General features: G+C 35.9%; 1 long non-coding RNA gene and 1 pseudogene across 1 annotated transcript; one reads left to right on the plus strand and one right to left on the minus strand.

Moving 5' to 3' along the window:
* Positions 1-2,489: 2,489 nt before the first annotated feature.
* LOC143386122 (coiled-coil domain-containing protein 102B-like) lies at positions 2,490-188,801 on the minus strand (annotated as a pseudogene).
* A 78,801-nt stretch (positions 188,802-267,602) lies between these two features.
* LOC143386118 (uncharacterized) lies at positions 267,603-273,300 on the plus strand. The gene is made up of 4 exons (XR_013089539.1): positions 267,603-267,702; positions 268,635-268,689; positions 271,671-271,710; positions 273,226-273,300. It is a non-coding gene; the product is annotated as an uncharacterized LOC143386118 (long non-coding RNA).
* Positions 273,301-288,358: the final 15,058 nt, after the last annotated feature.

Genomic DNA, 288,358 nt, shown 5'->3' on the forward strand with positions numbered 1-288,358 from the left:
TGTTGAATGCTATCTAAGGCAAAAATCTTATTTTCACGGTGAATATTTTTATTCCCAACCATCAAAATCAGTGATGATATTTAATTAGAAAATAGTAGAGGACTTTACAACTGAAGTAAAATGATTCCTTTTGAGCTGCTGGTGGTTTGGGTTAATCCTCTCTAGTGATAAATTAACTGGAGTAGAAGTATAAAAGTATGAAATATTTTGTGTGTTGAACATACATCTTGATGCATCCATTTTTTAAGCTTTAAATATAAAATAAACCCCTATCCTTCTACATATGGAACCATGGTTCCCCTTCTGGAAAGTAACACATATTTCTTTAGCCAAACAAGTAGCAGGATCAAGCCTGCCATTTATGCTTGGGAACATAAGCTTCCCTCAGGAAAGGGCAGCAATATTGACACCCCCCCACACACAAATGCACTCACAAATACCCATTTATATATAGTATCCATACAGCCCACTCTCTTGGTCATAAGATGTTTTCTTCTATTCTTCACTCAAAAATTTTCCTTTGCTACCCTAAAAGAGATTATACAAATGACATTCCAAATTCAGCATTGGTCTCAACATTCAAGATCTCATGATAATTTCTGTATCAGATCTCAATGTGTCCTCTGTTGCTCCAGAGATCTATGCATTAAAAAGGAAAGTAATTTACACCCACACCTACATACTCAATATACTGTAGGAAAAGTAGGACAATGAAAGTCAAATAAATTCTTCCATATATAAAAGCAAAATAGAAAACATTAATGAATTCTAACTTGGTAGATGTTATGGGGCACTTACAGTGTCCCTTGGAATATTTCTATATTTTGCCTGACTTATGCTTCCTGAAAATAGTTGCCTAGTATGTAGGCAACTCTTTTATTTTATTTATTTATTTATTTATTTATTATTATTGTTACCTTTTAAAATGCTGAGGCCAAAACCAAGACCACAAACAACAACATCATCATCATCAACATCATATTATGGCTATGTCTAATATGTTAATAAGGATTATTTCCTCCCTCGGTGTTGAAATAACAGTCAGCCAGCAACATTCTTGTGGGAGTTTGGAGGAACAAAAAATTATTTCAAGTCTTGAAAAATTAATTTCTTTCAGCTCAGGCTGAAAGCTCATTTGTCAGTATAAATGAAACAGAGTCTTCTTCTATTTCATTCCAGTAACTTCTGCATGTCAATAATCACATCTTAAATTCCTTTGGAGACATGACTCTGTCGCCAAGCTACTTTTAGTTACCTGAATTATGAGATGCTTTGGTAGAGGTACAGCCTCAATCTTTCCTCCCTGCACCAATTTACTCAGTTTAAAGGATTTATTAGGAGCTACTTTAATAGAGTTGGGTCTTTAATGTCATTTGATAGACACACCATTGATTTGGTCTTTGCCACAAAATTAAACTCTAATTGACCTTTATTATTGAAGAAATTCTTAGTTTTATATTTTCTCATTTGGAAATGAAAGTCAGATGTGTTTTACAGCAGTATAAACCACAGGATGTCTTAAATTATTGTATAATCTTACATGTCTGTTTAAAAATTTGACAATTTTTTTATAGTTCTTCTTTATTTTAGGCACTTATAAAATGCATCAATAGCAAACAAGAAATATTATTTCACATCTTTACACCTAAAAGCCACCAGACAATCCCAGTCATCATCTGTCTTTGAAGATATCAAAGGAAATTAATGTACCAGAAGTTTCACCACTCCATAAAATAGGTCTGTATCATTCCAACCTCCAATATATTTTCTAACCTCCTTCTTCTGGCACAGAAGCCCAAGTATGTATTTAGAGTTTGTTTTCTTATATTATGTTAATGACCATATGCATCAGCTTCAACTAAGATTTTTTTCCCCCAGCAATAACTCCAAAGTTTCAGTGACTTGCATCAGCACAAAGTGACTTTTACTTGTATGGATTCCATGGTGGGTCAGCAAAAGTGTTGCTTCATATCTTCTTTATCTTTGGATCTTTGTGGAGATTATGAACATGTTCTATTCTGGGACATGCTTCATGACATGAGATCTAGAAGAAAATGCACATGGAAGAGAGAAAGAAGAAAGACATGCTCAAGCCCTGTACTGGCTCTCAAGCTTCTGATGGCAACTGCAATGGTTAATTTGAATCATCAACTTGATTGGGTTAAGAGATGCCAATGATTAAGAGGCTGTGTTAAAGAGGATGTGTCTAGAAATGATTGGCATGTGGAATAGGCAACTGAAGTGGAGACCCTCCCAAACTTGGGCAGCACCATCCAATAGGATGATGGCTTGGATGGAATAAAAGTTGGAAGAACAAGGAAGCAACAGCAAATTCAAGCTTAACTCTTCTTGAACTGGTTCTTGATTGCTGATGAAATGCTTTGAGGATGTCAGACTCTTGCTTCTTCCCTCTTCTTCCAAAGTAGACTCTGCCAGTGAGTGTTCAGGGAGTTCCCAGAAGCCATCAGTGTCAGATTAGGGTAGCACTGTTAATTCCTCTTGTTCCGGGACTTCAGCCTCTTGGACTGTACAGCTACTGGTTCTTCCAGCTCTTGGACTGTACAGCTACTGGTTCTTCCAGCTCTGCAGCCTGTAGATGTCCATGGTGGACTATCCAGCTTCTGGTTGTGCAAGCCAGCCTAATAAGTCTCCTTTTATAATTATACTTCCTGTTGATTCTGAACCTCTAGAGAACCCTGACTAGCATAGCAACTGATGAGCTCTGCTTCTCCTTGTGAGATATCAGTGAAGCAAGCATCAGATGGTCGCACCTGTCACTGATTCTGTGAGACACATAACCTTACATAGAGGAGCAAATTATATACCCATCCTTGAGAACATGGCTCATTTCTACATTATTCCATGATATTGTTGAATCAGATCATTGGAGAATAATATTTCATTGATTAACAAAATCTAGAATATATATTCATTCCCTTGCAAATAATTCAGCACCAAGTTATTTCTTAAAGCTTATATTGACAAACACAACAATTTATTTACCACACCTGCCACCCCAATAGACATGAGCATGTTAAAACTATTCCCAGAAATAATGGCTATAATAGAAGAAAAACCTAACATTATTCTCTTGAGACTATGTAGTCTTCTTTGGGCTTATTCTTCACATATATATGAATATCAATAAATGGATGCATATTTTCATTAAAAAGAGACATATCAGGGATGAAGTGCCCACCAACAAAACAACACTAGTAAGAGTAGAGAGCAGGGTGTGAGCTGCACTCGTGGAATGAATCTGTTTTCACAGGATTTTACTAGAGAAATACAGTTTGCTTGACTGAGATCACATTGATTAAAAACTAAAGCACAAAATGTAGAATATGTTCTGTTATTATTTCCCATGCAAAAATGTAAACAGTCTTTCTAAGGAGGGAGCCAGTGCTTTTTGCTTTTTGCCTCACAAGTTGTCCAACAGGAGCAGATGCAGTGACTGGAATGCCATCTGACATTACCACAACTTGGAGGGACAGTCCCACAGTCACAGTGACAGTGGAGACTCTGTTGCTGTGAAAACAAACAAATAAACAAACTCTTTGTGCTCATAAGTGAAGCTAAAATTGCACCAGTGTCACAGTCGTGCTGTAAGACATCACACCAAAATGCATGCCTTCTGGAACCATCTGAGATATTTCATAGCCATTAACAAGTTGACCTCACACAGCAAAATGAGCCTCATTCAAATACCAGAGAGTAGTGCTAATATATGTAATGTATAGTCACAACAAGTATTGCATTTCTCTGACATACGCTTAAGTCTTAAATTTAAAACTCCAGGTTTTAGTTATACTGTGTCCATATTTAAAAACACACACACACACACACACACACACACACACACACACACACACACTCACACACACACACATCAGACCATGCTGAAATGTTAAAGCTATGAACATACTATTATCACTCAAATGTGCATGTTGTAATCTTTGTTCTCTTTCCATATAATTTTAAAAATTGACTTTAGTTGTTAAAATATGGATATTTTTACCCTGATTAATGATGTATTAATAAAGAACAAAATGCCTCATACACACTATAAAGTGCTGTTTGAAGCCATCTAGCACATGCTTACATGCTTATTTATAAAGTACCTCATCTTCTTTTTGGTTCAGTCCCAGTTTCAGTTCTTCCACTTGAAATCTGAGTTTCTTTGCTTCTGCCTCATTCTGATCCACTGGGCTGTTTGCAGGATTCAGTTCTGCCACCTTCACCTGGTACTGTCTTCTTAGTTTTTGATAAGCATTGAAGTTCCAACAGTTCCTTTTAAGAGAAAGCAGGGATCCATTATTTGTAATCTACTCTGATGAAGTCAGAAGAAAGACAAGTTCTTCTGACCAAGGAGAAAGTATTCCAGGAAAAAGTCAGATGGGTTACCTCCTCCATCTCAAACTCTATCTTGCTGCAATTAATGTCTCTTGTTGGAGTCTGCACTGGGGATGAACACAGAGGTGCCCTACCATTAAGACACAACCCTGCCCCACTTTTTTTTTAAACTGATAGTTATAAGAGCATATTTATTCTGTAAGAATGTATACAAGATTCTTGGAACAGAGTGGAAAATTTAGAAAAAGACACAAGCATATGTAGGCCATTTAGTCTAATCATTCTCTTGAAACTTCAAAAATATACAAATTAAAATCATTTACTACTATTCTGATCTACCAAATTAACAAAGATTTAGAAAAACAAAGGCATTCAGCATTGGCAAATAGATGGAGTGATCAGAATTCTCATTGGGTTGTAGTGGGCATGTAATTTAAATCATTCATGTGGAACCACAAGAACTTTTAGTTTTGAGACAAGATCTTGCTAAGTTGCCCAGGCTGGCCTTGAACTTGTGATCCTCCTATCTCAGCCTCCCAAGTCACTGGGATTACAAGTGAGCACCTCTGTGCCCAGCTTGCAATTAATACTATGATTAGCATATAACTGTAAGTGGAAGATGTATTCCTTTGTGTCTAAAATGACTAAAATAAAATGCAGCTCTTTATTCTGTTAAGTAAATGTTTCAATTCTCTCCTTATTCAGGAAATGTTTGAATGTATCTTTTCCAAAGAAGAAAATCACATACCCATAAGTGAAGAGTAAAATATAATAAAAATAAAAGCAAAAGAGCTCTTCAGCTACAATGTCAATAGAAGTCTTGGAAGTTATGAGGCTGTATGCTATTAATTGTGTTTCTGAGAGAGAAGCAGCTGCAATCCTACTGTCACCAGCCACCCCTCCAGAAACCAAGGAATCTGAGTCAGCGACTTGGAGAACATGATAAAGAAGCAGATGAATCTATGATGGCACAGCTGCTTGACCAGTGTTGCCAAGATCAACACCAGGCACAACATACATTTATAGAATAGAGTAATTGGCCACAGATAATTAATAAGGGTTTCTACTTTTCGTGAAAATTCGTGCCATGACATTAACAGTATTGTCATCATGGAATACAGCTTTCTTAAAGCTTTAAAGAAAAAAATCTGTACTTCCTCCTAATATTATAGTACTGTAGGAAAACCCAATGATATTTCTTTGACTTTCTGAAAAACACTGTCATCATAATTAATATATAAAAATCACAAAGAATGGTATCAGTTTGGAATCTTATTTCAATTACTTAGGAAAATTAGGTAGACAACTAGAAATAGAATTTTTCTTCACATCTTTTATGAATTGTCATCTTGATAATGATGAATCAGAAAATCAAAGTAAAAAAATAAAAAAGAGTATATAATACTGGAAAATGTTAGAAGAAAAATGTGGATACATTTTTTAAATCACCAAATAGTACAAGTTTTCCTAAGTATAATCCCAAGTCAAGAGATCATAAAATGATAAATGTAATCACAATTATACAATTTGTGCACAGTAAATAAAATAGTATTTTGTACATGAGACCAAGTACCTTACTATACAAAGAATTGTTATCAAGTTTATGATAATTAACTGGATATAAAATGTGAAAAGACAAAATGTACAGAAAATAAAATAGAATATCTCCTAAACTTTGAAAGATATTCATCTTCATTCAACTAGGGGAATAATTATTACAATGTACCTAATCTTTTGGCATGTCAAAAATACAGAAATGGAAATCAAGTTAGAGATGGGTAAGAGGGTCCTCAGGAAATGCAGGGGATGGAGATAAAAGGGCAACATCACATCTTCTTAAAATGGAAATTCTCTCTGTTCTGACTTTCTCTGTTTCAATATCTTGGTTGTACTATTATATGACAATTTTGTAAGATGATGACATTGGAGGAAACTGGGTAAAGGCTGCACACTTCTCTTTGTATTATTTCTTACAAATATATGTGAATCTGTAACCATCAAAAATTCAAAAGTCTAATTATGAGGATGTAGAAATAAAGGAACCCTTACATTATGTTGGTAGGAATACAAACTAGAACAGACATTATGGGAAATGATGTGTGATTCCTCAAAAAATTAAAAATAAGACAACATACGGTCCAGCTTTCCCACTACTGGATATATGTCTAAAGTAAATGAAATTAGTCAGTCAAAGAGATATCTGCACCCCCATATGTGCTATAGCAATATTTATAAGAGCCAAGACATAGAAACAAACTAAGTGTTCGTCAACCAATGAATCAATAAAGAAAATTTGGTACATATACATGATGGAATATATACATAATGGGAGACAATTCAGCCACAAAAAGAAACAAAATGTTGTCATTAGTGACATGGACCAACCTGGAGACTGTATTAAGTACAATAAATGGTTGGAATGAGAACCACCACCTCTAGTGACCAATTCTGAGGAAGGGTTGCAGGAGAGAGGAGGAAACAGATCTAGCAGGGCAATTAGACGTGGCCCACACACTGGTCAGCTGGTCAGTAGCTGCACAGCAACACAGCGGTCTGTGAAATCACTGCAGCATTTTACTGAATAGCATCACAGATCACATTGGAAATACAAACAGATCTCTCACTTCTTTTCAGAACACAATTTTCAAATGTCAAGTTACATGCCTTATTTGTTAACAAAGAAACCTGGAATATGGAACACAATTCTATTATTTGTAGTGACAACGGGATCTTTCTTGATCTCTCAAACATAAAGTCCCTTTCTCCTTTCTTTCCTTCCCTCCTTCCCTTGATTATCCTCCTTTCCTCATTCTCTCTTTTGTCCATTCAAGGAATATTTCTGGCAATTGGCTAAGTGGTACTATATAAAATCAAGCTTCAGGCCACTTTGTAGAGACAAAGAAGCTGATAGTATTATGGAAAATGGCAATGATTCATAGAGAAGGGGACATGGGTTCTGAAATTTGGAAGTTAATTAAAGAGTATTGTGTGGGTTTGTCTCTGTGTCTTCTATTCTGTACCACTGGTCTACAAGTCTATTTTCATGCCATTCTTGTTACTATAGCTCTGTAGTACAGTTTAGGGTCTGGTATTGTGATAATTAGAGAAACACAAATCAAAACTGCTCTAGGATTTCATCTCACTCTAGTCAGAATGGCAGTTATCAAGAATACAAACAATGATAAGTATTGGCGAGGATATGGAGAAAAAGGCACACTCATACATTGAAAGCAGTATGGAGATTCCTTAGAAAACTTGGAATGGAACCATCATTTGACCCAGCTATCCCACTCCTCGGTCTATACCCAAAGGACTTAAAATCAGCATAGGATAGTGACGCAGCCACATCAATGTTCATAGCAGCTCAATTCACAATAGCTAAACTGTGGAACCAAACTAGATGACCTTCAACAGATTAATGAATAAAAAAAACTGTGGTACATATACACAATGGAATATTACTCAGCATTAAAAGAGAATAAAATTATGGCATTTGCAGGTAAATGGATGAAGTTGAAGAATATCATGCTAAGCAAAGTAAACCAATCTCAAAAAACCAAAGTCCATATGTTTTCTCTGATAAGTGGATGCTGACCCACAATGGGGGGGCATGGGGAGAGTGGAGGAACTTGGATTGGGCAAAGCGGAGGGAGGGAAGAGGAGGGGGCATAGGGGTAGAAAGCTGGTGGAATGAGATGGACATCATTACCCTAGGTACATGTATGACTGCACATGTGGTGCAACTCTCCATTGTGTACAACCAGAGAAATGAAAAGTTGTGTTCCATTTGTGTACAATGAATTGAAATGCACTATTATATCATGTGTAACTAATTATAACAAATAAAATTTTAAAAAATTATTATTTGAAGAGGAAAGTTTGAAAGGAAGATGCTCCAAGCTGAAGTAGCAGCATACACCAAAGATGTGTCAATGGGAAGGTGCCTGGACTGCAGCAAGAGTGAGTGTGAGGGTGAGGGTGTGCGTGTCAGAGTGTGCATGAGTGTTGAGTGTGATAGTGTGGTTAGTGTGTGACTGTGGGTATGTTACAGTGTTAATGTGAGTTTGAGTGTTAAGAGGGTGTGGGTGTGATTTTGATTTTTGAAGGTATAAGTGGAAGATTGTGTGTGTGTGCTTCTGAGTTTGAGGGTGTGAGAGTGCATGTGTGTGCGCGCACATGCACGTGAGTCTTTGTACTTTGGTGTGGTACACATGACCATGAGCCTATTTTTTAAGAGAGTACTCATATGTAGTAGGAAAAAAAATAACGCACAATTAAAAGATTCCACATACTCACGTCTTAAGAGATCCCTTAGCATAAAAAAAACAATCAGTATGGAAATCTATCAGTTCTAGCTACATAGAAGTACTGTGTTAACATATGAATAATCACAAATTTAAACTTTGAAGTTTATCACAGGTTTTCAGATTTCATTTCACTCTTGTCAGAATGGCAATCATAAAGAGTACAGGCAACAACAAATGTTAGCAAGGATGTGGTGAAAAAGTTACACTCATACATTGCTGGTAGGACTGCAAACTGGTTCGTGCACTGTGGAAAGCAGTATGGAGATTCTTCAGAAAATTGAGAATGGAACCACCATTTGACCCAGCTGTCATACTCCTTGGTTATACCCAAAGGACTTAAAATAAGGATACTATAGTGACACAGCCACGTCAATGTTTATAGCAGTTCACTTCACAATACCTAAACTATGAAACCAACCGAGGTATCCCTCAACAGATGAATGGATAAAGAAAATGCAGTATATATACTCAATGGACTATTACTCAGCTTTAAAGAAGAATGGAATTATGGCATTTGCCAGTAAATGGTTGGAGTTATAGAATATCATACTAAGCAAAATAAGCCAATCCCACAAAACCAAAGGCTAAATATTTTCTCAAATATGCAGATGCTGATTCACAATAAGGCAGGGGGCACTAGGAAGAACAGCATTACCTCAGATTAGGTAGAGGAAAGTGATGGGAGGGGAGGGGAGGGGATGTGGGGATAGGAGAGATATTCGAATGAAACACACATTATTACTATATGTATATATGTGATTACGTGACCAATATGACTCTGCAACATGTACACTCATAAAATGACAAATTATATCTCATCTATGTATGATTCATCAAAGTGCATAAATGCATTCTACTGTCATGTATAACTAATTAAAACAAATAAATAATTTTAAAAATATATCACAGGTTTTCAGATTGTGGAAATAGAGTCAGAAGTAAGAGTATGTACTAGAACAAGGACATTCTCTTATGAATATCCCAACATAATGACTTATTGACTTAATTATCATCCTACTTTAAAATATCACTTAACTCTCTACTATAACTATGTGCTTCTGGTATTACAAATTGAAATGAGGGGGAGAAATGGGGAAATGTACAGGAAATGCATTTGATAAATTTGCTGGAGAGTAGTGACTCATGATGCGTGTGTGAGACAAGGAGGGAGAGGTGGGAGAGGCTGCCCTTGGGGATGAGGCATGGATCTAGACAGGTGTCAATAATGCTTTGCACCAGTGGAGCTCAAGATGAGCAGCTAGCCTGGGCAGGCTGTGCTAGGTTAGAGTAGGTACAGCTCTAATCTCACCATCTTCCCCCTGGGGAGATTTAAGACATCTGTGATGGAGAATATTTTTTTTTCTCCTATATCATATGTGAACAAGGAGTAGTCCCATCTCTAAGGGACCTTGTGCTATGTAAATGTGTGAATTTTTAGATGATTGGCAGAGTACCCAGTACAGAATAGCATATGCATAGTGCTTTCTGCAGATATATTTCTTTTTCTATGTACCTAGTTATTGTTCTCATTACCAAATAATGAGCTATGCTCACTGTGTTCTTATCATTGGCAATATCCTTCTTTAGTAGGGATCATAGAGAAACTTATTTAATGGAGATTCGATATGCATGCTCTTTGTTGAGTGAACAGGATTTCATTCTGTGACTGTCTTTTCACCATTCCCAGAGTGCATGTACTGTATCAATAGGAAAGAAACAAATTTTCTCCCACCAACCTCCAACAAGTCAACTGAAAACACATCTCAGTCTATACATCATTCAGGTATACTGCTAGATGCTGGTGTCCACTGTGAACCAAGTAATCTCTGTTCCTACCATCACAGACCAAGCTGTAGGTGCAGACAACTGAACAAGCAAGAGGTGGAGTGTGGAGAGATCCAGGTGGGTATGATAGGTGCACATCTAAAGGAAACACAAGACAGACATGAATGGCATGGGGAGCCAAATATCATATCTCAGAACTTGCATCTTAAAAACAGAAAGCTCTTTTAATTCCATGCTCCATTCAATCTGAAGCATGTGTTTTTGTTGTTGTTGTTGTTTTTGTTTTTTTTGTTTTGTTTTGTTTTTGTTTTAATGACTTTTAGAAAGTTGAACAAAGAAAGCTCAGGAAACAATTTAGACAAATTTTATCAAATCATAGAGAAATAAGTACACTTAGTGTTACATAAATTATTTCAGAGAATACCCAAATTTCTTTCTTTCTTTTTATTTATTTATTTATTTTTGTGTGTGTGTGGTGCTGGGGATTGAAACCAGGGCCTTGTGGATGTGAGGCAAGCACTCTACCAACTAAGATATATCACAGTCCAGAGAATACCCAAATTACTAAAAGTTCTATTTAAAATACACATAATAATCATATTTTAAATATCCATAGGCATAGATATACATACTGATGTAAAATACTCATCAATTTATGTTCATATATATCCTCAGCACAGGTGGATGAACACTGTGGGAATGTAAGTTGGCATGAACACTTTGGGAGCAGTTTGGTGGCATTCATTACATCTGAAAAATAGCTCTGTTAATGTGAAACATCGCTTGGACATATGGATTACATGCTTCACACAAAATTTTCAATATGGCATAGTTTATAAATTGAGGAAATAGAGACTAATCAATAAGGAATTGATAAATAAACACAGGGTTTCCTGTAATACAGTACATGAGTAAATTAGGTTTGTATTTATCAATATTCAAACATCAATAAAATAAGTATAGTATAAAAACTAAGTTGCAGAATTAAACAGTACAATGTCAGTCATTTTAAATGTATATAAGCTAATAATACATTGTTGACTACATTAAGGCGTGATCTGGGAGTAAAAATACACATAAAAAGATATTCACCAGCGTATCTCTTCATTAGCGGAAAGGAGGGGGGATGAAATGGAAGGTGGGTCTTTTGCTACAGCTGTGTGAGTCTTTCTTAAAAATATCAAAAGATCTGTGTATCTGTCATTAAACTTACATCTGGGTGGTGAATACACATATATTCATTTTGAAATTTTCTGCATTCCTAAAGTCTTTGAAATATTTAATTTTAAAAAGGAAACTAAATTCAACCCAAAATGAAGTTTTAAAGGTCTCCTCAAAGCTGCTTTCTACCTTCTGCTAGCAGGAAGCTATGACTTAGATCCTTGTGTGACTCCTCAATTTATATCAGTCCCACATCTAACACTGGAAAAACCCTGTTGACACTCTTCTCAAGGTGCCTGCAAGAGGAAAAAATAGCACTTGTAGAGCATGTTCTCTGCCTCTCCATCCCCAGAGCCTCCCTCTTTCTAAGGTACCATGTTCTATAAACTAGGGCACACAGAAGGGGGTTCAACCCTAGCCTTCCCCTTTCTTCTTCCCATTCCTTCCTCCACACCAAAGGTAAATCACAGCAGATGATGTTCAAACAGTCAGATCAGTTGTATCACCAGTGTGATGGGCCCCCACTACTTAAGAGACTCACGGACTCTACACACTCTGGGGCTGACCCCTTTCCAGGACCTTCTGTCCCTCTTCCTGGACACAGTCCTTATGCAGTTCCAGCCTTGGGCATTGGCAACTACACTTCCTTCTGCTTTACCCTGAAAAAAACTACAAGGCCCCATTACACATTTTCTGTTTCATTTAGTACTCCTCCTTAAGTCCTTCCCTCACTGGCTGTCTAGATAAAAAAAAAAAATAGGGTAAACATAAAGACAAACAATTAATCATTAGTTAGATAAAGAACTTTTCATACCCATCATCTCTCTTGTCTATCATATTACTCATCTAATTTTCTGATGTATACCATTTACTATTATGTTATCTGATGTGTTCATTGGGTTGATCTTGTTTTCAGACTCCGCAACCCTACAACCTACTATGATGTATATGTCAAGGAATAGGGACAAGTTCTGTCTTTTTCACTGCTTATAATACAATGATAAAATGCTAACTGACTAACAAGCCAACTGAATAAGTGAATGAGCAAGGAAGAGCTGGAGCTCTTTGAGTGTCAGAGGGAGCCTGCCACTGAAGGTGATCAGCAGAGAGCCGCGGGGAGGAAGCACAGGAGGTATTCTTCAGTCAAAGCACAGTTAGATCTGAATTAAAGTAAAATAGGCAGGTAAGATGCGAGACCAGACGCAGCAAAGACTACATAAGGCACATTAAAAAAAAAAAATGACTACAAGGTTGTTACGAAAGAAATAATCAGGAAAGACTGGCATTCTGGAAAACTTTCCAGTTATAGCTGAGGTTTAAAATCACCATTGGCCCCAAGTTCAGATTCTGCCCTGCTGGGTGGAAGGTGACACAGGAATCATTAACTATCAAAAACTCCCCAGACGACACTACCTTTACAGCCAAAGTTGTGTACCTAAATGAAGAGAAATGGAGGGAGCAGTGATAGCCACATGGGTTGCAGTCAGAGCTTCCTGAGAAAACCCCAGAACCCACAGAACTTGCTGTCAATGTATTTCTTGCTTGGATGGGCATAAGGATAGTGACTGATAAGTATTTACTTCTACAGGAATGAAACATGATCTAAGTGTTTGGGACTCTATTCTATACAATGGAATCCAAATGAGAAGTCCAAACTCCTTTCCCTAGCAATTCTGGATTACTTAAATGTCTATCACTAACAATTACTTCCTTTCGTTCAGAGAACTGGATTAAGGAGAAAATAAAAAGAAAAAAATCAAGATTTCCTCCCTGCAAAAATAAAAGACTTTATATCAATGCTAAATGTACCTTGAAACATTACAGGGAAAATTGTAGCGCTTACTCAGCCAGATTTTATTTATTTTTACCTCATAATTATGTTTTTGTTTTTGTACATGTACATCCTGAGTATATCCCATACAAATTACATATGGAAAGATAAATTAGTTTTTATTATGTAGGTCAAATAGAAATCATGTTTGTACATTTCTCTTCTTTTAAAAGCTTGCATTATTACCCCAAATATAACCCACTTGAATCCAATGTATGAAATATGAAATGTCAAGAGCTTTGTAATGTTTTGAACAACCAATAAAAAATAAAAATAAATAAATAAAAGCTTGCATTAATCACCAATCACATCGACAAATAAAGCTCTGTAATATTAAGCATTACATTTTAATACGTTATAAACTATATTCTGATTCTGTGATATTTAAAGTTTTCTAAATAATTGAAAATAAAACTGTTAATCTTACAGTTAAACCATAGTAACAAATATAATTTAGTATCTAGGCAGTATTCTGTCTCTAGAGTGCAAGTATTAAGTTAAAACATCAATGATTACTCACCAAAATTGTAAATGGAATCACAATCTCCTTTTCTATTTTGCAGGCCCCCATGGGTAGGAAGAAAGTCAGATGAGTGACTCACATCAGTGGGGGGAGCATTCCTCCTACATGGTTTTCCCTAGAGCCAGAAGCATTTAGCTGAATAATGCTTTATAAACAAAGTCGCAAGCATTCTCTCTGCCCACTCTCAAAGCCCTATAACTGCACAGAGCTACATATGTTCCGAAAAAACATGTTGTTGTTCAAAATGCTTTCATCTGATAAATCAGTTTCTACTCAGAGTAAATTCTCCGAATGAATGAATGAATGAATGAATGAATGAATAAAGCTATTGTTTATGCTCATAATTCTAGAGAATAAATCATTTAAATGAAATAAATGGACCTGTGTATTGTGTTTTACAGAAGCAATATCCAAACAATTTCTCCTTGCATTTGTGTCTGAAAAAGAGCAGAATGGCCAGAGAGGACAACAGGAAAGTGAGAAAGGCAAACAGCAATGACGCCAGGTGGAGTGTCCTAAACTTGACAGGAAGCTGTCCAGAGGCCCAGATGAAGGCACACAAAGGAAGGAAAAGTCACTGAGGAGGAAAATCAATACTCCTCACAGCAAAAATATATTAATAAAAATATGGGTAGAGAAATGGTAAGGAAGACATTCTTGAACATTTTTGAAGGAGGATACAAATATCAGTAATGTTTTCAGGGGAGAGCAAGATTTACTGAGATGTATCAAAGTATATTTCACAAAAAGAAAACTATTCTAGGAAAATTCCAGGATTCATACAAAGCAGTTGTGTTCAGAAGTGTTCCCTCAGCTTTACTTCTAATAATAAATATTTGAAGTAGCCTATATGATTAGGCCCGTATTAAAGAAATTAGTCCTTAGTGGAATAATACATCTTTAAAATATACGAGGAGCATTTTGATGACAAGAGGAGAACTTTTCCTCCTCCCTGATTCCTCTCCTCTAGATGTCTCCCACTCAGGAACAGTGAGAACAGGCCAGTGAGCGGGGTACTGAAGGAGGAGCAGTCTGGAGAGAAGGCAGGGACACATACCACCTGCCCTCTGTGGCCTCGCGCCCCACGCAGCCAGCTGAGGGAATGCAGAGTCTCTGAACAGGAGCAGAGTGGGTCTAGAATCCATAACCACGGGTATGATGAACTGCTAGCAGTGCCCAACAACGATTTGAAGGTGCTCTGTGATATCCCTTGATTTTAACCAGAAATGAAGAAGAGCAGAACATGTTCAAGGCAGGAGTATGGAAAAAAATTTCACTGCTATCTTTCCCACTTACAATTTGTTCTGTTAACCAAACATTTGAAAATGTAGATAATGTGTTCCCTATGGGGTTTAGTAGAAGGTGATTTGCATTTTACTTTGTAGTTAATCTTCATTTTTAAAGCATTATAGAAGGAAAACAGTCCAAGTTATTTTGGGCCAAGGATACCAGTCTTTTCAAGAGCACCAATAATTTCAACTGATCCAGAAATGCACAGAAGCATAAAAACTGAAGAATGTATGTTTTATATGACACATACACATTTACCAGTCAAGTTTGAAAGAATACTTTCAGAGGAATGAAATAAGAGAAGATGGATTTCCAAGAATTAAACAATGCTGGACACTAAAGGTGAAGAGTCAGCAAGCACAGTATGTAGCCAAAGAACACAGATAAAAGCAGGTAAGGACAGAAGTTTGACCAAGAAGAATAAGTGCAGTATTGAATAATGCAGGACAACTTGCAGGAGCATCATCCAAGGCCTTACTACCATGAGCTCCATGGAATGGAGCACTGAACTTGTGGCATTAATTATCTTTTGACACATACCTACAAACATGTCCTAGTAACACACTCAACAAGCCCCAAAGCAACCTGATTTTAATCTTTCCATGAATAACCTTATAATCTCAAAGACAGCATGATATAATGATTCTTCCACATAAATAATGCTGGAACTTGTTGGTGGATATTGGCATTTAGTTTGAAAATATCTTCAATGACATAATCTTGAAAAATTGAACAACAAATAAAGAATGATAAGTTTACATTAGAAAAAAATTACACTTAATTGTATGATTGATTGGAGTGCTGTCTTTCTCATGTATTATATTTTCAAGTTTGTGTATGTTGCGTTGGAGTACTTCCTAACAGTACCCCTTCCATTCTTAGTTTAGATGATAAGGAATATCTTCCTTTAATCATAAGTCACATCCAAATATCATCTTCTCCATCAGCTTTAGTCTTCCCATCCCTTTGCCCTTGTGCTGTTTGACCTCCTGCACATTTGCTCTCCAATTTGTTCCTCCCCTGTCCTCCCTCATAGTGGAAGGGACCCATTTCCCAGGCCCCTTGCCAGCTGACTGCTAAAACTTTTCAGGCAGTGGGAGAACCTGGCAAAGACTGGACGGCAGTAGTGGGACAGATGCCGAGTTCTGCTTTGCTAACCAAAGCTGCGTCTGTCTGACAATTTTCCATCTACTGTGGCTCTAAGAACACACCAGCAGGAGTTCTAGTTCTCACCACATTGCTCCAGCTACCAGGTCTCTCGACACTGTCCATGCTGTAGGGCAGGGTCTTTCCATTCTAGATGTTAATCTACCCTATTGCTACTAATCTACAGGTTACCCCGCAGCAATCTATTTCTTAGCTTCTGAGTTCTTCAAATTACTTGTATTAAGTCCCTGCTGATTGTAGACGTGATGTGTTTTCTATTTACTTGACCAGTCCTAATGGATATACTGAGTTTTAAGAAGAAAGAAGTTTTGTCACGTTCATATTTGTATCTCTTTTCACACCTACATATATACTACATATCAAACTAAGTATATCAAATTGAAAATATGAATTGACATAAAAAAGCTTAAAAATAGGTTCTTTCTATTGTATTGAATTTAAGCCTTCCAAAAATTTTTGTGTTACCTGTTGGTAAATAAATAATAATCTCCAAAACTTTACTGTTCCATACAATACCAGCGTATCATCATATTTGACCAAGTATTTCTTTGAGAAACTAGATGAGAGATCACAAGTACACAAATTGAGTGGTTCTTTGGATCTTCATTTTTGGTTGAAACAAATAAATTTAGGTATAGGACAACAAGGCTAACTAAGTTTTTTAAAACTTTTATGAGGAAGATGTATTAGTCACAAAATCAGGTTACTTCCATAACATAGGAATTAGGTAACTACTCATGGCACTAATTATAATTTAATTATTTAGATGGCTTACATATTCAAAAATCAATTTCTATTATCTGATGAAATTATTTAAAATTCTATATAGGTCAACCTTAACTTGTGCAATACATTAAGGTGTTCTCATAGGGTGTCTGGAAATACATAACAGTTTAATGTGGTGATAAATTAAGTAACATAAATAAGTCCTTCAATATGGAGTATTTGTGTTTCATGTTGCAGCTTGTGTTGGTGATTTTAAAAGAGAATTCTTGGAAGCTAAAGTTGGACAGAATATTAAAATAAAACTAAAAAAAAAACCCAAGTAGCTTAACTTTTCTAAGTCTAAATATATTCTCATACAGATCTCCAAGATTACCTGACATACAATGTAAGTCCAGTTTTGCTCCAGGATGAATGATAAATTCAGCTATGTAATATTGCATGGGTTAAGAATTTCTTTAGGGAAAAAAAATGAAATCTTAAGTCAACAGAAGAAGAAAAGGCATAAATGTCATGTCCCAAAATCCCCATGGGAAGAACATGTGAGGCACTGGTTTTCATCCTCAGCACTGCATAAAAATAAACAAACAAAAGGTACTGTCCATCCACAAATAAAAAAAAAAAAGTCATTTTTAAAATGAAAAATGCATCTCTGTAATATATTCATTGAATTACTGAATGAATATACAAGAACTGGTGAACTGGAGGCATGGTTGTAAACACTGGGAGGGCTTGTCCTGTAAGTCAATACTCCTAGCCCTGCCTTCCAACTGCTCTCCCAACAGCATCTGGTAATTCAAATTTATGGACTGGTTGTTTACACAAAGAATCTGCAAGTTCCAGGTGCCCAGGACTTGGACAGCTAAGCTTTTGTAAGAGGGCAGTCACATGTTGGAGTCAACATGCAGTGACTCACAAAAAGCAGGCTATACACATTCTGTGAACCTGTAGATCACCAGATACCAGTTATGGCTTTAGGGTGGTCACATTCTACTAGAAGAGATAAATGAGCTCATGTGCATTAAAACAGAACATGATGTGGCTCAGCAGCAGAGCACTTGCCTAGCATTCATGGGGCCCTAGGTATGCTCCATCACTGAAAAAAAAACATCATGAGTTTTTTATAAAATTTTATAAATAACTAATGTTATTTCTGGGAATGTTGCTATAGATAAACAGAGTATGGAAAGCCTTAACAATATAATCTCATTGCTTTTTCTTTTAAAAGTAATGCTAAAAATAGTAATTAAAATGATTTAAATATCTTCTCACTCTACCAATAAGTGTCTTTTACTTGCACATAATCTTGTCATCTTAGTAATAAAAAGAGGCCTACAACTCAGGGAAAAAAGTAAATCTCTAGATATATTTTTTTTTAAAAATTCATTAATATCTCTAAATAGCCTACTCAATCTGCTACTGAAGACAGTGTTACAGATATTGCTCTTACATTATTTTTTATATTTTGAGGCTGTAATTAATAAATGAAAATCGGTCATTCAAACCATATGTAGATCTTTTTTTCTAAAATTTCTTTATGTACTTCAAATATGTCTTTTAAAGTATTCCACTGCACTAATATTCACAATATTTAACATATGGAAGCAAACTAGGTGTTCACCCAATGAATGGATAAAGACAATTAATGAATACAAATATAAGTAATGGAGTACTATTCAGTCTTTAAAAAGGAGGAAATCCTATATGACAACATGGATAAATCTGAAGGTCATTATGCTAAAGCCTGATGAGACAAATACTGCATGATTTCACTTATATGAGAATTTTAAAAAGTTGAACTCATAGATGATGTAGTAAACTTGTAAGACACATAAAATTTAAGTGTTCAAAAATCTCACACCAAACATTACACTCAAAGCTTTCTAAGCTCCAAATATTTCTTTTCCCTCTCTGTTTATATTGATACTTGCATAAATAAATTTAGTTTTTCATATTTTTTTACTTCAAATGATCAAAGATCCTTTAGGAAAGTTGGAGACTATTATTTTATTGCTACATGCAGTTGAGGGAAAAAAGCATTCAATCTATTTTATCACAGGCTTATAAAATAATAAAAGTTTAACACTTTCACTTGAATTCTTATGCCCAACCAGTCTCACGCTCTATGATTTACATGGTCAGTTCATACAAGGTGATAAGACTATCTCTGCAGTTGCATCAAACCACTTGGTCTATTAATACCTCCTTCAGGCGCCAAGAGATATTTCCCCTGCATGGTGTCTGCTCAGATTAACTGGTTACTTGCCAAATGTCCATTTCCCTTTGGCAATAGATAATGATTATAAAAGTGAGGAAATGATTAACTAAATGTCTGAAAAGTTCATATATTCACCTAAATCAGATAAAGTACACTTAAGGTAACTTAATCACCCCCAAGATTCATCTCAAATTAATGCATACTTCCCATTAAAGAAAAAGAGTAAGCTATTGAAAATGGAAATTGAATAATATGAATAAAATCACACCATGAAAACACTCACTTTAAAACTGCATTTTTTTTTCTGGTACAAATCTTTGTGGTTTGTGATACAAACTAGAAAAGATATGATTATGTTTAAAATGCTCTACCTACAGAATTGTGTTACATAAGTTTTCAATAGACAGATATGCAACATCCCATTACTTTATAAGGTCTGAAAATATGCTATTCAAATGTTGCTGCAATTCTTCACTGGGTTCTAAAATGATTATCAAATAATGTTCATTAGCTTCTTCTATGAAAACACTATTTTCAGGAAAGAAGTATATAAGGCTAAAGGATACATATTCTAAATTACCTAAACATACCAAACAAAGCAAATAAAGTAACAAAAATAGAAACTGATTTCTAGTCATCCACGTAAAATCATAATATAATCACCAAGTTCCATTTTAAAAAGCAAAATATTTTAAAGTATACTAGAAGCTAAAAATTGCAATGTGCCTGGATATGTCCCTATATAAGAGAATTTAAAAAACACCTGCAGTCTTTAAGAAGGGCATGCACTCTGAATGAGTGTGCTTTTCTCAGGTTTGCTACAGTTATTCTTCTTTGGATTTTCTTGATTGACTACATTGATTAGGATATAAAGAGCTCCAGGTCAAGGGCCTTTGTCTGTTTGGTCCACTGAGGAACTCCAGTACTTAGAACAGCTACCCCATAACAGGCCTTAGGCTAATCCTTGAATAAATGAATGAACATATTTAAGATCACTGTATCATTCTTTATTCAGCAGGAAGCTCTTAATTTCCTAAGAAGAAAGTGACAAGGAATTAGGTGCCAATAAAATGTTTATATTCTGGAGGAAAGAATTTGACCCTGGATCGCCCAATAGGAGACCACTACAGAACTTCCAGCAACGGTCCTATCTCTCCACCATGTCAAGAAGGCAAGGGAGAGCAGATACACTGGAAATAGATATCTACATAGTCACTGTTTCGGGTGCCCTTGATGAACTGGAGAGGTCACCACACTCTGGGATGAAGTGCTCGCTTAGGTGTACCTTCTCGGGTGTCGGGCTCCTATGCAGATGCCAGTGGGAGCGGAAGGGAAGATCCACAGAATAAAGGCTTCTGCCTCACTCTGCCTTCAAAGCCTCAGAACAGTATTTGTAGTTGATAAACCATAACCAGTATTCTGACCTCATGCAGCTCATAAACTGTCCCCACTCCTCAATGGAGCTCAGAACTCCTTCTCAGGACATTCAGCCTCTAAATAATTCAGGTGCACACAGTATTGGCTGGCAGGGTTTTCATTTGTCCTTTCTTCTATCTGTCTTAAGCCTTTGTTTCATACTAGTAAATGGACTTTTGGTCTCTATAAATAATGCAACCACATACAAAGTCTGCAGCTCAAATCCTTTATGCAGAGTCTTATATATTAGTTTTTGGTTTTGCTTTTGTTTTGTCATTCCTATGTAGTTTTCCATCATAAAAACACATCACAACTGGTTTAACCACATTATTGTTTATGAATTATGTACTGCTGTTAGATTTTGACTATTAAGAAAAATGCTACTAACTTCCATGATTTTTGAAATAATCACTTGATGAGTAATTACTTTTCTAACACAGATATTTAAAATAAAGATATTAATGTCTATTTTATTTTTTATTGATTTTATTTTATTAAATACACGACAGTAGAATGCAAGACAATTCTTATTACACATATATACCACGATTTTCCATATCTCTGTTTGTATATATAGTATGTTGACACCCAATTAGAGTCTTCATACATGTACTTTGGATAATGATGTCCATCACATTCCACCATCTTTGCTAATCCCCTGCCTCCTCCCTTTCCCATCCCTCTTTCCTGTCTAGAATTCATCTAATTCTCCCATGCTCCCCCTCCCTACCACACTATGAGTCAGCCTCCTTATATCAGAGAAAACATTTGGCATTTGTTTGCAGCCAATATGGAAAGCACTATGGAGATTCCTTGGAAATCTGGGAATGGAACCACCATTTGACCCAGCTATCCCTCTCCTCAGACTATACCCAAAGGACTTAAAAACAGCATACTACAGGAACACAGCCACATCAATGTTTATAGAAGCTCAGTTCACAATAGCTAAACTGTGCCACCAACCTAGATGCCCTTCAGTGGATGAATGGTTAAAAAAAATGTGGCATATATACACAATGGAATTTTACTCAGCATTAAAAGAGAATAAAATCATGACATTTTCAGGTAAATGCATGGCATTACAGAAGATAATGCTAAGTGAAGTTAGCCAATCCCCCCCGAAAAAAAATGCCAAATTAATGTCTATTTTATAGGTGATAGTGTATAAATATTTGTGATTATATTTTGCTGTATTATGGCCCATATTAATTCTAATTGGAAAAATTATTGAAATTTTATTTTGTAAAGGATCTAGGATTATGGGCTTATGGTTGTTCCTTTTTTACCCAAATGTTTAATTCTTACTATAAACATTTTATACAATATATATCAATATACTTTAACACCTATATCCCTGATTTTATTCCTCTTTCTTTCATTTCCATGTTTCTGATCTTCATTAATTTAATCTTAGATAAGAAATAATAGCTATTGTTAGAATAGTTTAACATATAGAATTTACATTTTTTTAATGTCTGGCATGTTTAATCTTTTGTTAGAAACAACATCATTATCTCTCCAGACAATATGCAGAAAGGATATGAGTAATCATTAGGCTAATGTCACATTAAAAGAAGTTTCTAAAGAATTTATTAATCACTAGAAAAGGTTACCATCTCCCTGATTATGCAATAGGTGATCTGGTGCCCAGGTATCACTGAAAAAGAACAGGATAATAACAAACGTATTAGTAGAAGCAAACATTTATCAAACATTTAATTATGTGGTGGTATTGTATTTGCACTTCATAGTTTGACTCTAGGGCTTGAACTGTTAATGTATGTTGTGCTTTGGGGTGTGGACTAGCTCAGTGTTGTCTAGGGAAAGGAGACTAACCAGCTAGTCATCAGGCTTGGCTCTGCAGCTCTGATCCCTTTGTGCCTGTGCCTGCGAAGTCATAGCTCTCAGGACATCTATATGAGGTTGTCTTGACAAAACAAAGACCAGCAGATTACAAGACAGCTGACTTTCACCACAATCCACAGGACAAGATGCTCTTCATTGCTCATGTTTAATTTTACATTCTTTCAAAGAATTTTCCTGCATTATATTTTAACCTAAATTAATCATATCTTTCTGTATTTTAATCTAAGTTAATTATAATTTCCAAAGAGCCATAACTAATTATAACAAAGTCAAAAGAAAACATATAACCTTAATTCACTGGTTTATATGAAATCAAATCATAATTCTGCTTTTCAAAAAGCTACTAATTAAGGAGTTAATATCATAAAAAAGTGTCTTAAATACTCTCACATCCACATAAATTTGGTCCTTAATATGATGATAAAATATATTTTAAACCTATCAAAATTAATAAATATTACTTAAATGAAAAGAATGTTCAAGTCTATATGAAATCAAATTAAGAGTAAATTGATAAACCCCAAGTAGAAGAGTAGAAAATTGAATTTTGCGGTAGACTAAATGAATAATAGAAAATGATAGAGGAGCACTTTTTGTGGTATGGCAGAAATGTTTTGCTATTAGGAGATTATTCACATAATTGAACCCATAAATTGCTAAATGGAAGGAGAAAATGGCCCTAAGTCATTCCAATATAAACCTAAGAATATTTGAAAAAAAATGTAAAATACATTTCAAAAAATAAAAGCTGAGTGAATCCCCATAAGGAGGGAATTTCACACAGGCAGAGTCTGGGACATCATTGCTACTGTCATCATGGCCACCTTTCCTAGTACACATATAAAGCCAGGAAGGAAAAAAAACAAAAACAGGGATGCCTATTTTATCCTGTTTTTAGTGCTGCTACCTAAATTTTGACCACAACAACATTTTAAAATACTGAAAAACTACAAGTAACTAAAAATGTAGGGACAGAATCATCACTCTTTGTACACAAGAATAAACAGTTTACCCACAAAATCATAAGTGGAAAATTTATGAGAATCACAGGATTAATCTGGAGATTAATTTATCTATCTATCTGTCTATCTATCTATCTATCAATATATATATATACAGAATTTCCTATAGTCCAGAATCAACATATAGGAACTATAATTGAATGATCCAATCAATATTAGCAAAAATACTATAAAATATCTAAGAATAAACTGAACAGAAAATACATATAGTATATATAAAGGAAAATTTTCTAACAGAATGCAAAGATTAGAAAAGTGAAGAAGCACTACCTTTGATATATGCAGTGATTCATGTTGTATAAAGCTAACCTCTAAATTCATTCACAAATTAAATATCAGACAAATAAAATGGATCATAATGGGATTTTCTTTGGGAACATAAAACAATAATATGGAAAGCCTTCTGCAAGTAAGGATATAAGGAAGGAGCCAGGAATATTTTGAAAAAGAAATATAGTGCTTTTTTTTCACTCTGTGAATTAAAATATTTAACACAAAAATATTTAAAACCAGGGACACCATGAAAAAAACAGACGATTTTTAAAACAAAGAAATCCAAAAGCATATTAAGGAATTAGGAGGATTTATAAGTCAAGTATTCATTTCTAATGAAAAGAAATTGATTCAATTTTAGAGACAAAGTTGACAACATGATAAAATTGATTACAATGTGACCAACGTTTTACCTGTTAATTGACCCAAAGTGAAAATCAGAAAAATGCAATGATAATATAAATATCATTTACTTTCTAGGATTTCTTTTAGTACTTTATTTCTAAAACTTTATAATGTATTCATTAAGAATATTTCATACAATTTGCCAGTCTATGTCTTTTGATTGATGAGGTTAGGTCATTTATATTCAAAGTTATTACTGAGATATGATTTGTATTCCCAGGCATTTTGGTTAATTTCTGATTTTCCTTTTGAATTAGTTTCTCTATTGTTTGACTTTTTCTTTAGTGTAGTTCTTCCTTTTTCTTGTTTTCATTTTTATTTTTCATTTCTTCTTCATGAAATATTTTGCTGAGAATGTTCTGCACTGCATGCTTTCTAGTTGTGAATCCTTTTAACTTTTGTTTATCATGGATTTTTTTATTTCATTGTCAAATCTGAAGCATAATTTTGCTGGGTACAGTATTCTTGGTTGACATCCATTTTCTTTCAAAGCTTGGTATATATTATTCCAAGACCTCCTAGCTTTGAGCATCTGAGTCGAGAAGCCAGCTGATATCCATATACCTTTCCTTCTAAAGGCAATGCAATCTTTATCTCTAGCACCCTTTAAAATTCTTTACTTATTCTGTATGTTTGGCATTTTCATAATAATGCGCCTTAGTATCGGTCTATTATAATTTTGTATATTTATTTGGGATCCTCTAAGCCATTTTTTGATTTTCCATTTCATTCTTTAGGTGTGGGAAATTTTCTCATATTATGCCATTAAAAAGATTGTACATTCCATTGGTTTCCCTATTAGTAGGCAGAATAAATATTGTCAAAATGGCCATACTTCCAAAAGCACTACACAGATTTAATGCAATTCCTATTAAAATTCCAATGACATTCTTAATAGAAATAGAAAAAGTTGTAAAGAAATTCATTTAGAAAAATAAGAGACCATAATAGCCAAAGCAATCCTTAAGGAGGAAAACTGAAGCAAGAGGCATCACAATACCAGACCTTAAATTATACTACAGAGGCATAGTAACAAAATCAGCATGGTATTGGCACAAAAAAAAGATATGTAGACCAATGGTACAGAATAGAAGACACAGAGACAAACCCACATAAATACAGTTATCTCATACTAGACAAAAGTGCCAAAAACATACATTGGAAAAAAGTTAGCCTCTTCAACAAATGATACTGGGAAAATTGGGAATCCATATGGGAATCCAACTCAAAGTGGATCAAGAACTCAGGCATTAGACTAGAGATCTTGTGCCTAACAGAAGAAAAAGAGGCCCAAATCTCCATGATATCGGCTTAGGAACTGAGTTCCTTAACAAGACACCTAAAGTACAAGAAGTGAAATCAAGAATCAACAAATGGAATGGAATCAAACTAAAAGCTTCTTCACAGCAAAGAAAACAATCAAGAATATGAAAAGAGAGCCTACAGAATGGGAGAGAATCTTTGCCACCTGCACCAGATAGAGCACTAATCTCTCAGTATATATAACAACTCAAAAACTTAACACCAAAAGAAGAAATAACCTAATCAATAAGTAGGCAAAGGAACTGAATAAGGCTTTTCACAGAAGAAGAAATGCAATTTGTCAACAAATATATGAAAAAATATTCAACATCACTAGCATTTAAAGAAATATATATCAAAACTATACTGAGATTCCATCTCACCCCCGTCAGAAGGCAATTTTCAAGAATATAAGTAACAATAAATTCTGGGAAGAATATGGGGATAAAGGTATACTCATACATTACTGGTAGTACTGCAAATTGGTGCACTCTGGAAAGCAGTATGAAGGTCCTCTGAAAACTTGGAATGGAACCATTTGACCTAGTTATCCCACTCCTAGGTTTATACCTAAAGGACTTAAATCAGCATACTACAGTGATATAGCCACATCAATGTTTAGAGCAGCTCAATTCAGAATAACTAAACTACAAAATCTTCATAGGTACCCTTCAACTGGTGAATGAATAAAGAAAAGGTGGTATATTTACACAATGAATACTACTCAGCCACAAAGAGAAATGAAATTATGGCATTTACCTGTAAATAAATGGCACTAGAGACTATCATGCAAAGTGAAATAAGTCAATCCCCAAAACCAAAGGCAGAATGTTTTCTCTGATATGCAGATGCTAAATCAGAATGAAGGGTACTTTTCTTCTCACAGAGAAGAAAGTACCTTGGTTAGATAAAGAGGAATGAAGGGAAGGGAGGAGAAATGGGAATAGGAGAGAAAGTAAAATGAATTGGACATTACTTTCCTATGTGCATATATGAATACATGCCCAATGTACAAACCAGAATGGGAAGTTATATTCCTTATATGTATAATATGTTAAAATACATTCTACTATCATGTATATATCATGTATATAATGAGAACATATTAAAAATACTCATACAACGTTTTAATAATTTTATAAAGTATTTCTTTTTATATAGTTTCTGTATTTCCCAAGATTTTTATATGAATTCACATCATTTCTTATTAAAATGATCAAAATTTTTTTCATTAAAATATAACAATTTTTCCAATAGTCAATTATGATTCTGAGTATACTTAATCAATTTTCTAATATTGATATTAGATATTGTGAAAGTCCATTAGATATTTTTAGAGTAATTTTGAGCTCCATTCATCAAATAGTTTGCTGTATGCATAAAATGGAATCTAAATACCACTTACCTGAAACCTAAAAATCCAAAAAAATTTTTAAGTTTTTTTTAAACATTGACATAATTTGAGAAAATGCCATTTCTCTGATGAAAAGGAATTTTCTGTGGGGAAAGTATCCTCAAAGCAAACTTTTCTGAGTGGCATTTGCATTTCTGTTGACTCCAATGAAGATAAAAACCTCAATTACTGCTATATTTACAAATATCCAAACTATTCCATAGAATGAAGAGAAAGTATTGATGATTAGAAATTTTGAAAAGTGGAGGTCCTTATGGGCCTGGGATTTCAGGTGAAGAATTTATTTTAAATGAAAGAGCCACTCAGTGTGTGGAGGGTTTCACATGTGTGTATCAGGCCCACTAATGCTGTGAGAATTAACGACTCATAGCAAGAGAATGCTGCTTTTCAAAGTCATTTTATTAGACAACAATGATTTTAATGAATGAACATCACACAGAAAAGCAGTTCAACCTCAAAAAATGATTCCCTAGTATACTCTTCAACTTGGAAATAGACATGGAATCTTTGCTTTAACTTATCATTCATTAGTGTCCCCTCAAACAGGACAGATATGCAAAATGATGCTTCTCAAGTGATTCAGAAACAATTTGCATCTATGGTAACAACTTTCAAAGGTATAATTAGAAAAATTAATTTACAAATAATTCTCAAACATTATTACAGACTGTACAATAGATATCAGCCTCTTTCCTGAAATATTTGGTAAGAGTTTATATATAACAAATTGTTGTATAATCTCATTGTTTTCTCATGAAAACATAATTTAATTAAATATTTAATATTTGAATTTCTGCCTTCCTTTGACCTGTGTAATATTTGTAAAATAATAATGACTAGAAATTTAAGCTATAAAGAGGAAAAAAAGGGATATGTAATACATATGTAAACTGAAACCTCGGTGTCAGAATGTAGAAGCAGAGGTGGAGCCAGCACCAGAGCCTGAGTCAGGTCCCCGTACTCTTCACTTGACAATGGATAACATGCTTTACAATTTTTCCTTGTGGACATGTTTTGCAATCTCATTGAATGTGTGTGCCTTTTGAGCAATGTGATGTCTTATGACTCTTGATTTCCTATAGCATTAGAAGTCTTTCAGTGTTAGGGTGGTAGGTCAGTGGTGGAGTCCTTGTCAAGCCCATGCAAGACCCTGGGTTCCAACTAAAGCACATCAAAAATAAATGAATAAATAATAGACAGATAGATACATAAATAATAGAATGACTCTTTTAACATACAGTAGCATTGAAAGAGATAATTTTGACAGACTTACATATCTTACCTGTCCTTAAAAAAGCAGCCTATCTGAATGCCTTAAACAGTTATTTGGACATTTTGTTGTTAATGACTGAGAAAAAGTACCACATATAGAAAGACAACAGGAGGTAATAGCATCTTGCTTTTCTACATTCCTGCATCATAATTCTACCCTTTTTCACTTTAAAATTTTAATTTCAATATCATTTATAGTATCTATGCATATAATCTCATAGTCATTAATAGAAAATTATGTTCTATCAAAATTTAAAATCATTCAAGAAAAATCTGCTATTGTATGTTTAATATATTTGTGGCAAACAAATATCTATTCCCAACAAAAAATCATTTTCTTAGGGTAATAAAATAAAAGAAAAATAATATAAGGAATAAATCTGACTCCAGATAGCCAAGCTATAACATTTTTTTTTCTTACAGAAAAAGAAAATAAAAAGATTTATTCAGTTATAGAATTTGGTTTTAAATCTTTACTACTACAATGACGGCTAAGTCCATTTCATGCTACTATAGCTGCATACCTGAGACTGGCTAATTTTTAAAGAACAGATTTTGTTCTCACACATTGCTTGAAGCTAGAAAGTCCAAAATCAAAGTTCTGGCATGTTCAGCCCTAATCTATCTGCCCCAATTGCTGCATCAACACTGTGCCCTCCATCCTTCTTCCTCTAGAGGGGAGGACCGTTTTCCTCCAGAGGCAGAAGAGCAGGAGAGAAAGCCATTCCCACCCACCCCCACCTGCAGAGGCATTGATCCCTTCATGATAGGGGTCTCTAGTGCTCTAACTGTTCTCGTAGGCCTTGCCTGCCAATACTGTTGCACTGGATATTTTTCAAAATGAAATTTGGAGTGGAAAAAGCCCTCTAACCACAACAAATAATTAAATCACCATAATTCCTGATAAAATTAGTAAAACTCACAAAGAATTCCAATTTAGTTCTTTATATTGGGGTGAGTATTCTTTTGACATCATTCATATAGAAAGTGACTCAGCTTTGGCCAAGACAATGTTGCAGCAATTAAAATGCAATAAATTCAATGTTTGTGATTATAGGACAGTAGAAAGCAAATCTGTGACTATTTAAGTAAAAAAAAAATTACATTTAAAATTCTAGTTCCAAAACAATCAGCAATATTTGCCCTAATTTTGAAGGCTCTTTCCTTAAAAATGTTCATTGTTGAAACTTATATTGTTTGTATAGAAATAAAAGCATTGAAATAATCATGAATATTGTATGTTTATGATAACAAGCAAATTAATGTCTTATTAAATAATAATAAATTACTTTTTAATGAATATTTGTATGAAAATGTATACTCACAACTATGTTTTAATCATCACAGGCTGATAGATGTCAGCAGACCATATTTTTGGTTGTTGATCTCTATATTTATTATTCACTTCTTAGTGTCTCCAAGTCAGAGACATTGATGAATAAACAAGCATGACAACTTTGGGAGTGATGTGGGTTAACTCTGGTCAACTATACCTTACAATGCTGTGATTACTGCAAAAAAATAAAAATAAATCAATTTAAGATTTTGTAGCTAGGTGGTCATTTACATATTTCCCTTAATTATATTTTATTTCTATGTCCATAATTAGATATGCTCTTAAAATGATAGGCTTATTTGTTATTAATTATGTGGACTTTATAAGAATAACACTAAAGGAGCTCTCACCATCTAACAAGAAATTAGACAAAAATGCAATACTAAGAGAGTTCATCACAAATCTTCTCAGGTTGTTTAAAAGATTTAAGATCCCATGCAGAGTACAGCAATATGCAAATCAATAAACTCACTCAATGGGTTGAGTGTATCACCAGTGGAGTACCTGCAAATTAAATCTCACAAAAAGGAACATAAGAGATTTGCTGCCTCTACATGTCATCCTTCCTAAATGAATACATTTCCTGATTAAATATTTCATTAATGTTCTACATGAAATGGAAAGTATTCTTTTCCTTTACTATTGCTGATACTCAGAAATTAACTTGCATTATTTATTAAGGAGCTAACAAAGTCACACAAAATAGAAAGCATTTTAAGAAACAGGGGCATAATTGGACATGGCAGTACTTTTTAGTTAAATTTGAAAAGAATCATCAAATAAGTTTCCATTTGTTATTAAAGTTCAGTTAAACTTATAGTAATATATTATGTTATTCATCCTATTATCTCTCTATGCCCATTTCTGAAACTAAATATCAATTTACTGAAATCTATTGATTTTTTAAAATATTTACTATGCAGCAATTATATGTCAGCTCCCTATTGGAAATTTAAAGGGGCTCACAGATAAACAACATTTTCCCAGTAGTTTGGAACTAGCTGCAAAAGATAGATTTGAAGAAACAGAAATAAAAATGTTACAGAGAACACTGTTAGTCAACCTGAGAGCAAAGTCTTGCAGGCAGACCAGAAAGGGAGTGGCAGGGCAAATTCTGCCAATTCCTGCTGCCTGAAACACCCAGCAGATAACTTTGTCCCCTTCCTTCATGTTGAGAGAATTCACATAGAAATATGAAGCAAGGATAAGGGTAGTCTAAATTCCAATGCTTTCTTTGAAGGAAGAATTCAGGATACAACTCCCGAATCTACAGTTTGTTTTGTTTTATGGAAGTGTATACCTTCCAAATTACTATTCTAATATTTCTAAGAACTTCCACGTTCTGGTTTACAACATCCTTTAAATGCCTTTTATATTGTTTTGGCATTAAGTATACCAGATATATTTGCAGGAGACAACATATAGAAAATGAAGGGGACAGATGTGGGGTAAAGGAAAGCCAGGGAGAGGTGAAGGAAAAGAGCAGGAAAAGACCTACATTTACCCTTGTCTTTCTGGCAGATCTAGTTAGATGTAATTATTATTTTTTGAAGAGAAAGTATACACTTTAGTACAGAAGTTGTATATATAAATTAATAATGATGACATAATATGATGTATTCCACGTTATTAATAATACCTGGGTATTATACAGGATGACAAAATATAGAAGCAATGCAAATAGGAAAAGATCTGAAAATATTAAAGTACATTGTTCTTTTAGTGACCTAGACAATTTCCTCTTCTCAGATGCAAATGTCCAGTGTTTTTAAACTAAGAACTTAATGTTCATTCTTTAAGATCTCTTTCCCCTTATTATTTTTGTGCAAATAATTTATCTATTCACACTACATTTGTACAAAATATAATAATTTTCAGAGAAAAGAGATCTGTGAATATTGCAGGTAATCATAAACTGTATTTGAAATGAGTCAAATACTGAATTGCTCACATTTTTGTCCTAAAGTGGTATCCATATACGTATGTATGAGTACAACAACTACTAGATAATTTCTGGGCTCAAGTGGAAGATAGAGCAGATGAATTTGTGAGAGTAAAATTAAAATAAGGGTAGAATTGAACATAAATCTGCAAAAAAAAAGTACATGATAATTTGCTGCATAAGCAAGTGTAAGATGTGAAAATGGTACTAATTATACACAATATGAAAATATTTTCACAAGCACATGTAGATGTACATACCAGAAATAAAAGGGAATATGAAAATTTGGAACTAATCAAAATTAATTTGATTAAAAGCTCACTAAGAATGACTGTTAACAAAGGTATTTAAATATGATTCATTACTATTTCTAACGACAGTGTGCTATCTCTAAATATAATGTTTTTGTATTTCAAATACTTACTTCACATTGTTTGACTTGATTATTGCTATCTTGGCTATAACCAAATATTTGTTTTCATATATATGTGCATTTGCTGCATAATAAAATCATATTTAATTTCTTATAACTTGGGTCAAATTATGAAACTCATGTCCATAGCAAAGTATGGACCTAAAATATAAACACCTAAAATCTAGAATGAAAGCATTACCTTATATACTAATTACCAAAGTTATCATATAATTATACATGTGAACATATATCATATTTAATTTATTGGACTATTTAAGCTTAGATTGCAATGATATTCAAAAATTATTTATAAGGCATATTGCATTCAGAAAATAATTTCAATACATTAATTAATTATTATATGCTAGAGGATGTTCTGTTATTAACAAATATGAAATCATCTAATCCTCAAACAATCCTGCTACTATTATATCATCATTTTACAGATGAAGAACTTCAGCTAAAAATAAGTTAGATGTTCTCAAGGGCATGCTGCAAGTATGTGGAAAACATGGGATTAGAAACCAGGCAGAACCACAAAAAAAGTAATTAACACAATTGGACGAAGTAGACTTTACACAGGTAAGTTTAAGAATGCAATGAGAACAGGTACTTCTCTGCACAAATCACTTTTCCACCTTTGACTTGAAACAGATGAATTTGTTGTTTTTCTAATAAGGTATGAGCAAATATTTTTAATAAAGAACTATGTAGATAAACACAGGAATATTTATGACTCCAATTTTGTAAAAGTTCTTCTTTACATTTGATTTATTTCATCTAAAAACCCTCCTGGTTATATTCTTCCCATAAGCAATAAGTAATATCTAAAGAACGTGAAAGATAGAGAAATAAGTATCCTTTAAAGATTTATTACTGATATTGTATCTTTGTTTACTATTGAAACACAGGCAGTCTATGATTTTCATGGCAATAAATATGCTAAATATTTCTTATGTCAATATATTTTATGAAATACTCTCATTCTGACAGCTTAACATTAACCTAAATTTCTCATTTTCAAATTTAATAAGAAAAACAGCCATGGCTGATGGATTTACATGATATAAGATTTGCTGAAAAGTAATGAAATTATACATCATGATGGTTTAATTTGCTTTTACAAGAAGAAAATGCACATATGTAATCACAAAATATTTTTTACTCTTAGGCAAGTAAATAATTTTAAAACATCATAATTTGCCTTCTAATATTACCAATAATTATATACTTCTGACATTATTGGTTAAAAACAAGATAGTCATTTATCAAAAATGTTTAGTAATACAAATTGTAATGGAGCAAAAAACATGAACATATCTTAAAATACTAAGAACAACTTTTATCAACATGTAAAATAAGAAATAAGACCCTGAAGTAAATTTTATGACAATGTTTTATCACCACATATGTTTTGATAGTTATGATGTATTGTTTAATGAGTACTGCTTGTGCAACTGCTGTGTAGCAGGCTTGTGTTAGTTATGAGAAAAATACAGTAATTGAGACCACAGAGCTAACCAGTGATTATAGGAAACAGAAAAATAAAAAGCAAAATGTAGAGACAATAACATGTTAAATCAGGTGGTCCAGGTGAATTTCTTTCCATAAAACTTCCAGAACACTGGATCAATACAGCTTCCATTGGTAGGCTCATAAGAATTAAGAAGAAACTCTAGACATGGGCAGGTGGAGATAAGTAAGGCAGGGGTGAGGCTCAAGTTGAATGGAGCCAAGCAAACCAAAGAACTATGTGGCCTTCTTAAGGGGCCTGGTAGTGGGTTGATCCAAGTAATGGAGGTGAAGATCAGGTATTTGGATGAGGTCTGGGACCCAATTGAGAGATGAATTTGTCCTAATTTGTTACACTGCAATGGATGGACTTTTTTTCTTTCTTTTCTTTTTTAAAATTTTATTTATTTTATTTTTTTTAGTATAAGCAAATGAGCATGCTTTTTATAGGTAGAAGTCTGAAGCTCATGCCTATGGGTTTTCTACAGATCATGACAGAGTACAATAAGACACAATCTGAGGTCTTCAAATATGTAAAAATAAACAAATAAACAGATTTTCTATATTTTCCCAGCCCATTAAGTAATAACCAGTGGTCCATAATTAATATGTACTATGTGGTGATTTGGGACCTATTTATACTGATATCCAGAACATTATTCAGCCTTTAAAAAGAAAGAAAGTCTATCATTTAGGACAACATTGGTGGAACTGAAGATAATATGCTATGTAAAATAATGCAAGTTAGGAAATTGTGACTCATAATCAGAATTCAGATAAAAAGAAGCAAGTTATTTTCCATCATACTCAACTGTGAAAACCTAAGAAATTTTTCTGCTCTAATGTAAATAAAAATAGGTATGATTTGAAAAAATAAGGTCTACATATAGATACTAATGGGTTATGTATTTTTTAAAAAAATACTTGTATGTTAACTTACAGAGGAATATATAAAATATAGAAGTTGCTCATAATATTTATACATAAATCTTTTACTCAGAAATTACATATCCTTCAACAAATTGTATACTATTGACATTATTCTACAACCATACTAAATCTTAGTGCACAGGTTTATAAATCTATCAATCAAAACTGCCCATCAGCCAAGAACCCCCAAAATTTCAAATTAAAAGAGACAATAACTCACAGACACTTATATAGGAATAGCATAGATTTTGGAAAAACCTGACATAGATTTCAAAGAAGCCATCATTTAAAAAATTATTCTAACAAGCAACCAAAAACACACTTGAAACAAATAAGAAAAAAAGAAACTCCTAACAAGAAGTAAAAACTCTCAGAAGGAAATAAAAGATAATAAAGAACTAAATAGAAATTTTAAAAGTGAAAGGTATAACTAAACAAAAACATAATGGATGGACTCAATAGCAAAACTGAGTAGACACACAGAATATATGGTTACTTCAAGACAGAACCATAGAAATCACTCAATACGCAATTAAGAGAAAAAAGAAGAAGGATAAATACAGCCTTTGTAATCTGAAGGATTAATATAAAATTCTAGTGTTCATGCCATTGAATTCCTAGAAAGAGAATGAAGCTACAGTTGGAAAAGTAATAGAAGAAATTAACAGCAATACATTTACAGATTCAGGAAAGTAATCAAACAGCAACAAATTAAACTCAAAGCAACTTGTGTTAAGGCACATCTTAGTGAAACTCACAAAAAATAAAAACAAAAGAATCTCAAAAAGTCATCAGCATCACCTCTTATCTATATAAGGCAATAAATCTTCAATTCCTTATAAGAAACCATGAGAACCAAGAGTGTTTTCTTTTTCTTTTTCTTTCTTTCTTTTTTTTTCCAATGCTTTTCAAGTGCTAGGGAGGGGGAGGAAAAAAATAAAAACTGTCAGTTCAAAATTCTATAGCAAGCAAAATTTTCTTTTAGAATGAAAATGAAATGACAGGCTCAGATAAAGGAAAACTGAGAAAATTTGTGACCAGATCAAAGTCAAAAGAATGAATAAGGAAGTTCTCTAACAGACAAAATAGTGGATCCTAGAACATCAAGAAAGCAAAGGGAAGTAAAGATGTGGGTAAACACCGCAGATTCCTTCTCTTTTGAAGTTTTCCATATTATGTTTCACGAGTCAGCAGATGCCACAGCACTTCTGATGTGGTTCTCCATGTACATAGATAAAATATTTAAAACAGTTGTATTATATAGGAGAAGAATAATAAAATATAAGCAGAGGCTTGAACTGGTCAAAAGGTAATACCAGTAAACTATATTTGTCTATAGAGAGATTTCACAATATTATACCAAATTGTTCTTCAAATGAGGAAAGTTTCCATTTCACAACATTCTTATCACACCTATACTATTGAACTTTTAATTTTCACAATCCAGTAAGTCATAAGGTATTGCATAGTCATTTTAATATGCACAACCTAAATGAAATGAAGACAGGCATCTTTTCATGTGTTGATGAGCTATGATTCATTTCCTCTGAGGCAGATGCCTGTTGATCATTCTACTACATAAAATATGATAAAAAGGTTATTTCTGTATTACATGAATAATAGGAACTGAGAAATAAGGATCTGAGGATCTGAGAAATAAGTTTGGAGTTAAGAATTCATGTGAAGTTCATGTATTCCTGAATAACCAAATCACAAGACCTCAAACCTAAGTTCAGAGAGGCATCAAAATTTTCCTGATAAAAATAATGCTTATTTAAGAATACAGGCTCCTGCTTGCTAATTGATTTCTAAATATTCTAATTATACTAAAACCTGTGACTGATAATCCTGAAGAAAATAAAGGAGCTGGAGTCTTGGAGTGGTGCTACCACCAGGAGGAGAGCAGGTATGAAGAATGGTCTGAGCATAACAATGAAAAGTCATAGTGAGATAGGTTGTAAAATTATATTCCAGTTATATACTGTTTACATGAAATTCATCCTAAAGGCACAGATTCAAAAAGAAAAGATGGGGAAAGAATGTTAAGCAAACACTAAGCAAAAGAAAACTAAGCAAAAGAAAATTAGTATAGCTTAACTATACTAATTCCATCCATAGATGATATAACTGGCAATATTAAACAAAAGACAAAACCAAATTCACAGCCAAAATTCAATAAAAAGTTGAGAAAAGCCAAGAATATAAAACAACGACCAAAGTCAACAATAAGCTTTCTATCCAAAGAATTAGCGTTAAAAGAAGAGAGAGAGAACAAATTTTTAAATATTCTTAGTAACCTCAGAGAGCAAGATAAAGAGAAATTATATCCATAAAAAATTAAACTGATAGTTTGGAAATTAGAATTTGGTCATTGAAAATAAAATGATGAGAATAGTGAGCTGAATTTCAAATTTCTCACAGGTGAAGAGTGAATTTGATCAAATGTCAAGAGCCAAGGTACTAATCCAGAATGTATTGCAAATGATAACTTAATATAAAGGATAAAATAAAATTATATTTAAAAGAAACAGAGGACATATCAAGAACTTTATCTGACTCATTGGGTTTCTGGCAGAAGATACTTTTGTGGTTACATAATACACATAGCAATAGGGAAGAAATTTTCAGAATTTAGCATACATATTACTTCTTGTTCTTGAAAGAGACCTGCAAGCCTTGCATTGCTGCAACCTAATTATAAACAAAATGTGACATCTCTGCCACAGCATATTTGAAAAAAAGTAGTCAATCAGTAGTACTCACATGTTCTGGTTTGAGGGAGAAAAAGTAAGAAAATCAGACACATCCATTGAGCCACCTACATCATCATCCATACACTTTATCTGGGAGAATTAACAGTTTTACTAAAATAAGCACATTAATGCACACATATCCATACATACTAAGAAATTAATTACTGGCTTCAAAGTTATAGCCATTAGACAAAACACCATGAAAAAGACCTACAGTTAAAATTGTAAGGTATTACTGCACATATGCTAGTTGTTGCTTACAAAAGCAATAATATTCTTTAAGTAGGAGCCTAGAAGATCCTCAATATGACAAGTGAGTCAGTATAGATGGAGACGGGGAGGAGAGCACATGTGAAAGTTGCTGCTTTGCTAACAGGGAATGTATATGCTGATTATGTGGTGCAATAAAAGGACACCTTTAAACATACACTAAGCTTAAAGGTAATCATTTGTGGAAGAAATACAGCACATTTTGCACATTTTGTTTCTATTTTTCCTATCATTTTATCTGGCTGATTTGTAAGAATTTCCTACAAGAACTTTTTCTTAGTAATTCAGATTTGTAAACCTTCTCCAAATTCATAAATTGACTTATAACTTTTGACTAAAATATCTTTGATCCAAACATGAATTCTTAATTTTTATTCAAAAGAGTCATTGTTTTGCAATTGATTTTTGCTTTTGAGTTTTAAAAGGTTCTTCTCCATTGCAAAATCTTGAAGATGTTCTTTTAGATTTTCATAGCCCGATGGCTTTGCTATTCATATGTAGGCCCACAACAAATCTAGATTTTATCTTTATATATAGCATGGCAAATTTACCTCCATCCATCCACTAAAAAATCCTTTCCTGTCCAGAGTGAATGGAATTGCAGTAGAATGGAATACAGTGTAACCAATGACTGTAGGGACAGAGTGCGTCAAGGAAGCAGAGCCTTAAAAATCAGAAAGACTATTTGATTCTTTGGTGTAATGGGAAATAGGAATAATAAAGTGTCTTTGGTTGAGGGCAAAATAATTTTAAAAACCTGTTGAGGCCAATGTGCAGAAAGCAAGGGAAGCAAATCTGGAGACTGCCACCGTATATAGACCTGATGAGAATACAACAGCCAGTTAAGTAATGGATACCAGACATGTTGCTGAGGGGAAAAAATCAATAAGACCTGGTTTCCTTCCCTTTTTCCTCAACCCTAAGCTCTAGGAAGGCAATGGTGTTTGATTTCCTACTATATAGACAGTGCCTAACCCAGGACATAATGAGAAATGCTCAATACCAAACAATGAATGGAAGAATAGAAGAATGAAATAATAATCATCAGCGCATCAATTTCTGAATATAAGCAATGTTATAAAATGATAGTATAGTAATTAGTAATATGTTTTGCGTCTGGAATGAAGGAGAACAATACCACACTGAAAAGCATGAATTATCTGGATATAGAAATAAAGCATAGATGTTGAGCTGACATGCTAGTGAGTCATCCATTTACTCTGTGGATTGTTGAAGATCAAGGGATGAAGAGAGTGTAAGAGAACAGTACCAAATATACAGATTTGTGAGCTAGCCATGTAGAGTGCAGAACTAAATTCAAAGGAGGCTCTAGAAAATAAATGAAGCAAGGCTTTATTTGCTTTGCAAAACTAAATCACAAAACTAAGAAAACATTGCTGCAACCTAATTATAGGAAAGGAAAGCAAAGCAAATAAAGAATGGGATCTATGCTAGAACACATTAGAAAATATCACAACTTTTAGGATGACATTTCTAAGTACCAATTTGACTGCTCTTTGGAAAAGCAAGAACTAATTTTCTAGGATACATTAACAGCAAACATCTAGTGAAGGAAATGTTTATTATTTAAGATACACACACCATATATAAAAATAATATCAGCAGTAAAATTTTTAGACATCTTATATCTTATGAAATTTAAAAGTAGAATAAATTTATAGAGTCCCACAGAGGATGAATGTGCAAAAGCAAGTAAAATTCTATTAAGATCCATAAAGTTGTATGTGAGTTGGCATCCAATTATACCTTTTGGAAAACTTACAGTGCCACAACATTTCTACAAAAGTGTTATTTTATTTTATAAGAGCATAACACCACAGGCATAGAATATTCATATGAAAATGCTACAATGCAATTTGTGGAATGAGAAAATGTAAGATGAATTTCAAAGCCTTCTAATAAATTCCAAATAACAATTTTATTGGCAGAATAGCATGACTATTTTATACTTGCATTCTAACATTTTACAATAAATGATATTCTGAAAATTTTCCATGAATTTAATAACATAGTAAGAAAGTAATTTGCAGATGAATATTCACAAAACAATTTATTCTAAATCCATTTCAAATAAATTTAATGTTGTCTTATTAGCAAAGGATGAAGTGAACTTTTATAATTCTAAGTTTAAAATGTTTTCATCTAATTCTTATCTAATTTTGATTGAAAATATAAGATCAAATGATACTATCTGTCACCATTTATTTACATAAATTTGAATGGTTTTGTATAGAAATAAAATAATTTTAAATGAAGAAAATCACTGTTTTTACACATAAGAATTCTATGGAGAAAACAGAAAGCATTCATCATGCTTATGTTTATATACCAATTTATTGATTTGTTGATTTTTTCTTCTTATTAGTGCTTTATATAGATTCACATAATTATGGGGTTCATTTTGACTTACTCATAAATGCATGTAACATAATTTGCTCCATTTCAATCCCCAAGACTATCTCCTTCCCTCCCCTTGTCTCCCTTCTTTCTTCTAGTTATTATATATATATATATATATATATATATATATATATATATATATATTTATATATATATAACTTTCTTTAGTTAATGTGTAATATATATATATAGAGTAGAGGTATATATATATATATATATATATATATATATATATATATATATATATATAACTCTACTGTGTCATTTCTCTTATCATGATATCCCCTTTTTATTAAGTTCCTATTTCTCTCTTGCTTCTGCATAAGAGAGGGAAAAAATTGACTCTTGACTGGCTTATTTCACATAGCATGATATTCTCCAATTCCATTAAATGGCATTCCCTTTTTCTTTATGGGTTAAGTAAAACTCCAAAATGTATATATACCACATTTCATTTTCTTTATCCATTCATCTACTGAGGGACCCCAGGCAGGTTCCATAACTTGGCTATTGTGAAAAGTACTGCTGTAAACATTTGTATGCATGTAGCACTGTAGTATTCTGATTTTGGTTCTTCAAGGCTAATACCCAGGAGTGGGTTAGCTGTTTCACTCTAAGTCTTTTGAAGAATCTCCATACAGATTTCCAAAGTGATTGCAGTCCCACTGACAACGCATGAGTGTACCTTTTGTCCCACATCCTAACCAGCAGTTTTTGTGATTTGTATTTCTATTAATTGGCATTCTAACTAGAATGAGATGAAATCTCAGTGTAGTTTTAATTTGTATTTCCCTGATTGCTAAGGATGTTGAACATCTTTTTTTTTTAATAATTGATGGCCATTTGTGTGTCTTCTTTTGAGAAATGCTTTGAGAAATACTTTATATTCCCACTTATTGATTGGGATATATGTGTGTTCTGGACATTACTTCTCTGTCAGAAGAATAGCTGAAGAAGATTTTTTTCCCATTCTATATGCTCTCTCTTCATTCTTGTAATTGTTTCCTTTTCTTTTTAATTTGAAGCTATTCCATTTAATGATTCTTGGTTTTATTTCTCAAGATTTAAGAGTCTTATTAAGAAAGTTGGTGTGCCAATTAATTTAATCAATCCTTTTAAGTTAACATATTATAATAGTTTTGTTTTGTAACATCAAAAATGTAATAATGTTCATTGTCTAATATTTCAAACCCAAATTAAGATTTTGTATCTTAAAATACAATGGTATGTTTGTGCTAATATGACTCATTTCAGTGAGGCTAAGTTTACAATGGGTCATGAAGCTTGCCTCTACTGATGGATAACACAGTTTCATGCTCTTATAATCCCAGATAACAAGGGCCAAGCTTAGGTGAAATTCCAAAGTGAGATGATTCTGCCAAGATCCTGGAAAGTAACAGTCCTCAGTAAGAGAGGACATAACAACTTAATTAATATTTCACTCCAAAAATGTCTCAAGAATTCAATGAGATGTATGTAAACATTTCTCATTTACATATTTTTTTAAAAAAATTAAAAACCTAGAAAGGTCTGTTATTTAACATATTCAACTATAGACTACTGGAGCATGGATAGAGTATAAGGTATTATTTCCCTGCATAACTAGCCAACTGGAATCCATACAGCCAATATGGGACACTTAAACCTAAAGTCCATTGCATAAAATGGATTAGAAATAATAATACATAATGAAAATATACAACTAGATGTTTTTTATTTTAGTAATATAAAAAGTAGACTACACTGAGTCCAGAATCTAGGAATATTTGCATAGAGTTAGACACAATTCCTCATTTATTCTTGACATGCTCCAACTTATCAAGTGGCTATGTGTAGGAAACCTTTCCAGATGCAGAATAACATTTCTTAAATAATACAATACTGGGAAATGTCAAATGTATCCACTCCATTATATGATAGCTCTAATTTACTAAGTATTATATTTCTAGACAAATAAATTTCTGTTTTCAAGTGGGAGACAATAATTCTAACCTGCCAATGGAAAACAGAACAAGGTTATAAAATACAGCATGTTTAGAGGACAGAGGAGTTTTCAGAGGTGAAGAATTACAAATACAGTAGCAGCTAAATAGCAAGAAGACCAGACTTTGCTCTGAATGGCAGTTAGGGTTTACTTCAGTATACACAAGGGCACTGAGGGTCCACAGACAAATTCTTTCAAGTTATGGAAAAAACAAAACAAAGAAGGAAAAGCAATAAATAATGTGTGAATGGTGCTGCTCACACCTTGGAGAGATAGAATGGAACCCACTCAGGGTAGGAAAGGAAACTTATAGAAACAGAGAGGAAGAAACAGAAAAGATATTCTTCAATATTAGAAAAAATAATGAGAGCATTTAATGATACTCCAATTAACTGAAATACATTCCACTGACTTTTCCCAGGAGCTTCACAATGGGAAGCAGGCCATCAGATGTATTCTTCTTTGTATTTACAGGTTTTCTTGCCTTCCTGTCTTGGGGGAAAACCTCTACCTAACATTGCCTATCCACAGTACTCCTATGTAGAAAACACATTTTAAAATAATGTTGATTTTAAGGAAACTAGTAAAATAGCAACATGTGCCCTACCCCATTTTCTCCCATTGTCCCAAATGTGGAATACCTACCAAAATTTAAATAGAGCAAGAATTATAGAAATTATGGTACCATTTTAATAATATTTGAATACTTATTTTAATTGAAAACTTGGGACCTAGTGGGTTAAAAATTAGTTTCAAAGTCAACCCTTACAATGCACAGGTGGTGTTTCTGACTCCAAGGGCAGAGCCTTGTGCTAAGGGCTCCGCCTTTCTTAGGGGGAAGGGCAGAGACATATTACATTTTGATTTGTCTTTGCAGGACCTGTCGCATAGTATGTTAGCCTAAGCTGATCTCCAGAAGATTCTGGAAGTGTTCTTTGACACAACAAAGATGTCTTCACAGTATTTAAAAAGAAGATATAGAAAATCTGTTCTTAATATTAAAGCCTCCACATATAAATCATGAAGACTTTGTTTCATCAGCAACCTTAAAGACGCTGAATTTTAGCAAATGGTTACCACAGTAAGCCAGATGGTAACAGAAGCATAAAAAATGCTGAAGAAATTTAAATTTCTGATTTACTTAATCATGAGTGAATACCAATAACTTACATATCATTCTAATGGAAATAGCTCATATTGTTATCTATACCTTCTCTCCTCCCACTATGTAGAATTTATGACTGATTTTAGTTGAAATTTTTTATTTCAAATTATATTTTTCCACTGCATTAGTATTGTTTGTAATGTCTCTAAATCTCAAGTTTTCACTTGGTAAATCATATTATTTTTAGTAGCTCCACAGGGTTTTCATAGATTCATAAAAAGTAAATTATGTAGCATGTAAAGTATCTCACATGGAATATAGAATATCACAGAGTATAAATTTCCTATTATATAATAGAGTATATATTATATAATAGAGTATATAATTCCTATTCTCTCTTCCTTCTTCCACTTCAACATTATCTCTACATTATCAGAAGTAAATTATACCTATGTTATAGCATTCATGCCTATGATAGGGATAAATATTTGTATTTCACCTTTTAAGCTAAATGTAAATATAAATGCAAATCTTACTTTAATTCAATCAGATTTGATAGCCATTATTATCATTTGACAGTTTTCAGGCAAATGAAAAAGAATGAAATGGAACTACTATTGTTGTTCTATTCTTTGTTTTAACAGCTGGCAAGATACATCCACAGATTAGCATTTCCTGTGGAAGTTGTATCATTGTTACAAGTCAGCATATCTATGTAGAATCTGTGTCACGGATGTTAATGTACTCCAGGTTTATAATATTTTCATACTGCAAAGTACATAAAGAGCTGCAAATACTCCAGTCAGGAACTGCAATCATGAGGGAATGCAATTAAAAGTCAGATATCAAAGGAAAGAGCAATTCAATGAAATCACTTGAGCATTTTAATGCCATGTAAATAGATACAAATAATGATCCAAAAGTTAAGAAATAATTCTAAAAGTCAGTTGTGTGTTTAAAGCTTCATAAAATCCCAGTGATAATGATGGGAGATATTCACAGGAAATAAGATTGTTCAGGTGTCACCTGTTACCCTTACCTTCTTCACGTCTTCATTGGGTTTCCTGAGGAAGAAATGTTTATGTACATTTACCTATCTCTATAACAACCTAAAAGGACCATACGTTTTTTAACAAAATACTGAATTTAATTGATCCGAGCAAGGTATATAATTGTCCTGGAATAAGCTTTCTAGTTGCTTATTTCATTTTTTTTTCTTTCTTAGAAATTAAGAGTTGTTTATTTAAATGAGTCATCCTAAATTTAAACAAGTTCTTTTTAGTAAAAATGTTTATCCCAGTAAGTGAAATTTTCCTTCCACCATATAAAATGGTAGATAAACATGTATCTCCTGTAACATTTATTTTGGTCACTATACAGATAGTCATGGTGAACTCCTGTAATTTTTCTTCTAATTTTTAATATGATTTTAGATTAATTTAACAAATATATATATGAATACTGTGAAAGACATAATGAAATAAATATCATTTTTACCCAACAATAAACAGAACAAAAGTGTTTTCAATATTGTTATGTCTTCTTGTGTGTTTGTTCCTTACCTCATCTGCCCCTCTCAGAGTAACAAGTCTTGAATCTTATATTCATCGTCCTTAAGAATTTAAAATTTTATTTTATTTTATTGAGGAAATAACACTTTTAAATGTGCAATGAAATACTGTTAACAATAAGAATGAGGTCGTATGGCATACCTCTATAATTTGCATAACAGAAATTTTATACCCATAAAACAGCAACTCCCTTTTGGTCTCCCCCTTGCCCTTTGACAACCACATTTGTACTCTGTGCTTTTATGAATTTGACCTCATATAAGTCTAGTCATGCAGAGTTTTCCTTCTGCAACTGGCTGGCTTACTTCATTTAGCATCATGTTTTCAAACTTAAGAAAGATTTGGCATTGGCAGGATTTCCTTCTTCTTTAAGTACTTGAAGTACTCCACTGTGCATGCATGCTTTATTTTCACTACCAACTCATTGATCAATGGACATTTAGGTTGTTTCCATATCTGGCCCATGATGAATAGTGATTCAATAAACATGGAAGTGTTGCCATCTCATTGAGATACAGATTACATATATTTTAGGACAAATACCATGAAATGGGATTTTTGGATCAAGGCTGGAAGGATCCTGATTTCAAAATATATTGCAAAAAAAGTAATACTGCAAAATCTGCAAAATTAAATATTGCAAAAGTAATAAAAAAGTATGACACTTTGGTAAAAACAGAGATATAGACCAAGGAAACTGAAGAGAGACCATAAATAAGCCCATGCATGTTCAGTCAACTCATCTTGACAAAGACACCAAGAATACACAATGAGTTAGGGATAGTCTCTTTACGAACTTGTTTCTGAAAAACCTGGTACACACAGAAAAGTGAAATTGAAACTTATCTTATACCACACACAAGAGAGATAGGAATTTGGGATAGAGTCTTAAGGGAAATGAATCATTGAGATTCAGAAAGCACTAGTTGTAAATCTTGAGCAAGTGGTTGTTGGATCATGCCCTTGTAAAATGAGGGCAATATGCAAACACAGTGAAAACCTGCATGAAATTGTCCAGTTCCACCTTGGCCCCACCTCCAATGTGTCCCCTGATATAGCCCTTCAATAAATATTGGACCCCCAGCCAAAGGTGGGCTTCTCACTCTGGAGAGAGAGTGTGTTCTCCAGTGAATGTGTATCTACCTGTGTAAGTTAACTGCTGTCTGTCCCGTTGCCTGGCTCTTGCTGAAACTGTTTTCCATTGCCTGTGCCAAGAGCCCTGCTGGCCCTGAGCTGAGTTCTTCTCCCCTCAAAGAACTCTTCTGACCCTCCTCCTGACCATTTCTTCTCCTGTGGTACAGGGATCAACTCAAAATAGGCTGAAGACTGAAATTTAAGAACTGAATCTATAAAAACTCGTAAAACATAAGTAAAATACTTCATAACATTTGTCTTGGTCATGATTTTGTCTATATGACACCAATAGCCAAAGCAACAAAAGCAAAAATAGACAAGTGGAACCTCAGCAAACTGAGGAGTGTCTGGAGCAATAGAGACGATCACAGGGTTAGGAGACGACCAACAGGTTTGGAGACAACACTTGCAAACCATGTCTCTGATCGGAGTTCAATTCCAAAACATAGAGGAAATACCTACAACTCAATTGAAAACAAACTAATAACCCAATCAAAAATGGTAAGAAAGTTGAATAAACATTTCTTTGAAGCACATGTTAAAATGACCAACAAATAAATAAGACTCAACATCTGTTATCATTGAGGAAGTGCAATTCAAAAACCATGAGATATCACCTCACTCCTGTTATGATCATTGTTGTCAAAAGAATAAAAGGAAAAAGAGAAAACAATGACTATCAGTAAGGATGTGGCAAATTTGATATATTAGTACATTTTTTGATGAAAAGGCAAAATAGTAGAGCAAGTATAGAAAACATGATGGAAGTTTCTCAAAAAGTTAAAAATAAAACAACCTTAAAGATTTTAAACATCAACTAATCCCATATGTAACATTATACTTTGCTAATAATATATATGTGATTTTTTTATTTGTCTTTGTTATTTCTAAAAGTAATATTATCCTATTTAGTATTTACCAGATTTAGTATTCTGAATCTGGTAACTCAATATTATGTTTCTAATATTCATCCTTTTGTATGAAACTATAGTTTACTCATTTATTTATTCTAATTTGCATATATATCTGCAGAATGCCTTACGATTCATATTACACACATAGAGCACAATGTTTCATCTCTGGTTGTACACAAAGTAGAGTCACATCCTTTGTGTCTTCATACACGTACTTAGGGTGTTAATGTCCATCTCATTCCACCATCTTTCCTACCCCCATGCCTCCTCCCTTCACATCCCTCCAGTTTGCCCTATCTAGAGTTTGTCCAATCTTCCCATGTTCCCCCTGCCACCCCATTATGAATCAGCATCCTTATATCAGAGAAAACACTCAGCATTTGGTTTTTGGGGACTGGCTAACTTTACTTAGCATAATATTCTCCAACTCCATCCATTTACCTGCAAATGCCATGATTTTATTCTCTTTTAATGCTGAATAGTATTCCATTGTGTATATTTACTACATTTTCTTTATTCATTAACCAATTGATGGGCATCTAGGTTGGTTCCACAGTTTAGCTATTGTGAATTGTGCTGCTATAATCATTGATGTGGCTGTATCCCTGAAGTATGCTGTTTTATATCCTTTGGGTACAGACTCAGGAGTGGGATAGCCGGGTCAAATGGTGGTTCCATTTCCAGTTTATATTCCTCTAAAACATTCCACTATTTATCTATACCTGCCACAGTCCGGCTGCAGCAAAATAGCCGGGGGGTGACAAGGAATTTGTGTACATTGATACACCAGGAGTTGGAGCTGTTTATTGTAGGACAGGAGGGGTATATATACATTCCACACAGCTTATCTTAATTAACATAAACTAGATACAGCAGTCAACGAATAAGGAATCTCCACACTTAATGGCTCGTTACTTCACAAACCACTCCCTCTGGCAAAATGCCAGGCGCCATCTTGACTTGTTTACAGACCTTAACATATACCATAGTTTGTTTCTCCGTATTTTGGCAGATATTTTTCTATGTTTTGCAATTTCAAGTACTTCGTATAGCATAGTACTTCATGTTTCTTTTACATGTACAAAACAGTTCATGATCTAATACTGGAATTGTTCACTTACAGGCAGTGCAAATTTATAAGAGGTAATGCAGAACCTTTCTAAAGTGGTTTTAATGGGTTAGCTTCTCAATGATTATATAAAACAGAATTTGTAGTCACACATCCTTGACAGTGCTTAGCATTATCAACCTTGACAAATTTGGCCAAGTATGGATACACACCATACATCATGCATACCACACCATACATCACTGGAGTTGACCAATGACTCTTTTCTTACCCACTGAAATTTGACTTGACCAAACCCTACCTTGACTTCATTCTTCACTTCAGACCCCTAAATTTTGGCATCTCCTCCAGTTACAGCAAACACTAAAGCACTGGGTGCGAGGCAGATCATTCTGGTTCCTCTATCCTAGACAGGCATCTACCTTATCATCCATTTCTGGACAATGTTACTAATGTTTTGTTCAAAATTATGGGGTACAACGTTTCCAATCTCTCTCTAAAACTGTAATGAAATGAAAAAATACTGTGTGCTTGCAAAACCAACCCGTAATTCCCAATATGTTTTGAGTTATTTAATCATTACAATTTTGAGTATAGGTTAGCTGTGATTAGCAATATTTTAAAGAGGGGCATTATTTTATCACGTTTAAGTTGAACAATTTGCCAAAATATCATTCCAGTAATCAGTTTAGAAACAGAGTTAAAGATTAAGTAATCAGTTTAGAAACAGAGTTAAAGATCAAGTTGTCTAACTCCTAACCCAATTGCTCTATTATACAGTAGTATGACATAGAAGAATTTATTTTTATAGGCCATTGGTACATTTATTTAAAACTCATTTTAGATAGTGGGGAAACAATAGCAATGGAAATAAAATCAAATAATGGGAATCAGTATCCTCTTCTGACCAGAAAACAATTCCAGTAAATTTGTTTAGACAGAGAATTTTACGTGCATGCACCTACTATTTTTCTAGAAGAATAGAAAAATATGTGATAATTTTATTGGATGGAAAGAGAAAACATTGTAAGGATTTTGTTTTGAAGCATTTAATCTTCTCAAAATTGAGTAGTCTTATAATCACTTTGTCTTAAAACAAAATGAAACATGCAGGGGCTAGGATTGTGGCTCAGTGGCAGAGCACTTGCCTAGCACATGTGAGGCACTGGGTTCAGTCCTCAGCTTGTATAAAAATAAACAAACAAAATAAAGGTACTGTCTCCAATTACATATAATATTTTAAATGAAATATACATCTCTGTGATGTATTCATTGAGTGACAGAATGAATATCCAAGGTCTTCTTACTATTCCAATTTAATTTCCAAAAGTAGACGCTAAACCAAATTGTTCAGAGTCAGACTTGGCCAAATTGTCAGCCAACTGCTTCCCAAAAAAACCTGTCTGAATTATCACTTCTGCTTCTCTTCAATGTTGGTTTTCTAATCTGGAACTCCATGCCGTCAACTGTGTTTATTTAAATTCTATCCACCTTTTTCTCTGCTCCAGGCTCAGCTAAAGTTGCCTCCTTTCAAAATCTTTCAGCTAACTTTATGCATGCCATTCCTGCTCTGACATTTTCACAGCTTATTCCATCAATCTCTTCCCATATCACTGATAATTCCTTCAGAGTTTTAATTCTGTCCCACATATGTTCACAAGTCCAGTACTAAGAGAATCCCTGCAGGTAGCTGTTGATTTTTTAATAATACATTCTAGTATATGAAAGTTCATATCTAATGTCATAATTTTCTCATTATCTCTAGCATGTTTAAATATCACATATAAATTTAAACAAGTTTGTTCTTTAAGTGAAAACACATCACTCCTAAAATAAATTAACCAACCCATATTATTCACTACATTCATAAGAAAATAGGAGGTGTATGCATATAGCTTTTCAAAAAATAAAGAAGCTGGAAAGTTGGACAATATTTCTTCTTTTATTTTCCCTACTTTTTAAAAAGTTTTATGTACATACTGAAATAATTTTGAATGCCACCTGAATCTAATGAACCAAGCAGGAAAAGGACTCGGAATAGGCAGAATTCCCACTACACATAAATACAATAGAAAGTCCAAAAAAGACAAAATTAAAAATAAATATTTCTAAATGATGTTCACCTCATTTTTTTAAATCTGGAATTTATCTCATCATGTCAGTATGCTATTATACATTTGTTTATCCAGTTTTCATTTTTTACTATTTATACATCTTCCACATATAGGGTAGAAGTTTTGCAATTTTGAAATTCTATTCAAATACAATGTTAAAATATAAAAGCCTTATAGACTTTAGCTCTACATATATTTGAATTTGCTACAGGCCATGTAGTAATATTTTAGCATTGCCTGTACTTTCATAGTTTGTAACGTTTTTTCAAGACTACACCAGATGAAAATATTTTAGAACAGAACCTCATCCAAAAATCTTCAAAAGTCCTAAGTCCCAGTTATATTCAACTCTGCAACTAAGGATAGTAAGAATTTTTCTCATATCTCTTGCATAAAGAACAGATACTTAATTTAACAGCATGGAGATTGTGGGCTTCTTAGATAGATTCAGGTAATTAACATTGATAGAAGAATCCGAACATTTTAGCAATGGCAGAACTAGTATCCAGGCTGATGGTGTTTCTCTTAGAGACAATAACTAGAAATGCTTCCTCAACTTAAACCAGGAATAATACAAAGCATATATGGTTATTTTGGATTATTTATTAGTGCTATTGTTTGGATATGAGATATACTCCCAAAGCTCCTGTGTTAGCAGGAAGGCTTAGAGGTGGACTGACTACATAACGAGAGCTATAACGTCATCAGTCCATCCTAGTTGGAATGTGCTAATTCTATGGTAACTGTGGGCAGGTAGGGCATGGCTGGAGGAGGTGGGTCGTCTGAGCAAGCCTGAGAGGGTTCACCTTCCCTGCATCCCTTCCCCTTACTCCCTCTCTATGCAGCCTGACCACTGTCAACAGAGCAGTGCTTCTCTGACAAGAACTTTCCTCGTGATGTTCTGCCTCACCTTGGGCCCAGAGCAATGGAGTGGGCCACCATGGACTGCACCTCTGAAATGTGAGTGAGAATAAAACTTTCTTCCTTTAAGGTGTTCTCGTTGGGTATTTCGGTTACAACAGCAAAAACCTGACTAACACAATTAAACACTATTTCATCATGGATGCCCCTCAGGATATGCAGTAGTTAAAAGGGGCTATAATATTAATGGCTGTTTTCTTGATGTTTAATTTACTATTTTAGAATGAGAGTATTTTAATATGAAATATAGAGTATAGAAATAGGATCGCATACATAGTGGAGAAAGAGAGGAACGCTAGGACAAAGTTTCTGACTCGAAGAAGGTATTCCTGATGGAGAGACTGAGTTCCTGTGGGAGAAGACTTCTGCCACTGAGGCAGGAGGCAAAAGCAAGATGCAATGAAGCAGTCACATCAGAGAAGGCATAAACGTATGATTAAAACTCACTCAAGGGATTCTATTTCCTGTATGATGCATTAAATAATCCCATGTACCCATATAAACCAAGCATATTCCTACCGCACAATGGTCCCTGAGGCTTCTTCCACAGGAAGCCTCCCCTCCCTGGGTCTGCACGGAATGCAACCTCATCTCCTTTCTATCTCTATACGCATGTCAGATACCTTCCCTGACCATTCCATCCAAAGACACAGCAGTCATTCTCTATCCTCCATAGCTTGTTTTAACTTTTCACTAACTTGTCTTGAATAGCATGCTATTTATTTATTCGGCATAACTATCTGTGTGAGAGAATGGCACAGTACTAAGGACCACAGGCAGACAGCTCAGTAAATCTGTTGACTGAGTGGGGATATGAGTGGGTGAAGAGAGAGCTGGCACATCACTCTCTTCCCAACTGCTCAAACAGTTTGAGATGAAAATGTCTGCAAAGAGGACAAAATCAGTGTGGTCAGAGAGCCATTTCAGCCCTCCAAGCAATTATGGGTCCATCAAAGGTATCTGACGGTTTTGTGATTTTGTAGTTATTGTGGTGTCATCTTGAATGGTTCATTAATTTTTCTAGATACACTTTAATTATTTTGCCTAGTGATGAAAAGCCCAGAGTTGAGGAAAATAATATTAAGTAATTATAAAAATAGCATATATTAGATATTAAGTAACAGAAAAAAGGTGATATCATTGAGTAATATAATTTTTGAAAGGAGTGCAAATTAGGCACTGCCCTGTAGGAAATCATGACTTTTAGTTAAAACACAGGAAGATAATACTCTAGATTTAATAAAACAGTTGCAAATAAATTAGCCCATATATTAACAATGTGCTTTAATTGTAATTCTAATTTATTTTCATTACTGTTATCAGGAAAACAGAGGTGCTAATTTCTTTCATATTATGTGACAATTCAGAAGCCATAAAGTTCCAATTAGCTTAAGCATACAAACACACACAAATACACTGGTTCTACTCAATCAAAATTGAAATCTTTTAGAAAGTGAAGTATACACACTGTGAAAGCATTTCCAACTATGGCAGTGCCCATAATGAACAATATATCAACATTTGGATTGTAAAACTTATCTAGGTAGGGTGGTTCCCATTCGTGTTCTTGACTCTTTTACATAAGTAAAAAATAAAATTTTATTTCCACCTCTTACTTTCATCCTAGTGAATTATAGATCAAATAGGAATACAAGCCATCTCACATTAGAAATAATAACATGGAATATTTTACCAGAATAGAAAGAAGAACCATGTTTGAAATTTCATGTTTTATAATAATAACAATTTTATCACACTCCAATATATTTTAGTAATATTCAAATACAAAGAAAATAGCTGGCAAAATAAGGTTCCTCTAGAGTATGTCAAGCTACTGTTCTTGCAAAATAAAGAATAAATAAAATATGCTCAGAACTGGTAAGTGGAATTCACAGAAGAAAGAATGGATATTGGAATTTACCTGCCACTTTACAGGAAAACACTTTGGCAAATATATCACATTTAGTGTATTAAAATGTATGTGAACAATGAGTAATGGCCAAATGAACACAGAATGAGGGAACGAAATAGAATTTCTAATACCAGACCCATTACAAGCTGAAGAGATGCAAAAATTGCTTGCTCCATTTCTTAATTTCTCAGAGGGCTGAACTAGAAGCTCACTAAGGGACCAGGGATGCACATACAGTCATATATTTTGGACCCTATGTGTAAGTACAGGAATATTACAAGTATGAGCTCCAAACTCTACTCAGTGATCTATAATTTTAAATGTCTTTCCTTTTTTCCAATTATTGCAATACCTTATCACCTATATTTAGAAATTTATCTAAATGATAGAAAACTGATTAAAGGAGACAGTGGTTCCAGAAATATATGCTTCTAACCACCAGCCTCTTTCTCTAAGGGGATGCAAAATCAGATTTTCCCAAGGTCATGGAGAAGTAAATGCTTTACTCGACACAAAGATGTCACATTCAAATGCACTCTTTATCTCAAATTGTTTTGAAAATCAATATGACTGTCTTGTTCATATGGTATATAATAATGTGATTTTTGTTCTGGAACACATATTATGCATCAAAGTCCCCACTTCTCTGTTAAAATACTGCATCTTGTAACTTGTAAAATCTTTGCTGATCCATGATTTGTCTATTCTGGAATACTATTGTAACAATTAAATGTGCAGAAACAAAATTACTAAAGCAATTATAGTCATGGAATAATAATAATACCATTTCCTTGAAAACAGTGCATATTTAGGTGGTCCAATCTAGAATAGATTTTCATCCTAATGATTAACTTATTTTAAGTAACCATATTAAACTGTAATTTAACAACTCTTTTACCTTCAGAGCCCTTAGGTTTGGCTAAATAACAACAGCTCATCAAACAGGACCATCTCACAACCAGGGTACCAAAATGTAATTTTGCTGTGCTTCAAACAACCAACAATATCTGGTTTTGATTATTTGTGAAAATTTAAGAAATAAGATATCTATATAATATTTGTCTCTAACCTATGGATTGAGATGATAGAAAATTGTTTCTAAATGACAATTTAAAATATATATATATATATAGAATTATTTTATTTTGCAAAGTACTTGAATAATGACAAAAACATTTGGCAAGCTGACATCCTCAACAGCTCTATTAAATATATTTAGCCAGAAGTATACAATGTGTTTTATTTACACACAGCATATGTACATATGTGTGCATGTATTTCCAAGTATGAATAATGTCCATGTGGAAAAAGCCAGTATGATGATTCAGAAGCAAAGTAGTTCAGATGGACATGTGCTGCTTAGTGAAAATCAGAAGCTAAATTCCACAGGTCTTTTTCAGTAAGTGCATATGTATATAGCAGAATTTTTATGCATGAACACAGAAAACTATCTAAAATCATTTATAAAAAAGATTATGTGTAGCTCTGTCTACATGAATGAGCTTCATTTTCACTTAAATATATTCTGATTTTTCTTACATCATAATTTTAAGATACAAAAAATAAAGTCTCCAGAAAGACTACAAAGCACTTAGCAGAAAAGAAACCTAATAACTAAGCCACCAAACCACGAATAAAATGAAATGTATTGAAAAAGAACAAAATAGGAAAGTGAATATCTACAAGTATGTTATAGAAGCAGAAAATAAAGTGGTCATTTAGAGAAGTCTGTACTTAAAAATTCCTTTTCTCCAAGCCTGGCAGTGTGCAAGGTCAATTCTATTAATGCCTACAAATCAGATTAGAAAATTTAGTAGTATCAGCAATAACTGGCCACAATTACAATATTAAAATTAAGAAGTACGATTTTTAGAGTACTCTGTCATAGGAACAAAGGGGATGGATGTGCTCTCCTGGGAATAAAGAAGGTTGAAATGCTGCAATGCTGTTCTACAAGAGATCTCCACAGTATTTATTCCTTGAGGTTACTTTGGAACAGCATGCTTCAACAACAAGCACTATTAAAAATAGGTTCTATCCATTATATACTGAAAATCAACAAACTATTGAATATTCTGCCAAATAGCAAAACAAAGTCATGTCAAATAAACTAGGCATCGTACTTCAGCATGGGTATTTCTTGATTTTTAAATTAAAATAATTGGTAATAAATTATTTTTTTATATTGAAGATAGAGGTAGAGAAAGGCAGACAAGTTTTTATTTGTTCATGGTAAACAAATTGCATCTTCAGTTTTCACTGGATTAAGCTGACACATTTTTAATTAAATGGGAGTTTATAAAGTAGACTGTTTACTACTGGTATTTAGCTCAGTATTTTATGTATAACTTTTTATAAATAAAAAAAATTTCATCACATTTTTTTCTGTAGGATGCAAAAGAAAGTGGTGGTGACTATAATTTATCATCTATTTGTCCAAATTAACAAGTGAATCTACTCATGGGGGCAGTATGTTGGTTGAGGGTATGCAAATTCTGGATTTGAGAGAACACTGGTGCCTATAACTGTGTCTCCCTGATTGCAAACCCAGGGGTTTCTGGAGTCAAGCAATCATCTTTGAACTTTGAGACACCATTGGTAGAAATGGAATCTCTAAGAGCCGGGAGTAATGACTTCTATAAAGGAGAAGGAGTGAGGAATGGGAAGAACTTGGTTCTGATTGAAGGCATCACCATTGGGACAATCAAGGTTAGTACTACATGCTATAGGCTTTGGAGTCAGATGCAAATATTAACCTGAGTCTGGAACTTGCTAGCTCTAATTACATGCAACTTTTGTAACCTTGCTAGTGCTCTAGTAATATGCTAATATTGATCTCATGGTGATGCTTATCTACTTGGATCTGAATGTTCATATTTCCTTCAAATTCATATGTTCAAACCTAATCACCAATGTGATGGAATTAGGAGGTGAGGCCTCATAAGGTGAATGAGATTCATGCTTTTATGAAAGTGGCCCGAGAGAGCTGTGTTGCCCTTTCCACCAGGTGAGGTTCCAAATATGCCAAGCAAATCAGGAAGCAGGCCTGCAACAAATGTTGAATCTACTGGCTTCTTTGTCCTGGACTTCCTGACTCCAGAATCATGAGAAACAAATGTCTGTTGTTTACATCCACTCCATTTAAGGCATTTTGTAATGGAACCCAGACATGCTAAGATATTGATAATGTGAGATAACTGAATAATAATTCAGAGGCTGGTACCCAGAGCTGTTGGCTAAAGACAGCTTTCATTACTGTGCTTAGCTCAAAAATGTCTTTATGTTTTGGTGAAAATTTTTAATGAATGTAACTCAAATATTTAATTATTTAGTTATAATAGCTCTAAAGTAAACATGTAAATGTGCTCTCACAGTGTAGACACAATCTGTAGCCTAAAAAAGTGACATAATAAACTCTCAATAAAAGATCAAGACATTACAATGAAATCATTTCTTTCACTAAGGTATGAATAATATCTGTCCAGAAATACCACAGTTAGGACCTTAAATTGCAAACCAACTTAGTAATATTTTAATACTAACAAACTCATAACTCACTAAGAATTACATAGACTTCAAATGTTAAAGTGTGATGATCTTTAAGATATTTGGTATGAAAAATCCATCCATACAACAATAAGATAACTCCAACAGTCAAAATTACCTTCTGGCTTTTAACTTTTTTTGTGTCCAAAACCATTTTCTATCTCTATATATCACTCCACTGAGACTGTATATTTACCATTTTTCCAAATAGCACATGAGCTTTTCGAATGAGCTGCCATGTGTAGCAGTCCTCTTTGCCAAGAGTTAGAACAATTAGCAACATTATCCCTGGTTAAGTAGCTCACAAACCAGGAGGATACAATTTTATTAAGGACTTGATATCCTATATTATTATAATAGACACAACACTTGAAGGAAATGTGAATTTTTTTCCTTTGAAGAATCATCCCATTGAGTATAAAATACTATTAAATTTGTTATTCTGGAGTCAGAAAATGAAAGAATTTCTCCACATTTCCAACTTACTTTATGGCAGTGTTACATTGCATTTTGATAATATTTTACATCTAAGCCATGTTTCTAGTAATGTTTGCACATTATACTTAATAGTTAATGAATATGTCAATGATGAACATCTAAGCTGAATTAAAATTAACAATACAGTAACTTTTTACTATCAAGTTGGTCTCTACACACCATCAAGTCCTATTGTTCACAACAGGTTTTGTCACCTTGCCATACAATACAAGAAAAAAAAAACAACACAATCAAGAATCACATTATACTTTACAATATTTTAAAGGTATATGATTATTGTGCAGATATATGCTTGAAGACAATGAATTTAGACTTATCATTCACCATTTACCCTGTAGCCAGCTAAACATCTAGGTTGGATCTTTAATAAATAAGAGACTCCAATGAATACACTAAATGTGATATTATGACTTACTTGTCAAATGAATTTTAATTACCCATCAAATATAAAAATAACACTTTAAATTTCTGAATTCTTTGACTTTTCTGATCAATATAGTAATTGCAATTGTATTTCTTTATTATCCTCTTCTCTCTAACACCTGCTTTAAAAGTCATTGTTTCCTTATAGAGGCTAGGTGAGTTTATATGTGTGTGTGTGTGCACGTGAATGCTCATGGAGAGAGAGAGAGAGAGAGAGAGAGAGAGAGAGAGAGAGAGAGAGAGAGAGAGAAAGAGAGAGAGATGCTAAGGATTAAGTGCTGAACTTCGATGCAGAAAAACAGCCCATTTCTAATACCTAGGTTTCAGATCCTCTGGGATTAAATATAGTAGGATTATAGTGTGATTACAATGCATTCTGGTGAAGACAGTTGACTTTCTTAATAAGCAATTTAACCTGAGTCAATCATTCATTCCTTAAAATAAGGTTCATGCTGGCAAATTACACTGTTCAGTTCAGGAACCTGAGCTTTCTATTTTCTGATAAAGGTACTTTGTTGAATGTTATGACAGAGGAACTATTTGAGTTATAATAAATATAATAAAACTGCATTTTGTGCATTAATTCTAGCCCTCTATTTTTTAAAACAAGTGACTATGCAGTCATTATTGTGTGACATGTATGTTTTGTGTGACTATGTATGTTTAAGTGACTTTATATATAATCATTATTATTATGAAGCTCAGCATACACCCTGCTTTAAAGGCCTTTTTCAGATGCCTAAATGAAATAACAATTAAGATTGTCCCCAGGTTTTAAAAACAAAGAAAATTCTTCTGTAATAAGAAATGTTATTACCTTAATGAAAATTCATTGACTTGCATATCACAAGTTTTTTTTTTTTGAGATTTTCCAGAGAAAATTTATTTATAATCAAAGAGTTAGTAAGTATTTATCTAATGGACCATGAAAAAAAAGTTTGGCTTTTATAACATGATTTTCCCCATATGCAATGTGATTCACTAATGTATAGAAACAAGCTGTGCATAAAAATGTAGCTATCTGTGGGATACTTTTGAAAGAAAGAAAAAAGCAACAAGTATGTTTTCTGCCATCCTTGAAATAAATTAGAAAATTAAAAGCTTGCATAATAAATATTTCCAAGTGAACAATACTTCGATAATAATTGTTTAATAAGAATTTGTCAAATTGATGAACAAAAATCTGAGAGATGTTTAAATCTTTATACAATGATCACAATGTTTTCATAGAATTTGTTTAGATATACTATTTGCTGAATGTATAAAAGAAACACTTATTTTCCTATTATTATAGTTACTTCCTATTAATATATTTATGTATTTTTCATGCATGTATAAAAATGATTTCCTCCTAGGACAGACCTATGATAAGATTTGCCATCAGTTATGTACCTGGTTCAAACTTAAATGTTTCTCTCTCTCTCTCTTTTTTTTTTTTTTTTTTTGGTTTGGTTGAACTACTGAGCCAAAACCGCTCTTTTTACTTTCTGTTTTTAGATGGGGCCTCACTAAGTTGCTGAGGCTGGCTTTGAACTTGCACTACCCTCTCCTCAGCCTCCCTAGCCACTGGGATTATAGGCATGTACCACTGTGACAACTAACTCAAAGTTAAATCTTTTTTCATACAAGTTGAAAACATTGAGTGCCCTTGAAACCAGCATGGGTAGGAATCATTAGTTATGTCACTTCAATTTTAGTATAACTTCAACGTTAAGGGTTCGGAAGGTCACTACCCTGGTTCAAGTGTGTCTCTCCAAGTTTCATGTGCTGGAAGCTTGGTCCCCAGTGTAATAATATTGAGGAGTGGTGGATCTTGAGGAGTGGTGGATCTTGAGGAGTGGGTCTAGTGGACGGTGATTAGATCATAGGGGATCACCTTTGGAGGGAATTAGGTTAGTTATTCCAGGACTGAGTGGGTTCTCATGAGAGCAGGTTGTGTCAAAGCACCACCTTTGCAGACAATATAAAGTAAGGTGTATAAAGTAAGGGCAGCCTGTAAGACTGGTCACTTCTGTGTGTACGCAGCCATTTTCCTCTGCCTCTCTGCTATGCAGTAATATAGCCAGGGGCCTCCCCAGATGCTGGGCCCTAATGTCTAGACCCTCCAAACACCAGAACCAGGAGCAGATGAACATATTTCTTTATAAAGTACTCAACCTTAGATATTTTCCACAACAATACAAAATGTACTAAGGCAATTACTTTTTAAAAAAATAAAAAAATTAACAAAGATTTGTATTCCTTATGAAATAGAGATATCCACTTAGTTTACCAAATGTATCAAGAAATATGAACTTTTATACAATTTTCTGATGGTTCATAAAACTTTCTCTTAAGTAGAGTTTGCCAACAACTATCTTAGATAGATGTCATCTTCATTTAAAATCTACAAGATCAGAAAGAGGATATAGAAAGACAGGAGTCTTTCTGTATCTGTGATCAATAAAATGCAAGGAATGATAAAGTTCACCAAGGAAGCCTCTCTGTTTACTCCTAAGGAAATCCAAGTTTCTAATTCTTCAATGGTCTGAGTGATTCATGGTGAGACAGGTCTATAACTTACATCTCATAAACAGTGTTTGTTGTATTGTTTTTCTTCTTTTATTGTATTGCTTCAAATCCAATATCAAAAGATGTGTGTTTTGAAGTGGATAGCAGTGTACAGGGACTTCTCCAGAAGATGGTGTTGTGTAAAATAGAATAAAGGAAAAATAAGTAAGTAAAGGAACATACTAGGAGTAATTGTATGCACTGCGTTTACATATTAATATTGTCTGAAGGTCTTTATCTATAATCTTCTCCAACACAAGTAATCTAAAAGCATAATGTGGTCTAAAAGATTCTGTCATTTGCCTATTTGGTTATTATAATGAAAAGTACTTCAACTTCATGCAAAATTATTTAACATATGCTTATACAAGTAATAGTTAAAAGATCAATTTTAAAATTTTGAAATGGTTAGAGATTAATAATAAAACCCATTAAAAGCAATATATAGAATCAGAAAAACAAGATTCACAGCAGAGGCATACACTAAACTCCCAGAAATACAGCTAGATTACCTCATGCCCGTGCTTAATAAGGAAGAATATCATAAAAGCAAAATGGATTCACAGTTCTACAAAATGGGTCAAAAATTCGTTGACAATCTATGGAGCTGGGACAAACTATATTAGAAGGAAGTTACACAGAGATCCACACACCATTTCCAGGAAAGTTCGGAAAACATTTAATCAACAGGAAGGATAAAGGGAGGGTGGATATGGGGTATCAAAAGGCAGTGAGATAGAAGGAATAAGTTTTAATGTTCTATAGCACAGGAGGGCAACTAAAGTTTACAACAAATTATGATACATTTTATCAAGAACTTGTAAATTATATTAGTTCCCAAAACAATTATAGATGTTTAAGGAAATGGAAATGTTGCTCACCCTGATATGGTTTATATACATTGTGGACATGTACTAAATAAAATATGTATAATTCTATGTCAAAATAGATTTTAAAACAAAAACTCAATAGCCACCAGAACCTGTCTTCCTCTTGGTCCTGGACACACAGCTGGACTACGTTTCTCAGTCTCCCCTGCAGCTAGCTATGGTCCTATGGCTGAGTTTGGTCAGCGGATATGACTGGGAGTGTTTCCTGTCACTCCCGTGCTTGTAGAGAGCCCTGCTATGGATTGGTATCTTCTGCCAGAAGGAAGGAAAAAGCAAAAATACCTTAGATAGCATTTCTCAGAACCTGCATGCCACCATTAATACCTTCCCCAAGGAGTCTTTTTAGATATATTTTTCCCTAATCCTCCCTCCCAGTGAAGTTTTGATATTGTGGATACATTTTATAGTTATTGAATATCGTTATTTACATTTCATGGTCCTTCAGAGGACCATGAACTATAGTGATATCTAAAACTGTTTTGGCCTTCCCTAGGGGAACACAGTTTTTACACGACAGAATGATGTGGCCCATGTGGAGAATGTGAACCCTAGGAGTATTCAAAGGACAAAATATAAGGCTTCAGGGTCACAGCGTGTTGTGTGAATATGGTATAAATAAAATAAGCTGAGTCAGTGCACATTTAGCGTAACCTAAGTAACATGTACTTAACACAAATGACTTAAAAAGTATTAATGTAAAATTAAACAAATGCTTTGCCTGCATATTCTCTAGCTAAAGAAATCAATAGTTGGCCAAAGTTAATCTGTAAAGTCCCAATAATAGAAAACCAGATAAGTAATTTCTCTGGATAATATATAATAATGGTTCACAAATTATATCTGCCATGAAAAGAAATAATGTCAGACTGTGATGTCATTATGCTGTAAGCTTATCCACTCAGTCATAGAATTTCTTCCCAAACAAACCTAAGGGTTGGGTGGGGAGGGGGTGCCATTGTAATTCAGTGCTTAATTACTGCCCTACTTCCCATATTCTCATTCTCTCACCTTTCTCAGAGCTATCTCTATGATAAACCCATCAGTATATCATAGAATACTCATAGACTGGCTACTTTTTATTTAAAACACTTTAAACATAGTACTAAATATATTCTGCAATCCATTAGTCCATTTTGCCTTTTCTCAAATATACAGAGGCTTAACAAAGTGAAATCAAGTGAGAATCCTTCAGGTTCAATAAAATGGAGTTAATTATTTAATATTTATTAATTTTGAAATATAAAAAAAATGCTATATAAAATATAGCCAAAAAATGCTAAATAGATTTAGGTCAAACAAATGCAAAATAATCTGTAATAATCATTATCACTTTCAATTTTAAGCTAAATGATAACATAATAAATAATACCTACATACAAATTTCTCATTGTTACATTTAAGTAGGTAATAAAATATTACATATTAGTTTTATTACTTTAACAACTAAAATGTCATTAAACTTTTTCTCCAGTTATTTTAATTTTTCAAATATATATACAACTTAAGATTCATATGGAATTTTGTCAACTAATGATAATTTATGTATTTTTTTACCTGAAGGAGAAGAGTGGCTTATTTCGAAATTCTAGTCTTCTTGGTTATACAAAACACTTTCAGCCTAATTGTATGTGCCACTAAGCAACAAAAATACCCATAAAGAATTTGTGTTATGATAAAGAAAATTAGGATACCCTAAAAAACAAAATGTAAAAACTACCTTAAATTTTATAGTGACCACATCATTGAGCTGTATCTAAATTTATTAATCATACCTCATTCCGAGTAAAGAATAACAAATGAATTTCAAGTGCTCCTTTCATAATAATAGCAGTGTTTTCCAGCATGCAAAATAAGGTAGTCTTTAAATAAAGCATCTATTTACTTTAAAAACGTGTACGTGGGTGTGTAATTTTCTGATCTTACAATTGCTATAGGTTTCTCAACTTTGTAAATAATTCCTGTTTACAGTTTAACCAGTCCTTTCTGTTACAATATCCTTCTAAATAGTCAGAGGGTCATTTGTGGGATATGGAAAATTAAAACAACCACCTAAACTTCCAAGTGATTTTCAGAAGAAATCTTTCAGTCAGTGCCAATATGTTTGATCCTCATATTTATACAATTCATAAGTTATGGGAAATAGCTTACATGTTTCCTTTCTGTCTCCAAATACTTCCAATCTCTTAGTTACCTGCAATTATATGATACTCCTCTTTTCCGGAGTGTTGACCATGCATTCTGTTATTCTCTGTCTTGGTTACAATTATATCACCAGAAGCAGGGAAAGTGGTAGGTACTATTTGACTTTCAAAAAAGTCTAGTTAACTTATGGGTTAAATGCATTAACTATGTGTATCATATTTTGTGTGATTATTGATGTTTAAATCTATAAACCACATGTCAACATGTTTTTGAGGATTATTTTGCTACTCCTCAGGTAGGAAAATTTCTACCCAATAGGGTACCATATGTGGAATAAAATATACACGTTATATGAATACAAGAAATAGGGGGATATAGAAACTGTTGAGCATTCAATTCAAACTCCACTGGAAAGAAAGTTTTTCTCACTAACAAAGTATTCTCTGTACCTCCCAGAGGTTGTTCCTGTCCTAACTGGTTTCAGGATATTTAATGTATGAATGCTTAAGTAATTGAAAGAGATAATGATGTGCCATGCATTATCAATGTGTTATAGACATTATCTTATTTTATTTTATTTTCATAGTATCTTTTGAGGATTCTTAATCAAGAATCTAGAACTTAATGTTGTTTTAAAACCCTATCTAGATTGTAGAACCTATGAAGTCCACTCTCTTGTGAATTACTTTTCTTTCTATTTCACACACTAACTCCATTTATCTTAGACTCTAATATTTCAAGATGGTATTATCAGTTGACGTTTCAAGCAAAATCTAGACTTTGGCTCATTTTATATGGACTTTTTGTAAATCATTGATTATATCATCTGACTTCTAAAACTTGCTAAAAATAAGCTAAATTTAGTATTTTTCTGATTCATCTATACCAGATCTTCCAATTATAGCTCAAGGTAATTATTTATCATTTTTTTTTACTTAGAATCAAATATCTATTACTGTATTTTACTAAATAAATATTTCGTAAAAAAACTTTAAACACAAATTAAATGTGAAAATCCAAGTAGTGAAAAATCATGTCAAAAGTGAAATTCATCTTCAAAAAAACAGAGTAAGAAAAGCAATTCCACAAAAATATTTATTAGATAATATTATATTCATAGTAAAAGCAACTTATGTTAATAATGGCAATAATATTCACTTTGGAAATATTTTAATAATTTCATTGGTACTCATGACTTTTAATGTATGTGAAATAATACTCAATCATCTCATAACTTCAAATCAAATTAACACGTACATTTATTATAGTGGTTTCTAAAAGAGAATTATGTTCTATTTAACTTTTAACTCTTTTAAATGAGATCAGTATTTTAAAAATAGATACCAGGAACAAGTCAAAGTAAAAAAGCTAATAGAAATTTTCAATTCTATCTTCCCCTAATGGATGTTTCATAAATTATTACAGATGCTTTATCTTGTAATATCATTCATCATGGCTGGTATAAAGCCATTAGGCAGTTTCAAAGGCAGAAACAGTGATTAACATAAAATTATAAATATTGAGACTATATTTGGTTAAACAGCTTAAAACACTTTAAAATATGTTTATATTTTCTCCTAGTTATCTTCCAGTTTAAATTTTGAAACTTTCTAACCCTAAAAATAATCTTCATTATTACTATAATGGCAAATAGTATCATAAGAACCAATATATAACCATGAGTTATTCCTCTACTACCTTCCTCACTAAATGGTACAAATGCCATCAAATCTCCATCCTGGGTTACTTGTTATCCTCAGCCCAATTTTCCAGTGGGCAGAATGACCACTGGTGAATATGATTAAGAGATAACTGTAGGGTGTCCTCAGTTATGAATCAAGGCATTATTGTCTCAGAGTAACCTTGTCCTTCCACTTCCAAATCTCAATACTGCTCATCTGAATTAGTATCCACACATAAACAAATGCAAGATGATCATTTATGTTATAGCTTGGAAAAGCAATGCCATATAGTATGCATCTAGGAAATGAGAGGAAAAAGCTGTTAACATTGTAAGAGAGCACCAACTTTGTGGTCAAGAACAACACCAAGAAACGGAGATGAAAAACACTGAATCAAAATGCTTACCTGGTACCACGTTTTCAGTGACATCGCCCTCCCACTGAATGATTTGACAAGTAATCAAGCTGCTGTGGTTCTCAGTCCTGTCTTATATTACCCCAGCTGGCCATATTGATTTAATCAGACTATATAGGGTGTGGCATCTAACTATTTATTAATAATTTCTCCAAGTGATTTTAAGAAGCAGCTAGGGTCAAGAATTGTAGGATTAAATATAATTTTCTCCACAGATACTCTGAATGTGTCCATAGGCCCCACTATAGCCCTGCCCATTCAGCAGGTTAGGGCTAAAGACCAATGACCTGTGTGTAACAAGTCTGAATGATTGTGACAACCCACTAACACTTGAGAATCATTGGCACGAGTAAAGGTGCTCATACCACTCAATAAACTTTGTCAGTACTGCACCACAACCTTGAGTGAGGTCTGGCATGTGCTTGCATGTGAAGAAGTGGGGTCAAAGAAAGAAAGGTATGCGGGGGGCCTGTGAAGAAGAATTGCTGGACCTCCCCAAGACTTCCATGGAGATTTTCTTGCCAATTTGAAAAGCAGTATGTCCAGAGTGCTTTAATGCTGCACTTGTTTTGGTATCTCCAACAAAATCAGGGTACATATGGTATGTAAGGAGAGGCAGATATGACCTCACAGAATGAGAAATTTTGATACAAATTTTAATAAAATAGGTATTTCAGAAACTTCACTCCTAACAGAGTTCCTTGGTTGGAAATGATGTCACTTACAGCAATAAACATGCAACAAAATGAGCACTTCGTGGAGGTAGCTCTGGGACAAACAGCAAATTTTGCTGGTGATGGTCACAGATTGCTTTTGTAGTTAGTAAATTAAAAATAATCCCCAAGTATCTACATATCCATTATCATAAATCCATCTATTGCAAAGGCAGGCTTGCTATGGCCAGAGTGTAATTCAGTCTATGTTGGTGGTTACTCATGTGTGATATTGTTTTTAGATGATATAAGAATGATAAGCTTAATGCAATTCTGTTACCAGGGTCACCCCTAACACTTTAATTTTTGGTTCACAGGATGGCAGTTTGATTCAAACAATGCTTTCTTCAATGTGCAGTGCAAATCTGTGTTTGAATGGAGAATGGTTTGCTTATTGCTGTTACTCAGGCTTATAGAATCACAGGTTTCTCTTCTCGGGATGGGGATTATAAAAATACCTATCTAAGAATACTTTTATATGGTCTCATGTCTGTAGCATACCTGACAGAAGGCATTGAACATTCTGTGTGCACAATTCATAGGAACTATTTTCTTATTAAATAATGTTATTTAATATTATGCAATTAGTTGCTAAATAAAACAATTAAATCATCATTTTAGCATCTACATAGTTTTGCATTATTTGCATAGATATTGTATTACAGTTATTTAAATGTATAGAAATTTTTATACCCTGATTTCTGTATTGCCCAATAAAAATACATTTTATATAGTTTTGTATACATACAAAATGTACTGTTTTATGCCTATGAAATTTATCTAGGAATTCAATAAATTATTAAATAATAATTCTGGTAAGTATTTATTAAAGTGGGACACACTGGAAAAAAAAAGATAAACAAAATAGTATGTGTGTCGCTGTGCATATATTTTAATTTATCAGATGCTTCATATTCCTTTCTTTGTAGTAGAAGGTAATATGGCAGATGAATGGAACATGGAATTTTGAATCATATTGATTCATTCAATTTGACATAAAGGCTATTTCTTGGTTTCAAGCCATATACAAAAGCAAGAGATTGGAAGGCTTAGCAGTGTCAGGGTTGAACAAGTTACTAAACCTCTCTGACTTTAGAGTCAGAAAGCTTAGGCTTCTGTTTGTAAAATGCCAATAATAAATCTACATCTTAAGGTTTTTGTTAACACAAACTCAAATAGGCCAATATAATGATGCTTAGCAAATAACTTTTCTCCCTTGGGAATCTTAGCAGTGTCCCAGCTCCATGATCCTGCCACCTGGGTGCAAGAGAGTTATGGGTTTGGGTATATAGACAATGTGTCCATGAAGGAGTAGCCCGTGAGAGTAGCATTCCTGACACCTGTTAGTAAGCACCTGAGAAGTTGTAAGGAGAGAGGGATGATTAATATTCACTACTGGAGCCTAGAGAAACCATCACCTGTTTACCTGAGTCCAGAAGCAGCACAGTTTGTCTTCCCATCTTGGTCCTCCAGGAACAGAAAAGTCCAGGTAGTCATGGCTGAGTCCCCTGAGCCTGAGGCCATCAACCACAGTTCATGAAGGTGAAGTGGCTCTGTGCATGCTCAAACACCCTGAAGGGCAAGCTTACTTCATTCAAACTGATAAAAATTCAAATGTGCCAGGCTTGGTTGCCCACGCCTATAATCTCAGTGGCTCAGGAGGCTGACACAGGAGGACTGTGAGTCCAAAGCCAGCCTTGGCAAAAGTAAGGTACTAAGTAACTCAGTGAGACCTTGTCTCTAAATAAAAATACAAAATAGGGCTGGGGATGTGGCTCAGTGATCGGTGCCTCTGAGTTCACTTCCCAGTATCCGCCACCAAAAAAAAAAAAAAAAAAAAAAAAAAATTCAAATGCTTCATCTGGCATTTGCCTTTAGTTTATGCAGCATGGTTATTGAAGACACAAATATTTGGTGATATTGTTTATGTGGCTTACCAAACCAATGTAATATTGATGCAAAACAATAAGTCCTAAGCAATAGTAATCTATACCCCTAGTGAGACATCACAAGCCCTTCGAGTTCAACAGCCCTTGTATACGTTGTAATGAACATCCCATAGAACTACATTCTCAAATGAGCAGGGAGGAGGATGTACAGCCACCCACACTTCCCAATGCAACTGACTTAATGCAGGCCAGGTGGAAAGTGCACCTGTACCTGCTCATCTGCAATAATACCTTTACTCTGTTCTGGGACTTATCCAGTAAGCCAAGTATGGAACCCTGACTGCATAGCTGACGTCAACAATGCCAGCTGGACTCAGCCTTCGGATTGGAATTCTGTTAAAATATCATCAATGAAGTATGATTTAGACAAAAGGACTAGAATTGGTTACAGCCTCTATCAGAATATTAAATCTAAGTTGCAGAGTAATGACATCATATTAGTTGTTGTTCTAGTTGCAAATGTATGACAAACATTGGTTTAAACAAAATAAATTTATTCTTTGGGGAGCTGGAGATCAGATATCTGCCATGGCTCTTACTTGTTAGAACTGCATTTTTTTTTTTTCTCTATAGGCTCTAAAGGATATTCAATTTCTTCAATCATTCAGATTGTTGGCAGAAATTAGGGCCTTGTGTTCAAAGGGCCAATGTCTGCATTTTTTTTTCTGGCTGTCAGCTATTAGTCTTGGTCAGTTTATAAAAGCTGCCTGAATTCCTTGGCTCATGCCTACTTCCCCCATCTTAAGAGGTAGCAACAGCAGATAGAGTCCATCTCATGCTGAAAGCTCTGACCAAATTTTCTGTTTGGCTTTCTCACTTTTCAGGACCATGTGATTACATTCGTCTCAAGGAGATAAACCAGAAAAATCTTCATATTCAGTTATTTGTTTAGTTTTGTGGTGCTGGAAATAGAACTGTGCTAATACTAGGCAAGCATTCTACCAATGAGCGGCATTCCCAGCCCAATTTCCCTACTTAATATCAGCTGATTAGCATACTCTGGTCCACCTGCAAAACATCTTGAATTATAAAAAAATAATAATAACACATTCACAATTTCCTGGGACTGAGGTATAAAAGTCTTCAAGAGCCATTATTCTATCTAGCATAGATATGCAGATATAAAATTTTAAATTCAACCAAGAATATGTAGTACAAACAGGTGGATTCTTGGAAAAGGAAGTTCACCATGGCCCTGACATCTCTACTTGTTATTGTTGCCAGTGCCGTCAGTCATGTAGGTAGTTAGGGATCAAGGTAACCATATAATGATCTCTTTAGAAACTCTCGGTCTCTGGATGAGTGCAACTTGTTCAGTTGTATGGATATTTGAAATGTTTAGTTGAAATTTAAGGCCCTGAATAGTGCTATACTTTGGCAGAGGGATCTACCTTTGTTCTACAGACCACTTCTTGGGATTTGGGAACAAGTAAACAGGTCTACCATGTTGTTGAATCTCTTTTTTTACTATCCTACAATATTCCTGCCCTGGTTCGTTGTTTACCTTTGGCACTTACGTAGTGTGGCAAACCAGCCTCATACTTGCTTAATCACTGAATAGGTTGAATTGTTTCCTTGTTAAAATGTACCCAAGCCCTAATCCCAGTAACTATGAATATGATCTTATTTGGAAGCAAAGTCTCAAAAGACATAATCAAGAGTCTTGTGGTGAGATCTTGGATTGAGAATGGGCCCTAAATTCACTGATTGATACACTTCTATGAGTAAAGAAAGGGGGATTTGATAAGCACAAAAACAGAGATGACAGAGATAGGGAGATGAAGGCAAAGATTAGAGTGCTGTTGCCAGAAATCCAGGAATAACAGGAGGGGCCAGAAGCTGCAGGAGACAAGGGAGGGTTCTGGCAAGTACCTTTGGTAAAAGTACATAAGAATAAGAAAGCTGTATTTCTCTCTCCTAGGCATGTTCACATAGGAGCCTGGATTCCTACTAAAGATTAGAAGTGTGTTCAATATAAGAAAGTTTCATTCTCTCTTCTATTGCATATACTCCTTCTAAATATTTACATATATGCTGAATAACAAAGCTTCACTATCTCTTTAAATACAGTAAGTACTGGGAACTAGTGGTTGGTGAAATTAATATGCCATTTACAAAAATAAATATAATATTTATGAATAGTACATATCACAAAATACTTCTCCCTAAAACAGAAATAAGGGGTAAACTCTAAAGTGTTTTAAGGACTACTTTTCTGGAGCACAGACATGCAAGAAGTTCTCCATGATTCACATGAGCTGTAAGCACACTGCACGTGGAGCCACGATGACACCCAGTCCCGTTCTCCATACACACAAATCAGGTCTGGTGTTTAAGAGATAAATACTGAGAAACACAACTTTTGGGGCAGGAGTCCCCTGTGTTTCTCCTTTGCTAGCAAAGCAATAAACCTTCTCCTTTTTCTTCAAAACCATGTCCTCATAATTGGATTGACATCAGGGACAAGGACCAAGCAAGCTTTTCACAACAAATTTGGTACCCTGGGTAGAACCCAAGAGCAGCCCCCACTCCAGCTTTCTTGGGTAGTCCTGACTTTCTAAGGAACCCCACTTCCATGCTGAAGATGCAAGATGGCTGGCAAACTTGTTGAGAGCCAACTGCAGGAAAGTTAGGAGATGGGTGAGTTGCTTTTTTTTTTTTTTTTTTTTTTTCTTCAGGAAAAACTAGAGTAGCTGTTTCTGTGAGTTAAAGAGAAAGACTGAGGGACCATCCCAACAGCTGCTGAAGCTCCTTTTGCTTCAGGGAACTCCTGCCTTCTCTCCCTGAATGGTACAGAAAGCTCCACAGTGGTCCACTTTGAGAAAAACGAAACTGAACTCAAGCCTCACACCCCTGGCTCTCTGGGAGGTCCCCTGGTGTGCACACTGAGACCCTTGATTCCACACATCTGGTTCCTCTTTATGTGAACATCTGTGTCACTACTGGTAAAGGAGTCATGGTTAAGAGGGACTAGAAAACCTAGGGGTATTTACTCCCTTCTGATCTGTTTTCATCTGTTTGTTGGCCTTGGGTTTGGGAATTCCCTCTGGCTGGCTGGCTGTGTTTTTGTTTGTCTGTATATATTATCGCCCCTTTTAAGACATGGCCAATTCTGCGTTGATCCTATAGGTAGTCTCATGGGAAAGATCTTGGCTGGTCAATTTAAAGGTTCCCATCTCTTGGCCAAGGTTTTGGGTCTCCTCTCTGGTTGTCTCTGTATTTGATTTTTGTACGATCTTACAATTAGAGTTAGTCTGTTAGAAGTAAAGTAAGTTGAAGGGCCACCTATTTTATAAGCCTAAGATAACATTTTACTGTAATGATCTGGCTTTTGAATAGCTTTCTGAATTATTATACAATCTTGCAGTTAGAATTGGTCTGTCAAATTTGAAGTAAGTGGAAGAAATTTGTATGTGTAGATCTGTCTGTTGTAAAGATTCCCATCTGTCAACCCTGGTTTCTGTGATCCTCTTTTTTTTTTTTTGTATCTGTTACTGATCTTTTAAGACAAGGGCCATGTTGTGTTGATTTTATCCATAATCTCTAGAGCAGAGAAATCTTGGCTGAATGGATCACATATTGCTATAAGTCTGTCTAAGAAAAAGATGGTTTACTATAACACAATCTTGCCTTTGAATGGTTTTTCTACATCCTTATACAATCTTGACATTGAGATTGGTCAGGGATAAAGTATATAAAAAAGATTCTATATGTAGAGATATTTATGCAGTTGTATGATAAGGGTCGGAACCATCAGGAAATAAGTTGAAAGTGCCAAAAGACACTGCCTCTGGTGTGCAAGGATAGCAGCACACCAGAAGAAAGAGTTAACAAGATTTATATCTTTTAAACCCAGTCCTGGCACTCCCAGCACTGCTTCTTAGCCTGGCCTCAGGCAGCTACAGATCATTTTACTGTGTGGTCAAGGACACTATCCCTAAACTGGGAAAATTCCCAGAAAAGAAGCCTAGGCCATAGAAAAATGGCCAAAGAGAACCTCTGCCCTGCCTTCCAGCCCCTTTTGCTCATGGAGGGTGGAGGCTGCTGGCCAAAAAAGATGTGGCACTAGGTTTCAGCACTGTTTATGACCTGAGGACAGGAATACTTTCCCCTTTTAAGATCTGACAGGACACCCAGCTTGGCCAGGGGAAAATCAGTTCTTGCGATCCATCACTGGGGAAAGCAGTTCTTACTTTAAAAGTACCCCATCAAGCTAAATGCATGGGGAGACTGGCAGAATTAACAATGGCACTCAAAAAAGAAAAAGATAAACGAAGGCAAACCCTTGTCTCTGCAAAGGTATCTTCAAGGAAGCCTAAAGAAAAAAGGAGGAAAGGGCCTCTTCCATTACATATCAATACGCAGAGTATAAGAAAAAAAAACCCAAAAGGAGACTTTGGGTAAAATTGACAGTGGAGAACTCATTTAAAGTTAATGGAATTGTGATAATGATAAGACAGACAGGTCAGGCTAAAAAATATCCTGTACTCCAACCCCTTGACTGCCACCTGAGAGAGAAAAGATAAAGACCATTTTTGTATATGGCAGATTTTCCAAACCTCTCCTTGGGATGAAATTTGTTTTGTAAATTACATTTGCAGATAAAATTCATAAGGAATAATTCAGAATATGAATTTAAGAAAGGGTGGGAAACTAAAAAAGAAAAAAAATTATAGGTATGGAAATACTTTAGAATGTAAAATTAGAAGGTAAAAGAAATGTCTCTGGATAAGAAACTATTTTTGTCTGACAAAGTAATATTCTTGTGCTAAAGTCCAATATAAAAGGAAACAAAACTAAGGATGTAAAGAAGTTGTGAATGTTTAAGGAAATAAGTCGCAGACAGTTTGTGGAAGGTAAATCTCAGAAAGTTTGTGATTGTGATTAAATTGGCTATAATTAGCACAGTCAATTAAAGTTATTTGAACTTTAATGAACTAATATGAAGCAAAGTCTGAAACATATATCTTCTCTTACCTATCAGGATAATTTTTCTGTATTTTTTAGGTTTTATTACTTGGGGAAACTAAGTCTTAAAGGCATTAGGATTTGTACCTGTTTTAAAGTCTTAAATGATTACTTTGTAATTGGTTAAACTAACAAAGGTTATTTAGATTATAATAATATAAATGACAATCTAAATATATGTGATTAGGTATTTGTATGCATCTGAGAATTATTATCTAAGGCTTTTGTAAGTATTATGTAAAAGTTTATGAAGTGAAAGTTTATGTAATTTTACTGGCAAGATAACTAATAAACACTTTTGTACATTGTATCTGACATAGATGGGCCACACTATCATTTGAAGACCTGTTTTACATCTGTTTGCTTTGATTAAGTCAATTTCTGATGATTAACAATTTCTTAAATTTATGAGTTTTAAGGCTATCCTTTATTTTTTCCTAATCCATGCAGATTTGTGATTATCGTTACTGTATACTATGGATTCAAAATTGTACTTTAAAAGTTAACATTAGTTAAATGTAAAGCTTAGGAGAGGACTTTGCCAAGTTGATGTTCTCCAAACTAAAATTATCAGTAGTAATAGTCTCAGATTTGTATAGAAATAATAAATTTGGTTGATACTTATTCATGTTATTTGATGTTTTATAGCTGGACAAAGTAACCTGTTGTCAGTATGTTATATATACAATTTTGTATTACTCTTCACCCTGTATTAGGAATTTAAATGTATTTTTGGAAGGTAATAAGGACAGCCTGATCTATTTAAAGGTGACATTATAAAACATGGAAGCATTTTACCACCTTTTCCACAAAAAAGCCTTTGTTGGTTTCATATTTTGATATAATGTTGTATTGTGTTATTTGTCAAGAGCCCTGCCTTACTTAAGATAAAACTCTGCCTCCCACCTTACTCCATGTTAGAATGGCTCCAAAATAGGCTAAATATGAGCTCATTTATAGTTGTGTTCAAAAGATCAAATTTTGTTGTAAAAATGACCATTATCTCAAAATAAACAGGGATATACTATTTTTAAAAAGTTAAATACCTCTTCCTTATCCTACTTAATAATTAGCAAAATTAGTTTTCAATTTCCTATTTTCTCTTGAAACAATAGAGTGAGGTTACTTTTTAGTTTACAGGCCATAATTTCTTTAAAACCTACATATTTCAAAAAATATACTTACTATAAATTCTGGAACCATTTTGATAGCATTGAATTACAAACAAATTCAAATTTTCCTAAATTAAGAATAAAATATATTGACTCAGATACTTGAAAGGCTCAGGGGTATCTCAATACAGTGCTGGTGCTCAACAAGTAATTAATTTTATAACTTTTACCTTCATAAATAGATAGTTTATTCAGAAATAAAGTAGATGTTTCTGTGTAAGTTTAGAATCTTCTGATCTCAGGTGACAAGATCATTGTTCTAATAAATAAACTTGGAATTTTCGAATTGCTTTTTATCATGCTAGATGGGTCAATATTTGGTCTACCACAGTGACATATTTGCCTTAGAGGTATGTGCCTCTGTGTACTAAAAGAAAAAATACTAGGTGCACACACACACATGTATAGAAATTACCACAGTGTGCACATGACAAATAAAATGGTTGAGTATATTCATAGATAGTAAATGTCACCTTGTCCAGTTTTTAAGTAAAAGCAGTTTATTTTCAGGTTGTCTTGCTATTGTGATGTGAAGAATGGTGATTACAGTGAAAAAAACATTTGGAATCTGTTATGGTTTGAAAATAAGCTGTTCCTAGAGAAGATTATATGACAGCATTCAGAGGTGAAATTACTAAATTATGAGACCTGTAGCTGAATCAGTGAGATAATTCATTTGATGGATTAATAACAGAAAGGATTACTGGGTGGTAACTGTAGGCAGGTGGGGCATAACTGAAGGAAGTAGATCACTGGGGGTACACATTTGGTGTTTATATTTTTCCTTGACCCCTTCCTCTCTCTCAGTCCCTGCTCTCTGGATGCCATAAGCTTAGCCTTGCTCCTCCACACACCCTTCTTCCATGATGTTCTGCCTCATCTTGGGTCCGAAGCAATTTCAGTCAGCCAACTATGAACTGAATTTCTAAAACTGTGAGCCCTGAAATAAACTTCTTCTCTAAATTGTTTTTGTCAGGTATTTTGGTTCCAGTAATAAAAAGCTGACTAACAGAATAAAAAGAGAGAAAGACACAGAGCAAAATGTTGCCATTCTTAGATAAATTAAAAGTCAACAGTATTTTACAGAGAATGTTAAAACATTAAAAATAACAAGTTTTCACAAGTTTGATAATTAAAGAAACTTAGCTCTTTCATTAGCATATGTCAAGAAAAATCTCAATTGATGAATAAAGTCCTTAATACAAGATGGAAAGTACTTGAATCCTAAGGCAAATAAATTTGGACAGAGAGGAACAACATGATCTAAAGATACACCTACTAAAAAAGGTCATGACATGACAGTTCCCTTAGCTACACTAGCTAAGTATAACCACCAGATCTGTTCCCAATAGAAGGTAGGAGGTTAATTTAGGAATCATCTGACCCCTTTCTGTACCTTCCCTCCATCCCCACAGCAGGTGTTGGCTGAGCACAGCTACTCCCCTCCCCTCGCCTGCAATCATCGAATTTCTCTGGGATGGCTACCACCAGCTCAGTGTCTGCAACAGAAACAGACCTCAGGGATCTGGAACCCTAGTTTTCCTCCATGTATCTCTTCCTCAATGCCACTGCTCTTGTCCTGCTCCCAAGACACTTAAAATCATCTCATTAAAAAAAAAAAAAAAAAGAAAACGGGTGGTTTTCAAGAAATTTGGCTTTCCAAATAAAAACAATGAAACAAATAAAAACAAGAGGCACAAATTCGAGCAACAACAGGAGGTGGAAAGACAGTTCTGCTTTATCTGGAGCTCTGATTTGGAACCAAATCCTGCTTCAAAACCCCTGTCTGGTTGTTGCTGTTCCCTTGCTTCCTAATGATTTAGTATGAAGAGCAATACTGAGCCTGTGGAGCCACTGAGACCTGAAGCTTTTCCTTCCCAGGCTCATGCCACCACATCCACACCCCGTCTCCTTTCAGGAGCTTGGATTCCATCAGTGACAAGGAAGACCCTTGCTCTCATCCAGTCCACATGGGATGGGAGCTTGCGGATCACTCTGGTCAAGGTACCTATTTCCTTTTGTCATCTAGATCTCAGTCTGAATTACCAGTTCCTCGAATTCATATTATAACTTAATAATATCCAGTTTGTTTTCATCTCCTACACATGACAGTAAGTTTCATGAAGACAGCTATCACAACGTGATATTCCATCTACACTGTAGGCCTGAAATGGATGACTATCTCCACATCCATCCAGCTTCCTCTAATTTTCCCTTCTATGATATGGCACATCCACATTTCCTTGAATCTCTTATAGGTCAAGCTCCAGAAATGATTCAGATGCTGTTAAAATGATGCATGAAAACTGATTTGGAACTGATTTTGGTAAGAGAGGCAATGAGGAGTAACAGAGCTGGTAGCCCAGTTCTACAGGGAACTCCCCACTTATATCTTGGAGCTAAGTTATAGCAATCAAAGCAGCAGACAGAAGGACATGCTGACTCCATGTGTTCCAGATGGTCCCCAGGGAGAACCCATCCTTTAGTTGGGCCTTTAGTTTGGCCTGTTCTGTGCTAGTGTCCTAACATCAGGCTAGTATTCCCCATTCTTCCAAATAATGCATTTTCTCATATTACATGTCTTTCCATTGTATTCCTATGTTGTTACTGACAACCAAATTCTTAGTGATCCAGGATAAAATACTTTTCTTTTTCTTTTTATTATTGGTTGTTCAAAACATTACAAAGCTCATGATATATCATCTTTCATACATTTGACTCAATTGGGTTATGAACTCCCATTTTTACCCCAAATACAAATTGCAGAATCACATCGGTTACACACTCACCTTTTTACATAATGGCATATTAGTGACTGTTGTATTCTGCTACCTTTCCTATCCCCTAGTATCCCCCCTCCCCTCCCCTCCCATCTTCCCTCTCTACTTCATCTGCTGTTGTTCAATTCTCTCCCTTGTTTCCCCCCACTTTCCCCTCACACCCTCTTCTATGTAATTTTGTGTAACATTGAGGGTCTCCTACCACTTCCATATGCTTTCCCTTCTCTCTCCACTCGTCTTTGTTTAATGTTAATCTTTTCCTCATGCTCTTCCTCCCTGTTCTATTCTTAGTTGCTCTCTTTATATCAAAGAAAATATTTGGCATTTGTTTTTTAAGGATTGGCTAGCTTCGCTTAGCATAATCTGCTCTAATGCCATCCATTTCCCTGCAAATTCTATGATTCTGTCATTTTTTAGTGCTGTGTAGTACTCCATTGTGTATAGATGCCACATTTTTTTTATCCATTCATCTACTGAAGGGCATCTATGTTGGTTCCACAGTCTAGCTATTGTGAATTGTGCCGCTATGGTGGATCCATTCCCAGCTTTCCCAGGTATCTCCATACTGCTTTCCAAATTGGCCTTACCAATTTGAAGTCCCACCAGCAGTGTACAAGTGTACCCTTTTCCCCACATCCTCGACAACACTTATTGTTGTTTGACTTCATAATGGCTGCCAATCTTACTGGAGTGAGATGGTATCTTAGGGTGATTTTGATTTGCATTTCTCTGACTGCTAGAGATGGTGAGCATTTTTTCATGTACTTGTTGATTGATTGTATGTCCTCCTCTGTGAAGTGTCTGTTCAGGTCCTTGGCCCATTTGTTGATTGGGTTATTTGTTATCTTATTGTTTAATTTTTTGAGTTCTTTGTATATTCTGGATATTAGGGCTCTATCTGAAGTGTGAGGAGTAAAAATTTGTTCCCAGGATGTAGGCTCTTTATTTACCTCTCTTATTGTTTCTCTTGCTGAGAAAAAACTTTATAGTTTAAGTAAGTCCCATTTATTTATTCTTGTTATTAACTCTTAGGCTATGAGCGTCCTATAAAGGAATTTGGAGCCCGACCCCACAGTATGTAGATTGTAGCCAACTTTTTCTTCTATCAGACGTAGTGTCTCTGATTTGATATCTAGCTCCTTGATCCATTTTGAGTTAACTTTTGTGCATGGCGAGAGAAAGGGATTCAGTTTCATTTTGTTGCATATGGATTTCTAATTTTCCCAGCACCATTTGTTGAAGATGCCAGTTTTTTTTAAGATTTGTTGAAGATTTCCAGTTTTCCCAGCACCATTTGTTGAAGATGCTATCCTTCCTCCATTGCATGCTTTTAGCCCCTTTATCAAATATAAGAAAGTTGTAGTTTTGTGGATTGGTCTCTGTGTCCTCTATTCTGTACCATTGGTCCACCTGCCTGTTTTGGTACCAGTACCACGCTGTTTTTGTTACTATTGCTTTGTAGTGCAGTTTGAACTCTGGTATCACTATACCTCCAGATTATCTTTGCTGTCCTTTGTTTATTATGTTAAAGTAAAACTTAAACAGTTACGGTTTATATAAGAGGTACCACCCATTTTCATGTGCTAGACAATGCACGAACCTTCAGAGGTGAACTGATTAGATTATAAGAGCTGTGAGTTGATCATTGGATTAAATCACTGAAATAGATCAACTAAGTGTTAAGGAAAGGCAGGTAGGGTGTGGGTGGAGGAGGCAGGCAGCTGGGGGCATGTCTTTGGGGTTTTTATTTGTCCTCACTGTGCAGAAGGAGCCTTCTGTTTCCTGGTGCTCATGTCCTGAGGTGCTTTGCTCATCCACACCCTTCTGCCACAATGTTCTGTTTCATCTTTAGCACAGAACAATGGAGTTGGCCATCTACAAACTGAGATCTTTGAAATGGTGGGCCCAAAATAAACTTTTCCTCCTCCAAAATTTTTCTTGTTTCTTTTGTCATAGCAGGAAAAAAAGCTGACTAAAAGAGTACATGTTGTGTAATATTTCAACCAGGTTAAACATATTTGTCATCAAACATTTATCATTTCTTTGTGGTAAAAAACATTCAAAATCCTTTCCTCTCCTTTTCTGCAATTTTCAGTACATTATCCTTATCACTGTATTAGGATTCTTTAGAGGAACAGAACCAAAAGGTGATACACACACACACACACACACACACACACACAGGTAATTATGAAAAGGGGATTGTTAGACAGGCTTAGACAATCAGAAGCTGGAGAGCCCCACAGTGGCCAAATGCAGGCTGGAGGCTGGAGGAAATGTAGCTGTTCAATGCAAGAATCCGGAGACTCAGAAGAAGAGGGATCAATGATGCCACCCGACACTAGGGCCAAAGGACTAAACATTCCCTGAAGAGTCACTGATCAGACTTCTTTGGAAGAGTGCAGGAGCAGGAGTCTGGCATCCTCAGGATAGCAGCAATCAAGAACTCGATCAAAGTGCTCCCTCCTTTTCTATTTCCTGAAATAAAGAGTATTTGTATTAGTTCTTTTTTAAAAGTCTTGTAGAACTTGGCTGTGAATCATCCAGTCCTGGGCTTTTCTTAGTTTGTAGACTTTTGATGGCATCTTCTATTTTGTCACTTGAAATTGATCTGTTAAAATTGTGTATATCATCCTGATTCAATTTGGGCAAATATATGACTCTAGAAATTTGTCAATGCTTTCGATATTTTCTATTTTATTGGAATACAAGTTTTCAAAATAATTTCTATTTATCTTCTGTATTTCTGTAGTGTCTGTTGTGATATTTCCTTTTTCATCCCATATGTTAGTAATTTGAATTTTCTCTCTCTTTCTCTTTGTTAGTGTGGCTAAGGGTCTGTCAATTTTATTTTTTTCAAAGAAGTAACTTCTTGTTCTGTCAATTTTTTCGATTCTTTTGTTTCAATTTCATTGATTTCAGCTCTGAATTTAATTATTACCTGTCTTCTGCTGCTTTTGGTGTTGATTTGTTCTTTTTCTAGGGCTTTGAGATGTAATGTTAAGTCATTTATTTGTTGACTTTTTCTTCTTTTAAGGAATGAACTCCATGCAATGAACTTTCCTCTTAGAACTACTTTCATAGTGTCCCATCGATTTCAATATGTTATATCTGCGCTCTCATTCAACTCTAAAAATTTTTTAATCTCCTCCTCGATGTCTTCTGCAACCCATTGTTCATTCAGTAGCATATTATTTGAGGTTAGAGTTAGGTGTATAAAGATATGAATTGGTGTGAATATACTTTGTATATAACCAGAGATATGAAAACTTGTGCTCTATATGTGTAATAAGAATTGTAATGCATTCCTCTGTCATATATAAATAAAAAATAAATATTTTTTTAAAAAAAGAAAACATGTGGGAGTTAGCATGGTGGGCCCAGTTTATAGAATTATCTCCTTAAACTCATGTTCCCATAGCTCACATCTGTTACCTATCAAAAATATCTGAATTAGAAAGCTATGAGATCAGAGCTGAATTTCAGGAAATTTAATCCTATAGTCTCAGGTAGTCTGACTTGAATATGAGAAACCCTAGAGGGGAAAGATATCAATTAGAGCACTATTTCCAACAACCCAAGTAATGTATTATGAAGACACGGACCAGAGCAAGGCAGCAGAAGAGGATGTGGCAGAGATTGCAAAAAAATATAAAATTGTTTTACATTAAATATAGGTACTCCATATATTCTTTATATATTCCTAGGTGTCTCTCTCTCTCTCTCTCTCTCTCTCTCTCTCTCTCTCTCACACACACACACACACACACACACACACACGTGCGTGAAAAATATTTTGAAAAAAAAAAACATTTTATTTTGAAAGTTAAAAAAAAAAAAAAAAAAGAACTCACTTAAGAATCAAGCTGTCATCTGCTGCTGCTTCCTTGTTCTTTCTCCTTTTCTTCCACACAGGCTCCCAACCTACTGGATGATGCTGGTAATATTTAAGATGGGTCTCTGCCTCGGTTTGCTGCCCCCCATACTAATCATGCCTAGAAACATCCTGAGACACCCAGAAGCCTCCTAATCTTAGGCATCTCCTAATTCAGTCAAGTTGACAATTCATATTAATCAAGGTCATCCTACTCTGCAAAAGCACACTAGAACTCTTTATTCCTAACTGCAATTTTATAGCCATTGATCAGTCTTTCCCATCCCTCCCTTCCCACCAGTTATTTGTTAGATAATTGGGTAAACAAATGATAGTAGATGCTATCTGAATTTACATGAAATTTCTTATATCTAAGAACATATTGTGCATCTTTTATAAAATTATGTCATATATTTTTCTTGAGTTCTTTGTGGATTATATCTTGCTAACACATGTGAAATAAGTAATGAGAAAGATTGCAATAGTTGAAAACTCACACTGCCCTTACATCACAGAAAAAAAAAACTGCAACATTTTTACATCAGTTTGAAAACACCTTCATATATATTTCCTTTACAACTATTAAAACTAAAAACTGGCTTAAAATGGCTTTTCCTTAAAATGGATTACATGTTGTTTGGTAAAAAAGTAGATAAGACAAATATAATAATAAATAATGAAAGCAGAATTTTTCATATGTACAGGTCAGGCTAATAAGTAGTGACTCACTGAGATATAAAGATGAGATAGAAAACATTAAAACTCAATTCCCTGGAGAAAAGGATACATCAAAGTTTTTTAATTTTTTAATCCAAACAACAACATACTAATTATGATAGGCTCACAAGGGTAAAAAATACACCAGTTATATCCACCCCAATTGTGCCAAATAAACAGTTTCTTTGTGAGAAATTAAATTAATTTTATCTGGCATAGGTAGGATAATTAAGTTTAACTGGCTTAAGGTAAAATTATTTTTGAAATACAGACTCAGCCAGTTAATTATTTGCCCATATGCTCCCAATCCCTGCACCTGCCTCACCTCGGCCTGGCAGGCTTCTCAAATTCCCCTGATTCTTTGGACTCTGCCAAGGACAATACCACCGGCAGCCACCACCACCTTGCCTCCAGAAAAGAGAACCAGATTGTCAAATGTGGGTACAGCAAGATGGAAAATATATTTTATTAGTGACATCTATTTAAATATAACTCTAAGGTATATTATACATTTGTAAAAATATATTATTTGAAATTACCAGTCACAAAAATACATGTTCCAATCACTGCCCTCACTGAACTTACACACACACACACACACACACACACACACACACAGATATGCACACACTTAATAATCCCAAGTTAGAAATAGCCATCTACCTTTTCCATAATAAAGAAGTGCCGGGTGTGGTGACACACCCCTGTAATTCCAGCAGTTCAGGAGGCTGAGACAGGAAGATCTTGAGTTCAAAGCCAGCCTCAGCAACTTAATAGGACCCTAAGTAACTTAGTGAGACCCTGTCTCAAATAAAAGCTCAGTGGTAGTAGTTAAGCACCCCTGAGTTCAATCCCTGGTACAAAAAAAAAAAAAAAAGAAAGAAAATTAAAAGAAGAAATAAAAAGAGAAAAGAAACTAATGTTATTTACATTTTTCACAAAAGATGTTATAATGTATTTTGAGAACACTGATTTTTTTTTCTGATTTTTGTACACCGAAAAACTACCTATGTGTTTGTTTTTAAATATACACACTTTTGGGTCCCAAATTTATATGTCTACTAATTCTAAATTTTTATTATATAAAATACCCTATCTGGTAGAGATAAAAAGAAAATCCAGATTTAAGAAATGCCCTGTGGGAGATAAGGAATCAGATAAAGCACTTGTCTCTAAATTCCATTTGTTTTCTTCACCCTGTAAATTTTGCTGGACATACATGTGGTAATCTGATTTTAGCATGATGGAATAAGAAGTGAATTTGAAACAGCAATGTGGTCTATAATCAGTCTTTAACTTTACTGACTTCCTATTCACTTTGTATATAAGTAGAACCATCACCACAAAATCTTTTTTAAAAAGACTATGTAATAGAATTTTAAATCAAAGTTGGTTAAAAAGCAAAGAGATGATTTTTGCTTGTTACTGAGATATTAATGCTTTTTCTGCTCTGATTTCCTATCATTTAGAGAGAAATTGAGAGGCTGCCAAATGCTACAGGGATTTAAATACCATTAAATTAAGCATAATAAAATGATAGGGAAATAGAAAGCGATGGCCAGTAGCAGAGAAATATTAAATGAAAAATCTCTCAATTATGTCAACAACCATATTAAGTTTAACTGTGTGAATTAAAAAGAAATAAATCCAGCAATTGGAAAGGGTATTCTCAACTGTATCAGAAGCAAACAGCCATTTTATTAAAAATAAACTGAAATTCAAGGAAATATTACACTGCCTTCATGAACCCAATTTAGTGCTATTTTTTAAACTCAGTAGCTAAATTTTGGATAGTACAATGGAATCATGGGATTTGGTAGTAGAAGGTATTTCAGCTATTTAAAGCAAGCTATTCTTTTAAAAATTATGAACACAGTGTATCACTTGGCCAAAAGTACTCAAATATTCAGCCCAAACCCAGAATAAGAGCATCTTCCTTTCATATTTCAATAAGTCCAATGTTCTTGTGACGTGTGAGTTGAACCACAAGTTAACCAGTAGCTCTTCCACTGTATACTAAAACAACCAAGACAATGTTAGAAAAGGACCTACATTAACAACAAATTGAAGACACTGCCAGCACATGCAGGTATATAGTTTAGGTCAGTGGCTCTCAGGTGTTCATTGGCATCAGGTTCCACCTTTAGAGCTTGTTAAAATACAGTCTACCTACAAACCTGGAGTTTCTGATAGAGGAGGTCTGAGACAGGGCATTTGCTGCTACTACTAATGTAAGCTTCACATTTTGAGAACATCTGGACTAGATAGTAAGTCAAAAGGATTGGACAGAACATAAATGTTTTGATGTACAATTTTTATATGTAATTGTATCTTTTATATCTAAAATACTGTCTAATATAGTACTTATGGAGTGGTGTTTTACAGATTATCAAAAAACTTTAATAAAATTTTCTTTTTAATAGGTTTATCAGGTGCTTTTCTGTAACCTAGGACTGACACCATGTACAACTAATTTAACTTGTAGAAGTTCTCTCCAGATTCAAATTGCAAAATTAATCAAGTAGCTGAATGATGTGAATAAATTAAGAAAAATGCTTTGTGCATGCAAAGAAAAAAGTAGTGATTTTGGTATGTATCATACTGTTGTTCTTAAAAAGATTTACAAAATATTTTTTGGGGTTCAGTAATAGCTCTGCTTTTTTTTTTTTGGTGGGGGGGAAAGAGGAGGGGAGTACCAAGGATTGAACTTGGGGGCATTTGGCCACTGAGCCACATCATCAGTCCTATTTGTATTTTCTTTACAGCCAGGGTCTCACTGAGTTTCTTAGCACCTTGTCATTGCTGAGGCTGGATTTGAACTAGGGATCCTCTTGCCTCAGCCTCCCACGCTATGGGGATTATAGGCCTGTGCCACCATACCCAGTAATAACTCTGACAATACCAAATGGTATTGATTGGGTTGATAATATTAAGTAGACTTACACTGAAATTTAGCTCCCAGAACTAATTTTCATTTCTCTATTCCAACCTCTCAAATTCTTTCCCCATTTGGTTCTAATACAATTCTTATCCCTGGTTCACAATACATTAAGGGATTCTAAGGAAGCTACAGCAGCTCCAAACAATGTAATTTGGATACAGACCCAGCGCTGCCTTCTGAATTGCTTCTAAAACATGTAGAGTCTTCTAGAGTGGAACCAGCCTTGCATTTTTGTTTCATTTCTAGGCAGAAAGAGTAGACTTCCTATAAATACTTCTCAGGACCACATGCTTCTTAAGAAGCCATACATCTGTGAGCCTTCAGCATATGCACCTATGTCTGTTGCACTAGAAGCTCTCTCGTGACCCCTGGTCTTCTTGCTTTCCTTAGGTCATTCCTAAAGCTTTGTAAATTTAGGAAGTAATATAAAATTAAATTGTTCTATCTGGACATGATGGCACATACCTGCACTCTCAGTGACTCAGGAAGATGACACAGGAGGATCACAAGTTCAAGGTCAGCCTTAGCAATTGAATGAGACCCACAGCAACTTAGCAAGACCCTGTCTAAAAATAAAGAATAAAAAGGCCTGGGGTTGTAGCTCAGTAGTAAAGCACAATTCAGTCCACAATGACTGATGATGATGAATGAAGATGATAAATAAAATTACATCCTACTTTCATGTTTTAATAGGCCTTACTACCATGAGGAAATCAACCTTAGCCAAATTCATTTAATACTAATCAATGCTCACACCATTCTACCACACTACCTAAAAATTCTAAGAAGGTTCTGTACATTTTGCACACTAACTGGTTTTCATTAAAATTTAACCATTTTCCTATTTTTATATAAAAAATTTATACAAAGTAATCTATTTACCTGCATCACCCCTCCCCAAAATAATTTTTATCTGGGTTTTTTCCAATTAAGTCTTATTTAAAAAGAAAGATAAAGTGAATGCCAAGTATCACAAAGTAACTGAAGAAGCTGCTGAGGTTCAGAAGCTACTTAAGTCCCTGGAGATGCACTGTTACTGCCCCTATATTCAGCTAGCCCTGTCTTATTTTCAGGCTATCATGGTACTTATCACCATCAAAAATGAAGCTGAACACCTGCACATAGCTGGAAGGCCTTGACTTCTGTGGGTTGACTTATGAACTGACTTCACAACCTCTGAACTAACCAACAACCATTTTTTAAAATATACTGCATTCTAATAAACTTGGAATGAGAGTTTTTTCAGCCACATTCTATATCTACTGAAAAGAAATGGTGGCATCACTTTAGTGACAAAATAACCTGAGGTTCCTTCATATCTAACATAGTCTCCCAAAGCATATGTTTTTACCTTTTGAACAAAAATATGTTAAAGCATGACTTGGAGAAACTGGCTCTACATCATTGGGCAATCATGTCTAGTAAGGAATAATTCACATTTAATTTAGATATTTATTTAACATTTGGGAAGGAAGGCATATTGATGGAAATAACTATTCTGAGAAGAAAATAGTTTAAACTTTTATTTAAAAGTTTACAAAAACAGATCCTATAATGTATTTGCTTAATTGCTCTATTTTTCTTTTGTTACACTTTCCTTTACTTTTTGTTTCCTTTATTCCTTCTCATTTCTTCCCTCCTTCCTCCACTTGTTTTCTTTCTTTCTCCTCTTCTCTTTAGTCATTCTTTGTTTGTTTTCTGCCATGTGAAAATTTATCTTTGGTGCCACATAGATGGGGTAAAAGCAATCTGTTCAAATTAGTCACTGTGGAGATTCCAGTGCATACAATTTACTTATTTATTTACTTGTGGTACTGGGGATTCAACCAAGAGGGCATCTTACCACTGAATCACATTCCCAGCCCTCTTTACTTTTTATGTTAAAATAGGGTCCCACTAAGTTATTGAGGCCTTCATTAAGATGCAGAGGATGGCCTCAAACTTGCAGTCCTCCTGCCTCAGTTTCTCAAGTTGCTGGGATTACAGGTATGCACCACCTCACTCAGTTCTATTCCAGTGTGAGCAACCATGAACCATCAATCATTACCTAACATGTAATGATTGCCAACTACAGCAGCCATATTACAAATCTGATCTAGATAAATACATACAGGTCCATTTAAACAAAACTAACATATTGAAGAGTAGTATACAAACACACAAATCAGTAAATTTAAGTGAAACTCAATGATGTGAATTTTATATGTACAACTATGTATCGTATTCCAGGTTAAATCACTGCATGCTATAGCAATTTTAATAGATATAATTATTTGAACTTAATAAGGAGCAAAACCTATCACACTGATTTCTGTCACAGTAAGTTGTGATTATCATAATACCAGATGCTGTATCTTTAAAAAGTCAGAGGAAAATATATTTTTTTAAAGGCAATGTCATTTATACAAAAATTCCAGCTAAATCATGAGGTGGCCTAAGTAAACAGAAAGCATACAGAGGCTTTGGAGATATTTATCCAGTTTTTTCTAAGACAAATAATGTATGCCACAGGATGCCAGCAAAATATGGCAAAGTAGGTAGCTTCAAGCGTATAAAAATTAAGGGAAGTAGGTGCAATCAACTGTGTTGGAATTCTGGAACACAGTCACAGGTTTCCAGAGTCAAGGAATCACTGCATCCAGAAAAAAACAACTTGAATATGGTAAGAAATCACTGTGGCATCTTTTCTTGTCCTTTAATGCTCAACATTACCCGATCCAAAGTCAGACAACACAAGGAAATAAATCTACCTCTAACATACTTTATGAATGATGTAAAGATCCTAAACACAATAGTTGCAAAAAAAATTTAGCAACATCTTGAAAGAATTTTACATTATGAGTGAATATGATACATCCAAGAATGCCAGGGTGGTAAGAAAATCAATCACATTAAATACATCAGGGCTGAAGATGTAGCTCACTGGTAGAGAGTGTGCTGGGTTTGCACAGGGTCCTGGGTTCACTCACAGCACTGCAGAACAAAACAAAACAGAAAAAAACACCTACCAGAGAACACCACATTAATAGAATTAAGGTGAAAAAATACATCATCATCTCAGTTGATGCAAAAAAGCATTGGACAAAGTCCAACACCCTAAGGAGAGAAAAGAAAATCCTCAATAAACTAGAAAAAAGGTTGGGAGGAATTTTCTCAACATAGTGAGCAACATATGAAAACCCACAGCTGACCTAATAATCCACAGTGGAGCCTTAAAGCTGTCTCCCTGAGACAGCTGGCTTCCACCTCTGCTGTCCAACAGTAATGGCAGATTTTAGCCAGAGACACCAGGAAAGAAAACACCCAAACTGCAAAGGCTGAAGTAAAACTATCCCTACTCACTGATAAAGATCTTATATATGGAAAACACCAAGAACAACAACTGAAAACCAACAAAAGACCATTAAAAATATCTTATTGATAAACAAATCCAGCAAAGTTGTAGGGAACCAGGTGAACACATGTAAATTACTTATCCTTCTATGCCTGAGCAAAGAACCATCCAAAAATTAATTAAAAAACAAATCCTATTTCCAGTACCATCCTAAAAAATAAATTATGTGGAAATAAATTTAAACAAGGCAGTAAAAATTTATACACTGAAAATGATAATCCATTGCTAAAATAAGTGGAAGTGACATCCCATATTCACAGGTAAGAACACTTAATATTGTTAAACCATCAGTACTCCCCAAAGTACTCTGCATCTTCAGTGCAGTCCCTATCAAAATCCCACCAGTCTTTGTTTGCAAAAGTGACAATGCTGATCCTCAGATTCACATTAATATTTTTGTTTCATAAAATTTATTTTTTATTTTCTATTTTTAATTGCTTTTATTTTTAAATACATGACAGTGGAATGCATCACAATTCTTATTACACATATAGAACACAATTTTTCATATCTCTGCATATAAAGTATGTTCACATCAATTATGTCTTCATACATGTACTTTGGATAATGATGTCTATCACATTCCACCATTATTGCTAACCCCCTGCCCCTTCCCTTCCCCTCCCACCCCTCTGCCCTATCTAGAGTTTATCTATTCCGCCCATGCTCCCTCTCCCAACCCAGGACTCCCAACTATGAGTCAGTCACCTTATACCTATAGGATATATAAAGAACTCAAAAATCTAAACACCAAAAAAAAAAATAACCCAATCAATAAATGGGCCAAGAACATGAACAGAGAGTTCTCAGAAGAGGATATTCAATCAATCAACAAATACATGAAAAAATGTTCATCATCACTAGCAATTAGAGAAATGTAAATCAAAACTACTCTAAGATACCATCTTACTCCTGTCAGAATGGCAGCTATTACGAAAAAAAACAACAATAAGTGTTGGCAAGGATGTGGGGAAAAAGGCACACTCATATACTGCTGGTGGGACTGCAAGCTCGTGCAGCCAATATGGAAAGCAGTATGGAAAATCCTTGTAAAACTGGGAATGGCACCACCATTTGACCCAGCTATCCCTCTCTTTGGTCTATACCCAAAGGACTTAAAAACAATATACTACGGGGACACAGCCACATCAATGTTTATAGCAGCACAATTCACAATAGCTAAACTGTGGAACCAAACTAAATGCCCTTCAGTAGATGAATAGATTAAAAAATGTGGCATATATACACAATGGAATGTTACTCAGCAATAAAAGAGAATAAAATAATGGCATTTGCAGGTAAATGGATGCAGTTGGAGAAGATAATGCTAAGTGAAGTTAGCCAATCCCCCCCCTCCAAAAAAAAAAAAACCAAATGGCAAATGTTTTCACATTAATTTTTAACAGGGCTGGATTTCCAAAATGATACTGAAAACAGAAGAGCAAAAACTGGAAAATTTAACACTTCCTGATTTCAAAACTTTCAACAAATGAATAACAATCTAAAAAGTGTAGGTACTCACAGAAAAATACATATGCCAACATAATGGAATTGCATCCAGAAATAATCCTATCCATCTATGGGCAAATTGTTTTTTAAAAGATACCAAGATCATTTGAAGGCAGAAAGTATAAACTGTACAAAAATTGGTGCTGAGGCAACAGAATATCCACATGCAAAATAATAGCTATAGTGCAATCTCACACCATATGCAAAAATTAACTAAAGTGGATCAATGATCTAAATATAACAGGAAAAAATGCAGACGTCTTGGAAGAGAACATAGGGATAAATCTTGGATTCAGCAATGGATTCTTAGATAAGAAAACACAAACAATGAAAGGAAAAAATAGATTGGGATTCATCAAAATGCAAAACAGCATTCACTAAAAGACACTACTGAGAAAGTAAAAATATAGCATAAAACTGGGAGGAAATGTTCACAAGTCATATATCTTACCATAGCTTGGTGTTCAGAATATATGAAGAATTCATATAATTCAACAGAAAAACTACAAACAGCCCAATACACACAAAGTGTTTAAGTGTAATTTCTGCATAGAAGGTGTACAAATGCCAATATGCAAGCAAAAGTGGGCTTAATGCCATTAGTGGTGACTGCCAGGGCTGGGAGGAGGAGCAGGTCCATACAGCTCCCTGGGGGGTTCCTTTTGGAGCAATAAACATGCTTTTTGAATTAGGTAGAGGTGGTGGTTACTCAATGTGAAAGTAGTTAATGTCACTAATTTTTCAGTTTAAAATAATTAATTTTATGTTCTGTGATTTCAATTGAGTAAAAAGTCAAAAATAATAAATGGTTCAGGTCGGTTCAAATTGCTTGGGTTTTTATTAATGTAGTTTTAATTTAAAAAATTAAAAGAAAACTTTTGTGACTACAGTTTTATGACCTCTTAACTTGAAATGTAAATATTTTTCTTATCCTTTAAATCAAAAAATCAATTTTATGCAAATTACTAATCATGCTTTAATAAATAGTGGGTTATTGCTAGTTTAGTATGCTAGTCATATCAAAAGCAGAAAGACATCATTTTGTACTTGAATGTAATAATTTATATTGTGAAATTTCATGAAATTATAAAACAAAATATGAATGATTAAAATGTCAAAAATTGCATTTTAAATTGATATGGGACACCATATCATTTGTCTGGTACACATAGAAATTTTAAAGGATAATATGAGACTCCAATAATATTAAAGATTTATAGCATTTGCCTTGTTATGCAAATAAATGGGAGATGTAGGAATTAAAGATTAAGATATATATTCACATTTATGTAATGAAAATGGAAGTATAAATGCATGAATGGACTTATCCACTTGACACATTTATAAGCATATGACAAACACTGCAGTAGGGACTGAGTTTTAATATTAAACATTTTACAAAACAAAATAAATGTATTTGAAGCCAAAGTTACTGAACAAAGTAAATATAATGTCATTCCTTGAATCTGGAACCATCAGTAGCACATCAATTAGGAACTGATTTGACAGGCTTTCAACTTTTAAATTAATTCATCATTTTCCTTAGACACATCAATTACTGCCCTGTTGCATTAGCTTTCTGAAAGTGACCCATTATGTGACCTAAATGAAGAGATTCAGTAGCTGAGTTCATCTAAGAAAACAAGCTTCCAAATCATTTCATGAGAGGCACGTTGACTAGTTCACAGAGTTTTACCCACAAGAATACTGACCATTTTTTCCCAATAACTTCTCATTTAAAAATAATATAATTCGTAATAGAAGGGAAAGAGAGTGTGCATCAACAGAAGAATTATGGTATCATAAATGCAAGAGATAGAGGTCTACATGGAATAAAGCAAATCAGCATTTGTCATAGATATCATATCAAAAATAACTAACGGCTGAGAGTTGCAATTCTACTGATCTGCATTACCCAAACCTTGGGACTTGTCTTGATAAATATTAGGTCATGCATTTTGGTTATTATGTCTTCTTCTCTCTAGTGGTCACAAAACCCACTGGTTATTTTCTTTCTTCTGATTTGTCTTCTCACAGTTATTCTCTGTCCTGGAAGCTCAAAGTGAATAACCGGAAGAAAATGAGGGTACGAGTGTAAGACTCTAGGATCTGAGCAGCCAAAGACCCAAGATTCTTTTTTCCTTGCCCCACACCCTGGGAAAAATGGTTGGCTTTAACTCCAGGATTACCATTTGTTCTTGAAACTCCCTTTTGTCTATGCCTGTCCACTCTGTTAGCTTTGGGTATCCATTCATACTGACTTCTAGAGCCCATTTTCCTCTCAAAGCAAATCTATGAAAAGCCGTTCAACTTCTTCTTCCAGTATTATGATCCAGGTACCACTTTATGGCTGGCCTTATACTACAAATTCCTTCATTCCTTGGCTGTTTTTAAAGCCTACTGTGAGAAAGAAAGTGTGTAAAATGGAAGTGCTGCTGACCCTGCTGAGGTGCACCTGACTCTGTCACACATGGTCCCTCTTGGCCCGTCCCAGGCATTCAATGTTATCAACTTCTGGTCTTGAACAGGGGTTCTGCAGCTATATCTCACACAGATTTCCGCTCCAGACCTCTCTGCATACCTCTCATGAATGAAAAATATTTTCCACATATTTAAAAGCTTATGATTTTTTAAAAATGCAACAGGAAATTATATGGCCTAACTTATATTAATATATTCACAATCTTGACATTTACAAAAAAATATTTGCCCATCCCTAGTCCAAAGTAACACTCCCTAAGGGTTTGTTGATGTGTTACTATATAAAGGGTTATTAAACAAATATCAAATAATTATCAAGAAAAATTATGAGGGGCTGGAGTTGTAGCTCAGTAGTAGAGTTCTTGTCTCACACGTGAGGCACTGGGTTCAATTCCTAACACCACATAAAAAAAAGTAAATAAAATAAAGTTCCATCAACAACTAAAATTTTTTTAATTAAAAAAAAAAGAAAAGAAAAATTATGAGCGACTTTGAGATGCTCAATATAGATTTCTTGTAATTGTGTCTAATAAATTCCTCCAGGTAGTATTTGATGATTTTATATAGCCCAGGAACTTTGAATATCTTTATGCTTTATTGTATACAATATATAGATAATCCATAGCAATGCAAATTAATCTCATTCATACACTTGCAGGGGATTTTTTTCTGACATCGTACCTTACTACATACTATCAAAGAGTCAATTTTTCATCTGTTAAGCACTTTTTTCTTTCAGCATCCTTTTATGCCTCAATTTCTAATATTTACAATCTCCTTTGAACTGATTCAGATAACTTAATGATTCCTTTGTCAAGTAATGAGTTAAGTAAAATAACTGACATGTTCATTTTATGTTTGTATAATATTATAAGTTAATCTTTAAAATACATTTATTCTATTATATAGACATGCTATTGTACCAACATAATAAATATGTATTATAATCATAGCATAGAAATTCAAAAAACAAGAGCTAAAAAATAGCATTAGTAGTTTCTTTTCACACCACAATGTGACATGTACACACCATTTTCTATATTGCTACAATTTTTGATATACTTAAACTTTTTAGTCACTTGGATCTTAAACGAAAGGTAAGAACATTTTCTAAAAGAGAGTTTAGATTATTAAGTTCAGATTTTATGAAATATACTGAAAAATTTTTAAATACTAAATCTTATCAACTATTCCAATAGGATTATTTCTGTATATTCATAAGTATAGGTAGATTTCTAAAATATTTTGCATGAAATTAATATTTTAATAATCATGCATCACCAACATAATTTCCTAATGCCTGTGCATCCAAAGTTTCAAGTATACCCAATTGTTTTCTATTTAAAATATACACCTTGATTTACTAATGTTTTTATAAAGTTAGTTCTCCAACATTCTTATTATCATTTAAAATGAGGGCTCTGAGGCGGATTCAAGATTGCAAGCTAAAGGGAGGCTGCATTCTGTGTCATTCGAGAACTAGGATTCAAGTAGTGGGAATACTGTTTCTTTGCAAGTGATAAAGGACTTCCAACAGCTGCTCCCATACAGGACACCTGGCCACTACCCATGCTCAGGAACTCCAGCTTCCATCCTGGGTGGACCCCCATTTACCAATGTGGGATTTCCCCTAGTCACCTCCATCTTGGGACTCTACAGCTGCCATAGTCCTCTACACATGGTAGCCTGCCTAAACCTAGGGACATCATACAGGATCTGGAAGCAACCATCAGCCACAACACTGCACACCACAGAGCTGCATCTCTGAACACATGGCTCAACGCCACAGCCTAGCCCCACCCGACCCAACATCCTATCACTGAAAGCAGCTGTTTTCATCTTGGGACACCTTTGTTACCATCTTTAGTTGGGTCAACTCCTTGTTTGGAACACTGGCTGGACAGATACCAAGTTGGGGAACTCCCCCCCACTCCCTGGCAGCCACTAATTCCATGCAGTGACTGCCTCATATAAAACAGCTCTCCATGACAGGTGTGCAGCCCCCAGAGCTCATCCCACAAGATCTCCAGAGAGAAAGGTTCCTGATTGGGAACTAGAAAAGGAGAGCATGAGTGAGATACAGTTTAGAGACTAAATTAGAGACCAGGAATTATGAGGTCCACAGTGATATAGAGATAAGACCAAGCACCCATATCACACAAGCAGGCTCCACAGAAGGTCTCTGTGGTACAGTCTCCCATCAGGGACTACAAGTAATATACCTCACCTCCAGGAGCCATACCCCTGAGACCAACCCTCCCACCCTAATAACTTTCATAATTCTGAGGGTGGAGATACCAGGAAACAACAGAGAACCCCACCTATTGCATATGAAGGGAAGCTGGAAAGATACTTATATCCAACCAAAACAATCCTTGTATCTTCCTTCGAGATATCTCTCTCTCTCCCTCCCTCCCTCTCCCCCCTCCCCCCTCCCTCCCTCTCCTCCCACCCTCATATCCCCAACATTTGTGAAACCAAGTACTTTTCAAGAATAGGGTACTACTGGGAAGTCTGAATAGTATATTACAGTGATGTTGTATATTCTTTTATCTCCTATTTTTACATTACTTACTTTTCTTTTTTTTTTTCTTTTCCATACTTTTTATTGGTGCATTATAGTCGTACATAATGGCAGGGGGTTTTGTTACATATTAATACATATACACAACTTAATAATATTATTTGGCCAATGTCTCTTCCCAGTATTTTCCCCTTTTCTTCCCCTCTCCCATATCCCTTTCCTCTACTCTACTGATCTCCCTTAAATTTTTAGGTGATTCCACCTGCTCCATGCTCTTTCTAGTTTTTCTGAAGCCAGCAGAAGAGATATGCTATGACTACAGAAAGAGGAAATCACATTGTTGCCAGAGGGCTCACCTACACTCAGGTCTCTTAAAGTACTGGATTACCAATCATAGGAGGCTATGAAATTGCCTTCTTAAAGGCTTTAAATATAAAGGCAATTACTCATATGTGGGGGATGGTGTCTCCCATCTTCACCTATCCAATGCTTAGATACCAGTCATTGGCTACACTTACCAAAAATGTTGGCTAAAGCAATTGCATGATGTTTCATTGGGAGAATGGAAAAGTACCATGATTAAACCATGATTTGTACCAGGGCTGTATGAATCTGTGGCAGAGATTAGAAGGAACTGAGTTCCAACCACTGGCCCAAAATATGTGCATTGCTAGACAAAGTGCCCCGCTCCCAGTTCACCTTCCCTCATTCAGCCTGAAGGGTCTGGAAAGCCAACGTATTTCAGACTTCTGTGATCCTGACCCCCCACAGTAACAAGTACATTTTACATCATGAATCAGAACCTACAATCACGCACACAAATATATATTTCATGAAACAATGTTGCAAGTATGTACTTTGATCCTTCATATTCTATTGTAAACTGGATCCATTTTGTTTTTTAAAATGTCAGTCATGACCTGAATTTTTTTTTTAATTAATTTTTATTGTAGGTTGTTCAAAACATTACATAGTTCTTTATATATCATATTTCACACTTTGATTCAAGTGGGATATGAGCTCCCATTTTTACCCCATATACAGATTGCAGAATCACTTCAGTTGCACAACCCTTACTTTTCTTAATATTTATGTTTCTTTGTTTTTTGTACTCTACTGTCTTCCCACTTGTCTCCCCAAATCACTTTCTGTCTCTTCTTTTGTTACTCACCAACTTCTTTAGATTCTTCTTTCATGCTTTCTAAGATCTAATAACTCTATATCCTCACCTTCTACCCCCTCACCATCTCATCCTACACCTCACCCGCAGTTCTCTGTCCACCATCAAAAACTGTAGAACTTTTTGTAAACATATTTATATTATATATAATAATTAAACTTACCATTTCTGTATATTGTGACAAAACCCTAAATGTCTAATATTGTCAAAATGGCCATACTATACAGATTTAATGCAACTCCAATCAAAATCTCAATAACATTGCTCATAGAAATAGAAAAAGCAGTCATGAAATTCATCTGGAAAACAAAGAGACCCAGAATAGCTAGTTATCCTTAGCAAGAAGAGTGAAGCAGGTAGCATCACTATACCAGACCTTAAACTTAATAAGAATTCTATAGCACAAGAAATAAAATCAAGAATCAACAAATGGGATGAATTCAAAATAAAAAGCTTCTTCTCAGCAAAATAAACAATCGGTGAGGTGAACAGAGAGCCTACAGAATGGGAGCAAATTTTTACCACACATACACAAGACAGAGCACTAATCCCTAGGATATATAAAGAACTCAAAAACCTTAACACCAAAAATACAAATAACCCAATCAATAAATGGGCCATGGAACTAAACAAATATTTCTCAGAAGATGATATATAATCAATCAACAAATACAATCAGTCAACAAATATATGAAAAAATGTTCAACATCTCTAGCAATTAGAGAAATGCAAACCAAAACTACTTTTTCATCTGACTCCAGTCAGAAAGGCAGCTATTAAGAATAGAAACAACAATAAATGTTGGCGTGGATGTGGAGAGAAAGGCAGACTCACACATTGCTGATGGGATTGCAAATTGGTGTAATCAATATGGAAAGCAGCATGGAGATTCCTTGGAAAACTGGAAATGAAACCACCATTTGACCCAGCTATCCCACTCCTCAGTTTATACCCAAAGGACTTAAAAACAGCATGCTATAGAAATATAGCCACATCAATGTTTATAGCAACACAATTCACAATAGCCAAATTGTGGAACCAACCTAGATGTCCTTCAGTAGATGAATAGATAAAGAAATGTGGTATATATACATGATGGACTATTACTCAGCATTAAAAGAGAATAAAATCATGGCATTTTTCATGTAAATGGAAGGAGTTGAAGAATATTATACTAAGTGAAGTAAGCCAATCCCAAAAAAACAAACACCAAATGTTTTCCCTGATATGAGGATGCTAATCCATAATGGGGATGGGAAGGAGAGCATGGAAAGAACTGAGGAACTTTAGATAGGGCAAAGGGGAGGGACGGGAAGAAATGGGGAAGGGGGATAGAAAACCTGGTGGAATGAGGTGGACATCTTTACCCCAAGTACATTTATAAAGATATGAATGGTGTGACTCTACTTTATATACAACCAGAGACATGAAAATTTGTGCTCTATATGGGTACTATAAATTGAAATGTGTTCTTCTGTCATATACAACAAATTACAATAAATAAATAAATTTTAAAAAATAAATAAATAAAATGAGGGCTGTATTCTGAGAAGAGTATTCAATACTGCCTCCAAAGTTCTCTTGTGTGAGTCATTGTTCTCTGATGCCTCACTACTACTACTTTCACTGACAACAGAATAGTATCACTATTTCCAATATTCACAAGGAATCAAAAGATGCAAAGATTTTTCTACAAAAAAATATAGTGGTGGTTTATGCTTTAAAATTAATTACTGCTAGAATGATGATTTCCCAATATGAAAAGTTCTTTGTGCCACTATTTTTTGTAAATTGTAGAAGATTGAAAAAATAGAAAATTACTCAAAGATAGTCTATTAAAGCAATTACCAAATGGACATTAAAGAGATAATATCACATGAAGAATAATATTTTTTTTAATTAGTAGTTCAATTTAAAATTGAGAGGCATTTTTAAAACAATAGTATGTTTTCTAAAACATTGACATTTTTAAAACATTTCCTGTAACACTAAACTAAATTTAAAAAGTAAAAAAAAAAAAAACAGGGTGAAATATGCTTTTTGAATTATAGGGATATATAAAAATTTTATTGAACATTAAGATTAATAAAACTCAAATATTTTTAAAAATTCATTGATATGAAGATTTCGGGTTTGGGGTTTTTTTTTTTTTGGTGCTGGGGATTGAACCCAGGGCCTTGTGCATGTGAGACAAGCAGTCTACAAACTCTATCATCATCCCTGATATGGAGATTTCTATAAGAAGCAAGTAGTTTCAGTTTCAGTCAGCCACAGACATTCAGCAAGTGTGAGTAGATGTAAATGTCATGTGGTAAGAAACCTCATATATTTTTGAGAGAGCAATAATTGTGTGATGTTTACTGCAGTGTTCCTCCCCTGCCAGCACTCACTTGTGTAGAACATTCATACACACATATAGACACAGTACTCACGTACATGAGTCTACACACAAGCCTCATGTGGTCCACACTCACATACAGGGATGTATAGAGAAGAAACAGATATGATGTTCCTACTCATGATTGATTGGTAGGTAGGTAGGTAGATAGATAGATAGATAGATAGAGCGAGCAAGCCATCCTATTGTGCTGATGTTAAAACTACAGTCTGGCTTTGTTTTACAACTGAATCTACATTATTCCCTGGACTTTGGTATGTTTTTGGAGAATTCTGATTTATTTAACATTTCAGGACATATAAATATTGATATTTTGGACTTCCACGAGGCACCAAGGCTTTTGACCAGCAACTGCTACATGAAAAGTAATTCTTTTGGTTCCTCTTTTGGTTTTTTTGCAGTAAGTCTGAATTCTTAATGAAGAGAGTAAAATTCACCAAAACTCTCTGTTACCATCACCATAATATAAACTTAAGCAATTGTACAATATTTTAAATGATGAGCACACCCACTGATTTGGAAGGTCTGAGTCTTCTAAAATACTCACAGTCACCAACTTCCGCCTGGTTTGAAAGAACTATATTGGTTCCAAAGAGTGCAGATCTGGCTACAGTGGGTCTTTATGAAAGAACACATCACCTATGACTGCTCCTAAGAGTCCCTGTTAACCCTCATATTTCTTAACTGGCACATTTCATGTTGTGACATTTCTGCATAACTAGAAAGATGTCACAATTAAACACAATTAAATAGAATGTATTTCTTCTTCATCTATGTTTCAGTTAGACTTCATTCTTAGCAATAAACACAATGAGTCATTGATTATCAATTATGTATGTGTGTCCCTATGTAAACTCCAAACTCATGCTGCAGAGGGACAGTGATCCATTCATCTTCCCATTATCCCTCTAGAGCAGTTGCTGACACAGAAAATACATGAACAAATGCTTGTCCTCTTTCAATGAATCAAATAGGAAGACAAATTTGGATAACGAAACCACATTCTATAAATGATAAAATATTGTGTGATTTTAGAAGTAGAAATCTGCAAAATAATTCTCTATAGATTTATTAGTTATATGTATTTCAGTATGTCACATGCCATTAAGATGGTTCATGAGTCTGTATCATACAAACTAATGATCACTGACAACGACATTTGGCTTTAAAAATTTGTATTGTCAAGTCATGAGCAATACATCCTTACAATCATAAAAGAACTGAACAGTTACATCAAATTAAATTTTTCTGGTCACTTTGCTCTTAGAGTTTGTATGAGTATGAATTAGTTATATAAATCAAAAACATGAACTTATACATTCACTTTTCAAACTGTTAAAAATACTGAGTGAAAAATAGATTTGAACATTAACATTCTATAGATGTTTTAATAGGAAAAAATAGAAGTAGTATGTATTTGGTAGCAAATTGATAGTCAATGACACAGATTTTTAACTATAGTTCTGTCACTGAAAGTACATTTAAACATCTGTAAATTATTTATCAAAAAGAAGGACTTGTTATTTCTTAATATCTTCATCCAAAATTCGTCACAAAGTTTCATCTGAATATTACTGCTATCTATCAAAATGAGGAAAAGTTCAAGCTATCATTTATTAGAGGGCAAAATGGGAAGTTAAGACTTAGCGTGGATGGTGAAGGCAGCAGGTGCCCAGGCGTCAGAGGGGAGCACAGAAGGAGGGAATAGGTGCTTCCCGGAGCTCCCTACCTTGTTCTTTTCCTGTAGTTCACTGTAGGATGTCTTGAAATCAGGACCTTGAAAACTTTCACTTAATCTGCTTTTCCTGTCCAGGAGCTTTTCCATTTCTTTCACCTGGACCTTTAGCCTTCTATTTTCTCTCTCCAATCTTTGTTTTTCAGTTTCTAGTAACTCTCTCTTGTCCCATTCCAATGTATTTTCAGCCTGTATTCTCTCTAGCTAAACACAGATTAAAAAAAAGAAGCAGCATGTGACACATGTAATTGTCAAAAGAGCACAAAGAAGCAGCATGTGATGGACAGCAATGTCCCTCTCTCTCTCTCTCTCTCTCTCTCTCTCTCTCTCTCTCTCTCTCTCACACACACACACACACACACACACAAAATGTTCAGGACATGTTCATTTAAGGAACTTTAAAAAGAAAATTCTACTTGTTTGAAAACTTGAGTAAAATACAAAAGCCCTATGTAAACATTCCTATCATCTTGTCTCATGTTACTAACTTTGGACCTTATTTGTCTATTAAACGTATCAAGGGAAAAACAAAAACTGTTGACTTTTTGCCCGAAATTCCCATTCCCAATGATGGAATTCATCATCACTGGGCAGGCCCTATAAGAAATGCTTAAAGTTCAACATCTGGAAATGAAAAGATGATAACTACCATCATAAAATCATATTAAAAATACTCATTGGCAAAGTGGATACAAAAGAAGGAGAAGAATCCAACCTTATCACTGAAGAAAACTACGAAGCTGCAAAAATAAAGAATAAGATGGAAAGGAAAGATAATATACAAAATAATACAAAACAATTAAAATGGTTAGAAAGTGGTAAATATTTGCTTAGTTACCTCAAATGTAAATGAAATAAATTCCTAAGTCAAAAGGTATAGATCAGTCAAATGGATTTTAAAAAGAATCAAGCATGCATTCCCCTAAGAAACTCTACCAGAAGAGCCACTCATGGACTAAACATAAAAGGTTGGGAAAAGAGTCTCCATACAAAGGCAAATCGCAAGCAAGGAAGAGTAGCTGTATTTACAGCAGATAAAATAGACTTTAAGTCCAAAACTGTAAAAGAAAACAAGAGCACTACATAATGACAAAGGGATCAATTCAATAAGAGGAAATAATAATTAGAAACATATGTGTACCCAATAACAGAATTAAATAAAGCAAATGCAATTATACCTAAAGGGAAAGATAGACAGACTCAAATATAATGATATTTGGGGATTTTAATACCCCTCCCACATCAACAGACACACCTAGACAAAAAAAAAAAAGTCAATAAATAAGAGGGTTAAGTTAAAAAAATTAACAAACATCAGAGTTAAGTGACACTATTCACCAAATGGGCCTAACAGAACACTGCATCCAGCAGCTCCAGAATTCATATTCTTCTAATCAGCACAAGGTACATGCTCCAGGATAGACCAAAAAAAAAAAAAATTGGTCTCAAGAAGTTCACAACAAATCAAAACATTGCATGTGTTCTGTGGCCACCATGGAATAAAACTAGAAGTCAATAGTAAAATTTAAATATTGTGTGTGTGTGTGTGTGTGTGTGTGTGTGTGTGTGTGTGTATGAAATAAACAAGCTCCTGACTTACCAATGAGTCAATAAAGAAATCAAAATATACATTCAAAAATTTCTTGAAATTAATGAAAATGGAAAAATCAAATACCCAAACCTATCTGATACACCAAAAGCCATATTAAGATGGAGGTTTATAGCTATTAGCAACTCAGCAAAGAAAGAGAAAGATTACAAATAAACAACAACATAACTTAAGGAACTATAAAAGAAGTAACAAACCGAACTCAAAATGAATCGAAGGAAATAATAATGATCAAAACAGAAATAAATGAAAGAGACTGAAGGAAAAAAGGAAAGAAAAGGAAGCACAAATCGTAAGTGAAACCAAGAGTTGGTTTTAGAAAAATAAACAAAGTTGATGAATCCTTAGACAGGATAACAGGAAGAAAACGGGCCTGAACCGGCAAAATCATAAAGGAAAAGACAGACTTCCAGTGGTGCCAGTGACAAAGGACCTTAGGGACTACTATGAACAAGTGAGTGTCAACACATCCGAGGGCCTGGAAGAAGGGCCAAGTTTCCGGACACCTGTAACCTGCAAAAACCGTTACCATGAAGACAGAAACCCCAAGGACCCATAACGGGAAGCAGGGATAGCTCAGTAGTGAAGAGCGCTGCAGAACCTGCCCAGAACCTCGGGCCGGCGGAGGCAGAGCGCGGAGGCAGAGAGGAGCCCAGGCAGAGAGGAGCCCAGGCAGAGAGGAGCCCAGGCAGAGAGGAGCCCAGGCAGAGGGCGGAGGCAGAGGGCGGAGGCAGAGCGCGGAGGCAGAGCGGAGCCCAGGCAGAGAGGAGCCCAGGCAGAGAGGAGCCCAGGCAGAGAGGAGCCCAGGCAGAGAGGAGCCCAGGCAGAGAGGAGCCCAGGCAGAGAGGAGCCCAGGCAGAGGAGCCCAGGCAGAGGGCGGAGGCAGAGCGCGGAGGCAGAGCGCGGAGGCAGAGCGCGGAGGCAGAGCGCGGAGGCAGAGCGCGGAGGCAGAGCGGCGCGGCCCAGCCCTGGGCACCGCCTTCCCTGGGGGCCACTCCTCCCTCGGGCCAGGCGAAGGAACCCTGAACCGCGATTACAGAAAAGCCCGCGGAGCTGCGTGGACACAGCTGACCCGGCGAGAGCGCCCTGGGGGCGGCGGCCCGGTCCGGCCACGACGCCACTGTGGAGCGGCTCCCCGGAGCCAGCGCTGTCCCCTCGCAGCTCGGCGGCTGTGGAAGGGGGCCGGGGACCCGAGGACAAAGTGACCAGTCTCCAACCAGAAACTCCCACGGGGCGCCTGTACCAGAGAGACTGAGGCGGACACGGCCTCGGGATCCCTAGGGAAAGTTCCCCCACGGCCGCTCCCAGAGGGCGCGCGCCTGGCCTCTCCCTGTGGCGCATGCGCAGCTGCTCCGGGCGGCCCTGCCCTCGCAGGTAGTTTTAGATTTTAATAAATCTGAATAGATGTGCCCATCATTTAATATCTGTTCATGATCCATATAAAAGTTAAAGGTCCTGTGAAAATAAGAACATCATCGAAAGTATAGGAGTTTTATTTAATTTTCATTTTGTAAAATGATCTGTCATATTATTTTCCAAGAATCACATGAAAAATCCATCATCTTAAGAGCATTCATCTAAAAGCAAGTTAAAATAATGAAAAAATAGACACTATTTTATGTTTTCATAGTTTATTTTTGAAAATTCCAAGAATTTTTTAAGTGAAATGGCATCCCACTAATTTTCTTCTAATGACTAAGAGAAAATCCTAAAATATTTTAAATCTAACCCTATAATTTTAACTAATAGTATATTCTACTGTTATATGAATTTCAGATGATTCAATAGAAAATATTGAAAAATCTTATCTGAACATTTTAATGTAAAAGTATATTCTTATAAGCTCTGAAATAAGTCTTGATTTAGTGATCTTTAATTTTATACATATTAAACAGTGAAAAAAATACATAAATATCCAGCCTTTCTATTTCTTTATCCAATATTTATTGAGTCTCTTTTATAGATCAGAAACTAAAAGAAAAACACTGAACATAACATTTTCAAAATACAAATAAATGCATAAGTAGAACTTGAAGAGTTTCTAAGAAAGGAAAAATTCCTGCGTGCTCTGGGAAAGAGCTGCATCATCTGGGTGATGAAAGAAGGCCATAGGAGAAGTCTAAGGTATAAGTCAAAACAGCAGGAAAACAAATTCAAGGGTGGAGCTTCACAAGCAAAGCAGCCAAGAAAGAGATTTGAATTTCCTGTCGAATCACAGAACATCAGGTGAGCATATTGAACAAGAGACCCCAATTCACTAAAAGGAAGTGTGGATCGAACAATCACTTGAGTTGTGAAAATGAGATGTTTTGATTATTCCTAAGCATAGACTATTGGGCATTTTCTAAACATTCATCTATACTTGATTTCCAGTGGTGGTTCTTGCTTGATACCTTTGCTTTCTAAAAAACAAAACATCTCGATAGTCAATTCAAATGCTGGCAGATCAAAATAGTGTATTAATTTTTAATCAAGCTTTATCCAAATGACAATCATTTTGTAAACAATCCTGACCAACTGAAAAAAATCCTAAGAAAATGAACTATATGGCATTCTGTAGGCTGGAGGAAGTTAGTTAGGATCAATGTGGATGTCCAATAGTGAATGTGCAAATACTCAGAATTTTCATTTCATTTCATAAATCAGACATAAGACTTCATTGCACATGTGATTTTATAGGGAAGAGGCCAAAGGAAGGATGCTTTCCTGTGTCCTAGCAGTAGGAGGTTGTCATTCTTACTGGACTCCTGATAAAGAGCTATGTAGGTATTACTTATTCTAACAATAATCCTGCAACATTGGGGCTCCAAGAATCAACAGACAGTACCAAGGTGGGCCAGAAGTCCAGGCACAGTTCCTCTAAAGTTCTTCAATTATATTCCTGCACTTGATGCTAACAGATAGATGCAAGCATATCCTCTTACAACAGTAACAACCATATTCTCAATTCACTGGGTTGCTCTATAAGAAAGGTTTTGTTTGCGTTTGGCTTTGTTTTGACATGTTTAAGGGTTTTTCTTCTTTATTCTGTCTCTTTCTGCCAGCAAACAATTTAACAGAGAGAAAGTTTCTGTCAATTCAAAAGTCTGGCAAGTCAAATGTAATTTGATTCATATTATTGAAGTCACCCCCTGTGTCTTTTAACTTTCTTTCTCTAAGCATATTTTAGAATCACAAATAAGAATTGCAGAAACTCCCTTCAAAATGAAAAGTCTACTTCCAAGCTGTCTATAGTTAAATATAGCCCAGTGGCATCGCTCTTCCTCTTTGAGCAAAAATCAAGAGCACAATAAATGATTTAAGTGATATGTGACATCTCATATATTTTAGTTACTTTAATTTCATTTTAAATCCTTGGAGAATTTGTAAAAGTAAAAACTGCTTTACTAGTTTGAAACACATGTGGACTGATTTTAAATATAAAAGTGAGGCCAAAATGCATTTGATATTGAACATAAATCAAAAACAATACAAACAAACTTTTAAAAGCACATCTATCTCTAAATAAGTCAGTATGTTATACTTTAGGATAACAAAGGGAAGTGCATTTATGGAGACTTTGACTAGGCTCAGAAAAATAAAACTCACCAACTTCACAAGGTAAAAACACTAACTTGTGTTTTATTTCATTGATTTTGCAACAATCAGGCCATATCTCCAAAACCTAAGCGATGTTACAAAAGTTAATACCCAAATAACGTCTCCATTTCCGTGTAGAAGTTAATAATCATCTACACATAGTGCTGGAACTAGGCGAAAAGTTCAAATAAACAGGATGCTATTATCCCTAAACATGAGAATTAGAGAACAACAAGAGCAAAGTCTCAACCTAAACCAATGAGGAAAGTAGGGCTTTTGTCCAGAACAGTGATGTGCTACAGTGGATCTCTGATTAATGTGGGAAAGTGTGAAATTTTACACAATCAGTACGTACAGAACTGGGGAAGTGAAACACAATGGAGCTTGTAAAATGTAGATTTGTTCCAGTGATTATAGGAACCAGAAATTAAGGTCAGGTAATCTCTAAGTGGACTTCATTTTATCCAGCACTAACTATCACCTCAAGTGTGTTGTACTCCTAGGAAAAGCAAATACACAATGCTTGGCAGATCTGTACTAGGAAACGAATATATTACAAGAACGTTGCAATTAAGCACGAGCAGTAGATATTTTTTGTTTCAAAAATCTCTCCTAAAAACTTATTTTAAAAAAAAATAGACAAGCTATCTTGCCACCAATGTTGTCAGAAAGGGCTTCTCAGAGGTTTTGTTGAGCACTCCCAGAAACTGAAGCACATGAACCTGATGATACTTAGCTGAGACAGTCTCATGCTAATCCATATGTGTGTTTTATTCTAAAGAATTGACACCATTTCAGATAGGAGTATTATTGTCTGATTACATTTACTCTCATGGTTCAGACTAAAATACAAAGTTAATTATTAACACTGAGTTGTGACAAGAAAACTATTTCTACTGATTTACAAAGGGGTAAGTAGTAGGAGAAAAGATAGTAAACAGAAATAAAGCTTTAGGATGATGCTACAAGATAGAATGAAATAATGGCAAAATTCTGAGTATTCTGTAACTCATCACCTTGTATCTTACAGCTTTGCCAAGAATGACTCAGCATACCAATTTTGCATTTTAAACATGTTGTTTTTGTAAGATCTGAGATTGGAGGGAAATTTCCCTAAAGACATATATTAACAAACTCTTTCAACAAAAACATAGTGAAAAATTTAAAATATTCTTGTTAATTAAATCAGAAATACACAAGCATTTTATGTCAAAATTGTTTGTTCATAAAAGAGATTAAAATTGTACAAGTTAATTGACTTCATTGATCTTTAAACTAAGCCCTTTTTACTGGTTTCTCTACGTAGCACTGAGTTAACAAGGACAACTCTGTTGCTAAATCAGTTTTCTGTATGTGTGTGTGTTCTGATTCTGGGTTTAATATGTTATTTGTTTGGTTTAACTATTGGTACACAAATACTACTGAATTTCATATATATGTATATATATATATATATATATATATATATATATATATATACATACACACATACACACACACACACACATATATATATATATATATACACACACACACATATTTTTATTGAATACATACATACAATTTATCTTATACCCAATAACATCTCTAAACTACAAATGATATTTTGGAGATGACTTTGTGCTTTCTAAATAGATAATTACATCATCTTTGATAATTGTAATTTTGCATCTTTCCAATTCTTATGATTTATTTGTCTTCTTTTATTGAAATAGCTGGGACTCAAAGTACCAGCTTAAATTAAAGTGATAGCATGCTTCTAATACTTCAACAGTAAATAAAATTATTTGATCTAAAATTTGCTACTCTACATCAGGTTTTAAAAGTTCATTTTGATTCCAAATGTGCTAAAGTGTTTTTCTCTATAATCATGAATTGTCTCAGCAAGTGCTTTTAAGATAAGTACATAATTGATTTTGCTTTTACTCTGTTGAGTATGGTGATACACATAACAAATGATAGAATATTATATTATAGCTTCCATTCTTGTGACAAAGAAATTTTTTAAAAATTCACTAGATTTATATTAATACTATTTGTATTTGATTAATAGTTTGCCCTGTGTTTTTGTGTAAGTTTAACTGTAACTTTCCTTTCTTTCATTATGCTTCTATGAATGCAGAATTACAGTTGAACTAACAGAATGAAAAAGTTGAAAAATATTTTTCTTCTTTTCCCTTCTCTAGAATATGTTCTATGTTCTATATGAATACAATTGTAATTACCTACAATAAATTATTTAGCATAACCATAAAGCATTAGAATGTTGGAGTTTTATTGGGATAAAAGCTTTAATTTACCAATTTTTAATTCAATTAACTTACTACTATAAATGTATTCAGGCAAAGGTAAGTTATATTGGATAAGTTCTATTTTTCTGGTCAATAATTTATTCCACATAGATTTATTTTTATTAGCATCATCTTTTAAATCTCTGCTTTGTATAAAAGGATATCTCTTTTTAGAAACTAATATTTTCTAATTATAGCTTCTTAGTTAACATTGCTTAAATTCCATTTAAGACTTTTTCCAAAGAACCATTTTCTGGCTTTGCTATTTTAGTGAAACTTTTTTTGGTATTTTTATTCATTCCTAGCATTGTCTTTATTTTCCTCTTTCAGCATTCTCCAGATATTTTTTCAACATCCTTTTACTAACTTCTTAAGTAGATAATTATTGGCTCATTAACATTTCTGTCTTTGTTATTTGGTGATTTTGAGTATTCCAAGCAGCAACTGTACAATGAGATTTCAAAAACAATGCATCCATTAGTAAGAGGCCTGTGACTAACACTGGAGAGATAACTGGGAGGCCTGCAGAGAAGCCAAACTGATTCTGGACTGGCATTGAGTCAGGAGAAATGGAAGGAAGGGAAGGAGGACAAAGGAAGGGTGGAAGCTTCTGAGACTTGGTGCAGTCCAGGCAAAGCTGGGTGAGGCCATCAAGGTCTAGAGTCAGAGGGACTTGGCACCTGCCAGGGCTAGCCTACCTTCCTTGGGCTAGAAGTAGCCTGTGGAAAGCAGAGTCTCACCGGCTGGGTTTCAGGGTGCAGCAACCTGGGTTCTAGGTTATTCATACTCCCTGTAATTGAGAGATGAGAGGCACTTTCTCATGCTAATATACACAATGATGTATTTTATATGATGTTCCTGAGCTCTGTGGCATCCCTGAACATTTCAATGTTTTTTTCTTTCAGTCCTAAATTCCATTAAATTTCTTTATTTGTTCTATGGGTTACTTAGATATCTGTTTTCTAATAGTAAAATAAATCATTTCTTAAATTATATTCAGTAACCAACATAGATGACTGTCTTTGTTTTTAAAAAATAGTATCCTTTTGAAACTCTGTAGTTTAAACCAGATCAGAGCCTAAATCTCAATCTTTTCACCACAGTCTCTGAAGACGGAGAATGACAAGAAGTAAAATTACTGGTAGTCCATACCTGCAAACCCAGTGAAGAGACTTAATCTACTTGGAGCTTTGACTTGTACCTAGAGGGGAAATAAATACCCAAGAGCAGCAGAACATTTTCTGGACACCACCTGGGAGCAGTGAGTGGGAAGTGGATAGAAGGTGAAACACAGGAGGGAGAACTACCTGCAAAAGAAGTGATATCACCATCACTGTGCGTGGAGAAAGACAGAATCGGGCCTGAGGCCCAGAGGATGAGATAGCACCTGCTGCAAGGAGCAGGGAGGGGGCTTAGGAAGTGCAGGGAGCTCTTCTGCAGGCTCCTTGGTATTGGACCTCCAGCCTGCAGAGCTGCAAAGTAGATGTCCGTCACTTAAGCTACCCAGTCTCTGGCATTTTGTAATGACAACCCAAGCAAATTGATGGACTACTTTATCATGACAGAAAAAGGAATGCAGCAACTGTACGAAGCTATTAAAAACAGAAAACAAAATGAGAAAATCTTTCAGCTTCTGAAAATACTTCTCATAAAACCAACACATGACAGAGAAAAATAATAACATACTCCAACATGAATTAAATTAAATCAAGGAAATGAAGATGTTTAGCACCCAATATTTCCAATAAGATAAACCAGCACTCTTTAGAGAAACACTTGATTCCGAACCTGAAGCAAGAAATACAGATGAGTCCAGAATATCCTTGTGCCTAAAACAACTGAGCACTCAATGATTAATTGGTAAATATAACAAAAACAGTTTCAACTTAAAAGGGCTTCATATGGCTATAGTTGGAACAATTTGAGAATCCAAAAGAGAGCTGGTTTCTTACTCCATTCAAGCAGCTATATCAAACTACCACAAACTGGGTACTTTATAAAACAATAGGACATTACTTCTCACAATCCTAGAGATTGAAAAGTCCAGGATCAAGGAAGGTTTCACATCTGGTGAATGTCTGCTGTCGGCCTCATAGATGGTAGCTTCTTCCTGTGTCATCTCAGAGCAGAGGGGACCAGCCAGCACTTTGGGGGTTTATAAGGATACTAATCCCAGTCAAAAGGGCGTTTCTCTCTTGAACTAATCACCTCCCAAAAGCCTCACCCCAGAACCATCCCCCGAGTGGTAGGATTTCAGCCTGTGAACTTTGGGGGCACAAATACTAGACCACAGAAGATAATTGTTCATTAATAACAGATTGAAAAGATTCACTCATAAGTCTATAACATTACTCAACAGAAAAAGAGAAAAATAATGAAAAATTAATTTAAGTAGGCAGGAGAACGCTTGTTAATTAATGTAACATAATAGTAGAACTAGAAATTTTGCAACTACCAATTATGATAATGCTAATTACTTCACATAAAGATCACCAATGAGTGTCAAAATCATTGGATACTATTTTTGAAGAACACAATAATATCCAAGGTTATCCTACAAATCATTCACTAATTTCAAATTGAGTACAGTTTTATATTTGAGAAAGCTGAAGCTCACATCTTAACCAAGTGTTCACATTCGGCCTCACTAACAGGAATCATTGTATTTCTCTGAATATGAAGCAGGAAGGTGTCATTGTAATCCATTCATTATTCTCAATAAAATTTAACCTCAGTGTAATCTAGTTTTTCCATCAAAAACTCTTACCCAGGATGGTTTTTCCTGAAGGAGACATTTAGCAAACTCTTGGTGAAGAGGTCCTCTGGCATCCCAAAGGTAGAAGCCCAGAGTACTGCCAACTGTCCTATGTTCATGGGGCAACACCAAAACATGTCAGTGGAGCAGAGTTTGGAGATCTCTGTCCTAGGCTTAACTTTCCTGTCTATAGGAAACACAAGACATAGAGGAAGAAAAGATACTGTCACAGAGGTCACCCGTTTATGCAGCCAAAGTGACTGGAGAGGTCCATAGCTATCAGTTCTCTCAATCTTGTAGGAAGAATCTCAATTGTGATACAGAGTAGTGAGCAGGAGTGTATGATAGAGAGGGAAAGTATAGATCCAGCCTAGGTATTATTCAGTAGATGAATAGATAAATAAAAAATGGTATACATACACAATGAATTATTACTCAGCAACATGAATTGCTGACCTTCTCACCAGTGCCAGAGTCCTGCTTCCAAAATTTCAGTTACATTCTTGCAGAATTAGACAACATTCTTTTTTATATATAGAGAGATTTTTTTAATATTTATTTTTTAGTTTTTAATGGACACAACATCTTTATTTTACTTTTTCTTATGTGGTGGTGAGGATCGAACCCAGTGCTCTGCGCATGCCAGGTGAGCGCCCTACCGCTTGAGCCACATCCCCAGCCCAAGACAACATTCTTGATTAAAAAAAAATGCTTTCCCACTGTAATGTATAGATAGATAATGACTAATGTGTTTTTATTTAGTTGGTAAGGTTAAAAGCTTAGGATGCTTTACAAAAAATACAATTTTAGTTTTGATAACAACATTGAAAGTGCACTTAGGTATGACTGTATATCTGTAGTTGAAGTATTCTCTTCTAGAAGAAGAATATTTCTCAAGTGTGAGTCCCTTAAAAAGATCGATTACTCAAATATGTCAGTGAGCCAGAGTTCAACGCGAACATTTGTCCAAATTCAAAAACAAATGTCAATGTCTATGGATCGATTATGTAAGAATCTTCTGCTCACCTGACCTTTTACAGAAAAGTTCTAGACATTTATGGGAGAGGAAAGAATTCCCCAGAAGATTTGATAAAGGTCAAAGGATAAACTTGAGTGCTATTTGAAATTTTGTTTCGGGTGATTACATATGACCAGAATTCAAAATCATTTGTGAGAAAAGTTTAAGTGGCTCTCGTCTGGAAGCCGACAGGTCTCCTTGGAGTTGCCCAGAATACCTGTTTTACTTTGGCTCCCCATCCCACAGGTGGTCACCTCCCAGAGTAAAAGGGATGGGAGAAGGAGGGGCCTCCACTCGCCCCTTCTTCCCTGCCTCCAGTGCTGGCCACCAGGTCAAATAAAGGGACGGGCTGGATGGAAACCAGGATGAACCATATGTAGGGACATGAGGAGACCAGGCTGCTGACCCTGAGGAGAGGCAGTGTAGGACCAGTACAGGAAAGTGACCAGGACTATCAAATAGCCTTATAAAAGTCACAGTGCCATAACAATGACAGCAGGAAAATGATGAGCTTCTATGAGCAAATTATTAGAGACTAGAAACAATTTGTGGGGGTCCTTGTGAAATCAGTGAGTATCAGATTAAATAATAAGGATACAATAAACAGGACATTATGAATTCTCCTGATCAATGAATAAGATTACGTATTATAAGGGACAACAAGTAAGTGTCATATCTTTGAGATATGTTATTAGCTACCTGAAATTTTTTCCCAGAACAAGATTTTCTAGGGACCCAGGGAAAAAACATTTGTTTTATTAGAAAAAACAAGCATTGAAAATGTAAAATGATGCAAGTGTCTTAAAGCATATGTTGGGGATATTTTTAAGCTTATTAAATAATTTAGGTTTTTACATAAGAAAGTTCAACAGAAGGCTTTCTTCTATTTTAAAATTAATTTCGACTGTAGGTTCAGATCACTCTTTTGTTGTTTTTAGAATCCTGCTTTCTATAGCCACATCACAGGAATATATGCTAATGATAGGTCTTCTTACATTTCTATTGTATATGGAAAAAAGTATTCCTCGATACTTGTACACATATTATGGGTTTCTACTTCCTACCCTTTATACTGCCCTGAGGATTTTCGAATTTCATTCTTTACTTGCCGCAGCCCGGCTGGCTGAAGCAAAATAACCAGGGGGGTGAGGAGCAACTTGTGTAGATTGATACAGCAGGAGTAAGAGCCGTTTATTGTAGGACCTGAGCGATATTTATACATTCCACACAGCTTATCTTAATTAACATAAACTAGATACATCAGTCAACCAATTAGGAATCTCCACACTTAATGGCTCGTTTTTGTTACTTTACAAATTACTCCCTCTGTCATTTTGCCAGGTGCCATCCTGACTTGTTTACAGACTCTAACATTTACTTATTTACTATTTGTTGCAAATTAATTGTATCTTCTTTCCAAAATTTGGTATGAATAAAGAAAGCAATACCCTGTCTCAGATTGGTTATCAGATAATGTATTAATAACAAAAAATAAAAATATAATTTGTTTTAAAAATAAAAATATGATGCTGCTGAACATTTAATGTTTGTGTGTGATTTGTATAATATCACACTTCTCTTAAAGTGAGGACCCATCTTCTCCTGACAATGGCTTGGACACACAATATGGCACTATGGGCTATGATATGTCATCTATGAAAACTATTATACTGATCCTTGATATATAAATGGGAATAAATTTTTTGAAATTAGTTTAATGATACATTTCAAATGTCACAAAAATATGCATAGTCTTAGATACATTTCCTCATTCATTCAGAAATTTATTCAGGAGACCTAATTTAATGAATTATATAAGAAGAAAACAGATTCTTTTCAAGGACAACTATAGTAATGAATAACAGAAACTTGTATTTATATTCATATAAATGTGGCACCTTTTAATTTTTGAAATAGTGTGAAAAGTTTTCAATGAAAAGTTTACTTTCCACTTTCCTCTTTCCAAATCCCCCACACAGGCCAACTCTAACATCTTAACAGAGAACACGGTACATAGTCTGTCTGAATGTTGTAAAGAAAAATTTACAGATGCTCTATACAATTTACTAAATTGTATGTATTTTGTTATATATTTTTAACTTACTGAACTTACACAGTACCTTAGATTATCCTTTGCATAGTTTTCAATAATATGGAACATTCCAAATGGAAGTAAAAATTTCCTAGAAATACCAGTGATCCCAGAAAACTATTTGTGGATATCATTTATAGATGACATTCACTTGACATTGAGTTTCCCCAGAATTCTCAAAACACTGTTCTAGTCCTTCTTACTTAATTCAATTCCCTCTTATGTTTCTTAAGTTATTTTGTGAACTAGAAAGAGATTACCACAACTGGTATTTTTTTTGAGATTTTGTATGAATTAAAGTGCTTTGTTCTATATTTTATTGGATATTAGATGCAAACAGAATTCTAAGATGTAAATCATTTTCCTTCAGAGTTTTGAAAATTTAGTTCCATTGTTTTACAGTTTCTGTAACTTCCAGTCTTCCTCTATAGAAAGTCAAGCATAATCACTGGCTGGCTTCAAAAGAGGAAGAAAGGGATCAGTGATTGAAAACTTCTTGCACACATTTCAACCGATGCTATTCAATCCTGCCTTGAGTCCTGCTATTTCCTATTCCTGTTACTCTGCAGTTTTGAAGAGAAAGTACAGGGACATGTCTATGCTCAATTTGCTGGATGTAAAGGATTAATCTTCTTTGGCTTCTCTTGAAAATGAGGCAATCCCTTTATCAGGCTTGTAAGATTAACAATTAGCTTTTTGTACTAGATAGAAAGGAAAACCCTAAAATAAAATACATGCTTGAAATAATGGTGATATTCTGGGTTTACTAAGGAACTAAATCGAAAAAATGGATTAAATGTGTCATTCATTTACCCAATTTATATCTAATGTTACCATAGACCACTTTTGATTCTAGAAATAAATCAATGAATAGAGTAGAAAGAATCCATCTGCTTAAATGCAGGGCTTGATGTGAGGAGAACAACAACAGGATATTTCACCACCAGTTGCCACTGTCTTGGCTCATTTCTCCACCAGCATTTGGAGCTTGAAGATTAAGCAAATGAGAACAATCAAACTTGCTTAGGAGAAGGATCATATAAATAAAGTATTGGCCCAAAGAAATGCTGGAATTTTCTGGAACTTGTCATTTGCTTTCTTTGTGTCACAACACATGAATTTACAATATTTGTGTGACAAAAAAGTTTTTTGTTTATTTGCATTTTTTTTCAAATGCCTCTAATTCAAATTTTATGAAGTGAAGCATGCAAAGTCCATTCTTGCAGTGCAAATTATGATTGGTTCTTTCAGGACACTTAATGATTTTTATTACTGAAATAATAATGTGGTTAAAGGCTTTTAAAATTATTTTTTGAAAAAATGAAGTTTTCCCATAATCACACATTGCCTCCTTATGTGTTCACAGCATAGAAGGCATCTCTCTCTCTCTCTCTCTCTCTCTCTCTCTCTCTCTCTCTCTCTGTATGTGTGTGTGTGTGTGTGTGTGTGTGTGTGTGTATATATATATATATATATATATATATATATATATATATAATACTAAGCAATTATATATAATTTCTTAGTATTCTAGGAGAGAAAAATTATGTTTCTAAGATAAGCAAATAAACTAATTACAAAACAATAAGATAAATTAATACTTAAAATATTTATTTAATTTTTGGTGGTATAAAGCAGCATCTTATGGTGATCAAAGTAGTGTTGGTTAATTCTAACTCAGCCATTTGCCTTGGACATGTCACTTTATGACTCTGTTTCCTGCTGTCAGATTTTTTAAAAAGAAAAAAATGTATATGATACAGTATACATTACAATTCACTAAAGAAATAGAATGAATAAATATATATATATACATATATGCATACATACATATGACAGTGGGAGGGAGGCAGGAAAAAGAAGTGGGTAGAAGGAAGATGAGAGAGAAAGAAATAATGAATTGGCTTACAAAATTTGGAGACTATGAAGATTTCTGTAGCCATCAAGTTGGATATTTCATAATATTTGATGTTTCAGACTGTGCTAGTCAGCTTTCATTGCTGTGACCAAAATATCCAGTAAGAACAGCATGGAGTTCTTTACATGTCTCAGCATTAAAAGAGAATAAAATCATGGCATTGCAGGTAAATATATGGAGTTGGAGAATATCATGCTATCATGCTAAACGAAGTAAGCCAATCCCCCCCAAAACCAAAGGCCAAATGTTTCTCTGGTATGTGAATGTGATCCATAATGGGGGTGGGGGCAGCATGGGAGGAATGGAGGAACTTTGGATAGGGCGAAGGGGAGGGAGGGAAAGGGAAGGGGCACAGGTAGGAAAGATGGTGGAATGAGATGGTCATCATTACCCTAAGTACATGTATGAAGACACGAATGGTGTGACTCTACTTTGTGTACAACCAGAAAAACAAAAAACTGTGCTCTATATGTGTGCTATGATTTGAAATGCATTCTGCTGTTATGTATAAGAAAAATCAAAATAAATTTTAAAAAGAACAGCAAGGAGGAGGAAAAGTGTATTTGGGGCTTACAGTTTCATCAGTTCAGTCCGTGGTCGGCTTACTCCATTGCTCTGAGCCTGAGGGGAGGAAGCACATCATGGCAGAAGGGTGTGGGGAGGAAAACTGCTCAGATCCTGTCAGTCAGGTAGCAGAATGATGGATGGAGACTCCAGGAACAAAATATAAATCTTAAAACCCCACCCCCAGCACCTAATTCCTCCAGCCATGCCTCACCTACCTACAGTTATCACACACTTGATCCCTTTAAATTTGTAACTCATTAAATGGATTGATCCACTGACAAGGCTTCAGCTCCATAACCTAATCATTTCACCTATGAATGTTCCAGCCTGAACAGAGAAGCTTTGGGAGAAGACCTCATACCCAAACCGTAACACACCCCACGTCTGAACATTCAGAAGACTGATGCCCCAGCTCCCACAGTCGTGGCCACATTCTCAGTCTTTTAGTTTTCAGTTTTCTTCTTCTTCTTCTTCTTCTTCTTCTTCTTCTTCTTCTTCTTCTTCTTCTTCTTCTTCTTCTTCTTCTTCTTCTTCTTCTTCTTCTTCTTCTTTTTTTTGGTCTCCAACAGATTGGAAAAGACTCACCCACATTAGGGAGGGTAATCTTCTCTACTCAGTCCGTCAGTGAAATGTTCCCCTCATCCACAGCACCCTCACCCACACACACACACACACACACACACACTCAGACAAGTGTTTCCTCAAAAGACTGGGAACCCCATGGCCCAAACAAATTGGCTCCTGAAATTCACCATCACACCACCTCACAAGATTGATATGCTAAGTAAATGAGATCTGAAGTGTGAGGTACTTAACAAGACACCTAGAACCATAAAGCCTCCATGAAATTTACTATAAATACCTACTGAGATTCAATCTGAAGAAAAACAGATTTCAATAGTCACTTATGCACCTCCCATTACTTTTCAGCATTTACTGCAGAAGTGTATCTATTATGTAGCTTCTCTTCCTTTCCCTTTTGGCCTGAGTTTTCCCCTCTGTCCCCTTTCATGTCCAAATGGTGTCCTCCACTCATTGGTTGATAAAAGTTTTCAGAAGAATAATTGTTTTGATATATCACTGCTCTTATTTATTTCTGTGGCTAAGCAATTTCTATTGTAGAGTTTTCTAGAAAGACTAAAATCAGAGACTCGATTTTTTTTCTCTTTTCTATGATATTTGAATCATTGCTAAACACACAGAAAAAAAAGTCCCTCAGGCTATAATACTCAATTCCAGAACAGCTGTTTTGAACTTGAACAAATCAATATTAAAAATGAAAACCAATATGGTTTATCACTGTTAAAAATAATTGTTCCAAAAGCCACTCCACCTGCACCTACCAGGATGAAAAATAAATCAAAGTTTCACTGATTCATAAATGTATAGAAATTATCTAATTAACATCTTTGTGCACTGCTTTAGATATTTAAAATACAGAAAGATTTCTAGTAGTATTTGAGAGAACAATCTTACTCTATTAAAGAAGTATCAAATTCAATGAGATGTAGAGGCCACTGAATTTATTCAATTAATCACTGAAAGTAGAGTTATTCTATGAAAATGAGACTTATCTTTATTACTTAGTTGTCTACTTATTATTTTTTTTATATTCTTATCTTTTTTTATATTCTTTTAGGGAAAAGATTACCCTTATATATTTGTATTAATAACAACCTCAGTCTTTCAGGCTGCTGTAACAAAATACCATAAACTGGGCACTTTATAAGCAACAGAAGTTAACAAATGCAAGAATGAGATGCAGTGTGCATGGTGTCCAATGAGGACCTGTTTTCCGTTTCATGGATGGTGCTTTCTCCGTGAAAGCTAATAAGGTAGATGAGAAGAGCTAGCTCTCTGGAGAGTTCTTTATAAGGCCACTATTCTCATTCTTGAGGATCCTACCCTAATGACCTAATTACCTCCAAAAGGCCTATCCCTAACTGCTTCACCTTGGGGTTAGGAATTCAGGGTATGGATGGGGGGGCACAAACATTCAAATCATAATGATGACCAATGGATGCAGTCAATTACAGAACACATCAAACCACATTCCAAATTCCAAATGAATCTAAAAAGCAATTTCCTCCCTCCATTTTGACTTTTTCCCCCTAAACTCATAAAGGTTAAAATAGAAGCCTCCCTTTCTTTATTATCTGCTTTATCTTTTCCACATCCATTCAATGACCATTTGCTGAGCACCTATTACAGGTTAAACATCCCTAATTTGAAAAATCTAAAGTCCAAAATTCTCCATAACCTGAAACTTTTTGAGAGCACAGTGGAAAATTCCACTCCATTAAATTTGTTTCATGATAAAATTATTTTAAAACTTACTTTTAAAATTATATAAACTTACTTTTAGGATTTGGATATAAGGTATATATGAAACATAAATTAATTATCATGCTTAGGCTCAGATTCCATCTCCAAGATAGATAGATAGGTAGATAGATATTTTTCCCCTAAAATTTGAAAAAAATATCTGGAGTTAAAAACATTTCTGGTCCAAAGCATTTTGAATTAAAAAAATACTCAGCCAGTATAATCCAGTATAATGCAGAATGAAGGTAAGAATTCTAGCATCTAAAGTGACAGGCCTTTTTATGTCCTGTTTTTATTAACTTGGGATTTTGGCAAAAGAAAACAAGTGCAATTGCCCGTTTGGTTTAAGGCCCATATTATCAGAAGTTCTGTTTGTATGAAAATATGTTTCCCAAGGGAAATGTTTTTGAGAATAATAATGGGAAAGTTCTGAAACAACTTCCTCTAAAATGTAACAGAATATTTATTTTACTAGGACTTTGTGGCTTTGTCAAACACAACTGTACTCTAATGGTTTTAGTAAATTGGTTTTGAGTTCAAAGCTTTGGGAGGAATGGTTGACAATGAGGACAGGGAAACGTAGAGGGCATCTTGGTGCAAATGTGTCGTGTCTGACTGTGGCCCCGCAGCAGGCATGACACGTACTGTGTGCCCTCAAAGGACCAGAAACACACAGAGAGGGTGAGAGCTGGAGGGCATCACTGGGCAGGTCTTGTGGAGGAAGGTCTTCCGTGGACGGTGCTCTGGGGTGGGCTCTACAGTGTGCAGGACTTTGAAGAGAAGTGGACGAACCTAAGAAAACCTATCATTTTAAACAGTTTAAACTAATGTAATCCCTTCTATTCCCATCATGTCATCCAGCAGAAGCAAGTTAAAAAAAAAAAAAAAAAAACTGCTAATGGCAATAAACTTCAGATTGTAATTAAGTAAGTAAACTTAGCTAGAGACCTTTTCCACAGACATGGCTCAAAAAGAATGCCTACTTTTTTTTTTTTTTTTTTTTTTTTAGTACTGGGGACTGAATTCAGAGGCACTAGACCACTGAGCCACATCCCCAGCCCTATTTTGATTTTATTTAGAGACAGGGTCTCACTGAGTTGCTTAGCACCTCGCTTTTGCTGAGGCTGGCTTTGAACTCGAGATCCTCCTGCCTCAGCCTCCTGAGCCTCTGGGATTACAGGCATGTGCATCACCACACCTGGCCAAGAATGACTACTCCTGATGGAATGTCTGAAAAAAGAAGTTTTAAGGACTTTAATGCACTCCACATGGTTCACAACTTTTCTTGAAAGAAATGTATCATTCAAGACATCTGATAATTCCTGGATAAATTATCCCACAGGGTTTCACCCAGTATTCAAGTTTGTATCTATCAGATTTTAGTGAATGCAGGATAAGTGATAGTCTCAGCCCTGGACAACTACAGTATTTACGCTTGTGTGTACCTAGTGCACGGAAAGCATATCCATCTGTGACAGTGTGACTTTCAGTTTCCCCTGGCTGTTGTTTTGCTCTAAGGGTTTACTTGTACCAAATTTCCTTTTATAGATTTTGTTCCCTACGTTCTGTAAATATGAACTCGGAATGTTTAAGTCCATATCACTAACAGGCTTCTGAATGAACCTCTTACAAATGACAGTATCATGTGTCAAAACTGTGTAATCATTTCTGACACATTCTTAGTGTTCTCAGCAATCTAAATCTCTTTGCTAAAATGTGTATATCAGTAAGAGGAATCAAGGTATGAGAGATGTACATCATTTCAGATCAACACCTACTGTGACTATCTCAGAAAATTAAAGTATAATGATACCAGAGTTCTAATCATGCAATACCTGTTTAGTCAAAGATGATATTATTTAACCGTATCAGTAAATAAAATCTCCAGTGTATCATCTCTGATTTCTTTTTTTTATTATTAGTTGTTCAAAAAATCACAAAGCTCTTGACATATCATATTTCATAGATTTGATTCAAGCAGATTATGAACTCCCAATTTTACCCCGTATACATATTGCAGATTCACATCGGTTCCCATCCACTTTTTTACATACTGCCATACTAGTGTCTGTTGTATTCTGCTGCCATTCCTATCCTCTGCTATCCCCCCTCCCCTCCCCTCCCCTCTTCTCCCATCTTCTCTCTCTACCCCATCTACTGTAATTCATTTCCCTCTCTTGTTTTTTTTTTTCCCTTTCCCCTCACTTCCTCTTATATGGTGATTTTGTATAACAGTGAGGGTCTCCTTCCTTTACCATGCAATTTCCCTTCTCTCTCTCTTTCCCTCCCCCCTCTCAACCCTATTTAATGGTGATCTTCTTCTCATGCTCTTACTCCCTATTCTGTTCAGTGGACCCAGCTATTGCCCTTCTCGGAGCATCTCTGGTTTCTGACTAAGCCAATCCTCCTACTCCCAGGCCCATCTGGTATGTAGCTTCAGTAAAGTGGGAAAGGTGCCCTTAGGATTTTGAGGAATACCACGTCCCTCCCTGAAGGCAGTTCTTTGAGGGCAGGACCATTTCTACCACACTCTTGAATTATTAGATCCTAACACATTAGGTACCCTACAATATTTGAAGTATTAAAGAGAGAGTTCATAATTTAAGAAAACATTTTTAAGATATTTTTTTTCATTTTTAACACAAATAAAAACATTTTTCTGCCTTCAGCATTTTTCTTCAGCTTAAAATAAAAATGGTGTGTTCTTCAGATTTTCAAAGTATTCCTCACATCAACATTTCCTAACATCTACAGTAGTACAAGAGGGCGAGGAAGGGCTTTTTGTTTCACCATCAGTACTCAAAGTGCCCGCCTTCTGTAGTGTTGATTTCCTACTACTGACCTGCAGTCTCACTGTCTCTTTTCCTACCCTCCGTCACATGCCTGCCTCTGTACCTCACTATATGAAGGCAGTTCAGCTTTCTCAGTTGACTGTCTCTTTGTGCTTGCACAGATCTCTCTACCTTACCTATCAGGCATGACACACCACTTTCCTCTCTGGCTTGTTTGTGTATCCACCTGTGGCCACCCTGCATCCCAAAGACCTCAGTGCTTGATCTTGACACCAAACCACCCTAGGGAGTCCTCACTGCTTGATCGCAGTATCAAACACATGGAAGATGTTGGAGAAGTAGTTGTTGAAAAAATGACTGAATGAGACCTTGGATGAATGAGAATGCACCTTGTTATTTTCCATGCTGATGCTTGGGGTGGTTTTCTTACAACGCCTTTGTTGCTGCATTTTGTCTATGTACGTAGAAAGGCACTCATGTGGAGAAAATCCCCTTTCTAAGACCTGACCAGTAATACAATATTACTGGATGTAAAAAAAAAAAAAGTAGCAAAAGGTTTATGTCTTCTCTTGCATAAGCAAAATAAAGAAGACTACTTTTATAATCACAAGTTAAATTTAACATCTTACCTATTTGAGTATTTTGTTTCCAATTTGGAAGCAGCATTTTAAAGGGGATAACTATAGACATTCTGAAAGTGAGGAAAAAATGATGCATTTGGTACCTTCAATTTATATCATACTGCATTTATTTAGGATTGGGAAGAAAACATTTTAATAACATTTTATTGCACTATGTGAAAAGACTTAAATACAAAGTATCAGACAAAATGTACCACTGAGAGATCACTCAAGGAGAGCCCACTGTGGGTGGTTCATTAACATCAGAACAGGCATTTGAAACAAGGAATTGTACCTTAGGTTCTTTCCAGTTCAAGACATTCATAGTCTTTGTCCAAAAAATTCTCAAAGATTAGCCTATGGATCAACACATAACCTATGCATGGAGGATGGTATATGAATCTGGCTTGGGAAAAAAATATAATACCAGGAGAGTGTATTTGGTACCCAAAACTGCAGGAATTGCACTTGCTATAAGACAGTACCTTTACACTCAGAATAGCCTACAATTGAGCGGAGTTTAAGTAAACACAGGGACATGGAAGCATTCTGACAAGTATACGTATAATGTCACTAAAATCTCAGAATCTGGATAGTCTGGCCAATGTAGAATATACTAAATGAAATGTGAATGGAAAGAGAGACATATTTATTGAGTACCTACTACATGTAGTGTCCCACTTTTACTTATTACATATAAGAATCAATTCATCTTTTAGATAAGCTGTTAACACCAGTTTGCAAACAAACTCATAAGCAAACAATCTTAGACAGCCTGTGTAATTACTGAGAAGCCAAACACTAGATACTGTTAAGATAAAAACTTAGACCTGGCTCTCTTGGATCCTGGAATGGTAAGAAAATGTGGGAGGCATATTTTTAGAAAAGTACATGAAAAGGTGGAACTTGGCATACATTTGGAAGAGGACTAGGGTGTTTGAAATGAATTTTTGTTCTGAGATAATTTGCCCATTCACAGGCATTTGCAAGGTATATAGGTAAATCCATGTGTCTCTTCCCCTGTTTTCCCCAGCGATGACACCTTGCAACTCCAGCACACACCCCAACCCAACATGGACAAGGCAGTCAAAAGGCAGAGGGTTCCCATCACCACAAAGGGTCACATCGGCCACTCCTACACACCTGCCTCCCTGGTAACCGCAAATCTATCTCTGTTTCTAAATTTGCTGCTTCAAAAATTATTCTGTAAATAAAATCACAGACTATGCAGTCTTTGGGACTAACAATCCCCACTCCGTGTACTTCTCTGGAGGCTCTTTGAGATGGTTCACGAATGGGGAGTTCACTCTGTTCTATTGCTGAAGAATATTCAGCTACAGTTTGTTTGATTTTTCACTCATTGAAGGTCTTAAGTATTGTTTCCAGCTTTTGGAATTTACGAATTAAATCCATATACAGATTCACCTACAGTTTCATGTGAATCTAAGTTTCTTTCCTAAGAACGTAAATGCCCAGGTGTTCTCTGCTTCATCAGAGGATAGTTGTTATGCTGGAAATGGGCAAACTCTTCTCCACTGTGCTCTCATCAGTTCACGCTCCCCTAACAACAGATGAGTGGCCCATGGCTTTGCTTCTTCACTGGTACGTAGTGCTGTGGCTATTTTATTCTAATTTTAGCCACCCTGTAGTTACATCTCATGGTCCTTCTAGTTTGAATTTTCTTGATGACACATTTTCACATGCTGATTTGCTAGAGTCACATTCCTTTTGCTCTCCGGGTGTCCTCAAGAACCTTTCATCAGGCACTGCGTGTTCAGCCAGCCGGTCTTTTACACTTGAACACTGGCATGCTGCTTCTGTCTTGACCTCCACGGTTTCTGGTGGGACGTGCCATGCCTGCTGAATGCTCGTCCCTGCAGTCGGGCAAGGCTTTGGCCATGATGAGGTCAAGATGTTTCCCCTAGATTCTCTTGAGCTTGACTACCATGTGGCTTGATGATGGGTGTCTTTGGATTTATGCTCCTTGGAGTCTGCTGAGCTTCTGGGCTATAATTTTGATCCTTTCCCTTTTCCAGAATATCATGCGGTTAGAATATACAGTGTGTTGTATTTTCTGATGGACTTCTTCAACTGAGCAATATGTATTTAAGGTTCATTGACATCCTTTTTGGGTGGCTTGATAGTTCATTTCTCTTTAGTGGTGAATAATATCACATTGTCTAGATATACCACGTTTTGTTTATCTCTTCACCTTTTGAAAAGTATCTCTATTTCTTTCCTATTTTTTCTAGTATACATAAAGCTCCTAAAAATTTTTTTCTGCAAGTTTTCAAGTGGAAATAAGTTTCAACTCCTTTGGATTAATACTAAGGATGTCTATTGCTGAATCATATGGTAAATAGAGGTTCAGTTTTGTACGAGACTGACAAACTGTCTTCCAAAGTGGCTGAAGCTCTTTGCATTTGCTCCACATCCTCACCAGAATTTGATGCTTGGATTTTGGAAATTCTAGTGGTTTTGCAGGGGCATGTCATTGTGGTTATAGTCTAAAGTTTCCTAGTCAAGTGGGATACTGATGTTTGTTCCTATGCCTGTTTGTTATCTTGTCATCTGTGATGGGTTTTGTGTTCATATCTTTTGTCAACTCTTAAGTAAGCTTGTTTATTTTCTTATGATTGGGCTTTAAGAGTTCTTTGTGTATTTTGTTTAACAGTGAGCTGCCAGATCTGTGTTTTGCTAATATTTTCTCCTAAACACATAAAACTTCAAGAGTATGCATTAAAGAGGGTCAAATGTAAATAAAATTTGCAATATTTTTTAAATGTTAACAACTTTAGCTCAAAGAAGTTAATAATAATAAATCTTTTGAAAAATGATGTGATTATTTTAGGATGATCATATCCAATTGTTTTATTTTAAACATTTCCATATCTAAGCATGTTTATTATAGAAATAATTGGAAAGTATAGAGAAGTAAAATAGAAAAAACATATACATATTAATGTATTTGCTTTTATATATATAAATAGATATACTATATATATATATATATATATATATATATATATATATATAAATGTATATGGTTTCTTAAAATATACTTTTTTATGTTCACATAAAATTGTGTAATTATATCAATTTTATTAAAATATAAACCATTTTTAAAAAATGGGTTCTTGCTTTTAGATATACAATCAACACTGTAATAAGTAGCCTCATGCAAATACATACATTTAAAAATGGCTTAAATTCCTCGAAGTAGAATGGCTTGGTCAAGAGGATGTTTATTTTTGAAATCTTTTGTACACACTGCCAAGTGCTCCATTAGAAACATTATATCAATTTACATTTTCACTAAGTAGATCTAAAAACTCTATTATTCACAAAGCAAACATTAAAGACTCAGTAAAAGAGCAGAGGCTTTCCACCTAGGCAACCTGGGAAACAACTGGCAGTCTGCTGTGCTCCTGGGGTTTTCTTTGGGCTGTATATACACCACAAAGATGTTAGCTGTCTGGGAACACCAATCGGTGGAGACAGATGAAGAAACAAAAGCCATAATGAAAATGTAACCTAAGTCGGTTTGCTTTTGTCAAAGGACCTGGGAAGATCAAAAGTTTGAGGAGAGTAATGCTTGAATCCAACCAAACTCCCAGAAAAAAAAAAAAAAGAGCCCCACCTCCACTCCTGCTAGCAGAGGCTGAGTCAGGAGGACATCATTTCATCCTGGTCAGGTGGTAAGAAGTTCCCCAATCCTCCTTGGGAGGATTGTTATGGTTTAGATGAGGTGTCCTCCAAACTCTCATGTGGAGACATGCTAGAATTTCCAGAGGTGAAGTGATGAGATCATGAGATACTTAATCTAATTCATGGAGTGGATTAATCCACTGAAATAGATTAATTGGTTGGTAACTATACGCAGGTAGGGTGTGTCTAGAGGAAGTAGGTCATTGGGAGTGTGCCTTTGGGGTCTATATTTTGTCCTTGGGTAGAGGAGCTCTCTCTGCTTCCTGGCTGTCATGTTCTGAGGAGGTCTCTTCTGTCACCCTCCTGCCATGATCTTCTGCCTCGCCTCAGACCCGGAGCTTTGGAGTCAGCTAACCATGTGATGAACCTTTGAAACCACGAGCCAAAGTAAACCTTTCCTCCTCTATGTTATTCTCGTCAGGTTATTTGGTCACGGCCACAAAGAAGGTAACTAAATAGACTTCCATTGCTAGTTGGCACTAATGAGGCCCCCCAAGCTCTGGTGGTGCCAGAGGAAACCCCATGCAGAACTATCTGGATAAGGTCCAGCAGGCAGAAAAAACTGCTGTCACTGCCCAGCAGTGAAAGGAGACCCTCAGTTGGACCTCAGGGAGGCCAAGCGGCAAGTCAACCTTTCATCTTCCAGGGGTTTTCAGTAGGACTCTTCCATAGGGTCCAGTTTTGTGTGACATAATACCCCACATATGCAGAAAGCAATGAATGTTACTCATTGAATGTTACGAATTGAATGTTACTCATCCTATCTCAAAGCAATCAATCAACAGATGCCACCCTTGAAATGGCAACAATGTTTAATTATTTGGCAAGAATTTTGGACAACACTCAGTAAGCAACTAGAAGTTAAATACATTTCTTAAAAAAACAGTAAGCCTTTTAGTAAAGAAATTGAAAGTTGCAGCAAATAGATGGAATATGTAATCAAAGAAACAATGGAAAACTTAGGCACAAAGAGCACACTGAAAATTTTAAAATTAAGAATGGAGGAGACAAAAGAGAATCAATGAACTTGAAGGCAGACTAGTAGAAATGATCCTGTCTGAACACAAGAAGAAAGTTGGCTACAAAAAAAAATGAATCCTTGGGGACACGTGGAATATATAACAAAAAATATGTGTATTGGTGGTCATTATCAGAGAAGTAGCACTGGAGGGGAGAGTACAGATCCAGATGAGAAAGGTGACTATTGAAAACAACCGCTTTTCAGTCAAAGGAGAAAAGGATGGCTTTTTACAGGAGTTTTATACAGGAGTTTTAGGATAGATGCTTGTGACTAGACATTTGCCAAAACCTACAGAATGTACAACAAATAGTGAAACCTAATGGAAACCCTGGACTCAGTTGATAATGTGTGGACGTTGGTTCATCGATTTTACTAAGCACCATAATCCTGAGAGATGTCGTACAGACAGGGGTGAATATATAAACTCTATTTCCTGCCAAATTCTGCAGTAAAACTAAAACTGCTCTTTAAAAACATTACACAGGCGCGTGTATGCACCCACACCCCTGGTTTTGAGGAGAGCTACAGGAAGCAGTCTGACAGGTCTCCTCCTCTGTTTCTGGTGTTAGGTGCACGTCCAGCAGTGCTTTATCAAAGGTGCTCTAGAGAGCGCAGAGCCCAGGGAAAGTGGCAGCTGACCTGAGGATTGGAAGCCTCTTAGAAACAAAAGGCACAAGAGCCATTCTTTTCTCCTTTGACTGAAAAGCGGTTGTTTTCAATAGTCACCTTCTCATCTGGATCTGTTGGTGCATATTCCTGGTCCCAACACCTGCAAGGCGTCTTGAGGACGAAGGGTAAGGACAGCCCGGCAGCAGGGAGAGGCAGTGAAGGCAAGACCTGAAGCCCCGACTTTCCAGAACAGCTGGGCTGAGTACCAAAGTACAAGAACTCTTCTCCACCAAGTACTCCCCAGGCACATTTTTATTTTTAAAGCCCCTATGTAATGACTGTGACTATTATCACTCCCATCTCTGTAAACTCAGACACAGAGGGGCTTCAGGAATTCAAGAAAATAATCAGAAGATGATTCTGCTGCTTCTGACTCCCAAATCTACGCACTTCCCAATGCACTTGGTTCATCTGACATAAAATACACTCCAGCATGAGCTCTGTCTTTGAAGAGTTTTATAGGAAACAAAATGCCTCATCCAAATCACCTTCCCCCCAGCCTATATTTTCAACAACTTCTTTTCCATTTCCTAACTTGTTCCTACACATTTGTATCCAAAGCATTTGTCCAGAATCACCCGTTATAAAATAAATAATTTGCTATTTTCTATTTTTAACGCAACGCAGTTTTCAATGAAATATAAATAATTCAACCCCTCCTCCTATGTCCAGGAATAATAATTTCTGCTTTGTATCTAAGACAGGACAAACACTCTGAGTTTACAAATCCATGAAAATTTATTGGTTGCAGTTGCTAGTCAGAACAGAAAATAAATCAATTAGCTATAACCAATGTGAATTTATCCTATATCTCAGTGTTGTTAGCTGCTAATAGCGTTGGTAATGTCACCAGAATCCACATGCCACATATTTTGTATGTCATTGTTTCTAAAAATAAGTTAACATTATGTTCCGTCAGATGATTGAACTTTCAATAGATATTTACTCACAATAAGACTTGCATTGTCGGGCTGGGGATGTGGCTCAAGTGGTAGCCCGCTCGCCTGGCATGCGTGCGGCCCGGGTTCGATCCTCAGCACCACATACAAACAAAGATGTTGTGTCTGCCGAAAACTAAAATAAATAAATATTAAAAAAAATAAAAAAGGCTTTTCATGACACTTTAAAAAAAAAAAAAAGACTTGCATTGTCTATTGGATTGCTCAGATAGCTCACATCTATTTAGGAGTATCATTCCAAAGAATCTTACATAAAGTATATAAGCTTATTACTATACAAGCAGCACTCACCCTCATAAGTAATCTCACTTGTGCAATTTAAAATGGTATATAATTTAGTAATTTTCAAGTGTGATTTAATAATGTTACACCCTTTATCCAATACCTTACCTCTGCTCTTAGCTCACAGATGACTCTATCCTTGCTGTTTTGAGGTGTAGATTTTTCCTTTATATCTCCTGAAATTCCTCCTGTTTCACTTTCATGTTGACTGTGAAGAATGTCAGGCTGAAAAGCAAAGTTGGAACTATAATCACAACACGCTACAAAAGCTAGCTGGTTCCAGACTAATGCCCATTAATCTTTCCGATTTTGTAAAATCTTTTTTATTTTCCATGTGGATTCTGACAGGCCTTGTTGTTGCTATTATAACTATTATAGTTGGACAATTTATTACAATGCTTGTAGTTGAAAAATACTGATTTGTTAGGAAAAAAAAAAACAGCAAGTCTCCATAAATCTCATCCTTCAATTGAAAAGTGCACAAAACTCAGAATGTACAACAAATAGTGAAACCTAATACCTCTGCGTATTCCTAACAATGGGTCAGTTGACTTCCAAATTAATGAATTAATTCTGATCTTTTAGTCCAGAATATTAATACCTCAGTGCTTTTTATAATCAGTCTTATATCTATTTAACATAAGTATAAATATTAAATTCATTGTAGCCGAGGCAAACTTGGAGAAAAAAAATATATAAATGGTGCTTGGGTTGGTAAAATGTATATAAAACATACAAAAATACCTGAAAAAAACCAATAAAACCTAGGAACAGGTATAAAAACTTAGGAATTTAAAAAATCCTATTAACATAAATGGTGATATTTCTCCACACCTGTTCTTATAATTAGAAGTTTTTAGCAGAAATATGAAATTAAATAAATATATAAAATATGTAGCTATACATACATGCTGTTCTATTTTATTAATGTAGACCTTCCTTATATCATATAGGTAAATGTTTTCATCATTAATTATATATAACTTGTATATACAAGACAATATAATACAGCCTATTCAAAAATTTAAAAACAGGATTATTCATGACATTGTTAATGCTGATAATATTACCAGTATGTTCTAGTCTCCAGGAACTGAACTTGAAACATTGTCTTAGTTCATGCTGGTAGTGACCCAAATGTTAGGCACTGCTATTATTATCCCTACTCTACAGAAAAATGAACCATATATTTTCTTTTTTATTATTGGGGATTGAACTCAGGGTCATTCGATCACTGAGCCACATCCCCAACCCGATTTTGTATTTCACTTAGAGACAGGGTCTCACTGAGTTGCTTAGTGCCTCGCTTTGACTGAGGCTGGCTTTGAACTCGCAATCCTCCTGCCTCAGCCTCCCAAGCCTCTGGGGTTATAGGCATGCACCAACACGCCTGGCATGAACCATATTTTAAAGAAGCATAAGCATCTTTGTAATCTACAAAGTTACTAACTAGACGGAGAAAACTTCAAGAGGCTTTTTACTGAATTCATTACCTGCATCTGAATTCAACACTGCATCTGTAGTTATAAAGATAAAATCCAGTAAAATAATTTTCTGAAAAGTAATAAGTAAGCTAATAGAGATAGTAGAGGAAGCCTAGCCAAAGAGACCAGAGGCCCAACACAAAGGCAATGGAGTACACTAGGGACAGGAGCTGATTTTGCTGAAATGGTTCAGTTGGTGCCATGAAGAGAGCTCAGAGGAGTTGAGAGTCAGAGCAAGAGATATGCAGAATTCATGACCCTTGGTCTCTGCATGTTCAACCCACTACCATGTGAGTTAAGTAGTGTGACATTAATCCAAGGTAAAATAAAAGGAAAGTCACTTTGACAGAGGAAATGGCGAGCTGCAAGAGTTAAACTGTTTTTTGAGTTGGGTTCACCAAAAGAAAATTCAGCTTCCTGTGGACACTTGATGGCCCTGGCTTACTTTCAGAAGTCTTACCTTTTAATCCACAAGAAACTATGTCAATCAATAAATCTTCTCATTGTCTAAAGGAGTCAGAATGTAAATTTCCCTAAACAACAGCAAAGGAAATCCACACCAGACACTTTAAAATTTCTATTTTCACTCATCAATGTCAATGTCAAAATCAAAGCTCTCTGAACATTCAAAGAACCCAGGAGCAAGAAGAAAGGGGAAAAAATGGCTAACACCAAGATTAAGAAACAGAATGCCAGGTGGCAGGGGAGACACTAACAAGAGGACACAAACTACAGAATAAAATAATACACTGATTTAAAAAGTAACTAGTATCTTCAGGAAAAGGCAAGAGTATACTGCATTAATTTCTTTACTTTTTTTTGGTACTTGGGATTGAACTCAGAGGAATTTAACTACTGAGCCATACTTGCATTGTCTATTGGCTTTTTTATTTAATTTACTTATTTATTTGCTTACTTACTTATTTACTTATTTTCAGACAGGGCCTTGCTAAGTTGCTTAGGGTCTTGGTAAATTGCTGAGACTGGGCTTGAACTTGTGATCCTCCTTCTTCACATCCTCCTGAGTTGCTGAGATTATAGGCATGTATCACCGTGCCAAGTTATTACATTGCATTCATAAATTTCAGAAGTTTATGACAGAGCAAATACAAGTTTTAAAGATAATAAAAGATCGTCCCCTAAGAAATTTCACAATGTATCTTTAGACAAATTTCCCGGATGGGCTGGAATACAGAATAGAATTTTGGAGTGTCCCAAGGTTCATCCTTGCCCCTGTGAATGTCACACATTTGCTCCATAGGTCAGCTCACATGCACTGGTGGCATTGTGCACTAATCAAAATGCTGACCGTCCCCAAGTGTCTATTTGCAGCCTGTGTTTTCTACTGAACTTGGGATATATTTCCAGGTTCCAATTTCTCACCTCTGTAGACATCTCAAACTCAACACCCTGGAAAGCCAAAGTCAGAACTTCTCCCTCAACCTGTTGGTCCATCAGTCTTCACCAACTCAGCAGATATCAATCCCATCTTCCCTGTGGACCAGGTCAACAATACTGGATGTATTAATTCAATCCTCTCATGTGCCATCCAAATTAAAAGCAAGTCAATTTGATTTATTAGCTGAGCCTTTACAACAATTATAAATCCAGTTACCTCTCTCCAAATCCACCACTGCTATTCTGATTAAAAGCTGCCAGGATCCCTCACTTAGCATAGGAGAAGCCTCCATCCTTCTGTTTCTACGTGTGGCCCCATGCTCTTTTTCTCAAAGCAGCAGCCAAAGAAAGCTCTGGAAAGTAATTCAGATCCTGTAATTTCTCTCTGTTCAGATCCCGTTAGCAAGTTCCCAATCAGCAAAAGACGCACTTTAAAGTTATTTTATCCACTTGGTTGTACCATCCCTCCCCCCTCATCTCCTGCTCAGCCACACTGTCCTTCTCAGTGCTCCTTTGAAGCACAGAAGAGCAAAATAACTAAATATAAGAAATGACGCAGTGTGCATCTGAAGCTACTAAAGTAATATATAGCAGAGAAAACTGATAAATTAATGAAACAGCTACTTTCTACTTGAAAAACTGAGTTAAATTGATTATTTTGCAGTTTTGAGTTTCAACTGGAACTCACTTTAATTTTGCCACTTACCTCTTTGACTTTAGGTTTAGATTAATGGAGTTGTAACAATCTACTTAGAAACTGAAATTTGAAAGCAGTGGGCTTGTGGATGCTAGAGACGATTAATTTAGAAACATTATGAATGTCATCCACAAATGACATGTCACATTGGTTAAATTGCAAGTGACAGAAATAGCAGGTACCAGATAAAGTGAGTGAGTCAGCATCAGAAAGCATTTTCCAAGCTCATGTCCTTTTATTTAATATTTATTTAGTATATTCTCTTGTAAGGTCTTGTTTCCCCAAGGTTACACTGAAGTATAGTTCCAAAATTACTCTTTAAAAACCCACTTTTCATGCTGCAGTGTTTACAGAAAGTTAGACCAGGCAATGTGCCACGTCTGTGACTTCAGAAACATCTGCCATGATTTGTTTCTGGAAAATTATCAATGTTATATGTAAATGTGTATTGTGAATCAAGATAAGCATGGGTTGAAAAACAACCTCAAGATGATGTCTAAAAAATGAAAATACTGTATATCATATCGATAAAAATTTTTCTACTTATCCAAATATGGTAGGAAGAGGAAAATTCATAACAAAAGGGCACAAAAATATAATCTAACCCATCCATTTATTTTCATTTTGCCTGTCATTTTACCTGTCAGGATGGTCTGCAAGGATTACATAACAAAGGCAGATTGCAAAATTCTGTTCTTTGTGAAATAACGTGTGGAATGTTTATGTCAATATCATTAACAACACAGTACCTTTCAGTCTCCCCTGAACACCAAACTCGCCATCTCTCGCATTGCTCTGGTAAAGAATCCTGCAGCTTCCCTTCATGCAGAAGAAGCCATGCGTAGCCAAGATTTCCAATTACTTAAGATAAAATCTACCAGTGTGCATGCATCTACGGGAGTCTTTCCTTCTTTTCTCTTGTTAAGGAATTTAAATAACTCCTAGAATTGAAGGCTAATTATTCCACTTGCCCTCAGGATTTGATATCTTTCCTCAAGGTTTCCTCGACATATTTAACTCCTCAATACTTCTCATTTAGGTTGGGGACAAGCGAGTGAGGGAGGCCCAGGGGAGAAGACCCTCCTTATTTCCAGGCTTGGCGCTTTCGCCCCCCCTCTTCCCTCGGTCTACCAATGCCCTTGGAGCGCTGCGGACCACCTTCTCCCCACCTTTCCCTCTCGCTTGGCTCTCCACTGGCTTCAGCCTTCCCCAGGCCTTCCTGCACCCACATCTCACCCTTTCTTACTTCAATCCTTGACAGAAGTGCACATGGTTTTGAAAATATCCTGTCTCGGACTCAGGTTAAAAAAAAAAAGCTAATCCTTCTCCCTTCCTTCTAGATTTCTGTGCAATTCCTCCTTTTCCGTCTGTCCTCCTGGTGTCATTCCACCAAGCCCCATGTGCTTTATTGGCTAACCCACCCAGTATCACCCCGTCTACTCCTTTGGCTTCAGCCACCATCGCTCCGTCATTGTTCAAGCCTCTCTTTATGGTCCTGAATCAAAGATGTATCAAACATTTCCATCTCAAACTTGATAAATTCATAGCTTTTCCCCCTATGTTTTTCTTCTTGCTTGTTTGTCTCCTAATGAACGGCCACCTGGTTGACAACGTCAGGAATCTGTTAACTTCTCCTTCTCAGTCATGTCCCCTGCACCCCAACACATCCACAACATTTAACTAATCACCAAGTTTTGCCATTTTTTTCATCCTGTGTATTTCTCAACTCTCCCTATTTCTCCTCCCCCAACGAGCATAGGAAACCACCTATTTCTCTCTGGATGACCAAGACAAATTTGACAGTGTCTGTATCATCCTTGCCCCCAAATCTCTTTTCACATTGAAGGTGAGTTGACCTTTGAAATTGTAATCGAATTATTCCTGGCCAGTGCTTTTCCAAGACTCTTCTCATTGTCTTTGTTGTGATGCACACATTTTTAATTCGACATTTGGGATAACTATTGAATATCCATTAATTCAGGATAAAAATAAAACAAGATTTATCTGTTTACCAGGTTCTTACAGTATTGCCCTATCCTCATAAAAGGTGAGGGAGGTGAGAAGGAATGGCACTCAAATGTCAGAATATCCAACAGCCAGGTTGAAGTTCTAAGTAATTTCTGTTAACAACGAACCCACAAAGACGTCTTCACACACTCAGAGACACCACAGAGAGGCACTTCATGTATTAGATCATGGCTCAGAATATTTCAGCTGAAAATTTTTAAAGTAAATTTCATCTAATTCTTTTCTATAACCTTAAATAATAGCAGGAAAGCCAGCTTTGATAAATGAAAGCTTGGTTAAATTTTTCAGGTCAAAAGAAGGACGATAAGTGAATTATCTCGGGGGTCTGTGTGCTCTTTTACTCTAGTGCAGATCTATCCTTCAAAAAATTCTTTTTTATTATTTTGGTAGCAGTTATTTAACCCCAGGGTGCTCCATCACTAAACTAATCCCCAGGCCATTTTATTTATTTTTATTAGACAGGACCTTGCTAAGCTGCCAAGGCTGACCTTGAACTTGCTATCCTCCTACATCCTCCTCCTGAGTTGCTAGATTACAGGAGCACAGCACTGAGTCGGGAGTTAGGCCTAACACATACATCCTTAAAGTTTGTTTGTCTACTTTTTTGTCTGTTTTGGTCCTGGGGATCGAACACAGGGAATTTGACCACTGAGCCACATCCCAGCCTTTTTATTTTTTATTTTGAGACAGGGTCTTACTAAGTTGCTAAGGCTGGCTTTGAACTCATGATCCTTCTGCCTCAATACCATGAGCTGCTGGGATAAAGGCCCACTTCACCATACCTTAAAGTTTGTCTTAGAAGAGTGCATTTTTTACAGCTTTTAAAATAAAATTTCTAGTAAATTTGAAATAATGGCCCTTTAAATGAAATATCCGACTTTATGGACATCAGAGATACTCCAACCTTACAAATCTGTGTTTGTTGCTATGTATTCAAAGTTAATGTCTGTTAATTTTAGTTCTTGAAAACGTATTTCTATTTTATTTCTTCCAGATTATCGCAGTATAACATGTATTTATCCTTAAAAAATTGTTTTTCTCTATAATATGCAATAAAAGTCCATATTTAACATATGTATGCATATATTGTGGTTGTAAGGCTCCAAATGTCAAGTTTTTTGTGGTAAATTATCTTAATATGAGGGAGGCTTCAAGATGGTGTGTTGAGAGCCACAGCCAAAGGGGCCCCAGCAAACTTCCAGCTGCCAGCAAACTTCCAGCTGCCAGCTGATGATTGGCTCACAGCAGCCCCAGCAAACTTCCAGCTGCCAGCAAACTTCCAGCTGCCAGCTGATGATTGGCTCACAGTGGCCCCAGCAAACTTCTAGCTGCCAACTGATTGGCTCCTCTGCGGCGATGCTCATTGGACTGTTTCCCTGCCCTTTCAGGCCATGGAGCTGCTCATTGGGGGACTTTTTTGGCTCTGCCCACGAGACCCAGCCAATCGGCCTCAAGAGCAGGAGGAGTGGGGGAGGTTGAGGGGCTTGTGGGAAGCCAATGGTAGCAGTTGGGCTCTGAAGGTTTTTTCCTGAGGAGCTGTTTTGTTTGGCGTGTGTGGTTCTAAAAATAAAGTTCGTTTCTTTTGACAGGTGGCTCCTGAATTGTGCCCAGCCAGACTGTGGCAATGGTGGAATAGAGAAGGCCTCCTCCCTGGCTGTTCCGTGGTATGAGACCAAGAAAGCAGCTTTTCAGCAAAGTGGGTGAAAAGAAAAAAAAGTGGGGGCAAATTTACTGGGATTTATCACTGGACATTCAAAGCAGATTGCAGACTTAGGAGGTTGGATATAATAAAATAAGGAAGAAATCCCCAGCACCGCCCACTACTGTGGCTGGAGGCAACAGCCAGAGCTGCCCTCTGAGAGCAAAGTGGATGGATGAGGAAACTTAAGGAATTCACATTTGTATGAGGCCTGAGGAGTGTCTGGGTACTGAGAGTTTAGAGATCCAAAACAAAGCCCAATTAAGCTGGAAGGTGTGCTATGCAATATACTTAGGCAGAAAAGTAGCCCGTCTCGGATGTGTGCAGAGAACAAAGGAACAAGGAACCGCTTTGCAGCCAACCGTGCCAGGGCCATCATCTTGGGGAGGTGATTCCTGGCAAACCCAAGTACCACAGCGAGTGAGCCCAAGTGACAAGGAGAAAATCAGACGTGGGCAGAAGTTTAAACAGGAACAACTGGTCATGGAAACCCTGCTCTCCAGCCCTGCCCACCCCCCCAAATCCAGTTGCTTGCAGGACCCACTGGGGGAGATGAGCCTGGCAAAAAAAATTCAAAAGGACAGTGGTGGATGACATTGATATTATAGACTGAACCTGAGACCAGAAACATGGCTGATATAAATGCTCTGAAGTTGATTAAGATGAAGCTTATACAATTCTGTGAATCTATTAAAACCATTGCATTATGTACTTTAAATGTATGAATTATATGGTATGTGAATTGCATTTCAATAAATCTACTAAAAATACGTAAAAAGCAAAGAAAGATCGCTTTAATCAAAAGGGTAAGGGCAGTGATGCCTTCCAATTTTACTGGAAATTGTAAAGAGCTTCTGTTTGGAACTCTCGTAATCCAACAGGCTGAGCCTGGCAGGGCCCTCGGGCTTCTTTTGTCAGATTGGAGCCCCTGTTTCAGGAAGAATCCAAGCCCCACTCACTCACTTCTTACGTGTGACATAATCTAACATCCAGAGTGGGGCTCAGCAGGGAGGAATGGGGCTCAGCAGGGAACGCTGCTTCTCACACTCAGAACTGAAACGGTGCCTGAAGTTGCCTACGTGGTACTGCGTACTTTCCATCTCGGACGATCCCTCGCTCGTCTTGTGACTTACAGTTTGCTAACGCGTTCCCGAACTCTCCCTCGACATATGGCGTTCTTGGAGTCTCTGGCTGCCAGAGGAGTCTGACCTTGGCGCTTACTTCTCACAACCAAATAGCTGACAAAATCACTTTTCTTCTTTGGGGCTTTGTGCCTTTTTTGGGTAAACAGTGCAGATATCTAGAATCAGCAAAAACCTGCTTGCTATGTGGTGGAAAGTTAAAAACAAAAACCTGTCGGAACCGTGGTAAATAGGACAAAGAACGCCGTCCTGACTCTCAGCAACTTTCTGCTCCAGCCCTGCAGCATTCATCTGCCCCCATTAAGTTCATTTGTAAGTGGGAGTCGGACACTGGGGTAGCAGAGGAGCCCGGAAGGATGAAAGAGTGTTTTTACCCTCGAGGTGATTACACAGTAGGGGACAAACAGGCCAGATGACCTGCCTGGGTGCCGCGCTATCAGTCTGTGCGCACGCAGATACCAGCGCTGCGAGGAGGAGCGCCACCTCGCGGAGACAGGGGGCATGCAGAAAGGGAGTAGGACCTTGGAGAACTCAGGTCTTAGAGACTCTGATTTCTTCACAATTTGGGGACAAAGAAGAACGAGGGATGAAAGTAAATATTTATTCAGAATGATAAGCACAACTCACAAAGATTACAAATACCATAAAAATCACAAAGTGATGACCCTAGATTTTTAATTGTAAATACTTTGATGAGCTGATCCTGGTAACTCACGCCTGTAATCCCAGAGATTTGGGAGGCAGAAGCAGGAGGATTGCAAATTTTAGAACAGCCACAGTAATTTAACAAGATTATAAACAACCTAGTGAGATCCTGTCTCAAAAATAAAAAGGTCTGGAGTTGTAGCTCAGTGGTTAAGCATCACTGGGTTCAATCCCTGTACCGAATGAATAAATAAATAAATAAATAAATAAATAAATAAATAAACAAATACATGCTTTGATAAACTTTTAGTATGGCAGTGACTTTCTAGTATATTTTATTCATAGAGAAACCTTAGCCTTTCTTCCAGAACAGTTGATCATTTTTTTGTGTGTGTGAATTAAATGGGATTAAATAAGATCACAGTGTTACTATGTAGGTCTATTCACTGTTTAGCATTTTCACTTCTGGAAGTTTGTCCATCATAGGTATCTTGGAAAATACTTTCTGGGTAACTTTTATTTAAAGCTATGCTGCATTGTCAAGACAATTTTCATATCATCAACACGCACACGAGAAACAATTCCAAAACTATATTCCAGTGCCTACAAACTGCATGTAGCTTCTACTCAACTCTGACTTGGTAAGATCCCAAACATTTCCACAGCTATTCCATGTCAAGGACCTGAAAGAGGTCCACCTAGAGGGGCCCTGATCTTAAACTTCATCAGCATCCCCTAATTCTTCCTTCGAAATGAGAAATCATGTCCCTTCCTTGTAGAATGATATGTAGTTTAATTCAAATAAACAAATAAAATATGAACTATCTTTTCATCAACATATCCTTTGCTCTACCCTACATGCAAAATTATTTTAAGTCAACTTACAAAGTAATATGCAGGGTAAGTTAAATAAATTATATATTTCATTTCAGAATTGAAGTTATTAACTAGAAACACAAGTACCTCTTTGGGGCCCCATAACACAATTAGTAGAAGAGGAAAAACAGTTGAATGGAAAGAAGCTGGAACTTGCAGGGAATTGATTGGGCCAAATTATGACTCTTTTGAGAGGGTTGGATAGATTAGCCAGGTTCTTCAGAGAAAACCGATCAGATGTTTGTGTGTGTACGTTGCTTTTTGTGTGAGGGTGTGTTATGTTCATGTGTTTATTCATAAGTATACACATGCCCAGAAAGAATTATGTAAGCTAAATCCAAAGATCTGCAGTTAGCAGCTGTAGACCCATGAAGTCAGGAAAAATCCAGCATCCAGCTAGAAAGAAGGCAGACTGGTGGTGTTCCCAGTCACTGTTGGGAAGGTCAGAATTTTGTTGTATTTAGGCCTTTAATTTGTTAGATGAGATATAGCTACTCTGGGAAGGGCAATTTGCTGTACCTAGACTCTGGATTCAAATGTTAATCTCACCCAAAATATGTTTGCAACCACACTGAAAATAATTGACCAAGTATTTGGGCATCCTGTGGTCCACTCAAGCAGCCACACCGAATTAAACATCACAGTTGGTCTTTGGGATCTCCATGCTCTCTTCTAGCTTTGGAATATAGAGACTTAAAACAGCAGGTCTCAAAGGAGAATGCACAGAAGAATAATGAGCATCTCAGAATATAGATCCCTAAGAAGCCCTGTAATCAATTAAGTAAAAATCTCTAAAAGAGAGACCTGGAAATAAAGATATATCTATCAATCTATCCATAATTTTTAAATTCTTCCTAGCTGAACCTAATGAATTTGGCTAATTCATCATGACTGCATTAAAATATCTTAAATATTTGTATGGTATTCAGATTATACATGTGAGAGCTACCATACAAGATTCTGCCAGCACCTCATTTTGTTACACATTAGACAACGTTTTAATATAAGTATAAAATCATATCCCAATTGGCTTTGATCATAACTTCTGTACTATATTGCAAAGGAGATTTGCCTCAAGTGGCAATTACACATTCTAAAGTATATTTCAAAGGGTCCCCTCTCTTGCAGGATGCAGGCTATGCGTCTTTCAACCTCCTGTGTGATCTGTGGGAAAATGCTAGCTGAAGTGCTCTTTTAGCCTTTTGCCTGTGATTTCTTAATGCTCATTAATTATAGGTGCCAGTTAGGAAGCACCCAGCCAGGAGAGGTGCTAGGGATGCTATGGGTGTTCCCATGGCACAACCCCATATGGGGCAGCTACAAGGCAGTCCTTCCACGTGACTTGCCATGTTTTGTCCTGCTATCCCCAGTGCAATCCTGATTGCACCACATCAAATTGTGCTCTCAAGGGGTGACCAGTGACCTAGGAAGTAGTCTGAAGCACTGGGGGATAATGAGTCACTAAAAAGTGATCAAGACCCAGAAATGGGGTTTGTAACTCCAGACAGTCTGCTGGCGGGAGTGTGGAGAGGCAGGACTCCCCTCCCCCAGAGCATGGGACAGTGGCGAGTAGTGACTTGGCTTTTTTGCACATTCTTTTTTCCTCTTTTGTTTTCATTCTGGTTGTTGTTCTTGTTATATTTCAATCCCCTGAGTGGTTTTTTTTTTTTTCTATTATCTCCTCTCATCCAAAGGAATCCAGCTTTCTCCCTTAGTTTCTGTGTGGTTCATTTCCTGTGCTGTTCTTTCACTCTTCAGTGCCTAAACCACATTATTTCAGGATATACTAGTGAAATATCCACATAGAATTTATTGTACATGTTTGTTTTCATCTGTGTTATCCAACATTTTTATTTTGGGTGAGCTTATATCTTTTGAAAATGATTACAATTTTTTAAAGAATGTGTACAGCTATGGAGTAAAACGCAAAAAGAAAAAAAGAAAGAAACAAACAAACAAAGAAAATTCTAACCTCTACATTAGCACAAAGCACAAGCTGGGTAGAGTAATAAGGAGCATTATAATTTATGTTGCATTTGGTTCAGAAATTCCAAAAAGGAGGAGCACTACCCATTTTTCAATTATATTCCTCATGCAAGCAATTTTAATCTTGTTACATACAAACACGCCTCTTCAAAACCCCACAGATCCTGAACTCCCACCTTGGTTCCTCGACCTCAGATTATGTATTTTAAAAGGCTAAAAGGGGATGTTTATAAAATAATTAAGGTTATACAATATATGTAAAAGAATGAACAATTTTCAATTTATCATTTCAGATGTCTGTATGTCCGAGCATTTTTAAAGTGAGATAACATATCTTTGCTTCAATCTGATTTTTCACCCAGCCATATACACAATCAAAACTTTTGATGTCGGGACATGGGGGAAGAGGTGGGGAGGTGAGCAAACCATCAGGGAGAAGGGAAGAAGGCAGGTGACCTTGTTCAATCTCCTTCTCAACAGGACAGCTGGACCTCCAGTGAAAAAGACTAATGCTATGTACTGAGGTGGATCTTTATCTATGGAATAGTCTAAACAGAATGTCCCTGCATAAGGTTTTCTGATAGAAAAAAAAAAGACAGAGACTTTGCATTTATGAGGCAAGGACCACTGCAAAACAGCCCACCCAGTAGAATAGAGATAAAAATATTTCATGAATTCTCTGCTCCATACTAGGTGAAACATCGCTAAGGTGTGGGGTAAATTAACTTTCTTTGTAACTTTCTTAGAGACCTTGGTCCTTATTTCTTTTAGCCTAATATCACCATTATTCTCAAACTACTAATGTGTATATCTTAATTTAATATTAGCTGATTTTTTTCCTTCTATTTTTTAAGATGTTTTGCTTAAGTTAAATAAATGTTAAAATATCTGTTTTCATCTTCTTTTTAATTTATGTTTCCACAAGTAAAATGGATTAGGAATAGGCTAAATTTCTTTGATTAGTCTCATAATAATCTTAGAGTATATTCAGTCATCTCAGTGTTCTGAGGGTTACCTTGGCAATGCCTATAAATTATCCACTAGTAGTTTAATTAATTCTGACTTATGTAATTTAGTGCTTGTATCATTCTTAATTACATTTGTTTAAAAAGGTCTTGAAGGTACTTATGTCAGCAAAGTGGGTCCCATATGCTTCATTTTTCTTCTGCATTTGCCGAATTCTAATTTGGTGTTTTATCTGCCTTACTCTTTTCCTGATAAGCTAATTTATGTCATACAAAGAACGGGCTGAACAAATTTTCATGATGGATAGGACTTCAGGGATAAAGACTCATTCCAGTGCTCTGGAAAATCTAAAATCCTTAGGGATGGATGCAGAGCAGTGGAATCATCAGGCTAATAAAAGACCAAGTGTAGGATTTCAACTAGTCTCCTCACACCGCAGCTACAGCCAGTGTGCAGAACAGATGCAAGTGGAGCTAGCAAGGAAAATACCAGGATGGTGTCCAACTCATTTCAGATCCACCACAAATTGAAGAACTTGTGCTCAACACCGGGTTGAGGCACATGAATACAAAGCTCTACTCGTTCTGATGAGGTCTTCAAAATTTCACACCTTGTATGGAGGGTAAACAGGAAAAGAAGCAGGTGTTGGAAAGAATGACTCTAATGACGTAATGTGTAAACTGAGGTGCACAGCTGCTAAGAGCCACAGCCAAGTAATATGATGCATGGCATTTTTGGTTGAAAGGTGACGCCAGCAAGCCATTGAGATGATATGATTATGTTAAGATTTGCATTCATATGGATATTGGACTCCTGCTGTCCACCTCGGCCTGCTACAGGACTCCTGAAGAGTTCCCATTGGTTGGGGAAGTGCAGTAGGAGGGAGGAGGACCCTGCTCTTGGGATGGGGAGAACGCGGTGTGGGTCGATCGGCAATCTTCCCGGACACATACGGAGCATTGGCAGCAGTTTCAAAAAATAAAGTTTGTTCCTGTTTGAGTGGCTCGTGATTTTGTGCCCAGCCAGACTGCGGCACACAGCAAGGTGTGCCTGGCAGGTAGGAGCAGGGAAAGTTGCTATGGTGTTCTGGACAGAGAAGGCTGAGTGGACCTAACCACTGAGCAGCGTGGGCCCAGGTACTGAGCAAGTCCTTCTGTTTGTCTCTTGAAAGGAATGGACACCAGTGTAGCCAGAGGTTCACATGGCCAGGGAGAAGATGAAGAAGAGCAGAGGCACTGCTGACCAGTAACCACATGGGCCATCACCCCTCTAGATGCCCAGCTGCCCCCCAAGACTCCACTCGTCTCCCAAGTGGATGGGGGATCATCTGGTTGGTGAGTTTGAGGGGGAAACTGGAGATGTGCAGCTCTGTTCCCCCACCACCACCCATTTCCCTGGGAAAGAGATGTGTGTGGGAAGCACACACCCTGCAATCTTTCTCCAGAACACAGGCCATGAAGTGACAGGGTCCCCTGGGGTAAAAACAGCTGCATGGATGTAAGGCAAGCGCTTAATATGAGGGTTCAGAATTAGGAAGCCCACGTTCTCTTAAATATAAGCTGAATTCTTCATCATTCATCTATTACAATGAAAGCAATATTTTAGCCAACGCATTTATCAACAAGATGTCATATTAATAAGAATCGCTGTACTAGATAACATGTTGACCCCAAATGGGACACTAGTTAGATGCTTATCTAATCTATTTTCTTTCTCCTTTTGGGTAAAACACTTGAATGTATTTCTCCACGTAGAATTCGGTGTGGTTCATCCACTGAGTAACGCACCTGTGAGTTGGGAAGGGGAAATCATGTGCTCTACTCTGAAGCCTGGCCCATCTAAATCATTCCCACTTGACCTCCTTCCTTTTTCCTAATCTTTATCCTGATGCCTATCATCCAGCTATGTGGCCTCTGAGAACCCAGAGAACCACAGAGTGGCTGAGTGGAAGAAGGCTGCCCTCCAAACAGAGGAGTCAAAGGGATGGTACTTACTTAAAAAAAAAAAAAGTCTGTTGGGCACTATTAGCTAAAATTGTGTCACTGCTCAGCAGTTAAGGTAGAAATGAGTGGTGTCATCACTGGGCATCCATCAAATGTCTGCAAGGTGGTTTGGCCAGGTGAATTTGCATTTCCTGGTCTCCCAAAGTTCTTGGAAGACAGTGCTTATTTTAAGTACAAGGGAGGTCTTGGAATGTTTCAAACTAATGTAAAGCTTTAGAAATATCTCCTTGGTTGGTGGATGGAAAAGGAGTCAAGTAGGTCAGGCATGGTGGTGAGGAGACCTGGACGGAGACACCAAGCAAGAGATTGTGCTGGCTCTGACGGGGATGGGGCAGGAATGGAAAGGAACAGTACCAGCTGTATTTTGGAGGGAGAATTGAAGAGACACATTAATCTTTTCACTCACTTCTATGGAATTATTTCTTAAGCCCCAAGAATAGCAATGAGACAATGTTTCCAAATTAGCTTGGCTCTCACAACTGTGCTAATAGTTCTCCAGATACCTATTTCTGTTAAGAATCTTCAAGGACCATTACTTGGTAGGTGTAGAACAGCTTCCCCATGATATATCTTTAAAAAATGTAAGTGTAAAATTTTAGCTTGTGCAGCTAGTAATTCTAACCTATTTCCACCACATCAGAAAGGTGTTTGAAATGTCAGAGGTAAGATTCTGATGCAGGCTGTAAGTACAATCGGGGTAGCAAGAGATGCCTTTGCCTCTGAACATAATCATTCACAAACATTTAATGAAGAGCATTGCAAATTATAAACTATTAGACATATTTTATGATCATAAAATGATAGAATATTTTATATTTTATTTAATACAATCCATAAAAGAATAAGAGGTAGAAGCACAGTATTTTCAGGAAAAATGTAAACTTTCAGGTTTTTAGATTGAGACGGATTTAAAATGTTAGCAGTATTCTCATATATGTCAAAGGATCTCTTCCATTATGTAAAGAATAAGAGTCATTTATTCTTTAAATGAGTTGTCACAATTATTTGTAATCAATGTTTCTTGCATGAATATTTGATCCTCTAGACCATGCGATTTCATAGGAATGATCATTTCAGCACACTTAGAATTCTTAATCTAATTCCAAATCAATATGTATAGACTTACAAGGAAAGAGCTGAATAAGTATTAAATTCAACACAGGAACAGCATTTTGGATATAATTACCTCTATTGCTCATTGTCTTGGTTGCATTTTAAATACTTACTTAGATTTTACAATTAAATTCTTACCATTTCTCTTCTCTAAATGTCAGTGATTTAAGAATGATTTCTCACTAAAGCACACCAGACTTTTAAATACATTTTTAAAAATCTAGCTCGACCAAGCACATCTGTTTCCAGCTCTAACAATTGCTAATCTTTTCATCAGCAGTCCTCAACCAGACATGAATTTGCTTTTAAACTGTTTCTGGTATCCACAAAATAACTGCTCTTATATTCAAACAGTTTTATGTATAAAACCATAAAACCAGACAGTGAAAGTGAAGGTAATTATCAAAAGTTTTGAGGAGACAGAGAGTAAGAAAGAATAATACGTATAAAATTTCAACTCATGCATCATGACACACTTTTTCTGAATGTCAATCAACTTGTATCTATACTTTGAATATTTTGTCCTTACACTTACCTGACAATGCCATTTTAAAATATACCATAAAATCCTTCTTCTGTTGTGATCCATTATTAAAAAGAATTAAACAAAAGACATATAATTATATGTGACTAGGTATTCTTATTCAGTTTTGAGTATTTTTAAACATTTCATCATTATATAAAAATTAAAATAAATGTGCATACAACATTCATACAAAAAGATTCTAAGAATAACATGAGTTACTTGTCAGGAAGTGAAAAGAGATTTTTATCAATCCCATATAAATAGAACAAACCATTTATGTCTATAAATTTTCTTCATCTATAATAAAAATTCTTTATTCATTTGTTGAGCTTTCTTCTTCTATTCTGAAGACCATACCACTATTATATATTGTAAAAGCATCACATGTGTATAAATATGTAATTCTGTATGGACATCAAACAAAGAAGCAACAATTTATATTTTATAATTGTATATTTGTTTTATTTTTTTCACCTAACTATTTTTGTTGATTTGTTTAGAGTGAACATTACCAGACTTGCTACCAAAAATCATCTTTGAATATAAAATATCAAACATTTAAAAATATACATATTGCTTTATAAATGAATTGAAACCATGACTTCTTCCCCAACCAGTTGCAATGTTACTGTTAAATTTCTTGAATAAAAAGGCTTATGAAACTCAGTGACATTATCAAGTCTGCACTGCACACTAGTGGCAAGAGATAGTACATGCATGTGGCCTTTTTGAAAATTGGATTTCAGAACAATTTTATCTCACATATTAGTTTTCTTAGTCAAATTTAGAATCCTTTAGCATATATAGCATATGCACATATTTAAGAATAACATGATTTTCATATTGTAAACTATTCTTCCAGTAAAAGTAAAGTGATTAATTGCAAATGTTTGTACCCAGAGTCTCCAGGTTCAGTTAGGTACTTGTTCATATATAAATATCACCAGTTCATATATCCATGTAAGTGTGTGTACATGTACACAATATCTGCATATTTCACATGCACCTGCTAAATGTTAACCTACTTGAAAGGATTTAGTTGTCAGGATTCTTGCTCACTATTTTCTTTCCTTTGATTTGCTCATTTTTCTTTCCCGAACACTAACTGATACAATGAACACAGAATTATGTACAATTACTTTCCTTTTTAATTGTTTTGGGGGGTAGAGTAAATGATTGAACCCAGAGGCACTTTAACACTGAGCAACATCCCCAGCTCTTTTCATTTTATTTTATTTTATTTTATTTTATTGACACAGGGTCTTGCTAAGTTCCTTAGGCCCTTGCTAAGTTCTGAGGCTGTCTCTGAACTTGCGATCCTCCTGACTCAGCCTCCCAGGTTGCTGGGATTACAGGTGTGTACCACCGTGCCCAACTTTCTTTTTGTTTTATTAAATTTATTTTTAACTGATACCTAAAACTTAAAAATTGTATATGTGTCTATGAGACACTGTGTGTTGTTTCAATACATGAATACATTGTGTATTGAATACATTGTAGTATGTACATCGTATTTAACACACCTATCTCCTCAAATATTTACCAGTTCTTTATGGCAAAACATTGAAAGTATTTTCTTCCAGATTTTTGAAACACATTACCATTGCTATATTTACCCTACTGTGAAACACCAAGCTCAAACCTCTTAGTCCCATCTCAGTCACCCCACACTGCTTGACCTCTACTAGGCCTCCTTTTTCCCTGGCTCCAGCCTGTGGTCACCACCTTTCTACTCACAACTTGTATGACATCTGTATTCTAATATTCACTTTGGAGTGAGGTTGCGCAGAGGATGTCTTTCTGCGCCTGACTTATTCCACTTAACACAATGATCTCCAGTTCCACCCACATTGTTGCAAATGGCAGGATTTCATTCTTTTCATGTCTTTGAATACTAGATATTAATAAACCATTCAAATGAGAGGGTCAATGACAATATTCTACAGTCAATAAATCAAAAGAAATGTAAAAAGGTAATGGGGGGGGGGCGGCTAGGGTTGTAGCTCAGTGATAGAGCGCTTGCCTAGCATGTGTGAGGCACTATTTTCTATTCTCAGTACCACATAAAAATAAATAAATAAAATAAAGGTACTGTGTTCATCTACAAACAAAAATTTTTTTTAGAAAGAAAAATGGTTGATCATAAATAATTATAATGCCACCATGAACAGAACCTAAATCCACTAGGGATAAATTGATATTTCAGACTGCTTCACTAAAGAATATGAGCAGTTAGTTGTTTATGATGGATGGTAGGAAATACATCGTGAGCAGACCATTCCCAGGAGTCTATAGTGGTACCAACTGTCATGTTGATCAAGAACCATCTCACCGTCTCTATGTACATCTCAAATATATACAATAGAGGGTTCTAAGAAACAGAAATACTAACATAAAACTGCAGCACAGTGTGCCATTCAGAACAAGACTCTTACAGCCAGGGTGTGACTAAGTCTGCTACTGACACGTGGTTTCAAATAGTTTTCTTTAGAGGAATTTCAATCTTTTATCCACCTTCTCCTCTCTGCCATGCCTTCTGCCCTGGGTTCACTGCGTTACCCACTCCGAGACAGGCAACCTGCTGCTCTCTCTCCTCTGAATGTTTTTTTTTTTCTTTTTTCTTTTTGGATTTATTTTTTTCTGTCTTTTTTTATTATTAGTTGTTCAAAACATTACAAAGCTCTTGACATATCATATTTCATACATTTGATTCAAGCAGATTATGCACTCCCATTTTTACCCCGTATACATATTGCAGATTCACATTGGTTCCACATCCACTTTTTTACATACTGCCATACTAGTGTCTGTTGTATTCTGCTGCCCTTCCTATCCTCTACTATCCCCCGTCCCCTCCCCTCCCCTCCCATCTTCTCTCTCTGCCCCATCTACTGTAATTCATTTCCCTCTCTTGTTTTTTTTTCCCTTTCCCCTCACTTCCTCTTATATGTAATTTTGGATAACAGTGAGGGTCTCCTTCCATTACTATGCAATTTCCCTTCTCTCTCTCAGTTGTTCAAGAAAATAGGGCTCCCGGGAGCAGCAGACCTGGCCTGTATCCAGTATTGTGGTGAGGTCACCAGTGAGCAGGGCCTGGCTGGAGGAAAAGTGGGGAAGTGACTAGACACAAGAAAAGGCCCTAGACACTCAGGATTGGAGAGCCGCCCAGTGCGGGAGGAGGAGCCGCTTCACAGTGATTGCTTCCTGCGTATTGAGAGGAGAAGCTTGGCCTGGTGGGCACAGCTCCACCTACTGGAAGAGAAGTTAATCCAACTCTAAGACTGCATTTTAAAATTTTTTTTTAATTTTTATTTTTAAAATTTTTAAACATTTTTTATTATTTAAATTTTTTTCTTTTCTATTTTTTTCTTTTGTCTTTTCACTTCTTTTCAATTTCCTTATTCACCTTTCCTTGAATTCTACCTGTTTACTCTCATTCTCTTTAGTGACTTCTTCCTTTCCCTTCTAATACCTTTCCTCCCAAGCATCACGACGCTGTTTATGTGTAGTTTACTAAATATGTATAGGTCAATGTTCTGAGGCGTTATATAGTGCTATCAAGTCCCTAGCTACCCCCAAATACTCCAGACCATTCTCCTGTTAATATCCCTTGTCAGTAGAGCAACCCTCCAAGGTTGCCGAGAGATACCAACCTCAATACCATCACATCATTAGACCTAAATATAAGTCCCAAGACCAAACCGCAAACTGCTATATGCCATCAAAATCTGTACAAAGTTTAGGAAACGAATGAATCTGCATTAAAGTGCAACAAAACTCATCATCTCTAGTCATAGTCTCCCATCACAAAAGAGAGACCCCAGAGACACACAATCCTCTGAATCTTGATGTACCTCTTGCACATTGGCCTCCTTGGAGGCCTTTAGCTCCTCATACTTCCATTTCCACAGGGACAGAGCTGACTCCAGGCGTTCTACCTTCTTTTCCAGAGCAACACGCATCCTAAAACATTTAAGAAGTAAAAGAAAGTGAAACAGACATATTTTGAAAAAGATTTTAGGAATGTATCAATTTTTGTGTTTTCTTTCCTCCTAATCTTTGATACTTGTTAATGGCCATTATGAGAGAAAATGTGCTTTCAATGTATAAAATGTATAAATATTGACTAAAACTTGGTTGAATTTGTTATTCTGGCAATTAGCTTTACTGTAGATCAAACAAAGTAAACTCGGCTTTGCCAACACTGCCCTTCTGCTTGCTGCCGTGCATTTCTATCAGTTCCTCAGATTGCCATGACTTCCACCCACAGAAGGACATACATGTTTCTAATTTCATTTTGACACATCTTCCTCTTGTAACCATATATGAAGGAAGCATCCTCTGAGATGACACAGAACACCAAGAAGCTCATCTAAGTTTAAAAATTAGTCACTTATTGGGGATCGAAAATATTTTTATTATTTGCAATTTAGTTTCAACAAAGCAATTTCAGTGTGATCTCTATTTAAACTACTGGAAATAATTTAGATTAATGTTCCATTTGTAGAAATAGAAACAGAAGTAGGATAAAATCTGGTTTTTTAACACCTAAGCCTTTGATATTTTTTTCCTTGCCCACAATGTCCACTAGAGTGAGTCACTGAAAATAATTAATTTATGTGTGATTGTCATTAGCATAGGTTGATCTTTACAGCTGGCCTGTCCTCGCCTGTCTGAGATATTAGATTTCTGTTCAAACATCCTCCTTCTTTTTCCTCGTTTCATGATGGAGTTGATTTCCTCATTCCTCAACTCTAAGCTCAGACAAGGGATATTAGATGTGAAACAGCAAAAAACTAGTGAAGACCGCACATGCTCAGCTCTAGCTAAATAAATTCTGAGTGTTACATAACACTGAGATATTTGTGTTTGATAGTTACAGCCTTATTGTAATTATAATTAATAAGCACATACAGATTTATTTTAGTAATGATAAGTGCTATTAGGAAGATCTTGAAATGTATTTATAAAGCTAGAAAATGCATGTGGAATCAAAATTGAGCATCATTTACCTATCTGTAGGAAATATGAATTTTCCTTGTAGCAATGCTGTAAGAATAATTCAAATAGTGTCAGGCTATAAATATATTAGTTTAATCCAATCAAATGTATAAAGAGCCATTAAAGAGTTATATAATTGCATTTGCATGAATCAAGCCATACAAGGATATAAAAGACTTATTTACAGCTTAGTTTAACTACAAAGGACTCAGGTTGAAAAAAATCCACCATAATTTTTATAAGGATTTTGATTTGCAATCCTATTATCACAGTAAATACATTAAACAAAATTACCAAATTAAAAAGTTCAGTGTAGAAGTCTAGGTTTCAAAACTGTGCCCATGAATATCTATGCTTCCGATTAATAGCCTCAGCTCCAATTTCTGATGAGCAAACCCAGCCAGCTAACACCCAAGCTTTTTACCAAGATTTATTTCTGTCCAAATTAGTGACTGTGTTTGGGATGTTGAGAAGAAAATAAGTACAGAAATAATTTTCAGATCACCAAATATATTATTTTGTGTTGAGTTAGAAAGTATGTCTACAAATCATTGAAATACTTTAGGAAATACAATACCTATTGGGCACATGGAAACTTTAAATTTGGGATGATAATGCATATTAGAATATTAAAAGTTTTCAGGTATTGACTAGCACTTTGAATTTAAGTTGAATAGTCTAAAAATTGTAGTTCTAAGCTTGAAACTTTGTTGGGACATTCAAGATAATCATCATAAAATTTAAATTTTTGATTTATTAGGTTTGAATGAATAGAAACTTGGAATATTGTCAATATTTGAAAAACTTAAATGGCAGACAAAATGTAAAATGACTAAAAAATGAATCAAAAATTTTAGTTAACTACATTTGTGTAATGGAATATGCTTTGATATTTTGCCTAAAACTAATTTTGTTATTTGAAAAACAGAATGCTAAGAAAATTATACTTGAAAAATTGATAAATTCTAGATATTTAAATCACAAATTCAAAACCCTATATATTCAGAAATCAAGTGTCAGCTTTTGACAATGCATTTAAATCAAATGATAATTTAATAATTCAAATTGAGTTAAACTTTTTGGGCAAAATAATGTGCATTAACAAAATGTTATTTGATCACTGCAGAATGAATGTTGACCCACGTTGCTTAATATTAAGTTTTATCAAAATTATTGGAGTTGTTTTTCTTTCAGGGTTTTTTACCTAGTTGAAGAAGATCATCTCTCTCTCTTTCTGTCTTTCTGTCTCTTTCTCTCTCTCTGGACTTTCTCTGATTAGGTAAGGATGGTTCAAATACTAGCTGGAGGATTTGTAATATAAATAATTATATTATTTCACATATACTTTCAGTCACATGAGATATAAAGATATTATATCTAGACCTAGACTAAATATCCAAAGCCAATTCATGAATTAAACAGAATATAATCAGGCCAAAGTAAATTAAAGTTAATAATGACTTGTTTTCTATATAAAGCAAATTAGTAACATTTCAAATATAGTACTATTTTTTCTCTGTAAGTATACATCTTAAATAAACATCCAGTATAGTACTATTTTTCTTTGTAAGTATACATCTTAAATAAACATCCAATATATCAGTTTCCTTAAAAAGTCAAATACTTGTAATAAGTAAAACATTACACTTTGATCATGTACACGAGGAGGCAAGTAATTCACAAAAAAATCATTAAATGAACATGTGGTGCTTAAATATTTTTAGTGTGGCCCCATTTTTTAAAAAATGTGTGGCTTAGTGCAAGCATTGAGGATATTGCACATCCACATTTATGCAGCAGAGGGCACTCTACAAGTCCTTAATATTTTATCCTAATCAATTTATTCCATTTCAGAGGGATTTTCAAAAATGATTCATTCTATAGTTAAATGTACAATTGAAATGAATGCCAGGGTGATGCTACTTGAACTATAAGAAGCAAAGAAAAAAAATCCCACATCTACTTTAAAAAATATTACATATTTCATGTACACATTATTTAAAAAAAAACAAAATTAAAAACATAAGACTCAACAAAAATAGATTATCTTTTATTTGATGTTATGAATTTTAAAAATCAGATTGATATATATGAAATGTATAGGTTCTAAAAGGTAAAATGCTAAAATTACTTTAATAAAATGCTAAAATTACTTTAATAAAATGCTACAATTACTTTTATGTCTGATTTTTAAAAATATTTTTTAAGAGAGAGAGAATTTTTTAATATTATTTTTAGTTTTCGGTGGACACAACATCTTTATTTTATTTTTATGTGGTGTTGAGGATCAAACCCAGTGCCCCGCGCATGCCAGGCGAGCACATTACTGCTTGAGCCACATCCCCAGTCCCTATGTCTGATTTTTAATACATTATTATCTATCATGATCTCATAGTAGTTGAAGATTAAGTTTAGATATTTGTACAGGAAGACCTATTCAAAACATTTCTTGGAAGTGAAGTCTTGAAACATTAATATCTGGGAATAAATACTAATAATTTTGCACTGTGGAAAATTGCATTGAAAAAATGTCTAATCAGTATTTCCTAGTAAGTCATTAGTTTCAAAATATTTTTGCCAAATAAAAATAATTGGGCATGAAAAACACAAATGTATTTATTTTTATAACCGTCTAAAATTTAGAGTTAGTATTTAACTGCTAACAATAAAAGTTACTACAAATATACTTTCAAAAGCAACAAAGATGTTATTTTGTGATCACATTCCCAGCTACTTATAATTACATTTTTATCAATGGGTGTTCTTAAGTTGCCAACAAAGCCATGTATAATTTATTTAATTAGATAAGAAATTTAATTAAGCACATTAACTCAGACAGCAAGGCTTGGAGGTAAAGCAATCAGGGACAAGTGCACTGTCATGCCACAGAACCCATCCAAGAAGACCGCACTGCCTACAGCTCTCCCTGACTGCTGCCTGAACACTCTCCTGATATTAGTTTTGTATCTAGCAGCCAATATATTCAATATATATTACTTTTCACATTGTGTTGAATAATAGATGTACATATATATAGGAAATAGAAATGTCATATTTATCTTTCTAAATATATATTATATATTTATATATATATTTATATATATGTATACATATGTGTGTGTATATATATATATACACATATATAAATATATCTTTAAAGCTTTTTAACTCACTACACTTTATCTATGGTACTTTAAATCTCATTTTATTATCAAAAATTTTCAACACTTAATGAAGCAAAGCAAAATATAAGCATGCTACTTTTAAGGATTAAGGAACTAAAATAGGATGAACTGAAGTTCAGCTTAAATGACACAAAGCAAGCATTTATAAGGGACAGAGTGCTCTGCATAGTTGAAGTGGAAGACTGATTCATATGCTTCGACATTTCATCAAAGTAGTTTACCTCATGGCCTCCTTTACAGAGGATTTGGTAGTGCCAAAACTCTGCTCTCTTAATGTTTAAGTCCACCTAGGTCTGTAAGAACATCAGGTTTCTATGTTGGGAAGTTGTTCATAAAATTAAACAGTGTTCTGAATATGAACAGTATAATAATTTTAGTGGACTTGATGAGAGGTTCTAGAGAGGGACATACATGGGTAAAATGATTCCCTGTATTTCTGTAGCTGGTTCCTGTGTTCTAGTCAAGAGACTAGATGGAAACACAGAAAAAATTATATTCATAGCTTCTTTACTGAAACTACCCACTCATTGACATTCCAGGAAAGGGTTGTAAGATTAGAGAGAATCCTAGCGATACTATATCCCTGGGAACATTCTCTTGTGGTATAAAGACTGCAGTGGCCTCCTGTGGGTTCCATGCAAATGCTGATTGACAGACACACACACCAGGACTCATGACCCCCGTGGAATTGTTTCTAAGAGGCAGTGGAAAGACAGAGCCAGAGCCGAGTCAGACCCCCACCCTGCTTCATTCTTTGGCATATCTAGGTTTACATGCTTAAGTAGCTGAGAACTGAGAGTTTGCTTCCTCTGGGGATTGACAATTCAGTACAAGGAAGTCAGAAATATGTTTTGTGTATGTGTATGACTGGACGCATAAAGGTAGCATATGAATACCATTAAATCCGACAACCTAGAATAGAAAAGGTTCTATCTGCAGAAATGCAGAACACCGTTCCTATTACACTGTGGCAGATTTGAGAGAAGTATGTGACTACAGAGAGCTAAATCTTTCAAGAAATAAAAACTAATAGGCTCCAATTTCACTGAGACTTCAAGGGCCAGATGAGATTTTAACATGTGTACAAGTGTAAATCGTACTCAGTTGCATTCTTTTTTCTACTAATGTTTTTTTTTTCCTCTATTAGGAATTTATACTTGATGGTAGAATAATAAGTATACATTAGTATACAGATGACAATTTAACACAATCTATAAATGTTGTGAAGCACGGATAAAAAAATCTGCAAAAAGGAATTAGTATTGCTTGAAAAATGGAGAGTGAATAGTGAGACACTTCAGGCTGATGGAGAAGGAATGGCAGATAAACAGCTGCAGTACATTTGAAAAGCTTGTGCATGTGCTTATTACTATTTGAGTCAATACAAAACAGATATCAAATCTATAATATATTACACACTTACATCATCTATAAAAATTGATATTATATAATTATTTAAATATGTGACATATATAGAAGTATATAATATATACTTATCATCTATGGGTGTGTGTACATCGCTATTCTTTTTCTAGCTCTATCCATTTAGAGTCTTTTAACTAAGGAGATGGAGAAATAATTACTTTCAGATTTGGTAGGTATATTTTAAAATGCATCAAAAAATTCCATCCACATTATGCTAATACTTTTAAGCTAATAGTGAAGGTAACACACACACACAACATATTCCATATCTAGTATTTCACATTTTGGCCTCTTTCCCAGACACCATTTGTGTGTAATCCTCACAAGGGTGCCATGAAGAAGAAGACAGGACAAAGGTGTCTCCCACATGACTGCCTCCTACCTGCCCAGATCATGAAATAATCCACACTCCTCCCATTGCCAGGGGCCCTCCCAGCCAAAACCATGTGTGAGAGATGGGCTGTCCAGCCATGCTTATGATGCATGGATAGAGTACATGGAGGCGTTGCTTTAAGAACCAGGATTTTGGTGAACATATGTAATCCCTGCAGTTCGGGAGGCTGAGGCAGGAGGACCATCAGTTCAAAGCCCGCCTCAGCAACCATAAGGGCCTAACCAACTCAGTGAGACTCTGTCTGTAATAAAATACAAGATTGGGCTTGGAATATTGCTCAATGGTTGAGGGCCCCTGAGTTCAATCCCCAATATCAACAAAACAAAACAAACAGGATTAGGAACATATGTTATTAAAGGATAGCAGCAGCATAGTAGCGCCACCTTGTGTCCTTAAGGGAAACAGTAGCCCAATATCTCTGGCTAGAATATGTCAGAACCAGGGAGGAAGGAGGTCCAGGTCACCTAGTCTCAAGTCCCGTGTGCCTCCTCTATTTCACCTTGGACAGCATGTAAGGGTTCCTTTCTGTGATTAATGAGTCATAAAACTGATTTGTCCATTAATAATATTAACATTTATTCATCTTTGTTGACTCACTAAAGTCTAATAAAGCTATAAAACATAGAGAATACACAGTATTTTGAAAGTCTACATTAAAAACCCAAATACAATTATCATTAGCCTAATGAGAGATGATAACATGTTAATGGTAAAAGTCATCTTAAAAGAATGGTAAGGATTAACAAGTTATGAGTTACTTTCAAAATTAAAAGTGTGTGTGTGTGTGTGTGTGTGTGTGTGTGTGTGTGTGTAGCTCAAATTTTCAAATCGTACACTTTTTTTTTTTCCAATCCCTGGGGATTGAACTCAGGGCCTCACACATGTTGGGCATAGATCTTACAACTTGTGTCTACACGTAGGTCAAATGCATCATCAAATGACCAGCTTATCAGACTGAAGGAACTCTGTTCAGGGAGACAAAGATGAGCACTTACTCTCTCTCCTTCCACGGATTTCTTGGAAGTCTTCCAAAGGCAGCTGCCAGGCTGAGACTCTAGTCACTGCATTCTCAGGGGACAGGTTCCCTGCAGGCAGTCTCAGCCCAGGCTTCAGGGCACAGCTTCCAAAACCACCCTTCCTGAACAAATCAGTGCAATCTGGATTTGGTTTCATCTCATCATTTAATCTTAATGAATCAAGAACCACACCTTCTTCCTGAGAAAAGGAAAACATAATCCAATTATCGTGTTGAATATTTTACATTCAGGAGAAAACTCATAAGGAAAACATTCTCAAAGGAAAATAAATGGTGTGATAAACATCAAGTCTATATTTGCATTTCATTATCATTCCCTAAAGGTCATATTGTGTGACCCAACAAAATCACATTCTTCTTCAAACATTTCTTTCTGTATTCTAACATTATTATAAAACAATTTCTCCAGGGGTCTGCTTTAACTTGCAGTTTGTCTTCTTTTCCTAATCACAACTAAAAATAAACCTGGGTAAATTTGAATAGATGCAGAGTTTTTAATAAACTGATTAATTCTTTTTTAAAATTTATTTTGTCACAAGGTCCTTAAAAGTTTCAAAGTAAAAAAAAAAAAAAACTGATTTTTTAAAAACATTTTTTTGAAGGATGGGATAGAAAGAATTTTCAGGAAGGTCCTGAATGTTTTAATAGGCATGTTTGTTTAATTTTAGTTTACTAGTCATATCTCACATAGAAATTGAGACATTTTAATAAACATGGACATCAATTACCAGGACAGCACACTGAATCAAAAATCCTGTGTAATAATTCCAAAACTCCATTGAACTCAAGTTGTGGACATTTGTTTATAATTTAAATTTGACCTGACTTATGAGATTTAAATAGAAGAAAGCTAAGTGCAATTAAAATTTCAATGATACTTGATTTATACTATTTTCTTTTTAAAATACTATGTATTTTAAAAAGTTACCTAGTATTATTCATGTCTTAATTGTCTTCATAATTAATATTGCAATTATTTACAATACTTTAAAAACAATAAAATGAGTTCTGTACTTCATTTTTAAGGTCTAAGAAAAAAAATCATTGGTTAAATACAGTGTTCACCTAAGTTCTATGTTCACAGGTTTTCTTCTTATGTGTCCAGAGCTAGCAGTGAAACTTGTCAAAGTAAAGAAACCAGTGAAATTTCTTCAACAGAAAACATTTATTTTCTTGCAATCACAAGGCATTTTGTGTATTTTTTCCAAAATAAAACTTTGAATAAATACATCTATGTATTATTTGTTCTTGACACTAATGACACAAAATATTCCAAATGAAAGTGCAAGAATTTAAGAATTTCCTAGCATAATATGTGTACAGAAAATCTTCCATTTTCTCAAATACAATCTAGTGACTTCTAATAATAAAGAAGTATTTTGTGGATTTATGGCACATTATATTGACTGCATTCCTGTAGCCAATCTCTATTTCCAAATTTGTATATTAACACAATTGAATTTGGAGAACATTTCCCATTCCTAGGAAGATGTATATAAAGGTACTAGCAGCCTTCATTGTCAAGGTAAGCAAAAGCAATTAGAAGACCAAACCAGTAGAAGTAATCATGTTACTTCAGTCTGTTGAAATTCTTCATTTGCAATTGGATCTAGACTATATCTAACATAAATTGCAAACAGTATAAAAAACTTAAGATTTTAGATAAATTCTAAAGCTGCAAGATGTTGACTAGCAGGTTTTTAGAGATGGAATTTCATAGATGGGGTAACAATATGATTTTATGGACCAAGCTTTCATGAGTTTCTAAAATTTCCCTAAGTATGTCCCTAAGCACTTACCATGTCATAAAAAGGGGGAGGAGATTATTGATAAATGAATGTATGAACTACTAAAACACATTTTTTTTAGAAACTTTATTTTATGCAGAATTCCCATAAATCTCAAGATGCAAACAACTCTAGAAAACTCCAAGTATGAATCATGGGATGTATTCTTTATATTTGCCCAAAGTTATCTTTTTCCAAGTAGCCAGGCTAGTCTAAAGCCTTAAGCAACAATCTCCTCTAATAATGTATTATTATTGACACACTTAGGGTGAATGGAGAGAAATCTCTCCAAATATTTTCTGTTCACATTTTGTAAATGCTGCACCATTTTTTTTTTTTTTGCTGTATGTTAGTAAAGTCACAATATGATAAATCGTGTTCCTGAAAACTCCATACCCATCCCTGATAGCTCAGAGCAGGGCTGTATTTGGAGATAGGTCTTTCAAGCAGTGATCAAGTTAAAAGGGGGCATTCGAGAGGAATTAGTGATGCTGTCCCTGTAGGAAGAGGAAATCTGGACACAGAGAAGAGATGAGGTGAAGACACAGGGAGAAGACCCTACAAGCCAAGGAGAGAGGCCTCAGGAGACGAGGATCCTGCAGACACCTTAGTCTTGGACTTCTCTCCCCTAGAACTGTGGAAGAGTAAATCAGTGTCGCGTGGCCCACCCAGATTGTGGCCCTGCTGGCCCAGGGAGAGGTGCTGCTGGGTTTTTTCCTGTCCCTTTGCCCCAGGGGTCTGAACAATGTTGAAAGTGCAGCAATGTCTGGCTGGATTCCTGAGCGGATTTTTTCTTACCTTACTCTTTGTGTCCTCCTCCTCAACAAGTTGTCTTTTCTCCAAACCAACGGAGCCACACATTGGTGAACTAATTTGAAGCTGGTCTTTCCCGTGGTGAGACCCTTCAAAGCCAGGAAGCTCCAGGCCCTGGGTTACTGTGGCTTCTGTCACCTCCTTTTGAAGTGACAGACTTTGCTTCTTTTTCAGTGCGCTCAGCTCCTTCATGGCCATCTCCAGTTCTATTCTGAGTTGTCTTCCTTCCTCCCTGGCACTGTTCCTCTCGGCTCGAACTTTACTCCATTTTTCTCTCCAGTTGGCAGTGCAGTCTGACCACCAGCGCATGGTCTTTTCCATCTGAGCCGCCCTGGCCTTGACTTCCTCAAGTTCCCGCCGGCGGAGTTCCTCACAAATATCCCATTTGTTGGTGTTGAAGGCTTGAGCCCTGAAATCACAGGCTGCAGGAGAGGGTGGCCCACAAGGGGGCAAGCAGGAACCACAGGCGTCCCTAGGGCAGGGGCTGGGAGCTTCCTTGTCACAGCGTGGCTTGATCGACGACTGTTGCATCTGGAAGATTTGAGTTTCCTCAATTAATCGATGAATGGAATCTAGGTTCATATTTGTCTTTCAAGGCCTAGGAAAGGACATAATTACACATTTGAATTTCCATTGTCATTGTTAGATCATGCCCTATACTGAGAAAACAAATTGAAAAACAAAGCATCTTTTCAATATTGCATACTTTCTCTCCCTGTATAACCAAAATCATAGAAGAATTCATGCATTTGTAATTGCAACATTGTCCATCACAAAATTAAAAAACTGGAATATTTGTTGTCTACTAAATTACACACTAGTCTCCTTTGCTCCTGCTAACTAAACCCAATTCGTGGAAGTTGAATGAAGACTCTATTCTTCTCTGTGTGCAGAAATCCTTATCGCAACCCCAGAGGACAAACCATGATTAGTCTCCTTCTTCCCTAATGATCTCCTCCCGGGGGACTCTTCCCTACTCTCAAGACAGGCAGGTAACCTCTGCTCAGAAGAGAGCATCAATATGAAAAGTTCTCACTGCTCTGCTTTCTTCCTTCCTGAACTAGGATATGGTTTGGAAAAGCAAGGTGAAGTCCCTCTCATAACATGTAAGTTGAGAACAAGACAGATGAAGAGAGACATTTCATGACTGAGATGCTGCTTAAAGCCTAGAATGCATACCTCCAGTTCCTTTGTCAGAAGAGAAAGATTACCTTTATTGATTTAAGCTATGATCCTTGAGTTTCCTGTTGATTACAGTCTGAAGCATATCTACCTAATACAAAAATTAATTTCCTACCACGGTAAACATTGTGATAAGTTCTGAGAATAAAATATTATGAATAAGATGTGGCCCTTGTTGTTGAAACTTCTGCAGTCTAATGGATGACACGAATATACATACAAATTTAAAACATTTAATTTACACTATAAAACTGTGTTTATTTTTTCAATTGCTTTTTGGTATATATTTGTCAATTTAGTGCTAGATTTTTGGGATATGTCCAAGGTGTATTACTAGTTGTGACTATCTCCCACAAATGAAGATGTATCCCTGAATTGATAACACTAAAAAAATCATTTCAAAGCTTTGTAAAGGAATAAAAATAAATTTTCCATATATATGCCAAATTACAAAGTAATTTGTAAAGGCATATAATTTTAAAAACATGTGTACCTATTACTTTGTCTGATATAGGTATATTGGAAACATAACAAGTAACATTTTTAAAAAATAATTGCTAATACTTGAATTTTCAAATTAATACAGTTTCATGGTTACCAGATTTTGTTGTTTTTATTCTCAGATATAATTTTCTGGTGTAAATAATTATAGATGATATTTTATGTGCATGATAATCCATCTTCTTATGACCCATCTATTTAAGAACTGAATAACTTAATAACTGATTTATTGTAGCCATTTACTTATAAAATAAGCCAATGACCGTAAAAAGACTACATAATATTTTCTAAAGACTATACAATTAAGTAACTTTATAATACTCAAGTTAATTACTATAATATTAAAACTAATGTATAATAACTTTATTTGTAAAGGAAGAAAAGCACATTTTAATAAGTACTTTATAGTGATGCCAAACCAATTCACTCCCTATTGTAGTACTTACTAAAATAATGTAGATTCATGGTTGTAATTACATGATGGCATCTGTGTTCATCATGTTTGAATTAGAGCTGACTGGAGTAATCCATCCCTACACATTTACTGTAATTCAGAGGACATAATAATAAAACTGACCACACTTTTCTGATAATTATTAGATCAAGATCAATATAAAAAGAGAGAAAAGAACAAAAGAAATTCATAACTGGAAACATACACACACATATTTAATTACATTTTCTTTCTGTTGAAATTCCAAAATGAACACAGAGAATTTAATTTATCATATTAAATTTAAGTTTATCCTTGACATTTTTCAAAACAAATCAGTATCATAAAATTCTAATGTCCTTAAAATGTCTCATTAACTTTTATTTCACTAGTATTTTGAAGACTCCATAATTGGATTCTGGTACAGTCCGATCTTTCCCACCAATTAACTCTGTATTTTTTCCACATCTAACTAAATAAAAATGAGTTTGGTTTAATCCTTCAGTCCTTGAACTTAAAATAGTATTTCCTATTCCAAAGAGTTTTCTCAAGCAAAGATGACCTGCTTGAGGTGGAGATATTCAACATCTCTGTGGATTCATTTAAGTAATTGTTTTCCCTATATATACACGTTCATCCTCTGTGATTTATTTACGATGACTGTATAAGTATTTGCCAGTAATCGTGGCACAAGGTCTTTGATGTAAGAGAAAACATTTTAATGCTATTGACTTTGGTTTCTTGTACTTATTTCTGAATTTTAAAAATTCTCAATTCTCAGGCTACCATGATTACTGCAAATATTTTAATATTGTACATAATCAAATAAATAAGATGTGATAGGAATATTAAATGCAATGTCCATCCAATATTACTAAAGATCATATTTCTGGCCAAAGAGGAGCTTAATGTATAAGATGGTGGGATCTTGAGTGTATTGGTTCTTATCCTGACTCTCCCGCATTTTGGAGAAAAGGTCTTGGACAGATGATGCAAACGGCCTTTGACTCAATATCCTTGTTTGTCAATGGGACAGAGACAGCTTGTATTCAATAGGACTGCTTTCTTTTGACTGCTGAATAGAACTTCACATGCAGATTGGCTCACACAGCAGCTCTCTCCAAGGTAAGGCAAAAGTTTCTCTTAGTATTACAAGTAGGAGTCAATAGTACTGTTACTGGACTATTGTCACATTTAATTTTTTCAGTTTATTTTCTCTGTTTTGAAAGATAAATAGTGTCTTTTAAAAAACAGGAGAACATAAGGAAAAATATTACTCACAATAGTGTTCTGAATTTCATGTAACAGAAGCCCCCACCTCACCTTGTCAAAAATCTACAGCTTCAAAGCATTATCCATTTTCACTGCAGCACAATGATATCCATTTTGGATATTTTTATGCTAAAGTATCTCTTATCAGATCACATCACCATTAGTCTGCTGATGCTGACATCATCCTTTGAGTTCCTTTAATGGCCTCATCACAGCTTAAAAGAAATGCTATCAGCTCCTCCAATTGTCATTCCAATCTCTATGTGTCTTGCTGCAGCCACCCGGACCTGCCTTCCTTGCAGGACCTCCCCTGCGTGTTCAGCTCTAGGCCATCTGATTGCTATGCAGGGGCACACCTCCCTCCCTCCCTGGCACCCCTTCCCCAGCTTCTCTCCCTCCAGGTAGAAGCTTCTGCTTGACTGCTGATGGGACCGATAATCCTACTACCCCAGATGTTCCAGAGGCCCAAGTCTCACAGGAATGTCTACAGTGGGGGTCTTCTGTGATAGTGGCTTCTGCCATCCTGGGACATTGCTAATAACCAAAAACAAGAAATAAATTAATCACGAATTTTAGCTAAGTCTTTAAAAGCAACACATAGTGGATTTTGATCCAAAATGTCTCTATTTACTTGGTTAGATCTCTCCCAAGTGACATTTTATGTATTTTCTGAAGAATGAAGTGGAACAGAAAGAAAAGCCTTTTTGGCAGAAGTTGCATCACCATGGCAGAACAAAATAGTATCCAAAGGGATTTTTTTTTTTAAATTTACAGTTATTGCTTCCCCTTAACCTACAGAAAATGCATTCTAATGAAACCTTTCCCATATTTGTTTATCTTAAGAAGGAGAGGACCTCTCATGCATGCACAACAATAGCAAAAGCCATAGCAATGAGAGAACAGAGTAATACAGATTTAAAGCACAAGCCTAAAGCAATGATTGCAACTGTGCCTTATACTCTGACTAAAGGAGAAGAGGAAGAATCGGTTTCTGATCTATGAGAAAACAGCACATTATATTCTAATGTGTGGCCTGCCAAACACACACATGTGACTTGTATGAAAGCATATATATTTTGTTTGGATTGAAAACATAAAAATAATGTATTCTGGGGATGCTGTGCAAGAGAACACTGAATGCAAAATGTGAACACAGCAGGTTTGACAGCAGAGAGGAACCGTGATAGTGAATGGCCCCAGACAGGACTGCAAGGTGGCTCAGGCTCTGCTCCTGATTAAATGTTGTACTTAAAATTTATCTTTACACTGTGGCAAATTGCATGGAAAATTAGAGTCCATGCTTATTGTTGCAAATGAAAGATTTTGGAATTGTATAAAGGCAGAAAAAATTCCATAGTCAACTAAAGAATGTAAAATAAATTTGATAATTATTTAAAGCTTATATATTTTCATTTCCAAAAGCATGGTATTATAAAATAAACATAAACACAGTAAAACATGCCTATTTATAGTTTCCAAGAGTCATAATTAAATTATAAATTACTTGGATTGTTCATAGAAATTACCTTTATCATTAGAATGAACATGGGATTCATACAATGAGCCTCACCTTTTATGACTTTTCTATTCATTTTTTTCTATCTCTTCTTTCTCGTGGCTCCCTGTTCGTGGGGCATCACTGCTTCAAATCAACACTGGACAAGGTTTACAATAGAAATTATCTTTAAAAAATTGTGACAAGAATAATGCTTTTGATAATGTTCACTGATTAAAAATTAACTCCATTTCTTTTAAAGTAAGCTATTTCAGCCGGGCACAATGGCACATGCCTGTAATCCCAGCGCTGGGGAGGCTGAGGCAGAAGTATCACGAGTTCAAAGCCAGCCTCAGGAACCTAATGAGGAGTTGAACAACTCAGAAAGACCCTGTCTCTAAATAAAATACAAACTAGGACTGGGGGTGTGGCTCAGTGGTTGAGTGCCCCTGAGTTCAATTCCTGGTACCCCCCCCAAAAAAGAAAAAAGGCTCTATTTCAGAATAATTTTTCCTTGTGATAATATTCCTATGTTTTCTATGCTTTAAGAAATGCCAAATTTGGGCTGGGATTGTGGCTCAGCGGTAGCGTGCTCGCCTAGCACTGGCAGGACCCAGGTTTGATCCTCAGCACCACATAAAAATAAAGGCATTGCGCTGTGTCCATCTACACCTGAAAAATAAATATATATTTTTAAAAAAGAAATGCCAAATTACATGCAAATAATAACCTTATAAGTTGGAGACAGAAAGTAACCAGTCTGATCTATCTGGAATACAAATTAAGGAATAAAGAGAGATTCCAAAGTCCATAAACCATTTTAAAGGTGTCAATGCATCATTTGTAATGAATCTTAGAAAAATAGAATTCCTATTTTCTGGATCATCTTGAACACTTTATAGTACTTTTCCTGCAGAGTACAAATTTATGCCCAATTTAAAATTTCTTGGTGGATACATTATTTACTACTCTAATTTAGCACTTGGAGTGCCAATTTTTAAAAAAATATGTTTTAAAGTATTCCTGAAATTTCTCACCACTGTACAAATTTTGAGGCATAAATATTTGAGTTTAACAGCTTAAGTACATATATATATATATATATATATATATATATATATATATATATATATATATATATTATGTATATTATATATAATATTGGAAATATTATATATTATCATATAAATTTTATATATATATGACATCTATACTACTTAGTACCTATTTGTATGAAAACCTGACACTGGTTGAATTTTCCAGCATTTTTTAACATTTATGTTCTCCACAAAGTTTTGTAAACAAAATCACAAACTAGTTTAATATACAGTATAATCCAACTTAATAGTGCCAAATAAAGAGTCAAAATATTCCTTAATATCTTAAGCCAAAAAATGAAGTTAATATTAGTTGTACTAGAAGTATAGAGCTCCACCAAACCTTTTTTAAATATATAAATACGAATACCTTTAGCATAACTTGCAGGTGGCTCACAGATAACATGCACAGTTTATGGAAAATAAAGCTGTGCAGGTCTAGCAGTGGCAAAAGCTTCTACCACTTTTCAAAGTTGAACCGATGACTTCTCTGGAACTTGCATTACACTGAAAGCCTGTCTCGTGTGACCTCCACAGATTAGAAAGGACAGTACAACTGCTTTCATAAATTTCAGTTAAAAAGAACTTAAAATAAGAGCACATAGTAGACAACTTGAAATTATGATTATGAATGTATATGATGATTGTGGATCACAGGATGAAATAATTCCTAGCATAATTCTACTACAAATGAGGTGGTGCTAAGATGGTGCTTATGCTTTCCAAGACTGGGCTTTTATTTTTAAAACTTTTTGTTTGTTTTAAATTTAAAAGCCATTTATTTTTTAAAATTATAGACTTTTAAAACATTGAATTCATCAACACTTTCCAGTATTTCTGTGCATCTCTCAGTACATACCCCATGACTTTCCTATGCATTTTTTTTCTTTTTAAATATTTTTTGTAGTTGTAGATGAATACAATAACTTCATTTTATTTATTTATCTTTATGCGTTGCTGAGGATTGAACCCAGAGCCTCACACTGCTGGGCAAGGGCTCTACCACTGAGCTACAACCCAAGCCCCTTTCCTAGGCATTTCTTAAGTGAAATTCCCAAGCCATTTACCCCATTCACATTTCATCTTAAAGAATATATAAGGTTAAGTCAGAGGTTCTTCATGGATCTGGCTATGCTTGATACTGAACATGAGACGGCTCTCTGTGTCAGTATGATTCAATAACATTTTCTCACACCCATCTGATGGAGTGTGCACACCGCCAACTACTCTGTTAGATGTCCGGAAATTTTCTCAGGCTTAATCATGAGTTTTGGTGCATGCTTGCCAAACGACTGTCATATTTATCTTTGGAAACCAGTTACAAATTTTTCAATAAGTAAAATTTATTCTTAATGTCTGTTTCATTTTCCCAACAGTACATTCTTTGTACTAATAATCCAAACTGGGTAAAGGAATTCCACATCAAAGAGCTAAAAGAAAAACATGGATTCAGAGCAGAAATTATAGAATATATTTAGACTTTTATGTGCTACACCTATGCATATTTCCAAATACTTTGTTGTTTACTCTGCTTCTTACTAAAACAAATATATTTGTGCGTTTTTGCTAATTTTTCTTATGTATAATCTGAAATTTAATTTTAAATGTAAACAATAATATTATACTGATACCACAGAAGAAAATTTAGCCTTTTAAAATAGAAATTATATCAAATTAAAAGTGTTTTCAAAAGCCCAGTTCCACAAAATCACTTCAAATGCTATATGGACCATCTAAGAAAGATGGGTAAATATAGGTTAATTTTAGACAAGAGAAAGATCAGATTTATGGAACCAACACTGGGCTTCAAGAGTAGGGTAGACAGAAAGGCAACATTTCTGAAGTACCCCTAAGAAGTCATATAAGATTGTCATTCCTGCCTGGATGGTTGAGTAAAACAGTATTTTAAAAATAATAAAAGTTAATTTGTAACTCATTTATTCTGTATACTAAACAGTACTATTATAGAACAATTTAAGTTTAGCTAAGAAGCAAATGACAACCCTTCAAATAATTAGCTTATCTTATAAAGTGAGGGACAAGTCTCCTATTTCTGTTGCAGCAATAAATAAATTGCTAAACCATACATTTATCATATTAAAACAATGGATATTGCAGGGCGTGGTGGCACATGCCTGTAATCCCAGCAGCTCAGGGAGGCTGAGGCAGGAGGATCATGAGTTCAAAGCCAGCCTCAGCAACAGCAAGGTTGCTAAGCAACTCAGTGAGAGCCTGTCTCTAAGTAAAATACAAAATACGGCTGGGGATGTAGCTCAGTGTTCAAGTGTCCCTGAGTTCAATCCCGGGGTGGAGCGGGGTGGGGGGGATGGGAAGCAGCAGATATTTATTATCACACAGTTCTGAAGTTCAGAAGCCAAAATAAATCTCACTGAGATAAAGTGAAGAGGGTTAGGGCTGGCATTCCTCAGGGCCCTAAGCAGGCAGGCAGTCCCTCTGCCCTTGCAACTTCTCAAGGTCGTCCACCTCCTTTGGCACACAGCCCCCTCCTCATCTTCTCAGAGATGTATTAACTCTTGAAATGAGTTTTGTATGTTTTTCTCAATGAGTTTAAAAGTTTGTTTTTGCATGATGCAAAAGATATTATTTTATATTAGGCAAGGTTCGGTGTGTTGATCAATATCTGAAACATAATAACTGGCAGCAACATAGATTACTTCACATCTTTGAAAGTAAAGAGCTCTTGCCACTGTACCAAGTTGTTTCTTCACTAAATATTCAAACTGAGTATCAGCAGCCTGACCCAATACCACACACAGTGTGAGGTCTCATGAATGCTTAACTTTGGGTAAAGACCAAGAGAAAGAGTTTAGCTTCAACCCATCGTATCATCCAGTAAGGCTACAGAGTTTAGCAGCCAGGGCCACTTTTTTTTTAATATTTTTTGTGTAAAGACCAGATGGATTGGATAAAGAAGAAAGTAGTGACACACACACTCCATGTACTAATCTGACATTCTTGGCTTCAGAATTAAGGTACTCTTGGAGCTCAGTTTTCCTCCATGAGCATAACATTAAATCACTTTTCAAAACAGAAAACAGAAGAATTAAAGTTACCATACCATGAAAGTGCCTTCCCAGACCCCATCAAACAATATATAACATGTGCAATCATGTATTTAAATACATTTGTATATATAAATGTGTATGTGTATACATATACATATATAACTGGATTGTATATGATTTTAATATTTTAAGTAGATTAAACTACATGTTTGTGCATATTTATGAATGTCTGCAGTGCTTGGAGAAAATAATACTTCTATGTCAAATTACTTTTATGTTTAGTCTGTGTGCACTACAATTATACAGGAGCAAAGACATAAATCGTGTCAGTTATTTTCCAATATATTTTGGTTATGCATTCCTATATTTTATTATTTCACAGGGTTATACCATAGTTAAGACTCTTATTTAAAAAAAAATCTGTAGTAACTGCAAAGGTAATCAAGTTGTCAATGAATTTTCATTTCATTATAGAGAATAAATTAAAAGATAATCATTAAGATAACTTAGTTATTTTTTACCTTCAAATCATGCTTGCTTAGTAAGCATGGATGATGCTGTAATAGAAACAAACAAAGCCCACGTATTTTTCCTTTGCAGTATTGGGAGTGAGCACCAGGCCTCCCACACAGGAGGAAAGCAGGAGACCACAGAGCTACTCCCCCATCCACAATAAGTTTTTGTTTTGCTTTTGCCTTGCTGGGGATTGAACCCAAGGCACTCTACTTCAAAGCTACCTCCCCAGCCCTTTTTATTTTTCATTTTGAGACAGGGTCTCACTAAAGTGTCGAATCCAGTCTAAATTTCATAATCCTCTTTCCCAGCCTCCTATCCAGTGGGATTACAGCATGTGTCACCATAGCCACTTTAGACCCTGTTTTTAAAGAGCAGACAAATATAACTTCTTTGAAAAATCTGGTCAAGTAGATGCAAATATGCTGTTGAAATAGTTCATTAAATATTAACTCATTAAATAATAAATATTAAGGAAAAATTAATAGATTACTGATAATACTAACATTTTTCTATAAAAATATTCATACAATTTAATAGGAAAATGTACTGACTTCTAACATTAGAGTAATCCTTGTTATCTTTTAATGCCATTGAATAACCTTCAAACTAACAATTAATTTATGACATTCAGATTCAGAATGAGTAGGCTTCTTAATATAGTTCAGAATGTATGTAATACTGTGAACGTTGAATTCCAAACTGAAGCTTTTCGTTTGTCACTTAGTACCATTTTGCCAAAAGACCCCTGAAAAAAGTGGCTCAATTGAGTTCTAGACATCAAACATTGGAAGGGGTGAAAAGCTTTTTAAATTATAAGCATATGGATGGAATTTCCTTCAAATTACTAGTCAGATTAAATCTTAAGGGTAAAGAACACAAAACTTTGAGATTTCTGCAACACCATACATCTGAAAAGTTACTCAGGGAATGGATCACCCAAAGACAGTTGAGAATTCACTCTGACTTTGAGTACACTAAGCTTCCCTCCCATTATTGGAATATTTGTACAACAATTAAAATGTCATCTCTACTATGTTCTTTTGCCATAAATAGTCATGAAACTAAATATTAGATAGTTGAGATACAGTTAGTTTGTGGGTTTTTTTTTAATATTCTGGAGGAAAAAAAAACAGAAATCAGAAAACTCCAAGTAATAGATCTGTATGTATCATTTAAAAATGCAGCTCTTTAATGATTTAACCTATGCTTTCTCACTTAAACCATAGCAATCTTGTCCAAGTGATTATGTTTTGGGCTGGTAGGCACTGCATAGTAAGTGGGTAACTGGAAGGGGATAAATTAGGGCATTTTGTGCTTGAGTTCACTGTCCTCTCAATAATACTATTTTGTTATTGTCCTCAAAATGATATTTTTAAAAATTGGTTTTTAATTTGTATCACACAATAATCTAAATAAGATGTTAAGGTCAGAAGGAAACATCAGAGAGTATTTTAGCTATTTAATTTTTAAAGCAGTTATGATTATAATTTTAGAAAATGGAAAGTTTCATTGTTCTCCTATGTAGATTTTGTGACTGCAACTTCCTTCTATATACTGATATCTAACACATGTGGCATATTTTTAAATACACAAAAATATAAATAAACATACATTCATTGTACAAATAACCACTCAAGTGACAATCCATTAATATATAGCTTTAAGATTTTAATAGAACTTTAAAGTTGAACTATATTTGTAAGCAAAACAGTGAACAAATGTTGGGTTTCAGGTGTACTATGAGAATTAGAAAGAAGGATCATAGGTGATAGTGAGACTGGGCATTCTGGATACTACAAAGCAATGATGTCTCAGAGGTCTGCGTGATGGCAAGTCATGGCAGTGTGGTGGAATTTGTAACACGGAAATGGAAAAGGCTAGGTCAAATGTGAACCCACTGTAACTCTGAAATCCCTCTCAGACTAGAATATTCCACTGGGAGGCCACTCTGCGGTCGGCATTGTGCAGGGTGCTGAGTGTGAGGTGCTGTGTCCTGGTGCAGCTCCACACCTACAGGGAAGCTCCCAAGTGTTCTAGGGTATGTGAACTTCCAGTGCCACACTGAAATTTTCGTGGATTACAGTTTCAATTTTATCTGCATGCGTTTAGGAGCTATGTTGTTCTCTGTGTGTTTTTTAAGCAAATCTTTGCCCAGTATGTTTTTCATTATTTTATGGATGATGGTTGATAATGCTAATTGGTAGTTGAAGGAAGTTAGTTATTTGTTGATCTTTTTATTAGTAGTACATATCTTGCTCATGTTTTTATTTATTTTATCTTGTTTTACTCACTTGTCAAAACCTGACTTTTTAAATTATTTTTTTATTTATATATGACAGTGGAATGCATTACAATCCATATTATAGAGCACAAATTTTTCATTTCTCTGGTTGTATGCAAAGTATATTCACACCAATTCGTGTCTTCATACATGTACTTTGGATAATTATGTCCAGCACATTCTACCATCATTTCTAATCCCATACCCTCTCCCTTCCCCTCCCACCCCTCTGCCCTATTTAGATTTTTTCCATTCCTCTTATGTTCCCCCTCTCTACCCCACTATGAATCATCCTCCTTATATCAGAGAAAACATTCAGCATTTGTTTATTGGGGGATTCACTAACTTCATTTAGCAGCATCTTCTCTAACACCATCCATTTACTTGCAAATGCCATGATTTCATTCTCTTTTATTGCTGAGTAATATTACATTGTGTATATATGCCACATTTTTTAATCCATTCATCTACTGCAGGACATCTAGGTTGGTTCCACAGTTTAGCTGTTGTGAATTGTGCTGCTATAAACATTGATGTGGCTGTGCCCCTGTAAGTGTGCTCTTTTTTAAGTCCTTTGGGTATAGATCGAGGAGAGGGATAGCTGGGTCAAATGGCAACCCCTGACTTTTAATGAGTATATTAAGGATATTAAGGCATTATTGATACTTGGGAACTGGAGTCTGCCTTTTATTGTTTGTTTTCTGTTTCTTATTCTATTTCTTCTCCCCCTCCTCCCCTCTCCTCCTCTTCTTCTTCTTCATTGTTGTCATTGTCTTCTTTTCTGCCATACGTTATTCAAACATTGTTTTTTTTTTTAAATCCACTTGCCTGATGTCTTGAGTATATCACTTTGTCCAGGTTTCATAGTGATTGTCTAGAAATTAAAATATGTAAATATGACGTACAGCGCAGTGTAGAAAAACTATTATGTTTAGGCCCTTTTCATTTCTTTAAATATCACTTTCTTGGGTATACAGTGGTCTTGATTCTTATTTAAATAATCAGATCTGTAAACCAATGAGGAGAAAGTGTTTTCTCATACACATGATCTTTCCACTGCATAGTTGTTCTTCCCTGTTTTCTGATGCTCCAGGAAACCTTCACTCGTTTTGTCTTTCCTCCACCTGAAGGACTTCCTCTGGCCAGTCTTTAGGGGAAGGTCTGCTGACGGTAGCCTCCTCAGCTTCTTTCATCAGATATCTTTGCTTCCTGTTCCTGAAGCACAGTTTTGTGCTTCATACTGGATGGTTCCTTTCACTCAGCCCTTGAATTGTGTCCATGGCTCCAGGTGAGGAATTCACTGTTGACTGCTGGAATCTACATCCCACATGGCAAGGCCAAGAATCAAAGAAGGACAAGAAAATATTTACAAAAGAACAGAATTAAGGAGCTGGGGTTGTGTGGCTCTGTGGTAGAGAGATTGCCTCACACGCACAAGGCACGGGGTTCCAGCCTCAGCACTACATAAATAAATAAAGGTATTGTGTCCATCTACAACTTAAAAAAAAGAGCAGAATTAGAAGAAAATAAAGTTAGAAGGAAATAAGATAATGCTGCATAGTTAAGACAATATGATATTGGCAAATAAAAGAGATGAATACACTAATGGAAGGGAATACAAAATCTAAATACAGACAGATTTCTTTTGAACCTGATTTATGACCATTCAATAGGGGAAATAGTTTTTCCTTTAACAAAAAAAATGCCAATTCAACAATACATTTACATAGAACTAACCATTGCATCACAATATGTAAGAGTAATCTTCCAAATAGAGTGCTCAGCCAGGAACAGTGGAGACACTCCTGTATTCCAAAGACTGGAGGCTGACCCAGGAAGATTTCAAGTTTGTGGTTAGTCTCAGCAACTTAGCAAGCCCTATCTCACAATAACAATAAAGACATGAAAAATTTGTCATAGGAAATATCATTCTGTCTTAGAGCTCCCCTGAGTTCAATCCCCTGTGCCACAAAGAAAACAAAACTAAAATGCTCACCCAAATGCATAAGACAGAGCAATAAATCTTCTGTAAGTTAACTAAGAAAAATCACTCATGACATTACAGTAAGCAGGTTCTCTAAACAGGATACCAAATATTAACCACAAAGTAAAATATTTGTACATTTGCTAAACTGTGTTTAACCTAAGATTTTCTGTTTAAAAGAAGAGATGATCAACAGAATGAAAATACAAACAGTCTCACTGGAGAAGGTATCAGCCATTCACGGAATGACTTGGAACTGAAGAAGTCACATATTGACCAGAAAACAAGATTTTTGAACAACATGCTACAGACGTGAAAATGCATTTTGTGAAAGACAATATTCCTGTAGTCGATGAGCATATGGGATATCCTTATGCCATCTGTTACTAAGGAAATGCAAATTAAAACCACAATGGAAAACCGTAACCACAAGAGCTATCCCCACTTCATTTTTCCTAATAGCTCAAAATTGAAAGTATCCATTGTCTGTGAACTAAAAACGAACACATATATTTTGCCATAGTCATGTGATGGGCAATTACATAACACAAATCAATGCTGTTGCCATGGGGACGAACTTCAGAAACACACAAAATAATACATTCTGCATATTCACATTTATAATGAGCCCCAAAGGAGGCACAAGTGTGCATGACAGAGATTAGAGTTTTCCACTGCACAGGGGTGATGATGAGGAGGTGGCATGGTGGACATTCTAACAGGGCTCTGCCACTTGAGCTGGAGGGTGACTTCATGACTGCTCTCAAAAATCCATGAGCTCTATGTGCTTTGGCTAAATAACTTTAGAGAATCCACCAACATTGAATCTCAGCATTGAGATCACCAGAAAGCAGCCAGAGATGTCTTTATATATCCATCCAGATCTCAGCAGTCAGGGTGCTTCCAGGAGGGGCAAGAGACATGTGATGAAGAGCATTGTCCTGCTTGGCAAGGTGAGCTCCTGTGAGAGTTCAGACTGACCACAGAGCAGCACTGAGCCTTTGCTTGGTGGCTGAGGGGAGAGTATAAGGAGAAAAGACTTTGCAGACACACTGGGGGAGAAGAGCCTGGCCACAGGGCTGGGTCCACATGGTTCCCTCTCTTCTGCAAATTACATCAGCTCTGCCTGAAAGGAGATGCACTCCTCCAAAGAGTGGACAACCTCAGTGGGTCTAATAAAGTCTCCTCCAATAGTGTGGTTTATGATGGAAATTCTGAATGGTTCTAAAATGCAAAATGTCTCCAATAAATTCACTTAGTTGCAGTAAAAGTATGATGAGATTTATATATACGATACTATATATATACAAATAACATGATATATGTCACATGTACAAATTTCATTTTTGTTTTTATTGGAATGAAGTGACAATATACCGAAAAATTAAAAATTTAGCTCTTTTCGAATTGTCTCTTTAATACAAAGGAACATGTTTGATTATACAAACACCCACATTAAGTTCTCCATATATGTTTTTGTCTTGTGAAATTAATACTCATTAAAAATGCTATGTTCATATTATCAGAATTTGATTCTTAAATATACATCCTTTACTAGAAATAAGGCATAAATATCAGCAAACAAATAATTTGTATGATCTTTGAGAAGTCTCATGACAAAGTGATCAACTGTCCTGTGATCCTATACAAACAGGCAACTGAGGTCATTTCTTAATACCTTGTCCACTCAAAGATACCATTCTTGCATTCACAAAAATGTTCAATTTAAATAAGTCAGTGCAAGATTCTCTGGGCCTGCTTCAATATAATGAGCAAGAACTAAACAAAGATAATTAGACTTGAAAAAATTTAAAAACCTACCCACTTCCTCCATCTTTATACATATTTCCATTTCAAACAGTTAGGACACACAAAAACAGAATTCTAATAATTATGTTGCTATTCAAATGCTAAAATTAAAATGAGAAAAGCAAATATGTAACTTGATATTATGAAAAAGTTTTAATTCCAGTTTTGAATTCTTCTTGCTCACTATGCTTATGAAAGCCAAATCTATTTATAAATTTCTAACAATCCTTGGCAACATAAAAGATTTTACTTCAGATCCCCAAGTTTCCCATGGAATTCTGTTGCATAAATTTAGGGGGGAAAAACAAATTCAACCTTATTTTATGCTATAGGAATCTCTGTACTATTTCAGATCAAAAGAATTCTCAGACCAGTATAATCATGTCAATCAAGCATTTTATAAAAGTAGTGATAAACTTAATTTTAAAATATAAAAACTCATGTAACATTATATATATATATATATATATATATATATATATATATATATATATATATATATTGTTGTTGTTGTTGTTGTTGTTGTTTGGTCTAAACAGCAACAGTTAAGTAGTGGGATGGCTCGAGATTCTTTTGGCTCTATACAACTCACTACTTTCTCTCTCCTGGAATGGAAAACGTTAGACCGGTCCAGAGCATCCTGTTAACCATCACAAGAGTTACTTTGAACATACATTTTATCTCTGGTTTTATTATAGATTAAGTCAGCCAAGCTGATCCTTCCCCTGTGTCATGCTGCTTTTACCCATTATTACTGTTTGACAGCTGTTGATCGCTCTTCAAGAGAACCTTTCTACAAGCTCCTTTGTTTCCAAAAATCATGAAAGGGAATGGGGAGTAAGCTAGACTGAAAACCAATGTGCCACTTTTGTGCAGGTGTGACCCATAGAAGTTAACTTGTCCTGTTTTACAATAAAACAGGAGTGATTGTGGCTATTTCACCCCCTATAGACATACACACACACACACACACATTCATACACACATGTTCACATACTCCAGGAACAACACACACGTTCAATAGATGGTATCTGTCATTATTTTATGCTTTTTTTTTCTCTCTCTCTATATATATATTCCCCTTCTGTACATGGTGAATCTGTGGCTGAAATTAAAATTCAGAATATAAAGCCAACTGGCACACATTTCTGATTGCTAGTGTCGGTCACATCTTTAGTAAAGAACAGTGTGTTTTATTTTCTCCTCTTCCTTCGGGCAGGAAAAAAAAAATCTGCTAAACTGAAATTAGGGGAAATGAGATTAATAAAATCTAGAAAACAAAGTGTTTAAAGATAAAAAAATGAACAGGATGTAGGAATGTAAACAATTCCACTTCCAAATAATCTAGTTAAGGGAACAGTGAAATGATAAATTGAAGTAAACAACTGAAGCTGATTTTCCCTTGGTTCCTGTCCAAATAGAAAGCTCACCTCACGGGGCCCATTGCTCTGCTGTCCTCTCTGATGTCAGTCCTGGTTTACACTACAGTATGCTAGGTACACAGTCTAGACTGAAAAACAGACCTGGTGTCTGCAGAAAGAGTTGGGGAAATGAAGGTAGGGCATAAGCTTTGAAAAAAAAAAGTGTTCAGTGTGTGTGTGTGTGTGTGTGTGTGTGTGTGAAAGAGAGAGAGAGAGAGAGAGAGAGAGAGAGAGAGAGAGAGAGAGAGAGAGGAGAGAGAGATTGATTCATAGGGGCAGCATCTCCTTTGAGTTCTCACAGAAACCAGAATAAAGAAGATATTCAATTAGTGAATCTAGGGGGAATCAAAACCTCAATTCAATTTAGAAAGAGGTTACTGAAAATCTATGAATTTTGGTTTCTGTGTGTCCATTGGGATCCTACAAGGGAGTCATATTCCAATCATCAGGCATCTCCCCAAGCTTGTTGGAGACAAAAACATTTCAGTATGTGTTTGGTGTTTTTGTGCGTGGTTGATGTGGGTATGAGTATCCACTGGGATTCCTCAGTCTTGTTGGGGCTCAGTCTTGTTGGAGACAAAAACACTTCTGGTATGTGTGTATTTGCATGTGTGGTTGATGTGGGTGTGAGTGTGTGAATCAAAGAAATGTAGGGAAAAGGTGAGAGAATAATAACTAGGAAATGGTAATTAATTTTAATATTTCAGAACTGGTGACCAAAAGCATTTAGCTTTCAATAACTAAAAACCTCGAGCTAATGTGTGATAAGGTAGTTTACTCATATAACCTATGTAAAATACTTTATTTCTTCAATAAAAAGAGGTTAAGAAACTACATGTAGCTACAATACACAACCTTTTCTATTAATTAATATTGTTGAAAATAATTTTCCGGGAAAATAATCTAACACACCAAAAACATTAGCAGCGATAGAGTTATGTAGCAGAAGAATAAATATAATTATCCTAAATGTTCTGAGGTATTAGTTTTCCTCATTAAAGTTAGTTTTTAGTCTTTCAACTTATAATAAACACATTGTAGAGTTTTTTCTTTCACCTTGATTTTATTTTAAATGAAATATTCTGAGAAGAATGTTACAGCACTTATTTCTACTTCAAATACTTCTGAGATCATTTGCATTTTTTGAAATGCATGCTCTCAGCTAATTTCTAAACATTTCAGAAAACAGTTTCTATGAAATGATATTCTGTCATTTATTGATGCCTTTTAATTTTTTTTAGAGAATCAAAAGAAATATTTGAAGACAGAAAATAGCTATATCTTTCTTCAGTTTTCCTTTGAAAACAATGTAATTATACAGGATAGATTTTAAGAAATGTCTGAATGGAGCTGAGCTAGCCTACTGTTTGAACCTAGAGTTCTATGATTCTAAGAAAGAATATTGTTCCTTGGTTAAGCCAGTTTATTTCAATTTAAAGTGTGTGATTTGTTGAAAGAGATCATGTAAATTGAATAACTATTCCAGCATAACAGAGCACAATGCGTGTTATTTAGAGAAAAGGCTTAGGAGAAAAAAACATTATCAATAATTTGCAAACTAAAAAATTCAGCCCTTTTTTTTAAAAAAAAAAAAAAAGAGAGACTGAAGAAATATTTTTCACACCTTTCCTAGAAACTGGAGTAGAGAAAATATTCCAGTTTTCCCCCTGAGGCAGTATAGAAATATTCCCATTATTTCCTAGAAAGAATCAATGAATTCTGGGGCTCCAGGGAGCCTGGGAACAGATACCATGTTGTTCCTTGTATATAAATTCACTCTGGTCATCTCGGTGCCTTGATGACTGCAGGCTGCCGGGCCTCCCTGCCCCACCCTCTCAGACCCAGGTGAAGCCACCGCTAAGGACGTGGCGCCTTTGGGTGGCCCACAGACGCTGCAGTGGCCGTCAGGGGCTTCGAGGGCCGAGACGGCGGATGGACGACGGAAAGTCCTGCCACGAGTTAGACCCGTGAGCCGCGCAGATGGGGCGCTGCGTGACAGCTCCGTGCCGGTGGCGGTTTGACGGTTCTTCCCGGTCACTTGGTCCTGACCGGGAAGAACCACGGTCCTAACGGTCCTGGAAGGTAGCGAAGCCCGGGACAAAGACGGTGGAACGGCTAGCTGTCAACCGGCGGCTGCTCTCGGTTCTACCAAAGCAAGAAACTGCCAGGAGCCCCCCCACCCCCGCATTGGGTCAACTGGCAGTGCCCACCACCCTTTGGGAGGACTCACTGGTCATTTGTGGAAGGCACGTGTGTATAATATGAAAAAGCTGGTCGCAACTCGACCCCCAGCCTTTTAGCAGAAAACTTTTGCTCAGTCTGGACATTTAGCTGTCAAGAGGCTGCGAGATGAGGCTCCTGTATCTTCTCACGCGGAGGACGGGGAAACTTTAACATGGATGGCCCACAGGACACAATCAAGGCAGGCGCAGAAGCGCCCGGCTCAGCCCCTGGCTTGGGAGTAACTCCAGAGGAAGAGCCCAAGAGGCTTGGTGACAGTGACCAGCCCCAGGTTCCCACTAGTGGATGTACCAAAAAAGATCTATTGCAAAAATACAACAGTTTGGAGGACAAAATCGCTCTGCTCAGAGTGAACATCGACAGGGTGAGATGGCAGAGCCAGGACATGGAGCAGAGATACCTAGAGAACATTGAAACTGTGAAAGCAAAGAGCGACGACCTCCAGAGGACCATCCGAGTGTACGAGAGAGCGCAGAGAGAAACGACGTTCCAGAGAAAGGAGCAGCTGAACGACCTGAAAGCTGAGATTACGATGCTAACGTCGGAACTGGAGAAGCTGAAGCAAGGCAAGGCCAGACTGGAAGCCGAGCTGGAACCCTACCGCGCCAGACTGGATCTGGCGCCGTCCCATCCTTACGAAAGTCAGACCCCGGGGAGAGACCTGGAACTGGGTCTCCAGCGCACCAGAGAGGAGTACTCCAGTTCTCAGGCCAAGACGGAGGCTGACACAGGCCACCCCAAAGAAAACAGTGAGCTTGCTTCCCAAGAGCTTTCTAAGATCAAACTCTGCAGCCTAGAAAATCAGGACCACAGTCAGGGACACGGAGAAAGTCTTGGTCCAAGAGAAAACAACGTAGTGGTTCGTTCCTCACAGCCACAGCCTGCAAGGAAGAGCGGGGAGGACCACCTGGCCAAGACGGAGCAGGCGGCCGGCAAAAGCTTCCCCAGAGCACTAGAAGAAGTGACCACAGAGTTTGAACCTGGACCCACTAGAACCATTACACCCAAATCTACTAAGTCAAGCCAAAAGCTACTTTTAGAAGCACAACAAGAATACGCAGAGATTTTAAAGAGAAAGTATATGGTCTGAAAGATACTTTACTTTTGGAACTGTTGACATAACAATTTCCCATTAAATGCATGATACGAATAACTTTGATTGAAGGAAAATGTATGTATCATATGATTAATATTCATAAAATATTTGTAATTTTTTAAAAAAGATTAGCTGCTTTCCTTCATTTTTTCGTACCATCTAAAGGCACCAGCATCTTTGAGCTGGTGGAAGCCAGAAGGTTGTCAGTTTTTCCTTCCTAAACATTTTTCATCGTCCCCGTACACCATCAGCTGTCAGTCCTGCTCACTGTAACTTCTGAAAGTTCTTCATCTCCATTCACTTTTCTCTTGGCACCTACTTAGTCCAAGTACCATCCCCTCTGTCCTGAATTACTGGAACAGACGTCTAAGGGCTCTCCCTCCACTCCCCTTCCCTTCGTCCAAGTTTCCTTTTCCCCTACTCTATCTCCCTAGCTTTTAATCTTGTGCTACGGATATCAATCAATTTCCTTGGAATGTCAGTATTTGCTTCACTGTATGTTGCTTATATTTATTCAGAAGGAGTGTTTCTTTCATGAAGAGTATACAAGTACCAGCTTGTACTGATATTTATGTTCACATTTCAAACTTCAATATTCATTAGGGTCTTGATATATTTTATTCATTTTTGTATTTTACTTGTTCTTGACTTATATAAAAGCATCAACCTACTCAGTTAATATAAAGATCTGAAAAGCATAGCCTCTGCTAAAAGAGATGTTTTATGCCAGCCTGTTGAGATGCCATTTGAATTCCCTAATATTTTCTCTAAGTACTTCTATTATTTAAACTGCACCAAGACATGATAGTCATTCTCTACTCCTTTTTAAGTACATAATCCCTAAGTAGGTAATCACATATGGTCACATATTATTATGTTCACAAGACACAAAAGGAAAATTTCTCCTGAAATTACTATCTTGGTTATGAATTAAATTTTGTCACAAAATATACTTTAAAACTTTGACACTTTTCATAAAGTAGAATAGAGACTATTTGATACATTAACATAAGTGGATTTTGAATTTATTTTTAAGTAAAATTACTAAAATATGTTTTCCCATTAAAATAGAGACTTTAACTCATGGAAATATGAAAAGCTGCTTTTCTTTTTCATAAATCTAACCATGATTTGTAGTTCTTGCAATCTCCTTATGTTTCAACAATAGTGTTTAACAACAAAAGATTAAGGACTGGTCTGTAGTAATAAAAATCCAAGCCTATGTATTCCCGTGTGGTTTTATCTTATTCTCTCTTGGCAGAGTTTTATTTTTCCTTCTAATATGGAAGATACTCATGTTCAGTGACTGAGCCACTCTCTCATTTAAGTCAGCAGGCTCAGTGCATTAAGTCCTAACTCAGCCTGGTGTTTGCTCCTTGCAGATCCAGACTTCACCTCCCTGGCTCACTCACCTCCAAGTCTCATGGCTGTCCCTACTCCATGCATCAGGGGATCACCACCCTGATCCCTGCTCTCTCCCTTGCTCTCACCTTCCCGAAAGCAGCCTCCCTCCAGTCTCCCCTTCACCTTGCCCATTCCTTCCAGAACCCTCTGTCCTCAAACCTCTCCTGCCTGAGTCAATTGCTCCCTTCCTTAAAGTTGACATTGTATCAACATAGAAAGGTAACAGTTTTTTAAATGTTTCTGTGGAGGTTCTATATGATTTATGACTTTATGTTCGGACTTCCTCATTAAGAAATTTTTTAAACAGAGTTGCAATAAAAATCCCTGAACTTGCAAATTATAAGAGTAAACTTCATTCAGGAAGCATTCAGAGAAAAGGCAGAGTGAGACACACTAACAATGGAGATTTTAGTTACTAGATTGTTAAAGCAGATTAGGGGAGATTTCCTTGAAATTTTTAATGCTGTTGTAGAGTTACAAAAAGTTATGTTTGGTCTTTTTTGCTGTTGTGTTTTCATTTTAATCAGCAGGCATCTGTCTCAAGCATAGATAAAAATCTAAGTGGGGCTTTGATAGCTGCTATGGTAACCCAAATTATTTTCCCTTTTGTGGAAATGATTCAATGAGATTTATAAATAACTTCCTGTTGAAAAAAAGATAAAAATAAAAATAAAATTCATCTGAAAAAGTACATAGCTGCTTACTATCCTTTTAAATCTTTTAGTTATATTAGATTTTATATTGTGTGAGTCTGTGTGTGTGTTTCCTAAGCCAGCATCCCTTGCATATAATATATTCTATTCCACTCTAAGTGATTTGTATTCTGTTGCAAATCTTTCTGTGGCTCCAAACTTCAATGAAAAAGATTATCATATAAAGTAAATTATATATCAAAAAAACAAAAAGTAGTAAACTACAGTAATTTTAAGATTTTCAAGTGCCTATAATTATTTTCCTTTGTCTAACACTCAAGGAGCTCATGTGATAACAAAAGCAAAATAAGAGACACAAAAGCCAGCAAGTTCATATGAAATGATGTATTCTGATGACCATTTTTTTTGCTCATTTCTATTCTAATTTTATTTCTTTTTTAAAAAAATTTATTTTTTATTAGTTGCTCAAGACAATACAATGATCTTGACATATCATACATTTGATTCAATGGGGTATGAATTCTCATTTTTCCACGTGTACAGATTGCAGGATCATATTGGTTATACAGTCACGTATATACATACAGCAATACTAGTGTCTGTTGTATTCTGATGACCATTTTATTAAAACACACACAAAAATGTCTTCTCATTTCTGCATGATGTTACAGTAGAATAAAGATAAATATTTCTTATATTTTTATACTTGCATTTTTGTATTAAGTCAGTGAGTGCTTATTGAATGTCCACTATGTCCCAAGCACATCATTCTAGAGGTTGAAGTTGTACCAGAGAAGAAAGAGATTTGAATGTCCACCCTCAAGGAGCTCCCATTGTGATTACCTGTGAAATCTGACTGAGAAATTCAAGTAAGTATTAAAAAAGAAAAGTTTTCCAAAGACTCACTTTTATCAAGTTAGCGAGCTGTTCACATTTTTAAATGAAACAAAACTTATATTATGAATGAAAATGAATTATTTGGAAAATAGAATTGTATAAACTATAAAGCAAACTAGCCCTGTTTTTGGAGTTTAATACTCCTGATTACCCTCCCACATATAAATATTTACACAGCCAACTCTACTTTCTATATGGAAAATGAAGGGACTGGGGCAGAAAGTCAACTGAACTTCCTAAATATCCTCCAAGTGTGTTATGGAGACAGGAAAGCTGGCTGCCTCCACCCCTCCACAGCGGTGTGTTCACAGGGCAGCCCTGCAAAAACTAAGTCTTTGAATACTCCAAACCCACAGGACATCTTTAGTCCTTGAATTAAATGCCTTTATTAATGAAGTTGCAGAAGAGGTTGACAGAATAAAATTATTAGTGAATATGGAACTTCCTGTTTCATAATTGTTTTTTCTTAAAGTACACAATTAATTTTGAAATCACAAGGCTAGCTCCTTCTGAATACTAATAGCATGAATTTCAGAAAGTATATCATTGTATGTCTTGGGAGATGAAAGAAAAAAGATCAAAGGAAGATGAAAAATGTGTTTTCAACCTAAATAAAATAACATTCATTTATATGCAGTTAAATCAAGTAATTTCTCCTGTTAAGGAGCATTTTTAAACTCAGAAAATTTATCAAAAAATCAAAGACAGATAATGGAATTATTTAAGACTAATATTCTTGTACAAACTAACAAAAGGGAAATAATGTATATTTAGCCTAATATAAATATATCATTACCATGGATTAGCAGGACATTAGCTAACAGTGTATAGGGGTTTACCCAAGAGTGTCGGAGTCACCATAATTAGATGTGTGGCATCATTACATTTCTGTGGACTCTTCTGAGTCCATAGAAATACTATCAATCACATTTTATTGTAATTCTTTTCATTTTAATGTAATCTAAACAAGAACTCAGTTTTCAGATACATCCTTCGGAAAACACAACGTGATGCTTTTGTAGTGCATAAGCTCCTTATAACAATGAGATGCAAATGTTGATCTCACTGGAAGTGTTTCATTTATAAGATTTTTATATCTTAAGAAAGACATGAAATCTTTAAAAAAAAAAACAAATATTAGAACTTTATCCAACAATTACTTGCTATAAACATGAGTAGAACTTTTTCCTGGTTTTAGTCCCTGTACATATGTTCCTTATTTTAGTCAGTGAATTAATCATTTGTTTAGACACAGGATCCTCAGGTTCCAATCATCTTTATAAGTGTTGATGTTCCTGATTTTCTAATTTTAACATAGGAAAAGAAAGCACTAAAAAAGAAAACCAATTTAACTATAAAGCAGAATTCTTAACATAATTGCTAATTGATCTGGAATCAGTTTTCATTTGTGTTCTTTTATTTTGGCTTAGTTGTTTATTTCCTTAGTAATAAAAACTAAGGGAACAGGATTAAAAATTTCAAAATAACAGTAAGTGAATAAGCAGTGTTTATATTTCTCAAAAGATCTGACTTTCCAGTCTCTGAAACAGAAAATGTAACCCATGTGTAAGGAAACCTGCAGAGTCAGAGGCCAGATTAAAATCTTGATTGCTGGAAGTTTTGTTTTCACCTCGTCTCCCAGTCTGAATATTTTCTTCTCATCTACTCTTTCACAAGTAATCCCTCCAATGTCTCAATCTAAAATCTTCCTCCAAAACTCTTATTTTGCTGTTTTCTCTTAAATATCTCTGCCTCCTCAGATTTATAGATTTAATTTAATTTTAATTTATAAATACATAAATAAATACTAAGAATTCTGTGGATTCTTAGAATTGGGTTTATCATTTCCATCCTTGTCTGCTTTGACACCTATTAGACTTCCCTAAATTATTCAAATCTCTTAATCAATAACAACCAGAGAGCATATTGGCTTGGTTATGTCTATAGGCTGCCAGAATTTATGTACTTCTCAGTGTCAAGATAACATAAATATGCAAACAAGACGACATCAAAAGGTTTGGTAGAAGCCAGAGGATGGTGGGTTAGATTTAGGAAATCTGGATCAAGTCTCATGCTTAAGAAGCTCATTAAACTTTATGTATTCATTTACAATAAGTAGAGAGATGATATGATCTATGACTTCCCTGAGAGTGGTTTTTTGTTTTTTGTTTTTTTGTTTTTTGTTTTTTTTACTTTATTTCACAGTGCATGAGTCACAGGCCACCCTGCATGGTATTTACTTGCCGGACATAGTGCTCCCTAGAAATGAGGGCAGCATGAGTCGAAATGATCTAAAGTATGAATTATGAATTAGACAGGGCACAAAAAATAAAAATATAAAATATCTCACTAAGAAACATATATATATATATATATATATATATATATATATATATATAGCTTACATGTTATATGATAATGTTATATATTGGGTTTACTAAAATATATTAATTTCACTTATTTGTCTTTTAATTTTTTAGCTACTAATTTTTGAAAACCATGCTTGAGCTATATTTATATTGGACAGCACAATTCTAGAGTATCCAAAAGTTTCAAAATGTTTCTTTTTTATGGAGAATTTTACAGAAATAGAAAACTATATTTTTATTTTTTTAAAAGCATGTTCAACATATTTTGGCAACATTTCTGTTTCAATCATGCAGAGTTTTCCTATATATGTTTCAAATTAAGGTGATTGCTCATAACATTATTGGCAAATATATTCTTGAAAAGTGTGTTCTGATAATGAAAATGTACACCAAAATGTCTATGGCTGTCATTTAAATATACATGTACAGGTCATTTTATTCCCGGCCATACAGTTACATAATGCAGTTGTCATATCATAAGCAAATGGTCATCATTAAAAAAATTAGATACATCTGCTCAACAGTTCAATCTAAACTTTGAGAAATCCCACCATTTAGACAATGTGCAAAAAGTGATGACTAACTTTTAAAATGTGTATTTGTTAAAATATTTGCTGTACTGGAAGTTAGAGGCCAAGAATCATATTACCTATTCATGCTCTCTGAACAGCATTATCTTAAAACTTAACTGTATTTAAATTTTAGCTTAAACTTTGGCAAAGAATAAACATTTAGAAAAACTGTGGACTTAAAATTTGTTGGATGTGAAAAATTCTATCTTGCTCTATCCCTCTCTGCATGAAGATTTATTTTTCTAATGCAGTTTGTATGAGCAATCAGGACATGATGTAAACAGAAAGGAGACAAACAGAGAATTCTAGCAAGATACCAGCACCCTAGCATGGGAATGGGTATTAAAATTTATCTAGTGAAACCAACTGTGTTACTTAATTGCTTAAGTAGTGGAGGAGTTGAAACATTTCAAGGACAAAAACTCCAAGTCCAAAACATTTCCACATGTAGTACTATTATAACTAATATTCTCACCCTAAGTTCCTAATAATTCCAATATCTTCACTTCACCTCTCCACTGGCTGCTTATACACCCTAGACACCATACTGCACTAGCATTTCTTTCCAAATCAATGGCAAACACCTCTTACTACCTCCTCCCATCCTCCTTGTAACTGTCCTTTTTGACCCAGCTTTGAGTCTGTCAATCAACTCTACTATCTTTTCACTGTCTCTCACTTACTTCTCATCTCCCCTCCCCTCCTCCTCTGTACTCCATTTTTAATAGATAAGTCTCATCCTGGCATTTCATTCACCTCACCAGCTTAGAAAACCCTAACAGGTCAATGCCATCTATCTGCCTGCTCCGTATGTGCCCCTGAGCACCTGCTCATATTAGAGAAAACACCTGCTTGGGTCTCACCTCAGGTTCTTGATTCTGAACCTCAAAGGGGCTTTCACCACTGCCAACTCAACCTTATCCCATTTCACTTCTCTTCCACTAGACTCCTGTCTTCCTTAAGGCATCTTTGTTGGTAAAATTGTTATGTCTTCCCACGCTCTACACCTCTCCATCACATGTGCTATGTGTCTCTGCAGAGGGATTGTCCATGCCCTCAAGTCAGGCTTCCTGTTCGTAGGCACATCTCATCCCCGCTCACCTACTCAAAGGCGGGTCTCCTGCCAACACAGTCCTTGCTCCTGTGTTACATAAGTTTAGACCCCTGCTTTAGGCCATTCTCATCAGCAAGAGAAGTGTTGTGATACCTTCAACTTTCAAAAAGTGATCTTGATCCTTGCTCAGGAGCCATCCCATTTCTCTGGATTTTTATAATAAAAATCTTTAAGAAAACATTTTTCTCTTTCTATTCTCTCTTGAAGTTACTCAATCAGTTTTAGCCCCAACTTCAAACAAAATTAGAGAATGAATGATTTCTACATCACTAAATCTAATTAATGGTTAACTCTAGACCTGAAATTCCTGTTTTATTTGAACAATCGGTAGCATTTTATATGATTATTATTTCCATCTTTCCAGAATCCCTCACTCACCTGGCTTAAATCAACCCAGATAATATTTAAATACATAGTAATAGTAATAATTTTTCAAAGTTAGGATTTCAATTAAATGGCTAGTTTATTTCCTCTAATACAGTGTCCAGTTTTCCTTTTTGTACCCAAGGTCTCAAGTTCATATTCTATCACATTTGAGCATCTGTAATTGGTGAGAACTTGGCATCAGGAATAAAAATCATTCTGTGCAATATAATCTTGGAACATAACCTAAATCTGTTTATTTAAAATACAAAGTCATGAGGTCAGGGACCAGATCATTGCATTTCAAATATCTTCGTCTGTTTCAGTGTATGGAAAATATGTTTCTCCTGTAAAGCTTACTTAAATGATACTATACTTATAAAATAACAGATAACATGTTTATAACTGATAGCATAGAAACCATCATATATGCATATATTTGTATATGTGTATATAAATCTTCCAAAAAAACTCATTAACAGCATAAGCTGAAGTTTGTTTTAACTTCATGCAAACCATAGAAAAGAGAGAAGAAGAAAATGAATGCTAATTCAAACACTAGTTCTATTTTACTTCAGGAGGAAATAAAAGATATTTAAATTTTGTATACATGGGGGACAGTTGCTAATAAATAGGTTCTAGTATTTTTACTTTGGATACACTGAATATTACATAATCCATTAAGAACATAAATTTTATGTGTACTCTTCCACTTGTTGAGATAAAACTAAAATGTATATGGTGCTTTCCTTTGATAATAATTTTGCATCTTTCCATAGTGTTAAGAGGGCATGGTCACTAAGTAGTCCTCAACATCACACATTGAAAAGAAATCAAGGAGAGTCAACATGCTCCTGACAACATTCCCAAGCACTTCAAGTATTTCTATTGCGTACAGTTATCTTTGCTGAAAACCTGTAATGAAATTTCCTCTGAGAAATCAAAAGATACCTTCTCTTTAATGTTTTTTTAAATAAGAAAGAAAGCCATGAGTATTGAAGAGGAGGCAAAACAATTCAAATGTAAAATCTGCTCCTTATTTTTTCTCTACAAGCATTTTATTTGTACTTGTTTTTAGTAAATCTCTTCCACAGACCCAAATATTTATTTGCCTTTCATTTGTTATCTACCATGAATCAGGTATTAGGCTTGATGCAGATGACAAATATGAACTCACACACAGGTGCCCACACACACTGAAACCTACTGTCCCTTCCTCAAGTGATCCATATTTTCATACTTTATTAGAAACATAGCATAGAACACTGTAAACACCTCCCTGGCAGTCAGGGACACAGATCCACAATGCCAGATATGTCTCCGTAACAGTTACTGTTCCTTATTTTCATCATTGATTTCTGTTCTCTATTGCCAAAGAAAAGAGTGGAACACTTGATAGAATTGTGATTGATTGGCTATACGGAATATTGAAATTGATCTTTGGGTTGTTGTCTCCCTTCCTCCTCTTTGTACTTTATTAATTCAATGCCCATTTCAAAACTCTCTGTTTGACTTCTACCAGATTCACATTCCTGAAATACCAGCATAGCACTGTGAACATACTCTGGAGCCAGAAAGACAGTGCCTGGAACCCTGGCTCCAGCACTCACTGTATCTGTGGCTGTAAGTAAATGATTTGACATTTCTGAACACCAGATTTCTTCATGTGTAAATGAAGGTAACTTGTAAAATGAATTTCAGTTTATTGCAGAGCTATCAGAATTGAAGACATGTATGTCAATCATCTTGCATCCAGGAAACACCATCTGTGTTGGCAGGATGTGCTGCTGATGGTGAGAATGAGGTAAGAATGATATACTCCAGCTCAGAAACTTGCCATCGCCCTCACTGCAGGATATATAAAACTTGAGACATTGTGTGGATTTTAAGATCTCCACCAACATTTTCTGCTCCACCTATGTGGAGCACAATGTCAACTATTCTCAAAGTGCATTTTTCATGTTCTGATCTCTCAGATTACTTCCCACTATTCCTCCATGCTTTATGCTAATTAGTGCCTTTAAGTTGACAACTTCCACAAAGTAAGAATATTTCTCTTGTTTTGAGCAACTAAGTTTCACTAATTTTTCAATATTCATCAGAAAGTTGAACCTCTTTCAAAGTCTCATGAGTTCTTATAATACTAACATCTCTGCTAAAAATAAAAATTTTTAAGATTTTGATGGATCTCAATTAACCTTGTCATATCAGCATAAAAATAAGGCACTTTTTCAAATAAAGGTGACCTGAGAATATTTTTCATATATTTAAGAATCATATTCATTATCTTTCTGCCTCTAAGAATTAGCTAAAATACGTAAATTAGAGGTTATACCCACTGCAAGAGGCAAGAAGCTCTGTACCTGGGATGAAGCAACTGTTGAAGCCAATGAACATGCAGAATTCAAAAGAGAAACAAAAAATAACATTATTTCACAAGAAAACTATTTTTAAAGTTTCTGAAAAATAAAGCAATTCACATAAACTATTTCTCCAGATATTTTAAGTCCAGATTGCAAAATGACACAAAACCTGTAAATATTGTCTGACTAACTTATTAAATTCCTTTCCAATTTACTATTTCTCAAAAATATGGAAAAAATAGAATTCAAGAACATTTAATGTGTACATAAGGACATTTATGGATAACAAAAAGATTATAAAAACAGAAAAATGGGTATTAATGTAAATAAGATTATTAAGAAATATCATTATATAGTGCCTTATATTACTTAAACATTTCTAATTGTATCTTTTATTTTAAGAATATCTTCCTCATATTTATGTCCAACTGATTTACCCACTGGGCATTTATTTGATAATTTATCTTTGTAGAAAACATAAGCAAATTCTTCCCAATTGATCATAGATATTTTTTTCCTTTAGCCCTGCAATTTATTTCTGTATAATTGAACATCAATTTCTTTTCTTTGTTCTTAAATACAAGATTTTATGATTTTATTCCATGTTCCTATTTCTTCTACATTATACAGGTAACATATAAAACAAAGTCAGTATTAGTGCTATATATAAAGTATACTTTTCTGTTAAGGATAAAAAGAATTCAGCATGAAGTCTCATGAAATGAAAAGTGCATAGACTTTGCATTACAATTTCACTGTTTTTACTACAAGAATACAGATTACTTCAAACACATTCATTTATATGCAAATGGAACTAGAAAGTAAGGGTCCAATATCAATCTATTCTACGACTGTCTAAAATTGGAGTTGAAATTCTTACCTGAGTTTTGTTTAGAGTGCAGTTTTTTTTTTGTTTTTGTTTTAAGACAGAAAATGCATGAAGCTGTCAGAACAGATAATACCTAGAGTGGAAAAAAGGAAGGGAAGCGAAGAAATCAACTGCATTTTAAAAAGATCCCCCAAATCCTGCTTCCAGACCTACAGTAAGTAGTTTTCCTCTGTATCTTATAAGCAACTGTCTTTTCCTTTGCTCTGAGAACACAGGCTTTGCCTAGCAGGAAAGTATGAAAATTAAATAGAAAACCAGAAGGTTATGAAATTCTCTTACCCTCTGGGCTAGCGGGACTGCCCTAGCGTCTCAGTTGCAGACACATGTGTAAACAAGAGAATTTCCTGCATCCTTTTCTCATCTGAGCAGCTCTGGGGGCCTGGCCAACGGGATTGTTCCAGTATTAAGGACACCCCACGCTAACTCCCAAAGGATCCCCATTGGTTGAGAAGTTCTCTCAAAACCGATACCACAACACCCTCTTTGGATCACAAGTAAGATAACCAAAATAAAATAATTTCAATGTTCTCAAAGTATTAAGTATTGTTATTCAAAGCTTTCCAGACAGCCCATTTGAAACTATGTTCTGTGAGCAGAAAAGGAAGAAAATACCTACCTCCTCATTCACATGTATATTTAGTATTTAATAATAACAACTTCTAAAAATGGAAAAGCCTAAAGCTAACAAAAACTATTAAAGCCCCTATCTGGAAAATAGCTAAAGGAAAATTCTACTGCAGGTCATAGAACAATGGAAAATATCACTTGTTCAATTTGGGTTGCATTAAATTGCCAAAAAAGAAAAAGAAATCATATTTAATAAAGTATTTGAGAATACAACTCAGAATACAAAATCTGTCAACCCTTGGATCTTAGTCATGTTGGCAGGGAATGTGACCTGCAGTCCTCTTCCCAGGGGAAGGAGTGGCTTTCCAGTGACATAACTCAGCTGTCAGGAAGTGTTGTGATGAGGGGTGCTGGCAGACCACGGAGAAGAGAGCTTTCCTGGCTGACAGAGGACACAATTCTCGAAGGTAAAGAGCAAGGGCAGAGGAGACAATCAGTATGCTCCTCATGAGTGACACCAGGACAGCTTTGGAAATTAGGAAGTAAATGTCAAGTAACTGAGTTTATTCTTCCACCTTTTAATTTGGAGGATTATTCTTAGCTGAATATCAGGGTTTTTAAAAATATTTTTTTAGTTATAGTTGGACACAATACCTTTATTTTATCTTATTTATGTTTATATGGTGCTGAGGATCGAACCCAGAGCCCCACCCGTGCGAGGCGAACACTCTACCGCTGAGCCACAACCCCAGCCCAGTTGAATATCAGTTTTTATCATTTATTTCTACTTCACAACATCCTTTCCTTCTCATTCCCCGACGCAGTGGAAATGTGACCATTTTCCCCATAGAATCAACAAACCCTTTTGAGCTATCTGACTCCATCACGCTTCCCTTCGTCTTTGAATTCTCCCCCTCCCTGGACTTCCCCATGGGATTTTAAACATCATAAAGTCCTCAGGGGATTTCACTTCTGCCAATAATTTTCACTTTCCAGCTAGTCATTTTCATTTGCAAGAACTTTTTGTCTCTCCTTCATAGTCAAGTGATTGGAAGAGCTCTCCCCAGCCAATAACCCCATTTAATCTGGATCCACTTCCATTAATGCATCAGAGTAAACACACACACACACACACACACACACACACACACACACACACACATGCATTTATGTGAAAAAAAGATAACGTTTACAAACTCTGTTCTATCCTCACTTTAACGGATCTATGTAGTCCTTCGATGCCCTTCACAACCCTGTCCGTGTGAAGCTTACCTTGGCACAACACTCTCCTGACCTTCATCTCTAGCTGACTCTTCCCACCTCCTTTGTGGTGTCCATTCTCCTCCCACCCTTTGTTAGACATCAGGTAGGTTCTCAGGTAAACATATACGAATTCTCTCTCTGGTTAGTGTCAAACATGCTCATGGTTTCAATTACCATCTTTCAGATGACTTCTCAATATCTGTCTTTGGGCCCAATCATCTTCTGAGTCTCCAATACTCATTCACTAGCACATTGTGCCCATGCACTAGAAAATATCACAGATACGGAACCAACATGTTAAATCTGAAGTCATCATCATGCCGTGGGCCTACAATGTTATACCAATAAATACCAACAGAGCTTATAGATGACTAAACAAAAATCCTGGAAGTCACCATGACTCCTGTTCTACACCCCTCCAATACCAGTTCCTTGTGATCCTCATCAATAACTTCGCCATTCTTCTCTCTTCTCACTGCCACCACCCTGGTTCAAGCACATAATCGTTTCCGGATCACTGCAATGTCCTCTTAAATCTCTTCTCTGCTCCCAAACTTGCTCTTCTTGTTGTTCAGTGAGAGATACAGTGGCCTTCATCCAGTTCACATACTACTTGAAACGCAGAAGATTTCTAATCCTCTGGTCAACTCTCTGCTTCTCAAGCTTCTCTTATTTTCCAGAATGAAGCTTTCGTGTATTTTTTTTTTTTAATCTCTTGCTTATATCATGCACTGATCCCTTCTTTTTGTCTTCTCTCCTCGGTGTTGGAATACCTCCAAAGAACCATCGGTGGTTCTGTTCTTATTCCACATCTTTTGTCAGGGTTATCACATCTATTTTTGAGGCTTTCTTTTATCATATATATCATTGTAGATTGCATTGTGAACTCCAAAAAGATGTGCTAAAATCCTACCCAATGCCTATCGATATGACCTACTTAGAAGTAGTATCTTCACAAATGTAATCAAGTTGAGCCATGCAGGATGGGGCCAGAGCTAATCCAATGTCTGGTTCCTTGTAAAAAGAGGGGCATTTGTACCCACATAGTGGGGGAATGCCATGGCAAGACAGAAGCAAAGATTGGGATGATGCATCTACAAGCTAAGGACTGCCCCAAACCACCATCAGCTAGGAAAAGAGAAGAATGGTCTCTCCTCAGGCCCTCAGAGAGAGCACAGGTCTGGGTGCCTCTCCATTTTGGACTCCTAGCCTCCAGAACTGTGAGACAAGAACTGCCCCTTGTTTTAAATTGCAAGTTTGTATAATTGGTTACAGCAGCCCTAGAAAACTAATATACATAAAATTCCAAATATACAAGATATCCCCATAATAGTGCCTCAGCCTTCAGATCTGTACTTCCAACAGTCTAATGAAATATTCACTAGGAACCAGTTAAATCTCAGTTACACCAAATCTCTTGTATTTCTTCCAAAAACTTCCACTCTATTTCCATCTTAAGATCATTTTGTTATCCCTGAGTCCTTATACTACTTTGCCCCTCAAATTTAGTAACTCAGCTTTGTACTAAAACTTGAACCATCAGTTTATGTCTCTGTCTCTGCTTCGTCTTCTTCTGTCTTTGCAGTACCTGCACCAGTCAGGATTTTGTCTCACTATAATTTTTTACAGGAGGTTCCTAAATTACCATCTAGTGAACTCTGACTGTGAATGGGGGCACTGTCTCACTTGCAGTTTTCTCAATTGAAGGATCATGTTTTCTCACACAGCCCCACCTCCCTTGGGGCCAGATAGTGGAGTGGGTGTCCTGCTTTACAGTTACTGCTAGGTCTGGCTCTCAGGTTCTTTGTTCACTGGTAGCATGGTTCTTACCACTATCAAAGAGAGGTAATCCAGGGTCTCCATCCTAGCTCAAAGGGTACATTGAAACCATGATCCATAATCTACATGCACGCGCACGCGCACGCACACACACACACACACACACCCCACTTGCATTACCTGAACATTCCATCTCACATAACATTCGCCAGGAATATAAGAAAAAATGGGGAAAAAAAGCATGGGGAAATGAAGTCTTGGACTTTTCATAATTTGTTTTCAATGTCTTAAGGCACGTAGCACACATCAGTGAGGATTGATTTTTATTCTTCTTGAACAGATTCTAATTTTATTCCATACACTAGGCCTTCCCTGTGGATTCTGTTATTTGCCTACCCAATATCATTTCTCCCCTTCTTTTCCAACAATAAGAATTTTATTCTTGTTTTAGTCAACAATGTGATTAATTAAAGAAATTGCAATCTAGCCTCCTGCGCAAATGCACTTGGCTGGGCAGTAAGTTTTGCCAATGAAACATAAGTGGAGATCTAATGAGCATTTTCAAAAAAACAAAACAAAACTACTCAAGATGCCAACCCAGTTCACGTCTTCTTTTTCCTTTTCTTCTTCCTGTCTTGAGAGGTCAGCAGGCTGACGGTGGAGAAGCCACTGCTGAATGATGGTGCTGTCCTGGGCCCCTGATTCCTGTGGAAGACACATAGTGAGAAGAGCAGAAGGAGCTGGGCTGGCACAGCTCTCAGTGTTGCGGGGAAAGGTGGTCACCTGGCTAAGACACTGTCGGGTTTCTCCTGGGGCCTTCTTACTGAGTCAGGAGCTGCTTCAAGCTGAGGGAAAGTGGTAATGGTCTCTGCTGGAGAAGCAATGGGAAATAACTATTCATCAAAAATGATTTTATTCCTGGTAATTATCCCCTAACTGGGAGGTCCAGAAGAAAGCATAAAATTGAAAACTCATACTGCAACCTCCACCCAGATACACATCCATCTCTTACCCTGCTGTGAGGCATTTCCTCGTTCCCATGACTCAGGGTTAATGCCAAAGCTCTGCACTTAGTTACATGCTTTGCCTCAGAGACCATAAATTTCCTAAGGAGGTAATATTGTATTTGTCTTTGGGTCTTTTGAAAATAGACAAGTTAGTCAATGGACAAATGGCTGAGAGTACAAATGGTAAATGAGTTGATGAATGAATGCTCTATGAGTGCATTGAAGAAAATAAAAATAAGGAGAATATCTGAGAATTGGAGAAGTTGTAGAGAAAATAAATTAGAAAAAAACATGCCCTTATAACAGTGAAAAGGTCCATGTTGATGTTTAAATTTTTCCTACCATTTCTTCCGGCTTTTACAAATTAAAAGAATTATTAGAGCCAACATCATGCATATGTGCTTCTCCCAGACAACTTTTAAAAAATAGAAATACTAACCAAGTAAGACACATAGAATTTTCTGTGGACCTTAGTAACTATTTAAACCAAGCCATACTTTTAAATTTTAAGTGCCACAATTTTAATGGTTTTAACAGTATTCGAAACGTTACAGTGTGAGGAAACGTGACAGTGTCAGTAACTGAAAATTTCTTGTAAGGAAGTCAATTGTGATTTTGACTGAGAATCAGTAGGTGGTTTAGAATTGTGATTAGAAACACACATTTACAAAATTCACAAAATTCCTAAGCCACAGCTCTGATGTTACAAAGTTGCCTTTGTTAATCAAGCGGGTGGACTGGGAGGTCATGGTCATCTATTAAGCTAACTAACCTGTCCCCACCCTCCTACATCAGCCTCATAAACAAACCCAAAAGACAGTATGTGAGTCTGCTGTGACAAATAGAAAATAACATTTTTAACTCTCTTACTATTTTAAAAATGGAGATTATTGTCTCTCGGTTGCTTTACATTCAATATATATTCTCAATAAGAATGCGAGGCTTTAGCATTAAGTCACTTATAGTTCTATTTTGTCAAAGGAAATGTTAAGAAAAAAAATGAGTCATGAATCTGATTTATAAAATCTAATACATTGAAAAGAGATGACGCCAGACAGACCTGAGCTGGCGTCTAGTGGAGTGTGCTCCCAGCAACATCTCTGAGCCTCATGCCTTCATTTATGAGGTGGGTGTTAGACAGATTGTAAAGGTTAAGAGATGACAGACATAAAGTGCTGCAAAAGGTACTTAACATATGAATGAATGAAAGCTACCATCAGTAGTAATTATTATTATGCCGTCCTAAACTACATTATTTATAAGGTAGTCTAAAGCAAAATTTTACATACTACATATAAATGCTAAATAAATGTAGGCATGGTTTAGTTTGATGGCTTAACATATTGCTGCCAATAAGTGATAGTTTCATGGTTGTGGTCTTGTTCTGGCACCCAACACTTAGGATCTGACCAAGACAATTAGGGACATTACTTATAATAAAATCCATGCATTTGTGATTGTGAGACTCTGAACATTTCAGGAATGTTCCTTGGAAGATCTAATCACAAAAAAGTGACCCCAAAACAAACATTTTCCTTTAAAATAATCAGATATACTTCATATATATATATATATATATATGTCATTAAAATTTTAGGCATAGAATTTTGCTTGAACTCAGCAGAAGTAAATGGTTAACTTAATTATTTGGTTGATAGTAGGACATACTCTGCATTTTAGAAGGATTTCTGGATTTGTCACTGTTGACACTTGTTGGGGAGCGTGGTGGGGGGGTGGGCTATGTTGTAGACTATGGGGTGCTTAGCAGCTTCCCTGGCCCCTACTCACTGCAGTAGCACTCCAGTTGTGACAACCACACTGATTTCCAGACTTTGCCCAGGTCCCCTTAGGAATAAAATAACTGTTGATCAAGATTCACTGTTTAGTGATGGAGAGTTGTCGAAAGATGAGACTCAGCCAGGCTTAGCTCTGCTGCTGGCAGATGACAGATCTGTGGCCTTGGGTAAAGTGACTCCATGCTCCTAATCTTATTTTCCACATATATATAGTTCAGGAAATTAGATAATCTTGAAAGTCTATCTTACTAAAAATTGAAGCACTCTAATATCTCTTTCCACCCCCTCATTCTCTCTCTCTCTTTCTCCCTCACATATTTCAAACATAGTCATTCACGTAGACATGCATTATGGTATCAAATGTATAAGGAATAAAAATGAAAAAAAAAAGATACAAAATCTACTATTAAGTGGAGTCAGAGTGTTGTAATTATTTTGTAAGTAACTTCAACTCCAGGATTACCATGTACACAGAAACAAACAAATAAAAAAAAGGTTTGTTCTGAATAAGTCTACATCAACATTGTTTAGCACTATTTTATCTCAGAATACAATTCAACATCCTTTATATTGATGAAAAGTGCTCTTTTTCTATATATAATTACAATTTAACTTAGCCTCGCTAAGAAGACTGTTCATACACTTAAAATGTAGAATATAATTTTAAGAAAAAATAATTTTTCTATTAATTTAGAAAACATCTTTTTGAGCAGAATAAAAATGTACAGTTTCATTGAAATCTTAGAAGGACAAATATTTAATATGTGAAAATCAGGCCTATAAATAATATTAAAAAACTTTCCAAAATAATTTAATAATGGTAATATATTTGGTAGTATAGTATTAACCAGGACTACACCTATTTCTTCAATTAGAAATTATCTTTTGTTTTTATTTGAAACCAGAGAAGATTTAGCTTTCTGGTTGAATGCTAAAAATTGTCAACACACAACTACAATAAAGCCAGCTTTGGTGTTAACAATTTCTCTTCTGTTGATGTCCCAGAGCCCTCAAAAATACCTCAATTACTATTCTATTTGTAATATCTCTCACATCTTAAAATTAAAGTTATTGTATATTATCACTTAAATTAAGATAATTTATAGGATTTAGTGATACTTGATATTATTATAAAAACTTTCAAAATGTATAAAGTGGGAAAACCAATTCATTTTTCTTCTATTTAAACTCCAAATCATTACATAAGCAATACTCAGATAAGTTGTTGGCAATTTGAAAAATAACAAAATAATAATCATACATTAATATTTTGGCAGTATAAGGCCAGAATTAATCTTTATTAAACAAAAACATATTTCAGAATTTTTTTATAAAGTAATGAAGCATTTTCTCTAAGAGTCAATAAAAAAAGCATATATTACACAGAAGTCATTTATGTCTGAAGTGAAAGTTCTCCCACTAAGGCGTAGAGGAACCTTGGATACCTGCCTACTTGGAAACTCTCCCCACATCTAATTTCCTCCAACAATGGTCCTTGGAGGTCATCCACAGAACCCAGACTCCATGGGATCACTTAGGAAAACAACTAACACAATAAAAGCATTACTTTACAGATAAAGAATCTTGACTTCAGCAAGGAAAAATATATGTCCAGGTTTCTTTTGGTCTATGTACTCATTAGCCTTTTATCAATTATCTGGAAATTAAAATATACCTTTGTCTAAAGATAATATATATTACATAAGTCAGATATATTTATTGTAAAGAGAACATAAATAAGCACAAAGAAGATTGCCACCCATTGCCTCCATGGTCAGCGAAGTCTGGCAGGCATTACTATACTTTTAAGGGCATCATTAGTGAATGATACAGATGATACATAGATAATCATGCTTATCTGTGGATACTATGTCCAAGTTGCACTAATCTGAGTGTGTTATCCTGTGTGCTTAAAGACTTTACTGATGTCCTAGGCTTTTCCCTTCATGCTTGGTAAGGCATGTGTCCCAGCAGCCCTTTCACCTGGTGTGATAGCCATCACGTCATTGTCTGACACTCATCCAGGTCTTCTTAAAACATGTTACAACAGAGAACAGAAACGTTGACATAGAACTGTGAACAGAGTAGTCACTGTGAGTGTGTGCAAAATGATTCTGATCCAGGTAGCATCAGTTAAGTGGTGCAGTAGGGAAACCTGCAGCCAAGAAAAAATAAAAAACTTGTAAAACTTGTCAGAATCTCTGTGGGCACTCTCCAAAAAAGTTATACAAATGGTAATATGTATGTGAGAAGATGCATAGCATCATTAGATATTAGGAAGTGCAAAATGACAGATATTAGGAAGCAAAAATGGCACATTATATTAGACTTAGTATGATGACTTTAATTAAAATGATATAAGAAAAAGTGTTGATTTAAAAAAAAGTGTTGATGAGGATGAGGGAGAAATGGAAGTTTCATATGCCGCTGAGACTAATACAAAATGGACAGCTCCTTTAGAAAGTAATCTGGCAGTTCTTCAAAACAGTACACCGGACCTGTTGAAATTTAATTTAAAAAGGAGACATATCCCCATAAACGATGATGGAATGAAATTCAACAATAAAGGTCAATGAAGTGCTTATAATATGCTACAACATTGAAGAGACTCTAAAACGTGATGATTAGTGAAAGAAGCCAGTCAAAACACGACAACACGCTGTAGGAATCCATTTGCAGGAAGTTATGTTTTTATGAAATGTCCAAAGTGGGCAAGGTGTATAAACACAGAAAGATGAGTGCCTCCACTGAAGTTGGGGGGAAACGGAGAGTAACTGCTCATGGGTGCAGTGTAAATGCCATGATTAAATCGTACTCTTTAAATAAAGTGGACTATATGCCATTGTGAGTTATAGCTCCATGAAACTAACTTATTTTTTTTTTTAAAGTCAGCCCATATGTGAGGCAGCGAGCTTGCCTAAGATTTATCAGAGCTCCTTAAAATCAAGAGCAAGGCCTGGGAAATAACTAATATAACTTATCTCTGTAAAACAGCTCTCCTTTACTGCCTTTTCCTTCCCTCACTGCATGACATTTCGCTACTCTATTGTAGTGGTCTCCACACATTTCTGACTACAGAGCCATCGGCAAATTACATTGAGTATAAACCTGTAACATACGATGTATATACATACATACATACATACATACACACACCCATACAAATGTCTTCATTCATAAAAATATATTCATGAATTATTGTGCCAATATGTGCTATATATTATTGAACAATGAAAGAGCAAATTTGTTATTTTGTCTACAGTTTCTGATTACTTCAGCAATCCAGGCACACTGTCTGGGAAGAAATGCAATTCCCAGCATATCCTGCTGCTAGACACCCCATCATCACCCTCCCTCATAATCCTTCTGTGACAGGACTGTGTGTGTCTTGACGTCAGGTCCAGGGCCATCCCCCACCTGTATAAAGACACAAACGTGCAGAATTACTGCCACAGTAAGTTTTCTGTTATGGTCACAGAAAAGCGCCTGAGGATGGCTGTCCAGTTCTCCCGGTGGCATGTGTCATTAAATAGGAGCACATTAAATGTCTTCTCGCTATCATTCAGAGTAACCTCTACCCAATTTGAGGACAAGCCAGGTGCTGAGGGCTCATCTTTCACATACACACACCATATTCCTTAAAATTGTTTTCTGTTCTTGGAATTCTGGCACTGGGTTTTCTCAGTTTTTGTTTTTGTATTTCTTTAACTTTTCTCCTTTTCATCGTTGTATTGAGAAATTTGGAAAGGATGAGTTAGTTGAAGGCTAGAGCAGGAAATCATTTTGATCAAAAGTCATCACGGTTTCTTCATAGCTCTGCTTCCCCAGCTCTGGGAATCCCTCCAGAGCAGTTCCCAGCCCTCTTCGCCTCCTTCTCCCCAGTTCCCAGCACTTTAGCCTGAGAAGTACTTGGTTTTCAATGAACACATTTTGAATAAGTGTGTAAGTTAGTTACTCAATCAGTGATGCATCAGAGATTTGGTATTTTTCAGCATAAACATAAACACATGTCAATTAGATGTGCAACTTGGGGAGAATGTTCACAAATCAATGTGCCTTGGTCTGTGCTTGTTACTTATTAAAAAAAAAAAAAGTCCTGATAGACAATCAGCATTGTCTGGTGAGATGGCAAACTCAAAGTGGGTGCTTACTACATTAACTCTTGGCAGATACTCAATTAGAAGTATTGTTAGAGGTAAAATAAACCATTCCTGGCAATTAGATTCCTCCCAAAATGGTAAATATCCAATATGAATTCATAAATAGAATATAGATTGATGAAAAGGAAGTAGCAAATCTTAGAAAAAGCTAGATGATGTTATATTTGGAAAATTAATCAAGAAACTTCCTTTGCTGGCAAGTGAAGATTTTGGCCCTGTAACCAGAAACTTTCACCATTAATTGAAAGAAATATGCTTGGACAGTTAGACTACAAAGAGGGAAAAGGTCCACCACCTACAGGATTTCCAAGTACATCAAACTGTCGTAGGAAGTTATTCTTCTATTAGATAGAAGGGCCAGTCTTATGTTTGCTATTTCATGCCTGAAAGTGCTACCTCACTTGTCAGATTTATGGATTAGTGGTTTAATTAACACCCTGGTGTAAGCGCTATGGCTTCTGAACTAATTTCTAATCTAGTACCTCTACCCTGTCAGCAAGTAAGACCTTGATAATGAGAATCTATCTTTAAAAGATGGAAGGAAGTTTTCCATTGAATTCATTACAATATGCTTGTCAAACTTGTTTTTTTTTTCTTTTTTCCCTTGAGAATCAAACAAATGCAACAACTACTTTGGATATATTTAGGAAACTGTTCTTAGTGTCTTTCTGTTGTTTATTCATTTGCTACTAGGCAAAGAACTCTTTGACTTATTCTAATGTTATACATTTGAGGCATATGACATTGTGAGCTCTTTAATTTGAATATTTTATTATTGATAGCAACTTTAAAATCCTCTCTACCATAGAACAACTTTATTTTTTTCAGCAGCATAACAATCTAAAGACTTCCTTGGGGCCCTTCCAATGATAAACTTTTAACTAGCAGAGTAAAAAAGAAACAATATTTTGCAGAACTGTGGGAAAAAATGAGAAGTATTAGGCCAAGCAGGAAGTCACATTAGAAATCAAGGAGGAAAGCGGTTGTGAAGGCTGTTTTATTGTGAAAGAATGTCTCTACAATTGGGAACTTTGGTCCTCTGTTTGGGGATGGCTCAGGGCATAGGCGGGAAGGAGACCCTGACAGGTGTGGCTGTGGTTCCTTGACTCTCACTCACATAAACCCGAGTCCAAACAGCTGTGACTTCAGTAGAGAAGTCAACCACAGTCTCCAGCCTGTTGAACTGCCCCACACAAAAGTCAGAACGAACCTCTCAGTCTGACATCCAGTTAATAAGAAATACAGAAAAGAGAAGACAGAAAAAGTCACACTTACTAACATTAATAACTAATTTCCAAAGGAAAAGAGGAATCTGTGGATTAAAATAGACTTAAAATGCAGACTAGCCAAGTGCAAAGCATGGATCTTATGTAAAGCTCATTCTAAATAAACAATTAAAATGATCTCACATATAATAAAAAGAATTTAGCACTAACAAAATTGGACGTATTCTTTTAGCATTTTAAGCAGCAGCAATGCCAGTATGCCAAAGTTAAACTGGTGAAAGCAGAAAAGGAAATGTAACAAAATCATTAATTAGAAAAAAAACTGAAAAAACATGTTTAAATCAGCACAAATATCTGTCAATCTTAAAATGGATGAAATGCATAGTTAAATATAGACACAAAAATGTAATTTATCCAGTTGTAAAAAGGAATGAGGGGTATTCCCATACATGGCTATAAAGTGATATCTATAGTGGAGAGTGAAGAAGCCAAGGAAAACATAATAAAAAGTGTATCATCTTACAATGCATTTAAGAAAGGCAAAACATGCATATGTAGCTATGTATGTATCATGTACTTAATGTGTTTTTTGTATAATGTATTAAACTATAATATTTCAAACAACAACTAAGAGTGGTATGAATTATATCATCAATATGTATGGAAAAGTTAAGAATAAACTATATATTTCAAAATGGCAACTATCAGGATTATTGGGTAGAAAGCACAGGATAAAAAAGTTAAATCAAATATACCTTGTTTGTAGGATCAATTTTGAGCCCATGTAAAATTAAATTAAAAAGGAATCAATCTCTACAATTCTAGACAAAATAAAATAAATGAACTCACATGTACATTCAATAAGTTGTCATGACCACAAAATGACCAATGATTCAAGTTATTTATATCATGGAAATTTTACAAAAATAAGTGCAAAAATCAAACTTTCCAGCAGTCATATTGTTGATGGCAGCATGGATATTGTTATTCTGAGACTATTGTGTCCATATATAAAACAATATATGGACAGTATATAAAACAAATGAAAAATTCGTGATATGCGATATACTAATATGATTCTGGTGTCACTCAGCATAAGGGTCTGCCACATGGATAAAAGAGGTACTGAAAAGACTAAAGAGGTTAGGAGACAGCTTAGTCCTGATTTAAATAGAATATGAGTGAGAATCCGTTATTTTGTATAGACACATAAAATTACACGTACAACTACACAAACATATTATACATACACATACACATCCTAGCTTTATTAAATAAAAAAGCCAAGGAACAATGTTAAGCCCAGTAACAAATACTATTCCTCACTCCCAAAATATGATCCTCCAATACTATTTCCCACTCAAAATAAGTCTTATTAATAGAACAGAGTAATTTAAACATTAGAAAAAAATAATAATTTCAATGGTATCTATAAGAGAATGCTAGTGATCTGCCCACCAATTTCTAGTGTTGTTTTTATATTCTCTTATCAGATTTAATGATATCATGATCACTTTTATTTGTTGCTTTAACAAATAATGGATAACCTTCAAAGAAAAGTGTAAATATTTTTAAATGTAATGTTTACTCTCTTAAGCAAGAGAAAAATTTCAATTTGTGGCAAAATTTGTGACTTAGTTATAGCTATAGAAGGAATTACGGTGTTATCCTTGTTTTTATTTTTCAAAAAAAGAGATGAATGTTCAAAGAAGGGACTATCTAGTCAAAATTAAGTGTAGTACCAAATATGAGAGAGAGAGAGAGAGAGAGAGAGAGAGAGAGAGAGAGAGAGAGAGAATTTCTTGCATCCTATCAGATCACAATGGAGTGAAATTAGAAATAAATGACAAAAGATAAAACAGAAACCACTCTAATACCTGGTTTCTAACTAATGCACTTTGGTGAATGGATAGCAAAAGAAATCAGGAAAATAATTTTAAAGTCTTCTAAACAAATGAGAATAGTGATATGAATCAAAATCTCTGGCAGAGTATAAAGACAGTTCTAAGGAAATTTTATAGCACTGAGTTCATACATTTAAAAAAATACAGGGGCTGGGAGTTGTGGCTCAGTGTTAGAGAACTCACCTAACCTGTAAGGCACTGGGTTCAATTCTCAGCACTACATAAAAAATAAAAAAATAAACAAAATAAAGGTATTGTGTCCATCTACAACTAAAAATTTATATATATATATATATATATATATATATATATATATATATATATATATATATATGCCATATAAAATCTAACATTATGCCTCAAGTCCCTAGAAAAGAACAAATCAAAATCAAGGTTGGTAGAAGACAGAAAATAGTAAAATTGATGAAACAGAATAAAAAAATACAAAAGATCAATAAAAAGTTCATTTTTTGAAAGGGTAAGCAAAATTGCTAAACTCCTCAATAACTTCACAAATACTTGGGAATTAATCTAAGGAAAGATACCAAGGATCTCTATAATGAAAACTATAGAACACTAACGGCAGAAATTGAACCTCTTAGAAGTTGGAAAGAAATCCCATATTCTTGGATAGGCAGGATTAAAATTGCTAAAATGATCATACTACCAAAAACATTATAGAGATTCAATGAAATTCCCATCAAAATATCAATGCCATTCTTCACAGAACTAGAAAGAGCAACTATAAAATGTATTTGGAAATACGAGAGACTGAGAATAGCCAAAGCAACCCTGCACAAAAAGAGTGATGCTGGAGGCATCGTAATACCAAACCTTAAAGTGTATCACAGGTTGACACTAACAAAAAGAGCATGGCATTGGCACCAAAATAGACATGAAAAAAAACGGAAGAAAATAGAAGACACAAAGATAAACTCACATAAATACAATTATCTTATACTAGACAAAGGTGCCAAAAACTTTGATTAAATCAATCTAACCTAACTTTCCTACGTACGAATGTGAGTATACCACAGTGACTCTCACCACATACAACCACAAGACAGTAACGAAGGAAAAAAAAAAGTCTACAAGCAAATAGCAGAAAGATCAGGAGAGCAGAGGGATGGGAGGAAAAGGAAAAATACTGTGGATGAAATTTGAGCAAATTATATTCCATCCTTTTAAAAAATTATGTCAAAATGAATTCTAAAGTTATGTATAACTAGAAAGAAACTATGAAAATATCTAAGAAAAATACCCCTAGTTGTTTGTTGAATTAATATAATAAACAGATTTTTGTCCCAATGGGAGACTGAAAAAGCAGCTCAAAGATTATTTGAAAGACCTATAAGAGTTCATAACTTGATAATTTATGGAATAAAAATACAGTAACTATTCTGGTGGAAATACGAGCAAAATTTATGGAGGGAATATGAACTGTCACAATGGAATTTACAACAAAGAATTCCCAAAGGGAAGACCTTAGTCTCATCCATTTTCCATGCATAACAGAGTTCTAAGCTCTCAGTAAAATTATAAATTGAGCAAAAGCTAACATCATTGAACAATACTTGTTGCCTATCAAAACATTCTCCTGATAATTTTAACCTAAGTAAAATATTTTTGTGTTTTGCACATTTCAATATAATTGGACAACCTCCAAACTTCTTTAAGGCAAGACATTTCTTTACAGCATCACTCCCCTGTGTGTATCTTAATAACTTTTCTACACAAACATTACATTCTTTATTACTTAATATTCTTTAGTATTTTTGTGCTGTGAATCAACATGTGTGACTGCAAAGTAACTTTCCAGGATGGCTCTGACAACAGTATCAATCATGTATTTCACAATTGTTAGAATATTTCAATGAATAATCTACAATAAATTAATGTTTCTATGTCAACTAGAAATTTATGTTATGCAGATGTATAAGTTTATTAAGAGATATAAAACATTTTAATACTTAAGGAATAGAAGTATCAGAATAAAGAATTATAAATGTGGCTGTGTCACTGTAGTATGCTGATACTAAGTCCTTTAGGTATAAACCAAGGAGTGGGATAACTGGATCAAATGGTGGTTCCATTCCAAGTTTTCTGAGGCACCTCCATACTACATTCAATAATGATTGCATCAATTTGCAGTTCCACCAGTAGTGTATGAGTATTCTTTTTCACCATATTCTCACCTACATTTATCGATGCTTATATTCTTGATAATTGCCATTATGATTAGAGTGAGATGAGATCTTAGAGTAGTTTTGATCTGCATTTCTCTAATTGTTACATATTTTGAATAGTTTTTCATATATTTATTAATTGCATGTATTTCTTCTGTGAAGTGTCTGTTCGGTTCTTTAGCCTATTTAATGATTGGGTTATTTGTTTTTTGGATGTTAAGCTTTTTGAGTTCTTTATATACCCTAGAGATTAATGCTTTATCAGAGGTGCATGCAGTAAAGATTTTCTCCCATTCTGTAGGCTCTCTCTACATGTTTTTGATTGTTTCCTTTGCTGAGAAGGTTTTTCGTTTGAATTCATCCCATTTATTGATTCTTGATTTTATTTCTCGCACTTTAGAAGTCTTGTTAAGGAAGTCAGCTCCTAAACCGACATGGTGGAGAGTTGGACCTCCTTTTTCTTCTATTAGGCACAGAGTCTGTGTTCTGGTGCCTATGCCTGTGATCCATTTTGAGTTGAGTTTTGTGCAGGGTGAAATGAGAGATAGGAATTATACTTCATTTTTTTAATACATGGATTTCTAGTTTTCCTAGCACCATTTGTTGAAGAGGCTATTTTTTCTCCAATGAATGTTTTTGGTGCCTTTGTCTAGTATGAAATAACTATTTATGTGGGTTTCTCTCCATGTCTTCTATTCTATACCATTGGTCTACATGTCTGTTTTGGTGTCAATACCATGCCCTTTTTGTTACTCTGGCTCTGTAGTATAGTTTAAATTGTGGTATTGTAATGCTTTAGGCTTGTCTTTTCTTGCTAAGGATTACTTTGGCTATTCTGGGCCTCTTGTTTTTCCAGATGAATTTCATGATTGCTTTTTCTATTTCTATGAAGAATGTCATTGGAATTTTAATAGGAATTGCATTAAATCTGTATAACACTTTTGGTTATTAATTTTGACAATATTAAGTCTGCCTATCCAAGAGCATAGGAGATCTTTTTATCTTCTAAGGTTTTCTTCAATTTCTTTCTTTAATGTTCTATAGTTTTAATTGATAGATTGATTCCCCAAGTTTTTTTCCTTCCTTCCTTCCTTTCTTTCTTTCTTTCTTTCTTTCTTTCTTTCTTTCTTTCTTTCTTTCTTTCTTTCTTTCTTGAGGCTATTGTGAATGGGGCAGTTTTCCTAATTTCTCCTTAGTGAATTCATCACTGATATATAGAAATGCATTTGATTTATGGGTGTTAATTTTATATCCTGCTACTTTGCTAAATTCATTTATTAGTTCTAGAAGTTTTCTGATGGAATATTTTTGAACTTCTAAATAAAGAATCATGTAATTGGCAAATAGTGAAAATTTGAGTCCTTCTTTTCCTATTTGTATCATTTAATTTCTTTTATCTGTCTAATTGCTCTGGCTAGAGTTTCCATGAGCACCATTTGACCCAGTTTTCCCACTCCTCAGTTTATACCTAAAGGACTTAAAAGCAGTATACTACAGTGATGAAGCCACATCAATGTTCACAGCAGCTCATTTCACAATAATCGAACTATGGAACCAACCTAGATGCCCTTCAACAGATGAATGGATAGAAAATAATATATATATATCACAATAGAATATTATTCAGAATAATATAGAATATTATTCAGCCTTAAAGAAAAACGAAATTATGGCATTTTCAGGAAAATGGAAAACCAGAAAGTTTTCTCTGATATGAGTATACTAGTTCACAGTAAAGTAGGAGTTAGGGAAATATAAAAGTATGTTGCATCAGGCAGAAGGAAGTGAATGGAGGTGAGGAAGTATGGGGTAGAAAGGATAGTAGAATGAATTGGATATTATTATCCTATGTGCATATACGACTACATGACCAGTGTGATTTTACATCATGTACAACCAGAAGAATGAGAAGTTATACTCCATTTATGTATGATGTGTCAAAGTGCATTCTACTGTCATGTATAATTAGAACAAATGCAAAAAACAAAAGAATAGGGACCAAAAAAATTATAAAATGTGAAAAAAACCCTAAATGTTGTGCAAATATGAAAATTAGGCAAGAGATCTTAATGTTTTTCCACTCAAACATTTTAATGACAACCAACCACAAACATGCTTATATTTTAAATAATTATCCTTAACAATTAAATTTTTTTTACATATTTTGAAATCCTCATCCTTAATGATAGTCAATAAGTAATATTATGGTTTGCATATTTTGTACTTGGAAAATATCTTTAATTAAAGAAAAATATATTTAGTTTGAAAAAAAATAAAATTATTTTAAGCATAGCTTTAAAAACCTCATTTAAGATCCAATTTACAATTAAGATACATTTATATTAGGATGCTATATAGCAATGGATTTTAGTCATTCAACTTTTCATAAAGTCTAGTAGTTACATTAAATAAAAATGTTTTGAAAAAAATAAAATATAGAAGATTAACTTTAAAACCTTCATTTTAAATTTTTCTTCTGTTGAAAACATATGAAGTACACTAACTTCTTGGATTCTGAAGGACCTATCAAATTAACCTTCCCTTTCCCTGGATCCCTTCCAGTGTCACCAGGATTTCATCAGCATCATTCCCACAACTTCTGGATTTCAGATTATTTACAGCTGCAGACATCCTCTAACCCTGGCAACAACAACCCGGTGTCAAATTTAGGGGAGAAACTCAGCCCAGTTCTTTTGTCTTGGCCTTTTTTCTTCTTCTTAATTTTGAAGAGGTAGCTTCAAGAATGAAAATTTCTTTTATAACTTTGGAATAAGTTCTTATAGCACATGATGTATTTTTTAGTAAACGCTGAAATTTACTCAATCCTTTATTTTGTGACTTTTCTTTTGTATTCCAAACGTTTTAACATTCCTTTGCCCTTTTCAGTAATCATTTTGCTCTTTAATTTGCTTTTGCAGACTTGTACCAGTTTGCCATCTAAGTTTCTATCTCCCTGATATTCTTTCTGAAGTTTCTGTTAAACGATAGAAGTTCCTGGAGATGAGTATCATCCAGCTCTACCTAAAACAATATTCAAGCTATTTTTTTAATTAGTCTGTTAAGAATGATCAAGAAAAATCAGGGTATACTCTACTGTTCACATATCTTCTTTCCTTGGGCTAGAAAAAAATTGTTTTTAAGTCTCAATTTCCCAATGAATGAAAATATTAATATTTTGATTATTTCACTTATCAAGATATACATATGTCAATAAATCAGAAAAGACTTGTTAAATAGTTTGGCTCCAGTATATAAAATTAAGAACGAAAACTTCTGGTTTCTTAGCAGTACAGATTCTGCCAAAGACTGTAAAGTACAAAGCAAAATGGAGAATTGGCCAGAGGGTTTGTGGAGAGAGCCAAGACAGACAGTTTGGGTCAAAAAGTAAAATTTCACCCATTGTTCAAATACTAGGAGTTATTCACAGCTGTGGATAATTTGTACTCTACAAGTTCTAAGAACACAGTGCTTTGTCTTCATTGTTTGGTTCAGCAGCCCATGCTGACCAGATTTTCAGCAGTTTCCAGCTTTTCATTTCACCTCATGCTGGCAACAAGAAAAGGTTTCAATAAAATACATCCATTTTTAGTGAGCAAATCTTTGTTCTATTGAATGATACTAGATTGCATGTGAGACTCTGGAAGTTTTTGTTTTTGATCCACAAACCAGTGTGTTCAAACTTGGAGTCAAAAACTCTTGGATCTTTGGCAGAAGTCACAGGAGAATTTGATTCTGCTCCTCCTCGTTGCATTGGATTCTGCACTGAGTTATATTTATCCCTAACCTTGGAAATGGTCAGAACTGAAATAATAACATCTAAACAAAGGCTCAGTGAAACAATAATTGTGTGGGTTGGCATTTTAATTGCTGTGACCAAAAGACCTGACAAGAACAATTTAAAGGAGGAAAAGTTTATTTTGGCTCATGGTTTCAGAGCTTCAGTCGATGGTTGGCTGACTGCACCCTTCTGGGCCCTAGATGAGGTGCAATATCATGGCAGAGGCTGTGGTGGGGAAAAGCAGCTCAGAACAGCAACTAGGTTTCCAGGGATAAAATATAAACCCAAAGATACACCCCAGTGACCTAGTTCCTCCAGCCACACCCTACCTGCCTACATTTAGCACTCAATTAATCCATATCCATGGATTAATACACTGATTAGGTCATACCTCTAATAATCTAGTCATTTTACCTCTGAAAATTCTTGCATTGTCTCACACATGAGTTTTTGAGGGACACCTCATATCTAAACCATAACAATATTTCTACCACCATATAAAACAGAGAAACCTATTTATCTAAAGGTAAGCTGACCAGACATTAAGAATTTAGCTACTTAAAAATTCTTATTTCCAAAAGACATGCCTGTGTTTGTGTGTGTGCACTCTTGAATGCTTATGTTTTAAGCTACCAACTCATCCATGCAGAAATGACAACGTCTCTCTTAGGAGTAACTGAAATTTCCATGGGGATGACTAGTTTGTTATGTAGTTTCATCAACAGAATTATTTCTCCTTTCCTTACATGACAGTTTGGGGGCAGTTTCAACAGCTGTTTTAGATTGAATTTGTTTTTGAAAATAAATTAGAATTCCTAGGAGGGGCAGAAATGTCTATGGTCATACATAAAATCATACCTTTCTCTGGAACCTGCAATCTCAGTAAAGACAATGAGCCTGTTCTCTTCATGCAAGCTAGTACCATATTCTCAACATGAAATAAACACAGTTATGTTCCTTAAGAAGTCAGGAATAAGGAAAAAAGGCTTTTGGTAACAGTTAAGGTTTTGTGATTGGGGCAATGCAGGTTTAGTTACAGAAGTAATGAAGAACTCACTTCTAGAAGGTAAGCTCAGAGCAGAGTTGTGAGCATCCAGTTGTCATTGGCTCTCAGTACAATTGTTGGGTTAAACTCACAGGCGTGGACATGCTACATAGAAGGGCTACACAGCACTGCATCAATAGGACGTGTACATAGTGCTACAAAACTTGGCCTCTGAAGTACGAGGGACTTCTGTACTACCCCCATGGTTGTATTGACTTGGCTTCTGAATGTCCCTTAGAAGTAACACTCCCTGGCTCTTGTTAAGGACACCAGGTATGTCCTCACAAGCTATGTGCCATATTGTGAAACTCCAGGCAGAAGCTTTTAAATATACAGCTCACACTGGGCATGGCATTTCTTGCCTTCAGTGCAATTAGAAATACCTACCATACGTGGCACATATGGCCATCACTCTACCAAAACGTTTTCCTTATTGAATCAACACATGCAATTTGGATTTCTATTTTAAAGCATTCTTGAAATTTGCAAGTTTACTAGGATGAATAGAAAAAGACATTGCCTAAAAGAGTTTTTTTTTAAATACATTTTGTATCTGCTATATTGTCTTTCATATTTTAATTTGTTTATATATGTTTTCTTTGTTTTTGTTATCTCAGGGGGTCATCTATTTTATTGTTTTAGGGGCTTTGCTATACTTATTTTAGAAACTACAAGATACTATTAATTTACTATTAAATAATTTATCAATATAACCTACTTAATTTTAGTGTTTGAAGTAATTTTCTCTTTAGTTATATTCATTTTTTTCCATGTTATCCTCTCTTATTTGCCTGAATTAATTCATTGATTTGAAAATATGATTATTGGAAACCTTCTTTGAGCCAAAGTATGATAATTTTCTTGGTATTTTATTTTTGAATGCTTAATACCAACTTTTTAACTTATCTCATAATTGATTTGCTCTCTAATTTCACAGTTACTTGGAACAGTTATTTGAAGTGATTGAGGTAATGTGGGTTTGTATTACATAGAAGTTTGGGCTGGGGTTGTAGCTCAGTAGTAGAGTACTTGCCTTGCACACATGAGGCCCTGGGTTTGATCCTCAGCACCACATAAAAATAAATAAATAAAAATAAAGATAGTGTGTCCATCTACAACCAAAAAAAAAAAAAATACTTGAAAACAGAAGTTTGATAGTAATACTTAGTCTGCAGAGGCAGTTTGGAAAGCATCACCTAGGTGTTTAGGGCTCCCAGATATAATACAGGAGCCCTGAAAATGATAAGTGAATTATAAATGCTGATACCTGAAACCCAGTTCTAGCTGAGCATCCCAAGTTTAGATTGATCAAATTTGGCAACTCTATACACAATTTCTATTATTTGTAATTTGTAGAAAAGTTCTTACTGGTCTTTTGTTTTTGATACTGGGGATTGAACCCAGGGACACTTACCCACTGAGCACATACCCAGTCCTTTTTTGTATATTATTTAGAGACAGGGTCTCTTTCACTAGGTTTTTAGGACCTCCTTAAGTTGATGAGGCTGGCTTTGAACCTCAATCTTCCTGCCTTAGCCTTACTGAGCTACTGGGATCACAGCTGTGTGCCACCATGCCCTTCATTGCTTACTGGTCTTCTAAATCATAGGTTCTTATAATTTTTTTATTGATGTTTGTAGGGAAGTTCAAATCTCAAATATTGGATATATATATCCAATATTTGAGATTTGAACTTATATTATATATATAATGTATATTTATAAAACTATATATTTAACTATAATGTATATTTATATACATTAATAAAATTTTGTTATCAATTGTTTCCATTTTTTCTTTACTTAAATCTATTATGAATCAATTACATGAATATAAAATCTCCTGTTTCAATTACTTTTGTTACAATTTACATATTTCATATCATATTTGACAAAACCCCAAACTATAATTTTCATATTTGTGCTTTACATTGCAGTTTTTATAAGTATAAAATATCTCTATTTCTACAATAGTAATACTGCAGAGAAAGATAAACTTTTTCACTTTAAGAGAAATCAGCATTCCTTTCTTTTGATACATTGTTCATAGATTGTCTTCTCTCCAATCATGACTTTTTAGGGCTTGAACTGGTTCTGTCAGGCTGGCATAAAGCCTGGTCATGTCAGTCATACCTGGACCTCCTCTGTCTCCAAGTCCAGTGGTCCAAGAGACTGAGGTGTAACCATGCAACTAGATCTTCCTAGAAATAGCAGCCAAGCTGTAGTTACTACGATAAAGACTTGGAGTGATTTCCTGGGCAGCATCTCCCACTCCAGACATCTATTTCTCTACTGGAGAACAGTTTTGAGGCTTTCTAGGTTTTGCATAATTTTCTGAATTATTATGCAGCTTTCTTGCATTTCTCAATGAATGGAGATCAAGAATAAAGAAGCAATCTGAAATAGCTTACTTGATGTTCTCTCTTAGTGTATTGAAGATGCTATAACAAAATGCAATAGACTGGAAACTGAAAAGCAACAGAAATTTATTTCTCACACATATTGAGACTGGAAATTCAAAATTAAGATACCAGTGAAGTCAGTGTCTGCTGGGTTACCTCCTGGGTTACACATTTCCGTCTTGGTGGAAGCAGCTGGAAAGCTCTTTTGGGCCTCTTGTATGAGGGCATCCATCCTGTTCTTAAGGGCTCTTCCCTCATGACCTAAGAATGTACCAAAACTCCATCTCCTAAAACCCTCACATCAGGGGTTACAGTTACAACATATGGATTTATGGGGACACAAATAGTAAGTCCATAGTGGTCTCCCCAGCCCACCATTGCTTCTGACCCTGTCCTCTTGATGTCCAATCACCAGTCCTATCTATACATCCTTTGCTTAAGAGGGGTTTGCATAGCCATCTTACACAGCCTGTTCAATTCAATTCAGTCACATTGTTACTAAATTTAGCAGACTTTCTTTTGGTTCCTTAAAATGCAGAATATAGCAAGTTTTACTGGCTTCCAATGAATATGGAGAATTTCCTTTTTTAAATCTTTTGAATATTTAAATAGGACTTCACAAGGCAGAACGAGGGAATGATTTATGGCCTTTCCATTTGGCTAAAAGTTTTGCAGTTTTTATCATGGTCACCTTGGTTGTAAGTCTCTTCAAATCCTTTGTGAAATAAACAACTCAGACCCAACTAAATATCATCTCTCACAAGAACTGTAATAAAATTGACATTTAAAAAAAAATTCAAGGGAAGAAATTGATACACAGTAATATTAACAGGTCTATCTATAATCAACTTGAGCAAGAAGGAGATGATTGAGTATTAAGCCAGGCTTATACAAAACCCATTCTTAGTATTTGGGACACAAGACAATGTTGGAACAATTTTTATAATTTAAAAATAACAAAGAACTCTGTTATTTTTATAAAACTGGGATGTAGATAATCTTAACTGTGTGTATATATATGTGTGTGTGTGTTTCTGTGTGTGTGTATATATATATATATATATATATATATATATATATATATATATACATATACATATATCTCTTTTATCTTTATGTGTGTGCGTATGTGCACGCACACGTGCCTGGGTGTATGTATATTGCTACATACTTAAGATTATCTATAATAAGATGGTTAATTGGTTCTTAGGTCTTAGTTTCTTTTCCTCTTCACTGCTAATCTCCAAGTTTCAAGATGAGTTCAACCAAAGAAAATGAAGATCCACCTTTTCCTTTGGCTGGACAAACATACCCAAAGAGTCCAAAAGAATGTCCAGTCAGATATTTTAAAGAAAAAATTTCTAACATGCAAAAAGAATAGATATCGCTATTATAAATCCCAGGTATTCACAAGCTATTTAAGAAATAAAAAGTAAAGAATAATACAGTGAAATTATCTGTGTTCCCCATTCTTATTCCCCCATCAGAGTGCTAGTGACAACCATTAACCTGGAGTTAGAATCCGTCTTTTGTATACATGTTGCTATACTTTTACCACCTAGGCAACTTATCAGGTAGGAGTTCAACACAGGAAACACAGAGTCTGTTCTTGCCAGGTTGAAAAGAGGATTTATTAGTATGTGGTAAACTGCTTTCAAAACAGGAAGCACTGAAGGACCGGCTTGAGCCAGCTACCAAGCTGCCTGTGCAGCCTCTGGGTTGTCTGCTATTGTGCCGCCAGCACATGCTGACTCAGGAACTGCCACCACTACAGTGAGTCAGAGAACTACAAATTACTCAATTGGAAAAACAACTATATGTAGCTGCCTCATTAGGAAATTTTGGCCACCACTGCAGATTGCAAGTCTGCCAGTTAGAAAAATGCACACCTAGCACTCAGCCTGTCTGCTCAGGCTCAAGCTTCTATGTTAAGGCAGAGTCTCATCAAGGTGCACACAAGTGGAAAATCCTGTCTCATCTGGATTCTAGCTTAGAAAGTAAGATAAGGGGTTAAAGTCCAAAATACATAAGGGAATTCTACAACAAACAACAGACTAAAACAAGTAAGCCAACTCAAAAATGGGTAAAGTACTTAAGCAGACATTACTCCCAAATCATGAAAAAGTGTTTAGTTATGTGAAAAGGGGCACAAAGCCATTATCATCAGGAAAACACAAACCAAAACCACTGTGAAATGTCATCTCACATTTTTTCGGTTGATTATTATCAACTGCAAAAAGAGAAGTGTCAGTGAACACATGGAAAACTTGAGCCCCTGAACACCATTGGTGGAAATGTAAAATGGTTGCACTACTATGCAATCAAAGGAATTGGGACCAGCGTGAGGAAGGAAAACCCACACGCCTACATTCACTGCAGCAGTGCCCATCCATCACAGAAAAAACATGGTATGTCCAGTGCTGTTGTTTGGTCTGGAATGTCCCCCAAAGCCCAGGCGTTAAAGGCTTGGTCCTAGCTTATTGCACACTTGGAGGGTGGTGGAATCTTTAAAAGGTGGGGCTTAGTTGAAGGAAGTCAAGTCACTGGGAGAGTGAAGCAGATGTTGGGCCCCGGGCCCTGCTTCCCTCTTTGCTTTCTGGAGGCCAGGACATGAGCAGCTTCCTCTGCCATGTGCTTCTGCCATGAGGTACTGGCTCACCACAGGCCCCAAAGTAACAGGGCCAACCAGTCATAGGCTGAAACCTCCGAACCTGTGAGCCCAGAGAACCTTTCCCCTTTAGAAGTTGATTGTCTCAGGTAGTTTTTCCACAGAGATTACTGGGGACTAACACATACGTACAATGGAGTTTTATTTGATCTTGATAAAGAAGTTTTTCCACATGTGACAACATGGGTGAACCTGGAGAACATTAGGCTGATGAGCCAGTCACAGAAAACCTGACACTTGGTGAATGCTACACATGTGCAGTATTTAAAATAGTCCAACTCACAGAAGCAGAGAGTAGAATGTTGGTTAGCAGTCGCTGGAGGGGGAGGGGAAGTAGGAAGTTGATGGATGGGTATACAGTCGGTCACATTAGATGAGTAACTTCTGGAGATCCTGGTACAGCCCAATGCCTACAATTAATAATGTGGCCTTGTACACTTAAAATCTGTTGAAGGAGTAGCTTGCATGTTAAGTGTTCTTAACTTAAAAGGGAGGGGTTTAATGTGAAAATTATGTTCTTTACCTTCATCATGATAATGGATTCAAGGACATAAACCTACATCCAAACTCATCAAATTGTATACATTAAATAGGTTCTGTTTTAGTATATCAATTATACTGCAATAAAGCTGTTAATTTTTATAATATGATAACTCATTAATAATATAGAATCTGTGCAACTAAAAGTGTAGCTAATTTAGGGGAAAATATTTGTAGCAGTGGGGTATAAAACCAAACCTAAAAAGGAGAGTAACAGAAGAAAACTTGTGTCTGTGAAGGTAAAGTTATGACTGAATTTTTCTTATGATCAAAGAGGATATTGAACCATTGCTTGTTCTAAACCCGTAATATTACTGTTCACCAGGAATTCTATGACTAGGGACTTTGTAATTCCTTTGTGCAATCCTGGTATGGTTTGGATTATGAAAGAAGCACATCACATTAGGTAACAAACTGCTTAAGATTCCTTTCTGAGAAAAAGTTTATACATCTTCCAACAGCCCTTTGAAATGTCTTTTGGATAGAAAAGGATTCCCATCTGAAAATGCTTTAACTGTTTTTCTTAGTAATCTGCAAATGTTTTCTCACCTCTTTAAGTGACAGACTATATTCAGAAATAGCTGAAGTAAGGGTAACTTCAAGGGCCTAGGAATTATGCAAAGTTCAGCTCTTTTGTAATAAGTTCTTAATATGATAGTGATATATTGGCAGTCTGGCTCCCAAGCACACATCTGGAGTCTATTTCTAAGCATAAGGACAACATGTCATACACTGCATAAATTTTAATATGATATAAGTTAGTAATAACATTAAAGGTTTACTCTGCTTTGTGGTTAGACAATTCACATGACACTGTAAATAATATGATTGAGTGTCTGATACAAATATAGGGGAATTTTCTTGTATATGCTAAGAAGCTCAAATTCTTAGTCCATTTTGTGTGGCTACAACAGGAATATTGAGACTGGGTGATTTAAAAAGAATAGGGATTCATTTTTTAAAGTTCTGGAGGTTGGAAAGTCCAAGGTCAAGGGGTGTGCATTGGGTGAGGGCCTTCTTGTTGCATCATCCCATGGCAGAGACAGAAGGGTAAGCAAGGACAAGAGTGAAAGAATAGGGGAGATCTGAACTCCCTACTATAACAACTCTCTCTCCCATGATAGCAAAATCACTTCTGCAATAAAGACATTAGTCATTTTATGAAGGCACTGGAGATTGTTCTAACATGTGAATTCTGAGGCACACATTTAAACCATAGTACTCTGTAAATGATACCTTTCATACTCACCCAAGTTCTGAACATAGTAAGAATTAGTGTAAAAGAGAGGCAAGATAGTGGAGTGGACCTAGGCAGCGAATGTGGACTCATCCGCAGTCTGGAATCAGTGCCCTGAGAGAACAGCCGATGAGAGATGTGGGTGACAGAGGGAACGCACTAAGACACAGTATTCGACCTTAGAGACTTGGAGGGATTAGAAAATTCTGAATACGGAAATAGAAAACAGGAGAGTTGATTAACCCCAAGCTCTAACCAACGTGAGTTGTGGGGAGGAATAATAAAGGGAGAAGGAGGGAGAGGCAAAGTGGAAAAGCTCACTTCAAAAACAACAGTAGGCAAGTTAAGCTGGGGCAGGAGCGGCAAAGCCACTTAGAGAGCGAGCACAGCGTAGCTTATCTCAAATTGCTGGCAGAAAACTGTGGTTGGGCCTCCACTTTGGGGAGGCCACGCCTAAGCCCACTTTTCTAGAAGAAATTAAATCTATAGAGCTTCAGCCCACCTACACAGAGCAGTTTACTATTATAGGGAACACCTTTGAGATGGGCTGTCTCCATATCTGTATAGAGGGATCCCAGAGAGCTGGCAGTTGCTAACTCTCATCCCTGTTGAGGGGATTGAGGTGGAGTGAAACAGAGACCAAGTCTTTCTCAGGGAGTTCAACCACTAGGGAGAAGCAAGTGCCCCAGCTGCTGGTCCCAGCTGCCGAAGCCTCAGCAGATGACAGAACCTGCCTGGGCCCCAGCAGTATGCTGTGCACCACGGATGCTGGCCCCACTGAGCATACCCGAACAGCTATCCCCACTAGCTATCAGAAGCTGCGTAGGCCCCAGCAGTCCAACAGAGCCAGCCTGCAGATGTGTGAGCCCACAGAAGCCAATCACTGCCAAGCACACCCAGACACAAGCCTGCTGAAGTAAGCCCTGCTGACCTGAGCTGCAGGCAGAAGCAGTACCATGCACGCCACAGAGGCAAGTGGAAGGACATACCCTACAGAAAACGGACAGGACAGAGCACTTCCAGACATAGGTGCACTTTGTATGTGCAACTACCTCACTCCCCCCACATACCACCCAGAAACACTGCCACTGGGCCACTGCACCTCTGCCACACAGCATCACGCTCTGTATACCCTGAAGTCTACACAGGGGAGCTCACACCTGTTTTAATAGCTCTGGGCACAAGAAAATTTTCTGTGTGTGGAGACACAAGACTACATCCCCTATTAGGGAGAGACCTGGCTACTAGGTGACAATTAGGGCTTATTTCCTCTTAACCTACCAAAAGCTATTAGGTGCCTGGACACACCAATGACCACAGGGAGCCTCTTAGATTTGCATTAGATGGGAGCGAGTGAGGGTGAGACTCCACATACAGAGAAACTGAGAGGTAGAGCCAAGGGTTGTGGGCATTTGCTAACCCTCCCCAAACCTGATGGGATCCAAATCTGTAGGACCCACCAAGAAATCTCTCCAGCCAGGTGTGGTGGCACATGCCTGTCATACCTACCAGGAGCTCAGGAGGCTGAAGCAGGAGGATCATGAGTTCAAAGCTACCCTCGGCAAAAGTGAGGAGCTAAGCAACTCAGTGAGACCCTATCTCTAAATAAAACACAAAATAGGAGAGCTGGGGTTGTGGCTCAGTGGCAGAGCGCTTGCTTAGCATGTGTGAGGCACTGGGTTTGATCCTTAGCACCACATATAAATAAATAAAAAATAAAGGTTCATCAACAACTAAAAAATAATTTTTTAAAAGATACATAATAGGGCTGGGCATGTGGCTCAGTGGTTGAGTGCCCCTGAGTTCAATCCCTGGTATCTACCCTCCCCCAAAAAGAAATCTCTCCATCATGATAGTTCAGAATGGAATAACTTAAACCTCTCTAGCATCAGATTTTGATTTCACAGATGTTATTTTCTGTATTGATTTCATAGTTTCTCCCTATTATTGGATACTGCATTCCTTAATTCATTTTTATGGATTTCTTTCAATGTTCTAAAGTATTGATTGTTTTCTTCTTGCCTTATCTGCCCCTGTCTCTAATATCCCCTTTTTCCTCTTTTCTTATTTTTCTCTTTTTCATATCATGCCATGTATTATTCTTCAATATTAATACTATATTATTGCCTAATTTCTCAGCCTATTCTAGAGCATTATTGATTTTTTCTGCTTTTGGATTAGTGGAGTTGTGGAGAACATTTACAGTATGTTTTCTTAAGGTTTATTACTACGTGGCTTCCTTCTGAAAGGTCAGAGTTACTGGTGACTCTTCAAGTAGTCCTGGGGACTGACACAGCATGTGGTCATTTGAGTGGGAGTTTTGACACAGATATACACTCATCCTGGGGCACATAGCAAGGATAAATAAACTCATTAAAAATTCTCTTGTTTTAGCAAAGTAGAAAAGATAATCACTCCAGTTGATGTGCCAAAAATCAACATAAAAAATCAGGAACTATAATAAAGCAAGGAAGTAAGATGCCTCCCAGAGTTCCTAACCCTCCAGTAACTGCTCCTATAGGCATAAAGTAAAGGAAATGTCAGGGCAAGAAATGAAAAGGTTGAATATTAAAATGACCAATGAACTAGAAAAAAGAGTTAAAGTGTGAAATAAGAAAGAAAATGCAGAAAATGAAAAAGCATTTCAGTAAAGAGATAGTTTTTCTGAAAAAGAACCATATAGAAGTCTTGAAAATGCTAACTCAATTAGATACAAACTCATGATATCCAAATTAAAAGCTTCTTTACAGCAAAGGAAGCAAGAGTGTGAAGAGAGAGATCTTACAGAATGGGAGATAATCTTGGCCAGCAACTTTTCCAACTGAGGATTAAAGAACACAAACAACTTAACAAAAACAATCAACAAATGAGCAAATAAATAAACATTTCTAAAAAGAAGAAACACACATTACTGACAAACGTAAGAAAAAAAATAAGGTTCAACATTTTTAGTCATTAGGGAAATGAAAATCAAAATTACACTGAGAGTTGATCTCACTCCAGTCAGAATGACAACCATCAAGAATACAAATAATACATTCTGGCAAGGATATGGGGGAAAGGAACACTCATGTATTGTTGGTGGAATTGTCAATGATCATAAACTCTATGAAAATCTGTATGGAGCTTCCTCAAAAGACTAAGAATAGAAACATCATATGACCCAGCTATCTCTCTCCTTGGTATTTACCCAAAAGAATTGAAGTCACATACTGTTGTTATAGTTAAAGCTTCCTCCCAGGATTTCATAAACTGACTTCCAGACCACTTAGGTATAATTGAATCAAGCCTTTATTGAAGCACACCGGTGATGGCTGACCAGAACATAAAGCTCTCCCCTGATCAGCAATTGCAAGGGCACTCCTTATAAGCCTGAAAACCGCAAAAGGGATGTTCGGGGTGGGGGGGGGTCTAACCAATGCAAGCAAGCCAGGTTACAGAAGCGGGACGGTGCAGTTAAGCAGAGGGAAGGAAGCCTAACCAATCACAGTTAGCCCAGTCACTCCAGTTACAGAAACAGCCCGTCACCCTAGTTACAGAAACAATACCCCATTAGGTAGTTCCGTGTTCTTAAAGGTTTCTATAGCAAAAGAAAAAGAGCATCTTGCCCCAGTCATGACTCTTCTACTTGGCATGGTTGTTTTACAGGATGAAGTCATAAAACAAAATGGAGTCACATTTGCTTCTACCACCACACTGTAGTGCTACATGCATATTTATAGCATGTGCAATTCACAGTAGCCAAGTTACAGAACCAGCCAAAGTGTCCATCAATGGATAGGTAGATTGTGGTATATATACATAATGAAGAGTTACTCAATTATAAAAAAAGAAGAAATTATTTCTTATGCTGGTAGATAGATGGAAAAGCAGAGCATCATGCCAAGTGAGATAAGCCAGATTCAGAAAGTCAAGGGTTGAATGTCTTATCTCATATATGGAAGTTAGAAAGTTAAAAAAAAAAAGGATGGGGGAGGAATAAAAGGGAAACCAATAGAATAGAGGACTGAAATGTCAGGGCAGGAAGGGAAAAGGAGGTACTGGGGGATGAAATAGGCTAGATTATATTAAGTGCATGTATGTCACAATATATCCCACCAGTAAAAATATCCTTAATGCACCAATAATTCTTTTTTTTTTAATTTGGTGAGGAAAGAGGCTGTTGGAGAACAAAGCATCTTTATTATTTATAAACTTAGTTCTACAAGGTAGCATACAGGGTATGTGGTGGGGCAGGGGCACGCTGACTTCAAGACTGGTTCTCACTTGAGCTAGGCTCTCTCAGTACTCTGTGATTAAATTAGCAGAGGACGCTCAGATCTCTGTGGTCAGGGTGGCTTCCAGAAAAGAAAGCCGAGGGTTGTGATTTGAACTAAGCACACCCCATTTCTTATTCATATATCTCTAACAAGTACATGACTTCCACTGCCTTTTCTCTTACCTCTGTGGGGAGGGACAGGAACTGGAAGGAGTCCGAGAGGGCTTAGTGCCTCTTCTCCTGACTCCAGGAACAGGAGTAAGCGAGCACAAGCCTGCCCAGAGCGCTGCTCACTTTCTCATTCTCTGCTCTCTATGCTAATCCCACAGTCAATAAGGGTCGAGGCTGTTCTCTTAGAGACATAAAACCCATGTCAGTCTGGGTGCCTGGCTTCAGCCTTGACTGGATCATATCTCCAATGTCAACTCCTCCTCTATGGGTAGTTTTGAGACCATGCTCTGGTTACACAGCTGCAGAATTAATCACTCAAAACATGGTGCTGCACAGCAGTGGGTTTTACTGTCCACAGGCTGATGCAGGGTGAATGCCTTGTCTCGCTCTCCCATCTCTGCTGTCTTGGCTGGGGTGAACTGACAGATGGAGGTCACTAGAGAGTTGAGGGGTAATTTGGAAATGTCTTCACACGTCTGCAGATTGATCCCAGGTGGCTGAATCTGTCAGTAGGGACCTCCACTGTGCTGTGAGCCAGAACACCTACACACTGACTGTGCAGGCCAGGGTTCTTCACGGCTTGCCATCTCAATGCAGGTGGACTTCTTATCTAACAACTCCATGCTGATTTGAAAACAAGTGTCCCAGGAGAACTAGGAGAAGCTGTGTGGCCTTTGCTGACCTAAGCCCAGAAGTTAGGCACTCCACTGTAATCTGTCCTTACAAGCAAGAACTATATTAAAAAGGAATACACATAAGCCCTGATTTCATAAAACGAGTATCAAAGACTATCAGTCATAATTTATAACCTCCAGTCTGTTGCTAAACTTTATTTTGTTGCTTAAGAACATAAAATTAATCAGAAGGTCATATTGATAAAGCCCCAAGACAAGTCTACCACCATAGGGGAAAATCGCTTCTTTGTTGCATATCCCACTCAACCTGTGACCAGTTAAGACTTTCAACAGAGCACATCACAAGATCTGCAACCTGCAATGAAGTTAGACAGCAAGATGTTCAGAGAGTCCTTTGACTAGAGATACTCTAATAAAATTTGCAATACTATAGAAATGTCCCATATGTTGATTATAGTTTCTCATTAAAAATATTCCCATCAAGAAATTAAATACAAATGCTAAGTGTTCAAGACCAAAGACATTAAAATCCAAAAGAATCAAATCCAAAGTAAAAAAATTCTTGCCCTGACAATTAAAAGTTCAAAGAAATTGATTCCTCCTCAGTTTTCCTCTGCTCAGATTTAACTTTAAAAAAAATTCTTAAAATCTTGATGAGCTTGTGGTTTTTCTGACAGCTGACAGTTGGGGCGTCTCCTGCTGAAATGATTAAGGTTCCTTTAAGCCTCAGAAGCTTGTTAGTTCAGTCCCAAGTCTTCCATCGGCCTCTGCAAAGGTATCATGACTTGAAGTGTCTGGTAGGATAAGACTGCCCATGCCTTACTCATACAGAAATTTGCTTAGTGGCAACACAGATGATTCTGTAAGGGAAAGATAAGAGAGTTCCCCAAGCATAGGGAATTTGAGAAACATGCAAATGTTAACTCCCACTCCTTACTCACACACCAATGCACTTTCTGAATTGAGCCATCAAGATGTATATCATGAAGCTAGCCTTCCAGAGAGCTCAAGGCAGAAACTCCAAAAGAAGATTTTAATGCACTATGATCCATAGTAAGACCAAATCATCTCACCCATCATGCCAGTTAAAATCACAAGGTAAAAGCATTCCATAGACCAGAACTTAAACAGATATATTAATTTCCATCACTCTTGCCTAAAAGTCAAAGCCAGATATCCAGGCCTCCCCAGATATAAAGCTAGAGCTGTTACAAACCACCTGTCAGTTATGTTAATGACAGTCCCTCTCATAAAGAGAAGAGTGTTTAAACTCTCCCTATGTCCAGGAAAGGTAGAAAACAAAGCAGGCTGTGTTCTCTAAAGCAGGTAGTGAGGGCAAATTTCATTTCCATGATGGAGTTTCTGGAGACAGCAAAGACCTTAGCAGGAACTCAATGGCATCAAGGTGTCAGTGAATGGAGAAAATCAATGTTTTCAGCTCTACCACAACAGCCACTAATCTGTGTTAGTGGTTCATGGCATTATCTATTGATAAATTATTTATGTCATTAAGTTTACCTTATATCAAAGCATTAATATGTCAAAGGGCAGCATTGGAAATTTATTAGTCTCATATGGGTTGAAATGTGTCTCCCCAAAAGATATGAAAACCTAATCCCTAGCACCTGTGAAGAGGGCCTTATTTGGAAATAGGGTCGTTAGAGAAACAGGTAAGTAGTAAGTTAAAATGAGATTGTAGTGGGATCACTAAGTGACTGGTACCCTTGCAAGAGGACAAGATCACAGGGATGGACTCAGGAAGAGACCCACATAAAGACGGAGTCAGAGACTGGAGCTATGCAGCTGAAAGCCAAGACTTTGCATGCATAGCCAGCAGTGCCAGAAGCTGGGAAGAGGACAAGAAGTAGATTCTCCCTCAGATCCAGAAGGAAGCCATCCTGCAGGAAGCCTGGCACGAGATTCCAGCCTCCAGAACTGTGAGGCAATAAATTTCTGTTCTTTTGACTCAGCTAGTTTGTGGTAACTTGTTGCAGTAGCTTTGGGAAACTAATACTTAGTCTGACTGTATTTTTTCAGGTTTGTCCGCTAACAGGTTTCAAGCCTGCCCCTCCCTGTTTCCTTCTATTTCATAGCTGGGAAAGTAGATAAAGATGCACAGGTATTTCCTCTGCTGTGGATGTAGACTCCAGTCACCCCTCAGCTTGTTGCTTCTCTTGTTCTCCTCGGCAGGTGAACCAGCTCATGAAGAGAGGCATCGCTGTGCAGTGTGCATGTCATATACTTCTCCTGGATGGGATTGCTCTAGAGCCTCCCCAGGGATCAGCTCTCACACGTTCTTGCTGAGCTGAATTCCCACGTCCTGAATCCCTGATGCTCTTCTGAGAACATTCTTCACCAAATCACTTGCCAAGAATCCCGCCTAGACTCTGCTAGGAACCAAAGCTTGATGTTTGCTCTTCAATGCGCTATAACTAGACAGAATGTAAATCATTGAAATACAAACATGAGAAAACACAGCACACATATAACAATTTGCACTTGCATCCAGAAAAAAAAGTTCTATAAAAACCACATGCTTAACTCATAGTGTTAGGACAGAGTGATAAAGGAATATGCATGGTGTAGTGACACGAATCATCAGTTTGACCAAGAAGCCAGAAAAACATAATTTGAAGCTCACAAGCATATGTTAGTTTATACTGTTAACATTAATTCACTGTGAAGCTAGAGAAACATCTTTATGTTTCTAAGAGCTACTCTTGGATTCAATATTTAAGATTATCATCACTGATGATATGATGCCTCATATGATGCCTCACATTTTTAAAGATGTGACTAAGATTCAAATGTTGAACAACTTTAAATTTAAGGTACTCTCAAAACTGACATGCGTTAATGAATTTTTATACTTTTGATCAGTGTGTGCCCTAACACAGCCTTTAGAATTACTATTCTCTGTATTTATTTGTAAAACATGTTTTCTTTTTCTTTTTCTAAAATATTAAAAAAAAAATTTAGTTGTTGATACATACATGTGGTGCTGAGAATTGAACCCAGTGCCTCACACATGCCAGGTAAGTGCGCTACCACTGAGCCATAGCCTCAGCCCAAACATGTTTTCATTTAAATAATTGAAGCTAGTATACAGTGAAAAAATATTGCTTGGTTATAAGATGTGTGGTATTTGGCCTAAGAGAACTGTGGGACAAAGTGCCTGTGGTGACTAAGGCTAGTTGGTCTCTAAGGAGAAAAGTGGCTGGGTGGCAATAAAGCTGACAAGCCTACACAATGTCAGGCTACCTCGGGCATCAAAGGCCTTCAGAAACAAATGTTGACCTCTGCAGATTCAAGTACTCAGCTAAAGCAACAGAGCCACACAGCTTACAACACAGGATGTTTCGAATTGGGGAATTTACACTGGATATTGTGTGTTCCTTATGAAAAAAGGGAACCCCTTGCAAAGTTCTGGGCAGCTAGGTGAAAACATCTGGTAAGAAGGTGAGTCAGGGCCTGTGCACTTGAGTCTCCTTGTCATGTGTGCCTGCCTGCCCAATAGGATACACAGAGAAAAACCCATGTCTGGAAACGCTATAGTGAGATTTAAAGAACCTCAAAGACACAGAAACATATAGAGCTTTTTATAATTCAGTCTTGATTCTTTACAAATCACCTGCAGAGAAACGGGATCAGAAAGACATCAGACCTCACAATGAAAATGAATGCAAGAAAATAAAGAATATTATGTTTTTATGTACTTAAGGGAGAAAGTGTTGGATAGAAAATTCTGTATGTACACACAAGCAGAAGTCCTTTTCAAATACTGTTATCATAAAATATGATCTTGGCAATGCAAGATTTCAGAAATGTTTGTGTGTAAAGAAGCCATTCATAGACATTCGTGAAGAGAATACTAAAATGATTTGCCATGAGGGAGATGGGCAGTAAGATTGGTCAAATTATACCACAAAGTATTTTGGGATCAAAAAAAAAAAACCCAATTATTAAAAAAATATTAAAGAAAGACTATCTATAAAATCTTAGTCTAAATTTTCATAAAATATCAGCAGGTTGAGGAAAGTGACGGCAAAGGAGCTATTCAGCCATTCATACACTTTGTCTCTGTCCTGCCAAGCTGCAAAAACATAAGATGGAAAACATCCAGAGAATGGAGACTAAAATTACAAGTGTTTTTTTCAAGACATGTACTTAAATGGTTGTGACCTCTAGCCTGAAAACAATTCTGAAAAGGTTGACATTTGTAAAGGTTTTTGAAGGAATAAAAAAAAGGTACTCATTTTCAGAATACTGAATTAGGAGGTGTTGCCTTACATCTTAAGTAGACTTAAAATGGTGGCATTTGAATCAGTACACATAAGGCCCTTGGCATTTCTCGATTTCTCTTTGTGGATTAAGTATATGTGATGCATAGAATTTCTCCCCAGGTGAGGTGATGACAGCAGTCCCTCACTGTTGTTCCGCGGAGGCACTCAAAGCACACTGCGTCATGCTGACTGTAAAATGCAGTTCAGATTTTGAAACAATACAGGTATTAAAACCCTGCTTTTGGGCTACTCTCTATGCGCTGATGGTAATAAAAGTATTTACGGATGGACACTTCTCTAGCTGTTTGTCTTTTTTAGAGCTGAGCATGTCCTGTCATCTGTGTCTTTAATGAGCCCTGAAGCCAGCTTCCCTGTGGCAGCACACTATTCTCCATTCTTCTTCCCAGAGGACAGATGCGTATTGGATACTATAGCAACCACTGCTCACTGCTTTCTCTCTGATTTTTTTAAGTTTAATCATGTAGGGTTTTTTTGGCAAAAAATATTATTCCAGAAGATTTCAGTTCCCAAACCCCTGTCTTGAGGAGCTTGGCTTTTTTTTTTTTCATCATAAATTGTTATTCTGAACCAAGTAGGGTGTTTGTTATTGCTACATTCACATGTGTCTGTGGTCCTTCCTGGGAAATACAGATAGATATATGGGTGAAGTGAATTGTTCAAGCCTTGCTCTCTGATACTGAGACACACAGTCTCAGCAGAAGTAATTACTTATTCCTAAAAAAATATTGGAACCTAAATGTTTTTCCAAGCTGATAAAATCCATCTTCGCTTTCAGGAGGCAGAAATCATCACAAAGTGAAAGGAGTAAACCCAGGCAATCAGGTGCATGATTTCCCTTTCAATGGCTGAACCTAAATGGCTAGCTGGAGGACCTCCTAGATTAATTTTCATTTCAGGAAAGTTTTTGGTGTTTTGTTTCCTGAATCTTAGTTTACTCATCAATAAGGGAAAGTAATGAGTTCAAAACAAATGAAAGGTTAGGAGGGTTAAGTTATAACATGTGATGTTCCTTGCCTCAAAGGCATAAGGATTTATTTGGCAAAGTCCAACCATGAAGATCTCAGCCTCTGAGTATTAAGGTAGTCTGTACTGTGAATAACATAGTCTCAACCACATGATAAATCCTTAATATTCTACTAGGGAAGCACTACAGCCCCCATTGAAATCTATACTATCAGTGCTTCTTTAAAGCTATCTTGAAGTTTTATAATGTCTGACTGTAAGGTCACCCTTCCTCTCCCTTGGTGAGTGTCACATTATCATCTCTTCCCTGTCTGCTTCCCTGTTAACCACAAGGAAATACTTGGAGGTGTTTAAGCAGGGAGATTTGTAATTTTGCTATATTAAGCAACCACCATGAGATTCATGTTCTTCCCATCTCCTTTATTTTCCTTTCTTTCTTTTTTTTTTTAAGGGTTCTTACTAAGCAACACTATTTTAAATTCAGAAACCATAGTCTTATTTTCTAGGACAAAGAGACAAGTGTGTGCAAAGTGTGGATCTTTGGTGTCTCACCTTCACACCCACCTCACTTCCTCTCCTTTTCTCACTAGGGCTTGTGGGACCAACTTTCTTTCCATTGCTGAGTTGCTTTAATTCATTAACATTTGCAAGTTCTAATAAGGGTCATAAAATGGGTCTGTTTAACCTCTGATTCTCTTTAGTCTCTACATGACTTTTCCCCAGTTCTTACATCTTCTCTGTACAGTTCTCCCTATAGATTGAATGTCTTCCTTTAGTCACCAGCTTAAATCAGCTTATGGAAGGTTTCTAATCTGAGGATCCAAAAGGAAATCCATTCGTTTCAGGTTGGTGTTAATTAATATGGTCCCTGGTCATGACTTGGATGATTCAAAATTACAATTCCATATATTCCTCTGGGAATCATGATGTTCTGAAACATTTAATAGAAAATTGAAGAGATGATGTCACAGTATCTGTGGTCAAGTGAGGGTTACAGAAGAAAGATGACTAGGACATACTCTTTTAGAATCCCTAGAGAAATGTTGAATAGCCATTGAGAAGACTAAGACTTCCACGTTTCCAGACCTCTTTTGGGCACACCACAGAATACTAGAAATACTCAAAATACACAGGATGCTCATTAAAATAAACATGTCAATGCTACTTGGCCCATGCAAAGAGATTCTAGAGTTAATCCTTGAAGTACTATATTTATTTAAATTCTTTTACTTTCTGAATTTTAACATTTGAGTTACTGGAATAGGTCAAAGTGGAGAAAGTTTCTAAAAGTGGTCGTAAGCATAAAAAGCCAGAGAAAATTTATTTTTATTTTTTAAGAAAATTAGGAAATAGTAGATACTGAAACTTAAATCTGAAAACTATTTACTATTCTATAATTTGAGATATAATCATAGTTTGATTAAAATATGTATATTCATACTCCTGTACTTTTATTGAAGTGGAAACAGTGTTCAGAGATTTCAAACTTTCCAGAATAATATCTGAATTACCATAATTGTGTAACAGATTAAATTAGTATATATATAATTTAATCATATTATTTATATACATATAAATTCTATATGTATTTAATTGTGTAATAGATTTAGTTTAATTCTGTCATAGATTAAATTATATACATATATATTTAATATATTTTAAATCTGAAAACTATTTTCTCTTCTATAATTTGAGATATAATCACAGATTGATTTAAAAATCCATATATATAAATTATATATATAATTTAATCTTATCACTCTGTCCACTGAATGAATGGCATCCCACATGGGACCAACCTAATCTGCAAACATACAGCCCATAATATAGTCCCTGAAATCAATATTCCACAAAAAGGAACCAGATATTTTCTGAAAGGACACATCAAGGGAAGGAAATGCATAAGAGAACATGGAATTTCTTATACAAGAAGTCAACATGTCAATCAAGGGTTAATAAAATCAGTGGGGACAACTAAGGAAATATTTAAATAACCCAATAGGAGACAGTACAACCTCGATGACATTGGGGAAAACTGTTTTACCACATAGTACTCAGCTAGTGAGGAACCAAGGAGGGTCCTTGCACTCTGACTGACTGTAACTGCTCTAGGTGTGCCTGCTCACCCAGACATCTCACTCTGCAGGACCACTGGAGAGAAGCCTCATTTTGGCTGTACCTCATTCTCTTAGTCCACTCTATGGGTTTGTACAGGTGAGCTCGCTTCTCACAGAAGTGAATTTTTAATCAACCTGCCATCAGTTTGTCCCCTTTCTAGCTCCTGGAGTTCATGTTCCGTGTTTCTAGACTGCAGTTGAAAGTCTCATATCAGAAACTGTTTGCAAAGTCTGCGCTATTTTGAGCAAACTACCAGGGGAGGTCAAGCCCAGCATCCCAGATCCACCTATACCAGCCTCTGCAGAGCCCAAGTATATAGCACTCCTGGTCCAACCCTTTCCTGGTGGGGCAGATACCTAGCCAGAGACTAGCCTCTGGTGCAGGACCACCCCTTCTGACCAGCAGACTACCATGGGTGGTCAAGCCCAGTGGCCCAGATCCACTGGCTCCAACTTACTCAGGTCCCAGATCCAGGATGCAGTAGCATCCATTAAGGGACACCAGCAGGGTCTGGAAGCCCAACCTACAGACAATCTTCACGGGCACTACAAGAATATAGGGAAGAAACTGTTATATCTCAGAACCACACTGCAAGAAAGGAAGACACATGGACAACATGAAAAAACAAGGGAGGAAAGTTCCCCAAACCAACCAGGATAATATAATAACAGAACATGGACAGCCAAGTGGATGAAATATCAGAGAAGGAGTTCAGAAGGTTCATAATTAAATGATCTGTGAATTAAAGAATAACCTAAATGAGCAAATACAGGCAAAAATTGATCACTCCAACAATGAGATAAGAGAGAAAATACAGATAGCAAAAAATTACTTCAAGAGAGAGATAGACCCGGGGGAGGCGGGGAGACAGAAATCCTTGAAGGAAACAATAAACCAAATACAAAACTCAATAGAAAGCATCACCACAGACTAGATCACTTGGAAGAAAGAACATCAGGTAATGAAGACAAAGTATACAATCTGGAAAATAAAGTTGATCACCCAGTGAAGATAGTAAGAAACCATCAACAGAACATCCAAGAATTATGGAACAGCATCTAAAGACCAATTCTAAGAGTTATTGGGGAAGAGGAAGGCACAGAGTTTCAAACCAAAGGAATGCACAATCTCTTCAATGAGATAATATCAGAAAATTTCCCAAGCATGAAGAACAAATTGGAAAACCAAATACAAGAGGCTTACAGGACACCAAATGTATAAATTACAACAATAATAATGAGGAACCAGATCACATATAGGGGAAGACCAATTCATATCTCATCAGATTTTTAAACCCAGACCCTCAAAGTTAGGAGATATACCAAGTTCTGAGAGAAAATGGATGCCAACCATGAATCTTATATCCAGCAAAACTAAGCTTTAGATTTAATGATGAAGTAAAAACCTTCCATGATAAACAAAAGTTAAAAGAATTTACAACTAGAAAGCCTACACAACAGAACATCCTCAGCAAAATATTCTAAGAAAAGGAAATGAAAAACAATGATGAAAATTAGCAGAGGGAGGGATTACACTAAAGGAAAATCTAATCGGAGGAGAAACCAAGTCACGTTAAATACAAAAAAAATAAACAAAAATGGCAGGGAATACAAATCATGTCTCAATAATAACCCTGAATGTTAAAGGCCTAAACTCACCAATCAAAAGACATAGACTAGCATATTGGATTAAAAAAAAACAACAAAGAACCAACAATATGCTGCCTCTAAGAGACTCATCTCATAGAAAAAGATATTCACAGAGTGAAGGTGAAGGGTTGGGAAAAATCATACCACTCACATGGACTGTGGAAGCAAGCAGGGGTTTCTATCCTCATATCCAATAAAGTAGACTTCAAACTAAAGTCAATCAAAAAGAATAAAGAAGAACACTACATACTACTCAAGGAACCATACACCAACAGGGCTTAACAATTATAAATATAGGGCTGGGGATGTGGCTCAAGCGGTAGCATGCTCGCCTCGCATGCGTGCGGCCTGGGTTCGATCCTCAGCACCACATACAAAGATGTTGTTTCTGCTGAAAACTAAAAAAAAAAAATAAAATAAATATTAAAAATTCTCTCTCTCTTTCTCTCTCTCTCTCTTTAAAAAAAATTATAAGTATATATGTCCCAAACAATGAAGCAGCTATGTTCATCAAACAAACTCTTCTCAAGTTTAAGAATCAAATAGATCACAACACAATAATTTTGGGTGACTTTAACAAAACTCTTTCATCACTAGATAGATCTTCCAAACAAAAGCTGAACAAAGAAACTATAGAACTCAATAATACAATCAATAATTTAGCCTTAACTGATATAGAGAATATATTATGCCACAAAGCAACTTTTAGCAAATATAAAAAAGTAGAGATACTACCCTGCATTCTATCAGATCATAATGGAATGCAATTAGAAATCAATGATAAAATAAGAAATAAAACACCCCAAAACCTGGAGACTAAAAAATATGCTACTGAATGAACAATGTGTTACAGAATACATCAAAGAGGAGATTAAAAAGTTTTTAGCGGTGAATGAGAACACAGGTACAACATATTGAAATCTCTGGGACACTATGAAGGCAGTACTAAGAGGAAAGTTCATTGAATGGAGTTCATTCCCTAAAAGAAGAAAAAGTCAACAAATAAATGACTTAATACTACATCTCAAAGCCCTAGAAAAAGAAGAACAAATCAACACCAAAAGCAGCAGAAGACAGGAAATAATTAAAATCAGAGCTGAAACCAAAGAAACTGAAACAAAAGAACAATTGAAAAAAATGACAAAACAAAATGTTGATTCTTTGAAAAAATAAATAAAATTGACAGATCCTTAGCCATGCTAACAAAGAGAAGGGGAGAGAAAACTCAAATCACTAACATATGTGATGAAAAACAAAATATCACAACAGACAATATGGAAATACAGAAGATAATTAGAAATTATGTTGAAAACCTGTACTCCAGTAAAATAGAAAATATGGAAGGCATCATTAATTTTCTAGAGTCATAATTTGCCCAGATTGAATCAGGATGATATACACAATGTAAACAGATCAATTTCAAGTGACGAAATAACAGACATCACCAAAAGTCTACCAACCAAGAAAGCCCAGGACCAGAGGGATACACAACTGAGTTCTACAAGACCTTTAAAGAAGAACTAATACCAATACTCTCAAATTTATTTCAGGAAATATAAAAAGAGGCAACACTTCCAAACTTATTCTATGAGGCCGATATCACTCTGATTCCAAAACCAGGCAAAGATTCATCAAAAAAAGAAAACTTCAGACCTACATCTCTAATGAATATAGATGCACTAATTCTCAATAAAATTCTGTCAAATCAAATACAAAAACATATCAAAAAGATCATACACCATGATCAAGTGGGATTAATCCTAGGGATGCAAGGTTTGTTCAACATTTGGAAATCAATAAATGTAATTCACAAAATCAATAGACTTAAAGATAAAAATCATATGATCACCTCGATAGACACAGAAAAAGCATTTGAAAAAATACAGCACCCATTTATGTTCAAAACACTAGAAAATCTAGGGATAATAGGAACATATTTCAACAGCATAAAGGCTATCTATGCTAAGCCCCAGGCAACAACATTCTAAATGGAGAAAAATTGAAGACATTCCCTCTAAAAACTGGACCAAGTCAGGGATGCCCTCTTTCACCACTTCTACTTAACACAGTTCTTGAAACAATGGCCAGATCAATCAGACAGATGAAAGAAATTAAAGGGATACATATAGGAAAAGAAGAACTCAAATTGGCACTATTTGCTGATGATATGATTCTATGCCTAGAAGGCCCTAAAATTTCCACCAGAAAACTTTTAGAACTAGTAAATGAATTCAGCAACATAGCAGAATATAAAATCAACCTCCATAAATCAAAGGCATTTCTGTATATCAGTGACAAATTCTCAGAAAGGGAAATGAGGAAAACTATCCCATTCTCAATAGCCTCAAAACAAACAAACAAACAAACAAAAAAGATAATCACTCCAGTTGATGTGCCAAAAATCAACATAAAAACTCAGGAACTATAATAAAGCAAGGCAGTAAGATGCCTCCCAGAGTTCCTAACCCTCCAGTAACTGCTCCTATAGGCATAAAGTAAAGGAAATGTCAGGGCAAGAAATGAAAAGGTTGAATATTAAAATGACCAATGAACTAGAAAAAAGAGTTAAAGTGTGAAATAAGAAAGAAAATGCAGAAAATGAAAAAGCATTTCAGTAAAGAGATAGTTTTTCTGAAAAAGAACCATATAGAAGTCTTGAAAATGCTAACTCAATTAGATACAAACTCATGATATCCAAATTAAAAGCTTCTTTACAGCAAAGGAAGCAAGAGTGTGAAGAGAGAGATCTTACAGAATGGGAGATAATCTTGGCCAGCAACTTTTCCAACTGAGGATTAAAGAACACAAACAACTTAACAAAAACAATCAACAAATGAGCAAATAAATAAACATTTCTAAAAAGAAGAAACACACATTACTGACAAACGTAAGAAAAAAAATAATGTTCAACATTTTTAGCCATTAGGGAAATGAAAATCAAAATTACACTGAGAGTTGATCTCACTCCAGTCAGAATGACAACCATCAAGAACACAAATAATACATTCTGGCAAGGATATGGGGGAAAGGAACACTCATGTATTGTTGGTGGAATTGTCAATGATCATAAACTCTATGAAAATCTGTATGGAGCTTCCTCAAAAGACTAAGAATAGAAATATCATATGACCCAGCTATCTCTCTCCTTGGTATTTACCCAAAAGAATTGAAGTCACATACTGTTGTTATAGTTAAAGCTTCCTCCCAGGATTTCATAAACTGACTTCCAGACCACTTAGGTATAATTGAATCAAGCCTTTATTGAAGCACACCGGTGATGGCTGACCAGAACATAAAGCTCTCCCCTGATCAGCAATTGCAAGGGCACTCCTTATAAGCCTGAAAACCGCAAAAGGGATGTTCGGGGTGGTAGGGGGGTCTAACCAATGCAAGCAAGCCAGGTTACAGAAGCGGGACGGTGCAGTTAAGCAGAGGGAAGGAAGCCTAACCAATCACAGTTAGCCCAGTCACTCCAGTTACAGAAACAGCCCGTCACCCTAGTTACAGAAACAATACCCCATTAGGTAGTTCCGTGTTCTTAAAGGTTTCTATAGCAAAAGAAAAAGAGCATCTTGCCCCAGTTATGACTCTTCTACTTGGCATGGTTGTTTTACAGGATGAAGTCATAAAACAAAATGGAGTCACATTTGCTTCTACCACCACACTGTAGTGCTACATGCATATTTATAGCATGTGCAATTCACAGTAGCCAAGTTACAGAACCAGCCCAAGTGTCCATCAATGGATAGGTAGATTGTGGTATATATACATAATGAAGTGTTACTCAATTATAAAAAAAGAAGAAATTATTTCTTATGCTGGTAGATAGATGGAAAAGCAGAGCATCATGCCAAGTGAGATAAGCCAGATTCAGAAAGTCAAGGGTTGAATGTCTTATCTCATATATGGAAGTTAGAAAGTTAAAAAAAAAAAGGATGGGGGAGGAATAAAAGGGAAACCAATAGAATAGAGGACTGAAATGTCAGGGCAGGAAGGGAAAAGGAGGTACTGGGGGATGAAATAGGCTAGATTATATTAAGTGCATGTATGTCACAATATATCCCACCAGTAAAAATATCCTTAATGCACCAATAATTCTTTTTTTTTTAATTTGGTGAGGAAAGAGGCTGTTGGAGAACAAAGCATCTTTATTATTTATAAACTTAGTTCTACAAGGTAGCATACAGGGTATGTGGTGGGGCAGGGGCACGCTGACTTCAAGACTGGTTCTCACTTGAGCTAGGCTCTCTCAGTACTCTGTGATTAAATTAGCAGAGGACGCTCAGATCTCTGTGGTCAGGGTGGCTTCCAGAAAAGAAAGCCGAGGGTTGTGATTTGAACTAAGCACACCCCATTTCTTATTCATATATCTCTAACAAGTACATGACTTCCACTGCCTTTTCTCTTACCTCTGTGGGGAGGGACAGGAACTGGAAGGAGTCCGAGAGGGCTTAGTGCCTCTTCTCCTGACTCCAGGAACAGGAGTAAGCGAGCACAAGCCTGCCCAGAGCGCTGCTCACTTTCTCATTCTCTGCTCTCTATGCTAATCCCACAGTCAATAAGGGTCGAGGCTGTTCTCTTAGAGACATAAAACCCATGTCAGTCTGGGTGCCTGGCTTCAGCCTTGACTGGATCATATCTCCAATGTCAACTCCTCCTCTATGGGTAGTTTTGAGACCATGCTCTGGTTACACAGCTGCAGAATTAATCACTCAAAACATGGTGCTGCACAGCAGTGGGTTTTACTGTCCACAGGCTGATGCAGGGTGAATGCCTTGTCTCGCTCTCCCATCTCTGCTGTCTTGGCTGGGGTGAACTGACAGATGGAGGTCACTAGAGAGCTGAGGGGTAATTTGGAAATGTCTTCACACGTCTGCAGATTGATCCCAGGTGGCTGAATCTGTCAGTAGGGACCTCCACTGTGCTGTGAGCCAGAACACCTACACACTGACTGTGCAGGCCAGGGTTCTTCACGGCTTGCCATCTCAATGCAGGTGGAATTCTTATCTAACAACTCCATGCTGATTTGAAAACAAGTGTCCCAGGAGAACTAGGAGAAGCTGTGTGGCCTTTGCTGACCTAAGCCCAGAAGTTAGGCACTCCACTGTAATCTGTCCTTACAAGCAAGAACTATATTAAAAAGGAATACACATAAGCCCTGATTTCATAAAACGAGTATCAAGACTATCAGTCATAATTTATAACCTCCAGTCTGTTGCTAAACTTTATTTTGTTGCTTAAGAACATAAAATTAATCAGAAGGTCATATTGATAAAGCCCCAAGACAAGTCTACCACCATAGGGGAAAATCGCTTCTTTGTTGCATATCCCACTCAACCTGTGACCAGTTAAGACTTTCAACAGAGCACATCACAAGATCTGCAACCTGCAATGAAGTTAGACAGCAAGATGTTCAGAGAGTCCTTTGACTAGAGATACTCTAATAAAATTTGCAATACTATAGAAATGTCCCATATGTTGATTATAGTTTCTCATTAAAAATATTCCCAGCAAGAAATTAAATACAAATGCTAAGTGTTCAAGACCAAAGACATTAAAATCCAAAAGAATCAAATCCAAAGTAAAAAAATTCTTGCCCTGACAATTAAAAGTTCAAAGAAATTGATTCCTCCTCAGTTTTCCTCTGCTCAGATTTAACTTTAAAAAAAATTCTTAAAATCTTGATGAGCTTGTGGTTTTTCTGACAGCTGACAGTTGGGGCGTCTCCTGCTGAAATGATTAAGGTTCCTTTAAGCCTCAGAAGCTTGTTAGTTCAGTCCCAAGTCTTCCATCGGCCTCTGCAAAGGTATCATGACTTGAAGTGTCTGGTAGGATAAGACTGCCCATGCCTTACTCATACAGAAATTTGCTTAGTGGCAACACAGATGATTCTGTAAGGGAAAGATAAGAGAGTTCCCCAAGCATAGGGAATTTGAGAAACATGCAAATGTTAACTCCCACTCCTTACTCACACACCAATGCACTTTCTGAATTGAGCCATCAAGATGTATATCATGAAGCTAGCCTTCCAGAGAGCTCAAGGCAGAAACTCCAAAAGAAGATTTTAATGCACTATGATCCATAGTAAGACCAAATCATCTCACCCATCATGCCAGTTAAAATCACAAGGTAAAAGCATTCCATAGACCAGAACTTAAACAGATATATTAATTTCCATCACTCTTGCCTAAAAGTCAAAGCCAGATATCCAGGCCTCCCCAGATATAAAGCTAGAGCTGTTACAAACCACCTGTCAGTTATGTTAATGACAGTCCCTCTCATAAAGAGAAGAGTGTTTAAACTCTCCCTATGTCCAGGAAAGGTAGAAAACAAAGCAGGCTGTGTTCTCTAAAGCAGGTAGTGAGGGCAAATTTCATTTCCATGATGGAGTTTCTGGAGACAGCAAAGACCTTAGCAGGAACTCAATGGCATCAAGGTGTCAGTGAATGGAGAAAATCAATGTTTTCAGCTCTACCACAACAGCCACTAATCTGTGTTAGTGGTTCATGGCATTATCTATTGATAAATTATTTATGTCATTAAGTTTACCTTATATCAAAGCATTAATATGTCAAAGGGCAGCATTGGAAATTTATTAGTCTCATATGGGTTGAAATGTGTCTCCCCAAAAGATATGAAAACCTAATCCCTAGCACCTGTGAAGAGGGCCTTATTTGGAAATAGGGTCGTTAGAGAAACAGGTAAGTAGTAAGTTAAAATGAGATTGTAGTGGGATCACTAAGTGACTGGTACCCTTGCAAGAGGACAAGATCACAGGGATGGACTCAGGAAGAGACCCACATAAAGACGGAGTCAGAGACTGGAGCTATGCAGCTGAAAGCCAAGACTTTGCATGCATAGCCAGCAGTGCCAGAAGCTGGGAAGAGGACAAGAAGTAGATTCTCCCTCAGATCCAGAAGGAAGCCATCCTGCAGGAAGCCTGGCACGAGATTCCAGCCTCCAGAACAGTGAGGCAATAAATTTCTGTTCTTTTGACTCAGCTAGTTTGTGGTAACTTGTTGCAGTAGCTTTGGGAAACTAATACTTAGTCTGACTGTATTTTTTCAGGTTTGTCCGCTAACAGGTTTCAAGCCTGCCCCTCCCTGTTTCCTTCTATTTCATAGCTGGGAAAGTAGATAAAGATGCACAGGTATTTCCTCTGCTGTGGATGTAGACTCCAGTCACCCCTCAGCTTGTTGCTTCTCTTGTTCTCCTCGGCAGGTGAACCAGCTCATGAAGAGAGGCATCGCTGTGCAGTGTGCATGTCATATACTTCTCCTGGATGGGATTGCTCTAGAGCCTCCCCAGGGATCAGCTCTCACACGTTCTTGCTGAGCTGAATTCCCACGTCCTGAATCCCTGATGCTCTTCTGAGAACATTCTTCACCAAATCACTTGCCAAGAATCCCGCCTAGACTCTGCTAGGAACCAAAGCTTGATGTTTGCTCTTCAATGCGCTATAACTAGACAGAATGTAAATCATTGAAATACAAACATGAGAAAACACAGCACACATATAACAATTTGCACTTGCATCCAGGAAAAAAAAGTTCTATAAAAACCACATGCTTAACTCATAGTGTTAGGACAGAGTGATAAAGGAATATGCATGGTGTAGTGACACGAATCATCAGTTTGACCAAGAAGCCAGAAAAACATAATTTGAAGCTCACAAGCATATGTTAGTTTATACTGTTAACATTAATTCACTGTGAAGCTAGAGAAACATCTTTATGTTTCTAAGAGCTACTCTTGGATTCAATATTTAAGATTATCATCACTGATGATATGATGCCTCATATGATGCCTCACATTTTTAAAGATGTGACTAAGATTCAAATGTTGAACAACTTTAAATTTAAGGTACTCTCAAAACTGACATGCGTTAATGAATTTTTATACTTTTGATCAGTGTGTGCCCTAACACAGCCTTTAGAATTACTATTCTCTGTATTTATTTGTAAAACATGTTTTCTTTTTCTTTTTCTAAAATATTAAAAAAAAATTTAGTTGTTGATAGACCTTTATTTATTTACATGTGGTGCTGAGAATTGAACCCAGTGCCTCACACATGCCAGGTAAGTGCGCTACCACTGAGCCATAGCCTCAGCCCAAACATGTTTTCATTTAAATAATTGAAGCTAGTATACAGTGAAAAAATATTGCTTGGTTATAAGATGTGTGGTATTTGGCCTAATAGAACTGTGGGACAAAGTGCCTGTGGTGACTAAGGCTAGTTGGTCTCTAAGGAGAAAAGTGGCTGGGTGGCAATAAAGCTGACAAGCCTACACAATGTCAGGCTACCTCGGGCATCAAAGGCCTTCAGAAACAAATGTTGACCTCTGCAGATTCAAGTACTCAGCTAAAGCAACAGAGCCACACAGCTTACAACACAGGATGTTTCGAATTGGGGAATTTACACTGGATATTGTGTGTTCCTTATGAAAAAAGGGAACCCCTTGCAAAGTTCTGGGCAGCTAGGTGAAAACATCTGGTAAGAAGGTGAGTCAGGGCCTGTGCACTTGAGTCTCCTTGTCATGTGTGCCTGCCTGCCCAATAGGATACACAGAGAAAAACCCATGTCTGGAAACGCTATAGTGAGATTTAAAGAACCTCAAAGACACAGAAACATATAGAGCTTTTTATAATTCAGTCTTGATTCTTTACAAATCACCTGCAGAGAAACGGGATCAGAAAGACATCAGACCTCACAATGAAAATGAATGCAAGAAAATAAAGAATATTATGTTTTTATGTACTTAAGGGAGAAAGTGTTGGATAGAAAATTCTGTATGTACACACAAGCAGAAGTCCTTTTCAAATACTGTTATCATAAAATATGATCTTGGCAATGCAAGATTTCAGAAATGTTTGTGTGTAAAGAAGCCATTCATAGACATTCGTGAAGAGAATACTAAAATGATTTGCCATGAGGGAGATGGGCAGTAAGATTGGTCAAATTATACCACAAAGAATTTTGGGATCAAAAAAAAAAACAATTATTAAAAAAATATTAAAGAAAGACTATCTATAAAATCTTAGTCTAAATTTTCATAAAATATCAGCAGGTTGAGGAAAGTGACGGCAAAGGAGCTATTCAGCCATTCATACACTTTGTCTCTGTCCTGCCAAGCTGCAAAAACATAAGATGGAAAACATCCAGAGAATGGAGACTAAAATTACAAGTGTTTTTTTCAAGACATGTACTTAAATGGTTGTGACCTCTAGCCTGAAAACAATTCTGAAAAGGTTGACATTTGTAAAGGTTTTTGAAGGAATAAAAAAAGGGTACTCATTTTCAGAATACTGAATTAGGAGGTGTTGCCTTACATCTTAAGTAGACTTAAAATGGTGGCATTTGAATCAGTACACATAAGGCCCTTGGCATTTCTCGATTTCTCTTTGTGGATTAAGTATATGTGATGCATAGAATTTCTCCCCAGGCGAGGTGATGACAGCAGTCCCTCACTGTTGTTCCATGGAGGCACTCAAAGCACACTGCGTCATGCTGACTGTAAAATGCAGTTCAGATTTTGAAACAATATAGGTATTAAAACCCTGCTTTTGGGCTACTCTCTATGCGCTGATGGTAATAAAAGTATTTACGGATGGACACTTCTCTAGCTGTTTGTCTTTTTTAGAGCTGAGCATGTCCTGTCATCTGTGTCTTTAATGAGCCCTGAAGCCAGCTTCCCTGTGGCAGCACACTATTCTCCATTCTTCTTCCCAGAGGACAGATGCGTATTGGATACTATAGCAACCACTGCTCACTGCTTTCTCTCTGATTTTTTTAAGTTTAATCATGTAGGGTTTTTTTGGCAAAAAATATTATTCCAGAAGATTTCAGTTCCCAAACCCCTGTCTTGAGGAGCTTGGCTTTTTTTTTTTCATCATAAATTGTTATTCTGAACCAAGTAGGGTGTTTGTTATTGCTACATTCACATGTGTCTGTGGTCCTTCCTGGGAAATACAGATAGATATATGGGTGAAGTGAATTGTTCAAGCCTTGCTCTCTGATACTGAGACACACAGTCTCAGCAGAAGTAATTACTTATTCCTAAAAAAATATTGGAACCTAAATGTTTTTCCAAGCTGATAAAATCCATCTTCGCTTTCAGGAGGCAGAAATCATCACAAAGTGAAAGGAGTAAACCCAGGCAATCAGGTGCATGATTTCCCTTTCAATGGCTGAACCTAAATGGCTAGCTGGAGGACCTCCTAGATTAATTTTCATTTCAGGAAAGTTTTTGGTGTTTTGTTTCCTGAATCTTAGTTTACTCATCAATAAGGGAAAGTAATGAGTTCAAAACAAATGAAAGGTTAGGAGGGTTAAGTTATAACATGTGATGTTCCTTGCCTCAAAGGCATAAGGATTTATTTGGCAAAGTCCAACCATGAAGATCTCAGCCTCTGAGTATTAAGGTAGTCTGTACTGTGAATAACATAGTCTCAACCACATGATAAATCCTTAATATTCTACTAGGGAAGCACTACAGCCCCCATTGAAATCTATACTATCAGTGCTTCTTTAAAGCTATCTTGAAGTTTTATAATGTCTGACTGTAAGGTCACCCTTCCTCTCCCTTGGTGAGTGTCACATTATCATCTCTTCCCTGTCTGCTTCCCTGTTAACCACAAGGAAATACTTGGAGGTGTTTAAGCAGGGAGATTTGTAATTTTGCTATATTAAGCAACCACCATGAGATTCATGTTCTTCCCATCTCCTTTATTTTCCTTTCTTTCTTTTTTTTTTAAGGGTTCTTATTAAACAACACTATTTTAAATTCAGAAACCATAGTCTTATTTTCTAGGACAAAGAGACAAGTGTGTGCAAAGTGTGGATCTTTGGTGTCTCACCTTCACACCCACCTCACTTCCTCTCCTTTTCTCACTAGGGCTTGTGGGACCAACTTTCTTTCCATTGCTGAGTTGCTTTAATTCATTAACATTTGCAAGTTCTAATAAGGGTCATAAAATGGGTCTGTTTAACCTCTGATTCTCTTTAGTCTCTACATGACTTTTCCCCAGTTCTTACATCTTCTCTGTACAGTTCTCCCTATAGATTGAATGTCTTCCTTTAGTCACCAGCTTAAATCAGTTTATGGAAAGTTTCTAATCTGAGGATCCAAAAGGAAATCCATTCGTTTCAGGTTGGTGTTAATTAATATGGTCCCTGGTCATGACTTGGATGATTCAAAATTACAATTCCATATATTCCTCTGGGAATCATGATGTTCTGAAACATTTAATAGAAAATTGAAGAGATGATGTCACAGTATCTGTGGTCAAGTGAGGGTTACAGAAGAAAGATGACTAGGACATACTCTTTTAGAATCCCTAGAGAAATGTTGAATAGCCATTGAGAAGACTAAGACTTCCACGTTTCCAGACCTCTTTTGGGCACACCACAGAATACTAGAAATACTCAAAATACACAGGATGCTCATTAAAATAAACATGTCAATGCTACTTGGCCCATGCAAAGAGATTCAAGAGTTAATCCTTGAAGTACTATATTTATTTAAATTCTTTTACTTTCTGAATTTTAACATTTGAGTAACTGGAATAGGTCAAAGTGGAGAAAGTTTCTAAAAGTGGTCGTAAGCATAAAAAGCCAGAGAAAATTTATTTTTATTTTTTAAGAAAATTAGGAAATAGTAGATACTGAAACTTAAATCTGAAAACTATTTACTATTCTATAATTTGAGATATAATCATAGTTTGATTAAAATATGTATATTCATACTCCTGTACTTTTATTGAAGTGGAAACAGTGTTCAGAGATTTCAAACTTTCCAGAATAATATCTGAATTACCATAATTGTGTAACAGATTAAATTAGTATATATATAATTTAATCATATTATTCATATACATATAAATTCTATATGTATTTAATTGTGTAATAGATTTAGTTTAATTCTGTCATAGATTAAATTATATACATATATATTTAATATATATTAAATCTGAAAACTATTTTCTCTTCTATAATTTGAGATATAATCACAGATTGATTTAAAAATCCATATATATAAATTATATATATAATTTAATCTTATCACTCTGTCCACTGAATGAATGGCATCCCACATGGGACCAACCTAATCTGCAAACATACAGCCCATAATATAGTCCCTGAAATCAATATTCCACAAAAAGGAACCAGATATTTTCTGAAAGGACACATCAAGGGAAGGAAATGCATAAGAGAACATGGAATTTCTTATACAAGAAGTCAACATGTCAATCAAGGGTTAATAAAATCAGTGGGGACAACTAAGGAAATATTTAAATAACCCAATAGGAGACAGTACAACCTCGATGACATTGGGGAAAACTGTTTTACCCCATAGTACTCAGCTAGTGAGGAACCAAGGAGGGTCCTTGCACTCTGACTGACTGTAACTGCTCTAGGTGTGCCTGCTCACCCAGACATCTCACTCTGCAGGACCACTGGAGAGAAGCCTCATTTTGGCTGTACCTCATTCTCTTAGTCCACTCTATGGGTTTGTACAGGTGAGCTCGCTTCTCACAGAAGTGAATTTTTAATCAACCTGCCATCAGTTTGTCCCCTTTCTAGCTCCTGGAGTTCATGTTCCGTGTTTCTAGACTGCAGTTGAAAGTCTCATATCAGAAACTGTTTGCAAAGTCTGCGCTATTTTGAGCAAACTACCAGGGGAGGTCAAGCCCAGCATCCCAGATCCACCTATACCAGCCTCTGCAGAGCCCAAGTATATAGCACTCCTGGTCCAACCCTTTCCTGGTGGGGCAGATACCTAGCCAGAGCCTAGCCTCTGGTGCAGGACCACCCCTTCTGACCAGCAGACTACCATGGGTGGTCAAGCCCAGTGGCCCAGATCCACTGGCTCCAACTTACTCAGGTCCCAGATCCAGGATGCAGTAGCATCCATTAAGGGACACCAGCAGGGTCTGGAAGCCCAACCTACAGACAATCTTCACGGGCACTACAAGAATATAGGGAAGAAACTGTTATATCTCAGAACCACACTGCAAGAAAGGAAGACACATGGACAACATGAAAAAACAAGGGAGGAAAGTTCCCCAAACCAACCAGGATAATATAATAACAGAACATGGACAGCCAAGTGGATGAAATATCAGAGAAGGAGTTCAGAAGGTTCATAATTAAATGATCTGTGAATTAAAGAATAACCTAAATGAGCAAATACAGGCAAAAATTGATCACTCCAACAATGAGATAAGAGAGAAAATACAGATAGCAAAAAATTACTTCAAGAGAGAGATAGACCCGGGGGAGGCGGGGAGACAGAAATCCTTGAAGGAAACAATAAACCAAATACAAAACTCAATAGAAAGCATCACCACAGACTAGATCACTTGGAAGAAAGAACATCAGGTAATGAAGACAAAGTATACAATCTGGAAAATAAAGTTGATCACCCAGTGAAGATAGTAAGAAACCATCAACAGAACATCCAAGAATTATGGAACAGCATCTAAAGACCAATTCTAAGAGTTATTGGGGAAGAGGAAGGCACAGAGTTTCAAACCAAAGGAATGCACAATCTCTTCAATGAGATAATATCAGAAAATTTCCCAAGCATGAAGAACAAATTGGAAAACCAAATACAAGAGGCTTACAGGACACCAAATGTATAAATTACAACAATAATAATGAGGAACCAGATCACATATAGGGGAAGACCAATTCATATCTCATCAGATTTTTAAACCCAGACCCTCAAAGTTAGGAGATATACCAAGTTCTGAGAGAAAATGGATGCCAACCATGAATCTTATATCCAGCAAAACTAAGCTTTAGATTTAATGATGAAGTAAAAACCTTCCATGATAAACAAAAGTTAAAAGAATTTACAACTAGAAAGCCTACACAACAGAACATCCTCAGCAAAATATTCTAAGAAAAGGAAATGAAAAACAATGATGAAAATTAGCAGAGGGAGGGATTACACTAAAGGAAAATCTAATCGGAGGAGAAACCAAGTCACGTTAAATACAAAAAAAATAAACAAAAATGGCAGGGAATACAAATCATGTCTCAATAATAACCCTGAATGTTAAAGGCCTAAACTCACCAATCAAAAGACATAGACTAGCATATTGGATTAAAAAAAAACAACAAAGAACCAACAATATGCTGCCTCTAAGAGACTCATCTCATAGAAAAAGATATTCACAGAGTGAAGGTGAAGGGTTGGGAAAAATCATACCACTCACATGGACTGTGGAAGCAAGCAGGGGTTTCTATCCTCATATCCAATAAAGTAGACTTCAAACTAAAGTCAATCAAAAAGAATAAAGAAGAACACTACATACTACTCAAGGAACCATACACCAACAGGGCTTAACAATTATAAATATAGGGCTGGGGATGTGGCTCAAGCGGTAGCATGCTCGCCTCGCATGCGTGCGGCCTGGGTTCGATCCTCAGCACCACATACAAAGATGTTGTTTCTGCTGAAAACTAAAAAAAAAAAATAAAATAAATATTAAAAATTCTCTCTCTCTTTCTCTCTCTCTCTCTTTAAAAAAAATTATAAGTATATATGTCCCAAACAATGAAGCAGCTATGTTCATCAAACAAACTCTTCTCAAGTTTAAGAATCAAATAGATCACAACACAATAATTTTGGGTGACTTTAACAAAACTCTTTCATCACTAGATAGATCTTCCAAACAAAAGCTGAACAAAGAAACTATAGAACTCAATAATACAATCAATAATTTAGCCTTAACTGATATAGAGAATATATTATGCCACAAAGCAACTTTTAGCAAATATAAAAAAGTAGAGATACTACCCTGCATTCTATCAGATCATAATGGAATGCAATTAGAAATCAATGATAAAATAAGAAATAAAACACCCCAAAACCTGGAGACTAAAAAATATGCTACTGAATGAACAATGTGTTACAGAATACATCAAAGAGGAGATTAAAAAGTTTTTAGCGGTGAATGAGAACACAGGTACAACATATTGAAATCTCTGGGACACTATGAAGGCAGTACTAAGAGGAAAGTTCATTGAATGGAGTTCATTCCCTAAAAGAAGAAAAAGTCAACAAATAAATGACTTAATACTACATCTCAAAGCCCTAGAAAAAGAAGAACAAATCAACACCAAAAGCAGCAGAAGACAGGAAATAATTAAAATCAGAGCTGAAACCAAAGAAACTGAAACAAAAGAACAATTGAAAAAAATGACAAAACAAAATGTTGATTCTTTGAAAAAATAAATAAAATTGACAGATCCTTAGCCATGCTAACAAAGAGAAGGGGAGAGAAAACTCAAATCACTAACATATGTGATGAAAAACAAAATATCACAACAGACAATATGGAAATACAGAAGATAATTAGAAATTATGTTGAAAACCTGTACTCCAGTAAAATAGAAAATATGGAAGGCATCATTAATTTTCTAGAGTCATAATTTGCCCAGATTGAATCAGGATGATATACACAATGTAAACAGATCAATTTCAAGTGACGAAATAACAGACATCACCAAAAGTCTACCAACCAAGAAAGCCCAGGACCAGAGGGATACACAACTGAGTTCTACAAGACCTTTAAAGAAGAACTAATACCAATACTCTCAAATTTATTTCAGGAAATATAAAAAGAGGCAACACTTCCAAACTTATTCTATGAGGCCAATATCACTCTGATTCCAAAACCAGGCAAAGATTCATCAAAAAAAGAAAACTTCAGACCTACATCTCTAATGAATATAGATGCACTAATTCTCAATAAAATTCTGTCAAATCAAATACAAAAACATATCAAAAAGATTATACACCATGATCAAGTGGGATTAATCCTAGGGATACAAGGTTTGTTCAACATTTGGAAATCAATAAATGTAATTCACAAAATCAATAGACTTAAAGATAAAAATCATATGATCACCTCGATAGACACAGAAAAAGCATTTGAAAAAATACAGCACCCATTTATGTTCAAAACACTAGAAAATCTAGGGATAATAGGAACATATTTCAACAGCATAAAGGCTATCTATGCTAAGCCCCAGGCAACAACATTCTAAATGGAGAAAAATTGAAGACATTCCCTCTAAAAACTGGACCAAGTCAGGGATGCCCTCTTTCACCACTTCTACTTAACACAGTTCTTGAAACAATGGCCAGATCAATCAGACAGATGAAAGAAATTAAAGGGATACATATAGGAAAAGAAGAACTCAAATTGGCACTATTTGCTGATGATATGATTCTATGCCTAGAAGGCCCTAAAATTTCCACCAGAAAACTTTTAGAACTAGTAAATGAATTCAGCAACATAGCAGAATATAAAATCAACCTCCATAAATCAAAGGCATTTCTGTATATCAGTGACAAATTCTCAGAAAGGGAAATGAGGAAAACTATCCCATTCTCAATAGCCTCAAAACAAACAAACAAACAAACAAAAAAGATAATCACTCCAGTTGATGTGCCAAAAATCAACATAAAAACTCAGGAACTATAATAAAGCAAGGCAGTAAGATGCCTCCCAGAGTTCCTAACCCTCCAGTAACTGCTCCTATAGGCATAAAGTAAAGGAAATGTCAGGGCAAGAAATGAAAAGGTTGAATATTAAAATGACCAATGAACTAGAAAAAAGAGTTAAAGTGTGAAATAAGAAAGAAAATGCAGAAAATGAAAAAGCATTTCAGTAAAGAGATAGTTTTTCTGAAAAAGAACCATATAGAAGTCTTGAAAATGCTAACTCAATTAGATACAAACTCATGATATCCAAATTAAAAGCTTCTTTACAGCAAAGGAAGCAAGAGTGTGAAGAGAGAGATCTTACAGAATGGGAGATAATCTTGGCCAGCAACTTTTCCAACTGAGGATTAAAGAACACAAACAACTTAACAAAAACAATCAACAAATGAGCAAATAAATAAACATTTCTAAAAAGAAGAAACACACATTACTGACAAACGTAAGAAAAAAAATAATGTTCAACATTTTTAGCCATTAGGGAAATGAAAATCAAAATTACACTGAGAGTTGATCTCACTCCAGTCAGAATGACAACCATCAAGAACACAAATAATACATTCTGGCAAGGATATGGGGGAAAGGAACACTCATGTATTGTTGGTGGAATTGTCAATGATCATAAACTCTATGAAAATCTGTATGGAGCTTCCTCAAAAGACTAAGAATAGAAATATCATATGACCCAGCTATCTCTCTCCTTGGTATTTACCCAAAAGAATTGAAGTCACATACTGTTGTTATAGTTAAAGCTTCCTCCCAGGATTTCATAAACTGACTTCCAGACCACTTAGGTATAATTGAATCAAGCCTTTATTGAAGCACACCGGTGATGGCTGACCAGAACATAAAGCTCTCCCCTGATCAGCAATTGCAAGGGCACTCCTTATAAGCCTGAAAACCGCAAAAGGGATGTTCGGGGTGGGGGGGGGGGGTCTAACCAATGCAAGCAAGCCAGGTTACAGAAGCGGGACGGTGCAGTTAAGCAGAGGGAAGGAAGCCTAACCAATCACAGTTAGCCCAGTCACTCCAGTTACAGAAACAGCCCGTCACCCTAGTTACAGAAACAATACCCCATTAGGTAGTTCCGTGTTCTTAAAGGTTTCTATAGCAAAAGAAAAAGAGCATCTTGCCCCAGTCATGACTCTTCTACTTGGCATGGTTGTTTTACAGGATGAAGTCATAAAACAAAATGGAGTCACATTTGCTTCTACCACCACACTGTAGTGCTACATGCATATTTATAGCATGTGCAATTCACAGTAGCCAAGTTACAGAACCAGCCCAAGTGTCCATCAATGGATAGGTAGATTGTGGTATATATACATAATGAAGTGTTACTCAATTATAAAAAAAGAAGAAATTATTTCTTATGCTGGTAGATAGATGGAAAAGCAGAGCATCATGCCAAGTGAGATAAGCCAGATTCAGAAAGTCAAGGGTTGAATGTCTTATCTCATATATGGAAGTTAGAAAGTTAAAAAAAAAAAGGATGGGGGAGGAATAAAAGGGAAACCAATAGAATAGAGGACTGAAATGTCAGGGCAGGAAGGGAAAAGGAGGTACTGGGGGATGAAATAGGCTAGATTATATTAAGTGCATGTATGTCACAATATATCCCACCAGTAAAAATATCCTTAATGCACCAATAATTCTTTTTTTTTTAATTTGGTGAGGAAAGAGGCTGTTGGAGAACAAAGCATCTTTATTATTTATAAACTTAGTTCTACAAGGTAGCATACAGGGTATGTGGTGGGGCAGGGGCACGCTGACTTCAAGACTGGTTCTCACTTGAGCTAGGCTCTCTCAGTACTCTGTGATTAAATTAGCAGAGGACGCTCAGATCTCTGTGGTCAGGGTGGCTTCCAGAAAAGAAAGCCGAGGGTTGTGATTTGAACTAAGCACACCCCATTTCTTATTCATATATCTCTAACAAGTACATGACTTCCACTGCCTTTTCTCTTACCTCTGTGGGGAGGGACAGGAACTGGAAGGAGTCCGAGAGGGCTTAGTGCCTCTTCTCCTGACTCCAGGAACAGGAGTAAGCGAGCACAAGCCTGCCCAGAGCGCTGCTCACTTTCTCATTCTCTGCTCTCTATGCTAATCCCACAGTCAATAAGGGTCGAGGCTGTTCTCTTAGAGACATAAAACCCATGTCAGTCTGGGTGCCTGGCTTCAGCCTTGACTGGATCATATCTCCAATGTCAACTCCTCCTCTATGGGTAGTTTTGAGACCATGCTCTGGTTACACAGCTGCAGAATTAATCACTCAAAACATGGTGCTGCACAGCAGTGGGTTTTACTGTCCACAGGCTGATGCAGGGTGAATGCCTTGTCTCGCTCTCCCATCTCTGCTGTCTTGGCTGGGGTGAACTGACAGATGGAGGTCACTAGAGAGTTGAGGGGTAATTTGGAAATGTCTTCACACGTCTGCAGATTGATCCCAGGTGGCTGAATCTGTCAGTAGGGACCTCCACTGTGCTGTGAGCCAGAACACCTACACACTGACTGTGCAGGCCAGGGTTCTTCACGGCTTGCCATCTCAATGCAGGTGGACTTCTTATCTAACAACTCCATGCTGATTTGAAAACAAGTGTCCCAGGAGAACTAGGAGAAGCTGTGTGGCCTTTGCTGACCTAAGCCCAGAAGTTAGGCACTCCACTGTAATCTGTCCTTACAAGCAAGAACTATATTAAAAAGGAATACACATAAGCCCTGATTTCATAAAACGAGTATCAAAGACTATCAGTCATAATTTATAACCTCCAGTCTGTTGCTAAACTTTATTTTGTTGCTTAAGAACATAAAATTAATCAGAAGGTCATATTGATAAAGCCCCAAGACAAGTCTACCACCATAGGGGAAAATCGCTTCTTTGTTGCATATCCCACTCAACCTGTGACCAGTTAAGACTTTCAACAGAGCACATCACAAGATCTGCAACCTGCAATGAAGTTAGACAGCAAGATGTTCAGAGAGTCCTTTGACTAGAGATACTCTAATAAAATTTGCAATACTATAGAAATGTCCCATATGTTGATTATAGTTTCTCATTAAAAATATTCCCATCAAGAAATTAAATACAAATGCTAAGTGTTCAAGACCAAAGACATTAAAATCCAAAAGAATCAAATCCAAAGTAAAAAAATTCTTGCCCTGACAATTAAAAGTTCAAAGAAATTGATTCCTCCTCAGTTTTCCTCTGCTCAGATTTAACTTTAAAAAAAATTCTTAAAATCTTGATGAGCTTGTGGTTTTTCTGACAGCTGACAGTTGGGGCGTCTCCTGCTGAAATGATTAAGGTTCCTTTAAGCCTCAGAAGCTTGTTAGTTCAGTCCCAAGTCTTCCATCGGCCTCTGCAAAGGTATCATGACTTGAAGTGTCTGGTAGGATAAGACTGCCCATGCCTTACTCATACAGAAATTTGCTTAGTGGCAACACAGATGATTCTGTAAGGGAAAGATAAGAGAGTTCCCCAAGCATAGGGAATTTGAGAAACATGCAAATGTTAACTCCCACTCCTTACTCACACACCAATGCACTTTCTGAATTGAGCCATCAAGATGTATATCATGAAGCTAGCCTTCCAGAGAGCTCAAGGCAGAAACTCCAAAAGAAGATTTTAATGCACTATGATCCATAGTAAGACCAAATCATCTCACCCATCATGCCAGTTAAAATCACAAGGTAAAAGCATTCCATAGACCAGAACTTAAACAGATATATTAATTTCCATCACTCTTGCCTAAAAGTCAAAGCCAGATATCCAGGCCTCCCCAGATATAAAGCTAGAGCTGTTACAAACCACCTGTCAGTTATGTTAATGACAGTCCCTCTCATAAAGAGAAGAGTGTTTAAACTCTCCCTATGTCCAGGAAAGGTAGAAAACAAAGCAGGCTGTGTTCTCTAAAGCAGGTAGTGAGGGCAAATTTCATTTCCATGATGGAGTTTCTGGAGACAGCAAAGACCTTAGCAGGAACTCAATGGCATCAAGGTGTCAGTGAATGGAGAAAATCAATGTTTTCAGCTCTACCACAACAGCCACTAATCTGTGTTAGTGGTTCATGGCATTATCTATTGATAAATTATTTATGTCATTAAGTTTACCTTATATCAAAGCATTAATATGTCAAAGGGCAGCATTGGAAATTTATTAGTCTCATATGGGTTGAAATGTGTCTCCCCAAAAGATATGAAAACCTAATCCCTAGCACCTGTGAAGAGGGCCTTATTTGGAAATAGGGTCGTTAGAGAAACAGGTAAGTAGTAAGTTAAAATGAGATTGTAGTGGGATCACTAAGTGACTGGTACCCTTGCAAGAGGACAAGATCACAGGGATGGACTCAGGAAGAGACCCACATAAAGACGGAGTCAGAGACTGGAGCTATGCAGCTGAAAGCCAAGACTTTGCATGCATAGCCAGCAGTGCCAGAAGCTGGGAAGAGGACAAGAAGTAGATTCTCCCTCAGATCCAGAAGGAAGCCATCCTGCAGGAAGCCTGGCACGAGATTCCAGCCTCCAGAACTGTGAGGCAATAAATTTCTGTTCTTTTGACTCAGCTAGTTTGTGGTAACTTGTTGCAGTAGCTTTGGGAAACTAATACTTAGTCTGACTGTATTTTTTCAGGTTTGTCCGCTAACAGGTTTCAAGCCTGCCCCTCCCTGTTTCCTTCTATTTCATAGCTGGGAAAGTAGATAAAGATGCACAGGTATTTCCTCTGCTGTGGATGTAGACTCCAGTCACCCCTCAGCTTGTTGCTTCTCTTGTTCTCCTCGGCAGGTGAACCAGCTCATGAAGAGAGGCATCGCTGTGCAGTGTGCATGTCATATACTTCTCCTGGATGGGATTGCTCTAGAGCCTCCCCAGAGATCAGCTCTCACACGTTCTTGCTGAGCTGAATTCCCACATCCTGAATCCCTGATGCTCTTCTGAGAACATTCTTCACCAAATCACTTGCCAAGAATCCCGCCTAGACTCTGCTAGGAACCAAAGCTTGATGTTTGCTCTTCAATGCGCTATAACTAGACAGAATGTAAATCATTGAAATACAAACATGAGAAAACACAGCACACATATAACAATTTGCACTTGCATCCAGGAAAAAAAAGTTCTATAAAAACCACATGCTTAACTCATAGTGTTAGGACAGAGTGATAAAGGAATATGCATGGTGTATTGACACGAATCATCAGTTTGACCAAGAAGCCAGAAAAACATAATTTGAAGCTCACAAGCATATGTTAGTTTATACTGTTAACATTAATTCACTGTGAAGCTAGAGAAACATCTTTATGTTTCTAAGAGCTACTCTTGGATTCAATATTTAAGATTATCATCACTGATGATATGATGCCTCATATGATGCCTCACATTTTTAAAGATGTGACTAAGATTCAAATGTTGAACAACTTTAAATTTAAGGTACTCTCAAAACTGACATGCGTTAATGAATTTTTATACTTTTGATCAGTGTGTGCCCTAACACAGCCTTTAGAATTACTATTCTCTGTATTTATTTGTAAAACATGTTTTCTTTTTCTTTTTCTAAAATATTAAAAAAAAATTTAGTTGTTGATAGACCTTTATTTATTTACATGTGGTGCTGAGAATTGAACCCAGTGCCTCACACATGCCAGGTAAGTGCGCTACCACTGAGCCATAGCCTCAGCCCAAACATGTTTTCATTTAAATAATTGAAGCTAGTATACAGTGAAAAAATATTGCTTGGTTATAAGATGTGTGGTATTTGGCCTAATAGAACTGTGGGACAAAGTGCCTGTGGTGACTAAGGCTAGTTGGTCTCTAAGGAGAAAAGTGGCTGGGTGGCAATAAAGCTGACAAGCCTACACAATGTCAGGCTACCTCGGGCATCAAAGGCCTTCAGAAACAAATGTTGACCTCTGCAGATTCAAGTACTCAGCTAAAGCAACAGAGCCACACAGCTTACAACACAGGATGTTTCGAATTGGGGAATTTACACTGGATATTGTGTGTTCCTTATGAAAAAAGGGAACCCCTTGCAAAGTTCTGGGCAGCTAGGTGAAAACATCTGGTAAGAAGGTGAGTCAGGGCCTGTGCACTTAAGTCTCCTTGTCATGTGTGCCTGCCTGCCCAATAGGATACACAGAGAAAAACCCATGTCTGGAAACACTATAGAGAGATTTAAAGAACCTCAAAGACACAGAAACATATAGAGCTTTTTATAATTCAGTCTTGATTCTTTACAAATCACCTGCAGAGAAACGGGATCAGAAAGACATCAGACCTCACAATGAAAATGAATGCAAGAAAATAAAGAATATTATGTTTTTATGTACTTAAGGGAGAAAGTGTTGGATAGAAAATTCTGTATGTACACACAAGCAGAAGTCCTTTTCAAATACTGTTATCATAAAATATGATCTTGGCAATGCAAGATTTCAGAAATGTTTGTGTGTAAAGAAGCCATTCATAGACATTCGTGAAGAGAATACTAAAATGATTTGCCATGAGGGAGATGGGCAGTAAGATTGGTCAAATTATACCACAAAGTATTTGGGGATCAAAAAAAAAAAAACAATTATTAAAAAAATATTAAAGAAAGACTATGTATAAAATCTTAGTCTAAATTTTCATAAAATATCAGCAGGTTGAGGAAAGTGACGGCAAAGGAGCTATTCAGCCATTCATACACTTTGTCTCTGTCCTGCCAAGCTGCAAAAACATAAGATGGAAAACATCCAGAGAATGGAGACTAAAATTACAAGTGTTTTTTTCAAGACATGTACTTAAATGGTTGTGACCTCTAGCCTGAAAACAATTCTGAAAAGGTTGACATTTGTAAAGGTTTTTGAAGGAATAAAAAAAGGGTACTCATTTTCAGAATACTGAATTAGGAGGTGTTGCCTTACATCTTAAGTAGACTTAAAATGGTGGCATTTGAATCAGTACACATAAGGCCCTTGGCATTTCTCGATTTCTCTTTGTGGATTAAGTATATGTGATGCATAGAATTTCTCCCCAGGCGAGGTGATGACAGCAGTCCCTCACTGTTGTTCCATGGAGGCACTCAAAGCACACTGCGTCATGCTGACTGTAAAATGCAGTTCAGATTTTGAAACAATACAGGTATTAAAACCCTGCTTTTGGGCTACTCTCTATGCGCTGATGGTAATAAAAGTATTTACGGATGGACACTTCTCTAGCTGTTTGTCTTTTTTAGAGCTGAGCATGTCCTGTCATCTGTGTCTTTAATGAGCCCTGAAGCCAGCTTCCCTGTGGCAGCACACTATTCTCCATTCTTCTTCCCAGAGGACAGATGCGTATTGGATACTATAGCAACCACTGCTCACTGCTTTCTCTCTGATTTTTTTAAGTTTAATCATGTAGGGATTTTTGGCAAAAAATATTATTCCAGAAGATTTCAGTTCCCAAACCCCTGTCTTGAGGAGCTTGGCTTTTTTTTTTTTTCATCATAAATTGTTATTCTGAACCAAGTAGGGTGTTTGTTATTGCTACATTCACATGTGTCTGTGGTCCTTCCTGGGAAATACAGATAGATATATGGGTGAAGTGAATTGTTCAAGCCTTGCTCTCTGATACTGAGACACACAGTCTCAGCAGAAGTAATTACTTATTCCTAAAAAAATATTGGAACCTAAATGTTTTTCCAAGCTGATAAAATCCATCTTCGCTTTCAGGAGGCAGAAATCATCACAAAGTGAAAGGAGTAAACCCAGGCAATCAGGTGCATGATTTCCCTTTCAATGGCTGAACCTAAATGGCTAGCTGGAGGACCTCCTAGATTAATTTTCATTTCAGGAAAGTTTTTGGTGTTTTGTTTCCTGAATCTTAGTTTACTCATCAATAAGGGAAAGTAATGAGTTCAAAACAAATGAAAGGTTAGGAGGGTTAAGTTATAACATGTGATGTTCCTTGCCTCAAAGGCATAAGGATTTATTTGGCAAAGTCCAACCATGAAGATCTCAGCCTCTGAGTATTAAGGTAGTCTGTACTGTGAATAACATAGTCTCAACCACATGATAAATCCTTAATATTCTACTAGGGAAGCACTACAGCCCCCATTGAAATCTATACTATCAGTGCTTCTTTAAAGCTATCTTGAAGTTTTATAATGTCTGACTGTAAGGTCACCCTTCCTCTCCCTTGGTGAGTGTCACATTATCATCTCTTCCCTGTCTGCTTCCCTGTTAACCACAAGGAAATACTTGGAGGTGTTTAAGCAGGGAGATTTGTAATTTTGCTATATTAAGCAACCACCATGAGATTCATGTTCTTCCCATCTCCTTTATTTTCCTTTCTTTCTTTTTTTTTTAAGGGTTCTTATTAAACAACACTATTTTAAATTCAGAAACCATAGTCTTATTTTCTAGGACAAAGAGACAAGTGTGTGCAAAGTGTGGATCTTTGGTGTCTCACCTTCACACCCACCTCACTTCCTCTCCTTTTCTCACTAGGGCTTGTGGGACCAACTTTCTTTCCATTGCTGAGTTGCTTTAATTCATTAACATTTGCAAGTTCTAATAAGGGTCATAAAATGGGTCTGTTTAACCTCTGATTCTCTTTAGTCTCTACATGACTTTTCCCCAGTTCTTACATCTTCTCTGTACAGTTCTCCCTATAGATTGAATGTCTTCCTTTAGTCACCAGCTTAAATCAGTTTATGGAAAGTTTCTAATCTGAGGATCCAAAAGGAAATCCATTCGTTTCAGGTTGGTGTTAATTAATATGGTCCCTGGTCATGACTTGGATGATTCAAAATTACAATTCCATATATTCCTCTGGGAATCATGATGTTCTGAAACATTTAATAGAAAATTGAAGAGATGATGTCACAGTATCTGTGGTCAAGTGAGGGTTACAGAAGAAAGATGACTAGGACATACTCTTTTAGAATCCCTAGAGAAATGTTGAATAGCCATTGAGAAGACTAAGACTTCCACGTTTCCAGACCTCTTTTGGGCACACCACAGAATACTAGAAATACTCAAAATACACAGGATGCTCATTAAAATAAACATGTCAATGCTACTTGGCCCATGCAAAGAGATTCAAGAGTTAATCCTTGAAGTACTATATTTATTTAAATTCTTTTACTTTCTGAATTTTAACATTTGAGTAACTGGAATAGGTCAAAGTGGAGAAAGTTTCTAAAAGTGGTCGTAAGCATAAAAAGCCAGAGAAAATTTATTTTTATTTTTTAAGAAAATTAGGAAATAGTAGATACTGAAACTTAAATCTGAAAACTATTTACTATTCTATAATTTGAGATATAATCATAGTTTGATTAAAATATGTATATTCATACTCCTGTACTTTTATTGAAGTGGAAACAGTGTTCAGAGATTTCAAACTTTCCAGAATAATATCTGAATTACCATAATTGTGTAACAGATTAAATTAGTATATATATAATTTAATCATATTATTCATATACATATAAATTCTATATGTATTTAATTGTGTAATAGATTTAGTTTAATTCTGTCATAGATTAAATTATATACATATATATTTAATATATATTAAATCTGAAAACTATTTTCTCTTCTATAATTTGAGATATAATCACAGATTGATTTAAAAATCCATATATATAAATTATATATATAATTTAATCTTATCACTCTGTCCACTGAATGAATGGCATCCCACATGGGACCAACCTAATCTGCAAACATACAGCCCATAATATAGTCCCTGAAATCAATATTCCACAAAAAGGAACCAGATATTTTCTGAAAGGACACATCAAGGGAAGGAAATGCATAAGAGAACATGGAATTTCTTATACAAGAAGTCAACATGTCAATCAAGGGTTAATAAAATCAGTGGGGACAACTAAGGAAATATTTAAATAACCCAATAGGAGACAGTACAACCTCGATGACATTGGGGAAAACTGTTTTACCACATAGTACTCAGCTAGTGAGGAACCAAGGAGGGTCCTTGCACTCTGACTGACTGTAACTGCTCTAGGTGTGCCTGCTCACCCAGACATCTCACTCTGCAGGACCACTGGAGAGAAGCCTCATTTTGGCTGTACCTCATTCTCTTAGTCCACTCTATGGGTTTGTACAGGTGAGCTCGCTTCTCACAGAAGTGAATTTTTAATCAACCTGCCATCAGTTTGTCCCCTTTCTAGCTCCTGGAGTTCATGTTCCGTGTTTCTAGACTGCAGTTGAAAGTCTCATATCAGAAACTGTTTGCAAAGTCTGCGCTATTTTGAGCAAACTACCAGGGGAGGTCAAGCCCAGCATCCCAGATCCACCTATACCAGCCTCTGCAGAGCCCAAGTATATAGCACTCCTGGTCCAACCCTTTCCTGGTGGGGCAGATACCTAGCCAGAGCCTAGCCTCTGGTGCAGGACCACCCCTTCTGACCAGCAGACTACCATGGGTGGTCAAGCCCAGTGGCCCAGATCCACTGGCTCCAACTTACTCAGGTCCCAGATCCAGGATGCAGTAGCATCCATTAAGGGACACCAGCAGGGTCTGGAAGCCCAACCTACAGACAATCTTCACGGGCACTACAAGAATATAGGGAAGAAACTGTTATATCTCAGAACCACACTGCAAGAAAGGAAGACACATGGACAACATGAAAAAACAAGGGAGGAAAGTTCCCCAAACCAACCAGGATAATATAATAACAGAACATGGACAGCCAAGTGGATGAAATATCAGAGAAGGAGTTCAGAAGGTTCATAATTAAATGATCTGTGAATTAAAGAATAACCTAAATGAGCAAATACAGGCAAAAATTGATCACTCCAACAATGAGATAAGAGAGAAAATACAGATAGCAAAAAATTACTTCAAGAGAGAGATAGACCCGGGGGAGGCGGGGAGACAGAAATCCTTGAAGGAAACAATAAACCAAATACAAAACTCAATAGAAAGCATCACCACAGACTAGATCACTTGGAAGAAAGAACATCAGGTAATGAAGACAAAGTATACAATCTGGAAAATAAAGTTGATCACCCAGTGAAGATAGTAAGAAACCATCAACAGAACATCCAAGAATTATGGAACAGCATCTAAAGACCAATTCTAAGAGTTATTGGGGAAGAGGAAGGCACAGAGTTTCAAACCAAAGGAATGCACAATCTCTTCAATGAGATAATATCAGAAAATTTCCCAAGCATGAAGAACAAATTGGAAAACCAAATACAAGAGGCTTACAGGACACCAAATGTATAAATTACAACAATAATAATGAGGAACCAGATCACATATAGGGGAAGACCAATTCATATCTCATCAGATTTTTAAACCCAGACCCTCAAAGTTAGGAGATATACCAAGTTCTGAGAGAAAATGGATGCCAACCATGAATCTTATATCCAGCAAAACTAAGCTTTAGATTTAATGATGAAGTAAAAACCTTCCATGATAAACAAAAGTTAAAAGAATTTACAACTAGAAAGCCTACACAACAGAACATCCTCAGCAAAATATTCTAAGAAAAGGAAATGAAAAACAATGATGAAAATTAGCAGAGGGAGGGATTACACTAAAGGAAAATCTAATCGGAGGAGAAACCAAGTCACGTTAAATACAAAAAAAATAAACAAAAATGGCAGGGAATACAAATCATGTCTCAATAATAACCCTGAATGTTAAAGGCCTAAACTCACCAATCAAAAGACATAGACTAGCATATTGGATTAAAAAAAAACAACAAAGAACCAACAATATGCTGCCTCTAAGAGACTCATCTCATAGAAAAAGATATTCACAGAGTGAAGGTGAAGGGTTGGGAAAAATCATACCACTCACATGGACTGTGGAAGCAAGCAGGGGTTTCTATCCTCATATCCAATAAAGTAGACTTCAAACTAAAGTCAATCAAAAAGAATAAAGAAGAACACTACATACTACTCAAGGAACCATACACCAACAGGGCTTAACAATTATAAATATAGGGCTGGGGATGTGGCTCAAGCGGTAGCATGCTCGCCTCGCATGCGTGCGGCCTGGGTTCGATCCTCAGCACCACATACAAAGATGTTGTTTCTGCTGAAAACTAAAAAAAAAAAAATAAAATAAATATTAAAAATTCTCTCTCTCTTTCTCTCTCTCTCTCTTTAAAAAAAATTATAAGTATATATGTCCCAAACAATGAAGCAGCTATGTTCATCAAACAAACTCTTCTCAAGTTTAAGAATCAAATAGATCACAACACAATAATTTTGGGTGACTTTAACAAAACTCTTTCATCACTAGATAGATCTTCCAAACAAAAGCTGAACAAAGAAACTATAGAACTCAATAATACAATCAATAATTTAGCCTTAACTGATATAGAGAATATATTATGCCACAAAGCAACTTTTAGCAAATATAAAAAAGTAGAGATACTACCCTGCATTCTATCAGATCATAATGGAATGCAATTAGAAATCAATGATAAAATAAGAAATAAAACACCCCAAAACCTGGAGACTAAAAAATATGCTACTGAATGAACAATGTGTTACAGAATACATCAAAGAGGAGATTAAAAAGTTTTTAGCGGTGAATGAGAACACAGGTACAACATATTGAAATCTCTGGGACACTATGAAGGCAGTACTAAGAGGAAAGTTCATTGAATGGAGTTCATTCCCTAAAAGAAGAAAAAGTCAACAAATAAATGACTTAATACTACATCTCAAAGCCCTAGAAAAAGAAGAACAAATCAACACCAAAAGCAGCAGAAGACAGGAAATAATTAAAATCAGAGCTGAAACCAAAGAAACTGAAACAAAAGAACAATTGAAAAAAATGACAAAACAAAATGTTGATTCTTTGAAAAAATAAATAAAATTGACAGATCCTTAGCCATGCTAACAAAGAGAAGGGGAGAGAAAACTCAAATCACTAACATATGTGATGAAAAACAAAATATCACAACAGACAATATGGAAATACAGAAGATAATTAGAAATTATGTTGAAAACCTGTACTCCAGTAAAATAGAAAATATGGAAGGCATCATTAATTTTCTAGAGTCATAATTTGCCCAGATTGAATCAGGATGATATACACAATGTAAACAGATCAATTTCAAGTGACGAAATAACAGACATCACCAAAAGTCTACCAACCAAGAAAGCCCAGGACCAGAGGGATACACAACTGAGTTCTACAAGACCTTTAAAGAAGAACTAATACCAATACTCTCAAATTTATTTCAGGAAATATAAAAAGAGGCAACACTTCCAAACTTATTCTATGAGGCCGATATCACTCTGATTCCAAAACCAGGCAAAGATACATCAAAAAAAGAAAACTTCAGACCTACATCTCTAATGAATATAGATGCACTAATTCTCAATAAAATTCTGTCAAATCAAATACAAAAACATATCAAAAAGATCATACACCATGATCAAGTGGGATTAATCCTAGGGATGCAAGGTTTGTTCAACATTTGGAAATCAATAAATGTAATTCACAAAATCAATAGACTTAAAGATAAAAATCATATGATCACCTCGATAGACACAGAAAAAGCATTTGAAAAAATACAGCACCCATTTATGTTCAAAACACTAGAAAATCTAGGGATAATAGGAACATATTTCAACAGCATAAAGGCTATCTATGCTAAGCCCCAGGCAACAACATTCTAAATGGAGAAAAATTGAAGACATTCCCTCTAAAAACTGGACCAAGTCAGGGATGCCCTCTTTCACCACTTCTACTTAACACAGTTCTTGAAACAATGGCCAGATCAATCAGACAGATGAAAGAAATTAAAGGGATACATATAGGAAAAGAAGAACTCAAATTGGCACTATTTGCTGATGATATGATTCTATGCCTAGAAGGCCCTAAAATTTCCACCAGAAAACTTTTAGAACTAGTAAATGAATTCAGCAACATAGCAGAATATAAAATCAACCTCCATAAATCAAAGGCATTTCTGTATATCAGTGACAAATTCTCAGAAAGGGAAATGAGGAAAACTATCCCATTCTCAATAGCCTCAAAACAAACAAACAAACAAACAAACAAAAACTTACCAAAAGAGTTGAAGATCTATGTAATGAAAATTACAGAAGCCTAAAGAAAGAAATCAAAGAAGACCTTGGAAGATGGAAAAATCTACCTTGCTCTTGGATAGGCAGAATTAATATTATCAATATGACCATACTTCCAAAAGCACTATACAGATTTTAATGCAATTCTGATCAAAATTTCAATGATATTCCTCATAGAAAGAAAAAAAGCAATCATGAAATTAATGTGGAAAAATAGGAGACCCAGAATAGCAAAAGCAATTCTTAGCAGGAAGAGTGAAGCAGGTGGCATCACTCTACCAGACCTTAAACTATACTACAGAGTAATAGTAACAAAAACAGCATGGTATTGGCACCAAAACAGACTAGTAGACCAATGGTACAGAATAGAGGACACAGAAACTAACCCACAAAATTCCAATTATCTTTTTAGACAAAGGTGACAAGTACATGCATGGAGAAAAGATAGCCTCTTCAATAGATGGTGCTAGGAAAACTGGAAATCCATATGCAACAAAAAGAAAGTAACAGTCTATCTCTCACCATGCACAAAACTCAACTCAAAATGGATCAAGTACTTAGGAATATAACCACAGACCCTGCATCTAATAGCAGAAAAAGTAGGCCCTAATCTCCATCATGTGGAATTAGGCCCCAACTTCCTTAATAAGACTCCTGTGGCATAAGAATTAAAATCAAGAATCAATAAATGGAATGAACTCAAACTAAAATGTTTCTTCTCAGCAAAAGAAACAATCTGTGAGGTGAATAGAGAGCCTACATATTGGGAGCAACTCTTTACCCCTCACATATCGATAGAGCACTAATCTCTAGAGTATATAAAGAACTCAAAAAGATAAACACCAAAAACAACAACAACAGCAACAACAACAACAAAAAACTAATAACCAAACAATAAATGGGTAAAGGACCTGAAGAGACACTTCTCAGAAGATGATGTACAATCAACAAATACATGAAAAAATTTTCATCATTACTAGCAGTTAGAGAAATGCAAATCAAAACCACTCCAAGATTTCATCTCACTCCAGTCAGAATGGCAAGCATTATGAAGAAAAACAACAATAAGTGCTTGCGAGGATGCCGGGGAAAAAGGCACACTCATACATTGCTGATGAAACTGCAAATTGGTGCAGCCAATATGGAAAGCAGTATAGAGATTTCTTGGAAAACTGGGAATGGAACCACCATTTAACCCAGCTATCCCTCTCCTCAGTCTATACCCAAAGGACTTAAAACAACATACTACAGGGACACAGCCACATCAATGTTCATAGCAGCATAATTCAAAATAGCTAAACTGTGGAACCAACCTAGATGCCCTTCAGTAGATGAATGGATAAAGAAAATGTGGTATATATACACAATGGAATATTATTTAGCATTAAAGGAGAATAACATCATGGCATTTGCAGGTAAATGGATGGAGCTGGAGAATATAATACTAAGTCAAATTAGCCAATCTCCAAAACTAAATGCTGAATGATTTCTCTGATTTAAGGATTCTGTTTCATGATATGCTGCAAGGATGAGGGAAATGGAAGGATTAAATGGACTCTAGACAGGGAAAAAGGGATGGAGGGGAAGAGAGGGGGCATAGGGATAGGAAAGACAGTGGAATGCAATGGTCATCATTACCCTAAGTTCATGTATGAAGACACAAAGGATGTGACGCTACTTTGTGTACAACCAGAGATGTAAAAACTTGTGCTCAATATGTGTAATATGAATTGTAATGCATTCTGTTGTCATATATAACAAATAAAATTTTAAAGATTGCGGTATTTCAAACCAAGCATAGCTTGATAATTATCTCTATAAATAGTACTGTTTTTATCCAGTTTTCAGCATCATTTTTTTTTCTAAGTAATACCTAACTGATATTTTGGGTAAAGAATAAGCCAGGAATCTATTTAGTAATCTCATTTCTAATACTGGTTATACAAAAACAGTTCAATTGCTTAAAAAAACCTTCACAGGATTCTAAGTAAGGATGTTGACCAAACGATTAATTGCAGGAAAAGGATACAATATAACAACAGTGATGAAATAATGATATGGATCACAGTAACACTGTCTCACTGCAAGCGGTTTGGAAAAGAGAGCAGGTGAGCATGTAGATCTTTTTTACTGTAAGGATCATAGGTATGTGCACTTTCTTTCTGGAATCAGGAACTACCTACATATACATAGAACACTGTGGAACTAGGAATTCCAAAGTGGAATTTTAGTTGGGTTTTTAAATATAATACTGCTCACTTACCCATATTTCTGCAACAAAATCAGCCCCAACCATAGAACTCTCTGGGGTCTCACTGATACCAAATGTAAGTCCACTGTCTCACTCTAATTAATAAACAATGCTGACAACCAGGCAAACAAAACAGAAGAACAAAAGAAGCAAACACTGAAAATTCTTTGAATCCAAGATTACGAAAGCAATGTTATTTATTAATTAGCATGTTTGGGATCTTGACTAGAGGCTAGTGTCATGCAGGAAATTAAGCACAACAGCTCTGGGCAATTCCAGAACTGATGCAAATTACCATTCACAGCATGTTATAAAATTGACTTCCTATTCCTAGTTTTACTGTTATGATTAGAAATTTAAATATATAAAAATTATTTTACTGCACTTAAAGGATTTATTTTTCATAGGTTACTACAGAAAATTACATTTAACATTTCATCTAATGTTAAACCATGCTTGTATTTCTGGAAAATATACTTCAGTCATGATGTATTGTCTTTTTGGTACCGTTAGATATGGTTTGATGGTATTTTCAGAGGGAAAGTTTTCTGCTTTTGTTTGTGAAATTTCGAATGAATAATTTCCTTTCTCACATATGCCTTTTCTGGTATAGTTCCAGTTGATAGCCGCCTCATTGAATGAGCTGGTGAAAATTCCTCATTTTTCTGCTCTTATAGCGTTTGTAACAATAATCTGCTAGTTAATTTTATGTGTCAACAAGAGTGAGTTAAAGGATACCCAGATAGGTGGTAAAACATTATTTTGGGGAGTATTTTTGAAGATGTTTCTGGAAGAGCTTAGCATTTTAATCAGGAACTGAATCAAGCAGATGGCTTTCTCCAGTGTGGGTGGGCATCACCCGCATACATCTTGAAGAGAACAAAATGATGCAGGGAAAGTGAATTTACTCCCTCTGCTTGAGCCGAGACATACACCTTCTCTTGCCATCGTACCTGCTGCCAGTTCTTGGGTTTTGGAATTCTGACTAGATCTTAACATCACTGGCTCTCAGTTCTTAGGTGCTTGGACTTGAACTCATTTGTATCATCTGCTTTCCTTGTTCTGGAGCTTACAGGTGGCAGAACATGGGACATGTTGTGCCAATTCCCAATAATTAATCTCTTCCTATAGGTTTTATATCTCTTGAATGTCATAACTAACACAAACCAATATATATATATAGTGTGTGTGTGTGTGTGTGTGTGTGTACATGTATAGTATATACAATTGTTTTTCCATAAAGATGGACATCTTAGAAATTAGGTCTAATGTTTTCTTATGAGATAATTTCAAACTTTTGACTCAACTTCTTTAATGCCTATCCAATCTCAAATCCTTTTCATTCTTCAATCAGTTTTCATTATATTTTAGAATTCTGACTTTTAAGTTTTTAACATGCATTTTTATAAAACTGTTCCACTTTTCAATCTTTGCTGTGTAACAACTAGTGCATACTAGAATTTGAGAAGCACCATTGAACATTATATATTTTTATTGAAAAACATAACCCTGAATCATTTTATTTATTATTCTGTTTTAAACTGTTCTTGTTAGATTATACACACAGAAAAGTACACAAACACTAAGACTTTGATGCATTTCTACAAATCCACATTGAGACAGAACATTTACCTGTAATCCCTGAATTTCGGTGCTATTGTTCCACTAGTTTTGAGCTTATGAAAATAAAATCATGCCAGTTGTTGTGGCGTACCTCTGTAATCCAAGAGGCTCAGGAGGCTGAGGCAGGAGGAACACAAGTTCAAAGCCAGCTTCAGCAAAAGTGAGGCACTAAGCTACTCAGTGAGACCCTGTCTCCAAATAAATACAAAATAGGGGTGGGAATGTGGCTCAGTGGTCAAGTGTCCCTGAGTTCAATCCCTTGGACCCAAAACAAATAGATTAAAAATAAAAAATAAAATCATAATAAAATGGCTTTTCTTGCTTGACATTTAATTTATTATATGTATCTATGTAAGTTCCCTATACAAAAGTTCATTTGTTTTTATAGCTATAGGAGAACAACACAATTTATCCATCCTACTATTGGACATTTTAGTTGTTAGTCTTTCACAGAAAGAATTCTATTATAGATATCCTCATACACACCTTTTGGTGAAGATGTACGTCTTAGCCTGCTTCTGTTACTACATCAAAATAATTCAGATTAGGTGACTTACAATTAATTAAAAATAATATTTCTCAGTGCTGGAGGCTGAGAAATTCCTTATCAAGGTGCCAGCAGACTGGGTGTCTTATCTCTTTCAAGGTGGCACTTTCTTGCTGTGTCTTCAGATGGTAGAAGTTAGACGCAAAAAAGGGACTAAAATGCTCCTTTTAACCTTTTTTATAAGGACACTAACCCCATTCATGAAGGTTCTACTATCACGAATTTATTACCCCTGTTGGTCCCCATCACTTATTATTACATAAGCAATAAAAATTCAAAATATAAATTTTGATATTTTGATATTTAGACCATAGCAATGTGCATGCAAAATATAAAAAGCATATATATGCATCCATTGTTCATCTGAAAGTCTTTTTCAGAAAAAAAAAAAACACTTGTCACAATTATAAAAACTTTTAAATATTAAGGGCATTCATCACTACTCGAGACAGATGAGTAAGTACTAAGAACTTAGTTAGTATAAGTTTTACCATATGGAAATTTAATATATTTTCTGCACAAGAATCCTAAAGTTTGTTTTGATCATTATCAGATTAATGCAATTTTTTTTTACCATTTTCAGATTGCCTAGGTTAGTGATGTGCAATGAAAATATAACACAAGTCATATATGTAATTTCATGTTTTTTTATTAGTCAAATTGAAAAAATGTAAAGTTGAAATCAATACAATGTTTTATTAATTCAATAGATGGAAACCCAACATTTTACATTTATAACACATTTCATTACAGACTCTAAAATTTCAAAATTTTATTTCTTGATTAGTATTTAGGTTTCATAAAATTTACAGTAGAACATAATATTTAAGGTGCTGGGCACACATCTGTTATCTCAGAAACTGAGAAGGCTGAGGCAGGAGCATTACAAATTGCAGGCCAGCTGGGCAACTTAGCCAATTCCTAATTCGAAAAAAAGTAAAACAAAATGGGCTGGGGATATGGCTCAGTGGTAGACAACTTGCCTAGTATGGGCAAGGTCTGGAGTTCAATTCCCAGTAATGAGGGAGGAGGGAGTAGATTCAAATACCCTAGTTGTTCCAACCACAAAATTATTTCCAATAACTAAATTGTGTCAGTTTACAAGTTTACTAAAATTAAATACTTGGTTACTCTGCCACACTAGCCACATTTAAAGATAGTTAAAGATAGGTATACCATTGGAAGGCATAGGTATAGCTCTAGTGGGTTTTACTGTTTTGAACAGTTTGAATTAAGTTTCAAGAGAAAATATTTTCTTTTACAGGCTGTGGCTGTGAATATTGAAATACATGAGAATGCATTCACACACACACACACACACACACACACACACACATCTCTGTTTCTCCAGAGATGTCAAATCTTACACTATATATCTAGGTATTTTATCACCTTTTGAACACTCTAATCACCTCAATAGTCACCTTACTTTCTTCTTGTACTTTTTAATATATATCTATGCATATATACATATTTGAGTCTGTTAGAGGTTGCACTGAATACCATGCTGTATACAATAAGGGGTGAAACTTGATGCTTGTTCTCAGATGCATGTAACTTATAAACTTCTTATAATAATGTTCAAGGAGGTTTGTCTGTTTTAATTATGAACGTAGAGTGAATCAGTTGACATCCTAATCTCTTTTTGCTGTTCTCTTAAGTTGCAAGAATTTCAAGGATACTTTGGTACTGTTTGTACTATAAAAATTTCATTTAAGTAATATGTAGTGACAGGTACAGGAACTGTCATGTAATAGAGTATCGTTCTTATATATCATGGCCGTGTATGGGGGAAAAAAAACTGATAGCAATATAAATAATATTGTATATTATGTACCTTACTTACTCCCTCAGTCATAAACAGTAAAAATTCATCTAAAACAAAAAAAATCTTAAGCTCAACTTCAGTTTTCCAGGATTCCATGGAAACAAATTTTAAAGAGGGGTTCCTTTAGTTGGTCAACTGAAGGAGCTTGCGGCTGTATGAGCCCCCGTTTTGCAAACAACGTTCTGATTTCAAATACATCTTAAAAACACACGGACGGATGCACAGCTCGGCGACCCACAGATTTCCACTTTCCAGGCACGCACGATTTCCCACGAATTTTGTCCACGACCAAAAGCGCTGGGGCGCTCACTGTAGAAAATAAAAAGATCTAATAAATTCAACTTTGACGGGGATGCCCCGCGTCCACCCCCCAGCATGCCGCGGCCCGCACTGTCTGCACAGGGAGCGCCCCCTAGCCCGGTTCCCACGCTTTCGTAAACTGCCGCAGGGAAAATTAACCCGGAGAATGCCACCGCGCTTGCGCCGTGGAATGCGCATGCGTCGCAGTGCCGCGCATGCTCCACGGCAGAGGCCTTGGAGAGCTCGGAGGGTAATGGAGCTGAAGCGCCCCGCCCCCAGTGTGAGTGCGGAGCTTTCCTTCCGCACCGCGTCGGCTCGTTTTTTTCCCGGCTGGCGGCCGGTCGTTACCTGCATTGTCTTCTCTCCCCTGCACGCTGAGCTGCTGCAGCCCACCATGGCGATCGTGGCGGGTCTGGGGAGCCGGGCGGCGCTTGGTCTCTGCGCCACAGGTAACAAGTGCACTGAGGCTCGGCGCGCGTCCAGGCTGGGCCTGGCGGGCGGGGGTCGCCGCGCGTCCAGGCTGGGCCTGGCGGGCGGGGGTCGCCGCGGGGGCCCGACACTGCGGATGTCTTCAGGGGCTTTGGCACTGGCGTTCTGGAGACTTGGCGCGGGGGGTTGGGAAGATGCGGCTGCTGCTCCTTGGCTTTTTACTGCACGGGCAGCGCTGACTCCATTGGTGGGCGATGGGAATGCCGGTGTTCCTGCAGACCTTGCCTTGGCTCCAGGGTCTGTCTTGTCACCCTCAAGGGTGTTTACCACCGGGGTGGGAGAGAGGGTCAAGGACTGACCGCGGTCAGATCGCCAGGATTGTGCGCTGTGAGACGTGACTTGTTGGTGTTGGTTAGCCTTTCCCAGGGCGCCCTGGCTCTCGTTGCTTGATGATTCGGCCACCATTAGAACCTGCGGTGTGCCAGCCTCCATTCTGTGTGCAATGAGTATCAGAGGGGTAGCTCGGCTTTGGTTTCTTCTCTCTCTCTCTCCTTTTTTAAAAAATAGTATTTTCAATAACATTTGGAGTTTTTAATGAAGAGAGGTGATTGCTTGCAGAAAAGAAAAAAAATAAGAGAAGCGAGTTTTGTCTACATCCAGAAGGTAGTGAAAAAAAAAAAAAAAAGAAACGTAGAAAATGGCACCATGTCAGAGGTGGATTAGCCTACATAGCATTTGCTAGTTGCAGGATGATTGCACGCAGAGTAAATGTTTGTTAAATGGATGTAATTCATTTGCATCACTGTAATTCTTCTGCATCACTCAATCCTTGGAATGAATCATTGATCCATGGTAGACCCTAACAAAGAATCAAAATTTTTTATAGGTGACTAAACATGGTAAGAGGCAAATGATAAATCATTGAATTTTGTCTTCTCTTTTTGTTTTGCAGTTATTTTGCTCGATATGGCTTTTTGTAAAAGTGTTGTACAAGATTTAGATGACTCGTGAGTATATACAAACTGTTATTTTAACTTTAAAAACTTGAGCTTTTATCTAAATATTTGCATGTGAATCTTTTAATGATAGGGGCAGTAAGGACCAGTGTTTATATGTTGCTACTTTTTTTTTTCAGGAATTGTTCTAAATACTATATATGTACCCCAAATATTTTTACTAATAGTTAAAAGATCAGAAAACTTTCAAACATCATTTTACCTTGTATTTATTTCTTTGTGCTCTAATCATATAGAGTGGGTACTGGAATTTACTTTCTCCTTTTTGGGGGGAGGGGTGTACTGGAGATTGAACTCAGGGGCACTGGACCACATCCCCAGCCTTATTTTTATTTTATTTAGAGACAGGGTCTCACTGAGTTGCTTAGAGCCTCGCTTTTGTTTAGGCTGGCTTTTGAACTCACAATCCTCCTGCTTCAGCCACCTGAGCCTGGAGGTACAGGCATGCACCACCATGCTTAGTGTTTATTTTCATAGTATCAGCCTTAATCACAAGGCCTTGCTTATAGTGGGTGAACTGTCTAGCTCTAAATAAAAATCCTATATGTGATTTGGCTTGAGTGAAGGTGACAACAATGCCTTTCCTGCCAAGCCACAGGGGGAAGGTGCCCTCCCCACACCAAATTTAGTTGCACAGTTTATTGCAGTCTCTGGAGGGTCTTGTAATCAAGGATTCAGACCTCCTGGGCCAACCATGTTCATATGTATATGTGTGCTCCTAGCCCAGTTCTGTGTGGAGACCTCTTTATTTGGGGCTTCATCTGAGGCATTTCTCAGACACTTTTGCCAAGACCTCCTCATCAATAGTCACTCATAAAGAGGCAGAACCCTTTTGTTCAGCTCTTCTCAGCAGTGAGATGAATTTCCCTGTCTGCTGCATCAACCTGATTCTCTGTTAGTGCTCTTTCATGTATTAAAATGGTACATTGAGGAGCTGGCACCTCTTTTATGTCTCTTGGCTCACATTGTGAAAATAAGTGAATAAAGGCTTGATTATTACTTCCAGTCTAGCTGATTGTCCTAATTTACCTCCTGAAAACCTGATTGCATGACAGAGTCAGTGTGGTGTTCAGGCTGATCAGTTGAGCACAACGTTGTTACAGAAGAGCAAAACACCTAAGATCCTATGTGTACCAGGCATGCTGATGGATCTTGGGAGTACTTGCAGACTGCTTATAGAAACTTTCTGGTGCTGAGGAAAACAATTAGGTACAAAGAAGTAACCTTATTGAATTTAGTGATACTCAATGGGGTGTGTCATTACAGTTTTCAGCTTATCCTGGCAGTGCTGACTGCCTGAGGAGGAAGGAGGAGTTGTGCTCCTGCTGATCATTCCATTAGCTGTGTAGATGCTTACTGGAAAGGCCCCTACACTGGGGAACATTTCCAAGAGCATAACATGCTTATGAGATAAATGTGGAAACTGGTTCCTCACAGTAGAGTAAGCACATGTGCCATCAGTTGTTTCCTGGATCCGTAAGACAGGGGCCATGGAGATTCTGGTAAGATTCTGGACCAAGCATGGAATGCCATTATTTTGAGAAGGCACCAAAACAGCATTGAAAAGGTGTTCCACTTGTTTCACCATGTTCAAAGCTAAAAGTACTTCCCCAGGGACAGATTCCTCAAGCTCATGGGTGAGGGTATTCTTACCAAATAGAGAACACTGGACCCCTTATTCCATTAATAGTGCTCTGGATCCCAACTGGAATTGATGCTTCTCTGGATTTGCCTTAGCCGTCCACATGCTTTCCACTGGCTTGAGCCACACTATCTAGACCCTGACATGACCACATTTGCTTCTTGTTCACATTCTCTCAAGATTACTGTATCTGATGGCTCAGCCTGTACATTGGTGGGACAGATGTTGGGCATACAGTGCACTCTCTATGCACCAGATGACTCCAATTCATAGGGATGGTTGAACATTTTAATGGACAGCTGATGACAGTGTACAACTTTACCCCCGCCTGGACTACACATTTACTGAGTTATTTCAATGCAGTATCAATTGGGTACTTTTCTCAAACATTAAAACTGAGCCATCAGGAAATGATGGGAACCCTCCTAGAATCCAACCTCTCAGATTAAAAACAGCCAGTTTGTAAACAGAATTTTCCAAGCATAGCAAACTTAGGCTTTGCTATATTAACTTTTCTCTAGAGGTAAAAAATGTAATAAAAGGGTGAAGAACTTAGGTATACAGTGTCATCCCTTGGTATCCATGGGGATAGGTTCTACAATTCCTTGTAGATACGAAAATCTGGATGCTTAGGGACCTTATATAAGTGGTATGGTGCTCTGTGCACATCCACCTGTATAGTTTATATCATCTAAATTATTTATAGTATTTAAATGTCATATAAGTAGTTATTATTTTCTGTTGTCTAGGGTATAATTTCAAGAGAAGAAAATCTTGCAAGCAACACTCTGTCAGATGATCAAAACTGTCTGAAACAATTTGAGCTTGCTATAGCAAGAACTCAGGGGTACTCAACTACTCCTCTGGCATTAGGGTTCTCTCTTCCATCAGACAAACCATTCTGTAGACTTAAGAGTGTTAAAAAAAAAAAGAAGAAAGAAAGAAAATTAAAGAAAGCGAAGAAAACCTGCACATGTTCATTACAGAATTGGAGAGGCAGTTTTCTATCCTGCGTCTCACCGAGTATTTTCAGGTCTTAGTTAGTGATCCACAGATGAGGAAAACCAATTACATTTGTATTTCTCCCAGAAAAACCTTAGTTCCACTTTTTTTTGTTGTTGAATTCTTTATTCCTCTTCTTTGAGTGGTTCTTTTTAAAAATTCAAAGAATAGGATAAGATGTGGAGGTCACTGAGGAAAAATTTTACACACATTTATTGAAAGAATTTGTTTCATGTTTTTATATTTATCAATTTGTTATCCCTACCCTTATGATACATTTGTAAAGGGAACACAAACATAAAAATCAGAGATCTGCTTTTGTTTTTAGGTTTAAAGAAAATCGAAAAGATGACATTTGGCTTATAGATGTGAGTATGTAAATTTTATGTTAATTACCTGCCCCTACCATTTTAAAGACTCTTTTTTATTCTCTTTCACCCAAAGAAGGCGACATATAGTTAGTACTTATGTATCTTCTTAATTTGTTTTTGCAGATAGTATTATTTTGGGTTTTCTGTTAAAATGAACCTTAGAGCTTTAAGGTTTAAGGGACATATTTTATTGAAATTTTGGGGGTGAGAGTATTAAGATGGGAAGCTAGTACCCTATCTTATAATGAGGTAAGATTTATAGATTATGTCTTTAGGAGATTATGATATGATTTTATTGCATAATTCACTCATTTCTTCTTGTTTTCCAAGATATTGAATATATTAATATCATTTAGTCACAGTCATACTTTCATCCTTTTTGTTTTTTGGATTCTGGGGATTAAACTCAGGGGTACTCAACTACTGAGCCACATTCCCAGCCCTATTTTGTATTTTATTTAGAGACAGGGTCTCACTGAGTTGCTTAGTGCCTTGCTTTTGCTGGGGCTGGTTTTGAATTTGGAATTCTGCCTCAGTCTCCTGAGCTGCTGGGATTATAGGTGTACACCACCATGCTCAGCCATACTTTGATCTTAATAGTGAACAAAATTAAATATTTAGCATCCTTTCCTCACTTTCTAGTTTGGAATAAATTTTAACCTCATGACATTGAAGATTTGTTTTAACATGCCTTAGCAAAAGTAGAGTAGCCGCAAAAGAAATGAGATAAAGATGGTAGAGTTGGGGATTATTGAAGCTGTGTGATGGGATATGAGAGTCCACTGTTCAGTTTTTTCTCCTTTTGTATATTTTAACATTCCCATGGTAAAAATTTAAAAAGAAATATTACTTCATGAAAATGCAATAAGCAGTTTGTTAGCTTGGGTTCTAAGTATTACCCCCACCATTTGCTGATTCTGGTCTGTGATTTTAGTTTTATCAGTCAGACTTGTCACTACTGCTACTACTGCTGTGTGACACAGGGAAGGTTTCTTAAGGCTTCTAAGCTTTGAATTCCAATGCTAAGCCAATTGTCTTAATGGTCTCCTGTATCTTGCCAGTAGATACAATAAACTCAGCAAAGGCACTCACTTTGTTGGGATTTTTGTAATAAAAATAGATTCTTTATCATTAACATTTGGATGTGCACATGGTATGACATATGCATTTTTATTTACTGGTTTCTTTTTTTTTTGAAGAACATGAATACATTCACTTGGAAGCAAAGACATTTTATTAAAATTCATATATCTGTTTTAAATAGGTATCAATAATCTATTAAAATGAACTTAAGTTAGTATTATATTTGAGGTATGACTTAGGAGTTAACCTATCTAGATTTCTGTGTGTCTTTTATATTTTGCTGCATAACCATTTAGGAAATATATTTAAACGTTTAGTTCCAAATAGATTATTAGCAGATTATTTAATCAAAGAGATTCTTTAAATATTAAGATTGATAGTTACGGTAGTACAACATTTTTAGTGATTCTTTTTTCCCCCTTAGGGTAGTTTTATGCACCATGGTGTGGCCATTGTAAAAAACTGGAACCAATTTGGAATGAAGTTGGCCTTGAGATGAAAAGCATTGGTTCTCCAGTTAAAGTTGGAAAGATGGATGCTACTTCCTATTCTAGTAAGTCTTGATGTAGTTTATTATTTTACTTTTCTCATAAAGAAAATATTTTAATTATATGCAGTAGTATTCAAGGTGGAAGAAAACATAATTTTCTGCTCTTGTAAAATTATCTTAGTTTAAGACTATACTTTATAAATTAAATGAATTAGCCATTGAGTATTATATATATATAAACGTACAAGCCATTGTGTATTCGTATTTGAACCCAACTTAGGTACTTAGTTTACATGAGGCAACTATAGAAAGTTGAACATTTCATTGTTGATATAAGTTAAGTGAATGATAGTTTATTGTCTGAGTAGATAGATGGTATGGTAGAGAAGTACATAAGAACTTAAAGATGAATTAGGATGAATATGAGAATCAGGAAGGAATTCATGCTGAAAAGAATATAAGAACAAAAATCAGAACTGAAAATGGGCTTAATGAGTATGTACACAAAATAAAATGAAGCAGAACAGATCTGTCCTCCTGTTTGTTTTGTAAATAGAATTATTGGAACATGGCTACACTTGTTTATTTACAGTTGTTTAGACAGTGTTGATGCACCAGTGTCAAAATTCAGTAGATATGACGAAAACTACATGTTCCCCAAAACCTAAAATATTTATTATCTAATCCATTATAGAAAAAAAATGCTCTCTTAAAGGATTTAGGCAAAGAAAAAATTTAGTTTAGAGAAGTATGAGATATCATGGAAATTTAAAAAGAGCATGACTCTAGAAGTAAGCCTGGCTTTGCCTGCTACTACTGCTGTGTGACACAGGGAAGGTTTCTTCAGGCTTCTAAGCTTTGAATTCCATATTGGTACATAATTAATTGTAATGCAGCTTTTATTGGTTATTCTGAAGCTTGAATGATGTTGTGTTTGCAAAATCCATTGTATGTTATAAATATATATTTCCTTTTCTTTTAGCTGAAAAAGAAAGTTGAACTGTGTAATATGTATTTCTTTTTTCGGAAATCAACTGCACATTTTGGATCATACCTATGTTTTAATTTCAAGTTTCTCACATTCTACTTTTGTGGTTTTGGGAAAATACTTAAAATACTTAGTTTCCATGTCTGTAAGGGACAGTGATATTTTCAAGGTTGTGAAGATTTTATTACTGTTTTATGTTCAGAACCCCCTATTGAAATAGCATGTATACAGTGGTAAAGGATGATTTCAGATTGTTAGAACCTCCCAGGGCAGAATGTTTTGCATTTTATTAGTTGTCCTTAAGGAAGTTATACACATTTTTGAGAAGACAAATTTGATAGAATTTTTTTGGCAGCAACTTGTAAATGAAAAAGAAGAGCAGGTGGAGACAAGAAAATCGCGTGAGTGAATTTTTTTATGTGTCCTGGTGTGGGTCACTAGGAGCTTAGGCTGGGGTAGAAGCAGTAAAGTGAAGAAGGAATTCTTATATCATGTTCAAGGCTGAAGTAGCAGATGAGATAGTTTGACAGTGCTTCATTATATTCACTCATCTGTACCACTACTGTCATGTGGAAAAGAATGAAAAGTTTGATTTTGTGTGCATTTTCAACCTCAGTTGAATTGGAGCCATTGCTTCATTCATGTTTCTGACTTGAGGAACTAGAGTTCATTTGCGTACTTAGAGCTGGAGTTACTGATCACACATCAGTTTTTGCAACTTTGAAATAAGACAGGACATTGTCAAAGGGAGAAAATAATATTCTTGAGTTGCTACTTCTTGAAATAAACTTTTAAATAAACTTTTAACTTCATGTGTAACTACTGAAGGAATCCCTTTATAAGGCATTCCTTTACTAATTACACATGAAATAGGTTCTTATGTCTTGATTAGAAATGTATACACATTGATCATAGATGCAGTCCTTCATTAGTTCACTCAATTATTATTTCTTAACTACTGTTTATAAACCACCAAGTCTCCAGAGATTAAAGAAAGACTCAAATACATCCTGCCTGTTTTGGAAATGCTTATAATACAGCCTTATAGAGGTAGAAAGATAAACAAAGCAGTAAGTGTAAAAAAGTCATAAAAACTGTAAATTCTTATGATCACTTGAATCATTGAGTGGAGTAATAATGTATAAAGCAAAGTGGAAATAGTCATTGAAAAAGTAGTTCATATAAGTTAGTAAAAATTTTTATGGTAAACTGGTCATGTGATGTTTCAGTGATAACTAACGATTTACATTGTCACAATTCATTATAATATCTAATTCATCAATGTACTATTTATTAAGTGTTTCTGTGTGCCATTATTACATTGGAACTCTGATTAGGGGCAAAATAGAAAGGACTGGGTATGTAGCTCAATGTTATAGCACTTGCCTAGTATGCAAAAGATCCTGGTTTTCATTCCTAGCACTACAAAAAAAAAAAAAAAAAAAAGCCCATGCATTTCTCCTGAGTAACTTAGAGAAGTATTTTAAATGCTGCGATTAAAAATCAGTATTTTTTTCTGCATCTTCAGAATATAATGTGTATATAAGTCAAGAGTATCCACACACAAACACACTGTATACATATATATACTGTATGTGGTTTTTGAATTTTAATTTTAAAATGGGACTGGGACTTTTTTTGTTTTTCATAAACTAGAGATTTGGTTTTTGCCTATAATTTCATGATTGTTGCAGATTTTATTCCTTATGTTTTGATTAGAAATCATCTTAACATCATATTACATGTTGGATTAATGGGGAGGAAAAACCACTATAGAGATTGCTTTGAAGGAAATATACATACAACACATTATCTCACATAAGCCACCTAGCTTTGGGAAAAAGGAAAAGAGGAACTGATATATACTGAGGCCACTATCTGCCAGGTTTTAGGATAGGTGGTTTTTTATATACCACCCCAGTTTGCACCTCAACCTACATAATGATGTGTTCTTGTGAATACTTGTGGCTCCTTGAATAATTGAAACATGGTTTATTCAAAAAAGTCATTCCTTTGTAAGAAAGTTACTGAGTAATATTCATTAAATACCACGTATTGGGGCAAGACAGGAACATTCTAGGTGTTGGTAATTTGTTAGTGAGCAAAACGAACAAAAATTTCTGCTCTTGTAGAGCTTGCATTTTTATGGACACAGACAAAAATAATCAATATAAACAGGAGTGAATATTCAGTATTTCATGTTAGTCATGGATGCTTTGTCCTCTGCTGTAGACAGAAAGAAAATTTATCTTCCTAGTATTTAAAAAAAGTTGATAAATATTCAGAACCACTGTGGAGACATTACAAATACATTTTTGGCTTATACTTTCTAATGTTTCTTTAAATACTCTAAGGCAGTTCAAATTTAGGCATTTTAGTGGAATTTAGAGTTAAATAGACAAAGAAATTGAATCTGTTGGGATTATTCTGTCTTAACTATAGAATGTTAATGATTTGGCTATTTTACTAATACCTCTTCCATCCGCACAACCCACTTCTGTTTCTTGGCCTATAGTCTGTAGACTTATGACATGCATTAGGATGACGTGGGAATTCATTGTCAGTTCAGAATCCTGAGGCCTACACCACTGTACCAAATGGAAATCTTTCAGATTTGGTCAAGAAAGTATATTTTGAACATGTACTTCAAGTGATTTTGCTGCACACGTAAGTTGAAGAACCAACCACAAAGAAGAATATTAATTTGATTAATAGATAGTTACAGGACTTTGTTTCAGAGTGAGGTAGGATTATTCAAAGTGATCATGTGCAGCAAAAGTCTCTAAGATTCTTTGATGATACCTTATTTCTTATTCATTTCTTTGTAGTGGTTGAAAGCAAATACCATCAAACTCAATCCAACATATGTGTTTATAGAACTTTTGAAGTCGAGAAATTTGAACTGTTTGTTTATTCAGTTCTCTGTGTTTAGAATTGTACCAGAAACTTCTTGATGCATGGTTTTGTTTGTTTTGTTTTCTTTTTTTGGAACTAGGGGTTGAACCCAAGGTTGCTTTACTGTTAAGCTATAACCCCAGTCCTCTTTACTTTTTATTTTTGAGACAGAGTCTTTCTAAGTTGCTGAGGGTCTCCCTAAGTTGCTGAAGCTGGATTCAGACTTGTGATCCACCTGCTTCAGCCTCCCTAGTTGCTGGGATCCCAGGTGTATACTACTATATTAATCCCTTCATGCACAGTAACTAATATCAAATTTAATAAAAAAGCTGTATGTGATCACTGTAAATTCAGATACATATTTTAGCCTTTCTTTTTTGTATGTATTCCTTCAAGAATAAATATTGGAAGTTTCTCATTCAGTAGTTAAATTGTGATATTGTGCGCCCTGTAGTGGGATGCTGATTTTATTGTGGAACCAGTGGAATTATGTTTAGTCTCTAGATATGGTTGTATGAAAAAGATCATAGTTTACCTCTTTTGATGCCTAAACATGCAGTGGTGTTTGAACAATAAAATTCTTATTCTGACTTCATGTTTACAGATTATATTTATAAATTAATTTTACTTTCTAGATTGTAAGCTCTGTTTGATCAGTGATTACATTTCAAGTTTTCTAACCTTGTATTATCAGCATTTGGGGCCAGATAATTCTGGGGTCTTTTTTCGGGGGGAGGAGTACAGAGGTTCTGTGCATTGTAGGAATTTTTTTTTTAGCATTGTTTCTTGCCTCTACCCACTAGATACTAGTATACCACCTCCTCACTGCCCACTCCCGTCACCACATTGTGTCAATGAAAAATGTCTCCATTTGACTGACAATCACTATTGCCTTTTATGCCCTTTTCATATTGGATATATAGTGATACTTAGAGAGTACTAAGACAGATAGTATTTTTCAGCTGAAATAGAGATTGAGAGTTTGAGGCTAACTCCTCACTACGTCCCCCCACCTCCAGTTTATAGGTTAAGTAGCATGGTAACTAAGTGGCATGAGAATAATTATACATACGAGAATTTGAGATAGAATTATGCCCAGAATCCAAGATTACCATGATTCATATCTTTACCTGTCTCTGCCATCAAACTATTATAATTTCAAGGAGAAGCCAGAAATAAAAGATTGCTTCATATTTAACCTCAGTTTAGAAATATTTAAAAATATTTAAAATTATACAACTTCAGAGGAAGTTATTCATTTTATAAACAGGATCTTCTGTTTCTAAAGAAATCAATATTATTATTCTTTAATTTAAAATGTAGAGAATGAAAACTTAGACCGAGTCTCAATTGCAACCTTGTTTCCTAATTTGTTGTTTTCAAACAAGTTACCACATTTTCAAAAGTTTTCTTTAATTTGAATTTGCAGTATTTTTCCCTCCAAACAAAAATGTTTCAAAGTTCAGTGGAAGGATATTAAAACCTTTAAAATTTGTACATATTAGTATTTTAATATTATTTACACGTTGATGTATCAGCAGATAGTTACTAACAGTGAGGTCAAGAACAAGAGTAGGAAGGAAATAGCTCTAACATTTAGGGATTTAAAGGTTCTACCTGTAGTCCTGTAAGGTGAGTTGTATCTTAAGAAGTAGTATCTTCTGAAGCAGAATCAGAGAAGTTGAATCATCCGGCATTGCACTCGATAATAAATGGAGCAGAATCTTAACCTGGGTCATTGTATGTCTACAACCTAGCCTTTGCTTGTGTGATTTTTATTATATTGTCATTCCCCTCTAGGGGAAGCTAAGGACAGTCATTGTCAATTGAAAGTCTATCAGACTTGAAGATCAAGGAGGCAAGGGGCTTTTAGGATAGGTGATATAAAAACTTCTAGATATGAAAACTGAGGTCAAAGAGATTGATAGAGTTCAGTGTGGAGCAAGGATTTTTGCTCTGAAACCTGTTAAAGAGATTCACCTCATGCTGTGAGATACCATCACTGTATTTGTCAGTGTGTACTTTGTTTTTTTTATTGGATTTGTACATAAATAACTTAAAACAATTTGTGTGGATTGATTAATTAGTGAGATATAACTCCCTCCTCCAATCAGTTATATTCTCATGTTTTGGCAGATTTTATTTTATTTATTTTTTATTGGTTGTTCAAAACATTCCAAAGCTCTTGACATATTTCATACATTAGATTCAAGTGGGTTATGAACTCCCATTTTTACCCCAAATACAGATTGCAGAATCACATCGGTTACACATCCACATTTTTACATAATGCCATATTAGCAACTGTTGTATTCTGCTACCTTTCCTATCCTCTACTATCCCCTCTCCCCCCCATCTTCTCTCTCTACCCCATCTACTGTAATTCATTTCTCTCCTTGTTTATTTTCCCATTCCCCTCACAACCTCTTATATATAATTTTGTATAACATTGAGGATCTCCTTCCATTTCCATGCAATTTCCCTTTTCTCTCCCTTTCCCTCCCACCTCATGTCTCTGTTTAATGTTTTGGCAGATTTTAATCAATTTTTAGGTGAAGATGATATAGGCTTATATTTATTTGCCTCCGTAATTTGGGAAGGACAGGGTTTACTCATGTAATCTCTCCCAAATCAGTGTTTTTGTCGTCTTGGTAGTCACAATCATATTTAGTTAGAATACACTTTACAGAATTAAGTTTTAAGTTAACCTGTTGTGAATCTATATTATTATTCATTATTAAATCACAGTACTTAGTTTTTATTGTAGAATTTTCAAGGATACATTGATTTTCTGATGACAACACTCACCTTCTAATTCATTGTACTAAATATAGTAATCGATTACTAAGACTGCTGCAATCTTCATACCATTGTTTCTTACACTCCAGGATTCTGGCCCCAGAGTCTTAGGTATCCTGGTAATTCTTCCATGTTTTTAAAAACATGTGTTTGCATTTGTCCGTAGTTTGAGTTTTTATCAAGTTTGACTTACAGCAAGATTCTCTACCATCTACAAAGCATGATTACCATTACTTCATAAACGAGGACAGGAAGTATGCATAATGTTTAGGAAATACATGTAAGTACCAATCCCAGTTAACTTGCAAACTTCACTAACTTAATTTCAGAGATAAAAGCAATAGACATACATTTTGGAAAATAAATACTTTTCTCAGTCTCCCTTAAGGTTTATTAGAAAAATTTTATATGGACTATTATTAGTGGTGAAGGAATTACAAATGCTATAAATCTTTGAAGAGTCATAAACTTGTATGCCAATACGTCATTTGGAAGGTACACCTGTAACACCAATGAGTTTGCAGAATTTTCCAAATAAACCAACTTCAGTATGTTACACAATTCAACACATGTGTTCTTTTCCTCCCATTTGGGAACTGTGATGAAACACAAAACTGAAAGTCTTGGTGGTGAAGAATGGGGTCTCCCCAGCCCACAGTGTCTGGAGTAACAAGTGTTAGAGAGAAGGAGTGGATGAGTGGATGACCCGCCTAGGAGCGCTGAGCAGAGTGTTCAATACAAGCACAATAGTGGGTCATGGAGGATTGAAGAAGTGTTTCAAGAGAGACTGTGTATTTCAGTTGGACATGAAAGAATGAATACAGTAGCCGATGACATTGAGGTAAAGAGAAGAGAAGGGCTTTAATAGCAGGCACTCATTGTCGTGATAGCTGCCATAAAAAGAAACCAAGGTCATAAAAGATATTAAATATAGAAGGCCCACGGATGAGCTCAAAATATCTAGAGCATAAAAGAAATGGAGGGGAGTGAAGGAAGAGAAGACTATGGAGGAACGTTAAGGTCAGACTAAGAAAGAAACATGGATGTCCTTAATTAGGAGACAGAACTCTATTATTTAGGAAGTATGTAAGTACATGAATTTTGATGTAAGTGTAAATAAAATCAATAATAAAAATACTTGCAATTGTAGAAACTGATATAATATATAACAAAAAAGAACACATTACATGTTTTTGAAGTATTTGACTTATTTTGCTTATTTTTGCTGCATGGAACATTTTTGTCTTATAGAAATTTTTCTCTGTGTGCCCATAAAGTAGGCAGAGTTAGATCACATTAATGATTAATATTGTTTCAGGATTGAAATCTGTGATTCATTGTTTACACAAAGTGGGTGCCAATATCATGAATGAATAATGCAAAATATTACACAAAGGAATTCAGGCACATTCTGTGGATAAAATGGTACAGAGGCTTTGGATGAGCTTCACAAATTATTTTACGTAGCAATCAGTCCACATACAGAACAGGAGAAGCTGACTTTAGGACACGTAGATGAACATTCTGAAAGTACTACAATTTCATAACAATATTATAATTAGGTCTGCTTGCAACAACAAGATTATCCCATTTTAATTTGTTATTAACCTGTAATTTTATCTAAAGATCCAATTTTAAATAGTCATTCACAGGTATGTGACCTTCAAAAGGTTATTTATTTTTATCAGCCTCATTCCATGAGGCTATTCCCATATAGCAAGATTTTAAAAAAATTTAAAAAGGAATTTTTGGCACAAGTAACATTTTCTCATTTGCTCATGGATGCAGTTTTCAACTGCTGTTTCTGTCTTTTTTGACTTTGAAGCCTACCTGATTCTCACATTCAGACATGAGGAGAGTTGTGCTTAAGCGGTGGAACACTCTCTCTCCTTCCTATGTCAGAGCTCTGCTCCTCCCCAGTCACGAATGCTTATTTGACTTCATCAATTTGGTGGAAAAGAGGATAACAGTTGGGTTAATTATATTTTTTCCTCTTGATTTTCACTCCAGTCTAACTGATTATTTTAAACCGAGCTATCCATATATCCCTTGAATAAATCCTCTTTGTCCAAGCCACATTATTTCAACATACAGCTAGCTAGATTAAAATTTCTAATACTATATATATATATATATATATATATATATATATATATATATATATATATATAATATATATATATTTGTTGCTTTTATTATTCTGTATCTCTTTATCTACTCTGTGTCCATTTTTCCATATATTATATTTGTATCTATTATTATGGAGTGGTATTTTTCTATACTTTTATGTGTTTTTTGGGGGGGGCTTTTTCAGTTTTTATGCAATGTATATTTATTTAACTTATTTGATTTTATTTATTTTTGGTATTGGGCATTGACTTAGAGGCATTCTGCTACTAGGCTACATGCCCAGCTTTTTTAAAGGGTTATTTTGAGACAGGGTCTCTTTAAGTTGCTGAGGGTCTCACTGAGTCACAGAAGTTGCCCTTCAACTCGCCCTCCTCCGCCTCTGCCTCCTAAATTGCTGGGATTACTTGAGTGTACCACCAAGCCTGGCTGTAAAGTGTATTTTAAATATATTTTTACTCTTCAAATTTTTTTCTTCTGTATTTCACAATAAATAATTTATTCTGCATTGTGGAATAGTTTGTTCTTAAGGAAGTAAAGGCAACCACTGAAGTCCACATTATCAGAGACAAACTTATTCACCAGATACAAATCAGCTTTTGTTATCTGCTAGCTCTGATGCCTCTGGTAAGTAATACTAATCACGGTGAGAAAAATTTGTTAAACTCCTTTCCCATAGTCATCGACGTCTCTCTCTCTCTCTCTCTCTCTCTCTCTCTATATATATATATATATATATATAGAGAGAGAGAGAGAGAGATAGATAGATAGATAGATAGATATATCCATCCTGACAGGTTTTTATGGAATAACTCTGAAACAAAAACAAAAACTAAGGCCACAGAACGGGGCTCCCATTGTGGTTGCCAACATCTGCTTCTCAGATCTTACCTAAAGTCTCACTGGAGTCTGAAGGTGTGTGTGACTTTCACGTACATGGGACGTTCCATCGTCAAACACCTGGTAGAGGTTTTTATCTGTGCACTGAGATGACTTTATTCCGTGATGTTGTCTTTGTGATTTTCTAAGTATTTAAATGTTCAAAAGAAGAACAAAAATGTGCACTTCTCCAGTATTTGCTCATGAGGGCCTGAGTTCTGGGTGATTAATCTCCTCCATGCTTTGTTACTTTCCTCCCTGACAAAGTAAGAGAATTCTCACCATCCTTGCGGTTCCAGGGTGCGCAGTCATGGGTGCAGGAAAGCACTAGCCACTCTGGTGCAAGAGCCTAGGACTTTCACCTCAGCTGCTTCTCGACTCCCTCTCCATTTCTTTTCCTTCCAACCTGGGGATGGCATCAGGAGACATGTTAAAATTCTTCCTCTTGGTATTGCTCTCTGGGGAGGGGTTAGAAAAGAACCTGCTGGTCAATTCTGTCAGTTTGATCCTAGAAAAAATCCTCTGTCAAGCACCCTGTAACATGCACAAAGCATGAGTGTACCCTAAAGCAAGCTAAGGGCATGCAAATATTAATTTTTATATCAGCATGCCAGTCCCTCATAAAATGGATAGGTCATCTAATGACTTCTGGAGAGGAAATGTTTGACCTCATACATATGGAATAGAAGACCTTATTTCCTGATAACTGATGGTCACATTTAAAGTTGAATATGCCCAATTTTTGTTGTCAATCAAAACAATATTCCTTTTTATCTGATATTTTACTCCCTAAATAATGAAATGCCAAATGATAATGGAGGAGATGGCTTCCTTCATTTTGTCCCTATAGCTCATAGTTTCATAAACTTATTCTAAAGCATCTCCACCTATATTTCATCCCAAGAATAGAAGAAATATACCAGATGAAAAAACACCTTGCTTGCTTTAGACAGCCTCAGAGTAAGGTATAATTACTTTCCAATGTCTCTTGTATGAATTAAAAATAGTTTCATCTATAAAAATTTCAAAAATTTCTATTAAATGGTAAAGGTCAGTGGAAAAAAACTGACAGAGAAATTCTTAGGATGAAAACAAAACCTTCTTTCACACAAGAAAATAATCAAAACTCTCTGTGCTATGGGAACAATACAGAAAAAAGCTATTTTCAAAATGAAAAAGAGGGAGGCTTCCTCATTTAAGTTCTCATATTATTGTCAAGTATATCATCAAGTCTTTTAAAAATATTTCACTGAAGTTCATTTTAACCTGTAGTCTGAATTTCAGAATTATTTCTTTTCTTTCTCGGCCTTAAAGAAGAGTCGTCAGCCCAGCCAGGAGCACAGCATCTGGCAGAAAAGCAAGAGCCACATTTGCCTGCTTTGCCACTCAGGAGCTGAGAGCCCCTTCAGGTGGGAAGGTGTGTGTGGACCCTGCAGAGAACAGGGTAGGGGTGCTCTGTCTTGGGGTGCACCCTGACACTTAAGGTATGGTTTGCCTTTTGATGTCCAGTTGAAATGAAATAAATGATTTTCTTTTGGACTCCCTAAAATTTTGAAAATCACTGTTTCTTTTTCCAGTTTGTAAACTATAGAATTTGCTCCATTTATAGATACACAAATAGCTTTTACATTCACTGCTCCAAGAACTAAATATAGTGACATTAAGGCGGCTCCTCCTAGCCTCCAAATTTTAGCAATTGGAGATGTTCTTGGTTGCCCCAAATAAGGGTCCAATATGATCATATAAATTTCAACCTTCTGAACACACAGCCCTCTGTTCTTTTAATCAAATTTGTCAGCAAGTCAATGTCCCTAGCCAGGCTCTGGAAAGAGGGGTGCTTCAGGTGAGACCATTTGTCTGGGCTTCCAGAAAATGACAGGGGTTCTTTCTACTTCCCCAAACTACCACACTTAAAGACAATTCTCTCATATTACTACCTACACCAATTCCCATTTTCATTGGATATCTATTATTTAAGAGAATTACACAAATGACTTTATGTACTTTACCTAGTGATATTGTTTCCTTATTTTTAAATGTGTTGTCATTGTGTTTTTTGACAGAAACAATATTGGAGGGCTAGCTGTTTGGGTGCTATTTCTACATAAGGAACTCCCAGCTTTCCCTTCCCACTCTCCTTCTTATATTCTGCTCTGCTTTTTCATGGGAGTCTGTCCTGTAACATAGCAGCTACTGCCCTCCACAGTCCCAGTGCCTGGGCCTTGAACTGACTCCACTTCCTTTCTACCCTGTACCCACAGGAGAAACCCCGGTGCTTCACTGTAGCTGATTCCACATAAATCCATGGGATCAAAATACAAATGTTGTTTAAAAGGCAAATGTATTTAAACCGAAGAGTTTTAAATTACTAAAACTATCTACAAGGAATTTCTTGGAGGCTGTAAATTATGTGAGAGGCAACTCACATTCTCTGAAGAAGACAGTCTGTGAAACAGACTTTACTGCACTCTGGTAGCTGCTGAGACACCCCTTTCCAACCCTCTACACTCCTACTGTGGCTCTTTTCTCCATTCTGATGCTTGGTGTTTGAATATAGAGCTTCACAGGAAAGGAGGGACGGACTTGGGGAGACTAACTCCAGTGATGAGGTGTGGGCACATGGACTGATCTAGCAAGCTTGTTGTGAACCTGCTCTCTGCCTCTGCTAGAATCCCTAAAGGGTACATCTGCACATGCATCTGAAATACAGCTCAATGTCCTATTTGTATCATGGCCAATTTCAAAGAATTCTAATCTCTTTTATTATAAAAACAATGTAGAATGCATTGGAGATTTTAAAATGAGTTTACAGACTGTCTTTTCTATGACATTCTTTTAGTTTTTTTATCTTTGAGAGAGTGCATTATCCATGGAGGTGACAGTCATGCACCTGAGTACTGAGTCTTGTATTCCTTCTTCAGTGGGGAACCAAGCTCCTCACTCACTGCACATTCACTTCCAACTCCCCGACCTCTTTATAAAAGCCTCCGTTCCACTGTGTGTAAGGATCTGCCTATTCTCCATGTTGTGTGGCTCCTTTCACACAGCACTAACTTTCCAAGTTTATCCCCACTGCAGCAGGTGTCCTCCCTTCCTTTTCTTGAATGAGTAAGTTTCCTTTCTAAGCACACACCACACATTTCTCATATTCTAAACTGAATTTCAGAAGCAACCCAAAGACCAGTCTTCACAAAATTTTGGACAGTTTCAAGTTCCACTGACAGTAACCCACATGAACATCAAATTACTATGATAATTCTCAAAGGTCCTGTCTTTTGGTTGAAAGAGAAGCAAATAAAAGAATTAAGTTTCTTGTGATACCAATTTTTATATAAATTTGTTTCAATATCCAAATGATGTTCCAATATCCATGAATCTGTGGTATTTCCTGTAATAGCAATGAACATAGACAGTACCTTTATAGTATTCTTTCAATTGTTCTTCAAGGTGCAGACAGGAGCACTAAAAGAGATTACTCCTGTATCCTTAATATAATAGCTTAGGAAACATTCTGAAGAAGAATAACAACAAAATGATCATCTGAAGCCACAGATTATCTCTAAATTTTTAATGAATTGCTCAAAAAGGAACAATAATAATAATACATAGAAAAAGCATAAAGAAAGAAAACATAATTTTAAAAGGTATGTAACAAACAAAAAATAGATTCACAAGGACTCAGATAGTGGCATATCTACTTTAAAACAACTACATTTCTTATAGTTGTGAAGTACAGCAGATCCTAAAGAAAAACAGGTTTTGTAAAAAAATATGGAAACAATAGAGACATTGATAAATGACAAATGACATAAAGGGGGATATTAGAATTGAAAACTACAGTCCTCAGAAGTAACAAATCAGTGGGCATCTGTACCCATCTAATGGGATGCTCCTTACTCACCAATAGAAGGAGAGAATGATAAAAGAATTGTAACAAGATTTTGGTAACAACATATAGCAAGTGCTGTCATACGTTGGTGGAGGAGATATAAAAGGGCATAGCCATTTGGGCAGATGATTTAAAAATCTTTGAGAAAGTTAAAACCCATAATTCTAATGGGGAAGAAAAGAAAAAAACTTTCTTAGAGTGTCAATGATTATAGCACAGAAAGATTAGAAAATAATTAATGATTAAGCTATCATGAAATTTTGATGAAAAATAGAAACCTCGAGTATGTTCCCAAATAGTATTTCTTGATTAAAATTGAAAATAATTTTAAAGAGAAGAAATGCTGCTCACAACACCTTAATAAATGACATCTGTCATCACTGGGACTGGGACAAACTGACATCATGTACCTCCTGAAATTACCGACCAAGAAGGACATAACGTCATTTCAGCTGTTTCTTGCACAGAAATATGTATCTTGAAATTAAATGTTACTTGAATTTTGGAATGCTTTAAAAGCAACTCTTCTGTAATATGAAAAAAAATACAAAGAGCAACAAGCAGAAAGGTATATTTAAGAACTCTTCTGGTAAAGGTGACCATTGAAGCATGTCAATCAAATATAATGTTGAGTGTCAGTTGAATTCTGAGCTAAGAAAGAAATGGCTGAGAAGGATATTATTGAGACAATTTATGTACTTTAAATATGGACAGTTGATTACATATTTTTATAAAGGCTAAATTTCCCAAATGATAACCATTCTGTCATCATGGCAGAGAACAGCCTTTTCCTTTTGATATATTTATATCTAGAAATGCACACACATTTGTACAGTGAAATGTTTATAATGAAAGAAGCATGATTCTTATAATTTAATCTCATTTTTAATATAAGAAACACATATGTATATGTTTGTATATTTGTTTAGTATGTATACATTTTCAGATTATCAATAAATTTACATAGAGTAATGCATTTCCTTTTATTGACAATGGTGAATAATATGGAAATAATTATTAAATCTTGGTAATGTGTATATGGAAGTTGCTTTTATTCTTCTTGCAACTTGTTTCTAAGATTAAATGATATCAAAATATAAAAATTAGTATTTTAAAAGTTCATCATCTAATTTAAGCAATATGTAAAAACAATAATATTTAACAACAGACTGGTTTTATTTTGTGAAGGAAAGTTTGGATTGCTGTTCAAAACAATTTAACAAATTAAGAGATTAAAATAGGAAGATAACATTAACATCTTAACTGTTATAGGAAGGTCATATGATAAATTTCATGGTCATTTCTGATAGAATATAAAATAAACTCAGATTAGTGTGGCTTTCTGGGGATATGTAAAGTCTCCAGTGAATCTTACGTTTAATGAGAAGTCTTGAGTGTTTTTCTTTGAGAGGATGAAGGAGGTAAGTCTGGCTGCTATCCTGACTTCTAATTAGTAATTCAGTAGGGTCCCCTGGAGCAAAGAAAAGAAGTACCA

The sequence above is a fragment of the Callospermophilus lateralis genome, unplaced genomic scaffold (assembly GCF_048772815.1).
Source record: "Callospermophilus lateralis isolate mCalLat2 unplaced genomic scaffold, mCalLat2.hap1 Scaffold_113, whole genome shotgun sequence".
In the NCBI taxonomy this organism is placed as follows: domain Eukaryota; kingdom Metazoa; phylum Chordata; class Mammalia; order Rodentia; family Sciuridae; genus Callospermophilus; species Callospermophilus lateralis.